At 44.4% G+C, this 288,358-nt stretch overlaps 1 protein-coding gene across 1 annotated transcript; it reads left to right on the top strand.

Annotated features, from left to right (window-relative positions):
- Positions 1-136,892: 136,892 nt before the first annotated feature.
- STX10 (syntaxin 10) lies at positions 136,893-249,511 on the top strand. Its single transcript, XM_086961907.1, has 8 exons — positions 136,893-137,046; positions 180,342-180,511; positions 183,735-183,829; positions 185,319-185,381; positions 190,874-190,990; positions 217,485-217,591; positions 233,756-233,850; positions 246,813-249,511. The coding sequence occupies exons 1-8, from the start codon at positions 137,012-137,014 to the stop codon at positions 246,887-246,889; spliced, it is 759 nt and encodes a 252-aa protein (XP_086818033.1). The 5' UTR covers positions 136,893-137,011; the 3' UTR covers positions 246,890-249,511.
- The last annotated feature ends 38,847 nt before the right edge of the window (positions 249,512-288,358 follow it).

Genomic DNA, 288,358 nt, shown 5'->3' with positions numbered 1-288,358 from the left:
CCTTGACACCTGCCTCCTACATCTCAAATCCCAAAATACCGATCGGTAACGGTGAAATTTACCGGATTTCACCGTTACCGACCGGTATTGCCTCGCCTACATATGGCCCTTCATCCTTTGTCATGAAGGTGACTGTCTGCCCTTCCTGGTTTTTCAGTTGACAAGTTTATTAACAGGACAGATGAGGAGATATTCAGTATTCCAGGTACAATGTTATTTTTAGGTCTCGCACCTGGCGACGCAACGTGAAGCGCTGTCGCCAGCGAGACCTGTAGTCGTCGACTATGCTTTCAAGGGCTTGCAAGGGAGACAGGAGATGGGCATGCGCAGGCTGCAGGCCAGATCGGATCGGTGCATGCGCGCGTGCACCACGTACAGTTACGCGCTGTGCCCATCTCCTGTCTCCCTTGCAAACCTCCTGCAGTTAGTTTCACTTTCCTTCCTCCCTGCTCCGTCGGCTCCACGCCCGTCAACGCGCATGCACCGAAGTGCTCCTTTTGGCTATCACAGCACACCAGCACCGGGCCGACCAAGCCCCTCCACCCTCAAAGTGAAAACGTGGGTAAAGTGGGCGCCCAAAAAGCTCCAGAAATAAACGTGGACACTGTGCCTTTATCGGCACAACCACTTACTGTCTGCTCAGTCGTGCACCCCCTCATGTTAGAGCTCAGCCACCCCCTGCAAAAACGCAAACAAACGGAGAATCCCCCACTCACCGGTCTGCAGGGGGAACTCCTCCTCTGCCAGCACGATGCGGGGCTCTCCCTTTAGTCATGGGAGCCCCGCACTGCTATCTGCTGCTCTTCACCGAGCCCCTCCTGAGACTCGGGACTTCGGCTCCCGCAGTTACACGCGACGCTACTGGGCACGAGCTGCAGGTACCGCGCATGTGCGAGCCCTCCCAGGTCTCCCCTTTCCCCGCCTGATGTATCTCGTTTAACCCCCCCTATTTGCAGCTTGTTTAGACATTGTAGGCACTGTGTGTGTCTGAGTTAGAAGCTGGTTAAGGGACTTTGTTATGGAGAGGACTGAGTGAATACCTCTAGTAGTGCAGGTAAGTTACAGCCATTGCCATCCTTAAAGGAAGACGCATTACAGCGGGTCCTTACCAAGGCAGAACCTAGAGTGGTAAAGAAGATCAAAACAGGATCACATGTGACTGGTCTTTGATGGGGCCACGAGGAGGCCTCCCTGCTGCCGGGTGAACTGGGGGTGAGGTCTGCTCCAGAAGCACTCTGGTGTTGGCTAACTTTAGTTGTGGGCTGCTTTGTTTTTGCCTGTAGTGTGTAACACATCACGGCTTGATGTACTATGCCAGCAGGGCAGGTGTGGTGATGCCACTGTGACAGGATGTGCTCCCTGTGCCATGTCACACCCAGCGCTACACTCGGTCACAGCTCTCTTCGTGCCTCTCCAGGTTCCTCGCGCAGGGCGCAGTAACATTACTTGTTTCAGTGGCATCCATGGGATGCCTTTGGTGTCTGCGCGCTGATGGTTGCTTGCAGGAAAGGTGACCTGGCGGCCCTGCCCTCACTGCTCAGAGACTGGTGGGTTCTAGCCACCACCTTGGGGCCAAGTCAGTGAAGCGAGTGCTGTGGTGCCAGTTTACAAGTGAGGAGGGATCTGTTATGGTGTCAGCGGGTCGTTGCCTGTTGTTCAGTGAAAGGACCACCTCACTTTCTACAGAAACCGATCTGCTGCCGCTGTGGTTGTCTGGCAGAAAAGCTACAGTTTAAGGGCTGTGGTTGACTTGCATTCTTTCATTCTGCTCTTGCTTTGTACTTTTAAAAATGAGTCCGGAAGATCTCTGTGTTCCGAACCGTTAAAACACATTACTTAAAATATATCCCGGCCCATTGGAGCACATTCTGATTGATCCCAGCTTTGTGTGTGCTCAGCGTGGAGCTCTACAGTAACTTCACAAACACCCGTGCAATGGTCGCCTCCAAATCTCTGGTTCATGGAGCCTTGGCAAATGGAGAGGTGTATGCATCAATCTGTGCCTACCGCCTACTGTGAGTCTATGCAGAGAAAAGCTGGGATCTTTCGAAAAGCTTGAGAAGGGATCAGCATTTCCTCCACATACATCATCATAACCAAAGTATGAAAATGTTTCACATGAAGAAGGAAATGTTGTTGCGAGGTCCTTGTAGTGTATAGGACCGGTGAGTGAGTGCTGCTGAAGAGTCTGTTGGTCCTATGCTCGCAAGAGGACATCCTCTCTCTCTGTATCTGCATCCCGCAGTCTGGAACAGAGACCAGCAGTGCCTGTGTCTGCCTCCTGTAATCAGTACCAGAGACCAGCAGTGCCTATATCTGTATCCTGTAATCAGTGGCAGCGACCAGCAGTGCCTATGTCTGCATCCCACAGTCTGGAACAGAGACCAGCAGTGCCTGTGTCTGCCTCCTGTAATCAGTACCAGAGACCAGCAGTGCCTATATCTGTATCCTGTAATCAGTGGCAGCGACCAGCAGTGCCTATGTCTGCATCCCACAGTCTGGAACAGAGGCCAGCAGTGCCTATATCTGTATCCTGTAATCAGTAGCAGCGACCAGCAGTGCCTATGTCTGCATCCCACAGTCTGGAACAGAGACCAGCAGTGCCTATATCTGAATCCTGTAATCTGGGACAGAGACCAGCAGTGCCTGTGTCTGCATCCTGGAATCAGTAGCAGCGACCAGCAGTGCCTATGTCTGCATCCCACAGTCTGGAACAGAGGCCAGCAGTGCCTATATCTGTATCCTGTAATCGGTAGCAGCGACCAGCAGTGCCTATGTCTGCATCCCACAGTCTGGAACAGAGACCAGCAGTGCCTATATCTGCATCCTGTAATCTGGGACAGAGACCAGCAGTGCCTGTGTCTGCATCCTGCAATCAGTAGCAGCGGCCAGCAGTGCCTGTGTCTGCATCCTGGAATCAGTAGCAGCGACCAGCAGTTCCTATATCTGCATCCTGTAATCTGGAGCAGCGACCAGCAGTGCCTGTGTCTGCATCCTGCAATCAGTAGCAGCGGCCAGCAGTGCCTGTGTCTGCATCCTGGAATCAGTAGCAGCGACCAGCAGTTCCTATATCTGCATCCTATAATCTGGAGCAGCGACCAGCAGTGCCTATGTCTGCATCCTGTAAATTGGAACAGAGACCAGCAGTGCCTATATCTGCATCCTGTAATCTGAAGCAGCGAGCAGTAGTGCCAAAGTCTGCATCCTGTAATCTGGGCAGCAACCAGAGGTGCCTATATCTGTATCCTGTAATTAGTAGCAGCGACCAGCAGTGCCTATAGATGTATCCTGTAATCTGGAACAGAGACCAGCAGTGCCTATATCTGCATCCTGTAATCAGTAGCAGCGACCAGCAGTGCCTATAGCTGTATCCTGTAATCTGGAACAGAGACCAGCAGTGCCTATGTCTGCATCCTGTAATCTGGAGCATCAGTGCCTATATCTGCATCCTGTAATCTGGAGCAGGGACCAGCATTGCCCAAATCTGCATCCTGTAATGTGGAACGTAGACCAGCAGCCCCTGTTTCTGCATCTTGTAATCAGGAGCAGGGATCAGCAGCACCCTAGTCTGCATCTTGTAAAACGGAGAGCAACAGTACCTGTTTCTGCATCTTGTAATCTGGAGCTGCGACCAGCATTTTTCAACCCTTTCCACCCCTTTACCACCACAGTGCCTCACTGCACATTAGCAGCACTTGCACTGCCAAGATTGAAAGCAGCTTCTTGCCTGTTGTCAATAGCTCTGTTGCTGACAATTCCAATTCTTCAATTAACCACGGCCAGCTGGATCCGTATCCCTCCACAGCCACCGTAGCTACTTGGCATGAGAGTTTCTTTCCAGTAGGGGGCACATTAACATCACCGTTGACACTTGTTGGCGATAATATTGCCCCTGGATTGCAACCCTTTCGACTCATAGAATGAGGATCACTCTGATCTCCATGTAGCTCGTCAACTCCTGTCAGGCCATTGTTATGGAACTCGACCCACAGAGGACGGATCTCCAAGACAGGTGGATTTATCACTCCTAAGGTGGGTGGGGCCAGTGGGAGGATCTCGCTGATATTATGGCTATAAGCAGTGCAGCTAACAAGTATGATCACCCTATGCTTGGCACATCTACAGTGCATATGACAAAACTGAATATGGGCGGGGAGGGAGTATTTCCATTACAAGTAGAAGGGGGAAAACAAGTTCTTAATTTGTAACGGTGGTTTCCGGTGCTCAGCACCGTTACTTAATTGTCAACGACAGACCTTGTAACAGTCTGCAACAAGGAGGCACTGTCTGTCTAATTTGAAGAGAAGCACAGCAACAGTTGTCCATTCATTCAATATACATTAACAAGCATTTGCAATGCAATAGGTCTCGCGTTTATGTGAGTTTGAGCTATTGCCTTTGTAAATGACGTTGCCTTTTATTTAAGTGTTGAAATTAAAGACATAAATAAAAGGCATTACTCTTAGTCCTACTCGTCCTCGACCCAGTCATAACACATGAAGTATTCCACCCGACAGGAAACAAAACAGGAAACGCTTTTTAGACTCCACCCACCCTCCTGTCAGGTGCTATAACACACCTCACCACCAGAAGCAAATCCTGATGTACCAAGCACCAAAGTCCTGGAAAGGGCGGGCGGGTTGTATGACTGGGTCGAGGACGAGTAGGACTAACAGTAATGGGGATTACCTCCAGCAATCAAGGCATTACTTCTACGTCCCTCGTCCTCGACCCAGTTATAACATATGAGGCATACCAACGCAACCCCAACCAAGGCCTTTGGCACACCCGAAACAGAAAACAGAACAGACACAAAGGAGTGCAGCAAGACATAGTTTAATAACAAACAGAAATAAACAGAATCAAACAGGGGGGGGGGGGGGAACCCCCACAGCTTGCAACACACCAGAATCAAAATTAGGGCGGCCAGACAGAGCACAATTCAAGCGATAATGCCGCACATAAGTGGACTCGGACGCCCATGTCCCCGCCCTACAAATCTCATCAAGGGGAACACCATGGAAAGCAGCCCACGAAGCAGAAACACCCCTGGTAGATCTCGCCTGAACACCAGACGGGCAAGGCAAACCAGAGCCCCGGTAAGCCAAAGAGATCACAGCCTTGATCCAACGACCCAAAGTAAGGCGAGAGGCAGCTTTACCCCTACCAGCCAAACCAAAGGTAACGAAGAGGGAGTCAGAAGACCGAAACCCAGCAGAACGTGCCACATAAACAGACAAAGCACGTCTCACATCCAAAGAATGGAGCAAGAAGTCAGAAGGCGAGGAAGGAGAAGGACAGAGAGAAGGAAGAATCAATTCCTGGGAGGAATGGAAACAGGAACGAATCTTAGGCAAAAACCCGGGGTCCAAAGAAAGGACCATCGCATCGTCCAGAAACCTCAAGAAGGGGGGAGAACAGCGCAACGCCGTAAGCTCGCCCAATCTCCGAGCAGATGTAACAGCGACCAAAAAGGCCACCTTGAAAGAGAGGAACTTCAAGTCCACGGACTCCAAAGGCTCGAAGGGCGGGGACTGCAAGGCACCCAAAACCAAAGAAAGATCCCAGGGAGGAACCGGGAAGCGGACTGAAGGAGCCGAAAGAGAGAAACTCCGAAACAGACGGGAAACCAACAACCCATCCGAAGTCAGAAGAGAAGCTGGATCCCGAAAGGCCCGGATAGCAGCCCACTGACCCTTCAAAGTGGACAAAGCATAGTGTTTTTGAAAGCCATCCAGAAAAAACTGAAGAATAGAAGAAACATCACAGGAGGCAGGGGACAGGCCCAGGGAAGCACACCAAGAAGAAAAGGAAACCCAGTGCTCGGAATAGGAGGAAAGAGTGGACTTCCGACGAGAAGCCTGCATCACCGTGATGAGGTGGTCGGGCAAACCCCGGACACCAAGAGACAGCCGTTCAACCTCCAGACCGCCAAGGTGAGAGGGACCAACAGGGAGGTTGACGGGGAACTCAGAGGAGACGGGTAGCGGGGCAGGATCCAAGGAGGGCCCACCGCCAGACTCAGCAGTAGAGGAAACCAGGAGCGGCGAGGCCAATAAGGCAGAACAGCCACCACCTGAGCCCCCACCCGCTGAACCTTCAGCAAGAAGGCAGGGATCAGAGGAAAGGGGGGAATGCATAGAGGAACCAAGGAGGCCAAAGGACGGCCAAGGCATCCACTCCCCAAGCCCCCGACTCCGGAGCCCTGGAGCAGAACAGGGGAAGCAGGGCATCTGTCCGTGAGGCAAACAGATCCAGCACCGGAGTCCCGAACCTCAGGCACAGCAACTGGAAAATCCGAGGGGACAGACACAGGGTGAGAGAGGATGGGAACCGCCGACTCAAGGAATCTGCAACCACGTTGTCCACACCCCGGATGTGTTGAGCAGAAAGGGCCACCAGATGACACTCGGCCCAACTCGCAATTGCACACGCCACCAAGTTCAGGGAAAGGCAGCGGGTACTGCCCTGGTGGTTGATGTAGGCCACGGTCACCGTGTTGTCCGATCTCACCAACACGTTGCACCCCAGAAGACAATCCTTGAAAAGGCGAAGAGCCCTCTCCACCGCAGACAGCTCCCTCCAATTCGAAGAGCGGTGCGACTCCGAAGGCAGCCAACGCGCCTGCACCGCCCAAGGGCCCAGAGTTGCACCCCAGCCGGAAGCGCTGGCATCCGTCGTCAACACCAAGGGGGGCGGAGGATGGAACCACATGCCCCTCGTCAGATTGGAAGAATCCAGCCACCACTGGAGAGCAGACACCAATTCCGGAGACACAGGAACAGGAATCGAGAAATCCTGGACAGGAAAGGGCACCCAACGCTGAATATGCCACAACAGAGGCCGAAGATGAACCCTGGCCCAGGGCACCGTAAACACGGAGGCAGACATGTGGCCCTGAACCACCAGCCACTGCAGGAAAGGTGTTATACAAGACAGGGGACCCTAGTTATTTAGGATCATTTGAAAGAATTGAGATATACTAAATAGTATATAGCCTCTGTCCAGCCGGACAGGAATTTATTAATTCGGATTCTTATAATAGTTCATTATTTCACATTAATACAAAAAGTGGGCACGACCTGTGACCCACAGAAAACAAGACAAAACAAGTGACAAGAATTCATGTAGAAAACGCATCAGGTGGTCTGCACTATTATTCAGTAATACAGACTAGATTCATTTCTAGCAACCCATTGTTGGCAACATTATTGTGAATTCATGGCAACATATGGTGCTTTAAAGTCGACGACGTTTCGATGCAATTCAAAGATACATGCATCATCTTCAGGACAAAACTATTTAAGTCATGTTTGTCTTTAGAGTTAATTTACACATAGTACATAACCTCTTTAGCGATTCACATAAATAAATGGGGAGAAAAAAGAAAAGGAACATACAAACATAAACAGAAGAATTTCCGTTAGAAAGCTAGGCATGGTTTAGTCTATCGTCAAGTACTAATGTCCAGAAGTTTAGAAGTGGCTAGGTTATTTTTAACAAAACAACATTGGTGACAGTTGTTTCTATGGTGGCATGCATGCACATTGAGAATTGAGATTTTAAGCCTCTTAGACATAGTTGCGAGTGGGGTTGGCTAATTCAAAATTCATTTATACTGGACGCCTCCGTCATATTCACTAGTGAGAATTTGTATCATAGTTTGTGACGTTTGAATTTGTGGGATTCCGTGATTGCCCCTGCATGCATGTTTTCGAGTTAATTGAACTACTAGGTATTCTTCCATATAACCGTGACAACTTCCGAGTTTCTCAAGTGACTAGCGCGGTGAAACCGGGAACGGTGCAGTAAACATAAATAAAACCGTGACATCTTTACGTGAACGGCGCGGTGAGCATAAAAACGGCGCAGTGAATAAGATGGAAGAAAAGTATGAGAAGCGGGCTACCTTGGTCGGCTAAGGCAGCCCTGGTTGGGCTGCACTGGGTTGATTACAAGTGAGCGTGAATGGGCTCGGGAGTTTTACATGGCATCTAAAAAAAGGGAAGAAGTAACATTACTTGAGCCATTACGGTAAAAAGTGATCCGAGTGCGTGAAAGGGTTGACCAAAATACTCACTTAGGGTCGGTCAGCACAAGGAGTTAACTGCAACTGAGGAGTAAAGGGAGGGGTAATTAAAAACAATACTCCAAACTAGGTGGTAGCCCGTAGATGTAAAATTCAAATAGGGCTTACTTGGTAACTTGCGTGGCTCGTTTTCCAACGTGGTGCTGCCGGGTTTTCAAGAGATCGATCGCTGGGAAGGCAAAAGGCGTGGTTACCAGGGGGTTAGAGAGGGATGTAATTAAAAGTCAGACGGGCTCGGGGGTCACTTACTTTAGCAGGTCCTGCTCGATGGCTGGCCGACTGGGGTTCTGGCGGTGATCGCTAGCCAGTGGAGGGAGGGACTGGGATTAGAAGGAAATAGAAATCGAAAAAGGACTAGGGAGTCCGGGAAAGGACGGACCTCTTAGAGTGGTGTGGGATTGAGACGGTGTTAAAAATAGTAGAGGGACTGAGCCGTCCGTGAATGGGCGGACATCTTGGAGTGGTGAACAGGGTATTAGGGATTTATGGAAACCTATGTGCAAAGTGCTCTTGTGACATGTGGTGATTCATACATGCTTATTCGTTAAAACATATTCAAGGACCTTAATAACAATTCAGTTAATTTCTACCATGAAGCAGATCATAGTAAAGAAGTCCAGTCCTCAATCCTGTTGAGCCCTTTCCTTATGCTGTCTGTCTTCAGGATCCAATGCAGCTCCTCCTTGTTTAGGATCTGTGAAATGTCTGCTCCTCGCGGGGGGGCTTTGATCTGTGTTATGACCGTCCAAGTAAAATCACTCTCGGTGTGTCTCATTTCTTTGAAGTGTTCGACCAAGGGCGCGTTGGCTGTTTGGCAACGGATTCTGCTCCTGTGCTGGCCTATTCGTAGCTTGATCTTCTGAGTAGTTTGTCCTATATATAATAGCATACATGGACAGATGATCGCATAAATTACATTGTGGGAATTACAGTTTGTGAAATACTGTCTGTCATATTTGATTGTTCCGTAGGTGAAGGTCTTGCCCTCAATGGTAGAATTACAGGAGACACACTGACCACACTTGGCATGGCCCTTGAGGGCTGGTAGGTCCCACATATCATCTAATGTGGTTCTTACTTCAGACTGAGGGAGTGATGCTCTTACCAGGTGGTCTTTTATATTTTTCGCTCTTTTAAAGGCGAACATTGGTCTTTCTAGGTTAAGGATCCCCGCATTGAGTACCGGCCAGTGTTTTACAACACTCTTCTTAATTGCATTGGAGGCAGGTGAAAACGTTGTAACACATGTAATTCTCTCTGAATTGGTTTTTATGCGTGGCTCTAGCAGTGTCTCCCTGGGGCAGTACCATGCTCTTTTAAGGGAGCGGCGCACTAATTTGCGTGGATAACCTCTTTGTCTCAGTTTATTGCTCAGTGTCCTTGCCTCTGTAAAGTAGTCTTCTTTGAAATAGCAATTCCTGCGAATACGTAGAAACTGCGAATAGGGTAGAGAATCTCTTAGGGCCCGGGGGTGGTGGCTACTATAATTTAGTAACGTGTTTCTTTCCGTAGGCTTTCTGTGCAGGCTGGTGATTAATTGTCCCTCACAGTGTTTGATCTCAATGTCAAGGAAGGGCAGGGATTCTTTGCTAGTATTTAAGGTGTATTTCAGGCCCCCACTGTTGTTATTAAGCCAGTGTATGAATTGGTTGAGTAAGTCTTCCGAATCTGTCCATATCATAAAGATGTCATCAATGTACCTTTTCCACAGGGCAATGCCACTGTGGAAAGGGTTTGATGCATCTAAAATGGTACCGTTTTCAAGGTGGTCCATATACAGTATGGCCAAGTTGGGGGCAAAAATAGCCCCCATGGATGTCCCACGGACTTGCCCATAAAATTGCCCTTCAAAGAGGAAAAAATTTTTGGTTAAGCAGATCTCTAGCAGTTGTAGGATGAAAACAGATGGGACATTATGCGGTCGAGGACGTCTGTCTAAAACAGTTTCAATCACTCGGAGGGACTCAAATTGGGGTATATTGGTATATAGTGATTCCACATCCAGCGTACACATAGTGCTGGATGTGGGATCAAAGGGGTATTCTTCGATGAAATTAATCATAGACATAGTGTCTCTAATGTAGCATGTGGTAGTGGGGACAAAAGGTTTGATGAAATGATCGATATAGTGTCCCAAGGGTTCCAAAATAGATCCACACCCCGACACTATAGGGCGCCCTGGGGGTTGCTCAAGATTTTTATGGATCTTAGGGAGACAATATATGACCGGAGTTCTTGGGGCTTTGACATTGAGGAACTCGAATTCCTTTTTTGATAGAAAGCCTGCTCCCAGGCCTTCGTTAGTCACTTCAGATATTAATTTCTGAATTTCAGCAGTCGGATTTCTGGGCAATTTACAATAGTGCTCTTGAATTGACAGTTGACGTAGAATTTCATTTTTGTATTGCCCAATATCTTGAATCACAATCCCTCCGCCTTTGTCGGCCGGTTTGATCACTAATGATTGATTGTTTTTAAGGGTAGAGAGAGCGTCTTTCTCTTGAATCGAGATATTGTAGGGGACGAAAGATCTTTTATTTTCTAGCGAAACCAGGTCATTCAGAACTAATTTCTCGAATGTGAGAATTTCAGGAGGAACCATGGCGCTAGTGGGTGAGAATTTGGATGGAGGTTTAAATGGGGTGTTAGCATACTTTTGAGGGCTAGGGTTCAGGATAAAGTAGCTGTGTAGCCTTATTTTCCTGAAGAACCTGAGGAGTTCAGTCTGGGCATCTAGAAAATTGGGGCGGGCAGTAGGGACAAATGAGAGACCTTTGCTGAGCAGGGACATTTCATTTGAAGATAGCGTATGTTTGGTAAGATTACAGATCGGGAGAAGTGTGATATTATTTTGGTCAGTTACATGATCTAAATCGTGTCCAATTACCACTGGTAATGTTGACGACGGGTGAAGCGTTCGCCTGGGGGGTTCGGCCATCTCTGTGGTTGTTTGCCTCTGCCCTTCCCGGGTGGTTCTGGTTGTCCTTGGCCTCTCGATAAAATTTTTTTATTAGAGGGACCGGGACTGTCGCATTGATCAGAGTTACCTGAGGAATCAGCTGAGCTGTCTGAAAAGCCTACAAAATTCCTCCGTCTATTAAACCTGCCCCACGGTCTCTGGTTTTGTGGCCCACTATATGCACGATTGGTATAGTAATCTGTGGTGAGGTAAGGATATGCTCTTTCTTGAGTAAAGTTTTTTATATCCTTTCTGACCTTAATGTTTTTTTTGTCAGTTTCAAATTTGTGGAAGTCATCAATAGTTTTTTGGACCTGTTCTAGAAGTTTTTTTGCCTCTGTATTTGTGTTGTCCTCATTTATTTGTTTCTCTAAATTGGTGATTTCAGTAGCCAATTTTTTAAGTTCCTCTGTTGCAATGTCGATCCCTAGCACCATCCAGTGCCGGGAGCATGTGGTACTTATATAGCTAAATCCGTTGAGGTATTTTGGATTGTCTGTAAATACACCTGGGATATTACGAACTTGTAGTCCAATGGGAATTATATTGGCCTTGAGGTAATCTGTGAGTAGTTTTATCATTAAGATGAGTCTGACTTCTTTCTTCTTTGCTTTCTCCAACTCGTCTTTAGTAGAGGAGTTTGTAGCAGTGGGGGTGTTGCCTGAGTCAGAAAGTAGAGAAGGGCCTCCTAGGATTTTGTTAATATAGTCAAGATTGTATAAGGGTGGGTGGGGGTCAGACATGCCTAGCGGGAAGTGTTTAAACAAAAGGGACCAAAGAGTGAAGGGAGTGAGGGTAGGGGCCCACTTTTTGAGACAAAAGGCGGGAGGGATTCCAATCCCTTGCAATCATGCGATTGCGCTAAATTCTGTTTTTGGAGACAAGGGAAACCCGAAGCAATAACACTAGGGTCCTTGGGTAGTATTATGTTATACAAGACAGGGGACCCTAGTTATTTAGGATCATTTGAAAGAATTGAGATATACTAAATAGTATATAGCCTCTGTCCAGCCGGACAGGAATTTATTAATTCGGATTCTTATAATAGTTCATTATTTCACATTAATACAAAAAGTGGGCACGACCTGTGACCCACAGAAAACAAGACAAAACAAGTGACAAGAATTCATGTAGAAAACGCATCAGGTGGTCTGCACTATTATTCAGTAATACAGACTAGATTCATTTCTAGCAACCCATTGTTGGCAACATTATTGTGAATTCATGGCAACATATGGTGCTTTAAAGTCGACGACGTTTCGATGCAATTCAAAGATACATGCATCATCTTCAGGACAAAACTATTTAAGTCATGTTTGTCTTTAGAGTTAATTTACACATAGTACATAACCTCTTTAGCGATTCACATAAATAAATGGGGAGAAAAAAGAAAAGGAACATACAAACATAAACAGAAGAATTTCCGTTAGAAAGCTAGGCATGGTTTAGTCTATCGTCAAGTACTAATGTCCAGAAGTTTAGAAGTGGCTAGGTTATTTTTAACAAAACAACATTGGTGACAGTTGTTTCTATGGTGGCATGCATGCACATTTCTGCAGGAAAGGAGCCGAGGCCTTGGAAAGCAACATCCTCAGCAAAGACTGAAGACGCAGAGTCTGGGACTCCGGGAGGAAGACCTTGCCCAGCACGGAGTCGAATACTGCCCCAATGAAGGTCCTCCGAGTAGCAGGGTCCAGGTGACTCTTTGGCAGATTGACAAGGAAGCCATGATCCTCGAGCGTACGTATGGTCAAGGAAAGGTGGCGGGACATGACCTCCGGAGATGGAGCCTGCAGCAGCCAATTGTCCAGGTACGGAAACACGGACACCCCCAGGAGATGGAGATGAGCCACCAAAGGAGCAGCCACTTTGGTGAATACCCTGGGGGCGGACCGGAGACCGAAAGGCAGGACGCAGAACTGCCAATGACGACCATCCAGGCAAAAGCGCAGGAACCTTTGATCCTCCAACGCCATCGGGACATACAGGTAGGCATCCTGGTGATCCAGCAACGTGAACACCCAACCCTCCTGGATCAGGGGAATCACCTTCTGCAACGTCTCCATTTTGAATGGTATTTTCTGAACAAACAAGTTCAAGGCCCGAAGATTGATGACAACACGGAACCCCCCGTGATCTTCGGAACCACAAAAACAATGGAATAAGTCCCAAGTCCAAGTTCGAGGGGGGGGACCGGGACAATCGCCCTTTTGTCGAACAGCAACTGAACACCCTCCAGCAACGCCAGAGGGCGAGCAGGGTCCGCAGGCAAAGAGGTCACCACCATACCCGAGGGAGGAGGAGGGGACAGGAACTCCATCCGGTAACCCCGTGAAAGAACATCCAGCACCCACTGGTCCGAGGTCGTCAGCAGCCAAGCATGCAGGAACAGCCGCAGTCTCCCACCAACCGCGGGCTGACCACCAGCGAGAACGGGTACTGGAACGGAGTAGTCAGGAGCGAGGAGCGCCAGACCCACCATCCGGCTGGGGCTTCTTCTGGAACCTCCGAGGAAAGGACCTGCGAGCACCACGTTGGCCCTTAAACGAGGACTCCTGGAATCTGGAAGGCTGGCGAAAGGACCTGGCATTCGAGAAGGAGGACCCCTTTTGAGAAGGAGTATGACGGAAAGACAACGAATGCTTCCTCTCCTTGAAGACCTTATGGAGCTTGGCCTCCAGGGCGTCCCCGAAAAGATGAGTACCAGAAAACGGCAACCTCAAGGCCATAGAATGCTGCGCAGCATCTATCTTCCAACCACGCAGAAGTAAGTTCCGACGGGCAGCAACCGAGAAACCACAAGACAGAGCAGAAGCCCTGACTGAGTCAAAGGCGATGTCCGAAAGGAACTCAGATTGACGCTCCATAGACTCCAGCAACTCCGGACAATTGACTCCCTCCTGCATAGCAGAGAACAAAGTCTTGAAGTCAGCCAGCAAAGACTGTGCAACATATGCACCATACACCCCTGACCGCAGTGCCAAGTGAGAGCCAGCATAGGACTTTTTCAGAGCAGAGTCAATCTTTTTATCCACGCCATCCTGCAGGATATTATCATCAGCCATGGAAGGCCGACCAACCAGAGAAGCAACCACAGAGTCCACCTGCACCGAATCAGGCAGGGCAACCTCCATATCCTGCAAAGGATACAGCTTAGACATGAATCTGGGCACAGAAATATGGTCCGGGTCCTTCCATTCCCTAAGGAGGACATCCATGACAAATGGGTGGACGGGCATAGAAGAGGACGCAGGCTTCCGAAACTGCGGCAGAACAGCATCCTGGGAGGTACTGGGCACAGACTCCACAGGGAAACCCATATTCTCCCGAACATGGCAAAGCAGATCAGGCATCAGCTCCCTCGAAATGTACTTGCCCTGTAGATCCACTGCACCCAAAGTAGACTCATCAGAGGAAGCGGAGGAAGAAATATCCGAATACAGGGGGGCAGCCGCCCCAGAGCGACCCCCCGCACCCTTCTTGGAAGCCTTGAGACTGGACAGTGTCTCCAAAAGTAGGCGCTGCAGCCGCTTAGAGACACCCAGACCAGCACTCCGACCAGCAGGTGCAGAATCACGACTGTCGGAGGAGGATGAGGAGGAGGATGACGACCTAACAGGAGAGACATGCTTTCTCTTCCTGTGGTGTATCCCCATGATTTGTAAATATCACCACGAGAAAACACAGGAACAGCCACACGTAAAGCACAGCAACACCATAAGTGCCACAGGAGAGAAACCGAACTCCCGCCATAAATAGGAGGAAAACACTCACCCCACAGCTGTAGCCTCGTCGAACGAAGAAGGAGGGGCAGAAACCAGCCTCCCAGGAGTGGTCAGCGAAGGAAATCCAGCCAAGTCACACAGGCCGAAAGGAGACGATGACGTCATCACTAAAAGCTATCCAGCCAATCAGGAGACGAGGCAGGGAACTCGGAGCCCATCCGGGTGCCCGCCCAGGCAAAAATGAGGATCCGAAGCCGGGAACGGCTCCCAGCCGACTCCCGATCTCTCCAGGCCTGGGAAACTCCGGAGAACCGGCGTCCGCCATCCAGGGGCAGCTGCAACAGAAGGGAGGACGTCCCTGAAGACTCCGAGGTGAGCGCGTCCCGCCCACAAACACCGGCAAGGGCAGGACTCGCGGGGCAGCAGTCTGCCCCTCCCAGCAGCAGCCAGCCCACCGGAGCAAGCCCCAAAGTCAGCAGGGAAACGGGCAGAAAGCTCCGGGGCGCCCCACAGAAAGCATCCACTCTCAGCGCACCTCCAGGAAGCCAGTCGAAAAGGGAAATCCACGGGGACCCGAGAAGCCCCGCAACCCAGGGCCCCCGTCAGGAGGAAAGCACAGGAAGCCCAGCAGCCCGGCTTACAAAAGGTCCAATGGAGGTCCACGAGCACCCCCAAGGCCCAGCCAAGGAGGAAACTACAGGACAGTCGTAGCAGGTAAGTGCCCGGCACTCACCCAAGCGTCACCCATCAGTATCCAACCGACAGGAAACAAAACAGGATTTGCTTCTGGTGGTGAGGTGTGTTATAGCACCTGACAGGAGGGTGGGTGGAGTCTAAAAAGCGTTTCCTGTTTTGTTTCCTGTCGGGTGGAATACCTCATGTGTTATGACTGGGTCGAGGACGAGGGACGTAGAGGTAATGCACCAGTCCTGTTTGTTGGAACTTGTTGTTTAGTTTTCCAATAACAGGTATTGTATTGTAATTGTATTTATATAGTGCTTACTATCCCTGACGAGGCTCGAAGTGCTTTGGCCCAGCATACTTAGTGCTGTTGACTGAAAACGCAGAACTACAAAAGTCCCACTCGCGACACCAAACCATTTGACAACCAAGGGCTTTTCTAAACTGGCTGTCTGGAAGAGATGTCTCCTCACCGAATTGGAGACTATTGTATTTGTTTGAGATAGGACCACCCCTTTAACGTGAGCTGAGCATTAGCAGACATATGTTCACAGCCCCATGTGAAATAAACAGGGCACATGTCCTATAAAAAGAAGTCAGGGGACTGACCACGTTAGAGACAGCATGTAAGTGACATCATGACGCATGCCATCACAGCACATGACGTCACGACGTAGGGCTATAAAAGAAATAAGTGCTATTTAAATTATTTGTGCAAATACAGTGAAAAAAACCAACCCATCTGACAGTCTGACAGTGTCTGCACTTACATACAGGGACTGAACAAAGGCAAAAGCATGCCTCTCTTAAGTACCCGTGGAGAGAGAGCAAGCTGTGAGCCTTGGTTTCCCTCTGTGGCATTTACATTTAAGTGTGAGGTTCCATGCCGCCTCAGTCAGGATATTCAAACAGAAGGAGGCCTGATGGCCCCTTAACTTCAGCCCAGCAGGAGGTGAAAAAAATCCCCCTCCCTGCCTGCACGTTGCTGCTGGGAATAAAAGCAGACAACCTACAGGCGCGGATGAACGTGTCTCAGTGTCTTACACCGGGACAAGTTCAACATATTTCTGTGGGGCCCAAGGTGTGTGCAGGGGGTACGGCGTCCACCCTGTAAAAATAGTGGGTGGACGCCTTGTACCCACGACTTGTGCCCTGGGAATGAACGTTTAGATGCTAAACAGACTTTTTTCCCTTTTGGAACTGGTTGCAAAATGCAGAAATCGGTGTATTCTTGGTGTTACTATAATGGGGGCCTTATAGTTAAGGAGGTGATTTTATGATGCTTGAGACAGTATGCCCTCACCGTGGCCTTACTTTTAGAATTCTGAGTGTTGTAGTGTTCGGGACACCAATATGAGTGAAATACCAGATTGCAACAGTTTGTGAAAAAACCTCTAGTAACGCTGCAATGTGCATACAGTAACATGAAGTCAGCTAGCGATCCTGTCTTGCTTAAGTGCTTTTATGTCTTTGGTTATTTATAAAGCACAGAAAAGCAACGTAATAGACTGAATGCTGCAGTTTTAGTTGTTTCTAAGTGCTGTGAATGACAAGTGTTACTGTTAGCTAAACTAATGATGCTCAATTTATTGACCTCGGAATAATAAAAGGCTGAGTCAGGATTGCTCATGTGACCTATAGATTACTCAAATTGTCAGTAAGGAGCACTGAGCTCACCAAGCTATACTCATTTATTTACTTTTTGCAGTTCTATATAGCGAAAAACTCGACCCAAAGGTATTAGAGTACTTTACATGAGCACCAGTTACATTACACAAGGACACCTTCATTTTCTAGGCGTGAGAAGATTAAGTGATTTGCCCAGATTCACATGATGTTGAGCCGATAATGAGAGCTAAACCTGGTTCCCCACTTCCAAATTAGACAGCTCTGGTTGTAATGCCACATCTCTACCTTCATGGCTACTTTGCTTTCTTGTTGTTGTTGTTATTGTGCCTGAAGTATTGCAAAAAGTTACAAACCTCCATAGGAACATTGATATCCAAGGGCAATACTTATGACTTCAAAAGCCATATAGGTGATTTTTGAGTGAGTGGTTGCTCCCCGACACCTCCAGCAGGGTGCCAGTCATCCTGTGAATTTAATTTAAGTTTCTCATCCATGACCAATCCTTCCTCCCAATGCTTCTTTGATGGACACATCTATCAAACATGACTTCACTGGTAACCAACCAAATGCCATGAGGGTTCTTAGCCAGGCCTCCCTTTAACCAACAGCCTTTAGGATTCTGTGACTTTAAATTTCTCTTTTTCCATTATAATTTTGCAGCATGATGTTGATGGAGCAAGGTAAAGAACAACATTTTGTTCAAACTTGCGAAGTCAATCTCTCCTAATAAAAAGTAAACAGACTAATAAGCTTGTGGTGAAATTATTAATCAACTTAGTTTTAAAGATGCACACATGAAATACACGTGGGACTAATGTGCTTTTTGGTGGAAACGCAAAGAAAAATTAATAAACTAACCTTGTCTATTGTCTTTGTCAGTATTAAATGCAGCAGTTTAATTTAATGGCATGTGCTTATTTTATGTGCTTATGTTATGTCTTTTGTGATAAAAGCTTTAAGAGTTCCAGACATTCGAAAAGGATTGGTGAATATAATGCTGCATTCTTGTGCTTAAGCTAGGTAACATAATTAACCGTGTTAATTAGCAAAGGGGGAGGGTAACAGAATGGGTCTCAATTCTTTAATTAATTGATGTCTTGTGTTTGTTTAAATAATAGTTTCCAAAGTGAGGCCTGAAAAAGTGGCTCAGAAAAATATGGCTGACAGAGATGCAGACATGAAACCTTGTCCAGAGTGGAGCCTTGCATTTACGCAATAGTGGAGATTTTTGCTGCACAAACATTATTATTTGAAAGAACAATTCTTTGTCTGAATAGAACATGCTCACGGAGAGAAGGCTCAAGGACAGGAAGAAAGTGTCTGCCAAGATTAGGAAGTAATGTTCTGATCTCGAAGAAAAAGTTACTCTTTTAAGGAAGCCGAATATCATGGAAGAAAAAGACAATAGAGCTTATGTGAAGCCCGGACTTGGTCAAAATTCAGAGATGACCTAACAGTGGACTGACATGTCTCAGTCAATGAGAAGTCTGGATTCCATAGAAAGAATGTGAAATGTAGAAAGTTTAGCTAGAGAGAAAGGTATAAATTATGACACCATGAATGGAGAAAAAACTCTTACTTTCCTATTCTTGAATGGTGTGCGTTATGCTGATGGACCTTTGGCGCATGTAAGGACAGCAGATTTATAATGATATATTCCTTTCTAGGTGAAGACAGATTGAGACAGGGAAATAGATTCAGGGAAAGGAAACTGTTATTTGCTAATTCTTCATGTTTCTAAGTTAACTTTGAAATGTCAGTTTTAATTTTCACTTCCTTATTAAAAATGCTGCTTTCTTATTTGCTTATAAAATAAAGATTTTAAACTTAAAATGTTCTTTCTTTGAATCAATAAAGCTAATAAAATTATATTTTAAATGACAAGCTGGTCTTGTTTATTCATGGTCTACTTTCCATCAGTTGATCCATCAACCATAGTGGTTTGATTTAAATGATAAATCGTTTTATGTCATGATAATGAAAAATAAACTGCAGTTGTACATATTAGTGTAAATATTATGTGAATAGAATATAAATCAAATCACTTGATTCAGCTGCTCAATAATTGTCTCATTGGTGTTATGGGCCTGTATAAGTGTTTAATAAATAATGGTGAGTATTGAGGTGTTAGGTAGTGTTTATGAGACAGTTTTTTATAGGAGCGCTGGATCAATTTCTTGGTAGCAGAGTTCGGTTACTATGGTAACTGACATGTTACATGGTAATTACATAGGATTACATGTCTAAAACTTGTTAAGTTTGTTATATGTAGTCGAAAGGTTTTTTCCAGCAGTGTGAAAATTCCTAGTTGTGCCGGCATGAGTAGTGTGACAAGTGAGGTTACACAGTGCATTTGTTCTGTTTCAAAATAGTGGTATTGTCGTATATCACTAGTGTTGTGGTCATACAGCACAAGTTCAGGGAAATTTTAGGTGTGTAAGGTAGAATGCAATAGTGAGGATTGTCTATGAAATCGTAACTTTCGAGTATAGGGATGACTTCTGTCCTGTTTTAAAACTCACTGTGAAAAGAGTAGTAGAATTTATCCAAGCTTGAGTGAAGGGTAAGGAAGCGTCGTCTATCTTACTGGCGAATGAGTATTTTTATTGGTGGGCTAAAGTCCTACTAAAGATTCATGTATGCATGGTTAGGGATTTTCCTGTATGAATGTGCCTAAATGTATTTGTAATTTACAATCAAGTGAAACTCTAGATTGTCTCTAAGGAGGTGAAAAAAATCTCCGTATGTGCATTTAGAGAGAAAACAAGTTCGTTAATACTTGCTAGAAGGGTCGGCTAAGGCTACTTACTTTATCGACGAATCTGAATATTTTGTGAAAATAGCGTCGTCTATTTCACGCAAAAAGAATACTTGAATGTATGAGAAAACTATCACTTTATTTAGCGAAACAGACAAATGGTTTGTTTTATGTGAAGTTATTAACTGAATTTTATCGAAAGTTTTGTAAATATGGCGCTGTGAAAATTTTTTGTAAGGGAAGGGTCAGTTTAAAGAGCGAGAGACGGAGCTGCTTCTCTGCAGCTGTAGCATACGTCACTAGTGTCGCGCTGTGATTGGCTAACATACGTCACAGTATTCGCGCACAGATTGGTTCATGTGACAAGACAAGCTTACAGCTGATTGGCTCGTCATGAAAAACAGTAATTCTATTGGTTGAGCAAAAAAGTGACGTAGCTTAACCTGATTGGCTTGTTGGTGAATTTTGCGCACGGATTGGTTGGTGTCGCGGAATAACAACTTCCTTGTTACGATCTTTTTGAAGTTGAGGAAATCGTTTAAAAACATGGATTATTATTTTCAGAAAGAGAAAAAGAAACTTTCATGGTTTCAGAAATTGAAAAATAAATTGAAATCTGACAAGAAAATTGTGACGCGAGGCGAAAAATTAATTCATAAGTACAAAACGCCTGCAGCCTATATGTTAGGTGAATATGGTTCAACATAAGGTCTCTGTTACCAGATACCTGAGAGCCTAGCCAGTCACTATAATTCCATTCGCAACGCTCAATGGGGTTGGTCTGGAAGGTATAGTAGATAGAAAAAGAGAAAATTGCTTTTTTTCTTGGACCGGAGAGACTCTAGTAGGTGTTTACATGAGGGAGGTATCCTGTTAGCAAATTGCTGGGATACTGAACCCCTCCGAGTTCATGGAGCACAGTTAGGTCCCACTACATGAACCTTGTGATTCAAATGAATACGTAGGTACTTATGCATGCAATAATTATCGATTGCAGCATTATTTATTTAAAGTAACTCACTGCAGAGCTAAGGAGTGGCGAACACAGGGCTGGTCCCTGTGTAGTCCCGAAGAAGTGCTTGGGGTATGCACGAAACATGTTGACAGGAGTTGATAGGCACACCTTAACACATTACGTTTAGGGATCCTATTTTTCCACCCCATTTTTAATGTTACCACCTGGAAGCAGGAATAAAGTTTATTGAAAGCTTACTGGGCAGGTATTTTTATACATATCACTTAGTCCACTCCACTATCACACCCGCACCACACATAGTCAATTATAAGTGCTCCTACGTAATTCGCAAGTCGCAGCACGCCCCAGCCCGTAGAGGACTGGGATGGCCCTAATGATGAAGCATGTCACCATGGGGCAACCCTGGTGAGTGAGGGGACACCAAGAAAAAGAGCAATTTTCTCTTTTTCTATCTACCTTACCTTCCAGACCAACCCCATAGAGCGTTGTGAATGGAATTATAGTGACTGGCTAGGCTCTCAGGTATCTGGTAACAGAGACCTTATGTTGAATGTAGTATTTGGAGGGTGAGCCTGAGCCTATTTTTCCTCCCTCTAACTCCCTTCTCTTTTGTATTAAGGTGAATATGGTTATCATACTTGTCTCTGGATTGAGAATTGGATGAAATATACTGAGAATGATGGTGTTTTAGCTTGGCCAGAAGACGGATAATTTAACGTAGCGGTTTTGAAAAACTTAAGAGAAAGAATGGTAAATCTTGTACCGAAACCCAGACCTACACAATTTGAAGCTTTAGTTGAATGGGAAGATGAGATGCATGAATTAAAACGAGAGTGTAGAGGAATTCCAAAAAGAATATTTAGAGAAACACATCAGGATAGAATGCGTTGATGGAGAAGTGCAGACATGTGTGATGGCTTGTACCCAGTGAGACTAATTAATGAGCCTTCTGGAAAAAAGCGTTCCCAAAAGAAAAATAATACTAGAGAAGAGAGTGATTCAGAAGATGCGGTTTTAGAAGAAATTTATACTAAAAAAACGTCACCTTTTCAACCAGTTTGAACATGGACTACTCCTCCAAGTGCTCCACCTAGAGAAATTATTGATGAAACTTCCTCTGAAACGATTTTGAATAATAATAACACTCCAGAAAGAGCAGATACAGGACTGAATTCAAATATATCACCAGTAAATAGTAATTTCACTGAAACTCCAGATCAAAGGAATGAAACCCCAAGAAATGAAATTAGAGCAGATAGGTATAAAGAATTACCAATACCAGATACTTCAGAATATATTCGTTCTGCAAATGAATTAATAAAACAGTTAACTAAAAGCATGGAAGCAGTAACAGTGCCTGTAACGATTGGACCTGTTCTTCCAGTATTTGATCAAAAAGAAATCAGACATTCAGCTTTAACTGTTCCGTTAAATACGGAAATACAAAAAGTAACTGAAAAATTTTATTCAGATTTAACTGAAATACATCGAGAGAGAATGAGGATGCCTGACTTAACTCTTAATCAAAGCTTAACACGTAAAACCCCAACAGGTGCAGATTCTGATTCTGAAACGCCAGAAAAAGGTATTAATAGAATAAATGTAACCCCAGTAGGTAAATTACTTGATGTTGGAAAACTGAAAGCAGATATAGAAGAATTAATTATTGGGACAATTGGAACTGACAGTTTAAAGGCATATCAGGATGATGAATTATTGTTTATTTGTAAAAGCATAACATGAAAAACGAAAAACAGATATGATCTATTGGAAGAAATTGCTTCTGAATTAGAAGTAGATCTAAGTAAGCAGAAAAATTTGCAGAAAAGTTACAGGGTGGATTTTTCTGAAAAAGACATTGAAAACATGAATAATTCAGGAAGGATTACGCATATAAAAGATTTAATTGCGATTTTGAGAAAATGGGGTGAATTAAGTAAATGGAGAGCAAAATGGCCAAAGAAAAGAGATGAAGATAGAACAAGTTTAAATTTTCTTGTTAAGGAAAAAGATAAAGGGCCAGATGTAGGTAGCCAAATACCGGTCGGTAACGGCCCAAAATCGGTAAAATCGACCGTTACCGACCGGTATTGAGAAAATGAGATGTAGGTGACAAAAAAGTACCGAATCGGAAAATATGAATCGGTAGAATTTCCTGAATCCATATTTACCGATTCGGTATTTACCGATACCTTATTTACCGAGTTCTTAATCACCGAATCGGTAAATAAGAAATCGGAAAAAATGCCCATTGAGATGTAGGAAAGGAAAAAAATACCGAATTCAAGGAAATTCGGTATTTAAGAGTCGGTATGTACCATGGACTGAAAGCAGGTGGTAACCATGTGCAGGCTATAAGAAAGGGCCCAAAATGCAACAGTGCTGCTAAAATGGCGGCACTCTGTGTAATTGCGAGGAGGCAAAGGCTACAGGCTGCAGGTCTGAGGGTATGGATGAGGGAGGAGTAGGTGTACAGGCAGAGGATCACTCTGTTCCAATTGACTGAGCCTAAGATACTCCAGAGGTGCAGGCTGCACCCCAGAACCATCCTGGACTTAATAAGGGACCTCCACCCATACCTGGATCACCCAACACCCAGGGCCCACACCATCCCACCCCATGTCCAGGTTCTATGTAGCTTACACCTGCTTGCCTCTGGGAGCTACCAGAGTGTGATAGCTGCAGTAGGTGGTCTATCCCTGAGCTGTCTGTCCCGTTTTTTCAGGAAGTTTCTGGATGCCATGAGGCAGAGAATGGGACATTACATCCGGTTCCCTGACACACCTGCGGAACTTGCACAAACAAAAACTGACTTCTATGGACTGGCACACTTCCCCCATGTGATAGGCTGCATAGATGGCACCCACATTCCCCTATGCCCACCTGCAGCCACCGAACACATCTACAGAAACCGTAAGTCTACGCATTCCATCAAGGCTTAACTCAGGCGCGCCGGAGTTGCGCCCGAGTTAAGCCCGTCTGCGCCCGTCCGCGACCAATTGGGACCTGGGGCCACTCCCCCTGCTTCTGGCTCTATTATCCCCAGACTTACTTACTCTCGATCTACACTGCATAGGTTACGACCTTCGCCCAGCAAGTACTGCTCTCGCATGCGTGGTCATGATGCCCCTCTATCCTGCCTTGTATGCACCTAGGCTCTTATATCTCTCCCCTCGGAGCTGTGTATTTCCCCATCCCCTCTCTGGATTGATACCCCTCTCCCAGTAAATGCTCACCTGTCCAATCCCTCTCCTGTCTTCAGTTTTATTAGCTTAAATTGCCGCTCACTGCCTAAACGCAAGAGGGACATATTTGATCTCCTCACTTCATCTAGCCCGTCGGCCTTGTTTCTAACTGAAACTTGGCTCAAGGATTGTTCTGGTCCGGATATTGCCACCGCCCTCCCTGATGAATACACTTTTGTGGGGCGTAATAGACCTCTCAAGGATGGAGGTGGCATTGCCATTATTTTTAAAAGGATCTACTCCTGTAAGTGGGAAGACCTCGATATCCCTAACTGCGAAGCTGGCAGTTTTAAATTGTCATTATCCCCTAACTTCACATTGTCTGGTGCTCTTTTGTATCGCCCGCCTGGCGCGGCCGGCGCATGGGCAGCTGCCCTTCCGGAACTTATTGCCCCCCTTTTGCTAGACTCTAATAACTTCCTGTTGTTGGGTGATATGAATATACACTTCAACGACACTCTATGCCCTATTAGCACTCATTTTATACAGGAACTTGCCGCCCTCAATCTAAGTCTCCTAAACTCTGGTCCTACTCACAAAGGCGGCAACCTACTAGACCCAATCTTTGCTAATCTAGATACTGTTACCTGCCTTCCCTCCAGACCTATTATTTGGTCTGATCATTTCATTGTAGAGTTCCACATTAAGATAACGGATGCACCCTACCCTTCTGGCAGCCCACACTCTCTTAGGACCACTAGAAATTGGCAAAGACTTAATTTGGAGCAACTTAACAATTCCTTAGAAAAAACCTTACCTCCTCTTGCTAATATTTCTACGGATGATGTGGGTAAAATTAGCACCTGGCTTACCTCTGCGATTGATTCTTGCCTTCCGAAACGTAAATGTAAGCAAAAGTTCCTGCACCCACCTGCCCCTTGGTTTAATGAAGAACTTAAAATGGAAAAATCCCGCTGCAAGAGATTGGAGCGTATTTGGAGATCCAACTATTTTTCGGCAGATAAAGAAAATTATAAACTAGCATTACACAAATATCACACTTTATGTAATACTGCCAGGGCCAATCATGTTAACAACATGATACTGAAAGCTCAGAATCGACCTAAAGCCCTCTTTAAGGCAGTTCAGGAACTATCTGGTATGTCATGTGCCCCCAAAGCTCCTTGTCTGGATAGCAACCAATGTAATTCTTTGGCAGACTTCTTTACAACGAAAATTGACAGCATCTATGCGGGTTTTGTAGCTTCACCATCCGCTTCACCCAAGTCATCTATTCAGCAATACGACCGTCCATCTACACAGGACGACTCTGAACGATCCTCTTCTCCTTTATTAGACAAGTGGGAATGTATTTCTATGCCGGTTTTCCAGAAACTGCTGGCAGAGATCAAATCTGGCTCTCCATTGGATCCCATGCCCCCCCAGATTCTCTGTACTTTAGCCACCGCCCCTCTGGACTGTATCCTAGCTCTCTTGAATGCCTCTCTCATGGAGGCAATTGTTCCTAACATCTGGAAACATGCGATGGTGGTTCCACTTCTGAAGAAAGTTAATGCGGATGTTTGCAACCCTGCCAACTTTCGGCCCATTTCTCTGCTTCCCTGCCTCTCGAAGGTGTTGGAGAAGCATGTTAACCGTCACCTCACCAGCCATATTGAATCAGCGAACGTTCTCCACCCTTCCCAGTCAGGTTTCCGGGCGGGCTTCTTTACGGAGTCCACCCTTCTGGGAGTCTCGGAGACAGTCAGGCGCCAGGTAGATAGAGGGGAGACAGTGGCACTCATCCTTTTGGATTTGAGTGCCGCTTTTGACACCGTCTCCCACAACATCCTTCTCTCTGCCTTGAAGTCCGTTGGTATCTGCGGCTCCGCCCTTGCCTGGATCTCTAATTTTCTTTCTAATCGTACTTTTCAGGTTTTTTCCCCCTCTTCTGTGTCCACTGTTCACAATTCTCCATATGGTGTTCCCCAAGGTTCTATTCTCAGTCCGTTATTCTTCAACCTTTATGTTAGACCTCTTGCTTTTCTTGCTGAACAGGCTGGACTTTCTATTTTTTCTTATGCTGATGACACTCAAATCATTTTCTCTCTTTCTTCTAATCAGCACTCCCCCTCCTCTTCTCTTCGTTCTGGACTTACTGACATCGCCAACTGGATGCTGACGAACAAACTAAAGCTAAATGGCGATAAAACAGAGCTTCTTTTGTTTGGGCCGGACTCTGCTCTCTGGGGCCCGCAACATTGGCCTCAGCAAATGGGACCATTGCCGACCCCAGCTACTACAGCACGCAATCTCGGGGTCCTCTTTGATAATCAGTTATCTATGAAACATCATGTGGTCAAAGTCTCAGCCACCTGTACTACCATCATCAGGTGGTTGAGGAAAATCACATGGATGCTTCCTCCAGACAGCCAGAAGTCAGTGGTCCAGGCCTTAGTGACATCTCGCCTGGACTACGGTAATGTACTTCTTCTGGGTGCCTGCAAAGAGGTCACCCGGAAGCTCCAAGTGGTTCAGAACATGGCTGCCCGTCTTCTCTGTAATTTGCCTAGAACTTCCTCTGCCTCTTCTTCCCTTCGTAGCCTGCATTGGCTGCGCATAAAATCCAGGTCCAAATTCAAAGCACTATGCTTTATGCACCGTATCTAAGCTGGGAAATCCCCTCACTATTTATCCACTTTAGTTCAACAATATTGTCCCTCGTGCACCCTTAGATCCTCCACTCACTGCAGATTCTCTATCCCCCATTTCAAGCGTGCTAGAGTTGGAGGGCGCTCTTTCTCTTACCTGGCACCCACGCTTTGGAACTCGCTCCCCATCCCTTTGCGGTCTGAAACATGTTATCTTAAGTTCCGCAAAGGAGTGAAAACCTGGCTGTTCTCCCTATAATCTGTTCCTTCATTTCCGTCTGCCTTCGATTACTTCTGTTCTCCTAGCGCCGGGAAACCCACGGGTAGCTGTGCGCTCTACAAAATCAGATATAATAATAATAATAATATGCAATGCAGGCAACATCATCACCGACATCGTGGCCAAATTTCCTGGGAGCACATACGACTCCTACATATTCCAGAACAGCGGAATATACACACGGCTAGTTGCTGGAGATTATGGAGATGGATATCTGCTAGGTAAATAAGTGTAACACACCCTGTAATGAATGGCAGCTGAATGTGTAATGTGATTGTAACTCATGTACCTCTCATTCCCTCCCAGGTGATAGTGCATATGCCCTGCGTTCCTTTGTGCTCACACCGTACCTCAACCCAAGTAACAGAGCCGAAAGGCGATACAATGTGGCACACAGGTCAGCTCGCAACGTAGTGGAGGGAACATTTGGACTCCTCAAGAGCAGGTTCCGCTGCCTCCACAAGAGTGGAGGTGCTCGACAGTACACCCCCATCCTGTGTTGCAAGATAATAGTGACCTGTGCCATTTTGCACAATCTTGCCACCAAGGAAGGCACAGAGGTGGAGGTGACACATCACGAGAACATTGATGATGACCAGGAACATGCAGAGTCCCAGGCAACAGGACCAGCAGCAATAGATGGTAGATTGAGACGGACAGAAATTACACGTCGATATTTCTAGGTAAAGTATGACTCATAGACAGGTATAGTGTTTGACAAGTGTAGTTTAATAATCACTACATCATCATTGTCACACCGAAAGAGGCATCATACATCAAAGTCCATGTCTCTGGCTGCTCCTGCTCAGTTGCTGTCACTGTGTGCAGTTGTGTCAATCTGCAGCATAGGTCAGTGCTTACGTCCACGCACTACATTGCGCGATTGATGTGCCTGGCTTTCAGATTCTCTGCTGGGGCCTGACTCAGCATGGCTGCGCCTGCCGCTCCTGCGCACCTCCGGTACAGTTGTGCTGGAGCCACTCCTGCTGGTTGACCCCTCTGTCTCCTCCACAACCGTGTCACCAGCATTGCCTGTGTTTGTGTTGAGCATCTGCTCCATCGCAGAGGTCACTCTTCCCAAGCCCCGTGTCAAGTCTGTGCAGCAGTGCACAATTGCATCCTGCATGGATATAGAGCGTCGGCACAGTAGTGACGTACTTGAGGCAAATCTGTTCATAGCCTTTGTTTGCTGGCGCATATACTACCGATCCCTGCCACGCTTTAGATGATCCCTGTCCAACTTGTCCAACAGTACACCCATGTATGTGGAGATGTCTGTTATCCCCTTCGATATTGCCTCCAAACTAGATGCTATGTGGCCTATACCCTTGTCCATGTTGGTCATCTTATTGTTCATGCAGCGAACCTGCTTATGCATGGCTAACAGTGCTTTGGAATGCTGGCGCTGTACTTTAACCATTGTGCCCTCCAGGCCACAGAAGACGCTCTCCGCTTCCTGCCCCTCCCCACCCTCACGTGCCCTCCTGCCAAGAACATTGGTGCGCGCAGCGCCAGCTGTAAACTGTGGTCTAGCCCTGTCTGCCACAGGTGCATTAGTTAGAGGTACAACATCCTCATCCTCCGATTCAGAGGTTTGCAGGATCCTCTGAGGGGGCTCCTCATGCCTGCGTGCCCCTCCCTGCATGGACACCTGGACATTGCAATGGGTGTGCTTGACAAGTCAGGAGAACCAAACAACAAAGGGGATAGTGGTACAGGTGTTGTGGGTCGGTCTGGTGATGAGGCTTCCTGGGTGGTGTTGTTGCCTCCTTCAACAGCGCTGTGACCAGTTTTTTTCTTCTCTTTCTCCCCTCTCTTAGTTGCTGGTGCCCTCTCATCCCTTGCTGGTGCGGAACTGCATGAGGACTCTCCTGTGGAATGAAATTGACATAGGGTAAATGTTGTTCATCTGTGTGTAGTTCTTAAATAAACAGTCTACACACCTTTGCCCATTGCACATTGTGTGTTTGGTGATGTGTGTGGCATGCCTTGCAGAGTCATGTGGTGTATGCTTTGCATCTCTGTATTCATGACTACGTCTACCATGATGCGTTGCTGCCACCTAGTCTGAGCTGTTATGCAGTGTGATGATTCTACACAGTGGGGTACGGTGTCAGGTTGATGGTTGTGGATTAGGGTACATGCCTCTTACCTTGTTTCTTTGTAGCTTTTGCTGTACTGTCCAGGTCTCCTATCCCATGGATGCGTTCTGGCTCCATGGTGCTTTCCACAAGCTCCTCCATCGCTGTCAGATTTGGTGCTTTGCTCCTGCCACCTCCAGTCCCACCAGCATCCTTTTTTTGTGCTGCAATCTTTTTCTTTGTTACGATGCGCAGGTCATACCATCGCTTTTTTATGTCCTCAATCTCCCGGTGGGTCACACCTATGGCATTCACTTTGCCCTGTATGGCAATCCAAATGTTCCTCTTCACAGTCTCTGCAACATGCAGAGACTGTCTCCTGAAAATTTGGCTGTAGTGGCTTACAATTTCTTCTACAGCCACCTGTAGTTCTTCTGGGCTGAACTTTATCTTCCTTTTTCTCTACCCACCATCCTTTTGGCCTTCATGTGACTCCATTCTGTGGAACTGCTTGCCTGTGGATGCTCAGCTCCTCTCAACTCTGCTAAATTGTTTGTTCTGTTGGTGTGCACCTGCATGGGTGTGGCCACTCCTAGGTACTGGGGAGGGGTGCTTCATTCTGATTGGGTGGATTCTCTGGGCCTTGGTTGTGGGGTGTGTAGGGTGTCCCTGATTGGTTGTCAGGCTCACATGGCGTTTTTCAAACATCTGAGTCGGTATTACCGAATCGGTAAATTCCGATTTGGAAAAATCCGATTCGGTAAATCCCATTCATTCCTATGGGCCAGGAGGCCCATTGGAATGCTTGGGTTTCACCGATTCGGAAATTACCGACTCGGAATAGACTGAATCGGTAATTACCGATTTGGGATACCGAGTCATACCGAATCGGTAAGTTTTACCGACTTTTTAGCTACATACCATTTACCGATTCTGAAATACCGATTCGGTATGAGTCGGTATTTAAGAATCGGTAAATGGGAATTACCTACATCTGGCCCAAAGTGGTGAATGAATTTCCAATGAGAGAAATAGCAGTTTTACTGTTCACAAAAGATTTTCCCCGCTTGAGAGAAAAACCTGTGGAATGGTATCGGCAGGTAGAAAGGTTTGTAAAAGTTTCAAAAGTTTTGTGGGTTGATCTTGATGGTTTGTTTGACATAATTGTCCCATCAGATCTTTGGACAGAATGTAAAATTTCTATAGATTGGCCTAGAGAAGAACCCTCTCGAGACAAGGTAACAGGTGCTCCTTCACCAGATGTAATAAATTTATATGATAAAGTAATTGTGTTTTAAAAAAAACAAGATTCCCCCAAAAGAGGTAGATTGGGTTAAAATAGACAGAACAACCCAAGAGCCGAAAGAATCAGTACATTCATTGTATGAAAGATTACTGCTGGTATTTAAACAATATAGTGGTTATGAGCATCTGAGTGAAAAGGATATGAGTCATTTTATATAAAGATTCGTATATGGCTTGAGACCTGAAATTAGTGAAATGATAAGAACTGGAATAGTTGGTTGGCAATCACATACAGTTGATGATATTTTGGGAAAAGCAAAATACTGTAGTGATGAGTTAGATGCTAAACAAAAGAAGCTGAAAGAAAAAGCAATGTGGGCACAGGTGAAAGTGGCTGAACAACAGATAGCAACTTTAGGAAATAAAAATGCTGATCAGAATCAAGGAAAATTTAAGGGTAATTATAATAAGCCAAAGTTAATGGGAAATATAGAAGAGTTGAAACAGAAACTCCCATGTTTTAATTGTGGTGAAATTGGACACTGGAAGCGCGAATGTAAGAATCCGCCCAGAAGTTTTGTTAAAAATCAATCATTAAATCCACAGATGCAGAATGAGATAAATCAGCAGCAACAGCTACAGCGACAGGTAGTGATTCAGCAAAGTCAGTTACCACAACGGTTACCACAACCGCCACTTCCAAACTGTGTAAATTTGCAGAGATACAGTACAGAATCAGGATTCAGCTGAGGTGAACAGGTAAACAGATCACCGAGAGTGAATGTGTCAAATCTGTCGCAACAATTCTTGTTGAAGGAAGATGGAGGGTGTGATTCTGATGATTACTTCTGACGGTGCCTGAGAGAGGAGGAAGAGTGTGTACTTGGAGCCACTCTTGAGGTAGATCAATATTCTCCATTTGTGAATGGTAAAGTGAATGATGTGGAAATTACTTTCCTAGTGGATACAGGTGCTACCCGTTCTACTGTTAGATCAGTGGAAATAGAAAACCTACCTCTCTCTGGTGAGAAGATCCAAGTAGTTGGTGTAGCTAATCAACAGATTAAAACAGATGTAACTAAACCAGTGAAGTTGAAATAAGTAAATATAAAGACATGCACAGATTTATAGTCTGTGATAGCAGTCCGGTGAATCTGTTAGGTAGGGATATACTCTGTAAGATGAATTGCGCAATATATTGTTCACCGGATGGTATTGAGCTTCAAACTCCAGAAGAAGATGGTCTTTACAAATTAACAATGTCAATGGTTGAAGCAGAAGAAAACAGATTATTTCCTGTGTTTGATAAAAATAATTTACCTGAAGAATTAAAAGAGACACTGAATGTAAAAATTGTATTTCACTGGAGATGAAATGGGTTTGATGAAAAATGTAGACCCAGTGCAAATAACAGTAAAACAAGGAGTAGATTATCCAAATATTCCACAGTATAAAATGAAAGCAGAAGTGATTGAGGGAGTAATTCCTGTGATAGATAAATTCATTAAACAAGGTGTTTTAAAAGAGATTGAAAGCAGCCCATGTAACTCACCGATTATGGGAACTAAAAAGCCAAATGGAACTTTTAGAATTGTTCAGGACCTGAGAAAAGTTAACAAAATTGTTGTTCCATGTTGTCCTGTTGTTACAAACCCAGCGGTAATTTTATATCAGATTCTGCATGATGCAGAATGGTATACAGTTATTGATCTATGCAATGCATTCTTTACTGTTCCATTGCATCCAGAAAGCCAACAAATGTTTGCGTTCAGATTCAAAGAGCGTATTCTAGAATGGTGTAGAATCCCTCAAGGGTATACCGAGAATCCATCTATTTTTAATCAGTTGCTAAAGAAATCCTTGAAAAATCTAGATTTACCTGGAAAATCTACTTTAGTGCAGTATATTGATGATCTCCTTGTTGCTCCAAAAACAATAGATAATTGTGTAACAGATACCATTACACTATTAAATCATCTGGCAGATGAGGGACACAAAGTATCTCCAGCAAAATTACAGTTTTGCAAACAAGAAGTAAAATATCTTGGTCACAGAATTGCAAAAGGTACCAGACAGGTAACAACAGAAAGAATAAAAAGGATTCAAGCAATGCAACATCCAAAAACACAGAGAAAGGTTAGAATGTTTTTAGGCATGGTAGGTTATTGTTGCCAATGGATTAGTGGATTTTCTGTAATTGCAAAGCCATTGCATAGACTGACAAAAGCAGACATAAAAGACCCAATTAGTTTATCTAAAACTGAATTGGAAGCTTTTGAACAGCTAAAAAGAAGTTTGTGTGAAGCTCCAGCATTGGGAAAGCCTGATTATAAAAAAGAATTTGAGCTGTATTGCAGTGAAAGAGAAGGTTGTGCATTATCAGTTCTGATTCAAAGACATGGAAGACTGAGAAAACCAATAGCATATTTCTCAGCTGTTCTTGATCCTCTTGCAAAAACATTACCAGGTTGCTTAAAAGCAGTAGCTTCAAGTGTGAGTTTAGAACAAAGTGAAGGAATAATTATGGGATTTCCTGTAAAAGTATATGTGCCTCATTCTGTTGAAATTCTACTTACCAGAAGCAAAACACAGCATTTGACAAGTAATAGGTTGACAAAATATGAAAAAGTGATTCTTGGATCAGACAAAGTCTCGATTGCGAGATGTAAATCTGAATCCTTCTGCATTATTACCTGATGCTTCTGAAACAGAAATCAGAGACGAAATTGTTGATCATGAATGCCTGGATGTATTAGAATATTGCACAAAACGAAGGCAGGATATTAAAGATGTCCCATTGCCTGAATCAGATTTTGTTTTGTTTGTTGATGGTTCATGTTTGAGAACAGAAGAAGGTGTTCTGAGTGCAGCATATTCAGTATGCACGGTTGCAGATGTGATTGAAGCTTCAAGTCTCAAAGGAATTTGTTGAGCTCAAGTAGCAGAATTAGCTGCTTTGATTCGAGCATGTGAATTGGGAAAAGGACAAAAGATTACCATAGTGACTGATAGTCGGTATGGATATGGCGTAGTTCATGACTATGGCCAGCTCTGGTCTCAAAGAGGTTATTTAACTTCTGCGGGATCACCAATAAGGAATGCTAAATTGATAAAAAGACTAATTGATGGAATTCAGTTACCAGAAAAAATTGCAGTAGTTAAATGTACGGCTCATCAGAGAGGAATGGACTACATAACAAAAGGAAATTCATATGCTGATGAAATTGCGAAATTCTGTGCAAGACATAATGCAGCAGTCAATCGGGAAAAAGAAAATGAACATGTTTTGAACTCACTTATGCTAATATCTGTAGTTGATACTTGGCAGGGAGTAAAACAATTGCAAGACGAGGCAAGTGATGAAGAAAAAGACACATGGTTAAAAGCAGGATGTAGGCAAAGAGAAGAGGATGAGATTTGGGTTTATAAAGATGACAGACCAGTAATGCCAGACAGCATGATTTCAGACTTGGCACGCATGTACCATGGTCCAGGACATATTGGTAGAGATTCCATGATTAGGCTATTTAGGCAAACTTGGTACAATCCAAAATTCAGAATACTTGCAGAATCCTTTTGACAGAGATGTCTGATCTGCCAGCAGATCAACGCGAACAGAAAAACAGTTGTGATCATGGGAACCATAGGACGGGAGGGAGGTCCTTTTACCAGAATACAGCTTGACTTCATTGACATGCCACCTCACAACAAACTGAGATATGTCTTGGTGATTGTTTGTTTGTTCTCAAGATGGGTGGAAGCTTTTCCTACTCGTCATAATGATTCAATCACTGTTGCAAAATTGCTGTTGAGAGAGTTTATACCTAGGTACCGATTCCCAGTGTCAGTTGAGACAGATCGCGGTACACATTTTGAAAACAGATTGTTAAAACTGATTTGTGAAGCATTGGGCATAAAACAAAAATTACATTGTGCATACAGACCAGAGGCTTCAGGTATTGTTGAACAAGTGAATGAAACAATACAAAATAGAATAGGAAAAATGTGTTTAGCAACAGGAATGAAGTGGACAGATGCACTACCACTTGTTTTGATGACTTTGAGAAGCATTCCAGATAAGAAAACAGGATTGAGCCCTCATGAAATTTGAATGGGCAGGGTCATGAGGCAAGCATATGTTCCTGTTGACAAGTTACTGAGTATAAATGATAGCGTCATTTTGGATTACTACAGGAATCTATCTGACGTGGTGACTTCTCTGTTACATCATGTAGAAACTGAAGTGCTTACAAAAGAAAAGGAACAAGCTCATGATCTGTTACCAGGAGACTGGGTGAGGACAAAAGTGCATCGAAGAAGAAATTGCCTAGTACCAAGGTGGCAAAAAGCAAGACAGGGGATTTTGGTCATAACGAATGCAGTAAAGTGTAGGGGATTGAAAAGGTGGATTCATGCAAGTCATACCATACGAGTCCCAGAACCTGAGAATCGTGACGAAGAAGGTGATACAACAGCTGATTCAGATTCTGAAGAAGAGCCTGAAGAAAATCCAGATCCTGAAGATCGACAAGGTACTCGACATCTGGAAGATTCAAATGCGAATGAAGCTTTGAATGAAGAGATTGTAATACAAGATTCTGAAGAAGAAAATGACAATCTGCTAGATCAAGAAGCAGAAAAAGAAACTGATCAAGAAGTGATTCAAGATCAAGATCAGGGGAGTATTGAAAAGCAGAAAAGAAACTTTGGAAGAAGGAACAAAGATTCTGAAACTGGTGAACTGGAAGTAATTGAAGAAGAAGAAGAAGAAATTCCAAGTACCAGCTATAAGAATGATTTTCCTAACAAAGTGAAACTGCAGAGTAAAGAAGTACCTGAATCTGATGAAGAATCTGACTCAGAAAAATTGATCATTAATGAATCAGCTGAAAACACAGAAAGTGAAATAGATGACAGTGAAGATGAATCCAAACTAAAGAAAACAAGAAAGAGAGCTTGGAGAGTGGAGTATAATTTGAAAGAGCCAAAGAAGAAGCTAATAAGAAAAGGAGATAATTGGCCAAAAGATATTGGAGGTATCAAATTTAAATTAGTGAATAAAGCAAAAGAACAAGTTAATGAGATTTCAAGTCAAAAAGAGGAAGACTTGAATAAGAAAAAACAGGCAGGAAAGAAAATAGACGTGATAAGTTTTAGAGCAAAGAGAAAATTGAAACCAAACCAGAAATATAAATCGCCAGAGTGGGCCTATATCATTATCCCACCAGTAGTAGAAGTCAATAGTAACCAAGAAGATGTTGATGATGTAAGTGACAATGATTGAACTTATTGATTAATTGACACAAGGTTGAAGAAACAGTGTTAGGAGACACAAGGTCGAGGAAATTGTGTTCGCTGAAAAACACATTTGATGTATGACATAAGGTAAAAAAAAACTGTTAGAAGAAAAATAAGATTATCTGTTTGAAAAAAAATAAGAGGGGAGTATTTTTAGTAATTTTTCAATTTTTTATTTTTATTTTTAGTGGTTTTCTTTAAAAAAGTAAATATGCCTTATACTAATGAAAATTTGAGATGCTCAATTCTCAGAAGATGTTGCAAACTGTCTTCAATATGTATAATTTTGATTATTTTAGTCTGGTTAATTTTAGCTGTTATCTTTCCTTTTGGTGTAGATAAAGAGTTGTATAAAGCTAACATGATAAGTAAAGTTGTGGTTAAATCTGAGAAAACTGATACTAATAGAATTATTGTACATAAACCAGAGATTCACCAAGATAGATCTATTAGAGATTTTTCTAGTATTACATTCTCAAGACTTTTATCTGAATATGTTAAGGTGATGAATGCAAAGGATTGTTATGTATGCGTGAAACTACCTACTTCTGTGTCTGAAGGAGTTAAGTATAACATGCTTCCTCTTACTTATGGTATAACTTGTAGTGTAATAACAAGTTTGTTTTATAAAACTGGTCGTCTGGAATTATTATTATTCCGACTTTGACGAAATTTTTGCAAATTTAAAGGTTGTAGATAACCTGAATAAAGTGAGACCTGCTAAACAGATGAGGGAATTTTTCCTAACAACTAGTGAACTTACATATGAGTATTGTTAGACCTGACATCCTTGGCGTGGTTATTCCCCCATCTTTTTGCCTCTGACTCATATATTTTTGATGCTGTGCTGGATTTCGTTTTTGCTGATTTAGATGCTTTGGACACTCTGCCACTGCTGATCAGTGTCAGAGTGTAAGTGCTCCCTCTGTAAATTGTCATATTGATTGGGTATACCTGATTGGCATATTTGTATCACCATGAAGTCCCTAGTAAAGTGCACTGTGTGTGCCAGGGCTGGTGATGACAGATGCTACTAGTGGGCCTGCAGCGCAGATTGCGCCACCCACATAAGTAGCCCTAAAATGGTGTCTCAGGCCTGCCAGCGCAGAGCCTGTGTGCAGTCAGTGGACTGCCATGTCCGCCTGGCCAGTGTCCCCACTGGCTGGGCCTAACCCTTCCCTGTCTGTGCACATCAGTCACCCCTATGGAAGGCTCAAGGTACCCCCCTGGGCAGGGTGCAGTGTATGGATAAGGTAGAGCATGTACTAGTGCAGGTAACATGCTCTGGTAGTGAGCGGCAGCCATTTTGTGTGCTCACTGCTGTAAGGCTATTTTGCTCCATAGAGTAACATGGGGGAAGCTGGACCCCTTGGATCCCAGCCTATCTTCCCATAGGAACAAGATGGGACATAAGTGAGTGATATCCCTGAACTCAGAATTTAATAACACATCTTTTAGGAAAGGTGGTTTTAGAATTCTGTGTTTGAGAATAGTACTTTTAGAAAGTGGCTGTTCTCTTGTCTAACCTTTCTGTGTGCCTGGGACTGGTTGTGGATTGACTGTCTGGGTTGAGGAAGACAGGGGCTGCAGAGCCTCCAAGGGGTTATCTGAAGCCAGCCCGTGGATGAAAGGCGGCATCTACTGCCAGGGAAGTGGGAGGAAATCAATCAATCAGTCGCATCTGATAGTGCAGGGCTGTGCCTGCCTGACCACCCTGCTGGCTCCCCCTCCTGCTGGCCAACTGTCACCTCTGACCCTGATACTGACAGGCAGAAGGAAACCAGAAACACCGCAGTGCTCCAGCAACCCCAGAACTGGTTTAGACCGGGCTCAGGGCCCCCTTGCACAAAGACTTCAAAGGACTTCAAAGACTTTTTGGGGTATAAGAGAAGGACCCCTGACTACAGATTTTTTAGATTCTACAATCAAGAGGAACCTCTGCCAGAAGAAGGACTGCTGAAGGAGCTGATGGAAGATTGCCTTGCTGTGTGCTTTAAGGGCTGACCTATCCTGCTATCCAACTGAAGGAGAGGAGAAGAAAGGGACTTTGCTGCGAGCTGTGACTCTGCCTGCTTGAAATTGCTAAGACTTTGCTGTGTGCTGTGTCTGCAACCTGAATCTCCAAGGGCCTGAGAAGAGCTGGCTCCCTGTCTGCAACCCAGGAACATAAAGGTTGCCCAAGGACTACAAGAATCTGCTGTGCCCCTGAAGCTGCTGTGTGGCGAAGAGATCGTGAAACCCTGTAGTTTACCTGCTTAAGCGCACTGGCTGCTCTCTAATCTGCTTAAGGGCGCCGCGCTGACCCAGCCTGCTGCGTGACCAAGATCGACGTGTTCATCGACACGTGTGTGGTGCAGACCGGAGACTTGTGAGCCTCTCCAGCGCAAGGAGCGTTGAAAAACAATTGCTGGCCGTGTCACCGTCGCAGCCCGTGGTCAGTAACCCCCGTGGAAGTGCCCCGTATCTTTCCGGTGTTTACGATCTGAAGATCGAGCCCGCCGCGCTCTGATTGGGTGAGAGAGCCGAGCCCCCTCACCAGAGCCGCAACGGGATTGGTTGGTGGAGCGGAGCATCATCAGCGAGGCCTCGCTGCCATTGGTTGGCGGCCTCGCGTTCAGAGGGGCTCGTCAGGAGAGGCGCGACGGGATTGGCTGCCTCGACCGAAGCTGCTGAGGAGCCGAGGAATCGCCATGATCACCGCCGGGACCGGGGAAGACTGACCTGACCTCGCCGAGGGATTCTAAAGAGTGCTCCAGCCCCCGGCCTCTCGTCTCTGCTCCCCGCTGCTCCCTGAAGGGCTGAGAGCGGGCGGAGAGCGTCCTGAGACCGACCGGGCTGGAGCGCGAGTGCGCATTGACCAGCGAGGTGCGCCTGGGGGCCTGAAGCGATACCAAGCAAGGGGAAGGGAGTCCCCCTCCCCCCAGCATTCCGGTGAGGCGCGCTTGAAGTGCTTAGGGTCGCTGACGCCAGGGGCTGACTGTCGTGGCAATTTAAGACGCTGGCATTGTTTTCCTTGCTCATTTTGAGAGCTACTTAACTATAAGTCAGTGGCATTATTTTCCTTGCTCGTTTTGAGAGCTACTTAACTATAAGTCAGTGGCATTGTTTATACTGGCTGATTGAAGAGACTTGAGACATTTTTGATTAAGAACTTCCTATTTACAAGGGCAACCATTAAGATTAAGTGCAACGTTTTTATAATGAAGTAATTATCGTGCAACTGCTTGATTTACCTTGCTGAAACTAGATAAAGCTATATATTTTTATAAAATATACTTACCTGTGTAGTCTCAGTTTGTGGTGGATTGGGGATTATTGTTGTGTTGAGTGCAATTATTATACACATTGCCTTGGGGATAAGCCTGCCTGCTCGCGCCAAGCTACCTAGAGGGAGAGTGGAGGTTATCTACTGTGTGTATTCCTTCACCCTGACTAGAAGCAAGGGTCCCTACTTGGTCTAAGGTACTTACCTCTGCCAACTAGAGACCCCCAGATCTAACAAGTACGCTTATAGAAATAATCTAACATGTAAATTGAGAACAGAAGAGAAAACATTCCTAAATATGGTGGAAGAGAGAAGGGCAATTTATAAGAGAAATGAAATGTCGAAATAGGCTAAGTCAAAGTTTTGGCAAATCGAAGATGAGAAGCTCAATGGTAGAAATGTAAATGTTGCGATTCATATAGATAAACCTGTAGTGGTAAATTTTGTATAAGAAGAGACAATACATTGTACGATAATTATTTTGTAGGTGCAAGTCAATGTGAAGATAGTTTTTAAATTATAGGGGGATGGGGATTTAAAGGAGGCAAAGATCCAATTTTTCCTGGAATTTATTTTGTTTGTAGGAATAAAGCCTATTACACTCTCCCGGACCATTGGTATAGGACTTGTTATCTAGGTTTAGTTTTCCCCAAAAATTTTCATGTAGATAGAAATGCAGATGGTTCATTTGAAATTAGTAACCATGTGAACAGATTCAGGAGAGAAATGTTCAAATTTTGGGAGACATATTTGGTGCGTTAATACCTATGGTAGGAATTACTCTGAATGCAAATAAGATTAGAGAAATGTCCACAATTGTTGACAGATTGTCAGCAGACACTGCAAGTGGTTTTCAATTAGTGAATACTGAACTTGTTGCCATGAGAACCATGGTATTGCAGGATCGTCTTGCGCTAGATATCCTGCTGGCAAAAGAGGGAGAAGTTTGCGGAATCTTACATGTTCAACACTGTTGCACATACATACCTGACAATAGCCAGAATATAGAGACATAGATTAAAAACATTACTGAGTTACATACAGAAATAGAACCCTTAGAAAATGAGAGTTTTTCAGAACTCTTAAGCAAAAGATTTGCAGCAATCACACTGGTTTCAAGAGATTGGTAGTTCAATTACAGGTAAAATAGTTTTCCCTTTAGTAATAATAGCTATAGTGATACTTTTGTTAAAAATTTGTTGTATGCTACAGAAGAGAAGAAAATATGTAACAGAAAAGAAAAGAATTTATAAGCTAAGAGATGAAAAGGAAATGGAAATAGAATTAGGAGAGTTTCGTAAAGCTCATTATGAAAGATGCAGAAAATCAGATGATGAATCTAAAGTTTAGAAATACTAATATTAAGAAAGTCCAAAACATGTTCAAGGGTTGAAAATTTATAAAATTTTGGGTATTGTTTGGTGATTTTGAAATCACCAGATGAGGGAGTTGATGGAGCAAGGTAAAGAACAAAATTTTGTTCAAACTTGCGAAGTTAATCTCTCCTAATAAAAAGTAAACAGACTAATAAGCTTGTGGTGAAATTATTAATCAACTTAGATTTAAAGATGCACACATGAAATACATGCGGAACTAATGTGCTTTTTATTGCAAACGCAAAGAAAAATTAATAAACTAACCTTGTCTACTGTCTTTGTCAGTATTAAATGCGGCAGTTTAATTTAATGGCATGTGCTTATTTTATGTGCTTATGTTATGCCTTTTGTGATAAAAGCTTTAAGAGTTCCAGACATTCGAAAAGGATTGGTGAATATAATGCTGCATTCTTGTGCTTAAGCTAGGTAACATAATTAACTGTGTTAATTAGCAAAGGGGGAGGGTAACAGAATGGGTCTCAATTCTTTAATTAATTGATGTCTTGGGTTTGTTTGAATAATAGTTTCCAAAGTGAGGCCTGAAAAAGTGGCTCAGAAAAATATGGCTGACAGAGATACAGAAGTGAAACCTTGTCCAGAGTGGAGCCTTGAATTTACGCAATATTGGAGATTTTTGCTGCACAAACATTATTATTTGAAAGAACAATTCTTTGTCTGAATAGAATATGCTCACGGAGAGTAGGCTCAAGGTCAGAAAGAAAGTGTCTGCCAAGATTAGGAAGTAATGTTCTGATCTCGAAGAAAAATTTACTCTTTTAAGGAAGCCAAATGTCATGGAAGAAAAAGACAATAGAGCTTATGTGAAGCCCGGACTTGGTCAAAATTCAGAGATGACCTAACAGTGGACTGACATGGCTCAGCCAATGAGAAGTCTGGATTCCATAGAAAGAATGTGAAATGTAGAAAGTTTAGCTAGAGAGAAAGGTATAAATTATGACACCATGAATGGAGAAAAAACTCTTACTTTCCGATTCCTGAATGGTGTGCGTTATGCTGATGGACCTTTGACGCATGTAAGGACAGCAGATTTATAATGATATATTCCTTTCTAGGTGAAGACAGGTTGAGACAGGGAAATAGATTCAGGGAAAGGAAACTGGTATTTGCTAATTCTTCATGTTTCTGAGTTAACTTTGAAATGTCAGTTTTAATTTTCACTTCCTTATTAAAAATGCTGCTTTCTTATTTGCTTATAAAATAAAGATTTTAAACTTAAAATGTTCTTTCTTTGAACCAATAAAGCTAATAAAATTAGATTTTAAATGACAAGCTGGTCTTGTTTATTCATGGTCTAGTTTCCATGAGTTAATCCATCAACCATAGTGGTTTGATTTAAATGATAAATCGTTTTATGTCATGATAATGAAAAATAAACTGCAGTTGTACATATTAGTGTAAATATTATGTGAATAGAATATAAATCAAATCACTTGATTCAGCTGCTCAATAATTGTCTCATTGGTTTTATGGGCCTGTATAAGTGTTTAATAAATAATGGTGAGTATTGAGGTGTTAGGTAGCGTTTATGAGACAGTTTTTCCATAGGAGCGCTGGATCAATGTTAACTAAAAAAAATAGAACAGTTCCAAGGTGAGTGAATGAGTTAAAGCCAGATGGCATCAATGCACCAAAACACACCAGCATTAATCTGATTAACCTCTTTACTTATTGTATTGTATATTAATTGCATTTATATCGTGCTTACTACCCCTGACAAGGCGTCAAAGCGCTTTTTCGGCGAGTAGCACGCTACTTCGCAACCCATAAGGGATTAGTGGTCAATTAGTAGAGTGAAACTATGAAAGTAATTTGTGTGGGTGGATATGTTACTTAGGGCCAGATGTTGGTAAAAACAAATTTGCGAATCCTTAATAGCAAATTTTACCAATTCGCTATTAAGGACTCGCAAAATTGAATGTAGGAATAAAAAAATATTAGCGGTTCCTTAATATTCCTTAATAACGAATCGCAAATTGAGATTCGCTAATAAGGAATACCTACCCATTCATTCACATGGGTTAGGAGGCTCATAGGAATGAATGGGAAGATATTCACTACTTGCGTTTCGCTATTAAAGAATCGCAAATAGCAGGAGCTATTTCAAGGGTGCCAGGAAGTCAAAAGGACACCCTGTTGCACCCCTGAAATGTGCATGTGTGCACATGTGGCGCACATACATGCCCGAAGAGTAAATGGTTTCTGTAATTACATTCCTGTTAGGGGTGATATATTCCACCATACTTAAAACAGCTCTTTTTACTTCCTTCCATTTCAGATCACTAACAGCCTTATTCATGAAGCCGATATCGGCTCGCAAAGGGCCAGATTCTGAGAATCTGGCCCTTTGCGAGTGCGATTTTTGCATTTGGGATTCATCATCCCAAATGCAAAAATCGCTAATTGCGATCTCGCAATTTTGCGAGGAATTACATTTAAGGAATCTCTATTTGAGATTCCTTAAATGCAATTCATCATCTAATTTTGTTTTGCGAATTCGCAATTTCTGGCCGCAATTTACCGCGAGGTCAGACCTCGTGGTAAATTGCGAAAACTCAGAAAAATGCTTTTAAATGCATTTTTCTGAGTTGCATGTTACACACACACATGTCCTTTGGACATGTGTGTGTGCAACACCTGTGTAAAATTTCATTTGAGGGGTGCTACAGGGTATCCTTTGGACACCCCTGGCACCCTTCAAATCGCTATCTTATTTGCGATTAGCTAATTGCTAATCGCAAATAAGGAATACTCCCCATTCATTCCTATGGGCCTTTTGGCCCATAGGAATGAATGGCGAGTTATTCCTTATTTGCGATTAGCAATTTGCTAATCGCAAATAAGGATTATGTAGGAATCGCATTTCTTTATGCAATTTCTACATGAATCCCGTTTTGCGAGTCCTTAATAGCGATTCGCTATGAATCGCTATTAGGGGCTCGCAAAACGGGAGAATGATCAATCAGGCTGTAAGTGATCAGAAACAAAATCAAAGAGTACACAACACTGCCACAGCTTCTGTATAAAAAGTTTCTCTTGTTCTGCAGATGGAACATCTCTGATGTGCGACGTTCTTTTTTAAGACTGAAGAAACCACACACATTTCTCCTTATCCTGAATTAATTCAGGGGCAGATTAACAAGAAAGTGACGCATCTGTAGAAATGCATCACTTTCCCTGCGCCACCCTGAGACACCCTTGCGCCACCATGGATGTGCCGTATTTACATACGGCGCACCATGGGACGAGGATTGACAGATGCGTCCAGGCCCGGACTGGCCGTTGCAGGCACCGGGCAATCCCCCGGTGGGCCGCAAGGGTGGGGGCCGGTTTTGAGCCCCTTGGGCCGGTTTTGTTACAGGGCTGTTTTTGCAGCATAGCTGCAAAATCGGCCCTGCAACAAAATCGGACGAAAACCGGCCCCGGCAAAGAGCTCAAACCTCACCCCAGGGGCCGGCCGAGCACTTTGCCGGGGCCGGTTTTGTTTCCCAGTCCGGCCCTGGGTGCGTCTGAAATTCTGATGCATCTATTGGGGCAAAAGTCATGCATTGCTCGAGTCATGTTCAAAGCACGACACAACTCTGACAATGCATTTTGAGGCCTATTCCCACTACACTGCGTCACTCCTTATGCCTGCATCATGTAGGCGTATGGTTTTGATGCAGTGGCGTCCTAGAAGTGACACAGTCAAAGCTTGTAGATTTCACTGTGTCACTTTTACGAGGCTTTCCTGCATGGGAATGCCCACCCTGCATACATTATACCTGACCTGACGCAGGTATAATGTGACACAGAGCTTTACAATGTGACGCATCTCCCTGGATGAGTCACGTTGTAAATTGGTATAATTTTTTACTCCACCGCTGCATCACAAAAGTGATGCAACGGCGGCACAAAAGTGTCTCAAGGGGCTTGTAAATCTGCCCCTTAGTATTTATACCTTTACATTACTGTAAGAGCGTGCTTTGCTCTTCGTCACTAGAATGAAACAATTTACATTCCTTTCATTACTATAAAGTTATTTAGTTACTGAAACGGTGCCCTTTGATTTTCACTACTGAATTAAACAGTATGCCTACCTTTTTTCTTAATGGGAACAACAGTACCCATTTCTTTGTGTCACTGACTAAAGCACACATATATTTGGTGCAGCCACAAAATATCATGTAATGAAAGCTACAAGAATATTGTGACCAAAACAGAATGTACCAAAATTTGAGAGGCAAATATATATATATATATATATATATATATATATATATATATATATATATATATATATATATATATATATATATATATATATATATATATATATTCTTCCCAAATTGCCCCTGCATGAAGACGCACTCCTCCAGTTGGTAAAGTAACAACTTTGTTTATTCCAAAAAACAGGGTAACAGCTCCGCATAGTTTGTCCATCCACCTGACCGGTTTCAGTGCATTCTCGCACTTTCTTCAGAGGTGACTTTGTACAGCAACAGTTCCAAGCTTGCACCAATCCCCTGCGTGCTTCTTTCTTTTAAATTGGTCTCAGGTGTGCCATTTTCTTTCATTTGCAGTGTCAATGCACGCTGGGATTTGTAGTGCAAAATTCGTGCCTATTTGCAACCTCCAGTGGTTGTTTGCTGAGTAAAAGCATTTTTGGACCGATAATAGCCCTCCAGTGGGCCCCAGAGCTGTTAACTTGTTCCTTCACTCCACGGAACCAACTGCGCCGTAAATCCAGTTCTGACCTTCAGGTCTGACGAGCCCTTTGAATCTTTCAAGGGTGGTGCGAACTTCTACGGCTAGGCTCGCCGCATATTAAATTCTTCCCAAATTGCCCCTGCATGAAGACGCACTCCTCCAGTTGGTAAAGTAACAACTTTGTTTATTCCAAAAAACAGGGTAACAGCTCCGCATAGTTTGTCCATCCACCTGACCGGTTTCAGTGCATTCTCGCACTTTCTTCAGAGGTGACTTTGTACAGCAACAGTTCCAAGCTTGCACCAATCCCCTGCGTGCTTCTTTCTTTTAAATTGGTCTCAGGTGTGCCATTTTCTTTCATTTGCAGTGTCAATGCACGCTGGGATTTGTAGTGCAAAATTCGTGCCTATTTGCAACCTCCAGTGGTTGTTTGCTGAGTAAAAGCATTTTTGGACCGATAATAGCCCTCCAGTGGGCCCCAGAGCTGTTAACTTGTTCCTTCACTCCACGGAACCAACTGCGCCGTAAATCCAGTCCTGACCTTCAGGTCTGACGAGCCCTTTGAATCTTTCAAGGGTGGTGCAAACTTCTACGGCTAGGCTCGCCGCATATTAAATTCTTCCCAAATTGCCCCTGCATGAAGACGCACTCCTCCAGTTGGTAAAGTAACAACTTGGTTTATTCCAAAAAACAGGGTAACAGCTCCGCATAGTTTGTCCATCCACCTGACCGGTTTCAGTGCATTCTCGCACTTTCTTCAGAGGTGACTTTGTACAGCAACAGTTCCAAGCTTGCACCAATCCCCTGCGTGCTTCTTTCTTTTAAATTGGTCTCAGGTGTGCCATTTTCTTTCATTTGCAGTGTCAATGCACGCTGGGATTTGTAGTGCAAAATTCGTGCCTATTTGCAACGTCCAGTGGTTGTTTGCTGAGTAAAAGCATTTTTGGACCGATAATAGCCCTCCAGTGGGCCCCAGAGCTGTTAACTTGTTCCTTCACTCCACGGAACCAACTGCGCCGTAAATCCAGTCCTGACCTTCAGGTCTGACGAGCCCTTTGAATCTTTCAAGGGTGGTGCGAACTTCTACGGCTAGGCTCGCCGCATATTAAATTCTTCCCAAATTGCCCCTGCATGAAGACGCACTCCTCCAGTTGGTAAAGTAACAACTTTGTTTATTCCAAAAAACAGGGTAACAGCTCTGCATAGTTTGTCCATCCACCTGACCGGTTTCAGTGCATTCTCGCACTTTCTTCAGAGGTGACTTTGTACAGCAACAGTTCCAAGCTTGCACCAATCCCCTGCGTGCTTCTTTCTTTTAAATTGGTCTCAGGTGTGCCATTTTCTTTCATTTGCAGTGTCAATGCACGCTGGGATTTGTAGTGCAAAAGTCGTGCCTATTTGCAACCTCCAGTGGTTGTTTGCTGAGTAAAAGCATTTTATATATATATAGGAAGCCTGGTACCGGATAAACCCAGTCTCACTTTCCGTAGATCCCCCAGCTTGGCCAGTGCACTAGTCAGTAACACATTAGAGCCCACCAAATCCTGGATGGATCACATTACAGGTTTCAAGAAGTGCCTAACGTGCAAAGCCTGTCGCCACGGGATTAATAAGACACAGGTTTCACGTCCTTTTTCAGAAAAGCCTTTTGTGATCAACAAGAGACTCACTTGCAAGACAGAATACGTTGTCTATGTCTTGCAATGCCCTTGTGGACTTCAATATGTGGGCAGTACCCGCCCACCCGCCCACAAGCGCATCTTACAGCACCTCAGGGCAATCTCTAGAAAGGACCAAGCCTACCCAGTGGCTAGGCACTTTGAAACAGTACATAATAGTGACCCCAGTAGCCTACAGTACTTTCTTGTTGACTCAGTTCTGCCTCTGAAAAGAGGGGGAAATCGGGATGCTAAATTGCGTCTGTTGGAAACCAGATTTATTCTTGAGTTCAATACGAAGAATCCTGGAGGTTTGAACGCTAGCGAGGATTTATACACCTGCCTCTAGTCAATGTTAACCTGCTGATAGACACATTATATCTAATGCACATCAATTTCATATTTGATTAATTGTGGGTTTCTGAATAGTTCCCCCAGAAAGGATCTCAATTTGTTTACATTTGACTCTGCAGCCTGCTGTGAACTGTAGTATGTTTTTAATATTAGCATTAGCACTTTTCACTTTATTACAATTTTTGATCTGCAGTAACCTTAAAAGGGCAATTTATCAGTGCGTTATTATATTGGATTTATGAACTTGTGCAGTGTTGGGTTATGCCCACTTGGGTGTGATTTTCTTAACAGTGTAACCTACACATTACTCTAGTATTGAATTGAAGTGATAACTTTGGGTTCTTATAGCACTTATGAAAATAATATGTTGTACATAGAATGTATTAACCTATATGCACATGGTGAAAGAACTTCTCTTTAGATCAACGTGTATATATATGAAAGGAAAAATCTTTGAAGTAGGAGTGGGAATTTTAAACCTTGTATATATATGAATTTATTTATTTATATGTATTTTTTCCAAAGTTAATACATCCTTCATTCTAGCATCTATGTGCTTTAGAACCCGTAGGGCACCATGCCCTTTATCTTTCGCTAGCTTAGTGAAGTATGTTTTCACTGTTTATCGAATGTAACAAGCACAGCTGTACCCAGTTAAGCACTAGCACTTTAAATTCCCTTGTTTGTGTCCATGGCACGCTATGTGATCAAGCCTCTCTCGAGGTGAAACGCGTCATGGTGGATTGCAGGCTGTAACTCTAGGCACAAAATAAATGCACTGAAGAAACTGCACCTACTTTGTGGTCTCGCTCCTTTCGTTGTTCTGTGGGGGAAGCAGAAGCAAAAACGACGACTTTTGGAGATATATATATATATATATATATATATATATATATATATATATATATATGTATGTATATATATATATATATATATATATATATATATATATATATATATATATATATATATATATATATATATATATATATATATATATATATATATATATATATATATATATTACCTACTGGCGGTCGCCAGTAGGTAGTTATAGTTAGGATTTTTTTCAATGTTAAATCTGAAAATTCTATTTGGAATAACTTTGGCGCCGGTTGACAAATCTGCCTGAAAATTTCCTGAAAATGGCCTCGCGGGGTTCCGGTCCTTCCCTGAAAGTTTGGGGGGGATGCGTTAAGCGGGGGCCGAGATAAAAGGGGGGTCCCAAAACGCGTTTTCCCCATGTTAATTTCCATAGGGCGGTCGATTTCACTTTTAGCCCGAACGGCTGAATGGATTTCCACCAAACTTGGCAAAATTGTAGGGACTGGTAGCCCGATGTGCCTTTGCTATGTCTCAAGATATGTGCTTCAGTGGATTTTGAGAAATTAACGACCAAAAAAATATATATATCTGTAGCCGCGCTCCGGTACGCGCACCAGTGAGCGCTCCAGGCGCGACACGCGACTTGCGCGCAGAAAGCTGATTGGCTCTCAGTTGTCTGTAAACATTCTAAACAGTCCGGAGCGGCCGCCATCTTGTCTATCGGTAAAATCTAGTCATAAGAGGTGGCAAAAACAAAGGGTGGAATTGACCATAAGGGGGCAGGGTAGACCCCCCCTGACCCCCTAGGTTTGATATGGGGGCCATTAAAGGGCCCCGCGGGGCCTCAAAAAAAATTTTTTTTTTGCGTTTTTCGCGGGGGAAGCGGCCGGTGCGCGCACCGGGAAGCGCTCCAAGGAGGGTACTATGGAAAAATAATCACTTTAAAAAATTGTATGTTTATTAATTGTTTTTTTATTTTATGTAAGTACCTACATGTAGGTACCAATGCAGAGACTTTCATTTAATGTACACCATCTCCTCTGTAGATATCTTGCATGTTGTTATTGTATGTTTTTGTGGTATATGGAATTCATAACATAGTCTTCTTCCTATTTCTTCTTTCTTTTGCTCCCTTATTCATTTTTCTTTTCTCAGTTACTTCCTTTTACACTTTTTATCTGTCTTACTATCTATTACACAGTCCCTCCTTCATTTTTTTTTTCTTTTTTTTTTGTTAGTGCGCTGACGGTACGCGCACCGGTGCGCGCACCGAAAGCGCACCAAAGTGAAATATAAAAAAAAATATTTTAAATTAAAAATATTATCTCAATATACATTATAGTGTTCATTTTTACAAAAACATACTTTAGCAATTCACTAAAAAACACATAGGTATGAGTATGAATAAAAAGTTAGGAATTAGCATTAAAAAACCTATGAAATTCACTGAAAAAACCATAGGTTTCACACCAGTTATAGTTAGGAATTAGCATTTAAAAAACCTATGAAATTCACTGAAAAAACCATAGGTTTCACACCAGTTATAGTTAGGAATTAGCATTAAAAAACCTATGAAATTCACTGAAAAAACCATAGGTTTCACACCAGTTATAGTTAGGAATTAGCATTTAAAAAACCTATTAAATTCACTGAAAAAACCATAGGTTTCACACCAGTTATAGTTAGCTGGAAATTTTACTGATATAAAACCATTGAAATTCCCACGTTATAGTTAGTCGGACTCACTATAACTTGCGCGTGCAATGCACTGCTGATGACATCACATATTACATCACTCATGACATGGTCAGTGACATCACTCATGACACCATCCTTGTGACATAGTGACAGACCTCCTTTCACTATAATGTAACCCTTGAGACACATATTCAAAAATAGAAACTGAAATTTTTAAAAAAATGGAGATACCTATATCAGTTACAACAAGCAATTCAGTAATTCCACTATCTATATACACATCCACTCATTCACCAACAGTTCTATATAGTCACTCATACATATACTCACTCATCATATGAAGTGATACACCTATACATCCTGTTACACACCGACATTCATCCAAAAGTTACTCACACACATATTCACACGTGCAAATAAACTATTGGACATCCATTTATTTGAATATAGAGTTATACACACACTTCCACCTTACTTCTATTTAAAATTACACATATTTATTCTCTTAAACAATCACTTATAGAAACACATACTTATTTAAACAGGAACTCTTACAATCTCTTACTCTCACATATACTCACTTATATACATCAATATTCATATATACTAGATTAAAACATATGTAGTTACTGATAAAGACACTAGTGAGACAGTCATTCACTCACTAACAAACACATATAGACACTCATCCACCCATACAGTCCTGTACATATGTTGTCTTCAAAACACATACAAACAAAGAGTCAGTCACTCATGCATCTATGTGCTAAGTAATACCCCCACCAAACCATATAGACACTCATACTGATACTAATAAAAATATCTAATAACCCATATACATACACATGAGTGGATGTGTATTAGATGGTGGTATTACTGAATTGGTTGTTGTAACTGGTATGGGTATATCCACTTTTTTGAAAATATTAGTTTCTATTTTTGAATATGTGTTTCATGGGTTACATTACACTGAAAGGAGGTCTGTCACTGTGTCACAAGGATGGTGTCATCAGTGATGTCATGAGTGATGTCACTGACCATGTCATGAGTGATGTAATATGTGATGTCATCAGCAGTGCATTGCACGCGCAAGTTATAGTGAGTCCGACTAACTATAACGTGGGAATTTCAATGGTTTTATATCAGTAAAATTTCCAGCTAACTATAACTGGTGTGAAACCTATGGTTTTTTCAGTGAATATATATATATATATATAGATAGATATATTACATTACCTACTGGCAGTCGCCAGTAGATAGTTGTAGTTACAACCTAGTTTCCATAGGAAAAACATTTTTTGATTTGCTAATAACTTTGGCGTCGTTTGATGAATCTTTGCGAAATTCTCCAATAAAAAGTCTATCCAGGTCAGCTCCTATCCTGAAAGTTTGGGGTGATTCGTCAAGTGGGGAATGAGAAAAAAGGGGCGGGGTCCCAAATAACGTTTTCCCCAGCTTAATTTCCATAGGAAATTTTGCGACGATCTACAGCTCGAACTGCTGAACGGAATTACCCCAAATTTGGCAGAAAGGTAGAGCTCGGTTCAGAAAGCGACCTTTTTTTTAAATAGTGTAAATCGGTTCATTAGTTTGTGAGAAATTAAAAAAATAAGAGTCACAAAATCTATTTCCCATAGGAAACTTTGTGCAGGGCTACAGCCAAAACTACTGAACGGAATTACCCCAGATTTGGCACAAAGGTGGTGCTTGGATCAGAAAGCAACTTTTTTTTTAAATGGTCAAATCCGTTCAGTTGTTGCTGAGAAATTAGAAAAATAAAAGTTTTGATATCTGGGAGGAGCCTAAGTCCCGTGCACGAGCTTCACTGTGATTGGCTGTCAACACTCCAAACCAGGAAGTGTTGGCAGCCATCTTGTGGCTCGGTAGAAGCAAGTCACCAGAAAACAGAGAAACAAAGGTATAAAACAAGAGAAGGGGGCAGGGCAGAAACACCCTGACCCCCTGGACCTGCTCAGGGGGCCCCAGAAGAACCCCCAGGTCCAATGAAATCGTTATTTTTCTTTTTTATTTCGGCACGTTTGCACAGTGATGCAGGGAGGGGATGGGGCCTGATATACCAAGTGTGCAAATGCACCCCCTGGCACATTGTAAATTGGGGTATTAAGTCCCCTTCAATCCTGAGGGTCCCTGGGCTGAACTACCCCACCAGGTACCTCCACTATGCGCCAGGGAGCTGCATTGCAGAGAGGTGTTGAGAGGCCACGCCCCTTTTTACACATCTCTGCAAATCAGGTCTGTGGTGCTTACTGGAGGTAGCTGGTGGGCTAGTTGGTCCCCAGGGACCCTCAGGACTCAAGGGGACTTTATCCCCCAATTTACAACGCACCAGGGGGTGTGTTTGCACAGTGGTGCAGGGCGGCGGGCGTGGACTGTTGCGACAAGTGTGCAAACGCGCCCTGTGGCGAGTTTTAGGTTGGTGGATTAAGTCCTCTTGAATCCTGAGGGTCCCTGGGAACCAAGTAGCCCACCAGGTACCTCCAGTATGTGCCAGGGAGCTGCGCTGCAGAGAGGTGTCCAGAGGCCACGCCCCTTTTTACACCTCTCTGCAATGCAGCTCTGTGGCGCTTACTGGAAGTACCTGGTGGGCTGGTTGGCCCCCAGGGACCATCAGGACTCAAGGGGAATTAATCCCCCAACTTAAAACATACAAGGGGGCTTTGCACAGTAGTGAATGGAAGGGGCGGGGCCTGACATAGCAAGTGTGCAAACGCACCCCCTGGCACATTGTAAATTGGGGGATTAAGTCCCCTTCAATCCTGAGGGTCCCTGCGGGTGAACTAGCCCACCAGGTACTTCCAGTATGTGCCACGGATCTGCGCTGCAGAGAGGTGTTCAGAGGCCACGCCCCTTTTTACACCTCTCTGCAATGCAGCTCTGTGGCGCTTACTGGAGGTACCTGGTGGGCTAGTTGGCCCCCAGGGACCATCAGGACTCAAGGGGAATTAATCCCCCAACTTAAAACCTGCCAGGGGGCGTTTGCACAGTGGTGAATGGAAGGGGCGGGGCCTGACATAGCAAGTGTGCAAACGCACCCCCTGGCACATTGTAAATTGGTGGATTAAGTCCCCTTCAATCCTGAGGGTCCCTGTGGGTGAACTAGCCCACCAGGTACTTCCAGTATGCGCCAGGGAGCTGTGTTGCAGAGAGGTGTTAAGAGGCCAAGCCCCTTTTTACACCTCTCTCCAACGCAGCTCTGTGGTGCTTATTGGAGGTAGATGGTGGGCTAGTTGGCCCCTAGGGAACCTCAGGACTCAAGGGGATTTAATCCCCCAATTTACAATGCTCCAGGGGGCGTGCTTGCACAGTGGTGCAGGGAGGGGGCATGGCCTGATGTGACAAGTGTGCAAACGTGCCCTGTGGCGCGTTTTAAGTTGGGGGAGTAAGTCCCCTTGAATCTTGGGGGTCCCTGGGTGCCAACTAGCCCGTCAGGTACATCCAGTAAGCGCCAGAGAGTTGCGTAGCAGAGAGGTGTTCATAGGCCATGCCTCTTTTTACACCTCTCTGCAATGCAGCTCTGTGCGCTTACTGGAGGTACATGGTGGGCTAGTTGGCCGCCAGGGACCATCAGGACTCAAGGGGAATTAATCCCCAAACTTAAAGCGTGCCAGGGGGCGTGTTTGCACAGTGGTGAATGGAAGGGGCGGGGCCTGACATAGCAAGTGTGCAAACGCACCCACTGGCACATTGTAAATTGGTAGGATTAAGTCCCCTTCAATCCTGATGGTCCCTGCGGGTGAACTAGCCCACCAGGTACTTCCAGTATGCGCCAGGGAGCTGCGTTGCAGAGAGGATTTGAAAGGCTACGCCCCTTTTTACACTTCTCTGCAACGCAGCTCTGTGGCGCTTACTGTAGGTACCGGGTAGGCTAGTTTGCCCCCAGGGACCCTCAGGTTTCAAAGGGAATTAATCCCCCAAATTAAAACTCGCCCTGGGGCGCGTTTGCACAGTGGTGATGTGAGGGGCGGGGCCTGTTATGACATGTGTGTACTTATACAAACCCTCCGCCAAAACCCAAACACTTATAAATTCACCATGCACTCTCCTTGCAGCACTCTAATCATCCAGTCACTACCCACGAACTCACGCAATGACTCATGCCCTAACTCATGCACTGCTACAATACCCTGAGCAGTACACATGCAGTCCAGCCATTTCCCTGTCACTACCCATGCACTCCTCCAATCACTCCGCCAAAACCCAGGCACCTATAAATTCACCATGTACTGTGCTTACAGTACTCTCCTCATCCAATCAGTACCTGTGTACTTATGCAATGACCCAGGCACTAACACATGTACTGCTACAATCCTTTGAGCACTACCCATGCAGTCCAGCCATCGCCCTGTCAGTACCCATGCACTCTTTCAATCACCCAGCCAGCACCATATACTTATCCAATCACTCCACCAAAACCCAAGCATTTATAAATTCACCTGCACTCTCTTTGCAGTACTCTAATCTTCCAGCCAGTACCCATGAACTCATGGAATGACCCAGGCACTAACACATGCACTGCTACAATCCCCTGTGCACTACCCATGCAGACCTCTAACCACCTACACAGTAGTGATTCACTCCTCCAATTATCCAGGTTGTACTCATGCACTCCAGAAAGCCCTCTGTCACTACCCAAGCACTCCTCAAATCAGCCATCCAGCATCATGTACTTATCCAATCACTCCGCCAAAACCCAAGCAGTTATAAATTCACCATGCACTGTCCTTGCTGTACTCTAATCATCCAGTCACTACCCATGTACTCATGCAATGATCCAGGCACTAACTCACTAACTCATGGCAAATACAGAGGAGGTCATGCTAATCACAGGGGTACCCCAACGCATAGTGTTCCCTAGTGTATGTAGGTGTTTTCACTATATTCTAAGTGTCTTTTAGCAAAGCACTTGCTCCTGTCCTAGTCAGAGTCAGTTACCACCAGTACCCGTCTTTAAAAAGTTGGGGGCACAGGAGGACTTTTTGCTTCTTTGTTGGATTTTTTTGCACATCTCTTGCTTCTTCCTGCACTTTTGTTCGTCTTTCTGGACTTCTGTTGACTCTTTCAGCATTTGTCTTGCTTCGTTCTGCCCTTTTCTTCCTCTTTCTTCACATGTCCTACCTTTGTAGGCATAGTTAGAAATTAGCATTTAAAAAACCATTGAAATTCACTGGAAAAAGCACAGGTTTCAGGCACATTATAGTTACAAATTAGCATTTAAAAAACCTTTGAAATTCCCTGAAAAAAACCATAGATTTCAGGGATGTTATAGTTAGTCGCACAAAACTATAACTCGCGCCCCCGCAATGCACTGCTGATGACGTCACTTATTACATCATTCATGACATGGTCAGTGACATCACTGATGACATCTCAAATGACATCACTGATGACATCATCCACGTGAAAATCTGAGGCACCTCCTCACAGTCTAATATAATCTTTGATTCACCCACTGTAAAATATAGACTATCATTTTCTAAATCATCGACACACAAATACCAGTTACTACATACGCACTCACTGATTCCTAGGTCTACACACACATCCACTCATTCTCCCATACAATCACTCATACATACAGTCACTCATCAATACAACACTTTCATATGCACTCATACACCTATACAGACACTCACACAATGCCAATCATTCATGGAGTTACTCACATACCTAGTCAGTCCTGCAAAGAATCAATCACACTTCCATTTACTGGCCTACAGAGTTATACACACAACAGATCACTTATTCAAACAGAAACAAACACATAATTACTCTCTTATACAAATCACTGATACAAGTAAACACTCATCTATACAGCCACTCTCACAATCACTGACTCTCACATATAGTCATTTATATACTCCAACTCTCACATACACTGCCTTTTACATATGTAGTTACTTGGACATGTTTCACTGAGACATCCATTCACTTAGTAACACACCCATACACACACTGACCCACCCATACAGCTGTTTCCACATGCACTATTGAAACCATACAACCAGTGAATCAATCACTCAAACATGTATGCACAGAGTCACACACCTCCCACACACCCACACACATACTCAGGCACCCATACAAATACTCTGGCAACTAATCAAAAACCCATTGAGACACTCGTGTAGCTACTAACCAACCCATGGAGCAGCTTATACAACAGCAGACAGACTGATACAGACATTCACATAGTTTAGTCACTAACCCCTGCACTCAATAAGACACATGTAATAACTCACTTAAACAGTCAGTGACACACCTACTAAATACTCCATCAAAACACTTATACACCCACTCATTCTTCAGTACACCTTGGCATATATGTAATACATATTTAAACCTTATAGAAACACACAGTCACTGGATGATGTCATCAGTGATGTCATCAGTGATGGCATTTGTGATCAGTGATGTCACTGACCATGTCATGAATGATGTAATGTGTGACGTCTGTAGCATTGCGGGGGCGTGAGTTATAGTTAGCTCAACTAACTATAACGGCGGAATTTCTATGGTTTTGTATGAGTGAAATGTCCAACTAAGTATAACGTCCCTGAAACCTACGTTTTTTTCAGTGAATATATATATATATATATATATATATGTAAGCATAGATTTTCTATACTTACCACATTTATTTATTTAGTGTTTTATAGAGCGGGAACCAGACCCATGAGGGTATCAGAGCGCTTTACAGTAGTATTGGGTGGGATAACAGGACAAAGAAAGTGGGGAGGGAGAGTAGAAGGGATAGGGAACACAGAAGGATACAGTACATGGCAAGATAAACAAGTATAATATCCGACTACATATTGGGATAGGAACAAAATACAATAATACAACAAGCAAGAAAAGCAGTCTCAGCACCCTGGAAGATTGTTCGGCAAAGCAGGGTAGGTAACAAAAGGAGAGGGGGCCAGGGATATCGCCGTAACGATAGCTAAAGTCAGGTTACGGAGGAGAATGTAACGTGATCATTAGGAGCGAAATTTGCCCATTAGGAAAGTTTTGGTCTCCTTTTTGAAGTGAGCTAGAGACTGTATTCTTCTGATGGCAGGTGGGAGTGAGTTCCATATTCTTGGTGCGGCTCCGGAGAAAGCCCGATTGTACGTTCCTTTTTTTCTTGAAGCGTGCAGGTTGGAGCAAAAAGGCTCTGGCAGACCAGGAGTTTCTGGTTCCGCCAGATAAAACAAGTTTCTGTGTGAGAAAAGCAGGGGACTTGGAGTAGAGAGCCTTGTGGGTGATGCAAGCCAGTTTAAATTGGATTCTGGCCTCAAGCGGAAGCCAGTTCAGAGCTTTAAGGTGGGGTGAGCGCACCTGGTACACCAGCAACTTCTGCGCCTTCTTCCCCTGGCATAGAAGCGTTGTTTGGTATGAAGCAGGGAGTACTCAGCTCTGTCGAGATCCAACGCTTTCAACTGTTTGCAAGCATTGGTGAGCTGGTGACGTGTCCTTATTGCTCCTGTTGCCCTATGTAACATTTCCATTTTTCTAACTTTTCCCTCCAGTCGGTCTCTTTTCTCTTTCCTGTCCCTGTTCAATCTGGCCGCTATCGCCAGAAACTTTCCCTGGATGACCGCCTTCAATGCGTCCCATAGTAGGTGTATGTGCGTTTAACCATCATCATTATGTTCCATAGAGGTTCATATGGCCTCTTGGATCACTTTGATATTCGCACCGTACATAAGCAATTTATGGTTAAGGCGCCACATCCTGTGCCTCTGGTAATCCCCTTCAAGGCACCAAGAGAAGCTAATGGGTGCATGGTCTGATAGTAACGCAATGCCTATGGATGTATCCAGGATCCCTACGGTAATCTGTGGTGTAGTTAAATAGAAGTCAAGTTGGGCATAGGGCTGAAGGGCCACTGAGAAGAAGGTGTAATCTCGGGCTTCTGGGTTACGTTGTCTCCAGGCATCCACGAGACCCACTTCCCCCAGCCACTGCTGCATGGATGTGGATAACGCCCCTGCATGTCCCGTCCGGTGTGTGGTTCTATCAAGAACAAGGTCTTGCACTACAGCAATGTCTCCCCCTGTTATAAGGTTTCCCCCCAAGGATTCCAATATCGAACTTATGGCATCCTTAAGAAAAACCTCCTGTCCTTTGTGGGGCCCATAGAAAGATGCCAAGATGTAGGAATGACCTCCCATCAACACCCTCAAGGACGACAACCTGCCCGGTATCCAGCTCCACCCCTAGTATCCTCCCAGGGAAGTGAGTTGCAAAGAGCACTGCCACTCCTGCCTTTTTCCCGGACAAGGACGAAAAAAAATTGCGGTCAAACCAACGGGACTATAAACGTGTCCAGTCCACGCATTTCAAATGAGTTTCCTGGAAAAGGCAAATATTTCATTTGATTTCTTTAAGGTAAGACAAGAGAGCCCTGCTTTTCACTGGAGAATTGAGGCCCCACACATTGAGGCTCACTATCAAAATGCTATGGGGCGCCATGGAAGCAGAGTGGTTGTACAAGCATCGAACACGGGGTCTCTTCCGTCTCAATTGTCTGTGGCCCCCGCTCTTGTCCCCCGCTGGGTGTTGTGTGTGGCCGAGAGCACCCAACCTGGAAAAACCGCAGTTGTGTACAAAGAGGGCAGTTGTCCCTCCCATCCCGGCGTAAGGAGTGGTAGAAGGTCAGGTCCGCGATTGTGGTAGTCCAGGCCTAGTGAGTTAGCCCTCCCTTGTGGCCCTCCACCCAGGTCTGTGTTCAGTCAGGTTTATCGGCAATCCATATATGCGATGGGCCCCGATGACCTCACTTAACTTCTGATCCCTTTCCCCGGAGCCCCTGCAGCAGATCTTGCTTGTGAAGTACCCATTCAATGACCGGTGAAGGGGTGCGCCGTAGAGACGCGAAAGGAAAGACAGAATTAGGAAACATATAGGAGAGAAGACTGTGTCACATGGTACTAACAAAAGAACTGCCCTCCTGTGGACACCTTGAGTACCTTGGCGCATGGGTCCATTTGGCCAACAGCCATCCATCCCCATCTGGTCCTCCAGTGGGTGGAATATATGCCACGCCCACCTTGGCCGCTTTCAAAATTCGTCCCAGTTCCGCCAGTAACCAAACTGCTCTTAGAAGCTAATAACAGTTAACTGGGCTTCCTTATTCCGACATGTAGTTACTGTCTCGGTCTCAGGCTTGCAGCTGTTGTAGAAGTGCCTCTCGTTCCTTCTGACTTTCTTTTTCGGTGGGTCGTGCACTTGTGTCTTTCCCAATGCGGCGTCCTCGTCTCTTCTTCGTGGCCCATTCAGATTCTTCCTAGTCTGGGTGCAGGCCTTCCGAGTACCTGTCCACAAAGTCCACTCCCAGGGTCTACAGTGCTTCTTGAAGTGTTCTAACAGTGTGCTTTTCTCTGTCCCACACAAAGAGTAGCCTGAACGGATGTCCCCACCTATAGCGTATCTCATGATTCCGCATGAAGGTGGTGATGGGATGCAGGGACCAGCAGTGTTGAAGTGAGATCTTGATAGATGCCCACCTGGAGGCCCTTGAACGGAATAGTTGTCTTGTCCCGGGTAGCCGCCATGATGACTTCTTTCTGACGATAGGTGTGCAGGCATGTGAGGATATCTTGAGGTTGTTCTGGGGTCTTCGCCGGGCGGCCCGCCTGATTTGTGTGGTCCAGAACGATCTCTTGACCTTCTAACGATGGAGCCACATGTCGAAAGAGCCGGGTCACAAACTCTTCCAGCCGTCCCACATCTGCTCAGAGAGGGACCCCATTAATACGTATATTCGAGGGTCGCTACCTATTTTCCAAGTCCTCGAGTCATATGCACAGTGAAGCTTTTCCTCCCTGCTATCGCCTGCTTTTTCTAAGGTGTCCTTCCGGTCTCCCCTCTCGCCTATGTCTTTCTTGATCAGCTTCAGATCCTTGGTTACCTCCTGTCTCAGTGCTGCAAAGTCGTCCTGCAGTGTAGTGAAGAGTTGCTCCATGAAGCTCCTTGTGAGCTGTTCCTCTGAACCGAGTTAAACTTGGCTCGGTTCCCCTTCCCGGTGCCGTGACAATGGTACCTCCATGGCCTGACCGTCCGTTCATTTGCCCCCGGGTTTCTGTAGGAGGTCTTTAATGTTAGCCTCCTTCTTGGCACGGTTGGACGACATGTTGCGAACCCCAACCTACTTTTGTCAGGCGGGGCCGAGACCGGTCCCAGCGCCCCACGCAGTCTTAGGTCTTGGGTGTGCAGACCAAAGACGCCAATAGCCTTGTTACCTGCGTTTCCTACTGCAGATCCGACTCCACCAGTCCAGCTTCCGATCAGGTCCCCACACCAGATATGCCCCAGCCGAGTGAGGCCTCTGCGAATCCCAGGCCCAACTGTCCGCGACCGTCAGGAGATTCTAAAATGGCGGCTCTCGTGCAATAGCAATGAAGTGGGGAGTGGCAGAAGGACCATCGATAGGCATTTGGGCACGCGACCTAGATAAATGTATGATTGCAGAAAAAGGTGTTTAAATCTAGAGGTTGTCCTAAGAAGTGTGATAAAAAAATGGAGTAAATGGAAAGCTCACAGAGGAGACTTGTGTGTCTCCCCGACTAAAGAAATGGAAATGTTAAAGCATAATACGTATTCTCTTGAAACGAGTGACTGAATAACTATACCATGTCCTGTATTTATGTACCTGATGTAACAAGGCTGAGATGTATGACCAGTAATGTATGAGTTTTGAAGTTCTGAAACCAATAAAAACATCTTTAAAAAAAAGAAAATGGCATCTCTTTCGTGTCAGCAGTGCCTATCCGGCCCGTTACGATCTCAAATGGCTGCACCGACAATCACCCTTCCTTCTCAAAGTCTCTAAGTGTGTGTGTAACCTGGGTAAGAGCTTGTCCCTCACCCCCTAGGTGCCAAGTAGAGTAGAGGTTGGACCGATGTTGTTTCACGGGGGCGGGGTCCACCACAAGTCACTGCCCGTCTCCCAGTGGGTAGCTCTGCTGTGGGGCAAATCCTGAGGCGTTGGGTCCAAACTCTCCTGCGCCCGGAATTTGGGGTCCTTATTCTGCCTCCCGCCACCTCCAACACCCTACTTATCTGCTGGTGTGGCAGGCCTATCTCTCTGTCGGTGCTCCACAGCCTGGTGTGGTGTATCTGGGCTCCAATCAGGCCTCACGCTCCCTCCTGGTATCCAGGCCTCACAAGTCAAGTCAAGTCATAGGATTTGTATAGCGCACTACATACCCAGAGGGTTTCAAGGCGCTTAGGAAGGGGAGGAGGATTACTTGTCAAATATCCACGTTTTAAGTTGCTTTCTGAACGCTAGGTGGTTCTGGGTAAGGCGAAGGTAGGCGGGGAGTGAGTTCCATGTTTTGGCAGCCAGGTATGAAAAGGATCTGCCTCCCATGGTGGTTTTGTTGATGCGAGGTACAGTGGCGAGGGCTTGGTTGGAAGAACGTAGTTGTCGGGAGGGGGTGTAGAAGGACAGTCGTGAGTTGAGGCAGTCTGGTCCGATGTCGTAGAGTGATTTGTGTGCGTGGGTAAGCAGTCGGAAAGTGATCCTCTTATTGACGGGTAGCCAGTGGAGGTCTTTAAGGTGGCCAGAGATGTGTTCGTTGCGTGGGAGGTCTAATATGAGCCTGGCTGAGGCGTTTTGGATTCGTTGGAGTTTCTTCTGGAGTTTAGCGGTAGTACCCGCGTAGAGGGTGTTTCCGTAGTCCAGTCGGCTGGTGACCAGAGCGTGGGTGACTGTTTTCCTTGTATCGGAGGGGATCCAGCGAAATGTTTTTCTGAGCATGCGAAGAATGTTGAAGCAGGAAGAGGATACGGCGCTGACTTGTCTGTTCATTGAGAGTGAAGAGTCCAGGATGACGCCTAGGTTCCGTGCGTGGTCTGTCGGGATGGGGGCTTTTCCGAGGGCTTCCGGCCACCAGGAGTCGTCCCATGCGGAGGGGGATGTGCCTAAGATGAGGACTTCTGTTTTGTCTGAGTTCAGTTTCAGACGGCTTTGTTTCATCCATTCGGCAACTTCTTTCATTCCTTCGTGTAGGTTAGTTTTGGCGGTGCTGGGGTCATTGGTGAGAGAGAGGATCAGTTGAGTGTCGTCCGCGTAAGAGATGATGTTGAGGTTGTGTTGGCGGGTGATGGCCGCGAGGGGGCTCATGTATACGTTGAAGAGGGTGGGGCTGAGTGAGGATCCTTGTGGTACGCCGCAGATGACTTCAGAGGCCTCGGACTTGAATGGAGGAAGGCGGACTCTCTGGGTTCTTCCGGTGAGGAACGAGGTGATCCATTCAAGTGCTTTTCCTTGGATTCCGATGTTATAGAGGCGTTGTAGGAGGGTGCTGTGGCAGACTGTGTCAACGGCTGCGGAGAGGTCGAGGAGGATGAGGGCGACTGTGTCTCCATTGTCCAGTAGCGTTCGAATGTCGTCTGTTGCTGCGATGAGGGCGGTCTCAGTGCTGTGTTTTGCTCGGAAGCCAGATTGTGAGGGGTCGAGGGATTTGTTGGCTTCGAGGAAGGAGGCGAGCTGGTTGTTGACAGCTTTTTCGATGACTTTGGCCGGGAATGGGAGAAGCGAGATGGGACGGTAATTTTTGAGTTCGGTGGGGTCCGCTGTTGGTTTTTTCAGAAGGGCGGTGAGTTCAGCGTGTTTCCAGTCTTCCGGGAAGGTGGCGGAGTTGAAGGAGCAGTTGATGACGTCTTTGAGGTGCGGAGCTATGACGGAGTCTGCTTTGTTGAAGATGTGGTGAGGGCATGGGTCTGTGGGGGATCCTGAGTGGATTGAATTCATCAGGCGGATGGTGTCCTCAGTGGAGATTGGGTTCCAATCGTTGAGAATGTTCACGGGGGGAGGATGAACAGCAAAAGGTAGGGTGGGTTGATTTCCGGGTTGGTTGTCAAAGCTGTTGTGGATGTCTGCGATCTTGTTGTGGAAGAATGATGCTAGGGAGTCGCAGAGGGTTTGAGAGGGGGTGATGTCGTTGGAGTTGGCCGAGGGATTGGAAAAATCCTTGACGATGTTGAAAAGTTCCTTGCTGTTGTGGGCGTTGTTGTCAAGTCGATCCTTGAATGCTGTTTTCTTGGCTTTTCGGATCAGTTGGTGGTGAGTGCGGGTGGCGTTTTTGAAGGCGTCCTTGGTGCTGGTGGTTGGGTCTTTTTTCCAGGCTTTTTCAAGGGAGCGGCAGAGTTTCTTGGACTTCTTGAGATCATCGTTGAACCATGAGGCCTTCTTGCTGCCAGGTTTGCTTTGCCGTTTTTTCAGTGGTGCTACGGTGTCGGCGGTGTTGGATAGCCATAGGGTGAGGTTAGCGGCTGCTTCGTTGGCGTTAGAGGAGGGGGCTGGGGAGTTTTGAAGGAGCGATGCGGAGATTTGGTCCGTGGTTATTTTGTTCCAGTTTCTTTGCAGGGTAGGTTGGAGGTGGATGTTGGGTTTTGGTTTGTTGTAGGTGAAGTGAACGCAGCTGTGGTCAGTCCAGAGGAGGTCCGTGGTGTGGCCGAAGGAGACATGATTGCTGGATGTGAAGATGGGGTCGAGTGTGTGCCCTGCGATGTGGGTGGGGGAGGTGACCAGTTGTTTAAGTCCGAGGTTGGCGAGGTTGTCCACGAGGGTGGCGGTGTTGCGGTCGTTGATATTTTCAAGGTGAAAGTTGAGGTCTCCCAGAAGGATGTATTCTTTGGAGGGGAGCGCGTGTGGAGTGATGAAGTCTGTGATGTCTTCACTGAATTTTGCGCGGGGTCCTGGTGGTCTGTAGAGGAGAGTGCCTCGGAGTGTGGTCTTGGGGTCGATGTGGATCTGGAAGTGAAGGTGTTTGGAGTTGGCGAGGTTGGCGTCAGAGCTGGTTGAGATGCGGATGGATTTCTTATGGACGATAGCGATTCCTCCTCCTGTGTGGCTGGTACGGTCTTTGCGAGTAATCTTATAGTCTTCAGGGATGGCAATGGTGATGTCTGGTGCGGAGGAAGCGTTCATCCATGTTTCTGTTAGGAAGGCGACGTCTGGAGAGATGGTGTCTAGTAGATTCCATAGGTCAATGGCGTGCCTGTGGACCGATCGGGTGTTGAGAAGGATGCATTGTAGGTGGTTGGGGTCGGGAGTCTGATGTGTGGTTGTAGCGGAGATGTTGTCAGGGCCTGCCAGCTCACCACTGGCAGCAAAGGCGGCTCAATCCTGTCTCAGGCGCGGTGCGTCCATTGGGGCGTGGGGCCGTAGCCCCCCGCCCGCAGCCGCCCGCAGCTCCCTCGGTGTTTATCTGAACTTAAACTGAGTTTACTTAAGTTCAAAGACGCAAGCTAAGACAGTAGAACTGACAATCATGTCAGTCAGCATGACGTCAGGCCGCCCACCCCCTTCAGAGTCTGAAGGGGGTGGGCGGTCTGGCATCATGTTGATTGACATGATTGTCACAGGGCAACAGCAGCAACACAAGTGCGCATGAGTGGGGACGGAGGGTGAATTTTTTACCCGTGCCCACTCAAGCGCACTTGTGTTTGCGCTTTTTTGTGCATGACCATTAGGAGCCCTTTGGGCTCCTAATGGGCATGCTGCGAGTGATTAGTAAGCTGTGCCCCAAGCCAAACCTGGCAGTGCAGCAGCGCCAGGATTGGCTGAGAGGGGCTGCCAGTCCAGTGCCACCATTCGTGACATGAAGGCGCCAAGGAGAGTAGAGGTGGCGCGGACCCGGACCATCGGTGACTCGTGAGTGAGGTAAGTTTTGTTTCATAAATCTCCCCCCTCGCGACATCCCCCTCTCTCCTCTCCAGAATACTTTGCTGTCCCACGTGTAAGACTGTCTGCATGGTTTCGCTTTTAAAAACGTTAGAGGAAAAAAAGCCTGACTGAGCCCAAAGCTGTGGACGGAGAGGCCTGATTGTGTTTCCTAAAACAGATGCCGGAAAGAAGGAACCAGTTGTGGACAGTAGAACAAATGCTTCACCCACTAAGAACTGGGAGCGCATTGATGCGTTTAAAGTGCCTGCAACAGACAGAGAGCAGCCTTCAAGCTCTAGCATCAGGGCAGAAAGCTCATCTTTAGCTTTCGAAGTGCTGTTATATGGCCGCCCCTGACTGACACTTTCAGCCTGAGAGGCAGGTCGGCTGGGAAACGTCAGGGTATAGGAATCATTTACTTTTGTTGTACCCTCTTGTTCTGATCGCCGCCATGAGTGCCTAAAGTGTTGCAGAGGCGATGCCAAGCTGCGGGTAGGCGTGGGCGGAAAATCCGTTCCGCTCGCGGATTTTGCGGATTTTCGGGAAATCCGCAATCCGCGAGATTTGCGAATTTCCCGCAAAATCCGCAAATCCGCGAGCAGCGGATTTTGCTCGCACTGCTCGCACTGTTCGCGTGAGTTCGCGCCCCGCGAATAAGTGCAAAATTGCAGAAATACGATCTTAGCAAAACTGAAAGTAACTACTTACCAGGTTCAAAAGTTCAGGCTCATCATTAGTAGCCATTTCCTGGAGTGCTTCCTGAGGGGCCCCTCCAGAGTTCAGTTGCCAGTTGAAACTAGTATGTGACCCTGCTCTGAACCTCAGAATAGTTACACATATGCCACAAAGGTCCTGAATTACAGCTAAGGGAGACAAGCAGGAGCCAGGCTGGAAGTTAAAATCCATTAATCAGCCCCTAATTCATTATTGTCAGTTGGGGCAGGGCAGGTGTTGTAACTAATTTTGCAACAATGAAAGCACTTAGCAAGTGCAAAAGATCACTAATCAGGGCGCACTAAGGAAGCAGGTGCCAGCTAAAAAAATATTCTGTGACACATGAATCAGCCCCAAATTAATTCAGGTCACTTGAGGCAGGGAAGGTGTGCTTTGCTTTGCCGAAAATAATGTACACTGGACAACCAGAGGGTGTGGTGATGAAACAGAGGGTGGCATGGGTGGGCCAGAGGGTGGCATGAGTAGTCAGAGAGTGGCAGTGGTGACAGAGAGTGGCAGTGATGAAGAAGAGTGTCCCAAACAGGCTGGACACGTAGAAACAACAAGTTCGCGAAACTTGCGACCCGACAGGTAAGTTCGCAATTTGCGAAAGTGTACAAAACCCTCGCGAACTGGCAGAAACACGGGCGAACACAAAAAAAAAAAAAATCCGCAAATTCGCGGGAATTCGCGGATTTTGCGGATTGCGAATCCGCAAATCCGCAAAATTCGCGAACGCGAGATCCGCAAAATTCGCTCATGCTTAGCTGCGGGCAGGGGCAGGTGTGCCCTGGGCACGGGGGCTAGAGGTGCAGGCCTTCTGCTGCCTCAAGTCCTGCCCGTCACCAACTTCAAAGAATCAGGGCGCATAAAAGAAAGCAATTGTGGGGAGAAGGGTGGAGAGCAGCAGCATGGTAAACGGAGAACCGTCAAACCGAGGCCTCTGGTAACATGCTGGTGCATTTATAAATAGAAAGTATAACAGAGAGTACTGTCGCTGTCCAGGTTGTTGGGGCTGGAACATGGCGTAGAAGCGCCTGGTTTCCCTGTTTCCGCATTTTGTTGAAGGCGCCATTAGGAAGCGCGCGTCATCAGAGGTGAGCGTGCAGGAGACGCCCCAGTGTCGGGTTTGACCTGATGCTATGTGCAAACAGACCCTTCGAGGCTCCTATATATTTCAAGCGGGCTTATGGATTGTGTTTTAAGCCAGTAAATTGTTCTCATGTTTTATGAAATGGCGTCTTTTAGCCCTAATTTAACCAGTGCAGAGAGTTTCATTTAAAGCCCTTTGAATCTTTTAATTGTGTTTGTCGGAACACTGGCAGGAGGGCAGAGTCACTGTCCAGGCATTCGCTGACACTCTACTGACTCGCATGAGGTGGATTTCAGCCACAAAGGGGACAGTGCTTTTCTGAAGGGGTTTCCATTAATAGAAGGAAGGTTGCCCACCGCTCCCATCTAGGTGCTATGACTGAAATCCATGTCAAGAATTGCTTCTAGGTGCCTCTTTGTGCCATTGATGGGACTTGATTCTCTTGACAATGCATACCGTGAACGTGCCTTCACTTGGAACAGCGCTAGGACGAGGATTTCTGTTTTGAGCCATTTTGTTTGGGCTGTGTTGGTAGATCCAGGACTATACAGTAGGCTTTAAATGGGGCGTATCTATTATTGGGGCAGCAGGTATGATATCTCTGGGGCTGAGAGGTATGAGGGTCGACTACGCCACATTTAAAATTGTCTTTTAGGGTCCAGCCACTGGCACGAGAACCAATTTTCTTTGATTCTATTAGCTCCATGTTACCCTTGCTAGGCCCCTGTTGGAAATATAGTTGAGAATTTGTTGTTGTCTCCTGCAGCGTTTCAGTGTATTTGTGTGTCTACTGTGCAGGAGTTGAAGTGGAGGCGGTGGGTTGATGAGCATTCAGGATAATTATAAGGCTACTGATAGGAGCGTGGAAGACAGCAATGGGCACGAGCACAGCCGTGGCTTGATAATGCTTTATGCCAGTGATTCATATGGTGGCCATGGAGAAAACGTGGAAGTGGGCAGTGGGGACGTGTTATGATTTTAAGTCGTGTTGTAGGGTGTTATGTTCCATAAGCTTTCCTGGGAATTGCTGAAGCATGGTGGTACTACTGTAGTCTGTTACCAGGCAATGTCATGCCTAAAAAGGCTTTAATAAATTAAACCTATTGAGTGCAGTGCAGCGAAGGATGAGAAATGTCTGTGTGAGTGCAGGTTGAGCAGTGTGCCTGTGTGAGTCCAGGGTGAGTGATGTAGATGGGTGAATGCAGGCTTAGTGATGTGTCAAGGAAGGGTGAGCAATGGGTCTATGAGTGCAGGGTGAGTAGTGTGCCTATGTGAAAGCAGGGAGAGTGATGTATCTGTGCAAGTGCAAAGAGACTTGTCTGGTTAATTACAGAGATGTGTTTGCCAAGCCACCTCTTTCTCAAATTTGCTTGAGAATGCACCATTTGCCCACTCTTTTTTCAAAATGTTCTCGGTGGATCGGGCTCGTTCGCTACGCTTGCTCGCCACAGTACAGTAATTACGCCTCACCACTTTCAAATTTCACCAGCCACCACTGTCCTGTCTCCTGGGGCAATGTCCTGGCGTCAGGGACTCCAGCAAGTGGGGCCTTTAGGACGGATGCAGGCTGCACCTGGGACTAACCACCTCCACCTATGGCACGCACTCCGTGGCCGCCATCTAACAGCAGCCGCACTCGGGGGTCCCGCAGCACATCAAGTCCACCCCGGAGCTCCGGCCTCGAGATGGACCGAGCCCGTGGGCCCCAGGGCTGTGATCAAGTACGGGCTGCGGCTGGGGCCTTTCAATGCTGAAGCAAGTCCTCTTCTGCCGCTAGGCACCACCTCACGGGCACCGGCGAGGCCTCACGGCTGTGGCGTGCCAACATCCCGCTGCGTCTCTCCCACCGTCGGGCGAGCGCCTCTTCCCTCCTGAGCCCTTCGTTTACCGGAAAGAGGTATGAGGTGTCCACAGAACAGTTTGGGGGTCCCAGGGTGCCTAATAGAGAGCTTTATACGGCCTTGGCGAGCGGAGCTCCGAGGAGGCACTGCTGCACCGCCACCATCTTAGCCACGCCCGTTCCTACTGATTTAAATGATGTTATAAGATTCAATCATAACATATGACCGATTTTGTTAATGGGGTGACACCCTGACAAAGCTGATAGCCCGGCCTTATAGATTGATAGCCCTTATAATGTGTTACATAAACAAAGGATAACATATGGTAATTTTTATTTATGTGGAGATCTCCTGACAAAGCCAGGAGACCCGCCTTATGTCTAATAAAAAACCCTTATATAGTAATGCTGCATCCAGTAGTGGGAGAGGATTGTGGCTATGGGATTCAGGGCCCACTAGGTGTGTCAGAAAAAGATATTTCCATCTACCTAAATATATATATATATTCTGAAAAAACGTAGTTACATTCACGCTCTCAGACACAGATAAACAAAAGAAATGCCAATACTGTGTCTCTATTTAACTCGATGACCATAAACCATACGAATTGCACACTATGGTTCATTGACAAGATATGTCTGAATAAATCTCTTTTTTTATTTTTGATTCATATTTCTCAAAAGGTAATTTGGTTATTGGTTCACCACTTTAGCATAAAATACAAGACCTCCTATACAAATAAACACAAATACAAAAAAACTTTTTGACTAATTTACAAATATACAGTTTTCATTCATTCAAATACAGTCATACCCTCTCATACATACACAGCCATTCACATATTCATATATATACACACTGGAATTACAATATTCAAAGTAAGCCATAAAAAGCCACTTTTCTTCAATAGGTTTTTGTTGAAAAAGTTCAAAATAAATCATTTTGCTTAAATGGCACTAATTGTCTACGCGTTTCGAACTCTCAGTGAATTGGGAGTTCTCATCGGGACATCAAGCTGTGAAGAAAGGAAAACAAAACCTTTCCTTAGGGGAAGAACTTGATTCAGAACATCCTTACTACATCCTACGCCACTCCAAACCTCCTTATCTTACCTCTTTGTGTTCAAGCTGAAATGGGAATGTAAATTCACCCGACGGTACACAAAAGAGTATCCAGGACCCAATAATTCTGTGCAAAAGGTAACAAGAACCAATCAGAGGCACGCAAACAATGACCTTATCTAAATTAACCTGTGTCTGACAGGAAGTTACTTGCCGTAAAATTGATTTTCTGGATGATTTCGGGGGCAGCCTGACCTGTAAACAAGGGAGGTGGCATTGTGATATACTACACATCACTATACGACTGTTTCAGTAACCTTGTTAAGCATATGGCTTACTTGTAAGTTGTAGCCGGCTGTCCTCTATGTGGGGGTCTCGGTGGGCGGGTATAATCTGAAATGGCATAGCGTGATCAGTATCGCAGTCCGGTTACATTAAGGAACGGTTTAGAGTGTGCATCGCTTAACTTAGAAACAGCCTCTTACCTATTTTAAGAACATTTTGGTTGAACCGCCGCACCTCGGAGTACTTTCGTCTCCTACACCGGGCTCAATTCCAGCGCTTTCCCTCCTCGCGTACTTCCGGTTTCGCAAGGAATCATGGAAGTTGTGGTTTCTTCAATGCCTCTCCATATTTAACTGTCATGGCTTGGCCTCATTGCCATTAGAGTTGTGGTTTCTTCAATACATCATATACATCATACAGCAGCTGAGCAGCGGAAGGTAGATGTAGGTATTTGGCCTCGTCCGTCACGACAGAACTAATACGTTTCACTGGGTGACGAGACTACCCCCTGCCCGCCGAAGCAATTGACATTATAATAGGAGTCTTTTGCTTTTTATTACACATGCTCAACCACTTTTGACTGAGCATCCCACCATTACCGATTTTTGCTAATAGGTACACAAGGATCTAGGATTGGGTGTGCCTTTTAGGGGGTACATACCGTCCATTTCCTTGTTCATGGTCCTGATGAATACCTGGCACTTCCCACGTAAGGTAGAAACATGTAGACCAATACACATATAGAGATACTTTGGCAGTAACTACCCTCTCAGTATCTCGCCACCTTTTTTAATATTGTCCAGTTGCTTCAAAATAAAATTCATATTTTCTGTAAGTTAAACCAGGACAATTTTTAACACCTTTTTTGCACTTACATTCACAACCTGCTCGACTGTACTTCAGGTGTTGTAGCACACCCTGGTGACGCTAGGCCACCGGGGTGGGCCCCGATGATGAAGCATGTCACCACTAGGTGAGTGAGGGTTTTTTTACAAAAGGATGAATCCTTTCCTTTTGTCAGTCAAAACACCCCATTAGGAAATCCTCTGTTTTTCTTTTGGTGGTGCTCCTCTTTTTGTTTAATCTTCTTCAATACGTCTCCATATTTAACTATGATTGTTCGTCCATATATGGATACGTCATAAAGTTGTCAATTTGAGTATGGAGAAAACAGAAAATTGCGACTCTGTGTCTAAAAACATCAGGCAGCCAAAAACGCTTAAAATGCGGGTTGTTTGACTTTTAATGGAATTGGACCTGTCTCGCTGACGTGTGCAAAATTCATGACAGGCACGGTGGAAAACCGAAAATTAACGGTAACCATTTTAGTTTGGGAAGTGTGCCAGAATAAACACGATCACTTGCACCTTAGTAGTGATGTACATCAATCGGCTGACCCAACTCATATGTTGGGTTGTTGCTCTTTGGCTTCTTATCTGTGATGTTCAAACACACATAAATTGTTTAAAGATAGGTTAAAAGTGGCCATCATAAAGGAGAAATTTGTATTATCTGTAAATGGAGGCACAGATTGCAGGCAAGGTTATGTCGACCACATTACTGAACTATAGGTTCCTTAAAAGATTCAGGAGCATAGGTCCAGTCAGTTAAGTTTGTAAATTTCAGTGAGCTCATTTAGCCCATTGGTTGCTGCATTGAATTTTACAATTAGCATTGCTTCTCTCTGAGACAATTTCAGGTCCAGGTCTCCCCCTCTAAGATCTTTCTCTACCTTGGAGATTACTGTCCACAATAAATCTGTCTCCTTATGATTGTTTATGCGCCAGTGGTTAACCAGTGGGGCTGTCTGGACGTTTTTATTAATCCTTGACTTGTGCTGTTGGATCCTTATGCAAACTTCCTGATTCGTTTTTCCTATATAGATCAGTCCGCACGGGCATCTGATACTGTACACGACATACCTTGATTTGCAGTTCGTGAACGTTTCATGTTTCCATACTATGTTGTTGTGCCTGAAGGTGGTCCCTTCAATTGTGGTACTACAACAAGTGCACATGCCACAAATTGTCTATGACAGAAGCAATGCTAATTGTAAAATTCAATGCAGCAACCCATGGGCTAAATGAGCTCACTATGTGATAGTATTCTCACGATTGTGAAGAGAAAAGAAAGGAAAATAAAAGGAACTGACTTAATGAACTTTGAATACAGAAATAATTCGATCTAGTTTTTCTTTTCTCTTAAGAAAAATATTTATTGTGCTGTGCTCAGGAACAGTAATTTTTTTTTGAACCTAGGATGTGTATACAAGTGTTTTTAGATGAATATATGCATGAATTTTATAATGAATAACTGCTTTGTATCTTATGGGCTCTTTTTCCTGAAACTTGTATGGGCAAATGGGTATCATGAATTAGCCAAAACACTGCTTGATTGGGAAATGGAATGGGTATGATATGGAGACACTATAGAAGGACAATGGGGAGTTTCGAATAGGGGACTGCCATTAGCCGATACACGGCAAGATTAGAACGGGAGTGGTGGTACATGATGAGATATACATGGGGTTCAGCGAGATGTAATTTACTCGAGAATTACCATATAGTGATTACCGATTTGCGGTAAGAGAATGAAACGCAAAGAGAATATTGTAAATATTGTAAATAGGTATTTACTGATGTGAGTTCATTTGAATCACGCTCACTCCAAGATGGCGCCTAACATTGTGGCTATAATGTCTTTGTTTGTTTCTTTGACCCATTAGTATGGTATTTAAAAAATGGCGCCTCACAGTGTGAAACGTAAACACTGAGGAAGGTATTTCCCGAAATGTTTTTGTTTTGAAGCGCTGAGAATTAAAACAGGTTGCAAAATCCAACCCTGTGAGTGCTATTACTTTTTTCCGGATGGGAGAGGAGTCTCGGAGCGTATATTTGACACGGGGCACCACCGTGTAGACAGCACCCGCCATACGAGCGATCCAAGGTTAAAGGTGCGGAGGAGCGGTTATATATAGTTATATATATATATATATATATATATATATATATATATATATATATATATATATATATATATATATATATAAATATATATATATTTGAAAAAAAGTGTTTGCCTTGATGGAGCAAGAATTCGCATGTAAAGCGCCTTGCTCACATACAAAAACCTTGCCTAAATGTATAATCATACTAAACCAGTTGTTCGTCATTTATTAAGCGTTTCTCCAAACACGCGGGTGTCCCCAGGATGCTTGCTTGTATGTCTTTCCCATACTAACGAAGCTTGCACTAAAGAAACGGCTGCTTCGCTGAAATTCAGTCTGCGCATGCGTCGGTCATACCCATGTGATGTGACGCACTCGCATTCTGGAGGGATTGTATTGCTCATGCGCACTGATGCAAAAATGGCCGCTTGTCTCTCACCACGCTCTCCGCTTGCTACCGCTGCTTCAGCCTATCTGTCTTTTCGCACTAAACAGTAATGCTATAGTCATTATAAAATAAGGGATGTTTAGAATTTCATCATGGTATACAGTGTGATCATTTTATATGTGATATTAATTTGTTCTCGCTTACTTTTCATGTACCGCGTCTTTGTGGGCTGGGGGCATACATGAGCGACGCCATGCTGAGGCTCCTCTGAACCCTATCATGTGACCTGGGAGAATCCTCACTGCGCAGAAGCTAAAACAAGCCAGCTGGCTCCTGAAGCTCGATGCGCCTGAGAACCCATCCCGAAGATGTAGTATTGCACCTTGAACCAAGAAACACTGTTGCTATATGCTGTACACTTGTATTGTATTCTGTATTCCTATGCCTGGGAACGTGAACCCAAGGGGCGGGTGTGCAAAATTGAATAATAATGATGAGAAAGCCGAATTCTAGGAGGTGGTAATGACCGCACCACCTCTCCTGACCAATCATAATGTGAGAAACTGTCACTTGCAACATTAGTGGGTGGTCTGAGGGACCCCAAAACAGTATAACTGCCCTAGTTTAGCTTAGGAAAATTGTCCGACTTGTCCGAGTAGCAGACCTGTCACTGACCCTACGAACTCTATAGGTGCTCAATCTAAAGTGCTGCGGAGCACTCTGTCCATACTTTCCACAAACTCCTAAGGGGTGGAAATAATCCTAAGTGCTGGCGAAGCACTTTGCTGGGAAATTCGAAAACCCAATCGGGGTTACTGGCGGATTACTTGCAGAGAGGGGTAACGCAGGCGTTGCTTCCGAAGCTGTGGGTGTTGGTCGTACCTTGGTGAGCCCAGTCCTGATCCCAAATCCTGAGGGGTATCCTGTCCTGACTGCCCGTGAGCTGTACCTGCTCGCACTTTGGCATTCCTTTTCTGAGGGTCCTTGTCCCCGTCCTTCCAACTGACCCGTGGCCAGGGTTGGTCTTCATTCTGAACTAGGTAATTATTAGTCTGTGGGTTTGCGTCTCTCTCTCTCTCTCTCCCTCTCTCTCCATTTTTCTTAATAAAGCACTCTTGCCTGTGATATAGCTCTATCACCTTAAAAAGCAAGTTATATGCAATTGTTTATTAGAATTGTTCCACTTCTCTCCCCACCTTTAGAGAATTGCCAAACTGTTATATTTTATTAGTATGTTCCAATTTTTCCCTTTCCTTTAGTATGATTGCGGTGAACTTAGTAAGAATAGTTTAAAGCACTTAGGTTAAGTACATGTTCTAGGTCCCATCCATGTCCTGTGTCCTAGAATAAAGTTGCAGTGACTAGTTCTGTTCTAAATTCCTACCTTTAGTCTTCCCATATACTCAAATGGTCCTAGTTTTAATTCATAGTTACCTAGTGGTTTTGATACTGATGATTGACGCATTATTCTGCATTTCACTTATTGCCTTGTCATATTTTCTTTGAACTTCTATATAAAGCTTTGAACATTCTCAGGTGTCTGTGGTCATTTTACAGAAATTGGGGATAAGTATGTACTGATGTATAAAGAGTATTGTTCCTAGGCCCTGTCTACCATTTCCCTGATAGCTCCAGATCTGTCATAAGAATTGTGCCTGTGGTAAGTCAGGTGCATGGTAAGCAGAGGTGTGAAACCAAACTTTAATTGCTCATAGCAGCGTGCAGGAGGAGAAACAAAGTAATCATCACCCGGTTCACCCAAATGTCATTGTTGTATCTAAATTTGCACGCCAGGGCCCAGTGCGTGTAAGAAATTGGTAATCTCAGTGACCCGGGTGGACTGCGCGCTCTATCAGTAATTTTCTGGTAACCAGAGGATGGTTTGGACTAGTTAGATTAGGTAGACAGGATAACTGATAAATAAACCATGAAAATAAAATGTGCTGCTGAAATTTCTATGCTGCTGATATTTTTTTTATTACATTGATTTAAAGATTTTGAAAATTTTTAGGATATATATGTCTATGTATATGAATGTTGCACTGCTGCTATTAGTGTGTATGTAATATTAACAGAAAAATTGTTTGTAAATGTTCAGTGTAGTCCGAATCCCCGGGGAAGTATTTAGCTAACGGTGAGCAGAATCCGGTTAGCTGTTGAAGTCACTGGTTTTGAGTCATTAGTGCAGGGTTAGGAATAACTGGAAGCACTAATTAGGACCTTTGTTTGCATCTGAAGTAAATGATAGCTACGAGTCCTTTATAAAACTTTCATTGCGATATCACCTAGTAAGGGTCGCATACGGAAGAAGTAGTAAGGTCTCCGAGGCTTGAATGGTAAGTAAATTAGTCCGCTGGTGAAAGCCTGACTTAGTATATATCCCAGGAAGAAGTGGATAAGTCAGGGGAATAACAGGTTCTATTTTACGTATGTAAAAGGTTAGGCAAAGAAGTCTATCCGGAGTGAATGAAAAGTAGACAGAAGTGGTTTACTAGCAGTGAGAGAAAATTCTTTTATCTCTTTAGAACACTCAGACATAGTGGCAAACGTTGCGTGTTGTTGACTAAAATTTGCATTCGCACTTTAGGGAGAGTAAAAAGTTTCCGTTACCTTGTGAAGGAGGGAGTCGGTCGGAAAGCTGCTCTGACGTCACTCCGTGCCGCGCTGGTATTGGTCAAAACAGCGGGTGTGTAGTGGAGCTGAATTTGTGAAGGAGGGGTGAGTGCCGAAACGTGAGACTCTGTCTTGCGGAAAGGCCGCGCACCCATTGGTTAAGGATCTTTTGTGTTCTCTGTGTTGATTGGGTAGTACGAAATAAAAGTCGCGCTAGCATTGGAAGCACAAAGGTAAACAAAATTAATCAAGCCGAGTTAGAAGCGAGTCTGGAAAGTTGCATGTGGTATCCAGATTTCATACCAAATCCAAAGTACCTAGGATTTCATAAGGATCAGCTTATACGAGATAGACCACACAAGATGTATGGAGTAAAAAGGAAAATGTCATTTTCTGATAAAATAAAGAATTTTTTTAAAACTGACAAGCCCATTAGAACGAGGGAAGGCGTGCTCATTCCCCCGCCGAATACTCCAGCCTCTTTCATGATGTTTGATAAAGGGTACCATACCTGTGTATGGTTAGAAAACTGGGCAAAGTATACTGCAGATGACGGAGTCCTAGCCTTCCCTGTTGAAGGTACATTTAATGGTCGGATTCTGTTTAACTTAAGGACCCGCATGAATGAATTACATCCTAGACCTAGATTGACCCAGTACGAAGCCCTGGAAGAATGGGAGATTGAGGCTCTAGAGCGAGATAGACCCCGGATGGACAAGGGAGTAAGTAAATGGTATCCGAGGGTTCAAGCACAGACCAAAGAGCAGAAAATGAAACAGTGGAGGCAAACCATGATAACTGAAGGACTGTTCCCAATGATGGGGGTGTTAGCAGAGGGGAAAGGAAAAAGTAAAGAAAAGACCCATCATTTAATGCCCGTGGGGGACTCAGAGGATGAGCACCTAGAAGATCTGTTGATGAAAAATCCACCTCCCTATGTTGCAGAATCAGAACCTGTGCATTCAACAAACCCTTTTTCAAAGTATCCCAGATGTCAGAGGGATAGTGATACAGATGGAACGGGTACAGACAGTAAAGTCAGTAGTGGGGATGGGTTTTGCAGACCGAAATGTACGGTCCCAAATTATCAGCCGTTCGGAGAAGATCCACCTCGGTTGGTCACTCCGACTGCTCCCAGTATTTATCCTCCCTTAGTACCTCAGGTGTTGCATGACCACTCTGCAGAAAAGGCTTTACGAGAGAAGGAGAAAGAAGCCCTGGCTAGACAGCGAGATGATTTAGTTCGAACCATTGCCCAGATACATCCCCATCCTGATTCCCTGACTATTCCAGTAACTATTGGTCCAGCTATTCCACTGTATAGAGATGACCTGGCTAGTCCTCGTCCTCCTGTTATCTCCCCAATACTGCCTACTCCTAGCATCCCTCCCCCGAGGAAGGAAGTATTCATAGATGATGATCAAGAGAGTGAGTGTAAATCTGTGGTCCTGATGGACTTGCCCATTAGAGAGCCTAGGACTAGTATGTCGGGGGCAAGAAGTCAGACTAGACCGAAAGAGGTGTTGATTGATGGTGCATCGGGGGTTAGGAGTGCCACCGTAGTATCCCCAGAAGAATTAGACAGATGGACCAAGGAGTTGGAAAAGGAGGCCACTCCCCAACCGAAAGCATTAGAGATATATAAATTGAGAATAGAAATAGAAGAAATGATGGCTGGAAATGTAGGAGTTGAGCGCCTAAGCTCGTACAGTGAAGAAGAGTTACTGTTTATCAGCAAAAATCTTACCCGGAATGCTAGGTTGCTCCATGAAAGGATAATGGATACAGCCACAGAAATGGGAATTGATGTTAGTCGCTCCAAAATCCTTCAGAAACCCTACCGAGTAGACTTTTCAGACAAAGATTTAGAAAGCTTGAATGTGGTGGGAAAACAGATCCAGATAAAGGAATTGTTGAAGCTCTTGCAGAAGTGGGGAGAGGTAGGGAAATGGAGAACCCGGTGGACAAAGAAAAAGGAAGACAGCAGGGCTAAGTCTCAGGCTTCAGAATTCGTGTTGAAATAAGTAAAGCCGACAGAAAAATTGTGCCCCATTAGAGAGGTCCCAGGAGGAAAATATGTACACGCCCCTTGGTCCCGACAGGATATTGTGTCATTTACTAATGACTTCCCGAAATTACGGGAGAAACCAGTTGATTGGTACAGGCAGGTAGAACGCTTCATAAAAGTTCAGAAATGTCTCTTGAAAGACCTGGATGGGTTTTTCGACATTGTGGTCCCTGTAGACCTATGGACCGAATGTAAAATAGAAATTAATTGGCCTAATGACGAATATCCCAGAGATGAGAAAACAGGAGCTCCCTCACCTGAGGTAATGAGGAAGTATGATCAGGTCATACAGTACCTGAAGAAAAAGGTGCCCGAAAGGAAACAGATTGGACCAGAATAGACAGAACCACCCAAGAACGTGATGAAACTGTACATTCCTTTTATGAAAGGTTACTGCAAGTATTCAAGACTTACAGTGGAATCGATAATGTAGACATGAAAGACATGACCCATTTCAGTTATAGATTTGTGCTAGGATTAAGACCTGAAATATCACAATGGATTCGAGATAATAAAATCAGTTGGCAGGGAAAACCCATAGATGATGTCCTGAAGTATGCAAAATACTGCGAAGATGAAATAGAAAATAAAAAGAAGGCTCTCAAAGAAAAGGTAATGTGGGCACAGGTGAAATTAGCTGAACAGCAGGAAAAACAGTTAAGTAAATTGACTTCTAGTAATAATGCTCAGAATGCTACTGCTGGGGGAGGAGGAAAGCCCCGAGCTAAAATGAGTCGGGAAGAGGCCATGAAGAAATTTCCGTGCCATGGGTGCGGCCAGATAGGGCATTGGAGAGACGAGTGTCCACACCTGCAGGCCGGTAATGCCCCTGTAAATGGTTTAAATCCACAGGCGCCGAAAGAGGGGACAAGAAAGAACCAGCAACAGGTAAAATTACCTCCAGTACCTCGCGCTCCTAGACAGAATTTTAAGAATCAGGGTCAGCAGAATGAGAGGGCGGAAGTATGGGAAATCGAGAATGAAAGAGATGCCATCATTCCACAGTATTTGTTAAACGATACCTTCCTCCGTGAAGATCAAGATTGACGGGGCCTGAGAGGGGAGGACGAGGAGTGCGTGCTTGGCGCCTCCTTACCGGTAGACCAGACTGGACCATACATTGAAGGAAAGGTTGAAGGAAAAGACGTCACCTTTCTGTTGGACACTGGTGCTACCAGATCTACTGTAAGAACAGTGGATGTTCCTAACCTACCCCTCTCGGGAGAAGCGATCCAAGTAGTGGGTGTCTCCAATCAAATAATAAGTACTCCAGTAACTGAACCAATGGAAGTTTCTATAGGAAATTTCAAAGAGATGCACAGGTTTGTGGTCTGTGATTCCAGTCCTGTGAATCTGCTAGGACGTGATTTGTTGTGCAAGATGCATTGTACCATCTATTGCACACCAAAGGGCGTCGAAATTCAGACCCCCGATGAAGATGGTTTGTACAAGCTGATGTTGGTCAGACAAGATTCTGATATCAAACCTTTAACAGTTGAGGATTTACCTGAAGAGCTCCAGTTAAGAGTAGTTCCAGAAGTGTGGGATTTCACCGGAAAAGATGTAGGCTTAATGGCAAATGTGGACCCAGTTAAAATAGCAATAAAAACAAATGCTGTATACCCCAAAACCAGACAGTACAAAATGAGTGCAGAAGTAAAAGCGGGAGTAGCGACTGAGATTACCAGGCTGCTCGAAGCAGAAATAATAGAAGAAGTGATGAGCAGTCCCTGTAATTCACCTATCATTGGGATCAAAAAGCCTAGTGGGAAATACCGGGTGGTGCAAGATTTGAGCAAGGTAAACCAAATTGTTGTGCCTTGCTGTCCTGTGGTGCCTAACCCTGCAGTGATACTATATCAGATTCCCTGGAATGCAGAATGGTTCACTGTCATCGACCTGTGCCATGCATTCTTTTCCATCCCATTGCATCCAGAAAGCAAGTTCCTTTTTAGTTTTGAATTTGACAGTCATATCTATGTCTGGAATCGTGTCCCCCAGGGGTACACCGAAAGTCCATCGATTTTCAACCAGATACTAAACAAGCATTTACAATGCAATGGTTTTGCCTTTGTTAAAGTTAGAGCTATTGGCATTGCTTTTGACACTCTGCACTCTGAAGCTCCACTCTGAAGCTCCACTCTGAAGCTCCACTCTGAAGCTCCACTCTGCTATAGAACATAGAATGAGTGCATTTGTTGTATTTTTGTTAAACTAGATTTGCATAGTAACATTTATGTTGTTTGTAAATAATAATGCAAAGACAAGATAAGGTTTAACTTTTTTATTTAAGTAAATATATTTATTATTGTATGTAAGCAAATTAAACTGTACTGAAAATACTTTTACATTTTGTATGAAACGTAATTTAGTTATGTTTTTTTAGTTCCATTTACAGTAAAGTTTTGTGTACTTTTTTTCAACTTATGGAAATATATCTTGTACAAGCCACTTTTAGATGGATGCAGGCAGCTGCTTCGAAACTTCTTTAAACAACATATACAATGATGTGAAGGTCTTAGAATGCGATTGCATGTATTGTTGGAAAACATCAATAAGGCACTTGAGGATGTCACACCGAACCATGCATAAGTACAATATTGCACAGTGACTTTACTAGTTTGAAAAAACCATAACTTCTGAAGAATCCGAAGATTGATGTATAAAATGTTGCATGGATGAATGATGGATGTGTGAAAAGGTGTGTGGATGTGTAAAGGATGGATGGATGTATGGAAGGATGAAAGTGTGGATGGATGCAGGATGGATTGTTGAAAGTGTGAATGGATGAAATGTTGGACGGAAGGACGGATAAAAGAAAATGTAGTTGTATGGATGTATAAAATGTTGCATGGATGAATGATGTATGGATGTGTGAAAAGGTGGTGTGATGAATGATGGGTGGATGGATGAAAGTGTGGGTGAATTGATGTATAGATGAAATGATGGATGTATGAAGGATGTATGAAGGATGGGTGGAAGAATGAAAGGATGGATAGTTAAAGTTGCATGGATGTATGATGCATGTGTGAAAAGCTAGGTGGATAAATAATGTGTGGCTGGATGGATGTGTTGATGTGTGTATAGATTGTGGAATGAAATTTTAAGATGAATGTAGAAAATGTTGCATGGATGAATGATTGATTGATAGTTGAGAAAGTTGTTGGACAAATGATGAGTGAATGGATAGAAGGGTGGATGTGTAAATGATGTATGGATGGAAAGCTGAAAGTGTGTATAGATGTATTGTTAGTAGAATGAAATGGTAGATGAATGTGATGGATGGATGTGTTGAAATTTATGTGGCTGTATGATGGGTGTATGGATTGAAGGGTGGATGAGTAAAGGATGGATGTATGGAAATGTGGAAGTGTGGCTGGATGAAGGATGGATGAATAAAAGTGTGTATGAAAGGATGCATGGAAGGATAAAAGGGTGGTTGGAAGGACGGATGTAAGAAAAGGTGGATGTATAAAATGTTGCATGGATGAATGATGTATTGATGTATGAAAATGTGTCGTGATGAATGATGGGTGGGTGGATGAAAGTGTGGGTGGATGGATGTATAGATGAAACGTAGGATGGATGGTAGAGTGAAACTATGAATAGTTAAAATGTTGCATGGATGTATGATGTATGTGTGAAAATGTAGGATGCTAAATGATGTGTTGCTGGATGGATGCGTTGATGTGTATATACATTGGAGACTGAAATTTCCAGATGGATGTTGAATCTGTTGCATGGATGAATGATGTATTGTTGAAAAGGTGGGTGGCCGAATGATGAGTGGATGGATGGGAGGGTGGATGTTTCAAGGATGGATGTATGGATGTAAAGATGAAAGTGTGTGAATCTATTGTGATTAGAATGAAATGTTAGATAGATGTATTAATAAAAATGTTGCATGAATGATGAATGTATGTGTGAAATTGTAGATGGCTGTATGATTGTTGGATGTATTGAAGTGTGGCTGAGAAAGTATGGATGGAAAGATGCAAGTGTGGATGGATGAATGAAAGTGTGGATGAATTGATGTCTTGTAGGATAATAGGGTGGATGAATGGAATAAAACGTGGCTGGATGTATGGTTGGATAAAATATTGCATGGATGAATGATGTATGAAAAGGTGGTGGGATGAATGATGGGTGGCTGGATGTAAGTGTGGGCGTATGAGCATTATCACGTGAGTAGCAGTTCTAATGAATGTGGGATATGTTTTTATTTTCCCATTATTTAAAAAGGAATAAGACACATGAATTTGCTACAGAACATAGAATGATTGCATGTTCCAGCTTCTTTAAAAAAAAGAATATTGTGCACAGTAACATTTTGTGCATTTTCCTTAATTTGCTATAGAACATAGAATGAGTGCATTTGTTATCGTTTCTTTCAACTAAATTTGCACAGTAACATATTTTATGAATTTTGTAACTAATAATGCACAGACAAGATAATGTTTGAAAATGTTATTTAAGTAAATATATTGACTATTATTGTATGAAAGCAAAATAAAATTTAATAAATACTGTTTCATTTTTTATGAACCCTAATTTGAATATTTTTTGTTTTTACTTCCATTTACAGTAAAGTATTGTGTCCTTTTTTTCAACTTATGAAAATATATTTTGGACAAGGCACTGTTAGATGGATGCAGGCAGTTGCTTAGAAACTTCTTTAAACAACATATACAATGAAGTCAAGGTCTTAGAAAGTGATTTCACGTTTTGTTGTAAAACATCAATAAGGCATTTTAGGATGCCACAGAACTATGCATAGGAACTATATTGCATAGTGACTTTACTAGTTTGAACAATCCCATAACTTTCGAATAATTTGAAGATTGACGTATAAAATGTCGCATGGATGAATGATGGATGTGTGAAAAGGTGTGTGGATGTGTAAAGGATGGATGTATGGATGGAAGGATGAAAGTGTTGTTGGATGCAGGATGTATTGTTGAAAGTGTGAATGGATGAAAGGATGCGTGGAATGATGAAAGGGTGGACGGAAGAAGGACGGATGTAATAAAAGGTGGATGTATGAATGTATAAAATGTTGAATGGATGAATGATGTATGGAGGTGTGAAAAGGTGGTGTGATGAATGATGGGTGGATGGATGAAAGTGTGTGTGTATTGATGTATAGATGAAACATTGAATGGATGAAGCATGTAGGATGGATGGATGGAAAAATGAAAGGATGGATAGTTAAAATGTTGCATGGATGTATGATGTATGAGTGAAAATGTAGGTGGATAAGTATTGTGTGGCTGGATGGATGCGTTGATGTGTGTATAGATTGGGGAATTAATTTTTAAGATAGATGTGAAAAATGTTGCATGGACGAATGATTGATGGATCGGTGAAAATGCTGTTGGACAAATGATGAGTGGATGGATAGAAGTGTGTATGTGTAAAGATGGATGTATGGATGGGAAACTGAAAGTGTGGATGGATGTATTGTTAGTATAATAAATGGTAGATGGATGTATTAATAAAAATGTTGCATGAATGATGGATGTGTGCAAATGTAGGTGGGTGTATGAATTGAAGGGTGGATGTGAAAAGGATGGATGTATGGATAGAAAGATGCAAGTGTGGATGGATGAATAAAAGTGTGGATGAAAGGATGCATGAAAGGATAAAAGGGTGGACGGATGAAGTATGGATGGAAGAAAACATGGCTGGATGTATGGATGGCTAAAACTTGCATGTATGAATGATGTATGTATGTGTGAAAAGGTGCTGTGGTGAATGATGGGTGGATGCGATGAATGATATGTGGATGGAGAAAGGGTGGGCGTATGGAGGTATAGATGATAGCGTGGATGGATGAAGGATGTATGGATAGGAGGATGAAAGGCTAAATAAAAAGTTGCATGGATGGATGTGTGAAAAGGTAAGTGGATGAATGATAGTTGATGAAAGGGTGTGTGGATGGATGGATGTATATTTGGGAGAATGAAATGTTAGATGGATGTATGGATGGAGAAAATGTTGCATGTATGAATGATGTATGAAAAGGTGGTGGGATGAATGATGGGTGGATGGATGAAAATGTGGGCGTATGAGCATTATCATGGGAGTAGCATTTCCAATGAACGTTGGATATGTTTTTATGTTACCATTTTTTCACAATGTATAAGACAGATGAATTTGCTACATAACATCGAATGAGTGCATGTGGTGTAGCTTCTGTAAAAAAAAAATTTGCACAGTAACATTTTTGCATTTTGCTCAATTTGCTATAGAATAATTGCATTTGTTGTAGTCTTTTTAAAGTAAAATTGTCCATTAACATATCTTATGTACTCTGTAAATAATAATGCAAAGACAAGATAAAAAGCTTTAAAAATTTTATTTAAGTAAATATATTTAGTATTATTGTTTGCAAGCAAATTAAACTTTAATTAAAATACTGTATTTTTAGCCTTTTTACAGAAACATAATTTGAATATCTTCTTTTTGTACTTTTATTTACAGTAAAGTATTGTGTTGTTTTTTACAACTCATGTATTTTTCGTATGTATCCATTTTGAAATATTACATTTACATTTTTTGGCAAGATTGGCATTAGAGCTTCTTGAATGTCGTCAATGTCCGGTGGTATATTGAAGAAGTCCAGTAGAATATTGTTATTTATTTCTACAGATTGTACATTTTCTGCATTATCAATATGTACATTTAGTGTACTGTGTTCCTGATTCGCAGTTTCTAGCCCATATATAGTCATATTTATTTCTTCTTCTGGTGGTTGTATTTTCTGTGAAGGAAAAAGAATTTAGTTAATTTCATATTTATGAAGTGATTTTATTTCTTTTCTTGTGTTGACCTACGGAAAAATTTCTTGTTATATGCAGTCTTAAATAATGTTAATAAGTAGTGAAGATAGTTTAAGAAAGGATAGATTGTGAGCACGTATAGTGAAAAGGTATAATATAGTGTGTATAATAGAGGATTAGAGACTGTTTTGTAATGTTATAGCTACTTTAGTAAAAATACGTTTTAATAAATAGTGATTAGTAGGTACTAGTTTTGTGTTTTAGAATAGTATTGTAAATAGTGATTATAGTTAATAGTGCAGTGTGAGTAGACTGAGTTATTAGTAGAGTGTGTATGATTTTGAGTGCATTGTCAAGTATTTTTGGAGTATTGAAGTTATTGGCGTAGTAGTATAAAGTTAATTTGAAAACTACCAAAAATTGTGTACTTAAGTGTTAGTATTAAAGTTATATTTGTAAGTGATAGTTGGGCATTATTAGTAAGTTATTTTGAAATAGTGAATGTTATTTTTCTGTAATAGTGTTTTTTTATGGTGTGAGTAATAAAGAGAGAGTAGTTAAGATTGAGTAGTAGATTTATTAGTGGAGAGTATTAGTGAGTTTTATAGTAGTGATTAGTAGAATACATAGTATAGCTTAATCGATTTAGATAGAGAGTATTATAAGAGAGAGTTTGAGTGAGTTGTAATTAGTGAATATAGAGTTTGATGGTGTTTTAAAAAGTAGATAGTATAGATTGAGTAGTAGAGCAAGTTATTAATATTTTCATAATTTGTACTTACTTGAAATTGTGTATTTCTTGTTGTGTTTAACATTTTATTGTTGTTAAATTCATGCACTGTCAGGTGCGTCATCTTTATGTAGGATCCAATTTCTATGGGAAAGTCTGTGGCATCTCTCCAAAGAGTTATTTTCACTGAGTCCGTTGTATCTTTCACAGTTATTGATTTAAGTTTTGTATCTTGTCCAGCAATAACAATTGTTTTTATTTCTTCTTCCTGTAAGACAAAATTGGTAATAGAAATTAGAGAGAGTCTGTCAAAGAGAGAGAGTCTATCAAAGAGAGAGAGTCTGTCAAAGAGAGAGAGTCTGTCAAAGAGAGAGAGAGTCTGTCAAAGAGAGAGTCTGTCAAATAGAGAGTCTGTCAAAGAGAGAGAGAGTCTGTCAAAGAGAGAGAGAGTCTGTCAAAGAGAGAGAGTCTGTCAAAGAGAGAGAGTCTGTCAAAGAGAGAGAGAGTCTGTCAAAGAGAGAGAGAGTCTGTCAAAGAGAGAGAGAGTCTGTCAAAGAGAGAGAGAGTCTGTCAAAGAGAGAGAGAGTCTGTCAGAGAGAGAGTTTGTCAAAGAGAGACAGTCTGTCAAAGAGAGACAGTCTGTCAAAGAGAGACAGTCTGTCAAAGAAAGTCTGTCAAAGAGAGAGAGTCTGTCAAAGAGAGAGTCAAAGAGAGATAGTCAAAGAGAGAGAGTCTGTCAAAGAGTCTGTCAAAGAGAGAGAGAGTCTGTCAAAGAGAGAGAGAGTCTGTCAAAGAGAGAGAGTCTGTCAAAGAGAGAGAGAGAGTCTGTCAAAGAGAGAGTCTGTCAGAGAGACAGAGTCTGTCAAAGAGAGAGAGAGTCTGTCAAAGAGAGAGAGAGTCTGTCAAAGAGAGAGAGTCTGTCAAAGAGAGAGAGTCTGTCAAAGAGAGAGTCAAAGAGAGATAGTCAAAGAGAGAGAGTCTGTCAAAGAAAGAGTCTGTCAAAGAGAGAGAGAGTCTGTCAAAGAGAGAGAGAGTCTGTCAAAGAGAGAGTCTGTCAAAGAGAGAGAGAGTCTGTCAAAGAGAGAGTCTGTCAAAGAGACAGAGTCTGTCAAAGAGAGAGAGAGTCTGTCAAAGAGAGAGAGAGTCTGTCAAAGAGAGAGAGAGTCTGTCAAAGAGAGAGAGTCTGTCAAAGAGAGAGAGTCTGTCAAAGAGAGAGAGTCTGTCAAAGAGAGAGAGTCTGTCAAAGAGAGTCTGTCAAAGAGAGAGAGTGAGTCAAAGAGAGAGTCAAAGAGAGATAGTCAAAGAGAGTCTGTCAAAGAAAGAGAGAGTCTGTCAAAGAAAGAGAGAGTCTGTCAAAGAGAGAGAGAGTCTGTCAAAGAGAGAGAGAGTCTGTCAAAGAGAGAGAAAGTCTGTCAAAGAGAGAGAGAGTCTGTCAAAGAGAGGGAGTCAAAGAGAGAGTCAAAGAGAGAGTCAAAGATAGAGTCAAAAAGAGAGTCAAAGAGAGAGTCAAAGAGAGAGTCAAAGAGAGAGTCAAAGAGAGTCAAAGAGAGAGAGTCTGTCAAAGAGAGAGAGAGTCTGCTCAAAGAGAGAGAGAGTCTGTCAAAGAGAGAGAGAGTCTGTCAAAGAGAGAGAGAGTCTGTCAAAGAGAGAGAGAGTCTGTCAAAGAGAGAGAGAGTCTGTCAAAGAGAGAGAGAGTCTGTCAAAGAGAGAGAGAGTCTGTCAAAGAGAGAGAGAGTCTGTCAAAGAGCGAGAGAGTCTGTCAAAGAGGGAGAGTCTGTCAAAGAGTGAGAGTTTATCAAAGGTGTAAGTATTGTGTGCAAGAGTTTTTGGTATATAGTGTGCGTGTAAAAGGGTGAGTGTGATTTTTTTTTTTTTTTTATAAGCTTACCTCAGCAATAGTCCCAGAAATGCTCATTAATGAGCGTAGTGAAGCTGCTTTAACTGTTTTTATCGGTGATATTGGTGGAGCAGGGGGTTGTAGGATATATTCTGCCTCCTGTATTATTTCTTGAGGTATACATAAGGGCATCATGCGTGATAGTTTCGTTTGTTTCGTGATGATAATCACATTGTTTTTGGCTAAGAAATTGCGAATCATAATAGCTTGTCCTTCTTTAGTTTGCTGGTAAAATGGCTCATTGTAGCACGTTGCTTTAATGCAACTACTTTCATCAGCTAGAGCTAGATGATACATGACTTTGTGCTCTTGTTTAGCATTTGTATAGTTTGTTTTTGTCGAACATTTTATTACGTTGGCTCGGATTGTTTTTTGGTAAGGTTTGTTGTCTTCATGTTTCATTTTTTTGAGGTCTTGTATGGAAATCATCTAAAATGAGAGAAAATGTTAGTACACATTCTGAGCATAAATTTTTCCCCTTTTGCTATTACCTGTAATAAAATAGCATGTTAATGAAGTGGTTGCATTTTAAACTGCCACCCATAATGCTTTGTGATCACTATAATATGATTCTAATGTACCGTAGTGCATGATGTTGTCATTAGTATAGATGTGATCTAGTGTAGAATTGTAGTCTGTTGTGTATTGTTGTATTTTTTGCTGGCATTGAAATTGCTGCAGCATATATTCTAATAGCAAAGTTCTGTTTGGTGACATTTGTGTTAAATCTATATTGAAGTCTCCCATGATGACATATTTTGAATTTGGATACAAGTTAATTATGCTACTTAAAACTTGTAATAATGTCTGCAAAAGTACATGTGGTGGTTTGTACAGTATAATAAATAAGTATTCTGAATCATTAAGATGCTGAGTGAAAAATAAAAAGTCAATTTCGTGTTGTGTTTGATATATTGGCGATAAAAGCATGTTTTTTTTGTAGTAAATGGCAATACCATGCTTTGTGTGCTGGTTGTGAAATTTATCAAATAATACTAGGTGATATTGTTCTATTAAGAACGTATTCTTACTTGCTTTTCTAGTTGTGTTGATTTCAGTGAGGCATATAATATCACTGTTCATGATATTTTTGTCTGATTTAATAGCAGTGTAATTTCTTTGCAAGGACCGTATGTTATGGACAATTATATTACACTGTTGTCTATAGCTATCTAATTGTGGTACTGATATTTGTAATTGCATGTGTGTTCTTAAACGTGTCATTTCTTCATGCACTTTTGGATGTACAGCTATTTTGTCTTGCTGAAAGTTTCTAATGTATATGTTGTCTAAAGATTTAGCTCTGCTTAAAGCTACATAATGTAGATGATGTACTTTACTGTTGTTAAAGTGAATGTAAATGGGCTCAATTGTTTCTCCTTGTGTTCTATGTATAGTTCTTGCAGATGATTGTCGCAATGGGAATTGTTTGCGTATAATAGTTATAAATTTCTGTGTATATTGGAAATGCCGTGTAATAGCATGAATGGGTGTCCAATGAGGCAAAATATTACTGTGATATATGTGTTTGTTTTCTTGTCTAGTTAATTTGCCTACTGTTTCTTTATCAAAATTAATCCAAATTACATTTGGGCTGTTATTGATAGTTTCTACAAATTCTACTATACCTGTTGCACCATTTGTTAAACCATCATTGACATTTATATTGTTAGTTAAATCATATCTTAATTGCAATGCAATATGTAATATTGATGGCAGGCTCATTGTTTTAGTAGAATCTGTGGGCAACTGTTTGAGTATTTTTTTTTTACTGCTTCACTTAAGTCTGCTGCAACTGTATCTATTGCTGTAGCTGTGTAAACTGGGTAATGGGTTATATGTTCTAATAAAACTGCATTATTTATGCTATTGACTTCATTGTTAGTTCCCATAATGTAAGGGATCGTTTTGCTAATGTTTTCAGGTGGCTCTATTTCTCGTGTTTTTATCTGTATAATATCTTCATTTGTTTGTTTCCCTTCTCTTAATCTGTTTAGTAGTTGAGCAAATGGCAAGTCATTTTGTTGTCTCATTATTTTAGTCAACTCAAATAACTTGAAATGTGTCTGCCATAAATTAGTACTTACTGGCCTATATGAATGTTTTGGGTTGTCAAATATGTATGGGTCAAAAACTGGCTTCAATTGGTAAAAGTCTCCAATTGCTAAAATAGATATTCCGCCAAAAGGGAGATCAGACATTTTTATCTCTTGCAATCTATTATGTATAAAGTTGAATACATTAGCCCCTACCATTGATATTTCATCAATTATTAGCAATTTAAGATGCATTAGCTGACCTTGTAGTGTGCTTCTATTCTCATGAGTTAGCTGTCTATGAGTTAGTGTTTGTGAAATAGGTATTTTAAAAGTACTATGTAGTGTTTGGCCTTGAATGTTATGTGCTGCTTTGCCAGTTGGAGCTGTAAGCAATACATATATGTTATCTGGGTTTTCTCCTGCTTTTGTATTGTAATAACGTACTAATGTTTGGTAAAGTGCTGTTATAAGGAAACTTTTGCCTACTCCTGCACCACCTGTACAAAATGTGTAGCATGGTGTTTCTTTTGTTTTAACCCAATGCAAATGATGATATATAAAGTTAAGTTGTTCTGCTGTTAGATTTTGCATTATACTATCATATTGTTCTTTTGGCATTATGTTATTGCTTAGTGATTCTTCTCTACTTGTACTTCTAATCCCTAAATCAAATGATAGGTCATACAATGGGTTTTCATTATTTTGCACTTCATGGAATATGGTGTTATCTTCTTCTGTATCTATTGGTGGTAGCAATGTATCTAATATACTAGTTTCATTGCTATTAGTTGTTAGTTGTTTATTATGTTTATTATATTTATTATGGTTTGAATCAACTGCATTTTTAAGTTCTAGATAGCGTTCATAATAAGTTTCCTTGTTATTAATTATATTATGTTCATTTCGCCATGGGTAAAAAAGCATGAGCAATTCTCTATAGTAATTTTCGGAGTCATTTTTGATGTTAAATCTGCAATAGCGAATTACTCTTGCTTTTTTTCTTTTTATGCAGTTTGTTTCGTCTACTAAATTTATCTCAAGTTCTTCGTCATCTGAGCTATGAAAGTTATTTTCAATAAGGAAATTGTCATGGCCTGTTTCTTCTTTTCCTTTACATTTTTTCTTTTCATTATACATAGATGCATAGTCAGCTAATGTACATGTTTCTAATTTTACAGGGCGTTTACTATACCTGACTATAATATTATCATATTGTATTTTACAAGACTCATCTAGTAAAGAATTGATAGTTTCGATGTCTTTTAATAAGTATGTACGCTTTTCTTTAGGACTTGTATTGATAAATACAAAAGATCTTGAACTTTTCCGTAAAGGAATTTGTAGTATTAGATATGCTGCTTCTTGGGCACTTATTTCTGTACAGTTTAAGAATTTGTTCCCTATATGCTTAAGTTGTTCTTTAATACTTGGATTGGCATGTACTTCTTTAGCAGCTTGGGCAATTAGTTTGCTCATTCCTCGCTGTGATTTACTAATGTATGAAACAATATACACAGCACATGCATATGCATCTAAGATGTATTGTATATCTATGTTTGCTTGCCATGCTTTCAAAATAGTTGGATTGTAGTTATTTATAAAGCATTCAGCTGGTGTCCTTTTCAAGAAAATAGTATTTTTTTGTATAATAGATTGTATACATAAAGTATATTGTTTTAGATCTATGTTCATTGAATGTAAAAACTGTTCAAAAGTATAATTTGAAAATTCTTGGCTATTTATAGTTAGATGTATTAGTTCAATTTGCTGTAAGAGCTCGTTATTTGTTTTGTCTAGCTCTATTGGTTCTAGTATAAAAGTTTCAGGCATTGGATATCTGGGATAATGATATTTGCATGTTCTTTTATGTTTGATACGGCAGTTTTTGGTATGGCCGTGTCTTTGTAGAGGTAGTAAAGACTCTATATCTGGTTCTTGTGTTTTTGCACATGTAACATACTTATTTATGAAAGTAGTGACTTCATTTCTATCAGAAGTTTCATATAGTGGAGCATTTTCTATCCATATTATAGCATGTATATGTGGTGATCCCCGTTGTTGGAATTCCACTCTATAAAAGTAATCAATAATTTTGCCAATTGGATTACTTTCATGCAATAAAATAGAATTAAATAATTTCCGAACTTGGAAGTCAAAATGTCTTGCACATGTAATGGGATTTTGCTGTATTAATTTGCATTTTGTTTCCCATGACATATTGTTAAATTCTTCTTTTGTGCATTCTGGTCTCTTTTCTGTACGTAATAATATGTTAATTAAGTGATACCATTTCGTTTCTGCAGCAGATAAAGTTAAAAAAAATGTTGGTAATCCTAATTGTCTAATCATAGCAAAGAGGTCTTTTTTGCATTGCTCCCAATATGGTGGTGAACTACGGATAGTTTTAAGTATTTTGTATCCTTCATTATACTGCAAAATTGTATCTAATTTATTCTTTATGTCTTTGGCAGTTATAATGTTTCCATTATTAAAGTATTTTCTAAGAGATATAAATATTTTGCTCTGTAATTGTTTAATGTGTAATGTTTTTAATTTAAAGAAAAGATTAGTAACACACTTTGCTACTCTTAGATCATTACTTCTTACTTCTGATTGACAGATTGTGCTGTAATGTATTGGGACATGCCTTTCTTCATTAGTCGGCCTTCGTTTTCCGCAAAATATAGTTGGGAATGCCAAATATTCAGAATCTTTGTCTTCATACAGGCCTCTTGGTGTGTTATATTCTGCAGGTGCTAAACTTAAAATATTATTTGTTTCTGTAGTAATAGTTTCATTATCTAACATAGTATCTAAATTTCCTGCTGGAATGTTGTCTGAGGAATCTGACGTATTACTTGTATCTGAAGTCTCATCACAAGAATGTATATCTTGTGTTGTATAATCCCAATCTTTATTAATAGTGATTCCATATTCTTGAAACAAAGTGCTTGTAGTGGCTAAATATAAAGCTGCACGTTTAACTTTGTTTGGTCTAACATTTTCATAATGGGTATAAGATTTATAACTTAATTTCCTTTTTAATTTTATTGGAATTGTCATGTTATCATTAATTTGCCTTGGTAAAACAGTTACTGTTGTCATAACGTCTGCAGGGACATTTACTACTGCACCTGATAGAGATTTTTGGAATCCACGTGGTAATGTTCTAATTTGTAAAAAAGGTATTCTTGGTGATACTAATCTTTCTTCTAAGTTATGCAAGTGTAAGACTGCTGGGATATCAGGAAATGTCATCCCATTATATACTGAACATGGAGGTATTTTGTCTTTAGATATATATGTGTAACATGTTCTGCATATCTCATTTGTTCTGTATTTGCTAATATTACATTCTATGAATTTAGCTCTCTTACTAATACTGTGTGTATTTTGAAGACTTTGCTTATGCCATAGTTGATTGCAAATAGTGCAAGTGTACTCGGGTCCATATCGTATTTCTTCCTGAAATATCCTAATTATCTCATTTGTTGTTTGACCTGCTATATGTCTATGATTAGGTTCATTCTCTTTGTTTTGTGTCCGTTTTCTTTTTCTATTACTGTTTATTTCTAGAATTTCTATATTGGTTGGTTGAATTAGTGATTCAACATCAGCTGTTAATGTGTTTATTATCTCAGTATTGTTAAGAGCTATGTGTGAAGCTAAATAACTGTCTTCTGTTACCTGCAGTCTATTGTCCTGACTATTGCTGTTTTGTGTGTTTATTATTGTATTTTCTACTTGTAAGTTATTTGAAGGAATTTCCCCTAATGCATTTATAGATATATGTGTCGTATGAACATATATGCTTTTTCTAGACTTTACATTTCCTTGTTTATGATTCCGTTGTGTTTGGTGTAATCCTTTTTTGCTAATTGTTGTTATGTTCACTGTAGTTAAATCTAAAGTAATACTCTCTGAATTAGTAATTTGTTCTCTATTGCCTAACTTTAGGATGTATTCTATAATAAGATTAATAGAGTCAATTTGGATAGCAATACATGTTCCATTAGGATGTTGTATTGCATTTTCATTTTGGCTATGTGAATCAAATAGAGAGTATGTATGTATAGTTTTGAAGACTGAAATTATATATCTACCTATAGAGGATGTGTGTTATGTAAAAAGGGAATTTCTTGTGGTGTTTGTGTTAAAATATTTGAATCTATATTGGTATTATTTGTGCTACTTTCCTTGTTCTGCAATGTGCTATTGTGTATATTATCATGAAGTAAACTGTCATTACTTCCAGTAATAAGTTTATATGTATTATAGTAATCACTTGAATATGTGTTTGTATGTACATTACTTGTGTTTATTGTTTGTTGTACATTTATGTGTGTGTTATTAATTACATTAGTAGAATATGTGTTGGTATTTAAATTACTTGCTGGTATTGTTTGTTGTACATTTATGTGTGTGCTATTAATATGTTGTCTTTCTGTGTTGCTCTTAAGTGTTTTCTTAAGTATACTTGCATATGTGTCAGTAGGAGTAGTCTCTTCTGGTGTATTAGTATATTGTGTTGTGCTGATCTGCTTGCTGTTCTTTTTAGATTGATTATTAGGCCCTGTTGTAGTGAGAATAGCACAGGAATACGTACTAGTACTAGGAGTATTATCTAAAAATGCTAATGGCTGTTCCTTATTCCAAAAAGTATTTTTTTTAGATTGACATCTCTGAATGATTTTTTGGGCATTTTCTATACGCATTTCAAATGCTTGTGTGAAAAATTTTTCACTACCTTTAGTAGAATACACATAAACATTTTTCGGTGCTACTGCATTCTTATTTTTTTCATGACGCACCATTGCTTTTTGAAGTGATTCTTTTGTAATCGTACTTATTTGTATTGGAGTTAATTCATACGGCACACAATTCATGTTTGGTTTCTTAAGATAGTGTGCCAGATTAGTGATGTACTCTAGAAGTTTTTCAAATGTGAACTGTATAGTAATACATGTTCCATTTGGATGAGGCATTCCAGTGTTATCACGACTATGTGAGTCAAATACAAAGTACGAATCATTTTTCTTAAAAATGGAAATAACATAAATTTCCATGCAAAGTATAACACCGGAGTTGGAATCAAGTGAAGGTTTTAATATTTTGTTGAGATTTGGAAACGAAGGGTCACATTGTTGTAATATGTCTCCATAATAAGGTTCTTTAAGTTTAAGAGAATAGATAGTAGTATTGTGTTCAATAAAATTTGGTAACTCATCTGGATGCCTAAGTTGTTCGCTATTAAGTAAATGCATATCTATATATAAAGCATCACCTAATTTCATAATGTAATGCAAGTCTTCTTTAGTCCATGTATGTGCATCTTTGTAATAGTTGTGTATAATTGCAAAAGTACTATTTGGCAAGCATTGATAACCTCTAGAATTGCATGTAAATTTGTCATGACCTTGATGATAATCTGCTGCTAGTATTTGCATCTTAGCTAAGCTAATTTATGAAATAATTTGATATCGCTACAGTATTGCTAGATTTTTTTGTTATACGTGAGTCTTTTTTCGTTCTCTCTCTCTTATTTAATCTATATATATATATATATATATATATATATATATCTATTGCTAATTTATATTTGTTTTGTAGTTAACTATAATGCAAGGCAATTAATTGAACACTATTTTTTTGCTTTGTATTTTAGGTAGCAGCTTTAGATGTATCTTTTTTACAATTTTAGTGATGTACTAGCTATAAGTTATACTATTAGCATATATATATATATATATTTGGATATATATATATTTGGATATATTTATATGTATATATATAGTTATTTTACTGTTAAATATATTCCAAGTTACAGGTTGATAGCTTATTTAAAAAACATACTTCTAATTGTATATATTTCCAAACAATTAGCAATTGTCTTTATAAAAGAAATAATTTTCAATGGTAAGTATATAAATATATATATAATTTTTTTTATAACTAATTATATATATGATTAGGTCTAGTTTTTTTTTCTCTAAATCCACTCTATTGTTGTTTTTGACTTGTTTTATAGTTGGAGCTGGTAGCAAAATAAAAAGCAATTAGTTTTACTTTTTTGTTAACTAATTTTTTTTCTTAAGATTAATGTTACCTATGGAAATCTTCTATATGATATTTTCTAATTATAAGTATATACTATATATATATATATGTATATATATATATATATATATATATATATATATATATATATATATATATATATATATATATATATATATATATATGTGTGTGTTGATATATGTGTCTTATTATTTTCCTTGCTATTTCTATACTTACAAGTCAATACAGAAGCAAAATAGATACTTTTACCGTGATGATGTTTTCACTGATGTTGTGTCAAACAATTATGAATGTCTGATGTTCTTCAATCAATTGGCAATCTAAGGAAGAATGAAACAAGCATTAATATTGAGTTTACATATTAATATAATAAAAGCGGCTCGATACTCCTAATCATTGTTAGTATTTTAGAAATTTTAGCAAAAAGTGTTTTATTTGTAATTAATTAATAGTATTAAATTGTGTATACAGTAAGTTATATTTAATACTATATAGTGTATTGTATTGTATGTTGATATAGGTTTTTGAAACATTGTGACTAGAGTGCATGTGTAAAGAGTGCATGTGTAAAGAGTGCATGTGTAAAGAGTGCATGTGTAAAGAGTGCATGTGTAAAGAGTGCATGGCTAAAGAGTGCATGGCTAAAGAGTGCATGGCTAAAGAGTGCATGGCTAAAGAGTGCATGTGTAAAGAGTGCATGTGTAAAGAGTGCATGTGTAAAGAGTGCATGTGTAAAGAGTGCATGTGTAAAGAGTGCATGTGTAATGAGTGCATGTGTAATGAGTGCCAAACGTATATGTACAAAGGCATATGTGTAGAAATTGTGTGTACAAAGTGTATATGTAGTACATACTTTAAGACTATGTGTAGAAGTTGTATGTGTAGTATGTGTGTGGACTGAGTGATGAAGCATATTAGTAGTCGTAAATCGAGTATTAGAAGTGTATGTAGTATAGAGTAACTAGTAAAGTATAGTGGTAAGGAGGATAAAGTGAGCAAGATAGAGAGAGATGGAGGGCAGGAAGAAGAGATGTTAATAAAGAGGGGTGGATAGGCAATATTGAGAGTAGTGGAAAGATGAAGAGAAAGATAAGGAAAAGAGAGAAGTATGATAAGGAAGAGAGAGGATATAGAGGTGTAGAAAGGAAGCTAAAAAAAAATAGAAATGTAAATTACACGATGTGATTTTTATTAGAAGTTGTAAAGAGTGTATTAGATGCATTGTTTGTAATTTTAAGCAAGTACAAAGGAATAGGAGAGGTAGTGAGATTAAGGAACACTTAATCCCCTGTTAAATCTAAATAAACAAGAGAAGAGACGTTAAATAAATCGGAAATTGCCACAGAGACTGAGTGATGCAACTGGGGAATTGCACACTCACTTTAGGTGGAAAAGAAAGCCCTCACACACCGACCTAGTCAGTGTCATGCTTCATCATTGGGCCCCACCAAAGAGGCCGAATGCCTCTTTGGTGTGCTACGACGCCAGAAGACTGCGGAGCAGGTTTTGTGAAAAAGGCATGTTGTGAGTTTTATAATTAAAACTGCCTAATGTGTAAGTAAAAATCTATAATTCTTGATGCTTAGTACACAAATGAAAGAGTTATGTGTCTGAATTTAATGCCCAAGGTAATGGATTTGTTAATTTAAAATACTAATTAGTCAGTCAACATGTTTCATCTTTTACAGTTGTTTACATTTACTTAGGCATTTATAATGACAGAATTATACCCCGGCGGTATGGACTCTCTAATTGCCCACCCTGACCTGGGGGCGTGAAAGTGAAAATATCAAAAAAAGGATTTAGTGCATAAAAAAAGGGGGAAGAGCAATTGCTCATTCCAAAAATACTCCTAATTGCGGAGTGTTTGTGCACCTGTAAAAGAAATAACAGACAAACATATAAAACTTTCACACAATTAGTTGTAAATATAAGTCATTGCGTTTGTCCAGGGTGTTCCATAGTTGTTGCATAGTGTTCCTAAATAAACACTATAGTTAACATCATCTATATATCTATATAGCCTTATAGGGATGCTCACACTAACTTAGTAAAGTGAAGTGGAAAAATGTGTGTAAAGCACACAAAGTAGCTAGAAAGTGTTGATGAAGAGAGAAGACACATAAGAGAGATCAAGAGAGCTAGAAAGCAAGAAGCGAAGTAAGTGCAGAATGGAGTGAGAAGATAGCAAGTAAAAAGTGCAAGATAGAAAGTGAAGACAAGATGGAGACGTAGATAGAGAGTGAAGGCAGGAAGGAGAGAGGACATGAGAGAGAGAGAAAAAGGGAGGGTAGGATGTAGGGCATGAGCAAGAAGGAGGAATGGATGGAAGAAGGTGCAGGAGCAAGAGGGCCAGCTCAGTGGTGTAAAGACTTTCAGGTAAGCAATTTTGTGTTTTGTAAAGCTGATAATACTGTCACTTTGAATGCGCCGAATGTGACTAAATTTATTTTTCTTTTGTTGCAGTATTTGACAGCAGGGTTGGGCAAGTATTTCTTGTTGCCATTTTGTCTTGAGATCTTTGGCTCGCTGTCTCAGTGTCCATGGTGCAAGGACCCCCATAGAGATAGATGTAGATGGAGGGCAGTAAAGAAGAGAGCAGTTGGAAGAGTGGGCAAGAGGAAGAGTGATAGCAAAGGGGAAAAAAGCGGAGAGGGAGATAAAGAGAATAATGATAGATAAGGAAGGAGAGAAAGAGTGGATGCAGAGAGTGAGCAAGAGGAAAAAACAGATAAAAGATAGAAAAGAGAGAAAGTTAAAGGGATAAAACAGGGAGAATGTGCAAGAGAGAAGAATAGTAGATAGGGAGGAAGAGAGGGAGGAAGAGAGAGGGAAGACGAAAAGTAAGTGTACAATGGAGCGAGAAGATAGGAAACAAAGAGTGCAAGATAGTAACTATTTCCGGTCGGCATTTTGTCTTGGGATCCATGGCTCGCTGTCTCCATGGCACAAGGGATTTCAGGTATGCGTTTTAAATTGTAATGTAATTAGTATTTCTCTTACAGGTGTTTAACTATTTTGTTTATATTCTTTTAATATGTTTTTTTTTTGGGCTGTTCTCTCTAGTGTTTCCGTGTTGGGTCTCCTCCTTGGCGTAACAACTTTCAGGTAAGCGATGTGTTTTGTAACAAATAAATGACTGTCTCTTTTGAATGACCGGATTTTTTTTTAAGTTTGAAAAGGATTTTTTGACTTCATTCTACCCTTACGTTTCTTTTTGTCTTTTTTTTCTCTTCCTCCCTATGTACTATTTTTCTCTTGCACTTGCTCCCTCTTTTATCCTTTTAACTTTCTCTTTTTTATCTGTTTTTTCTATTGCTCACTCTCTGCATACTCTCTCTTGCCTTATCTATCCTTATTCTTTATCTCCCTCTCCTTTCTGCTTTTTTTTCCCTTTGCCATCACTCTTCCTCTTGCCCCCTCTTCCAACTGCTCTCTTCTTACTGCCCTCCATCTACATCTCTCTCTATGGGGGTCCTTGCACCATGGAGACTGAGACAGTGAGCCAAAGAGTGCAAGATAGAAAGAGAAGACAAGATGAGGACAGAGATGGAGAGTGAAGGCAGGAAGGAGATAAAACGCAGGAGTAAGAAGAAAGACAGAAGGTTAAGGAAGAGTAAGAAGTAGGGCATGAGCAAGAGGGAGGGAGAGAGAGCAGATGGAAGAGGGTGCAGGAGAGAGGGATGGTAGAGAGAAAAGAAAGCATAAAGGAGATAGAGAGAAGAATGATAGATAGGGAGGAAGAGGAACACGAAGAGTATTAGAAAGAGGAAAAGAAAAGAAAAAGGAGAGTGCAGGACAGAGAAGCATGATAGATAGAAAAGGAGCTAGAAGAAAGGAGAGAGCAGATGGAATAGGGGGCAGGAAGAAGGAAGAGAGCATAAAGGAGAGATATATAGAGAAGAATGAATAAAGAAGTAATTAAAAAAAGGAAGAGAGAGTGCCAAGAAAGAACGGAGTATGCAGAGAGGAGGTGAAAAGAAGATAGAGAAAGATAAGTAAGAAAGAGGAAGAGAGTGCCGGAGATAGAAGTATGATAGATAAGGAAGTAGAGAGGATGCAAGATAAATGGAGATCATGAGAGAGAACGTAGAAAGGGGGAAAAGACTGCAGAATGGAGGCAGAGGGCAAAAAATATAAGGAGTGCAAGATGGAAAGGCAGAACAAGATAGGGAAGGAGATAGAGAGTGAAAGTCACAGAGTGCAAAAGGAAGAGCAAGAAAGAGAGAGAAAGCAGGAGTTAAAGGGAGGGTGTGCATGAGCAAGAAAGAATTAAGAAGGGAGCAGTTGGAAGAGGGGGCAAGAGGGAGAGTGATGGCAAAGGGAAAATAGCAGAAGGGAGATAAAAAAAGAATCATGATAGAGAGGGAGGAAGAAGGAAGGAGAGAGAGCAGATGGAATAGGGGTCAAGAGTAAGAAGAAAGAGAGCAAAAAGGAGAGAGAAAAGAGAAGAGAGTGCAGAATGGAGTCAGAGGGCAAGAAAGAGAAGGAGTGCAAGATGGAAATGTAGCACAAGATAGGGAAGGAGATAGAAAGTGAAAGTAAGAGAGAGGGCAAAAGGGAGAGCAAGGGAGAGAGAGAAAATGCATGATGTAAAGAGAGGGTGGGAAGGAGGGCATGAGCAAGAAATAAGTAAAGTAGCAGTTGGAAGAGGGGGCAAGAGGGAGATTGATGGCAAAGAGAAAAGAGCCGAAAGGAGGGAGATAAAAAGAGAAGCATGATCGAGTGGGAGCAAGAAGGAAAGAGAGTAGTTGGAATAGGGGGGAAGAGGGAGAAGGAGGAGAGAGCAGAAAGGAGAGAGATATATAGGAGAGCGATAAAGAGAACGGGAGGAAATAGATTGTGATGGAAGAAAGAAGGTGAGAGGGTAGATGAAGAAAAGCACAAGAGTGTGAATATAAGGAGCAGAGAAAGAAAGGAGAGAGATGGAAAGGGTATGCAAGAAGAAGAGAGGGGCAAAAGGTAAGAGAGCAAGAGGGAGAGAGATAAAGATCGAAGGAATAGGAAGAGAGGGCAGGAGAGATAAGCATGATAGAAAAGGATGGAGAGAGCAAGCAGAAAGGAGAAAGGACGCAGGGCGCAAAGGGAGCAGGTTTTTTGCGCGGGCCAAAACCTAATGAGAACTGTAGTGTGAGTTTGGGTCGGCCCTCGTCATTCATTGTCTGGCTCCATAAATTGAGCCTAGCCATTGGACGAGGGGCCTGTCCGTCAATTTAGAGCAGACTCAGGGGCGTTCAAGATTCTTTTGCTTTTGCCGACGTCATGCGACGCTGGGAACGCCCCCGATTCTGGCCCGGCATTGCCGGGACCTGCCTTTGATGACGTATCAGGTTTCTTTGTCTGTGGCGGAACAAATTGCAGGTAAGCGATGGTGTCTTTTGTAATATAAATGACTGTCTCTTTTGAATGCCCCAGCTGAAATGTTTAATGACGTATTTTTTTTTGTTGTTCTCTGCAGGTATTTGGCGACGGCACGGTGGGGGTAACAATTTCCGGTCTGTATCCTTGGCTCGCTGTCTGTCTCCGTCTCCATGGTACAAGGGATTTCTTGCAGGTAAGAGATGGTGTCTTTTAAGGACAGAGATGGAGAGTGAAGGCAGGAAGGAGATAATACGCAGGAGTAAGAAGAAAGGCAGAAGGTAAAGGAAGAGTAAGAAGTAGGGCATGAGCAAGGAGGGAGGGAGAGAGAGCAGATGGAAGAGGGTGCAGGAGAGAGGGATGGTAGAGAGTAAAGAAAGCATAAAAGAGATAGAGAGAAGAATGAAAGATAGGGAGGAAGAGGAACACGGAGAGTATTAGAAAAGAAGGAGAGTGCAGGACAGAGAAGCATGATAGATAGAAAAGGAGCAAGAAGAAAGGAGAGGGCAGATGAAATAGGGGGCAGGAAGAAGAAGGAAGAGAGCAGAAAGGAGAGATATATAGAGAAGAAAGAATAAAGAAGTAATTTAAAGAAAGAAGAGAGAGTGCAAAAAAAGAACGGAGTACGCAGAGAGGAGGTAAAAAGAAGATAGAGAAAGAGGAAGAGAGTGCAGGAGATAGAAGTATGATAGATAAGGAAGCAAAGAGGATGCAAGATAATGGAGATCATGAGAGAGAACGTAGAAAGGGGAAAAGACTGCAGAATGGAGGCATAGGGCAAAAAATAGAAGGAGTGCAAGATGGAAAGCCAGAACAAGATAGGGAAGGAGATAGAAAGTGAAAGTCACAGAGTGCAAAAGGAAGAGCAAGAAAGAGAAAGCAGGAGTTAAAGGGAGGGTGTGCATGAGCAAGAAAGAATTAAGAAGGGAGCAGTTGGAAGAGGGGGCAAGAGGGAGAGTGATGGCAAAGGGAAAATAGCAGAAGGGAGATACAAAAATAATCATGATAGAGAGGGAGGAAGAAGGAAGGAGAGAGAGGAGATGGAATAGGGTGCAGGAGAGAGAAAAAAGAGCAAAAAGGAGAGAGAAGAGAGTGCAGAATGGAGTCAGAGGGCAAGAAAGAGAAGGAGTGCAAGATGGAAATGGAGAACAAGATAGGGAAGGAGATATAAAGTGAAAGTAAGAGAGAGGGCAAAAGGGAGAGCAAGGGAGAGAGAGAAAATGCATGAGGTAAAGAGAGGGTGGGAAGGAGGGCATGAGCAAGAAATAAGTAAGAATGGAGCAGTTGGAAGAGGGTGCAAGAGGGAGATTGATGACAAAGAGAAAAGAGCAGAAAGGAGGGAGATAAAAAGAGAAGCATAATCGAGTGGGAGCAAGAAGGAAGGAGAGAGCAGTTGAAATAGGGGGTAGGAGGGAGAAGGAGAGAGCAGAAAGGAGAGATATATATAGGAGAGCGATAAAGAGAGCTGGAGGAAACAGATTGTGATGGAAGAAAGAAGGTGAGAGAGTGTAGATGAAGAAAAGCACAAGAGTGTGAATGTAAGATGGAGTGGGCAAAATAAAGAGAAATAAAGAAGGAATACAAGATAGTAACATAAGGAGGAGAGAAAGAAAGGAGAGAGATGGAAAGGGTATGCAAGAAGAAGAGAGGGGCAAAAGGTAAGAGCATGCGGGAGAGAGATAAAGATAGAACGAATAGGAAAAGAGAGGGCATGAGAGATAAGCATGATAGAAAAGGAGGGAGAGAGCAAGCAGAAAGGAGAAAGGACGCAGGAAATAGAGAGATAAAGAATGAATTCAAGAGACAGCTACATCTAGGAAGTAGAGAAAGAAAGGAGAGAGATGAAAGGGTATGCAAGAAGAAGAGAGGGGCAAAAGGTAAGAGAGCAAGAGGGAGAGAGATAAAGATAGAAGGAATAGGAAAAGAGAGGGAAGGAGAGATAAGCATAATAGATAAGTAGGGAGAGAGCAAGCATAAGTAAAGAGAGAGCAAGCCGAGACGCAAGATAGAAAGAGCATGAGAGAGAAGGTAAGGAGGAGTAAAAGTGAGAGCAGAATAGAGTGAGTAAAAGAAAGTGCATGATAGAAAGAAAGAGAAGAGGGGAATACAGGAGAGAGTGTAGAAGAGAAAGGATGCAAAAGAGGGAGAGGGAAAAAAAGAAGGAAAGTAGGAGAAAGTGAGGGAAGAATAGAGCAGGAGTAAATAAAATAGAAAGACTGCTGGCAAAATCATGAAGGAGATGCAGAGTAAATGCAAGAGAGAGTAAATGCAAGAGAGAGGAAAGGCAAGAATGCAAAATTGAAAGGGAAGGCAAGAGAAGGAGATGTATGTATGTTGCATGTGCTGTCTCAGTATCTAAGCATTTGCTGCAGGATGTGGAAGAAGATATAGGGTGTGTGCAGAGACGTATGAACAAAGTCTTGGTTATAGGTTTTCCTTTAGGTTTGACCTCTCTCTTGATTACGACCTCACCAGTGCAGCTTTCATCTCCAAACTAAATTAAATGTTGTTTATGAGGCAAACTTTTGTGTATAACTATCCAGCAAAGAATGCCCAGTACAGACAGGAAGAACAAAGTCTTAGTTATAAGTTTTCCTTTAGCTTTGACCTCTCTCCTGATTACGACCTCACCAGTGCTGCTTTCATCTCCAAACTAAATTAAATGTTGTTTATGAGGCAAACTTTTGTGTATAACTATCTAGCAAAGAATGCCCAGTACAGACAGGAAGTACTACCCAAAAAAATGTCTAAAGTAAAATAAGTTTTAAGTATGAACGTACCGTGTTGAATGAACGAATTTGAAAGATGTGTCCTCGATGGGGCAGTTGCACCAAATGGCAAATTTTTTGTCCTGTAAAAGTAAAATATACTGTTAGCAAAAGATTGAAAAGAGTGAGGACATTTGTGTGAAGTATATTAGAAGTTGTAAATAGAGAATTAGAAGCACTATGTATTATAGAGTAATTAGTATAGTAGTAAAGACTATAAAGTAGCAAGGTAGAAAGAGATAGAGGTCAGGAAGAAGAGAGAGATGGAAAGAAAGAGGGGAGGATAGGCAAAAAGAAAAGGAGTGAAAATAAAAAAGGAGAAGGATGATGAACAGTGCAAGTTAAAGAGAAGCTTGATAAGGAGAGAACGCAAAGAAGTGAAAAGACGACAAAGATAAAGAAGGAAGAGAGTGCAGGAAATAGAAGTATGATAGATAGATAAAGAGTGAAGCATAATAGAGAGGGAGCAAGAAGGAAGGAGAGAGCAGCTGGAATAGGGGTCAGGAGAGAGAGGGAAGAGAGAGAGCAGAAAGGAGAGAGATATAGAGGAGAGCGATAAAGTAATTGAAAAAAGGAAGAGAGAGTGCAAGAGAGAACGGGAGGAACTAGATTTTGACAAAAGAATGTGAAAAAGGGTAGATAAAGAAGAAAAGCACAAGAGTGTGAAAGTAAGATGGATAGAGTGTGCAAAATTGAGAGAAATAAAGAAGGAATACAAAAGAGCGAGATATAAGGAGGAGAGAAAGAAGGAGTGGTGGAAAGTGTATGGAAGAAGAGAGGGGCAAAAGGTTAAGATATCAAGAGAGTGAGAGAAATAAAGATAGAAGGAATAGGAAAAGAGAAGGTAAAAGAGATAAGCATAATAGATAAGTCGGGAGATAGCAAGCAGAAGGGGGAGGACGCAAAAAATAGAGAGCAGGAGAGAGAAGAAAAGGAGAGCTGAATAGAGAGGGAGTAAAAGAAAGTGTGCATGATAGAAGGAAAGAAGATTAAAACAGGAGAGAGAAGGTATAAGAGAGGGCATGAAAAAAAGAGGGAGAAGAGAAGAAGAAAGAAAGTAGGTGTAATAGTGAGGGAAGAATAGAGCAGGAGTAAATAAAAGAGAAAGACTGATGGCAAAATGGGAAAGGAGATGCAGAGTAAATGCAAAAGAGATAAAGGCAAGAATGCAAAATTGAACTGGAAGTCAAGAGAGTGAGATGTATGTATGTTGCATGTGCTAGCTTAGTATGTAAGCATTTGCTGCCGGGACCTGTAAAGAAGGTGGGGATGAATATATAGGGTGAGGGCAGAAGAGTGAGGATGCAGGAGAGAGAAGGAGAGCAAAAGAAAGAGAAAGTAGGAGAAAAGGAGAGAAGAATAATGCGAGAGTGAAAGAAAGGACAGTGAATGTAAAATTGTGAAGGAGATGCAGAGTAAATGCAGAAGAGAGACATAAGGAAAGGCAAGAAAGAAATTGAAAGGGAAGGCAGGAAAGAAAGAGATGTATGTATATTGCGTGTGGTAAATGAGTCAAAGCATTTCCTACAGGGACCTGTAAAAAAAGTGTTTGTTATAAGTTTTCCTTCTCTGCTGACTACAACTTCACCAGTGCAGCGCTTGTAGAAAAGCATAAGATGTGCTTTATGAGCGAAATTTTGTGTATAACTATACAGCAAAGAATGCTCAGTACAAACAGCAATTATTAAAAAAAGAAATGTATTAAGTAAAATAAATAAAGTATTAACATACCGTGTTTATATAATGAATTTCAAATTGTGTAGTCGATGGGTCAGTTGCAACAAACGTCTACTTTTTTACCCTATAAAACAAAAATAGCATTAGCAAAATATTATGAGTGCAGGCAAAAAAAGCAGTGATTTTCGCATGCAAACTGTGCAAATTGAATCTTAGCTAAAGCTTTGCGTATTAGCGATTAATGCGTTCTAATGTAATAGTATGGCAATTATTTGCGTCACGTTACTGGTTTGTATGTGCCTTTAAAAATATAGAAATCCGCGCATGCACGTAGTGAAAATAAAACAAGGAATGTTGTCAGTGTTTTATTTAATTTCTCGCATCGTGCAAAGCAGTTTGTGAACTAAAGTTGTAACTGAACATATATATATATATATGTGTGTGTGAAAGATTAGTCTTACCTAAAGAACTGAAATGGATTAACCAAAAACATGGTGAAATTGTCCAAATGTATATACAACACAATTTAATTGTAAAGTGATACGTATTCTTACTGCAAATTAGTTTCACAGAAAGGCATACTTACATGCGCAAACATTTTCATCCTAAATGCACAGTTTGCAAACATTTATATCGTAAATGTACCTATTGGCGATGTATGAAAAAGAACTCAAAGGCATTAAACAAAAACATGGGGAAATTGGCCAAATGTATATGCAAGACAATTTAAATCTAAAGTGATACGTATTATTACTGATTTGTTTGCGCGTATAAAAACAGAAAAATGTGCTCGTAATACCGCTGCTCAAAAGAACAGATTACTTTCACAGAAAGGCCTGAACTTACATGCGCAAACATTTTCATCCTAAATGCACAGTTTGCCCATGTATAACTTTGCACTGAAAGTCGTCGTGTCTCACCTTATCCTAACTGTTCTTTATGCTCTCAGTAAATGTAACGGGCCTTCATGCTCTGACGAAATCTAGTGTTGCGACAAACACATGCTTGTGCTCAGCTAACTCTCAGCCCTACGATTGGAGCATATTAAATAAAATCTGGGACAAATGACTTTCACAGAAAGTGCGAAACTTACATGCGCAAACATTTTCCTCCTAAATGCTCAGTTTGCCGATGTATAACTTTGCACTGAAAGTCGTCGTGTCTCAGCTTATCCTAACTGTTCTTTATGCTCTCAGTAAATGTAACGGGCCTTCATGCAATGACTAAATCTAGTGTTGCGACAAACACATGCTTGTGCTCATCTAACTCTCAGCCCTACGATTTGAGCATATTAAATAAAAAAGGGGACAAATTACTTTCACAGAAAGGGCTAAACTTACATGCGCAAACATTTTCCTCCTTTATGCAGTTTGCCGATGTATAACTTTGCACTGAAAGTCATCGTGTCTCACCTTATCCTAACTGTTCTTTATGCTCTCAGTAAATGTAACGGGCCTTCATGCTCTGACTAAATCTAGTGTTGCGACAAACACATGCTTAAAGCAGCTAACTCTCAGCCCTACGATTGGAGCATATTAAATAAAATCTGGCATCGCACACACAAGGCATCCAAAATGTACATAATGACGAATTGGATTAAACAGCAAGGCCTTACAAAGTAAGCATGTGTTCGAATTTTCAAAGGCCATGAATAAAGTAGACATGCGCAAACATTTATATCGTAAATCTACCTACATTTTTCTCCTAAATGCACAGTTTGCCGATGTATAACTTTGCACTGAAACTCGTCGGTCTCACCTTATCCTAACTGTTCTTTATGCTTTCAGTATAAAATCTGGGACAAATGACTTTCACAGAAAGGGCGAAACTTACATGCGCAAACATTTTCCTCCTAAATGCTCAGTTTGCCGATGTATAACTTTGCACTGAAAGTCGTTGTGTCTCACCTTATCCTAACTGTTCTTTATGCTCTCAGTAAATGTAACGGCCCTTCATGCAATGACTAAATCTAGTGTTGCGACAAACACATGCTTGTGCTCATCTAACTCTCAGCCCTACGATTTGAGCATATGAAATAAAATCTGGCATCGCACAAACAAGGCATCCAAAATGTACATAATGACGAATTGGATTAAACAGCAAGGCCTTACAAAGTAAGCATGTGTTCGAATTTTCAAAGGCCATGAATAAAGTAGACATGCGCAAACATTTATATCGTAAATCTACCTACATTTTTCTCCTAAATGCACAGTTTCCCGATGTATAACTTTGCACTGAAACTCGTCGGTCTCACCTTATCCTAACTGTTCTTTATGCTCTCAGTATAAAATCTGGGACAAATGACTTTCACAGAAAGGGCGAAACTTACATGCGCAAACATTTTCCTCCTAAATGCTCAGTTTGCCGATGTATAACTTTGCACTGAAAGTCGTCGTGTCTCACCTTATCCTAACTGTTCTTTATGCTCTCAGTAAATGTAACGGGCCTTCATGCAATGACTAAATCTAGTGTTGCGACAAACACATGCTTGTGCTCATCTAACTCTCAGCCCTACAATGTGAGCATATTAAATAAAAAAGGGGACAAATTACTTTCACAGAAAGGGCTAAACTTACATGCGCAAACATTTTCCTCCTAAATGCAGTTTGCCGATGTATAACTTTGCACTGAAAGTCGTCTTGTCTCACCTTATCCTAACTGTTCTTTATGCTCTCAGTAAATGTAACGGGCCTTCATGCTCTGACTAAATCGAGTGTTGCGACAAACACATGCTTGTGCTCAGTTAACTCTCAGCCCTACGATTTGAGCATATGAAATAAAATCTGGCATCGCACAAACAAGGCATCCAAAATGTACATAATGACGAATTGGATTAAACAGCAAGGCCTTACAAAGTAAGCATGTGTTCGAATTTTTAAAGGCCATGAATAAAGTAGACATGCGCAAACATTTATATCGTAAATCTACCTACATTTTCCTCCTAAAAGCACAGTTTGCCGATGTATAACTTTGCACTGAAACTCGTCGGTCTCACCTTATCCTAACTGTTCTTTATGCTCTCAGTAAATGTAACGGGCCTTCATGCTCTGACAAAATCGAATGTTGCGACAAACACATGCTTGTGGTCAGCTAACTCAGCCCCACGATTTCAGCATATTAAATAAAATGTGGCATCGCACAAACAAGGCATCCAAAATGTACATAATGGCGAATTTGAATAAACAGAGGTCCTTACAATGTAAGCATTTGTTTGAATTTGAAAAGTTCATGAATAAAGGAGACATGCGACAAAATTTATATCGTAAATGTACCTATTGGCGATGTACCAAAAAGAACTCAAACGCATTAAACAAAAACATGGTGAAATTGGACAAACGTATAGGCAACACAATTCAATTCTAAAGTGATTCATATTATTACTGCTTTGTTTGCGCGTGTAAAACTGAAAATTGTGTTCGTAATACCGCTGCTCAAAAGGACAAATTACTTTCACAGACAGGCAAGTAACTTACAGTTTATGTCGAAAGGCTCCAGTCCGCTGTCTCGAAGTATACCTCCTGAGATCGGTCGAAAAATCGAGAGGCTCCAGTCCACTGTCTCGAAGTATACCTTCTGAGCTCGCTCGAAGAAATGTTTCTTTCCGTGGCTGTAGTCCTTTACATACTGTGGAAGACAAAAAACGCAGTTAGTTCATTAAATAACAAAAGACTTGCAAAGTTTGTTGTTAAGAACATGTAGGTGAGATGTTGTTTAGGATGTTGCTGTCTCGACATATGTAAATTGCCGATAGGAGGCTGTCTGGCCGAATGAAAAGGTCGTGGATGCTGTGACTCGTTAGAGTACTTAGTGGCTATGTGCGACTTTTGCCGATCTTGAATATCAAAGCTTAGTGGTAGACGAGTTGGCGCCACGCTGCCTGCAAATACAAAAAGAAGTGCTGGTGAATATCATTTTGTTAAAGTAGAAAAACACGATAGCTCTTTGCAATAATTTCCTACACAGAAAGCACACGATATAAAATAACTATTAAAGTAAGCATAATAGAATTACGAGTGCCACCCATCCGTCTAATCCCTCCAAGGAAAAGAAAATAGATGTATTAAAAAATATAGAGCATTCAAAGAAACAAAACAGTTTTATTTTACAAAAGACAAAATCTATTCAATCTCTTACATGAAAAGCCTTGCACCATGAAGACAGCGAGCCAAAGATCACAAAACAAAATGGCTAACGGAAATAGTTACCCCCACCACGCCGCCGACAGATTCCTGCAAATAAAGGAAAAGAAATGAAGTCAGAAATTACTTTTGAAACGTAAAAAAACACTCCGGGTATTCGAAAGTGACAGTAATTGTTTAGTTACAAAATACATCGCTTACCTGCAAGTCGTCACGCCACGGATGAGACCCGACACGGAAACACTAGAGAGAACAGGCCAAAAAAGAAACATTAGAAGAACATAAACCAAATAGCCCGAACACCTGTTACGTTACAATCTACAACACCTGTAAGAAAATAAAAATTACATTCGAATCTATCTACACCGAGTCGCACTAATACATGACCACAGCGCTTACCTTAAAGTCGTTCGTCCACGGGGAAGGAAACCCGACACGTCACGGCAGGCTACACGGAAACACTAGAGAGAACAGCCCAAAAAAGAAACATTAAAAGAATATAAACAAAAAAGGCTGAACACCTGTAAAAGAAATACTAATTACATTACAATTTAAGTCGCGTACCTGAAATCCCTTGGACCAAGGAGACGGAGACAGACAGCCAAAGATCCCATGACAAAATGGCGACCGGAAATCGTTACCACGCCGCCGCCGTTCAATTCCTGCAAAGAAAGGAAGATACATAAACTCAAAAATACCTTTTCCAAGTTAAAAAACTCCCGGGCATTGAAAAGGGACAGTCATTTGTTACAAAACACAACATGGCTTACCTGCAAGTCGTCACGCCACGAATGAGACCCTACACAAAAACACAAAAGAGAACAGGCCCAAAAAATAAATACATTACAATCTAAACAAAACAGGCTGAACACATAAAAGAAATTACAATGACATAAAAATGTAAATTACAAAACACACCATCGCTTACGTGCAAGTCGTCACGCCACGGAGGAGACCCAACACGGAAACATTAGAGAAAACAGGCCCAAAATATATAAGACCAATAGGCAAAACACTTGTAAACAAAATAAGTATTACATGAAAATGTAAATTGCGTACCCGACACGAAAACACTATTACAAAACACACAATCGCTTACCTGCAAGTCGTCACGCAACGGAGGAGACCCGACACAAAAACACTAGAGAGAACAGGCCCAAAAAATAAATACATTACAATATAAACAAAATAGACTGAACACATATAAAAGAAATTACAATGACATACAAATGCCAATTGCATACCTGAAATCCATCGTACCACGGAGACAGACACCGAGCGAGCCAAGAATCCAAAGACAAAATGGCGACCGGAAACCGGGACCACGCCGCGACGCCGAAAAATACCTGCAAATAAAGTTAGAAAAATTAATTCTAAAAAACGCTTTTCAAAGTTACAAAAACTCACAGTCATTGAAAAGAGACAGTCATTTATTAATTACAAAACACACCATCGCTTACCTGTAAGTCGTCACGCCACGAAGGAGACCCGACACGGAAACACTAGAGAAAACAGGCCCCAAAAATAAATACATTACAATATAAACCAAATAGAGTGAATACATATAAAATAAATTACAATGACATAATAATGTAAATCGCATACCTGAAATCCATCGTACCACGGAGACAGACACCGAGCGAGCCAAGAATCCAAAGACAAAATGGCGACCGGAAATCGTTACCACGCCCAGAAACCGGGACCACGCCGCGACGCCGAAAAATACCTGCAAAGAAAGTTATATATATTAATTCTAAAAAAGGCTTTACAAAGTTACAAAAACTCACAGTCATTGAAAAGAGACAGTCATTTATTAATTACAAAACACACCATCGCTTACCTGTAAGTCGTCACGCCACGAAGGAGACCCGACACGGAAACATTAGAGAGAACAGGCCCAAAAAATAACTACATTACAATATAAACACAAGAGGCTGAACACATATAAAAAATTACAATGACATAAAAATGTAAATTACAAAAACACACCATCGCTTACCTGCAAGTCGTCACGCCACGAAGGAGACCCGACACAAAAACAAAAGAGAGAACAGGCCCCAAAAATAAATACATTACAATATAAACAAAATAGACTGAATACATATAAAATAAATTACAATGACATAAAAATGTAAATCGCATACCTGAAATCCATCGTACCACGAAGACAGACACCGAGCGCAAATTGGCGACCGGAAACCGTGACCACGCCCAGAAACCGAGACCACGCCGCGACGCCGAAAAATACCTGCAAAGAAAGTGAGATAAATTAATTTCTAAAACACTTTCCAAAGTTAGAAAAAGTAAAACACATAAAACAAATTACAATTACATACAAATTTAAATCGCGTACCTGAAATCCATCGTACCACGGAGACAAACACCGAGCGAGCCAAGAATGCACAGACAAAATGGCGACCGGAAACCGTGACCAAGCAGCACCGCCGAAAAAAACCTGCAAAAAAAGTTAGATAAATTAATTCGAAAAAACGCTTTTCAAAGTTACAAAAACTCACAGTCATTGAAAAGAGACAGTCATTTATTAATTACAAAACACACCATCGCTTACCTGTAAGTCGTCACGCCACGAAGGAGACCCGACACGGAAACATTAGAGAGAACCGGGCCAAAAAAACACTACATTACAATATAAACACAAGAGGCTGAACACATATAAAAAATTACAATGACATAAAAATGTAAATTACAAAAACACACCATCGCTTACCTGCAAGTCGTCACGCCACGAAGGAGACCCGACACAAAAACACTATACAGAACAGGCCCCAAAAATAAATCCATTACAATATAAACAAAATAGACTGAATACATATAAAATAAATTACAATGACATAAAAATGTACATCGCATACCTGAAATCCATCGTACCACGAAGACAGACACCGAGCGCAAAATGGCGACCGGAAACCGTGACCACGCCCAGAAACCGGGACCACGCCGCGACGCCGAAAAATACCTGCAAAGAAAGTGAGATAAATTAATTTCTAAAACACTTTCCAAAGTTAGAAAAAGTAGAACACATAAAACAAATTACAATTACATACAAATTTAAATCGCGTACCTGAAATCCTTCGTACCACGAAGACAGACACCGAGCGCAAAATGGCGACCGGAAACCGTGACCACGCCCAGAAACCGGGACCACGCCGCGACGCCGAAAAATACCTGCAAAAGAAGTGAGATAAATTAATTCTAAAAAAAGCTTTACAAAGTTACAAAAACTCACAGTCATTGAAAAGAGACAGTCATTTATTAATTACAACACACACCATCGCTTACCTGCAAGTCGTTACGCCACGAAGGAGACCCGAGACGGAAACATTAGAGAGAACAGGCCCCAAAAATAAATACATTACAATAAAAACAGAATAGGCTGAACACATAAAAGAAATTACAGCGACATAAAAATGTAAATTAAAAAACACACCATCGCTTACCTGCAAGTCGTCACGCCACGGAGGAGACCCGACACGGAAACATTAGAGAGAACAGGCGCAAAATATATAAAACAAATAGGCTAAAGACTTGTAAACAAAATAAGTATGACATGAAAATGTAAATTGGGTACCCGACACGAAAACACTATTAGAAAACACACCATCGCTTACCTGCAAGTCGTCACGCCACGGAGGAGACCAGGAGACAGACAGCGAGCCAAGGATCCCGACCGGAAATTGTTCCCCCCACCGGGCCGTCGCAAAATACCTGCAGAGAACAACAACAAAAAAGACGTGATTAAACATTTCGGCTGAGGCATTCAAAAAAGACAGTCATTTATATTACAAAAGACCCCATCGCTTACCTGCAAGTCGTTACGCCACGAAGGAGACCCGAGACGGAAACATTAGAGAGAACAGGCCCCAAAAATAAATACATTACAATAAAAACAGAATAGGCTGAACACATAAAAGAAATTTCAGCGACATAAAAATGTAAATTAAAAAACACACCATCGCTTACCTGCAAGTCGTCACGCCACGGAGGAGACCCGACACGGAAACATTAGAGAGAACAGGCGCAAAATATATAAAACAAATAGGCTAAAGACTTGTAAACAAAATAAGTATGACATGAAAATGTAAATTGGGTACCCGACACGAAAACACTATTAGAAAACACACCATCGCTTACCTGCAAGTCGTCACGCCACGGAGGAGACCAGGAGACAGACAGCGAGCCAAGGATCCCGACCGGAAATTGTTCCCCCAACCGGGCCGTCGCAAAATACCTGCAGAGAACAACAACAAAAAAGACGTGATTAAACATTTCGGCTGAGGCATTCAAAAAAGACAGTCATTTATATTACAAAAGACCCCATCGCTTACCTGCAAGAAAACCCTTGGAGCACGGAGACGGAGACAGACAGCGAGCCAAGGATCCCGACCGGAAATTGTTCCCCCCACCGGGCCGTCGCAAAATACCTGCAGAGAACAACAACAAAAAATACGTGATTAAACATTTCGGCTGGGGCATTCAAAAAACACAGTCATTTATATTACAAAAGACCCCATCGCTTACCTGCAAGAAATCCCTTGGAGCACGGAGACGGAGACAGACAGCGAGCCAAGGATCCCGACCGGAAATTGTTCCCCCCACCGGGCCGTCGCAAAATACCTGCAGAGAACAACAACAAAAAATACGTGATTAAACATTTCGGATGGGGCATTCAAAAAAGACAGTCATTTATATTACAAAAGACACCATCGCTTACCTGCAATTTGTTCCGCCACAGACAAAGAAACCCGAAACCCGACACGTCAGCAAAGGCAGGTCCCGGCAACCTGCAGAGAACAACAAAAAAAAATACGTCATGTTTAGACACCATCGCTTACCTGCAATTTGTTCCGCCACAGACAAAGAAACCCGAAACCCGACACGTCAGCAAAGGCAGGTCCCGGCAACCTGCAGAGAACAACAAAAAAAAAACGTCATTAAACATTTCGGCTGGGGCATTCAAAAGAGACAGTCATTTATATTACAAAAGACACCATCGCTTACCTGCAATTTGTTCCGCCACAGACAAAGAAACCCGACACGTCAGCAAAGGCAGGTCCCGGCAATGCCGGACCAGACTCGGGGGCGTTCCCCGCGTCGCGTGACGTCGGCAAAAGCCAAAGAATGTCGGGAACGCCCCCGTGTCTGGTCCGGCATTGACGGACAGGCCCCTCGTCCAATGGCAAGGCTCCATTTACGGAGCCAGCCAATGAATGACGAGGGCCGACCCAAAGCACACTACAATTCTCATCAGGTTTTCGCCTGCGCGAAAAAGCTGCGCAGAGCGCAGCTTTCGCCAGGCAAAACCTAAAAAGTGCCTTGAAACCCTAGTGCTGCCAAGAGAGTCTGTTTTGGTACAGTACATAGATGACCTGTTAGTGGCATCTGAAACCCAGACGGACTGTGTCACTGACACAATTGCCTTGCTGAATCACCTAGGAAAAGGAGGACATAAAGTGTCACCTGACAAGTTACAATTTTGTAAAAACTCAGTGAAGTATCTGGGGCACCAGATAGAAAAAGGAATCAGGAAAGTTACTACAGAAAGAATCAAAATAATTAAACAATGGAACTGCCCAGAACACAGAAAGAGGTGAGAATGTTCTTAGGAGTTGTGGGTTACTGCAGACAATGGATTGTAGGATTTGCGGCTCTAGCAAGACCCCTGATAAAAATGACAAAGAAAGGAGTAGAAGACCCCGTCAGTTGGGACAGTGAAAGCATGAACGCTTGGGTAACTCTGAGAAACTGTCTATGTACCGCTCCTGCATTGGGTATGCCTGATTACTCTAAGCCCTTTGAGCTATTCTGTGACACGAGAGAGAATTGTGCTCTTTCAGTCCTGACCCAGGAGCACGGATTAATTAGACGACCGGTGGCCTATTTTTCAGCCACCCTAGATCCGGTGGCTGCTGGATTACCTGGATGCCTGAAAGCAGTTGCTGCTACTTGCGTCAGTCTGGAACAGAGTGAAAACATTGTCATGGGACATCACGTCACTGTATATGTTCCTCATTCTGTTGTAATCCTACTGACTAGAACTAAGACCCAGTACCTCACACCTAGTCGGCTGACTAAGTATGAGAGAATTTTGATTGGTGCTGAAAATGTGACCATTTCCCGGTGCAATGTCCTAAACCCTGTGACACTGTTGCCTGTTCCTCTGGATGTAGACATTGAAGAGGAAGGGGAACATAATTGCATCGATTTAACTGAGTTCAGTACTAAGCCCCGTCCGGACATCCGTGAAATAGCATTACTTGATGAGGATAAGACAATGTTCGTGGACGGCTCATGTTTAAGACATGAGAGTGGGGGTCTGTGTGCTGCCTATGCTGTGGTCACATTGACGGAAACCATAGAAGCATCTTACCTGAGCGAGGTGAAATCTGCACAAGTGGCAGAGCTCATCGCGTTAACCAGAGCATGTAAGAGGGGTAAGAACAAGAGAATAACTGTTTACACCGACAGCCAGTACTGTTACGGGGTTGTTCATGACTTCGGCCAATTGTGGTTGCAAAGAGAATTTATGACTTCCTCAGGCACCCCTATCAGAAATGGAAAAGTGGTGCATAACTTACTGGAAGCTATCCAATTGCCCAAAGAATTGGCTGTGGTCAAGTGTGCGGCTCACCGATCAGGAAATGACGATGTGACAGCCGGTAATAGGTACGCTGACCAAATTGCCCAGTTTTGTGCCCGATACCAAATGTCCCTCCAAATTGCGTTGTGGGGTGGAACCAGCTGCCAACTTATGTTGTTTGAGAATGTGTCAACGTGGGAAGAATTAAAGGATTTGCAACAGGCAACAGACAGGCAAGAGAAAGGAAGGTGGGCAGCAGAGGGATGCAAATTGAGAGATGATGGTGTGGTGGTAAACTCGACTGAGGTGCCTGTATTGCCTGACAGCCTGATAGACCCCATGGTCAGAATGATACATGAACCAACACATATGGGAAGGGACGCAATGTGTCGGGTGTTTGACAAGGTGTTCTGTAATTCAAAATTCAGGAACCAGGCGGAAAGGCTTTGCCAGAGGTGCCTAGTGTGTCAGCAATTCAATGCAGGAAAAAGGACTGTGGTAGAACAGAGTAATATCGGAAAGGCAGTAGGTCCCTTTGTCAGAATGCAGGCAGACTTTATAACAATGCCTAGGTGTCAAGGGTATAGATATATCTTAGTCATAGTTTGCCTATTCTCCAGGTGGGTGGAAGCGTATCCCGCAAAGAAAAATGATGCCCTAACTACAGCCAAGTTATTGCTTAGGGAGTTGATACCTAGGTACGGAATTCCCGAGACAATCGAAACGGACCAAGGTGGGCATTTTGCCAACGATGTCCTAGAAGAACTCTGTAAAGCATTCAGAATGAAGCAAAGACTGCACTGTGCCTACCGTCCAGAGGCTTCTGGGGTAGTGGAGCAAATAAATGGCACCCTGAAATCCAGATTGGCCAAAATGTGTGATTCCACAAAGATGAACTGGATAGAGGCTTTACCCCTTGTGCTGATGAGTTTGAGAAGTATCCCGAACAGAAAAACTGGCCTAAGTCCCCATGAAGTGTTGATGGGAAGAGTGATGCGACAGGCATGGGTACCCGGACACAAACTGCTAAGCATTTCTGATGATATGGTATTAGAATACTGCAAGCAGCTGGGTGACCAAGTGCGTTCTCTCTCTCAGCAGATTGGAGAGACAGAAGACGAGTGGCCAAAGACTCCAGCACATAAACTGCAACCAGGAGATTGGGTGGCGTTAAAGAAACACACCCGGAGCAGTTGCCTGAAACCAAGGTGGGGAAAGCCACGACAAGTGATCCTCGTCACTACAACTGCTGTAAAGTGTGCTGGTGTACCGAAGTGGATCCACGCCAGCCACACAAAGCGGGTAACTGGAGAAAACGCGACTGGAGCTGAAGGCAGCGCAGCTGAAGAGGCTTCCGAGGAGGAAAGTCCGGAGCTAGATGACATCGAACTGCCGAGCACAAGTCGAGACGTTGAATGGTTCCCCGCCGACGACCAGGTTCATGATCCAATACGAACCAGGAAATATTCCTACTTAGACAGTGAGTGGGATAGTCCAGGTGAGCTAGAAATAGAGGAAGAAGGTCAGGTCAACGAAAATCACAGTACACCTGATCAGGAAGTAGGCCAAGTAGGGTCAGATCAAGACATCGAAACTCCTCCTGAAACTCCAAAGACTGGAGAGGGACAGATAATAATTAGAGCTGACGTTCATGCAGAAGAAAACGAAGAGATCGAAGAGCATGAACAGGAACAGATAGAAATAGATCAACGTGCTCAGACAACCGAAATAAAAGCAACTAAAAATAAAAAGCAAGTACGATTTGAATCTGAGCAGGGTCAGATTAGGGACCAGGCAGAAGAAATAGATGAAAGACCTGGAACTAGTCAGACAGGCAGGGAAACAGAGGTGCCACAACAAAAAGTAAAGAGAGTGCACGAAGAAGGCCAAGTTTCCTCAACTACTGGGAGGCACGGAGGCAGAAGTGCACCCCGATACGTCAAGAGACTGAGGCTCAGACTAAAGACAGTCGAAGAAAAACTGAAAGACCGAAAAAGGGCTGAAAGTGAAAGAAAGCCAGCCCAAGGCAAATCGCTAAGAAAGAGCGACAGAGTAAAGAAACAGAACCGACTGTATCGGAGCCCTGACTGGACTTACTTTGTGTTGGAGGAAATTGACGAGCCCCACCACAGTGGCAACAGTGACGAAGAGTCCATCGCTGATCGGAGTTCTGACGAAGACCCTCCTTGAGAAAGCCCCGAAGTGAGCCTCTGGTACAAAGAAACGAAGAGGGGTAGCAAAAGCCACCTGTAAGCTAAAAAAAATGTCTGATCCGAATGTCTCTGGAAGATCCAGATGTGGGTGTCTTAAAACTTGCTGTAAGATATGCTTGTGTAGTATAGCAATGCTAATAGTAATGTGGATAGGACTAACAGTTTTTCTACCTTTTATGATAAGTAAAAATCCTAACTTGTCCCCTACTGAACCAGAAGCAGTAGACGTAGGGGCTGTACTGACTGCAGAGACACCACGAAGCTTAGAAAGACGTGACAAACTAGTAAGTCTGACACACACACGACCTAATTTAGAAGCATCAGATGAGGATGGACTACACTTTCACAAAATGAGAAACAGGACACATTTAAATGTTTTTGCTAACTTGTTAGTGCATTACGTAGAAGCTATGGAAATAGAGGACTGTTATGTCTGCATGAAGCTACCAACTTCAGTGGCTGAAGGCGTGACATATCACCATCTACCTTTAACCTATGGAATTTCCTGTAGTATATTAGCTAGCTTGTTTTATAGGAGCACGTTGCAGTACTATTATTCAAATGCTGACGTAGTATTTTCTGAGCTTCCTATTAGAGGACACCTGAACCTTGTACATATTAAAAGTGACGTGACCCGTTATATGGGAGAATATTTTCTGACTATAGGCAACATAGATTTAGACGAAGCAAGACAAGCTAATCTGACCTGTTCTCTGCAAGAGCAGGAAAAGATGTTCATAAAGATGGCAGACAGAAGGAGAGAAAAGTTTCAGAAGAAAGCAAATGACGAAAAGGATAGAGTCCCTAGGTGGGCTGAGCACATGGATAACACCTCGCAAGGCGAAGCTAATCCTGCCTTGTTGTTGGATTTTGAACGAAAGGGGAAACTTTGTATCCATAGGGAAAAGACAGAGTACTATAACAATGTATTCATCGGTTCCAGCGAGTGTGAACATAATTACAAAGTAATTGGAGGTTGGGGTTTCAAAAATGGGTCAGAACCTGTGTTTCCCGGAATATATTATATATGTGGGAACAAGGCTTATTTCAAATTGCCGGATCACTGGTATGGAAGCTGCTACTTTGGCATTGTTTTCCCGAAAATATACCATGTGAATAACGCAGCTGGAAGCGATGAAGAGACTAATGGCTTAGTGCGTAGTAAACGTGAAAGTGTAGGTGAAATTATAGGTGATATTTTTAGTGCACTGATACCTGGAATGGGGGTAGTTCTGAACACTCATAGAATCTGCAAATTGTCTACAGTAGTGGATCGGCTATCAACGGACACTGCTGCTGGATTCCTGATGGTCAATACTGAAATGGTTGCGATCAGATCAATGGTTTTGCAAAACCGTCTTGCTCTTGACACCCTATTAGCAAAAGAGGGCGGAGTCTGTAGAATGCTGAAAGCGCAACATTGTTGCACTTACATTCCTGATAAAAGTATCGAATTAAAACAATATGTGAAAAACATAACTAATTTGGAAAAAGAACTCAAACCATTGGAGGTTGACAGTGCCTGGACGAGACTGACTGGAGGTCTCTCCTCTATAGGTAGTTGGTTTACTAACCTAGGTAGAAATCTTTTGTGGAAAATACTGATGGCAATAGTTGTAATAGGCGTAGTTGTATTGATCATTTTCATTTGCTGCAAATGCCAGAAATGCAAAAAGAAATATACAGTAAATAAGAGGGGGGTGAAGAGAAATATTGATGAACTAGAATTAGAAGAATTAAGGAATGAAATCTACAAAAAGGTGAAAAATCCCCACTCTCATAGAGAAGCTGAAAGAAAACTCAACAATAAGTTTGTTGAAATCCAAATGAGTGATGTGGATGAATGAGAAAAAGTTGGCATCTGTTTCCTTTATGTGGTGATGATAGTAAATATCATCAAAGAGGGGATTGATGGAGCAAGGATTCGCATGTAAAGCGCCTTGCTCACATACAAAAACCTTGCCTAAATGTATAATCATACTAAACCAGTTGTTCGTCATTTATTAAGCGTTTCTCCAAGCACGCGGGTGTCCCCAGGATGCTTGCTTGTATGTCTTTCCCATACTAACGAAGCTTGCACTAAAGAAACGGCTGCTTCGCTGAAATTCAGTCTGCGCATGCGTCGGTCATACCCATGTGATGTGACGCACTCGCATTCTGGAGGGATTGTATTGCTCATGCGCACTGATGCAAAAATGGCCGCTTGTCTCTCACCACGCTCTCCGCTTGCTACCGCTGCTTCAGCCTATCTGTCTTTTCGCACTAAACAGTAATGCTATAGTCATTATAAAATAAGGGATGTTTAGAATTTCATCATGGTATACAGTGTGATCATTTTATATGTGATATTAATTTGTTCTCGCTTACTTTTCATGTACCGCGTCTTTGTGGGCTGGGGGCATACATGAGCGACGCCATGCTGAGGCTCCTCTGAACCCTATCATGTGACCTGGGAGAATCCTCACTGCGCAGAAGCTAAAACAAGCCAGCTGGCTCCTGAAGCTCGATGCGCCTGAGAACCCACCCCGAAGATGTAGTATTGCACCTTGAACCAAGAAACACTGTTGCTATATGCTGTACACTTGTATTGTATTCTGTATTCCTATGCCTGGGAACGTGAACCCAAGGGGCGGGTGTGCAAAATTGAATTATAATGATGGGAAAGCCGAATTCTAGGAGGTGGTAATGACCGCACCACCTCTCCTGACCAATCATAATGTGAGAAACTGTCACTTGCAACATTAGTGGGTGGTCTGAGGGACCCCAAAACAGTATAACTGCCCTAGTTTAGCTTAGGAAAATTGTCCGACTTGTCCGAGTAGCAGACCTGTCACTGACCCTACGAACTCTATAGGTGCTCAATCTAAAGTGCTGCGGAGCACTCTGTCCATACTTTCCACAAACTCCTAAGGGGTGGAAATAATCCTAAGTGCTGGCGAAGCACTTTGCTGGGAAATTCGAAAACCCAATCGGGGTTACTGGCGGATTACTTGCAGAGAGGGGTAACGCAGGCGTTGCTTCCGAAGCTGTGGGTGTTGGTCGTACCTTGGTGAGCCCAGTCCTGAACCTAATCTTGAGGGGTATCCTGTCCTGACTGCCCGTGAGCTGTACCTGCTCGCACTTTGGCATTCCTTTTCTGAGGGTCCTTGTCCCCGTCCTTCCAACTGACCCGTGGCCAGGGTTGGTCTTCATTCTGAACTAGGTAATTATTAGTCTGTGGGTTTGCGTCTCTCTCTCTCTCTCTCCCTCTCTCTCCATTTTTCTTAATAAAGCACTCTTGCCTGTGATATAGCGCTATCACCTTAAAAAGCAAGTTATATGCAATTGTTTATTAGAATTGTTCCACTTCTCTCCCCACCTTTAGAGAATTGCCAAACTGTTATATTTTATTAGTATGTTCCAATTTTTCCCTTTCCTTTAGTATGATTGTGGTGAACTTAGTAAGAATAGTTTAAAGCACTTAGGTTAAGTACATGTTCTAGGTCCCATCCATGTCCTGTGTCCTAGAATAAAGTTGCAGTGACTAGTTCTGTTCTAAATTCCTACCTTTAGTCTTCCCATATACTCAAATGGTCCTAGTTTTAATTCATAGTTACCTAGTGGTTTTGATACTGATGATTGACGCATTATTCTGCATTTCACTTATTGCCTTGTCATATTTTCTTTGAACTTCTATATAAAGCTTTGAACATTCTCAGGTGTCTGTGGTCATTTTACAGAAATTGGGGATAAGTATGTACTGATGTATAAAGAGATTGTAGTTCCTAGGCCCTGTCTACCATTTCCCTGATAGCTCCAGATCTGTCATAAGAATTGTGCCTGTGGTAAGTCAGGTGCATGGTAAGCAGAGGTGTGAAACCAAACTTTAATTGCTCATAGCAGCGTGCAGGAGGAGAAACAAAGTAATCATCACCCGGTTCACCCAAATGTCATTGTTGTATCTAAATTTGCACGCCAGGGCCCAGTGCGTGTAAGAAATTGGTAATCTCAGTGACCCGGGTGGACTGCGCGCTCTATCAGCATCAATTTGGGATGTATTTGCTGGAGATAAGCTGCCAGTAGATAGTTGCCGCTTTAGAAACACTCGACAGTTCATTTGCAACGCGTTTCAGACGTTCTGCCCTTCATCCTGGCAAACTTTCTCTGTACATACAAAGATGTGTAGTGTGCGGCACACCCTCTATTCACAGTAGTCTGCAGTTCTGATACTCGAGAAAGTGATCTGTTTTTGGGCGCCACAGGAACAGTCCCCCCTGGCCTCTGGGGACTCTGGAATTAAACTGAATAAAGGAAGAGCGTAGGAAACTCCAACACTACTTCCTATGGCACTCCTGTGGAGACTATGTTCTCCCTGTGGAATTCTTCAAAAGAGTAGCACGTGTAAACAGCGGGAAAACACGTTTCAATGAGTTCAATTTAATGATTTATTGAAGTGGTCACATATTCAAATCATAGCGACTCCAATCTTGAAGAATGTGATGGTCTTCAAAGTTTCTTCATATCATCCAATTATATTTACAATATCCCTATGCATTTCGGGACGAAAGTCCCTTCATCAGGGGACTCAGTATTAATCTGTGAAGGAAATTTACACCAATTCAGGAAGTGTATCCAACTCTAAGAGGACAGTACATGAAAATCGCAACATTGCAAAGGTTAAGTGGTAGACCCCACTAGGTGAAACAAAACACGGTACAAACAAGTGTCTAATCTGTGCAATGACAATAGTGAGTATCAAAACGATTCGAGTGAGTTATGTGATGTCCAAACGAGCCTGGTTCAAAACGTGCACAGGACAATAGGGGGAGTGTCGAAATACCAAGACTTAAAGTACATGGGTTAAAAGAAATTAAACGTTATGCACAGAATGAAGAAAATGGTGGGGGTTCAGAGAGCCGAGAGTTAGAGTGCACGAGTTAAACAAAATTAAATGAAGAATGCTAAAATGCCGAGGTGAGTCCAAAGGGTTAAGCGATCAAGGAATCTGAATACAGAACGTTGATGGGTGAACAAAGTGAGATGCACCCAAATAAACCCCATGCGTATGCCAGATGTCTTACCAGTTCAAAATGCATAGTATGTCCAAGAGACGGTAGTAAACAAACATGCTTGGGAAAGGTGAACGTTTATCAGGCGTGCGTTAGATGCGTAATGGGGGTAGAAAGCAGATTGAGAGAGAATAGGCTTTAGAGACTCGGGAGGTTCCGTCAATCACACCAAGCTAGGGTAAATTGTATCAATGTGGGTTGACAGGGAATGCATCAGAGGAAAACAATTAAAATAAAATTTTTAATTAAGGAGTAGAATATTAAGTACATAAAAAGTGTCAAGAAGCAGTAGATACGAACGGCGGAATAAGCAGATCGGCCATTTTGGAAGAGGTAGATAGACAGATGGGTAAACATCAGACTAGATAAACAGGTAAACCAGAAAATACAATGCATGGTGCTCGGTTGCCCTGACATCTCGGTAAACCAAAGTAGGAGTTATTATTATTTGGAATTTTGTATAGCGCGCGGTTACACTCGGGCAACCCAGCGCTTGTCCAAGGCTCCGGAGGCTAGTAATCGAAAGGAAACATTAAGCGGGGAACAGGTGGGTCTTGAGTAGTTTCGGGAACCGCATAGTACAGGTCTCAGAACGTAGATTCAAAGGAAGCGCATTCCACAAATTGGCCGCGTTCACTGAGAATCTTCTCCCACCCGTCCGGGCTCTTTTTACTCTGACAGTTTGCAACAGATATTTATGATCCGAGCGCAAGGCTCTGGTAGCCTTATAGGGGAGCACCATACTCCCCAAGATGGGAGGTCCCTTCCCCTGAAGGATTTTGTGAGCCGTACAGAGGGATTTAAATTTTACCCTCTCCCGCACCGGAAGCCAGTGCAGTGCTCTTAATGCCGGTTTAGCTGACTGCCTCCTAGGGATGTTCATCAGCAGCCTTGCTGCTGCGTTTTGCACCTGCTGGAGTTTATTGAGCGTTGCTTCCGGAGCGCCCAGAAAAATCGCATTACTATAATCCAGCCTCGATACAATTAGTCCCTGGATGAGTAATTTCCTGGAAACCGGTGGAAGAAGAGGCAGGACCTTACGGGCTGACCGAAGAAGGCCGAAACAGACTCCTGCATTTTTTTTGGCATGGGTCTTAAAAGATAAGTCCTGTTCCAGCCACACCCCCAGGCTCTTGATCTCCTTTTTGGGGCTAGGGGGATCGCCAAGACAACTAGGCCAGCTGCTTGGCGGCAAGGAGAGCACCGAATGGCCCAACAGCATCATTTCTGTTTTGGAGCCATTCAGTTTTAATGCTGAGTTGCACATCCATGTGTGCACCTTGGACAAGCATGAGTGAAGTAAGTCAGGTTGATTCACCAGCTGGGAAAGAGCCACCACCAGCTGGGTGTCGTCAGCATAACTGATAGTTTTAATACCGAATGGTGCCACCACACCCTCCAGCGGGGCCATATAAACATTAAGCAATGTAGGGCTCAAGGAGGAGCCCTGGGGCACACCACACTGGAGGGGGATCGATGCTGACTGTTCACTACCTTCCCAGACTTGATAAGTCTGGTCGCAAAGGAAAGACGCGAGCCACTTCAGGGCCATCCCTGTAATGCCTACATCTGACAGCCGCTGGAGCAGCACCTGATGGTTCACGGTGTCGAAAGCCGCACAGAGGTCCAGGAGGATCACTGCCACCGATCCGCCTGAATCCAAAATGCTCCTGGCTTCTTCCACGACTGCCAGAAGAGTGGTGTCAGTGCCCTGGCCTGGCCTGAATCCCGTTTGGGAGTCCCGCAACAAGCCATTAGACTCCAGGAAATATGACAGTCGACGGTTCACCAGTCTCTCCACGATCTTACCAAGCCCGGGAAGCAAGGAAATCGGCCTGAAATTTGCCAGGTCAGATGGATCCAGACCAGGCTTTTTCAGGAGGGCCTTTACTACTGCTTTTTTTCCAACTGGGTGGCACCACCCCCTGCATAAAAGATGAATTGATGAGATCAGTTACTGGGGCGGCGATGGTAGTTGCTACCTGTTTCAGAACTCTCATCGGGACAGGATCCCTAGGCGAGCCACTCTTTATGACCCCTAGCACCTTAAGAACTTCGTCGGTGGTCACTGGTCCAAAGGCTTCAAGCTCAATTTCCACAGCACACAGCTGGCTACCAAATCTAATTCCTGGGCTGGTCGAGGTAGTGAGCTTAAGATATTTTCTACTTTCATGTGGAAATAGTTGGCCAGTTCCTTACATTTCTCTCGGGGACTATCATGGTTAACCGGAGGTTCGGGGGTTTTCAGAAGATCTCTGAAAACTTTAAAGGACTCTCTAGAGGAGTTTGCAGAATTGCCAATTCTCTCCTCAAAGAACTTAGCTTTGGCGTCCCGAAGAGCGGCTTTATATCCTCTAATTGCCGCGCGATACTCTTTCCGGCTTACCTCCCCCCAATCCTTTCTCCAAATCCGCTCCAACCTCTTGCAGCCTTTACTGAGAGTTCTCAATTCCTGGGTGTACCAAGGGGCTGAGCCCACTCTCTTCTCCCTCTTCAGCATTCTCTTTTTAGGGAGAATGGCGTCCAGGGAGCTGGTCAGCCAATTTTCCAGGTTCACATCTGCGATTATTGGATCCAACACTGGGCAGGGGCACGTAGCTTCAAGGTTAGCGGTCCAGCTATCTACTGGCAGCCTAGACCAGGCCCTTTCAACAGTATAGATCCTAGGGGTGGCTGCGTACATTAGTTCACACTGCCAAGTTAGAGGAACCAGAAAATGGTCTGACCAAGGCAAAGCCAAGGAGGGCAGGGCTTTAAGGCGGTCAATATTAGAAAAGACTGGGTCGAGTAAATGGCTCTTACTGTGCGTGGCCCCTGAGTTAATTAGCCTCATCTCGAAAGCTTTTAAATCGCACTGCCGGTCAACAGCCAATGCGTCTGCTGGATCGTCAAAATGGAGATTAACATCTCCAAGTACCACAAAATTGGCTGTCGACGACGCCAAAAGCGTAACAGTTTCCATGAGCGAGCTGACAAAATTGCCCACACACCCCGGTGGGCGATACACCAGAAGGCCTGATACCGAGGTCGTGGACAACATCCGTAATGAAAATTGACAGCTCTCACAGTCACGAACCCCCCCATCCTGGGCTCTACAGGCAAACGTGTCCCTATAGAGGATGGCAATACCGCCTCCCTGCCCCACAGGCCTATCCAAATGGTATATTAGATAGCCAGGGGGAGTGCTTGCACCATATCTGGCCCTGAACAGGACGTGGTCCAGGTTTCTGTTAAAAACAGAATATCCAACTCGTGATCTTGCACGAGTGAATTAATTTCTATGGAATGACTAGGAAGGGACCTACAATTCAGCAAAGCCATTAGCAAGGCATTTTTTCCCTTTACTCTCTGGCCCATCCTGCATATCCTACAACTTAAAAAAGGTTTCTCTCCTTTGTGGATGTAATTGCAGGTCGCATCTTTAGGGGGTCATAGTAGAATAAGGTCATTTCTAGTGTACCTGATGCCGACCTCTGGAAAATGTGCCAGTGGGTCTAGCCCTGAGCCTGTCTGGGCCCGGACAGCCACAGACGGGCTGAACTCTGGCGTAACTCCGGTGGAATGGCGGTGGACCCGCTGCGCGTGCCCGCTGCGCGTTTGCATGGCCACCTTTTGTAGAAGGTCTAGCGTCCTTGTGACGACTAGACCGTGCGAGGAATGGCGTCCCGCTTACCCCCAATATGGCCGCCGGAATCAGGAAGGCAAGGAGAAGGACCCGCAAAGAGCGGTGGGTTTCCAAATATTATAGTGCAAGTAAGTGGGTTAAAAACAGGGGATAAGCAAAACTAAAACGGAGAACACAATAAAACACAACCAAATTTTTTCAAAAGGATAGACCCTACACAAAAAGATGTGAATATATTCAAGGGGAAAATAAGAGTGTCAGAGAAAACAAATAAGTGGATAGTGAAAAATACTGACTTGAAAAAGATGAACAAAAGATGAGACAAAGATAAAAGTCCAGAAGTAAAATTAGGTGGTACCATAGAGAGTGTGGAGAAGGGGAGGGTGGGGAGGGTGTAGAATAACAGTTTTAGAGGTGTGCAAGTGGAAGGGAAAGAGTTCAAAGGAAACAACTGTACTCCATTCTGTCATTAAGACCTTTTGGTTGGCAAGCATTGAGTTTCTTTATCCAAAAGATTTCTCGTTGTAGTAATTTTTTCCGATTGTCAATGCCCGGTCTCATCGGGACAATCTCCAATACAAGGAACCTCAACTGGCTGACGTTATGATGGTGTGTGGAGAAATGTGCAGCTAAAGGTGATTTCAGCATCTTGTTTCTTATAGTGCTCTTGTGTTCGGTGAGACTGACTTTGATTTTCCTCTCGGTTTTTCCTACATAGGGTAAACCACATGGGCATTTAAATAGATATACCAGGTTCATTGAGTCACATGAAGCATTAGTTGTTAGTTTGATTATCCTTCCAGACGTGGGGTGGTTGATGGTCAGGGCCGTTTCTACCATTATGCCAGACTAGGCGGTCGCCTAGGGCGGCAAAAGGGTGGGGGGTGGCAGAAAAGATGTGTTTGGGAATCTCTGAACAGCTTTCAACCTCGAAAGCGCTTTGGGTAGCGGCGCGCCTTCTACAATTCAACATCGTGACGTGACTTCACGTTCAGCGTAACAGGCAGGGGCTGTGCGTGCCGCAATGCAACTTCTGATTTCGCTTTCGACAGCCCTCGGCTCCAGGAACAACCCATGAGTGCACGATAGAAACTTGTCACTGGCTGCACTTTCCGGGCAGTGGCACTTGGGTGAATTTTTGACTGAATTGTATGAAGGCGCCTCTCCACTCCATGTACTCTGACTTTACCCGCAGGCCACAGCCCAAAATGGCATATACCTGCTGACCGCTTGTGGAATCTTTCTGCCAAAGGGTCCCCAGTGTAAGTTACTGAGCTGTATCTGATGGGTTATATGTTACTGTATTGTTTTTGAGCAGGGTACACAACTCACAAGTGGGGGTGTGGGTGGGACAATTTGGGGCGTTGCTGTTTTTATTCAGTGCCTACTCTCATTCCATACAGCCTTATAGGGTATATGCCCTCAAACTGTTGACTGGTCATCGGAAACTGAATAACGACATATAACCACGGTAGCATGGAAAAGTGTTAGGTATTTGAAATATAGAAATGCCGGTACTATCCCTTTAAAAGTATTGCAAAACTGCTGAGAAGTGTTGGTACTCTCCCTTTCAAGGAACTGCCGATACTCGATACCTGAGGGTACCGGCCCCTTTAAAGCACTGCCCTGGACAGTGCATACTCGCATAATTTAGCAACAGTAGTCTGTTTACAATGAGCTGCACAGCGCAGTTGACAACGGCGTGCAAGAGGCGCAGCAGGGGTGCAGCGCACACCCCTGTGTGCAAGAAGGGAGCCTGACCCTTAAAAGAGACCCATTCAGCACAAAATCAACGAATATCAATGAGAAATAGAAGTCTCTGCATTCTGCAAGGGTGCCCTCCATTTTCCTAACGCCACTGTTGTGAAGGATACTTTCCTAGCGCTTAGAGGCAACACCAGTAAGACACACGCTTTGCAGTGACCGGTAACGTTTCATGTATGCAGTTGAACATGAAATACTATAGAATGAAAGTCATAAAACACGCATAGAAACATACAAACTTTTTAAAAGGCACAAATACAACACTGAAACAGTCCTATTTTGATATGGGCAAAATTCACACAGGAAAAAGGAGCTAGTGTGTACTCAGTAAGTTAGCTCAGTAAATCGGGCGTCTGCTACGGCGATTTAGGATTCGTTTGTAGATCAGGTCTACAAGCATAGGCAGGGTCAACTCGAATTTTCATTCTTCTTATGCTGAAAGCAGACGCACCAGTGAATTGAGGAATAGGAAAACCTGTCATTTAGGCGGGGAACAGAATTCAGTTTTATATGCAATATGTAAAGTGTTATCCTTGTGTGCAACGTTGACCATGGGGAAGAGTAAGTGTTGGGTACTGAGGTCGGAGTTGCAGGACCTCCGAAGGATGAAGCTGCAGGTGAGCCCTTTGTGGAAACTTCACCTTTGCATGCATGCTTTTGAGTAATGTATTCAAATATTTGAGTAATGGCCCGGCCTAAAATATCTTTCAATGAAAAGTAACTCTGGGAGTAAGTAAAACCAACAGCAACAGTTGGGAGTAAAAGTGAACATTAACTATAATAAAGCCAAAAACTGACCAAAATCAGGGAAAGAAGAAAAAATAACCTGTTATAGAATAATACATTAAGAAGGTGAAAATTAATGTGCCAACCAAACACAACGACCCCAAACCATTTAGATTTCAGCCACTGGCTACCCCATAACTGATAAAGGCGCACAGAAATTACGAAAACGCTACACGGCTTAAAAAGTCATGCACATACGCTAAACACAGCTCAAAATAACAGATATTGAAAAACACAACAAGCAGAATGATTGTGCCCACACATTGAAGTGCACAGTGGTTGTACAGTGCCCCATGAAAATCAACGAAGAAGGTTCACGTGACAGTCATCCGCTTCTAACACAGCCATTTTCACATAAAATAACTTTAAAGAACTGGAAGTACATTGGATAGAATCTAAAATAAAGTGATTTCAAGCCTCAACACACAGAGAGATAAACAGCCTGATTTATGCCCAAGGAGGGGGTTTTGCCCTCGTAACTAGTTTGGGTCTAGAAAGCATATCTTCCTTGGTTCTGTTCCAGACTGTCCTGCTTGATTGTTATCTTTCCCAGCCGTCAACTTCTTCGAAACACCCATGGTCCCACGTGGTGATGTATAAAATTCCGAACCCTTTCGTTCAGCGCACAGACCTGATTCTATTCACAGTGCAGCGCTACACAAATTTCCTCACAAAGTAAGCCAACAGTCCCATCCTTATTTCCTCTCCCCGGGAGGCAAAATTTCCTATAAGAACTATTTTGTGTCAGTTCTTGCTGCAATGTATGTATGCCCTGTGCCAAATATCCAGACGAGCTGCATGGGGCTGTTAGGGGGGAATGGGGTGGTGGAGGGTCTTTCCCTCTATTTAGTCCAGAATATCAGGCTTCTGACGGGCTCGTCGTTCTAGGAAGGCAAGGTGTGCTTTTTTCGGCACAGGAACGAAGCCCCTCGCGCCGCACAGCATGTAAGATCTGCACGTTTAGCCCACTTTTGGGTTCATATATATGCAGGTACCGCCGGTTTAGTTTACATTAAAAATAGCTTGTTTTAAAGTGTTTTCGCTGAAGCTCTTTTTGGCAGGAGAACTGCCCACTTCAACCTCGAGCAATACCTCCCACGATGGCATCTTTTAAAAAGGTATTTCTTTCACCATAAACCCCTAACAGACTTCACAAACACGCACCACACACACAAACACAGAAGCACCACATTGTACATGCCAGCAATCCTACACAAACATACTGTCTCCAACACATACACACATCCCTTCTCACACAAATGTCCCGTACCCACAACCCTCGCGGCCCACATATGCACGTAAGCAGCCTTCCACACATACAAGCATGCTTACACACATACAAGCATGCTTACACATATACAAGCATGCTTACACACATACAAGCATGCTTACACACATTATCTCGCTATATAGAAACTCAGGCACACATACACAAGCTCTCTATAAAGACACATAAAGACACACAAATGATCTCCCTATCCAAACACACACATTCAAACTCCCCATAGATATCCAAACACACACGACTCCCCACAGAGTCACCTAAGCAAATCACACAACCTCTCTGTAGACACCTAAGCACACATTCATGTAGACACACCCACAAACATGCGTGCAAACCCCCACACATAGATAAACTCTCTTCCAGACACTGAAGCCCACACACACCCACGCCCACACACTGAATAGTTTTGATTTACTTCTGGCCGTACCAGCTCTCTCTTCATTGAGCCCTTCCTTATTCAGCAGAGCAGCCAGGAGGAACCTGCCTGCTGAAGGGGTTCTCTGCTGTAGCCTTCCTGACTCACCGCCCCAGTCACAGCTGATCCACAAGTGAGAATTCCATACACAAAATGTTATTCACATGTACCATTTAGCAGACAGTTAGGAATCCCACAATTTGCCTTAATCTTGGCTTTACTATTTTTTTAAAGATTTTTATTTTAACATAGAATTTTAAGCACATTTCAAATCCCATTTGATTTCATTACAAAGTCTATGGAAAGTCTAAGGAAGAAGCCAGGTGTGTAGCTGTAAATACTGCATCAGGCACGGTGTGTAAGAAGCTCACTGCTTTCCAATTACAGTTGTTTTGTTTCAAAGCCGGAGGTTGTGGGTCCGTTTTGTTTGCTTTCACAAGATGCCATACCCTAGTCACGCTAATATCCAATTGCCGCAAAAGGAAATACAAATAAAATATCTAATGCATTCATTCTTCTAGCTTGGATGACCGGGGAGAGAGTGATGGTAGTAAATGGGAGGGGGCGGCATTTTTTAATTCTCGCCTAGGGCGGCAAAACACCTAGAAACGGCCCTGTTGATGGTGTTGCCTCTGATAATGTTATGGCAGTGGCCGCAGTTGTGGCAAGGTCTAGTGCCCGTAAAGTTGGCCTGCGGGGAAGCCGGTTGAGCTTCCAACAAGTTCTTCAAGTTACTAGCTCTTTGGTAGGCGAACAGTGGAGTATGGTTAAAAATACCCCCAAAATCAGGTTCATATTGTATCATTTGCCAGTTCTTCAGGATTATGCTCTTTATGCTCGAACTCCTAGACGAGTATCTTGAGACAAATACAGGTCTTTGATTGCTGACTTAATCAGTGCGCGGAGCTAGAAGATTCTTTCTGTTCTTTGAAGAAATGCGTTCTTTCGCTGCTTGTAGAGTGAATTCTGGATATTTCCTCTCCCTGTATTTCTGCAAAATGCTTTGTTCGGTCTGTTTGTATACATCGGGTTCCGAACATATCCTTTTGGCTCTCATCAATTGTGAATATGGCAGGTGTTTTTTCAACAGAGTAGGGTGACAACTGGTATACAGTAGAGCATTGTTTCTGTCAGTGGGTTTCACGAACAGTTTGGTGACGATTTTATTCTTGTCTAGAGAGACTAGTACATCAAGGAAAGGTAAACTCTGAATACTTAGTAGAGTGAGTGAACTGTATATGGTCATCAATGCTGTTGATGTGAGTAATAAACGCAGATATCTCTTCAGGTGGGCCTGCCCAAATCAAAAAAATGTCATCGATGTACCGCCAGAAGGTTCTAATTTTACTAGACCAGGTGGTGTTGTGTAGGATGTGATCCAACTCTAGGCGGTGCATGAAGAGGTTGGTGTAACTGGGGGCTGCACAATTTCCCATGGATGTACCAACTAGTTGCATATAATGTTCGTTGTTCCAGGTGAAGTAACTGTGGTAGAGGGTAAATTGTATCAGCTCAAGGAGTAATATTTTTAGGTCCTCATCCAATTGGTAAGGTAACAGGAATGATTCAATTGCTTCAATGCCCCTGTTATGGGGTATGGATGTGTATAGGGCACAAACATCAATCGTAACTAGGGTGTACGTGATCTCCGGATCTAAGACCACTCGTTTTAGTTGGTTGAGAAAGTCCGTAGTGTCACGTATGTAGGTTGACATGCCCTTCACGATGGGATGAAGGTACAGGTCGATGTATTTACCCGTAGGTTCGTGAATGGAGTTCCTGGTAGACACAATTGGACGAAAAGGTGGTGGATGTAAATTTTTATGAATCTTGGGTAGCATATGAATGCTGGGACATTTCGGGTGAGACTGGATTAAAAATGTTCGATCTTTCTCTGTGATGGTTCCCTTGTCTACCGCGTTGTCCAATATGGTTGTCAGAATCTTCAGGAAGGTCTCAGTCGTATCCGATGTCAATCTCATGTATAGATTGTAATCTTGAACATGATCGGTCACACTCTTGTGGTAAAAGTCCTGATCCATAACGACCAGTGCTCCACCTTTGTCAGCTTTGCAATACACAATCTCTTTGTTGTTGATGATTTGTTTGAGTGCTCTTGACTCTTTCTGGTTGAAGTTGTTCGACTTAGGTGTAGGTTTTTTGAAACATTCTTTAATGGCATTCATGGTGATGTTCTCATAAGAATCAAAAATCTTGTGGCTAACAGGTGCCAAGAAAGAGCTTTTGCTTTTTAAATCCTTACAAGTGTGTTCCACTGGAGGACCAGTGGCAGGGTTACCATTAGTGAAGAAGTGTTGTAGTCGTAAGTTGCGCATAAACTTATACAAGCTCACTTCTGTCTCAAGTTCATTTGCGTGGTAGGTTGGCACGAAGGACGTCCCTCGTTGCAACACAGCCAATTGTGGTTTGGTTAAAGTCACCTTAGAGATGTTGACTACTAAGTTATTTTGCTCCTGGTCGCTTGAGCTATAGATGTCGTTTCTTTTGCGACCTCTGTTCCTCCGGGTTCAACGATAATGGCTTGGCCTTTCTCTAAAAATGGACCACCAGATAGTATGGTGGTGGTTTGGGTGACGTTATCTGGTGCTCTGGAAGGTGGAACATTTCTTGGGGCCCTCCCGTGTGAGGTACCCGCTCTTTGAGGTGTGGATCCGTCAGTTGAACTACCCTCATCAGAGGAGGGGTTATTGTAAGGTCTCTGTTGTCTGCGTTGGGTGTATACCTCTGCCCAGCTGTAAACCACTCCCATCTTATAATCCATAGTGTCCGCCGTTCGTATCTACTGCTTATTGACACTTTTTATGTACTTATTATTCTACTCCTTAATTAAAAATTTTTTTTTATTGTTTTCCTCTGATGCATTCCCTGTCAACCCACATTGATAAAATTTACCCTAGCTTGGTGTGATTGACGGAACCTCCAGAGTCTCTAAAGCCTATTCTCTCTCAGTCTGCTTTCTACCCCCATTACGCATCTAACGCACGCCTGATAAACTTTCACCTTTCCCGATCATGTTTCTTTACTACTGTCTCTTGGACATACTATGCATTTTGAACTGGTAAGACTTCTAGCATGATCATCTGGCATACGCATGGGGTTTATTTGGGTGCATCTCACTTTGTTCACTCACTCACTCACTCACTATCATACAATACATACAATCATACTCAATCAAAACATCATTTTTTCATACAATACATACAATCATACTCAATCAAAACATCATCACCAGGCACTTTTTTCCTAATGTATGATGAAATTATGTTTTGATTGAGTATGATTGTATGTATTGTATGATAGTGAGTCTGTGGTTGATTGATTGAATGACTGAACTGTGTGTCATGTGTTTATTGTCTTATTAGCTTCTGGGCGGATGTTCTTTTTGTCTCCTGCACCATTTCATGACATTTTTATGTATTAGAAGTTGATTAACATGACAATTCTTTTGTGTGCATTGTTATTAGAATCTTATAAAAAATGACTATATAAAAAATAAATGTTCTAAAGTAAAATAGATACTCTGTGGGTGTTTGGTTGATTCCATTTGCTTGTTCCTTATCATTCGGGGAGGCCCCGTTTCATGTTGTTGCAAAACTGTCTCTGTAACCACAGAACATGACTACCAGGCTGCTCCCTTTATGTAACATTAGATTTAAGACAAGGATTCCCCTTGGGCTCAATGGGAATGAAGAAATGTATATACATCTGTGATTTACCTAAAGAACTATTGTTGAGAACATGGTTACCTATCGATAGAAAAACATTATAGTCAGCTTACACAAATTAATCATCTTTAGCTCATACTCCATTAAAACCACGAACTTAGCCTGAGAACCTGGGACCCGATTCTGGCTAATCAGCAGTTATCAGCCAGGCTAGCTTGAATCCAGTGGCAAAGTGAGCAAGGGTCCCACGTCTGGGCATACCTTGCCATCTTAGGGCAAACAAAGCGATACCAAAGAGGATGATGGACAGAACGTCGGAGCAAATCAAACACTTACCCCCAGTCAACTGATCCGGGTTTAATCCATCATCATTCTTTAGTTCACTACACCTCCCCAGTTCAGACATGAACATATGCAAATCAGTCTGACCCTGTGCCTCATGGGAACAGTCCAGCCCGAACTGCCAAGCCATGTCTTCCCTGGAACGGAAACAAGCATCCTGGGACAGGTTTCTGGCTAATCAGCCGTCATCAGCCAGGCTAGCTTGAATCCAGTGGCAAAGTGAGCAAGGGACCCACGTCTGGGCATACCCTGCCAACTTAGGGCGAACAAAGCGATATCAAAGGGGATGATGGGCAGAGCATTGGAGCAAATCAAACACTCACCCCCAGTCAACTGATCTGGGTTGAATCCATCATCATTCTTTAGCTCACTCCACCACTCAGACATGGCCATATGCAAATCAGTCTGACCCTGTGCCTCATGGGAACAGTCCAGCCCGAACTGCCAAGCCATGTCTTCCCTGGACCGGAAACAAGCATCCTGAGAACCGATTCTGGCTAATAAGCCGTCATCAACCAGGCTAGCTTGAATCCAGTGACAAAGTGAGCAAGGGACCCACGCCTGGGCATACCCTGCCAACTTAGGGCGAAAAAGCGATACCAAAGGGGATGATGGACAGAGCGTTGGAGTAAATCAAACACTCACCCCCAGTCAACTGATTTGGGTTTAATCCATCATCATTATTTAGCTCACTCCACCACCCCAGTTCAGAAATGGCCATATACAAATCAATCTGACCTGTGCCTCTTGGGAACAGTCCAGCTCCAACTGCAAAGCCATGTCTTCCCTGGACCGGAAACAAGCATCCTGGGACCGGTTTCTGATTAATCAGCCGTCATCAGCCAGGTTAGCTTGAATCCAGTGGCAAAGTGAGCAAGGGACCCACGTCTGGGCATACCCCTCCAACTTAGGGCAAACAAAGCATTAGACATACGTATGCATGCACCTTCAAAGTTATGTGGGTGCCCTTTTTTCCTTTTTATTTACTGATCCGAGAGGGATGAAGAAATAAAAAAGAAAAAGTAATGCAAACGCGTTTATTTAAAAAAAAATTTTTTTTTACCTTCAATGGATGGGTAGGTCATGAAAGCGGTTGGAAGGGGAAGGAACGCTCAGGGAGGGCAGGGGGGATGCAAAACAGAAGGCTGTGAAGAAGCACACGAGAGAGAACCATACAGGGTGCAATGGCCTGATTATTCACCAGAAATTTTCATACTCATTTAGACAGACTGAGACGAGGGCTACAGAGGTAATCATCCATTACTTATCAGCAGTCTTCATTGCTCTTACTCCTACTCGCCCCAGTCATTATCAGTCTCCACGCCCTCACCTTTTACAGGGCTTGGAAAGTTAGAGGACGACAAGGGGAATCCAAGCTCGTTCATGGCACTCTGCTGAGGGCTTGTATTTTGAACACTCACGAGGGTTCTTGTTTCCGAGGTGGTATTCACTGAATAAATAATGACTGGGATGAACACCAGTGGAACTAAGAATAATGAAAATTACTGTTGAGTAATTAGGTCATACAGGAGTTGCTGGTGTAGAGGTATCAAGAGTCTCAGATTTATATGCCCAAGCTTATCCAGGCAAGGTTTTTTTTCTTTGCACCCTGTGGTTGGTAGTCTTGTTTCTCCATCATAAAACTAAGACTACAAGCCCCAGAATACAGATAAAAATCTAACACTGATTGAGCTCACGCATGGACCTCAAATGTTGAAAGGTCTGTAACACACCAGACTCGCCATTGACCAAGGAAAACTTGCAAAGTTTGTGTGATGCTGACATGAAGATCTATTGTTTCTTCTACTTTGATTGCCATCTTTCTCTTTTTCCAGGTCATACTTTATCAGCACACACAGTAATAAAGTATTTATTTGTAGTGCACGCAATTGGAAAGCAAGTCTTTGTTTTATATTTCAAGTTTATGGATGTAACGTGACGTCTGTTTTGGCAGGACTTGTAACCAATTGCTCTACTCAGATTTTCCTTTTTGCTATGTCCTCAACGCGATTCTAAATCTTCTATAACGACCGACAGGCACCTGCCATCAAAATACAAACAGGAATCAGTTCCGTGACTTGTTTGGCTACTACTGGTTGGTTTGTATTAATTAATTGCGAGAACATTTTTCTTAACTCCAAGATGGCCGCCGTGATGGTTGTTCTCAGAGTAAGCTGCAACGGACGAGGAAAATAAAGAAAGGACCACGGTACTATCTTCGAGGCAACTGGACAGTCAGAGTAAAATTTAAATGTCCAGTAGAAATAGATGTTATGATTATAGTCATGTCGAATAGATATTTAGCTATATTAGCCTCTACTCTGTCGGAGTAGTATATTTACAATGATTTAAATTATTGTACAGAGAGCAGCACAACGTGTAGTCATATTTCCAGGAATACTGTGCGTTTAGTTTATTACGCAATTTATATGCTGACTATCCGCTTACTTTGCGTTGTCGCAGTTTTTGGGGTTATTGCCCTCGTTAGGAAGGCAGAGGCCGATAAAGCATACCCTTTCGATATGTCAGCCGGGCAGCACTAGCGATATCCTCTTTTCATTGCTTTTACCCTATTCACATGGGAAGGTTGCATTTGGACTTCCGGTTAGCTTGGTGTTGACTTCAGCTGCTGGATTCCTGGAAGTAGGAACAACATGTCTTTGGAAGACCCTTTCTTTGTGGTCAAAGGGTGAGTAAAGTTGAGATCTCTTACTTTGGTATAGTGCTTTCCCAAACATATCCTACTTGTATCTAAGCTTTAACCCTCCCCCAGTACGCTGCAACCTCCATACATCGACCCCCCCACTGTCTCTCACTAGTTCATTTGGAATTTTCCTGTATACGTTTCTCACCCCACACGCATCCCCCCTCCCCCAATCCCCCCCACCACTGGTAAACCAATGTGTCATGGATCCTACTGCAAACAGAAGATGACCTCACCTACCTCGAAATTGATAGTAAACATTTTCCATTATTGGGTTACAAGGAGACCCAGGGACCCCGATGGCCCTACACCTTCTGCGTTAATCATAGCTATGTCCCCGACACCCCTCCCCAGTGTACTGGTCACTTCCCTAAATATTCCTCCTGGATCTTCCACTGTCCCCAAATAGTTTACTATTATTTTACCTGTTTACTACTCTATTCGCAGTACCTCTCCTCTTACCTAGTGTGTCACCCACCCCCTAACTATCTAAGGTTTTCATCAGGACACAATGACCGCATGACTAAATCCCAAGTCTCGTCATAATTCCTTCGAAAGTGCTAAAGGGTTACGTGCGGCCAGAAGAATATGATTCAGGGTACTTAATAGTATTAATGAACCATGCAGAGTTGATCAATGTGGGTTGCATCAAAACCATCCACAAAAGTGCATTCTAATGCTCATGGACAGGGGCGGTTTTGCCTGTTGAAATCTTTAGACACGAGCATTGTTGAGTCGAAACGTCGACATTTTTAGTATCGAAAAGCTTGTGTAAAGATACATACATACTTAAATAACAGAAGATTAGCTTCTTTAAATTATTGCAGGTCTAGTTTTATTGTTTGCATCAGTCTAATGTATATGTTTTTTTTTTTTTGCACGAATCATGGCGTACTGTGTTGTTTGCACTATTTGGAAGTAATTTTCAGAATTTACATAATATGGATTTAAATATAAATGTTTGATTGTTTACGCTATGTGGGGCCCTATGTTTTTGATTGAGTTGTATTTTGTACATATTTTTGTTTCGGGCTTGTGTCTTTACTTATTTTTTCCGAATGTCAATACCCTTAAATCTGAAGATGCAACCATTTGATGCGTTTCCCCACGGAACCTTTCATCAAGATTCAGTTTTGCGGAGCATGGAACACTCTTCATTTCCTATGTGGGATGAGGAACATGCAGGTAACTTCAGGAGAAACAGACCATATTTGATACAGCACTCGAAAAAAGTGGAGGGTAATTGGAGTACAAGATATCTTTTGGGCACTGCGTTATCCTGTGTCCAGTACATTTGTATGGTGCTGTAATTTAAAGCTACGTTTATCAAAGGTCAAGGGTTTTGAAGAACAATTTCAAGTAATCGGGCTGTCAGCTGGAAGCCTTCTTTGTATCACCCCACCAGTCTACAGATGACGTCACATTTTTCTGTATCTTTGTTTTGCAAGCTTCTTGCAGATTGTCGCTACTGTTTGGAGACAAAGAAATGAGGGATGGACACATCAAAACCACCGTACATCCTTTTGCAACCTGTACGTCACCGGTTTGCCCCTCTTTTGTAACCGAGTGCTTCCAGGTGTGGGCACTGAACACCTTAGGTGCCTGTGGGGTTCAGCATCTCCTTGCATTGTAGTACGCAGACCCACACTGAATAAGGGTAACTTTGAATATATAACAAACCCAGTTTTTTTAGGTCTCGCCTGTCAATGCGCTTGCGCATTGAGCTTGCGAGAATATAGGGGCTTAACGAGAGCTTAACCATCGGGCGATTTCATGCTGTGCCCGTGAAAAGCAAGCTCAATGCGCAAGCGCATTGACCTGAAAAGCGCGTGCACATGAAAGCCAGCCGTCTGCCGCCAGCAGCTTCACTTGAAAGGGTTCATTTCGCACTTTTCATGGCCGCCAGGCCGTGTCGCATTTCTCCTCCCCCCTCCCCACAGCAATGCCCTCCGTCTCATTTTGTGCTGCCAAGAGCTTGTTTTTCATGCTTGTTTAATAGTACATTCGTCACATATTACAGTCTACTAGCTGAATGTCTCTCTCCTTTTTGGTCTTTTTTTCCTCTTTAATTCTCGCAGTAAACAGAAAACAGACAACAGGCGCCACTGGGCCTGAAGGCAGTCAGAGCCATCCTGCTTGTTTAATGACTTTGCATTCCCATGTGTTCGCAGTAAACATGCCTGAGGCGCCAGCCCCATCCGAACTGCGCGGCCTCACTTCCCCTCCCACCCTTTCGACTTCAGGCATTCAAGCGGGAAGCATGTCGCAGAGCCCATTGTGTAGCTAAAGAGATTTGTTTTTTCAAAATGCACACCATGTTTTATCTTTAATACACACAGGCTAACACTTTCAACGGAAGCATGGATAACATACCTTTTGCAGCTGCGCCGCCTATCTTTTGTTTTGCACGGCACAGCGTATTGCTTGAAGCTGTTTTTGCTTCCCCCTCCTGGTCCGCATTATGAGCCCTCCCCCACCCTCTGAGCACAAATGGAGCCTTTCTCAATTAAGCGGCAATGCTCCCTCATTCCTCCTCCCTCCCGTAACCATTCCCTGCTCTGCCCAACTCCTCCCTTGCTCCCAACAACCCCATGCACATGTCGTGCGAGCTCCTATAATGTGCGGGCTTCACAGCAGCATTTTTGAAAATATAGCATTTGTAGAAGCTTTTCCATCCACAGCCATTCGATACTCTGCCCGACCCCTCTCTCACCCCCAACAGCCCCATGTATAGGTCTCATGGGCACCTACAGGGTACAGGCTTCACTGCTGCAGCATTTGCATTTTCAAAAGAGTAGCGTCCACGACCGATAGCACCAATTCAATGTAAGTCCCTTTATATGTTACCTTCCTTTTCCTTCACTCGCGGCAGCTGCTTTCATTCACTTCGTTAATTCTTCTCCCAAAGCGCCTGCACACTAGCAACGCGTGCATTATTTATTTCTAATTTGACCTGACCGCATGCCTGCAGCCTGTCGATTTCCTCACCGCCTTGCACCCTAGGCATCACGGCCTATTAGTAAAAAATAATATCACCAATACCGAGTTGTTTCTGCTCCTTTACAACCCATATCAGTTAATGCTCAATTAAATTTTATTAATTTCCACCCCAGCGCGCGTTCGCCTCTCTGCCGCGCTCCCTCCCCCCCGCTCCTCTGTGGTGCTCGCGCACCACTGGTTTGTTTTGCCTGTTCCTTTTTTGCCAGTGCCAACTCTGTGGGCAAAAATCCTCCAAGTAAGGCATTCCCTGCCTAAATTGTCAAGTCAACTGGTCATACAAATAGTTACATGCAAAAAACTTTATAGTTGCACATTGCGTGACTGCAATCAAAACAGGAACTTTGCACCAACAAAAAGGGCTTGCACAGATTGAATGGAGCACCATTTAGAAAGAATCCATATGGTAAACCTGATTGACTTTGGGCTACAATGAAAGCTATCCAACTATTCACGTATGTTATATATAAAGATCATATACTGAATTTAATTCCCTTTACACTTCACTTTACTCGACACTCATCCCCCTTCCCCCCCATTATTGCTTGAGTGTGTGAGCTCCTCCCCCCTCGTTGCTTGCGTGTGTGAGCTCCTCACCCCCCTCGCCCCTTGTTGCTTGAGTGCGTGAGCTCCTCACCCCGCCCCCCCCTCGTTGCTTGCGTGCGTGAGCTCCTCCCCCCTCACTTGCGTGCGTGAGCTCCTCACCCCCCTCGTTGCTTGAGTGCGTGAGCTCCTCACCCCCTCGTTGCTTGAGTGCGTGAGCTCCTCACCCCCTCGTTGCTTGAGTGCGTGAGCTCCTCACCCCCCTCGTTGCTTGAGTGCATGAGCTCCTCACCCTCCTCGTTGTTTGAGTGCGTGAGCTCCCCCCTCGTTGCTTGAGTGCGTGAGCTCCTCACCCCCTCCCCCCTCGTTGCTTGAGTGCGTGAGCTCCTCACCCCCTCCCCCCTCATTGCTTGAGTGCGTGAGCTCCTCACCCCCTCCCCCCCTCGTTGCTTGAGCGCGTGAGCTCCTCACCCCCTCGTTGCTTGAGTGCGTGAGCTCCCCCCCCGTTGCTTGAATGCGTGAGCTTCTCTCCCCCCCCCCCCCCCCTCGTTGCTTGTTTTTCCTTGCCCCTCTTCCAATTTAGGTTTTTGAGCGCTTGGCTTGCATAATATAAGGAGCTTGTGATTGCAAATCCTATCACTTCAGGAAGTGCCGATATGCTTAGACCGTCATTTGAGGTAAGCCCACTGATGTGCACTCTTTATAGGTTGCGATTGGTTTTCGCTCCGCTCGCATTTTGTTTGTTGGTTTTGCTATTTTATTAGCTTCACTATTGAGATATATATATATATATATATATATATATATATATATATATATATATGCTCTGTTCTGCATGGCACCTTGATTTGTGTCTCCATCCTTAATTACAAGCGTCCTCGCTATATGCACTTCGAACGCTTGACAACTACGATGCTGAGCACACCGTTTATACTTTCCTCCCTTGTATATTTTCCCTTGCTCGCATGCTTTATCGCTACGTCGCTGCTTTAAGTTTGCACTTTTTGATGTCCCTATGTTTTTTAATATGCAATTCAGCCACGCCTGCTAGCTCTCTGCGGCATGTGGCCCTGGTGTTCCGTTTCTTCACTTGACCCATGACACCCTGCGCTGCTTGCTGATACTCCATCGGGGTCTCTAACACTGAGATTTGTTCATTCATTGACAACTGTTTATGATTCAAACTGTTTATACTCGATGATATTTCCTTGCCCCAGCCATGACTATATCTTTCTTAGGCATCATGGCTCCCACTAAGTCATTTACAAGACCAATAGCTCCAACTTTTCTAATGCGAGACCTATTGCATTTCCAATGCTTGTTTCTATTGATTCCTCGTTTTCTGATGGACTATTGAGGCAAATTGACTCTTCTTGACGTCTAATTTCTCTTTTTTCGCACCAACTTTCCAACCACCTTGCATCTGCAGGAATAACGACTTGTTCTTTTTAATGGCATGTTTTTTGCATGGCTTCTGGTAAACCCCAGCATGGACAGTGAGTGGCCTGTTGATACAATGCTGAGAATGATCATCAAAGTGCCCAGCCTCTGAAATCAAATCAAGACAATTTAGTAGTATGTACTGGGGTGAATGTATGACATTGTTCTGCATTCTGTCCATCACCTGTGCTTTTTGCATTTGTCACCCCAAGTGGGATGGGTATGCTCAGACGTGAGTCCCATGCACTCCACACCACTGGATTCAAGCAAGCTGAGCTGAAGACGGCTGGAATGCCAGAAACCGGTCCTCGGAAGCTTGTTTCCGGTCCAGGGAAGGCATGGCTTGGCACTTCGGGCTGGACTGTTCCCATGAGGCACAGGGTCAGACTGATTTGCATATGGCCATGTCTGAACTGGGGTGGTGTGTAGTGCAAAAAAACGATGGATTTAGGCCCAGATCTCTGTACTGGGGTGAATGTATGACCGTGTTCTGCATTCTGTCCATCACCTGTGGTTTTTGCATTGTCCAAGGCAGCACCCGCAATACACCACTAGCGGCACTTGGGTGGCTGGGTGCAGGGGTGCCCAATGTTAGTCTATGGGAATTGGTCTGCACATAAACAGGCTGCTGGATATGACTGGGATTGTATATCTAGAAACAGTGGTTCCTGTGGAGACAATAACGTGGTATTATTAATAGTAATGCACAATGGCAATCAGGTGGATTTCAGACAGAGACAAGCGAGTACACTTTAGTTTGTGTTTTTTTAGTTTATGGCAAATGTTTTGACAAATATCAAATATACATAAAAAATATAAAGCTTAGTGTCCCCAGTGCAAATTGGAACCAAACAAGGAGAAATGAAGTGACAGTTCATAGCATGGTTTCCATTATTTTGAAAAAACTATCATTTTATTTTTAAACAGTTTTCTTCAACACTGTAAGCAATAATCAGGGCTGAGATTATGATTTGTTTTCTTTAAGTTGACGGCGTTTCGACCCTTCAAACAGTACATGGTCTCTTCAAGACCTAATGATATAGGGATGTCTGGAGCAGATATAAACGCTGTGCACAGCCACGTGGGTGGAGTGAATAAACACCGGTCAAGTGCCAAAAAGATAAAAGTAAAGATACTCACATTGGACCCAGCTGGGTACTGAGTGTGAAGAAAGGTGAGAGGAAAGAGAGCTGGCAGCGACGATGAATGAGGTAGAACTAATGCAGTACGGAGGATGGTATCCGTACTAGGTCGTGAAGGTGGAAGCAATGGTGCAGAGAAGTGATATTGAGGCGGGAACAGGTTATTCCCAGCTGTGAGTCTTCTTCCGAGTTAATCTGTGAAGCACACGTGCGGCCGCTATGCGTCTTCCTTTCTGCAGCTGGTACAATGACCAGCTGCAGAGGGGCTTATATACGGTTGATAGAGCGCGCAGGTCACCCGGGTCACTGAGTTTACCAATTTTCCACGCACTGGGCCCTGGCGTGCATATGACTGTCAGTGTTTGCGTGAACCGGGTGAAATCCTTAGCACGCTACTATGAGTAATTCGGGGGGTGACTTTTACACCACTTACTGTTCATGTACCTGACTTACCACAGGCACATTACTCCTGACAGATCAGGAGCTAGCAGTGGATAGGTGACAAGATTCCTAAAGGGAATAGAACTCTTATATACCAAGTACATTTATCCACACTTTATACTGTAAATGACCACAGACACCTGATGAGTTTTAAAGATTTATCAAGAAATTTCAGAATGAATATGCCAATATAATGAGGCAAATACAAATCAACACATCAATTATTAAAACTAATGCCACAATGTAACTATGGATTAGGGCAAGTACCATTAGAGTAAGTGAGAACACTACAGGGTAAGAGAAGTAGGAACAGAGCTATTCACCACAAGTTTAAACTAGGGCATGGGACTTGAACAGGACCTAAAATGTTCACTTAAACTAGGCTACTTATGCTATTCTTACTAAGTTCACTGCAACCCTGCTAAAGGGAAGGGAAAAATGGAACACACTAGTATAATATGACAATTTAATAATATCCTACAGGTAGGGAGAGAAGTGGAACATTTCTAATAAACAATTGCATATAATTTGCTTTCAAAAAGGTGATAGGGCAATATCACAGGCAAGAGTGCTTTATTAAGAAGAGAAATAAGAGAGATAGGAAGACGTAAACCCACAGTTTAATAATTACCTAGATAGGAATGAGGACTAACCCTGGCCACGGGTCAGTTTGGAAAGACGGGGACAAGGACCCTCAAGGATTGGAATACCAAAGTGCAAGCAGGTACAGCTCACGGACAGTCAGGACAGGATACCCCTCAGGATTTAGGTCAGGACTGGGCTCACCAAGGTACGACCAACACCCACAGCTTCGGATGCAACGCCTGTGTTACCCCTCTCTGCAAGTAATCCGCCAGTAACCCCGATTGGGTTTTCGAATTTCCCCAGCAAAGTGCTTCGCCAGCACTTAGGACTATTTCCACCCCTAGGAGTTTGTGGAAAGTATGGACAGAGTGCTCCGCAGCACTCTAGATTGATCACCTATAGAGTCCGTAGGGTCAGTGACAGGTCTGCTACTCGTACAAGTCGGACAATTTCTCTAAGCTACACTAGGCCAGTTATACGGTTTGGGGACCCTTAGACCACCCACAAATGTTGCGAGTGACAGTTTCCCACATTATGATTGGTCAGGAGAGGTGACTTTGTCATTGTCACCTCCTAGAATTCAGTGTTCTCATCATCAATATTAAATTTTGCATACCCGCCCCTTCGGTTCACGTTCCCAGGCATAGGAATAAAGAAGACAATGCAAGTGCACAGTACATAGCAACATTGTAGCGCGGTCAAGGTAGACTGCAGCATCTTCGAGGTGGGTTCCCAGGCGCATCGTGCTTCAGGAGCCAGCTGGCTTGATTTAGCTTCTGCGCAGTGGGGTTTCTCCCATGTCACGTGACCGGGTTCAGAAGAGCTTCAAGTATGGTGCAGCTCCCGTTTCCCCCGGCCCACAGATACGCGGTACATGAAAAGTACGTGAAAACAAATTAGAATCATACGTAAAAATGATCACACTGTATACCGTTATAGACTTCACTGCACCCCTTATTTTATAATATCTATAGCATTAAAGGTTAGTGCAAAAAGACAGATAGGCAGAAGCAGCGGTGGCAAGCAGAGAGCGTGGTGAGAGACAAGCGGCCATGTTTGCAACAGTGCGCATGAGCAACAAAATCCCTCCAGAATGCGAGTGCGTCATATCACGTGAGTATGACCGACGCATGCGCAGACTGGATTTCTGCAAAGCAGCCATTTCCGTAGTGCAAGCATTGTTAGGATGAAAAGACACACAGGCAAGCCTCCTGGGGACACCCGCGTGTTGGGGAGATTGCTAAATAAATGACGGACAGGTTGAATTAATATGATTACAAGTTAGGCGAGGTTCTTGAATCAGAGCTAGTCGCTTTACGTGCAAATCCTTGCTCCATCACGGTTACACTTTGCACTCCGTTTCTCAAACGTTACTCTGAAGATCTTTATCTCAGCAGTAATATTAGTTAGGTAGTGTTCCATTTACTCCACTCAGTCGTTGATTTAACGGAAATCAGTTCTCAGGAGGTTTAGTTCATGTAGTCCATTTCATATTCCATTGCTGAATTCTTGTCTATCACCACCTGCAGGTCTTTATTTAGGTCTCGTGGCGAACAGTGCGAAGCGCTGTCTCAACAGATCTATTGTTACCGACGCAGCTTTCCAGGAGACAGCACCTGGCCGCGAGCATTTCCTCTCCGAGGAGGCGATCGGAGCGGGCCACGCGCTCGCGCTCGCTGTGGCCAGCTGCTGTCTCCTGGGAAGCTCCAACACCATACATGCATGCGCATACACAGAGACACACACACACGAGCGCCCATGCACGCACGCACACATACAGAGAACCCACCCCCGCCGTCGCAAACACACACACACACACACGCGCGCGCGCACACACACAAAGAAGTGCACCGAGACACCCCCCCCCAGGCCCACTTACCGCCACTCCGGACTTCATCCGCCACCGCGGGGCTCTCCCTCGAGCATGGGAGCCCCGCGTCACCAGCACTGCTTCTCTCTGTGCCACTCTGTGGGCACGTGCACAGGCTTCCAAAGACGGAAGTCCCGCCCCACGGAAGGTTTCTGTTTCGCTCACGTTTGAATCGCTGGGGGCGTGTGGTGAGAGCGAAGATCGAAGGGAGAAATGGTGTTTGGGGAAAACAAGAAAGAAAAAGGCAATGCCGAAAGTGAACCTGCGAGAGGACTAAGACGAAGAGATGAAGTGTCGGGTGGTGGAAGAAGCACATGACTGTAAATGAACGAAGACCAGGCACGTTTCACAACTTCGGTGCGTGGCAGCGTCGGCTGCACGTTCCTGATTCAAAGTTGGAGTTTCTAATCTTTTTAATATACAAAATAAATGCCGTACAGGGATTTGATGTTGCCCATAGTCGCGTTGGCCGTGTGTAGGCATGGCATTTTAATCCTCTGTTTAGACCTTTTCAAGTACAACCAGGCGAGACGGGCGTACGGGGCACGTGGCAGTGGTGTGGTGAGTGAGTGGCATGTCTGTGCTGGCAGATATCTGAGGTTTTTGGGCCAAAGTGGTGGCGGTGGGCAAAGGAAATTCATCATAATAAGAGGGCACCGGTGCATTGTGGAGAACGACGCCAGCGTTTATTTGCGGGTGCGAGGCTGGTACTGCCAAACTAATCACTCGCATCCAACCGGGCCCGGCTGGGGTGAGTGGTCAGGCGTCGGAAGGATGGGAGAAAGGAAGAGGAGAGCATTGCTGAGGGCCCCCAGCAGTTGGGACATCGGGCAGAGAGGGGGGCTGAGGGAGACGTGATGTTATGATGCAGGATAGGCCGCCGGCGGACGAGGTGCCTCATCCCGTAAGTTTAGTTTATTTGTTTTTATTACTATATTTATTTAATTACCCCCGACCTCCTACCCTACCCCCTCACCGCGCGCGTACCCCCGGAGTCATGCATGCCACGAGAGGGACCTGTAAATTTGATGCCACCTCATGCACTTACATGAATGGTGTGGTGGACTTTTTAAACTACTTTACTTTCTTTGGCCCTTACAATCAAGTGCTTGCTGCTGCCGCGATATGAGAGAGCGTGTGAGCGAGTATGAGAGCGAGATAAAGAGGCAGCCTTTAAAACTGACCTCAAAGTTCTCCTCCTTCAAAGACACTTCAAAACTTAATTCACGCCCTCTCTTTTACCTGAAGGAAGACCTTCCATTATAGAAAATTCTTCTTTCCATGACTATGGAAGTGCCTTCCCATTGTGTTCTTGTGGTGTGACAGTCTGCCATTTATTGCAGTATTATCCTTCTACCTATGTTTGGCACTCGTTTATACATGCACACGTCACTTTTCTCTTGTATCACACCGCTTGCTACCTCTTACATTTTGTTTGCTTTCAATTCTTGCACAAGTGCTACCATTGCCTATGTAATGTTTGTTTTTGTGTTTGAGTGTCCTCCATTTATTGACGCTTTTGTAACCTGCACACGTCACTTTTTTCTCCTGTAATGCACCGTTTGCTACCTCTTGTATTTTGTTGGCTCACGATTGTGTCTTTTGTCTCATCTAATGTAACGTTTGCTTTTGTAATTTGCTCACTTGTAATGTTCTCATGTATCAGTTCTGTTCCTATTGTGAAGCGCTCTGACACCTTCGGGTAAAGTCCCCGCTATATAAAAATGCATAAATAAATAAATAAATTGGGCTAAAGGGGCTTCAGCCCCCCCCCCCCCCCCCTCGTCTTCTGCAGCCTGGGCTAAGATGCCCGCATGACACTTTCCTGACACGCATTAAAATAATTAAAGCATGGAAACCTTTCTTCCCCAGTTAAATTTATATTTAGGCTGCGTGTAGCATCAGATGCTTTAGCAGATTCCGAGAATGTGACTTTAATTACCCTTTCTGAGAGGCCCAGAACCAGCCCGCCTCTGAAAGGTTTCAGCATCCCTCCCTGCTCCCCACCTCTTGTTTTGTTTGAGACGGGCTGCCACCGAGGTCAGGTGATATCCTTGCCTGAATGTGGGGATTTCACCTAAGCACTTTTGGTGTGTTGAATTTGTATTTAGTAGTTTTTCCAGGCAAAGCAGCAGCTGCTTTGAGGGGAACATTCAAAATGTACCCACTTGTTAATCTAAATACCAAGATTGCATTACAAGAAAACCGAAATACGTTGTGTTGGAGGAATTTGCTTGTATTGACCAGTGACTGGGTGCAAAGTGGGGAATTGTTATAATAAAACATAATTGAGGTTTGTGTTTGAGTCTAAACACTTTTCAAGCTGGTACCTTTATATCCCACTCATATAGTGGGTGGAGAAGCGTGGCTCAGTGGTTAGAGGCGGCAGACCCAGAAGCTGAGATCGACCGTGGACCAGGGTTCAATTCCCCGCCTCGGCGGGTCTCGGGCTCAAAATTCCACGGACTCGACAATTCTCACTCTGGTGCCTAATCAACTCACGGGGTCACACTCTGCGACTCTGGGCAATAGCTTGCTTAATCTCCACTATGGCCCCTCGCGGCGGGATGCCTGGCTTTCACCTTGTGGACACCCTGCCGTGGTTTCTCACAGGGGAATACCAGGACGGGTTCCCTAAGCAAGCGCCGGGACGCTTACGGGCAGCTGTGCGCTTTACAAGTCCAGTACATTTACATTTACATTTACATATTTCCACTCTCTGTATCCAGATGCTTGAATATCAGAATATAGGCAGACCCCTGCTTTATTTGAAGTTGCTGTTGACTTTTGAACGTTATGCGTGTTTACTGTGCATCACTGCAATTAAACGTTTCTTGTTACATAAAGCAACCGCATTTCAGTTCTGTGTCCTATGTACTGTGCAGATGGTACACTTTAGGGTATGCTTTATTTTTTGTAAATGTGCAGTGGTCGCATCCCTTCTTACTCAGCTTGCTTAGCTGGCAGAATGGTGTTGCAGCGTTGCCTAGGAGTTTATTATAGTTGAGCTTTTTTCTTTCAGTTAAACAATGGAGTGACATTCATACGCCTAAATTCAGGATGCTTCCTCCCTGCCAACGTTTTAGGCATCTCTCTTTTTAAAGTTGGGAACATTCTGTTAAAACAGCTGTTTAGGATGTAAAGTATTACTTCTCACGAAAGAGACTGATTTGTGATAATGTCCTGAAAGCAGCAAGGACAGTCTGAATCAATGTAAACAATGGCAGTGTATAGTTCCTAATGTTCTATATGCGATTTGCCTTCAACTAGTAATTACCATTGGATCATTGTGTGCTGTCTCCCTCTTAATGCCTGTTTAAAAAGAGTGCTCTTTATGCTGGACCCAAGTATGTTGCTATTTAAACACCACCAGCGATCAATGCACGCTTCCACCACACACACACAGCACCAGACGTCAGTGCACGCTTTCACCAGGCACACACACACACCACCAACCGTCAATGCACACTTTCACCAGGCACACCCCATCAGCCGTCAGTGTACGCTTTCACCAGGCACACACACCACCAGTCGTCAGTACACTCTTCCGCCAGGCACACACGCCACCAGCTGGCAGTGCACACTTCCACCAGGCACACACACCACCAGCCATCAGTGCACATTTTCTACAGGCACACACACCACCAGCCATCAGTGCACGCATCAATTGTTAACACATCCACAATTAACTATTGTAACAATCGCAGTATGGCACACTTTACTTTTAAACATGTCAGTGCACGTTTTTCCACTATGACACACACCACCAGCCATCAGTGCTCACTTTCAACAGGCACAAATACACCACTAGCCATCAGTACATGCTTTCATCAGGCATACACACCACCGGCCGTCAGTACACACTTTCAACAGGCACAGACACCATAAGTCATCAGTGCACGCTTTCACCGGGCACAAACACCACCAGCCGTCAGTGCACCCTTTCACCAGGCACACACCACCAGCCGTCAGTGCACACTTTCACCAGGCACAGACACCATAAGTTGTTCGTGCACGCTTTCACCGGGCACAAACACCACCAGCCAATACAGAGTTTGCAAAACAAATCATTCAACACATTGTCATATACATTGCCAATAACTCAAACTTGAATGCTGCAAGACCTATTGCATTGCAAATGCTTGTTATTGTTGGCTCCTGGTGTGCTTCATAAGAGCCACTTCCGCAGGGCTCCCCCTGCACCTCTTGCTCTCACTCCTGCTGTCCTCCATGTAGGAAACCATACTTAGATAGGTAGGTGGTTTTGTTGCTTATTTTGTACACCTTTGTTCTACCACATTATGCATGTGCATCATTGCTATTTACAGGAGTAGTTAGGGAATTCTGTACCTCTGTATGCTGCTCTTTACCCTTTCGCTGCAGCGGCTATTCCGCCGCAGTGCTAAGGGGCGGGGGGCCGCGCGGCGCTCCGACGCTGGTGACTGAACCGCTCCGTCACGCCCCTCGGGTGAGCTGTGCTTGGGACGGAACGGTTCTGTCATGGCCCGCCCGCTCAATAGAATGCGCAGGCGCAAAATCAACGCCGCGCAGGCGCGGCGAGCGGGCCGTGACCGATCCGTTCCGTCACCAGCACAGCCCACTAGAGGGGCGTAACGGAGCGGTTCCGTCACCAGCGTGGGAGGGGTTAATTGCCTTAGACTACGTCAGACCTTTGGGGCAAAGTATTTCCCATTGCCTTGCTGATGAGAGGGGGCAGTTGGGGTGTGTGGTATGGCCTAAGTTTATCCTTGAATCTCAAGCTTCCCAACCACAGCCGTCTGTCGGTTTTCCTAAGCCCTCTGGAGCAACTCTTTCCTAGGGTTCTAATTCGATGGACTGCAAATTCTCTTATTTCCTTAATTGCCAATGTTCCAACCACCACCCCCTTCAAAGGGGGCCAGGCCTGCTGGCCATGGTCTGTGGATCTTGCTGACGGGCAGACAGTTCCCCCTCAAAGTCTGGCGCCTGTGCTCCTATGAAGTGCTCTCCTAGCCAGGGCACAGTCTCAGATGCAGGGCTTTAAGTGGGCCGGGTCTCGGACCCAGTAGTAAATCAAAGCAAACATTGAAACTGCTCCCAATTGGGCCATATACTCATGTTCGTACTGGATTAAACTCTGTGGAGGCCCCAAGGCAGTCAACATTTCTGCCCCCCCCCTGCAAATTATCTTCACATAAGGATTGGGTCACCTTGTGAGCCCGTGTATAGTGTACCATAGGTACCCAGGGCATAGGGGCATCCAAGGCCTACCAGGAGCTGCAATGAATTATGCCACCCTTGGCTGGCCATCCAAACTGACACCACAGGCTGATCACTCAGCTTGGGCAAGGTGGTGTAATCACCCCTTGCTTAGATATAGTATACCTATATCTACCTTTTATATATAGAAACATATATGCCTATAAGTCACTCCTATGGCAGGCCTTGACAATCCTGAAGGCAGAGTGCTTGGTTTTATGTGAGATGGTGCTCTAGCATGAGCTGAGCCCGTCTGCAGCTTTCGGAACCATGTCCTTATAGCTGTTCCATGATATAGCCATACCATATACTCTTTTAAGTGCATTATAATCCTCGCGGTTAATGCTAACTTTGGTTTGGCTTTATCAAAACATGATAAACATGATAGCCTGGGGCCCTGAATAGCAGGTTCCCAGGCCAACTAAGTCAAAAACCATCTAAACACTAGGCAAAAAGTTGGGGTAACCATATAGTCAGATACCCACCTTTCTACACAACCCCCCCCCCCCCAAACGAAAGGAGATAAGGCTATCCTTGACCAGGTAAGCCTATATTGCCTAAGTGGCCATATAAGGAAGTACCTGCACTAGCATGGTTACCCTCGATCTCATGGTCCACTAAGCAATCCCTCACCCTAAGGGTATCATAGGGTCTCCACCACAGGGAATCTCTACCTGTGGTGTGTTTTGGCAAAGTAAAAGGCTGGTGCTGAGATGGAGTACTGAAGTCAGGCCCCACTAATATAGGGCTCAGCTTCCTCCAATCACTTTCCACCATATATGCCTTTCTTTCCAGGACTGAGTTGCACTGTGCTTAGGTTGATCTGGTTAAGTTCTGCTACTTGGGCCTGATCAGTGTAATCATCCTCATCATCCCCTTGGTTTTCATCAGGGAAATCTTCTGTTGAGGGATGACCCTCCCCTGTACTGCCTGAAGGACCTTGGTTAGATGCTTTAGCTACATCATACTCTTCTAGTATCTCTATCAGGTGCTTGAGGGTAGGGTTTCTAGTTCTGCATAAGCTTCTCAGCTCATGGAAGGTAAATGTGTCATATCTAGAAGGTGCCCTGGGAGGGCCAACTTCTGTGGGTGTAGGCACACTAGGCTCTCCAACCAATGACATTTTCTAGTGAGGTGTGGTGGGTGCACCTACCTACACTAAGTGTTACCTACTAAACCTCTCTAGGAGTTTTAGTCAGGGTGTGCTAGGCCCTTTGCTCTACAACAACTAAGTTCAGTAGAACTTAAGTATTTAAGACTTGATTTATATGTACCTCTAGGTACCTTAATGTGATCTTTCAAATGATATCTTAAGATTATATGGTAAAACAAACAGCAAGCTCTTATCCCACCGCTACCACCAATGTGAGAAGTTGGCCTGGTGTATGATGTCCACTATTCTAGTGGGCACCCTGTACCAGTCCAAACAACCCTTATGGTGATGGTTGTAAAGTCAACCTTATAGACTCTGAAACGAAACTCTTGGACCTTCGATGTTCCATATCCACTGGAAGACTGAAGACATCTCCCTTGTGGTCAAGAAGTGACCACCCTGTGCAACCAGGCGCCACCAGTAACTTGCCGGTTTGTTTTGTCGACGCTTCTGTCGGAACCCGAAGACTCAGCGACTCAGGAACTGGACTTCCAGACTTCTCCGACTCCGACCCACATCCACAGCAAAGCTGAGACCCGTGGCGGACACGAGTGTCATGGGACCGGACACCCTGGACTACCTGCTCTTTGCTAACCGTGCAGCTTCTGAGGTACCCTTGAAGTTGTGCATTGGGGTTTGAGAAGCCCCAGACCCGAGCAGCATTTGCACTGAAGCTCAGCCCTCCACACTCCACTAGTGCCGCGTTGGGCCTGCGCCTGCATATCAGCTCGACGCGTCTTCCCGGTTGCTAGCCCGTTGGCTAGTGAGCCCTACGAAGACTTTCTTTTGAAATTACACCGCTTGCCTGGTTGCTCTCGGTTTGCACCAGCTTCCCTGCGAAGGAGAAGCTCCCCAGACCTTGCTGGTCTGACCTGAAGCCAATCTTCCCATCCTGCGTGGATCGCATTTGCCAAGGCTTGTTGGGTCCAATCGGGATACCGACCCCGCAGTCAACAAGATCCTTCGTCGGACAGCTCGAATCCAGCGCCTGGACGTCGTCGACGCCTCCTGGTCCTCGTGGCTGCAGAGACAAGCTTCACCTCTTCACCTGATTGCATCTCGACATCGCCTGGTTCCTTCCTGGTCACTGGCTAGTGACTCAGACTCTGTCCCCTCTGCTTTCAGGTTCTTCTCGACTCTGATCCACCCTTGGACCCGGACACTTTTCTCCTGGTCGCCTGCAGCACTTTCTTGCAGCTCTCCATAGGAAACAGCGGCGAAACCTGACACGAAAGAACACCTATGCACCCTGCTTCCCTGGGTGAGGTAACTCGAGTACTCCGGTGCTCCCGTGGGTATTAACTATCAAAGTGTCCTAGTTTAACAGGGGTCTACCGTAGTCCATCCGGAAGTGTCCAAAATCTACTACTTTGTAACTTTTACGTTCCCATTCTAACTCTATGGTAACTCACGTGTGTGTTTTTAGACACTGCACACGCCTCCCGTGGGCCTCCTACTTCCATTCACTTGGTTGTTCACTGTAGCCCTAGCTAGGCCCTAGGCCTATTCACTATTCCTCAAGTGGTTCTTATACCACTTACTTAGTATATGGTTTGTGAGGCCCCTAGGGCAGAATTGTTGTTGTGCAACTTATAGTATGCTTAATGAGTAACTTGTAACGTATCTCGAACTCTGACCTCATAAAGAGTGCAGAGAGGTTGTGTTAGTAATAAATACATATATATTTGATATATACCTTGTGTGGTGTCCTTTCATTTGATATTCAAGGGATTATAATTGGTAAAACAGCTGGCTTCACATGTTCTCTGAAGTTTTAGCCTAAGACTGCTTTGTCCATGCTACCACTAGGATAGCTGGACTATAAGGTTTACTTTACAACCATCACCATAAGGGTTGTTTGGACTGGTACAGGGTGCCCACTAGAATAGTGGACATCATACACCAGGCCAACTTCTCACGTAAGCACCAACTTACACAGGCTGCAATGGCAGGCCTGTAGTTCCATTTTGAATGGTCTCTCAAGGGTGGTATAATACATGTCTCAGCCCATGGGAGACTTCTGTGGTACCTTTGTCCTGGGTACATGGGTACCATATACTAGTATGGGTACCGCAGATTCAAATCTGGGGTGTAACTAAGTACTGGACAAACCAATTTAGGGAGAAGGCAGATAGACTGGGGTCCTGATAAGCAGAATCTCAGTCAGACTAGTCAAAAATGGCATCACATCAAGCAAAAAGTGGGGGTAACCATAGAAGTAGATCCTACTTTCCTACACAGGGCTTCCATTTTGGTGGCATCCCACTATTTGTGTGGTTCTTGGAATACCCTTCCTTCCATTGGCGTATATTTAACAAGGACCCCCTGAGTTCATAGAAATTAGATTCCTAGACCAGGGAAAAGTAACCATTTGATATTTAACAATCTAGGCAACCATAAGAGACAATCAAAGAAGTTTTAATAAATGGAAGGGAATTAAGCTACAAAATGTTTGTAAAGAAAACAATTTATTAAGAGCTACAAAGAACAATATCACATTCACAAATTTAATATGTAGGTTAAAAGAGTGTAGTTTAAACAAACTAGATTTAAAACAACAATCTATAAATCACATGGCATGAATCACAATGCAAATGAGAACATATATAAAGTTAAAAAACACTGGAAGTGGCAGATTGGTACTCTACGCGCGTTTTGGCGGCCAGCGCCTTCTTCTGGAGTAGCCACAAAAAGTTTAAAAAGTTGTTGTAATGATGTAAGGAAAATACTTTTCTTTCTTAGTTTCTTTAGATAGCGGTTCTAGCTGTCTGGTAACAAGAGTATGATATGTAGATATAGCGTGTAAAGCTCAATGGCGACGTCTAGTCCAGATAGGATATTAGTATTTTATTTCCTAGATGGACGGATTCCAAACAAGAAAATATCACGCTGTATGAAAAAAAGGGTTAATAACTGATCCCGCCGACCGGAACCTCTTATTCATTCAAGTGAAGGATATACTTGGTAATTTAAAATAGCGAGATCCTCCTGATGTGGAGATATTTGGTAGAGCAAAACTCCTCTAATAAGGTGGTTCTTCTTCCAATTGAGATGATTAGTTAAAGGTTAAAATAACTCCCTGTCCAAAATGATTCAACAGGGCTCTCTACATCCGGCGGCGGGACTCGAGGTTTGTGCAAGTCTACTGTTATGAGACCACCGCTCTGTAGGTGTTTGACAGCAATTTACAGATAGATGCCTGGACTATAGCTCAGTATATGAAATGGGGGAATATGGTGGTGGAGGGAAGACTGCACACTTTTTAGGATCTGTTGGAGGGGGCTAACCTAAACCCAGGATAATTTCTACTGGAAATTATGTTAACTTTGACAGGCACAAGACAGGTGATGTGCAGCATCTATGGAGCTTTGATTTGAGATTCCACTGGTTGCATGCATTCTTACCCTGAAGGGTTGGTGGGAGAAAAGACTGTCAATAGAACTCTGACTGTAAATGGCATGGATGTTTGGAATCTGTCAAGATGGTCACGTGGAATGCCCGATTCTGCTTTTTCTTTCAGTTACCACGAGACCCCAGCTGCTGTATTTTCAATACTGGAATAGTGACGAAACCGACAAAACAGTTTGTTGGGTTTCAGAGCCTAGGAAAAATGAGGTTCATTTAGTCTTATTGTAACGAGTAGTTCTGGTGGCTGCTTGCTCTCTTGGTCTCCCATGCTTGACAAGTTGATGGAACAACAGAGTTGGCTATTTGAAGAACAGATGTACAAAATCTTTTTGTGGTGCAAACTATGCGATTATCAAAATCACAGGTTTGCAACCGCAAAAGGTTTTATTCTTTTTTTTTTTACTAGTTACAGAATCACTTTTGCAAATCTGAAAATCCTTTCTGGCTCGTAAAAGGGGTTTTGCAAATCATTCCGAATCGCAAATAGGATTTGGCATGACATGGGAGCCACATCCTAAAAGCCATTCACAATAAAAAGTATATGTGGTTTGGGACTGAGTTGGAGGGGCGGGGCTTCTTCTGGTGGATCACCGAATGCGCCAACACAATGGCCTCCACAGGGACAGCCAACACCAAAGGACCACCCAAATGAGCCAGCTGGTTCACAGAGAAGCTAAAATCCACCAACAGCATAAGCCAGCAACTAGAAATTAAGTGGTGCATCAGCAAACTGAAGACCACACTGAAAGAAAGCAAGAAGAAAGCCTTAGCAGACAGCATTGAAACCAGCGCAAACTGCAGCAAGTAACTCTTCGCCATCGTGAAGGAATTCTCAAATGCCACTGAGAACAACATTACATCCTCCCAAAAACTAAGCAACACACTTGAAGACTTCTTCCACAACAAGGTCTCGGTCAGCCTCGAAAATACCAAACCCCAACCGAGTGCCGCCGACAGTATTAACCAGCTCACTCCCATTGACATGAACACCTAACACCCCAGCACCCAATTGGCCATTCTCACCATGCTAGAAACCATCTCCATCGTGAACTCTATGCACTCGGGAATACCCATGAACCCCTGCCTCCATCACGTCTACAACTTTGGAAGCAAGACCAATGGCAAAAAACTCAGAAAAGTCTGGAACACCTCCATCACATCAGCCTCCTTGCCCCGAGGACTAGAAACAGGCAGAGGTTAGGCCCCTCCTGATAAAACTATCTGCTGACCCAGCCAAACCTAAGCACTACAGGCCCTTCTCTATGCTCCCATTTACAGCAAAAGTTGTCAAGAAAGTTATCAACCGGCAACTCGTCCACCTCTTGGAGTACTACAACCTCCTGGACCCCTCCCAATCCAGATTTGGAGCTAAACGCAGCACTGAGACCGCCCAGATCGCAGCCACCAACGACATCAGGGCCTTCCTGGACCGCGGCAAAAAAGCAGCCCTCATCCTTCTATACCAGTTAGCAGTGTTTGACATCGTCTAACATCACACCCTCATCAAAAGACTCCACCACATCGGAATCCCAGGACATGCCCTCGAATGGATCGCATCATTCCTCTCCAGAAGAACCCAGAGGACCCGTCTCCTACTGTTCACATCTAAGCCCAAGATCATCATCTGCGGGGTTCCCCAAGGATTGTCCCTCAGCCCCACCCTCTTCAACACCTACATGACTCTCTTGGAACACACCGTCGGATCACACATTCTCAACATCATCTCCTAAGCCGACGACACCCAGCTCATCTTGCGGACCGTAGAGCCTACCACCGCTAGAGCCAACTTCCGCACTTGCATGCTAAATATTGTCGAATGCTTCAAGCTCAACACAGACGAGAGAAGTCCTCTTCTTCAGGAACAACACCTCGTCCTGGAACTACACATAGTGGCCTGCAGAACTCAGCCCACCCGGTCCAACCGACCATGCCCACAACACAGCAGCAAGACTCATCCTTGACCTCCCCAGAAGGACCCACCTCACACCCCAGTTCAGGTAACAATACTGGCTCTCGATACAGAAGAGATGCCAGTTCAAGATGCGGACACATGCTTACAAAGCCCTACACTGCGAAGGCCAGCATACCTCAACAAATTCCTGACCTTCCACCAACTGATTAGACATTCAGATTTGCCTCCCTATTCCTCGCAGACACCCCATTGATATGCCGAACCCGCAGTGCAGGACGCTCTTTTTCGCACCTGATGGCCAGGACATGCAACAATTTTCCCTTGCACCTCCGCACTGCCTCATCACTCCAGCCATTCAAGAAAGGATGTAAGACCTGGATGTTCGATTGAGAACCACCATGCAGCAGCCAACTTCTCCTGTGGCTTGAGACCCTCACTGGTGATTTGCTGTGCTTTGTGGATGTTTGATTGATTGAATTTGACCAACACCCTAGTTCAGAGTTATTCAAACTGGGGGGCAGGCTCCCTCGCCCCCCAGGGAGATCTTCAGTAAACCCAGGAGGCGTCCCCAGGCTCTAGGATCATGCTGATAAGTGCTTTGTCTTAAGCAGAAAGAGTGTCAGTAAGCCACTCCATTTTGGGCCATCGCTAACCTCTTTAGTCATTCATATCCTGGCTTGGGAGTAGGTGATTAAGGGGGAGAGACTCGAAATATTCCTCAAACCTCCCCTCCCCCATTTCTGATAATGACACTGTGAGAACTCGTACAAAGCTCACTCTGTTGAGAGAGAGAGCACCTCTGTGCACAACAAGTAAGACTCGTGGGTCTAATTCATTTAAGCATCAAAAGTTCAAGTAGATTAAACGACGACTAGTTCATTAAGTCTTGACTGTTTATTCAACAGTTGTTAAAATTGCTGCTTCATAATCAACGCAACATATCCAAAATTACATTTCCATCATCAGATAAATCATTAGGAAGCAGGTTATCACAAATCCCGATGCATTTCGGGCCACGCCCTTCTTCAGGGGATTACTCTACAAAAACAATCCAAAGAAGTACAATTCAATCAAGCATCCAAATGTCATAGCGAGAAAAAATAACATAAAAAAGTGCTCATATACAAGTAGTGCGCTGGTGAAAAGGGTGCAAGAAAAAAGGTAAACGCCAAAAAGCAGGTGTACCTAATGTTCAAGCAATGAGAATAGTGACACGTAGAGAAAGATTAGAAAATAGTCAGCCGGTATGGGAGAAAGGATCACCACGTGTTAATGCAGATGAAAAAGGTGGATAAAAGTACAGCAGGATTAGCAGTGAAAAGGTAAGATCCAAAGTAACGCAACCCAAGTTAAAAAAGTTAGACGAGGAAAGGAGTAGTCCCAAGATGGGTACTTACTTAAGGACGAAGTTGAAAAACTACGCGGAGTTCCGCGTAGTCAGTGTTAGTCAACGGAACAGCTAAGCCGAAGTGAAATATAGGCGTGTGGGAGCAAAGAAATGAAAAGAGGACTGGTGGTCAAAGGTGGAAATAGACGTAACCACTCCCAAAAGAGGTAGAAGGCAGAGGCTATGTTGGAAAGGAGGGTATCTAACAAAAGCAGATATCACACAATGAACAACGTAATTAAAACAAGAAAATGCATAACTGAAATATGACATTGCATTACAGGTAGCATAGAAATTCCATGCGATCGTTAAGACCATGAGGTACCATGGTGGACATAAAACGGATCCAAAAGATTTCTCTTTTGAGGAGGGTGTTCTTATTGTTCCCAGTGACTTTGACTTGCTCAAGTATTTGAAATTTCAATTGAGCCACACTGTGTCTGTTTTCCAGAAAATGAGAGGCCACACTCGATTTCAAGTTTTGTGTGCGAATGTTGCTTTTGTGTTCTAGGATGCGCACACGGATTTTTCTTTCAGTATGTCCAATGTAACACTTGCCGCAAGGGCATTTCAACATGTAAATCACGTTACTGCTTTTGCACGTAGCATTCACATTGAGTTTTATAGTGTGTCCTTTCATGGGGTGAGTGGTTTTGTTCCCAGGGATACAATTACTGCAGTTGCTACAGTTGTAACGAGGTTTGAGACCTGTGTAAACAGTAGGTGTAGCGGTAGAACTGGGTTGACTCAATATTTCTTTCACATTGCGACCTCTGGTGAAAGCGAACATCGGGGGTTGGCTGAATAGACCCTGGAAGTCGGGTTCCATGGTTAATATGGGCCAATGCTTCCGGATAATGTCCTGAAACTGTTTGGACATCTTTGAGTATTTAGAAACAACAACCATACGGTTCGACGGTTCTTTAAGTTTGGGTTTGAGTAGTTCAGACCTCAGGCATTTGTTAGTCCTCTCCAATGCCAGATCCAGAATGGGTGTTGGGTACCCACGTGCTCTCAGTCTATCCAGTGTGATGGTAAGTTCTTTCTTACTTTCTGATTCACTAGAGACAATTCGTTTCACTCTTAGCAGTTGTGCATAAGGTAAGTTGTTTTTCAGGTTAGGTCGATGAAAGCTGTTATAATGTAATGTGGAGTTCCTGTCCGTGGGTTTCCTATAGATTGTAGTGAACCACTCATTAGGTTGTCTGTGTATTTCCACATCCAAATAATGGATGCATGCAATTTTTGCTGTATTCCCAAGTGAATTGAATACGATCAGTGACATTGTTCCATGATTCCAAAAAGTTAGTTAGGGTGTCAGTAGAGCCTTCCCATAACAGGAAGACGTCGTCAATGTACCGCAGGTACAGTCTCCCATGTTGTAGCCAGGTGTTTTGACATAAGATATGTGACTCTTCAAATACTTTCATATAAATATTGGCGTAGCAAGGAGCTGCCGAATTGCCCATGGCAGTGCCATTCAGCTGTAGTATCCACTTGTCTAGTACTGTAAAGTAACTGTGATACAGAGTGAACATAGTGAGATGCATGAGGAAAACTTTCAAGTCAGGATCAAGATCAGATGTGATTAAAGTTTGTTCAATTGCTTCCATTCCGCCATCGTGAGGGATGGAGGTATACAGTGAACACACGTCCACTGTACACATGATCAATTCCGTGTTCTTAAGATTATTCATGATGGGTTCAAGTTTAGACAAAAAGTCAGTGGTGTCACGTACATGTGACTGAGTCTTGAGGACAAATGGTTGCAGGTACCTGTCCAGAAATTTACCAGTGTTCTCATGTATGCTTCTTCGTGTGGATACAATCGGCCGAAAGGGGGGTTTCGTGGGATGTTTATGCATCTTGGGGAGCATATACATAACAGGAGGTCTGGGATTGATGGGAGTCAGAAATCTTCTAGTCTTGTCATTGATAGTTCCATTTTCAAATGCCAAGTTGATGATTTGGATCAGATTTTTAGCAAATTCAATGGTTGGATCTCCAGGTAATATGTCATAAGTGTTGGTGTCATTGATATGAGCCTCAATTTGTTGTTCGTAAAAACTAGTGTCCATGATCACTAAAGCACCTCCTTTGTCCGCATTTTGACAGGTAATGGTGGGATTGTCGGCAAGCTTTTTGAGAATGTTTCTCTCCTTTTTGGACAAATTCCCATATTTCATGGTCGATTGAAACGGTAAACGTGAGATCTCCTGTTTTATCAAATTTTCAAAAGAGTCAATGATCTTGTGGCTTTGTACTGTGTGGGCGAAGTCCTCTGAGCATATCTTCTTCCAACTGGGGTGTGGGACAGATGTTCTGAAAGTAATGTCTCAGACGGATGTTCCGTACTAGTTTAAAGGTACTGACTTCAAGCTCCAGCGTGTTAGTACGACTGGTAGGCACAAATGATTGTCCCTTTTGTAAGGTTTTGATTTCTTCTGTCGATAAAACCATGGAGGAGATGTTGATCACAAGGTTTTCATCAGCATTTATCGTCTCCAGTTGGGCTTCATTACTTTTGTTGCCGGTGGAATTTTTTCGGTTTCCTCGGCGGGTCCCCCCCCCCGGGGTCTTTTTGTTGGGCTTGGCCCGATTCTAAAAAATGAACCGCAGGATCAGCGGATGTGCTTGGTGTTTCTGTTTCATTGTTGGGTGTATCACGGGTTGATCTTTGACGATTCTCATCCTCTTACGGGATGGAAGCACATCCGCTCATCCTGCGGTTCATTTTTTAGGCTCGAGTCACGAATTTTGTCACAGTTAAAATAATTTTATCCTGGTTGGTTGACCCTGAAATTCATCCTGGTTGATTGACACTGAACACATATTCAGGCACGTGTGGAAGGTCTTCATAATTAAGCATGGTCTGCAAATTCGCAATGCAATACCACGCAGGTTGCAGGTTTTAAACAATTGTCTCTTGTCTTTTGTTCCCGTACAATTTTCCCAACAGGCTTGCATATTCAGGCAATGTATCTTTAGTCCTGATGATGATCCTTTACTTAAACATAGGATCGTAATGCCATCGACAGTTTATGTAGTCACACACCAGTTTTCCCATTGTGTTACCCAACTGTGTTCACTACATGAGGTCAGCTAGGCCAGTTTATAACTTTTTACTAGCATCTCGTCAATACATAATTGCCTGTAATTACCCCTTTTTAATTCCTTTGGTTTTGTCCTTCATGTGTTATATGTACTGGATACAGGATTGTATCCCACTGTATAATTGTTCACCTTTACCTGTTAAAATTCTTTCAATTGATTAAATCAGTGTCCGGCTGGACACGTTTCTGTTTTTAGCACAGATTGTTGTCACAGATTGTTGTCTATAATTTATTAATTGTTTCTGATTATTTTGTTAAGTTAAGGACCCTTGTTGCCTGATAAAACTATTACCCTTGGTCCTTGATTACCTAGAGGGTTCCCTTGTCTTTTTGAAACTATAATAGGAATACTGGCATGATCAGTGAACATATTATCAGAGCTCTGATACAGTGAGAAGGTTGCAAAACTTTGTCACCTTACTGCATGGCACCAAAGGGACGAGTGCATTTTTTTACAGACCACTGTAGCTATAAAATGTATCCCATCACATGAACAAGTTGATTTTTACATGAAATCCTATGCCCCTGTCACAGGTGGCATACTAAATGATCCACAAGTCGCAACAAGTTGGCACACGATTTTCAGTCACTATTTTGTACATACATCAGCCCCAATTTACTTTGCAGCAGGAAATCCTCAGGTTAAGTGTAAGAAAGTGGGTAATTAGTTGCCAAGGATGTGAGAATGTCACAGAAATAACAAGCACATGAGTCTCGAGGAAGAGAAGCAGAGCAGTCCAAATCCTTCTAGTGGGAAGAAGTGTGGGCTACTACCTTCAGTTGCTGTTATACAACAACAGTACTCAAAGTGTCTAGTCAGTGATTTTCTTATAGAAAGGAAAAGTACTTTATTGAGACACACACACTACTAAATACTATGCATTAATTACACATATCTACAATCCGGTATTTTAAGATATCTTTGGTGACACCCTCAGAACAGTTCACATACCTCGCACGTTCTGAACCTAAAATCACAATTCCACCCTTCTCTACTAGATACAATATTACAATATAAGAAGGTGTCATTACCAGTAAGGCATGTCTGCTGGCTTTGTCAGGGAGTCGCCACATTAATAAAAGCGAAGCATTGGCATAAAAAACCAAAGCAAATTTTATTTATTTAAAAAAATGGAACATAGGCAGACCAACCCGGAGCTTTTCATTGCTTAATTCACTTTACTTATGGCAGACAAGGTTATGTGTTTTGACCTATCTGGCAGTGGTGGCTGGTGACATTTGAAAGTGGTGAGGCGTAAAATTGTCGTATTGCACTGCAGCGAGCGAGCAAGCGCAAACAACCTAATTTTGAAAAAGAGTGTGAAAACGGGGCATTTTCCGCCAAATTTTAGGAAGCAGGAAGGTTAATAAAACAACAAGATTTAATTATCATTAAACCCCTTCTATGCTCATGATGAGCTCAGCTCGTCATGCAGTACACTGGTCGTGTGCTCATGACGAGCTCAGCTCGTCATGAACAATGGGAATAAATCAGAAGTAGCACAGAGGCAGCACTGATGGTGTTAAGAAATAGCCAATTTTTTTGAGCTATAGAGGACAATCTTTTCGTATGCTGATGTTATCATTTGGACATATTAACCTTTGAACACACTGATACACTTGTAATGGTTTTAACTATACAATAAATACATTCATTGACTGTGCAGTGCTGTACAGTGCTGGGAAAGAACAGGCTGGACCCGACTGTCAGTTGGAGCCACTTAGCTCCGACTTTGCAAGCAGGTACACAGCCCCCTGAGCTACCCTGATGGCCTCTTATGACAATGTTATTTGCCCCTTGAGACACAGCCTTGACCAGAGAATCCCCTGCTTGAACTGGGCCCCATGACAACCTTCCTATGCCGCGCTGAGTCTAGGAGAAGGTTTGTATGGTTGCTGCCAGTACTAGTTTGAAAGCTCTGACATCAGCAGCTTTCACTGGAACTACTGTGCAATTCAGACACACTTCCTCTGAAAACTGAAACCCTGCTAAGGTCCCACATATTAACCCTTTCAACAATCGCCACGTTACCCACTTCAACTCTGCGCATTCTGAAAAACTTTCTTCAGTGAGTCTGTGGTGCAGTCTTTCACACCACATCAATTTTAGTATTCTGGAGTTGTTTTCTAGTGAGACTCTGCGGTATTCTGGTTCCTTCAGCCATATACATCACAGTCTTTCCTGTATTTTCTCTACTTAAAGTCAATATAAAAGGCATCTAGTAAATCACCTTAAATACGTACTCCAGGTAGGTTTCTGACGCTCTTTGAGTTCTGGGTTAATATATGATTATATTATGCCATGAAAAATAGAGACACCATTTTACCAATATCTGCATTACCCAAAAAATTACCTCTGCTCCGCTATCAATAAAAGAACTGAGTTTCCACTAGCAGGAGCCATTTGTTTTTTACACATATATATTTTTCGTCTAAAGGTGCAGTTTCGACAGCTGATTAGAGCACAAGGTTACACACATAAGCACCATAATGGCCAAGGGAGGCTGAGAACCTTCGAACCTGAGCCAAGGACGCACGTTGACGTGTGTTCACCAGAACTTTTCAAAAGAATAATTTTGGTCACTCTGTGATAACTTCATTCAGAGAGCAACCACTTTGGTGTACGGCAGTGATACATAACTGTCTGCAATACTGTCCTCCACAAAGGAGATAAGAACACACGCTAGAGACAAGTTCACCTATGTACGGAAAGCAGACCATAGTATATTTTTAACAACTGGTGCAGCCGCACAAGTGTGTGATGGTAAAGGCATTTAAGTACATGAGCAGAGTGTTTCTGTTCCTACTGGGGAACACTCAGCAGCGCTGAGTAAAAGATTACTCAGTTCACGATGAACACCACTTTCCAGGTGTGAATCAGTGTTGACTATGGAAGCTTGAAGAACAGCAGATAATACGGCAGTATGTAAAGTGCATGTGCTGGATTAGTGCCATTCCTAGACGAACAGTGAATTCCAACCCTCCCCTCCCCTCATTCATTCTTGAACTTGAATTCAGCCGACAGCATCAGGAAAAAAAACAATAATAAGTTTGTGTGCACAGTGACCTTCCAGAGTCATGGTTCTAACCCTAACGAGGCAATATGGCATCTAAGCATTTAACACCCACGCACACTGCCAGCCAGAAGGGGGGGTTTCAAAGCTTAAAGTGGGTAATGGCTCAAAAGCACATATGATAAGCGCAGCACGTTTTACGAAGCCAGCATCATGTGTAAAAAAATATTTTTGAAGCGGCAACAAACGTATGAATATGAAGGTGAAAGTGTACATTGAAAGTTAAGTACTCCGTTACCAACATTTCTGTTACTTCACGTTTCTCCTTCCCTCGGTCTAGTTTTTAACCCACACTACGTTTGAAATTACCCAACCATATTTGCCCATTTTTACAATGTACGTCCTCCTACCTTAGCTTTATAATACCTACTGTGTTCACGCATTTAACTAAGCTGCTGTATAGAAAGTGGATGGTGCCACGTGGTGGGCAATGTAAATTTAGTGACACCATGGTCACATTTTTTGCCTCCTGTGCTCGCTAGTTCCTTATTCCCATTCTGTGCAGAACTGCAGATCAGTCGCGGGCGGCTCGCAATTCTCGGGTGCGGGTGAGGGAGGGGAGGGGAGGGAGGTTGGGTAACATAAATAAAATGTACCTTCCTGATCCTGATCCCGGTCCCGCGCCGCCTCTGCATCCAGTTCCTGGGCCGGTCCGGACTCTGGAATAGGAACAGGTGACAGTCTGGGCCGGTCCGGAGCAGGAACAACTTCAAACTGCGCGCCGGCTGGTGTCTCGCTAGTCTCAGCCAATCCAGACGCTGCATTAGCAGCGCCAGGATTGGCTAGGGCACAGATACCGCCCGCCCACTCGGAGACCGGGGGGCTGCGATGGCCTCTCCGGTTCCCCCCTCCCTCGCTCTCCCGAAGGTAAAGTAGTGGCTGAATGACAATGCGCATGAACGGGCTGGTCATAAGAATGACCAGCCCAAACCCTATCATGCGCCACGGTCAGAGACAGTCACTCAAACACGGTTGAGTGCTGCCGCAGCCCCGCCTCCACCCCCTTCAGCGGCCGATCGCCGCACGGGAGTCTCAGCAGCACGAAAGTTTAGAGAAATTAAATTAAATTGCTTTGCTTCATTTGCTTGCTAAGTTGCTATAACGGATTTAGGGGCGATGTGGCTAGTGGGGCAACGCCCCAGCGCCCCCAATGGACGCACCACCACTGCAATAGCTTAATCGCTCGCAAATGCGAGACCTATTGATTTTGCACCCACACACACAGAGCCCCCCCCACACACACACACACACACACACACACACACACACAGCCATACACACACAGAGCCACAGCGAGGGGGCAGGAGAGCAAGCACAGCGAGGGGGCAGGAGAGCAAGCACAGCGCTAGGGGCAAGAGAGCAAGCACAGCGAGGGGGGAGGAGAGCAAGCACAGCGAGGGGGGAGGAGAGCAAGCACAGCGCCAGGGTCAGGAGAGCAAGCACAGCGCCAGGGTCAGGAGAGCAAGCACAGCGCCAGGGGCAGGCTCAGCGCCAGGGTCAGGAGAGCAAGCACAGCGCCAGGGGCAGGAGAGCAAGCACAGCGCCAGGGGCAGGAGAGCAAGCACAGCGCCAGTGGCAGGAGAGCAAGCACAGCGCCAGTGGCAGGAGAGCAAGCACAGCGCCAGGGGCAAAAGCCATACTATAATCTCGCCAAAAAGCATTAAAAAAGCAATGCTGTAGATGAGACCTGATGAATTGCAGGGTGAGTAGAATATTGAACATGGGAAGCAGGTAACTTCATAGTATGCTATGGAAGGAACAAATTAACAGTTTGCATAATTAAATGTGCAGTTGTTGGAGGGAGCAGGAGGTGGATGAGGTGCTTAAAGAAGTAATAAACTAAAGGTAAACAGCAGCTCAAGATAATGTCCTCCTCCCCTTTTTCCACACCCTCTGATTGTAACAATATATCCCCACGGCCAGCCAGCTCGCTCTAGACCCCAACTGACCTGTCATTCTTGATCTCCCCAATGCCAGCCCTCTCCGTCCTAGCTAGCCCACTGTCCTGCCTCAAACCCCCGCTGCTTGTTCACTCTGCCTGTTCTTCTAACACTTGGAGAAGTGTGGCTCAATGATTAGAGCGGCAGACCCTGATGCAGAGGTCTAGCCGGGACCAGGGTTCAATTCCCCGCCTCGACGGGTCTTGGGCTCAAAATTCCACGGACCTGATAATTCTCGCCTCGGTGCCTATTCCAATCATGGAGTCCCACTCTGCAACTCTGGGCAATAGCTTGCTTAATCTCCACAACGGCCCCCACAACGCTAAGGATGCCTGGCCTCCACCTTGGGGGTGCCCAGGAGTGGACGCCTCACAGGGAAAGCCAGGATGGGTCCACAGCGATATTCGTACAAGCGCCTTGAGACCTTTGCGGGTGAGTAGTGCGCTATACAAGTTTCAATTTACTATTTTTTTTTTACATTTTAACACTGACTACTCCACCTCACTTTGTAACATCTCCCCACATTTTGCCCACTCAACTTTTAACATGTCTGCTTTTCTCCTAGTATGTTCACCATCCTCACAGTCTGCTTGCCTGCTCTTCTTTCGGCTTGCCACCTCTCTCCTCTCAGGTTATTCGCCCTTCCAGGTGGTCTTAACACTCTTGCTACAGTCCCCCACTGTGCTGCTTCTCTCCAGGGCCTGCTAACTCTCTCTCCTACTCTGCCCAGTATCACCTCAGTAGGTCACATCGCCTCAGTCTGCCAGCTACTACTTCAGCCAGAGAACTAGCCCACCTGTTCTACCAGCTCTTCAAATGGCTTGGAATGCGAATTGACGTGCTGTGCATAGGCGCAAGGTTGAAAGGACGTGTGTGGTTTCTCCCCACCAATAATTTAATAGAACAGTTAAAGGTACATGACAGTATTTTGCCAGCATCTCTGAGGTGAGGTCACTTAACACCGCCCATAGACGGAAGTTCGGGGAGAGCAGTAGCTAATCACCGAGCTGCTGGCAAGTGCATGCCCCTGAATTTCGTAGCCAATGAGCTAGCTAGTTTTCCCTCAGCCAATCCGCTAGAAGGGTTTCTCAACCAATCCAAGTTCCCATAACTCCCAGCTATTGATTGAATGTGTTTCCACATTTCTAATTGGATATGTGGGCTTAGCCCTTTCTGGCATTTCAGAAGTAGCGAGTATATAAAAGATGCATGTTTCGAAGCCGGGTGGTTCATTTTCAACTTGTCTTTTCGTGGGCAGGTTAAATGTAAACAAAAGACATTGCTGGAGGAAATGCAGGCAGATTATTTCCACATTTTAACACCACTCGCACAGAAACTGAATCAGCTAAAGACCATCGAGAAGTAACCATAGTAAGCGTAACGTAATGCAACCTCAGAAAAATAACTAAGTAACCTTTCCCCATTTTCGGTAAATTGGCAATAATTTTCGTAAGATACAAGAAGTGCGGCTGCATAGCTAAAGCCCAAAAGCAAACCATATATCAGTAACGAGCCATATGTGTACAAAAAGACCTCAACCGATAAATGTGTACATTTTATTTTAACGAGGTGTAACAATTCAGGTCTTAAATGAGAAGAGGAGCATCGCTAAAAAATAAACTAGTAAAAATGGTAACTGTCTCTACTTCAAAATGGCCGCCCGAGTAGCGTAATACCTAATAGAAGGAACGCTTAAATTTACCACTCTTTAATGCTTGTGGTTGTTTTTGTGCCCCACCATGTGCAGTCGCCGCAGCCGGCTTGGAGGCGGAAGTCTGTTCCTGCTGCCTTGAGGTAGGGACATATTTACAAAAAGGGGTGGTGAGGGACAGAGTCTCTGAATTAAACAGAATACTCTCACCCAGTCAAGAGATCAGGGCTAGATCCAACACCGGACATGAGTCCCTTTCTCACTGCTCCATCAGGATTCAAGCAAGCCGGGCCGAAGAAGGCTGAAATGCCAGAAACCGGTCCCCGGTAGCTTGTCTCCTTTCTGGTGAAGAATTGGCTTGGTAGTTTAGTCTGCCCTGTTCCCATGATGCACTGGGCCAGGGACAGACTGATTTGCATATAGCCAGGTTCTGAGCTGGGATGGGGCAGTGAGATAAATAACGGTGATGGATCAAGCCCTGATCTTTGGACTGGGTAAGAGTGGTCTGTTTAACTCAGACACTCTGTTCATCACCACCCCCTTTTTTAAATCGTTGAGGTAGGGACATGCACGGATACAGGACCTGAAATACCAATGTGGGAAGTTCTAGAAAATCAGACCTAGAAGTGTCTTATTACGTCTCTCCTCGAGGCTGCTGCCTGTTTTCTTTCACTTTTTTGTGCTCCATATGAATACTACAATGTAAACAACACATCGCCGGGTCCGCGGAGCGCCTGCGAGGCGCCGATCAGGCAGATCCAGGACTGCGGCAGGCTTCGACGAGGGGAGGGGGAGGGAGGGAGGGAGGTAGGAAGGGGGAGGCACCAGAGGGAAAGAGAAGAGATGGGAAGAGACGGGGCAGGAGGAGGTCACCAGGGGAGGGATCGTGAAGAGAAGCGCTCGCCATTTGTATTCAAGCCCCGTCCTTTTCAGACTGGGGGGGCATGTTTTTTTTTCATGATGACATCACAGAGAGAAAGAAACGAAAAAACACGCCCCCCAATATGAAAAAGACGGGGCTTAAACGGAGTGACGCCCCTCTCCTTCAATGGCTGGCCTCTGTTTAGGAAGCCAGCCAATGGAGAAGAGGGGCGGGTTCAAGCCCCCCTAACTAAGAAATATTAAATCTTCGGACCGAACTGCGCAAGCGCAGCCTACGGTCCTCGACCTAAAAATGGGCCGTGGAAAACACTCCAAACGTTCAAAACAAAAATGATAGGCCACATAATTCATTACTAGTAAGTCGAAAGAAAATTCAACCAAGAATTGTCTTTGAGTTGAGAAATCATCTTTCATAATAAGTATGAGATTAAAATATTTTTTTGTTGGTAACTTAAATTTCAAGCGTAAGCCATATGGGTCGAAACAGATTGTATTTTCTGCCATAGATAAACTGAATTGAGCAACAAAAAGCTCCAGTGTAGCCCACCTTTGTTTTGTGTTTTTAAATATGGAAACTCTGCTTTGATTGATCATAGGTAACGGAGTCACCCGCTACGTAAACTCACTCTCACGCTCAGGCTCTTTATCGTGGAAGCAGCATAATAAACCAATATGGTACAATTGAATTCAATAGGTATGGTACCTACCTACCTATAATAATCTTCATCAAAACATAAACCATTGCATTGTCAATATTATTGTCAATAAAGCAATATTAAAACATTAGCATTGGCTTGTTTATTATTGATAATGTTAGTGGCTTCTGCATTCTTAGCTGACAGGGGTCATACTGTTTGGGTCTCGCCTGTGGCCTTGCATGCGCAAGTGCATGCGTTCTCACTTGAGAGAGATATATTTTTCAACAATGGGCTTGGAGCCCGTCCATTGCTTACCATTTGTGGGCTTCATTATCACTCTTGTTTGCTACCGTCGAAGTCGGCAGTGCGTGCCGGCTTCAGTTCCTCTTTATTCATGTGGAGCATGGGAGTTTTGGACAAAGTACTGATTGCTTTATCTTGGTTAGGGTCCTTCTGCTGATGGCGTGGTGACTGAGCTGCTATTTGTCTTTCCCTCCCTTTGTCTTCATTGTTTCTTCTTCCCTTACACCCCTCACCCTCCTGTTATCCATGTTACTTCTTCAGTCCCACACACCACACTCCTGTTGTCCATGTTGCCTCTTCCCTCCAAACCCTGCCCATGCATTGTCGGGGATGCCCTCCCACCCCAATAAAAAAAACACTACGATGCACCCAAGGCTGGCAGCGTCTTAAGCTTCTTGTTCTGGCATTTTTGGTTTTAAACTTTTAGCCATGCTGCACAACAGCCACGCTGCTCTGCGACATGGCTAAAAGACATTGGCATATCAAATAGTTTTCACACATGCGTGACCTATTGGCTTTGCTAGAGCTTATTTCTTTTTGTCTTTTAAGAATTCATCTCGCTCTGTAGAGCATAACACTTGTTGCCATTGACAGAAAGTGGTCCTAGCTGGATTTGGATAAAGAGCCTGGAGCAGCTCTCTGAAGCATACTGTTATCATTTTTGCACCATAGTACTGTTGCTTGTACTGGTGGAATTGTATAGTTGCTAGTTGGTCACTTCCTGTATGTCGTGGGTTTTGCTGATTATGTTGCTGTTTACATGTTGGAGTGGTGTTTGTGTGTATGTGTGGGAGGGGGGGGATTGACCCTGCAGAACATAAGAACGGTCATTGACTTGATTTCATTCTGCTCAGTTAACTAGGGCAAGAGCCTCAAAGTATTTGAGAATTTGTCAGTGTGCGGGTAGGTAGAGACCGCAATTAAAACATACAATTGGATATGTATTCGGTTAGATGCATTTCCAATCCTTGGTTAAATATTGTTTGAGTTGGGGATACCAAGTTAAAAACCAAAACAAATCTTAAGTGTCTTCAGGTGGTGCCCACGAAAAGAGAAGTATTTTTAGATGGGCAAACCAGCTCAGAATGATTATGCTTTTGATTTGCTTGATTTTCAGAGTCTACACGGTTTTAGTGGCGTGTCTATCCAGGCTGCCAAGTGCAGACAAGAACAAGCATTTGCAATGCAATAGGTCTCGCATCTACTAAATTCTAAGCTATTGGCATTGTAAATGGCAATGCCTTTTATTTATAGGTTTTGAAAACCAACATATAGAGAAAAGGTTTGTCATTTACAAAGCCAGTAGCTCAAAGTCTCGCAAATGCGAGACCTATTGCATTGCAAATGCTTGGTTTTTATTTTTATTCAATACTGCGTGTTATTTTCCCACAGGTCTGAGAACGTTACTGCCTGCTCCATGTGACTGAGCCCGAAATTATTACGTGAGAGTATGTAGCAAGACAGCCAGAGCTGCCCTCTGTAGGATTGGGAGTTCTAGTTCTCCTCCATTCCCCCGAGTTTCAAGAAACAAATAAATGAAGTGACCTTGTGTAAAGTAACTTGGGCTCCTGTAAAGCAATCTTCGAGTCGAGTCCGCGCTATATAAAACTGAAAAAATAAAGTAAAACTGCAAAAAAATAAGGTCGAACATGAGTGTGCCGTTCGCTGTGTGCCTCGCAATGTTTGCCACGTGTATTTTTATGCAGGTTTTTTGGGTTTTTTAAGACACAATGCTGCACGGTGAGAACAATGCTTGTAACACATTATGCGCTGTGCGGAGACGCACGCCCTTGTCTTTTTTGTTAAGTAACATGGTGTTTTGCGTTGTGTAGCCATTGCTTGTCTGGCAGCCCCAGCCAATCAGAAAGTGCAAAATAGTAAAAAAAATCTTAAAAGAAGAGTCGTCCGTGACTACGGGCTCCGGCACATTCTCACTGTATCCTGAAGTGATGAATGTGCGTGGGGACGTGTAAGAGAGAAATGCCAAGATTGTTTTTCTCTGACAGCCTGGCTACAGAAGAAGCCACTGCAGACTGCTGGAAAAACCGAGGAATCGGCGGTTCACACGCCCCTTCCCTGCTGCTACTGCTGCCTGGGACACCAATGTAACAAGCAAAAAAAGTGCCTACCCAGTAATTAAAGGGCACTGGATAACGCCCTGAGTGAACGATCCAGTCCGGGTGGGCGGTGCCAAAAGGAGACCGGGCGGTAACAAGGAGGGACTAAAAAGCCTTGTTCGCAATAGAAAGCCAACGTTTAGCATTAACTACGACGCAAGCCAATGGGAAGGAGGGGCGGGGCTTAAAGCACCCTTCTGAAAGCTGCTAGATTGCAAGAAGCCTCGTAGAGCGAGCAGCGCATGTGCGCTGCAACACAGGTCTGCAAGACGGAAAAAGGAGCAACAAGAGAGTCTGAGGTTAGATTTTTTTTCCAGAAAAGGCAGTTTCTGAAAATTATTGAAATGGCAGATTAAGAGGTCATTGGTTCATGTGACTATGCAAATCAGTGGAGGCCTAGATAGAGGTAGTGGTTGACTAGGCATATTAATTCTCATCGAGCACGGTTCCGCCCGGCTCACTCCACTGAGGCGGTGATCCTCACAGTATTAGGCACTCTTTGTGACAAGGTCGATGGTGGGTCCCCGCACGCTCTTGTCCTGCTTCATCTCTCCGCGGCCTTTGACACGGTCAACCATAATCTTCTGGTTGATCCTGTCGGAGACGCGGGGAATCACGGGACCTGCCCTTGGCTGGATCATCTCCTTTCTGGAAAACCTCAGGGCTCTTCTCTCTCTCCCCTGTTACTTAATCTGTACCTTCTCCATCTTGACGAGCCCTGAAAGAGCGTCAAGTCTGTACATTCAACTACGCTGATGACTTTCAACTCATTTCCCCTATCAGTAACTTCCCGGAGTCGGTCCACACCTTTCAGTCCACCATGCTGTTCATTAGTCAGTGGATGAACAGCAACCACCTTAAGCTCAATCCGGACAAGACTGAGTTAGTTCTTACTGGCGGCGTTACTAAGAATGGAAAGGGAAGAGAGAAGACCCCACGTGTTCCAGGGAACAGGGTACTAGGGACAATCAAAGTCAGAAGGCTATCCCTGGACTGGTTCAAGGAATATAACGCTCACTGGACTCTATTCTAGTCACATCATATTCACTCAGGACATATCATTGGTGTATTTCTTAAATTACTGATCAACTAAAGTGTAACGTTCACAGTCTTTTATATAAAATTCAAATAAAAACTCCTTTTTAATCGGAGACATAAAGATTGTATTAAAATTTCAGGGAAAATATTTCTCTGAACACAATTCAAATTGTGACATCTCATAATATACAATAAAAATATATTAAAACAATCGATAGTGCATCAAGAAAATATGACATATATCTAAAGAGAAAATACTGGTGGTACAACCTAAATAGTAAGTCTAATCATACCATACATATTCACACAGAAAAGCATAGAAAAGAAAGAAACCCCCCTTTGCTCAATGAAACAAACAGTTTTGCCACAAATTAATCAGATCCAATAGTCTTGAAATTAATACCATGTGACTCCCAGTGTCCAAAATTGGGATATAGCTGGAGTCCCTTAGACTTTGTTTGGATTCTATAGTTTACTATGCGTTACTAAGAATCCCTGGGGCCCTCACTTTTGGCCCAGGGAACTAGGCCAGCCTCCCTCTCCATCAAATTCGGCCAAGAGCCTTGGGGTAATCATCAGCCAGGATCTCACAATGAAGCCTCAGATAGGGTCAGTGATTTCTACCTGTTTTTTCCAACTCAGGAAAATAAAAAAGATCTGTAGGTTTCTCACCTACGAAGCTCAGATTCATGTGATTCTTGCTATGGTTATGTCTCACATTGACTATGCCAATTCACTTTACTTTGGTATTCCCCTTTATCTTTCAAAACGTTTACAATTGGTTCAAAACCAGGCGGCTCGTTTGCTTGTTCATCAACCCAGACACCTTCATGCCACTCCCCTTCTGAAGCAACTTCATTGGCTTCCTGTAATCCAGCGTTGCGCCTTCAAGGTTGGGTGAATCATTTTTTAAGTCCCTCAATGGGAAAAGTCCTAAATTTGTGAACAACTTGATCGACAAGCATGTTCCTACGCAAAATCTTCGTTCAGCACACAAGCTACTTCTGTCCACCCCCTCTTTCAGATTAAAGCGTACTGGTGGTGCCAGGTTTTCCATTCTGGCCCCCATGCTTTGGAATTCTCTTCCCTCTGAAATACGCCTCTGTACCACTCTCCTCAGTTTTAGAGGTTGTCTTAAAACCTGGCTATTTCGTCAGGCCTTCTAATTGCGCATCTGGACTTGGGTTCTAAGCATAGTAGCGCCAACAAACCTCCCCGGTGTACGTGCGCTTTACAAATTTATTTTAACATAACATTAAATGGTAAGCGATTGGCTATGTGTGGTGGAAACAATTATATTTCATTGTGATACGGAGAGCTCAAGTTTCTTAATAAAAAATGTTAGTAGAAATAGTCCCTATAGGACATTTGAGAAGGCCACATACCAAACAAAATATGAGGATGGGGTTTAATGACTGTGACTGAAGATTAAGCTCTTCTCTGTAAGCACATATATTATCTCTAAAGGGAATGGTTTCTAAACAACTCTGCCACTGATTCTAGTTCATTTGGATTTTTAGGACAAAATTAGGGCCACGTTTGGGGTGTTAGGCACAACAAACCGTATGCAATGGTTTAACATGATCTCTGTTCCACTTGGCCATGGGTTAAACAAATGACTGAGGTGCACCAAGATTTTTATGATTAATGTGAGTGACTATGAACATTTAAGTCCTCTAATGGGTCAAACAACGTTTGTTAGCTTTTTGGCAGCCATTAGGATGGTGGAAAGATGGCAATTCCATCTCCACATCTTATAAAGTGTTGTACAACTTTATACTTCATAGTAAATACTGGGAGTTTGTTGGACAACATAAACGTCAGGATTGTGCCAAATTGATTCCATGCACACCCTCAGCATATCCTGCTAGCCCACAGTGCCCCATATGCACCCCCAACCTTACAGGGTAACAAATATGTGTGCAATCTCGGAACAAGACAACTATGGCTCTTCAAGGAAATAGACGTAACAGATCTAGAACCCTTTCGTTTGGACTTTCATGCACACCCAAAGAAATACACAACTTGCAGATTCAATATTTAGTGAAGCATTGTGATTCTTGAGTAAAATATATGCGCTGCATTTATTAACAGAAGGAAACCGAATAATGTAATTAAAATTATGAGAGTAGTGAAAAAGATGAACAATTCCACCCTTGTGCTAAAACAGAATAAATGCTGGCATATAAATACTGTGTATAGTTTACTTCTACCTAGCGCTCCCTAACCTAGCCGTACTAGTGTGGGTGATCTGCCAAATCCCTGCCGGGTGGTCTAACTCCCCATTACCTGTGGGTGTCATCAGGCTGTCCATATTAGTGTACAGCTGGACATCCCTTGTGTTGGTAAACAGGAATCCGCTGAGCTGGAATTCCGGCATGCAGTGACCTCCCAGGGTCAGCTGAGTGTTCCTCTGCCTTAAAAAAGCAAGTGGTTCTGTATATATAATAAACAGCACCCATGTTTAACCGTGGCGAACGCGAAGTAAGCAAATCTCTGCACACACCCCGGCGGAGCAGAGTTGGCCTGCCCCTACCTCCCATCCCCCTATTAACAAATGAATAAAACTTCAATAAAAAGACTTTAGATGTAAATAAAAGCCACTTACCTTGGCTGCAGCATCCCTGGACAGCCCTCCTCCTCTTCATCGCCGTCTCTGGGAGACTGCGCATGCGCAGTTTTCCCAGCGACTGCGATGAAGAGGAGAAGGGTGCCCCGGGGACACCGCAGCCAATGTAAGTGGTTTTTATTTACTTTAAAGTCTTTTTATTAAAGTTTTAATCAATTGTTAACAGGGGGGGTGGGAGGCGGGTGACGTAGCAGAGCTCCAAGGAGTTTGTTCTCAACTCCGTGGCCCTCTGCGTAGCCCCGCTACGCCCACGGTTACCCATGTTGCCATGTTGAAACTCCAGTCCGGTTGAAATTGTTTAATCTAGTTTTATAGATTAATCGCCTACCGCACAATAACAACAATAATGAGATTTGCTCAGTGAACTTTCTCCCTAATACTGAATGTTTAAGGTGTCGTGATAGTGTGCCTACGAAGTGGAAATGTAAGTAGTGTGTGGAGATTTCATTCTTTCATTGTAGAACTCAGTGATGCCATAGAATGACATCACTGAGAGATTCTCTGAAAAAGAGTCAGTTGATGAAGCTGGAGGTTGCTGTACACTAGTGAAGATGTATTTCTATGAATAAAGGCTTTTATTCATTAACCACTGCCTCTGTGGTTACTACATTTTATGGCGATGAGGATGGGATACGAACCCACGCATACAAAGCACAATGGATTAGCAATCCTAGCGTTTTATGCTTTCAGGACGACATAATGATTGTAGGGAAGTCTTTTAAAGATCATGATGAGTTAATGAGCGAAGTTTTGGAAAAGATTGCCGACCATGAGCTGACAATAAAGAAAGAAAAATGTCAACTGAGAAAAGAGCGAGGAAATTATCTAGGTCATGAGATATCTGCTGGCAGTATTAGACCAAAGAAAAGTATTGTAAAAGCGAATATAGATGCTCCTCAACCATCAGATAAGGCCTTGTTAAAATCATTTCTTGGTCTAGCCGAGTACTGTTCAAAGTTTGTACCTAACTTCTCGAGTACCGTGGAACCTATGAGAATGTTATTAAAAAAAGGAGTGTCACTTGAATGGAATGCTTCATGTGAGGCACCATTTGAAAAAGTCAAAACGTCATTTGTTACTGCACCTACCTTGGCTCATTTTGATGTGTCAAGAAAAACTATATTGACGACTGATGCTAGTAATGTGGGGTTGGGTGCTGTATTGACTCCGAGAACAGCTGATGGAGAAAGTGTGAATGGGTTTGCGTCACGACGCTTGCATGGAGCAGAGATATTACTCCGCTATTGAGAAGGAGGCTTTGGGTTGCTGTTGGGCGATAAATCATTTAAAGTTTTATTTATGGGGATTGCCTTTCGTTTTAAGGACTGATCACAAGCCCTTAGTGCACATTTTCAGAGGAGGAAAAGGCCTTGAAGGAAATGTTACTCCACGAATTTCATAGATGTTTAATATCTGTAATGGATTACAATTTTTCAATTGATTTTGTTAGGGGCAACAAGAATGTCATAGCTGATTGCTTATCGTGCATGCCAGTTGAAGAAGAAGAAGAGGATTTTTCCTTGGTGTCTGAAGTAGAATCTCCATGCATTATCAATGATTTAGATTTAGCCTTAAAACAAGAAGAGTGGAATGAAGCCTTGAGTAGTGATAGGGAGTACATGGAGCTCAAGGACATCATATGTGATGGTTGGAAAGATGTGATGACTTTGAATGAAGAACTGAAGAAATATTTGAAGGTCAAAGATCAGTTGAGTATTCTAATGGATAAAGTTTTGAGATGTAATCGTGTAGTTCCACCTAGGGTGTTGAGAGGTAAATTAGTCAAACTTGTACACGAAGGACACTTAGGGAGAAGCATGTGTAAAAGAAGATTGAGACAGAATTTTTGGTGGCCTGAAATGGATAGGGAGGTAGAGGTTGTAAAAGATTGTCAAGCGTGTAGTAATGGCGACAAATGTAGAGTGATCCGGCAACCACCACTGGGTTGTGTAGGTGTGCCTAATCGACCCTGGGAGAAATTAGCATTGGATTTTTTGGGTCCAATTGATAGGTTAGGTGTAAGGAGTAGATTTTTAATCATTTTAGTTGATTACCATAGTAAATGGTTCTTAGTGAAATCTGTAGAACATATTATGTCAGAAGTGGTAATTGAATTTCTGAGGAATGCATTTTTGGAAGAAGGAATACCTAAGTGTTTGGTTACGGACAATGGTGTTCAACTAGTTTTCACTGTGATGGCAAGATTTCTTACAGGATTGGGTATCCAGCATGAAAGGTGGGGTTATTCAGTCCACAGACAAATGGATTGGTTGAGCGAGTTAATCGCATCATAGTGGATAAAATTCAATTATCTTTGAGTAATGGTTTAAAGTGGAAAGAGGAACTAGACAAAATGATCTGGGCTCACAGGGTGACTCCCCATTCTGTCACAGGTGTTTCTCCTTTTGTGGCTTTAAAAGGAATAGAATCGGCAACCAAAGAATCTCCTGTGTGGTTGCAAAAGAAAGATCAGGTCTGGGTGGATCGAGAACTAATTGCAGAAAGAGTTTGGGGGTCTCAAGAAAGGAATAAGAATGATTATGACAGAAGAAAAGTGGTAAAGGATTTTAAAATCATTATTGGTGACTGGTAAAGAAAATGGGATTTATGAGAAAAGGTGAAAGCAAATTTTCCAGACCACAAAGAGTAATAAAAGTAATGAAATCAGTAGTAACTCTTGATGATGGTAAAATGTGGAGCATGGGTAATTTATGTAAAATTGATGCCCCAAATTCTATTGAGAAACTTACGCAAAATTGATGTTTCAAATTCTATTGACTGATTATGTTTTTTATTTATTATAATTATTTCTTGTTATGAATTTTAATATGTAGAATTTCTAATGTTTTATTGCAATTCCTTGTAAGGGGGGAGATGTGTGGAGATTTCATTCTTTCATTGTAGAACTCAGTGATGCCATAGAATGACATCACTGAGAGATTCTCTGAAAGAGTCGGTTGATGAAGCTGGAGGTTGCTGTACACATGTGAAGATGTACTTCTATGAATAAAGGCTTTTATTCATTAACCACTGCCTCTGTGGTTACTACACAGTGCCTATTCAGGGAATGTTATCCTGCATTGTCATGCACGCAAATGTATGTTATAAGTCACCGTGTTTAAAAGAGAAGGTAACTTAAGAAATGGTGGTGTTTCGTACCAGGCCTATCCTGACAATGTGACAAAAGTGCCAGGGGTATGGTTGTTGCGGAGACTTTTCTCTAGTCAAAGGCTTTCAGAGTTTCAATATGGCGAATAAGGACTTACATAAAAGGTCTCAGATTGATCAATAAATGTTTTTCTGTTTGGTGTTATTGTTGTCTTGTATATTGTTGTCCAGTCTGATTGCCTACTACATAGTTGGGTGGGGTGTGAGAGGAGGTTGTTGTTGCATTTGAACCAATTTTGGTACATTCTTTATTTTACAGAAGTGTGCATTGTATGTGAATTGCTCTACTTTGAAGCAAAGGTGCTCATTTTGAATGCAAATTGAAAGACTTATTTAACAAAGACCTCTGTAAACGAATCTAGAGTTGTTGTATTTTCAGTGTTCTACTTTATTTTTATTACTGGAATCTTTTAAACCCCTGTAAGCAATTAAAAAAAATGTGTAATGTAAGCAAATAGGATGTGAATGTTGATAATTCTTAAAAAGCAGCAGCAAGTGTGATTTGATGGCAGAGTTGAGTGAAAACGTATCAGCTCTCCCATCTTCGCTCCTCGGGTCGAAAAGTAATTGTTAGTAGATTGGCCTAACACACCTATGTCTCTTTAATGCAGGGAGGTGCAGAAAGCGGTGAATACTTCCAGGGGCCTTTACCAGCGCTGGTATGAGTTGCTTCAGGAGACTCATGTCGTCAGTAAAGAGGAATTCGACTGGACAACTAACGAGCTGCGGAACAGCCTTCGCAGCATTGAGTGGGACCTGGAGGATCTGGAAGAAACCATTGATATCCTAAATGCATGTAATCGTCTGGGACACTGACCACCGGTGCAGGAGGTCACGGAATCTTTTGAATTGTATTCTGTCATTAGTTATCGCAGTTGACCAGCTGTCCTCAATAGTGCTAGTGTATCTGTTTCTGGATTTTGACGGTGATTTTTATACCCCAAAACGCCCTCCTAGCTTTGGGTGCCTTAAAGCGAGACCCTTGGTTCTTTTCAAGAGGGTGGACGTTAGACTCCTGTTAAAATGCAGTGCATTTAACCTCACAAATATGTATTAAAAAGACCCATGCTCAGGTAAAATACTAGGAGAAGTCACTGTAGTTAAATAATTCTTGCAAATTGATTTAGTGAGAGAATTGCCCCTTATTTATGTAGTTACAGAAGGATTGTTGGCACTTCTACTCCAGTGGGATGAATGGTATGGCTCCAATTAGCACCCGTTGACGGCTGCCAGGAAGCTATATTTGTAGAATCACCTACCCTACTTGTAGTTCTAAAGGGAGTCCATTATTAATCATGAGGTGAGTGGCTATCAAATTATCTAATTCTTTTATGGGGAGGGGGTTGCTTTGATTGGTCGAAATAATTGACCTTCGGAGGCCTTTTACCATAGTGACTCGTCGCTATTTTGAAGGTGCTTTTCACTCTAGGAGTAGTTTCATCCAGTGAGTGAATGGAAGGGTATTTTGTGGTGAACTACCCCACCAAGGACCCAAACCTACATCTAGATCCTTTGGTGATCCGAGTGGAGCAGCAGCCCTGCAGATGCTTTTATGGAACCTTCCACAAGCTCTGCCATATGCTTTTTGATGGCACGGCTGTGACATTTTTACAGTATGTTCACATGTAACGTAGATGGTAAAGACCAGACGTTACCCTAGGATGTTGGGCTGCTATCATTCGTACTATAAAAAGCCTTTCAAAGCAGAGAGTAGAAACTGGTCCTCATGCCCGAAACAAAGTTTACGCGAAGGACTATGAATACTTCTCGGCCAGGTTGCCACTTTACTGGGACCCTCTTTTTCAATCTTTGACTTCAGCCACCAGCAGTGGTGTCTGGGATGAATATAACTTAGTCTGATTAGTGCCTCCTCCATGGGGGGAAATCCCTGTAGTCCTGCTTTGTTGGATATATATCTATTTGAAAGCTCTAGAGGTTAGCTCCATATAACAGTGATGCCATTAGTTAAAAGCACTGGAAGCAAAGGATATGCGTACAGTGAAGTGATGTCCATGTCTGAGGTTATGACGTGCTCCTGGTATCCTGGAGAAGAATACTGGTCACAAGTCACAGTTTATCTCATGATCACTGGTATGCTATAAATTATATTGTGAGCCATTGCTTTCCAACTTACTGGAGAGTACTTTTAGTTCTTCTGCAGGGGCTGGTAGCTCACACAGGAGGGTTCACAAAGGGAAGGTGAAATGGAAAACCCACATACTTAAATATGAACAGTGGACCCTAGGTCTTGTGGTACTACCCAGGTTCCAGTCTTAAACTCTGGAAAATAATTTGATATGCTCCTCAGAGCCCTTCACAATATGCTGACCTAAGAAATTTCCTTTCCTATTCACGTGCTCCCAGATCTTCGAGAAAATAAAGTATGCTATAGCAAAGACCACACACTCAAGAAACCATAACCCCATACTTTTCGTTTTACAATATGAAGAATCCCTCGAGGATGCTATAATGTTGAAAATGTCTCCAACATTAACTTTATCTTTCACTTTAATCCTTACACACACCCTATTTGCTTCCCTTAACCCTTACATGAATCTTATCCCTAAAAATTAACCTTACCACTATATAACCTTTACGTTTCCCATACCTCACCCAGTTGAACGCTAGTCGTAGCCTTCTAGTTGAACTCATAACTTATCCCTAATTTCAATTTCAATTTGCTTAACGTTCCTTATTTTTTCTTCATTGCTTTTTTTTCTTCATGGCTTTTCTTCTTTTTGGAGGATTTGCTGTCAATACGTGCATGTGTTGTACTGCGATACCACGATCATGTGTCCATGTGCAAGTATGGGAAGCCTGACCAATTGTGCGTGTGCTCCAGAGGCTATTCTCACCACCCATGAGTGTGTCATAGGGTCTATGAGGCCTTGCCACCTATATATGTGCTTCACCATCAACCCTCCCCAACTGTGAAGATGTGCTCCATTGTGAGACCCCTACTTGTGCACTGGCTCCTCTGGGAAGCGGTATTGCGTGCACGTGCTACGTTACGAACCCGCAACACTGGTGCTTGCAATTGTGACTTTCATGAAACAGCACCCCCTATCTAAGCATGGTATTTATTATAATGAGGGCACCTCTGTTCAGGGCACTTGACCTCTTCAAGATAGTGGACTCTCAAGCGCACAGAGCTTTAAATGACGACCATTCTCCAGAGCACCATGTATTTCAAAGACATTGCACTCACTGTGCAAGGAGCCATGCCTCACACATACAGTGCACCCTAAGCTACCTCTTAGTTCGCTTCACAAGGATCTATTTCCTTCTGCTTGGTCGCTGTGTCTCTTTTTGTGAGCACCATCTTGTGATCTGAATCATTCTTCTCATGCAGGGCACATAATCTTCAATGCGTGCTTTACATACTGAGCCCAATGCCTCGCATGAATAGTATCCCCTCTGTTGAGCAGTGTCCTTCATAAAACGGTCATCCCCATGGCTGAGGTTCTCTCCTTGCATACTGTGCAGTGTATACAAGTAGAGCCTCCCATATAACGCCAGTGCAATACTTTTCAGCCCTACATTGAGCTCTGTGGTGTTAAATATCAGCATATTGAATCTCTAGAGGGCGGAAGTCTGGCGTTTGTAGAGAAGGTGAACAGTTGTTTGGAGCATAAAAGGCGAAGGTTTTTCAGTGCAAGGTCGCCTACCCAAGTCTGTGAGAGGCATTTGTCATTTTGGAGGTGTGAAAGTAGGTTCAAGGTGGATGACTCCATCCAAATGAGTGAGTTGAGAAGTAAGTAAACCATGTAAGACCTAGACTGGCCATGGCCCTTCTCACTTGTAAGTTTCTCTTAAAGCCTCTTGCTCAACTGTACTCTTCGAGACCCTACTTTTCACTCTGATTTGTTTTTATCTCGCTAAATGCACATCCTTCCTGTTACAAATGCTTTGTGTCTGAGTTTTGGGTGGAGGCAGTGCTCACTCTACACTTACTGTCTGCAAAATGCACCTAACTGAGCACTTTGTCCTTAACATGAGTGAACGCATTGTGGAGTCTAACCCGCGGAAATTCAAAATTGAGCCTGGGGAGCTGACGGAGAGGAGGGCGTTTGTAGAGCAGATGCGGAATTCTGTGAAGGTAAGTTAGCCTTTTCCCTACCTCTCCCAATGTGCTTCCCTACCATGTTACAATTGGGCATTTCAGTCGTCTCGCCTTGTACATTAACAGGCAGAAGCCCATGCTGTACCAGAGAGCAATCCTTCTAGAAACTTGGCCAGTAATTCTCCATTCTGTTGTTCTTCAGCCTTCAGCACAAGTACATGTGGTCTACACAGACACACTTAGCCTCCCACCATGCAAGCCCTGCATGTTTGGAACTGTGTGCAAAAACACAGTATATGTGTGTGATCAGAGTAGCTCAAATTGAGCTCCAAAACAGAGTGATGTATGTTGGTGGAGGGTATGCAGTACACAGTTGCAACTGCAGGCACCGCTGGGGCAGGGAGAGAGAGTTGGACGGCAAACTGCTGAAGATGTGGAAGCAAAGAAGTGTAGGAGGGAAATTGAGACCTGGGCAAGGAGTATGGACAGGAGCGGTATCATTCTTGCGATAGTTCGTTGCCACAAGGTTAAATAGCAGTGAGTTGTTGCTTAAAGAGTTACAGTCTTGTGCTCTACACAAACTGAGGAAGAAGTGAGCGTGGCAGATTCCACTAGGAAGAGCTGCCACACTTTCACGACGTAGGAAAATGCCTGGCTTTTAGTCTTCATCCATAATGTGTTGACTGCCCAGCCACCTTGCAGGGCGTTTAGCAAGCCTCGCAGATACTTTATTTTGTAGAGTTCGCATCGAGCAGTGTCACTGAGTGCTTTGTTGGTGGTGCAACATGCATTGAAGGTATTACAGCTGGGCTGAAGAAGCTAATGACAATATCAGAGATTTGGAGTGATTTTTGTCGAGCCTTTGTAGACCCTCCATGAGGGCTGTCGCAGCATGCAGAACACTCTTCAGGGGAATTGGGTGAGCCTCTCAGATGCTGGCAAGTAGTGCATTACCTCCATTGAGTTGATACAGTAATAGCTATTGGACTCAATTCATAAATTGGTTTCTGAAATGAATGGCTTCACTTTGTAAGCGAGGTCAGTTGATGTCATCAGCCTTGGGTTTGTGTACAGTGTGTGTTACTTGGAGTAGAGGTTAGTGACAGGACTCTTGTAGTCCCTAAAGCTGAGGACCTTGCCTTGGCAGCTATGGCAGATCAACAACTCAACCAGACTGTGGGAGTTGTGTCCTGACAACTGACTTTAGAAGGCTGTTTAGTCGAGATGAAGAAGAGGAGCAAAGGCACTCATAGTAAATCTGGGTGCATTGGCCAACTTTTGAAAGATGCTTGCTGACACGCGCAGTTTTCTTCCAGTGCTTTTCGACCCACAAATTAGACATGTTAAGTGTGCTGCTGTTTCCTGTCTTATTAGATGACCGGCCCGCAAAAAACAGAACCCATACATTGCGTGTCTGTCAGGTGTATCTGCACAGAGTCACCCATATCTTGGGTGGTGTCAGACCAGGATATGTGCGTAAACAGTGATTTCAATCACAAAATCTCTCCCTTTTTTATGTTTTCAGGAAATGAGGGATCACATTTCCAGCCCATCGGCTCTTGCATTCGCAGAGCGGAAAAACAGAGAGGTGAGAAATAGTTTGTATCATTCATGTTTTTACTTGTCTCACATGCTGTCTCACACCTATCACTACCTCTGTCCCACTTTTATCTCCCATTCCTCAATTTCTATACTTATCATGAATGCTTCTAACCACAGATTTATCACCTTATAAATCTCGTAAGGCGCCGGACTGGACCCAAAATAATGTGGACAAGAACGTCTGTGAGCTGGCAGGTGACACCTCGAACCTCAATCGTGACTCTGTCCCGCCTCCAGACATGATGATACAGAGCCACATATAGGGGCTACCATTGTAGCCCCGCACCCTTTACTGCAAATGAGGAGTTCCGTTTGCATCAATTTCAGTACTTTACCAAAGACATTTTGGAACAGGTTTTCTTTTCACATATATAGAGATGTCGACCACTGAAGATGTCAGATTTCAAACTGTTTTGTGTGTGCCAGAAGCAGGTGTAAGTTACGTCACACACACATGTGCCTTAGGTGCCTCGTCAACAAACATCACTTAATTGTTGAGTGACAAAAGATCCCTAACGCAAAAGAAAGCCACCAGGAAGTAGGAAGCCAAACTACTTCACTTAGCACAAATGAAAGGTTCGATCCATCTTGCCAGTGTCAGGTTTGCTGAAGTTGAGGGACTGGTTTAAAAAGCATAGGAAAAGTACATGAGGTTCTCAGATATCCAAACGCTAATGATCTTGTTAGATGTCTCACAGTTGCCGTGCCAGAAACCTGATGCCCGCTCCACCTTTTCCTTTCCGGACCCAATGCTTTATCTGGAGTCATTGTGGCCCAAATTTCCTGGTGCATCGTCAACTCCACGGAAAGTCCGAGGTCTTCAGAGGGCCCATACTGAAGATATTCAAACTGGTTCCGGCTCCCTCTGGTAAAGCCTTCTGGCCCAAGGGTCCCTATAGAGGTTCCATTCAAATTGCTGACACCCACTGACCCAGGGAGAAGTCGGCGCACTCTGTTTCCAGGTCTGGGCTTTGCATCCACCTGTGTGTCTCAGGCCTTGCAGTTTGTTCCTCTATCAGTGCCAGTCCTGGATCCAGTTTCACCTCTGGTCCCGAATGTCGTTCCTTCCGTGGTTAGGGTTCAGCCTGGGTTGTGCTATGCAATGAATATGGAGCAGCCAGTTGTAGAGGATGGCTTCCCTTCAGTTCCTCTACCTTGGTAGTAAGAGTTCAGGAGCATGGAGAGTATTTTTGGGTCAGACTCTGATGCTGCACAAGGTCTCCCAACTGGCTAACATGATGATGAGGAGTTTGGACAGCTTATGATTCCCTTGTTCTACTGATACTCTGTCATCACAATGTAAAAGATGCCAGGGACATAGATACCTCTCCCTTGGAACCTCCGACTTAAGACAGTGATTCTTCCGCAGTTGGAGTTAGGAGGCTGCAGAAGTGCTCAGACTTCCCCTCCGTCTGAGAAAACTATGGTAAATCTTCTTACAGAGGATTTGCAATGTCTGCCTTATAGTTAGAACCTCTTGTGACTTTATGTAGGCTCTCTTTGACAAGACTGTCTGCATTGGCGGAAGCATTTTTTGTGCCACCTGTGAATCGCACCATTGCTGTTCATTCTAGACCCAGCTCCTGTGCCCTTAAGTTTTTGACCCTGTCTCCCACTCCATTGAGTCTTCTAGTACAGGCCTCCACTTCAAGGTTAATACTAACTGCTTTTCTACAGCTCATCCAGACAGGAATTCCAAGAGAACTGATGCAATGGTCAGCAAAGTGTTTTCTTCTCGCATTCTTGCACGGAGTTGTTTAAATGCCGTCTGTCTGTTCAATAGCTACAATCACACTCTCTGCAAATATTACATATGCAGCATTGAGTTTTCTGCCCTGCCTGGAAACCGATGTATTGCTTTTGTGCAAATACTCCAAAATGGACAAGATGCAGCCAAGCAGATTATGCATCTGCACTGAAGACTACAGACTCAGTTACTCGTGCAATTTACACCATTGTCACTATCGGACAACAGGCATAGATGTGCTCCACTAGATTTTCCAGAGACGTCCGGGCATCATTGATGCATATGCTATTTTATGGGGTAAGACTTAGGCGAAAATGCAGATGCAGCTCTAGAATGATTCAAAAGTAGCAGAGCTACAACTTGCACCTTGGGATGATTATCACAGCCCACCAGTTCCGGCAACAGCACAGGAACGTTCAAGGTTACTCCCCTTTCACCAGTGTCAGCAGTCACAACCCATCCAGCAATCTCACAGACCTTTCGTGGTGGCTGAGCTGTTGCCACGGGTTGAGGACATCACCATCAATCCTCTTTTTCTTTAGGCAGCTCTTCCAAATCTCTTTAGCTTACCCTCAGATAGGCATATAGGGCTGCCTGCACCACAGGCACTCCATCGCTTTGGAATCCCAGGTTTTCCAGTTTTTCCATGTGGCTCATGCCCTTCCCTTTCTGGAAGCCCTTTCCTCACTTTCCCTATTTCCACCCAGATGTACCACACTAGAATGCTTTCCAACAAAGCGTGAATGTTGTTCGCCAAGGGGACTTACAACCTTGTTTCCAAAGCAGAGCAAGGAATGGTCCCTCACTTGTTACTTCCTGGTCCTCGAGAAGAACTGGGACTTGGCACCGATCTTAGAACTCAGACAAATAAGTTCGAGATCATAATTGGTGCAGTTTAAGCTGGCCTTGAACCACGAGTATTGCACTCTTTAAAAAAATCATCTTCATTTGCATTTTCAGTTACAAATTCAGGACTGTTTACACGAGCCATCTGGCGCGCCACAGCTCTTCAGCCAAACTCAGACTATTATATCAGCTATGCATTGCGTATTACTTCTTCAAGCTCACTCAATTCGAATGGCCGATATTGAGGAGTAGTTGACTACTTCATTGGCTGATTCACTGTCCATCACCAGTGGAGCATAGAGGTCTCCTATTGCTCTACAAGCGTACTAGCCTCTGTGGAGTCCCTCGGGTTGCCATTTGAATATAATATCCATCATGTTATGTAATATTTAAGCCAACGTAACAGAACCCCAAGTATTGCATGATGCTTCTGAAATTACAGGACGAGTCAATTCATGTACTAGACATGTAGTCCCACAGGAAGTAATTTCACTTTGTCGTAGTATTAGACAACTTCGAGTTATCCATCCTGTGCCTTTAATTGTTCATCAGCCCCTCTGTTCTTTATGAAGGCCATGTCAGTGGCTGCCACCTGGTGGTACATGCATTCCGGTACCTCGCTGACTGGCTGATAAAGGTGAGCTTGTCTCAAGCTACTTTCTGACACCTGCAGATAATAATGTTCTTGTTTTCCATCTTTAAGTGCTCCCTTTAACAAGTCCAAGTCCCCTCTTCATTCTCCAAGGGTACCCTTTGTCTGCACCATATTGGGCACATCTGTGTGAGAACGTTACCATCTCTACAGTGAGTCTTGTATTCTTCTTGTAACCTGTACTGTGTGGCACATGCAGGCTTTATAATGGAACCTAAATGTGCAATAGTCCCAACATCTGGGAAACCTATCCGACAAGATATGTGTGCTCGACGTGATGGCTTGATAGCTCCAGTGGTAGATGATGGACCCCAACCTGGCCCACGGCAGACTGCACTCCAAAACCTCACTGGAAGTCATGTTAGGGATGGCTGAATCACATTTCAGCTGGGGAGGTTTCCTGGACAAGGTGGACAATAGAAGTTTGTGGCCTGCGTTGGAGCATCAGGCCAGATGAACTCAGCAAGTGTCATCTTGCAGACCACAAGTGGCAACTGCTTCCAAAGATGGTGCAAGGCGTCTTTGCAGAGACAGGTGCACCACTGGTATACCTTTTAGGCCACCTCCAAAAATGCTCAGAGTCCTACATTTTGCACATTGTAGTTTCCCTCTCAAGGGGCCTTGGGGCATGTGTTCCACCTTTGGTGGGTCATTGCCTCTTTGTACGACTTTGATACCATGGGTACTAAAAGAAAAATGTCAGTCGGGACCAAGCATAGCTCATTCTGATAGTAGAGTATGGTACTAAATTTTGGTATTTGAGCACGTCTGAGGCTTACGACCCTGAAAACGGTATTTCATACAGCTCTGCACTTCATGTCAGTGAGCTACAGGTATTGTTATTTTAGATTCTGTTCACTACCCTTTCCCCGGCAAACTTGTGCTTAGGAGCTGTGCATCTTTTCTTCAAAAAGTGGTGTAACTTTTACACAAATACAAGAACACCAAAGAGCGGCTGACCATAAGTTCCGCACATCAATCCCTATTCAATGATATTAAAAGTTCTGTGCAATACACCCCTGGAGCTTGCCGCAGTTATGCACCACTGGCATCCAGAGCAAAGATATTTTCTTTGTGGAGGGTGCACCAGAGAGGAAGTAAAATAAGTCCATTCAGTTTCTATTATTCTTCACAATAGTCAGAATTGGACATCAGCCAACGTGTTTCGTTCCATTAGGACTTCGTCAGGGCTGTAATAAGGAAAAATGTGTTCCAAAACTACTCCAGATACAAACATAATTCAAAATTAATGACAAAAGAAACCCCAGGATCCTGGGTCATGTTCAGTCACATCCAGCCATGATACTCTGGAATTTTCCTTCAGTCTTGCAGCGTGTACGCTCATCCACCTTTGCTGCCTATTGTTCTTTCCCACCACATCCATATAAAGAGATGGAGAGACTGCACTGGTTACATCCGCACCATGCCCTTAGTTTCTATACTGATGGGATTTAGGAGAATTGTGTTGAAAATGAACTGTTTAATGGGTTTGCAAATGTGAAAAAGGGAAAGTTGGTCCAGAAACAGACCTATCACGATTGATAAACCTTTGCATCAAACTGTGTTATACTTTGCACAAGTAGATCCCTTCTGAGGGGCTTGGGCTTATTCTACCAAGGTGGACGCCGCTGCCAGAGCCCCAGCTTGTGATGTTCCGGTTCTGGCTATTTGCCAGGCACCCACATAAGAATATTTCCATACTTTCACCAGATAACTACTTCCAGTCTTAAGTCAACAGAGATATCATTAAGCCTGCTTGCTGCTGCAGGACTTCCTGGTGTAACTTCACTTCTCAGACCCACCTCCTTAGAGGGGGCATTACTTTGGTGTTGATTCTCTAAAGTGAGGAATATGTGGTTATGCATTATTACTGTTGGATACTCTAGCTAACTGTGGATGCCTCACGTTAACCAGGCTGACAAGACTCCTTGGCAGTATCCAGAAACTACCTTGTGACTCCAGAAGTCCTCTCCATAACTCAAGGAGGATGGTGGGGAATCTTCTGTTAGACTGTCCACCAGAAAGAGCACTACTGTATTATTTTGTTTACACCTCCCTCTTTTTTTCTCCCTGGCTATCCTCCCAGGTTCTCATTTTTCTTCATCCATTCCAATTTTCTAACAACCTCCCTGTTTTATTCTTTGTTTTCTCTACTTTCTTTAGCTCAACCTTTCTATGGTGTTCTCTGTAAATTTGTTGCCTCTTTCTTGTTTCTGTTTCTAAATTTGGGCAGATGCTCGTTGGTGGAAATGTGGCTCCGAAGCAATATACAGATCGGTACAGCCGTTTGGATGAAGAGCTCATCTCCGCTAATTCCCGTTACGTAGAGGACCAGCAGGCTCAGCAGCAGGTGAGACCCGTACATACTAAAAAGCACCAGAAGCAGAACTTTCTCTTCTGGCTGTAGATGAGGACCTATATACTCTTGCCACAGCTTTCAGAACTATCTGTGCAACTCATACCTGTAACCAATGTAGAATCTCTTAACAGCCTCATGGCCAACAGCAGAACTCTCCAGTTGGCAACGTTAATATTACCTGGATTCACATGCTGTGCGTTATACCTCTATATGGCGCCTGGGTCCGCAATAGTGTTTTTCTTCCTTTTTTATTTTTTGTTCTTTTTTAGGGCTCGCCTGCTGTGCACATGCGCACAGCTGGCGAAGCTCTATAGGGGCTTAAACAACGTTTAACCAAGCACGATTCCACTGGCGATTCCACGAAGTGCTTGTGCTTTTTAGGTCATTGCGCAAGCGCAAGCCCTAAAAAGCGCGTGCACAATGCCACCAGCCGCCTGCCTGCCTGCCTCGCATTACCACATCAAAGGCAGCCCAGCCCCCCTCCCACAAGCTTCTCAGCGTGTGCTCTGCCTCAGGCCGGCATTTCTCCTCCCCATATTATTCACTGCACGGCCTGCTGCTCCCCATGCGTCTCGACACCCTTCCTCCCTTGTAATTATTTACTTCACTTTAGGCCGTGACTCGCATCCCGGCGCAGCGAAGGCATGCCAAGTAACCGGACGTCTTTGCTGCTTTTAAACTTGTTTCACTTACACTTTTTTTCACTTGTGTCTTTTTATTCATGCTCCTCCCGTTTAATCCTCCCCCCTGTTTCTACATTCACCTGTCGCATTTTAGGCATCCCCCTTATCGTCTTCTCATTCAGTTATACAGAGTCTTTCGTGCTTTCTAATTTACTGCAATTTCTATTCTATACATTATTACTTTCGTCCTGTTCTTAGCTCCTGCTGCCCAGTCCCTTTCAATTTATCCATTGTGTTTACCCTCTTTGTTTATGCTGCGGTCAACGGCGATTTCAAGAACCTCAAATACTGTGATGATTTACTTTAATTTCGGAGAACGTTAATTATACAGTTGTTGAACGAAGTGTTGTTGCAGATTATAATTTGGCACATCTAGTCAACAAGTTCTAGCATGAGCACAATGACTGTATAATATAAAACAATAGATACATTATTGTGGATAGCTCTTCTGAATTCGGTGTATTTTGTTCTCTATATTCAGTAGACTATACTCTGCTGCCTACACCCTCTCTGCATAAGAATCCATTTGAAAAACTTGCTGTTGGGCTAGTGGAAGTTTAAACCTTCGAAATGCTGCATATAGTATTATAAATGGGTAACAATGAATTATGCTAATGTTTTTTTGCCTATCGGTTCTGGGTGGTATCAGTTAGACTAGAGTAAAGCTTGAGTTGCCTATGATGTCATTCAGAGCGCCAGGTAAAAAACAACCCTGTAATTCCTTTGTGACACAGCAACAGTTGCTCTGTGACCCCCTGTTGTTGTGGGATAGCAGTGAATTACTGGAATTAAAATATAAGAGCCACGCCCAGTGCATAGAATTATAGATGGGTAACTGTGAGCTACGGGGAGGTCAACATCCCTGTTACCAACAGTACCCATCTGTTGTTCTATGTAAATGACAGAGGCTTGCTGTGGCACAAAGCATAAAAATGTAATTATCATTGGACCTAAAATTGACATTTACGTCGCAATGGATATAAAAAACATCGCCAAATAGTATGTTTTCTTAGATAAAACAAGCCCTCCCGTTCTCGATTTTTTTTTTTTTTAATGGCTTTCCTATTTAATTTTGACTTTCTGGTACAGCTCTGTCTCCTCCCTCAATGGGAAATTAAGGAGATTTTCCAGCTTTGTTGCTGTTGTGGCTCTGTGCAGAGATGAATATGTTACCCCTACGTTATGAGTTAGGTAGAAGAGAGCTCATGGAAAAGGCCAAACTGCGCCCGATATTATACTGGCGTAGACTTTGGACCACACCAGAACTCTCGCATTATGCGCAGGGGTTTTCTGATGTTATTAAGGCTGATCTCTATAACAAAATCAGGTGGTTTAAAACATTAAAGACTGAATTACTCAATCTAGGACTTCAGGCCTTATGGACAGATCCTGCAGGGGCTCTATTTCCCTCCAAAAAAGTGTTAAAGGACATTTATTGGGAACATGTAGCTAATAGTAGCTTACTTAATAACAACAGTGGGACTATGACCTCTGGATACTTAGAGACTAAAACGTTCCCCACTTATGAAATGTACTGGGACTACATAACGAACCCCTTGGACAGGAAATTGCTATTTCAAATGAGGGTAGGCTCGCTCCCACTCTGTAACCTAACAGCCAAATGGAAATCAGGGGGAGCTGTAGTATGCCCTGTCTGCGGGGTTGGTAAAGAAACACTAGGTCATTTCCTGTTCTGTTGCCCAGTATATGCTGCGCCAAGGCAAGCTTGGTTGGCTCCCATGTGCAGGAATTTAGGCACAAAAAGTAGCATGGTGGCATTGCGTATAGTAAAATCTACCACTGAAGAATGGATCAATATTGCAATTGCAAAGTACCTGGGATGGGCGTGGGTTTTAAGGATGAGACTGCTGGCATGTTAAATATTGCCAGTAGTCACTCAGAGACTGCTAGACATTTGTCTATTCTCTGTAATTATTTACGAGTCAGAGACTGCTAAACTAATGTTTATTCTCTGTAAATTTTATCTGACCAAAGATTGCTAGACATTTCGTCTATTCTTTGTTTATGAAATTTGTCGTCGGCTTAAAACTGATTTTTTAATGTAATGAATTGGTTTTTTTTTAACGTATAATTTTCTGGGATGATTAACATTGTTATTATGACCACTCTCCCCTGGTCTATATTTATCGACGGATATGTTTCTCTGCACCTGTATATACGATGTTCCACTGCTTTTAATCTTGTAAAAATATGTATGTGCTTGTTCGATTGTTCATGTAAATTTAATGGTTTTTTAATTGTATGTATGTTTGTCTGCTTTTATGAGTAAAAACTCGAATAAAGCATTTTGAAACAGAATATGTTAATCAACACTTTGTCATGACTCATTTTGGGATAATCCACTTGGAAAATTAATTTTTACAATTGCTTTAATGTGATTCTCCTCCCAGGACTATGCTTTTAATTGAAGAATGTTCACTCCTTCCCTGTGAATATAATTTTCATGTTCACTTAAATATTTATATTAGTTTAATATACAGTGCCTGTGTGTCAGTTTATGGCTAGTTCAAAGCAGGTATTCTCTCGGTGCAACTGCAGCTTATTTTTGGGGGAATTTTGCAGTGAGCTGTTTATATAATGGGCTGATGTTATTTGATTGTGTCTAGTAAAATGTTTTAGCAGAAGGCCCAGGCATTTTTGTATACATAATCACTGAATTTGTTTGACGTTTTGAAGTATTGTTTTCACAAAAGACCAAGCAGAGAAACAGCAGGCTAGCAAAAAAACACAAGGAAATGTGATTCCCCCTAAAGAATGATGGCTATTGCCAGCCCTAAATACACTGAGGTAACAGGGGAGCCATCAATGAAATGTCATGTCTCGATTAAAATACAGGCCCTACGGTGCAAATGTGAATTTTTTTTAAAAGTTTGGTCTGGACTTAGTACTTTCAGACTTTAGTGGGGACAGTACTACCATCTAATTATTTCACCTCTTATTTTGCTAAAAGGCCATCGCACTTCATTATCATTCGGGTAAAGGAAATCTGAAAGCGTTACCCTTTAGCTGGCCACATGCTTATCCCATGGCTACCAACGATGATCATATAATGTACTACCTATGCTGCACCACATTCAAACGACTCATTTGCATATAAGAACATCTTAAAATAGTCCCTGGGGTCCGCATTTAACCAAAGCAAATATGCTACCAGTAAAAATGAAATGAAAAAAAAAAAGCAAGACCAATTTTTCACTCGATGCTTTGAACTTTTACTTACATTTAAGTGTGGGGTGGGGCACTCTTTACAGAGATGTATTGGCTAGGTTAAAACAGCGCATGTCTCTCTTCCCCCCTCACCCTCACCCCGTCACTCTAACACCCCCTCAACCTCACACACGCTCACTCGCCCTTACAGCCTCACACCTCTCACCCTCACAACCCTCTCACCCTCACACCCTCACCCTCACACACCACATCACTCAGGAACACCACCGCATCACTCGGGGACACCACCACCTCACTCGGGGACACCACCACATCACTCGGGGACACCACCACATCAGCTAACCATTCACAAACAATGTTTATATACCAATTGCAAATAAAAAAAAATGTATGCAAAGCATTGTCATTTACAATGCCAGTAACTCAAACTTTAATGCTGCGAGACCTATGCACCCACCACACAGCTCCGCCGAGGCACCCACCACACAGCTCCGCCGAGGCACCCACCACACAGCTCCGCCGAGGCACCCACCACACAGCTCAACCGATGCACCCACCACACAGCTCTACCGATGCACCCACCACACAGCTCCACCGATGCACCAACTAAGCTCCACCGATGCACCCACCACACAGCTCCACCGATGCACCAACTATGCTCCACCGATGCACCCACCACACAGCTCCACCGATGCACCCACCACACAGCTCCACTGATGCACCCACCACCCAGCTCCACCGATGCACCAACTAAGCTCCACCGATGCACCCACCACACAGCTCCACCGATGCACCAACTATGCTCCACCGATGCACCCACCACACAGCTCCACATCTGCACCCACCACACAGCTCCACTGATGCACCCACCACCCAGCTCCACCGATGCACCCACCACCCAGCTCCACCGATGCACCCACCACCCAGCTCCACCGATGCACCCACCACACAGATCCACCTACACAGCTCCACCGATGCACCCACCACCCAGCTCCACCGATGCACCCACCACCCAGCTCCACCGATGCACCCACCACCCAGCTCCACCGACACAGCTCCACTGATGCACCCACCACACAGCTCCACCGATGCACCCACCACAGCTCCACCGAGGCACCCACCACACAGCTCCGCCGAGGCACCCACCACACAGCTCGGTCGAGGCACCCACCACACAGCTCTACCGATGCACCAACTAAGCTCTACCGATGCACCCACCACACAGCTCCACCAATGCACCCTCTAAGCTCCACCGATGCACCCACCACACAGCTCCACCGATGCACCCACTAAGCTCCACCGATGCACCCACCACCCAGCTCCACCGATGCACCCTCCACACAGATCCACCTACACAGCTCCACCGATGCACCCACCACCACCGATGCACCCACCACACAGCTCCACTGATGCACCCACCACACAGCTCCACGATGCACCCACCACACAGCTCCACTGATGCTCCAACTAAGCTCCACCAATGCACCCACCACACAGCTCCACCAATGCACCCACTAAGCTTCACAGATGCACACACCACTCAGCGCAACCACAGCATCACTCAGCGCAACCACTGCATCACTCAGCACCACCACAGCATCACTCAGCACCACCACAGCATCACTCAGCACCACCACAGCATCACTCAGCACCACCACAGCATCACTCAGCACCACCACAGCATCACTCAGCACCACCACAGCATCACTCAGCGCAACCACAGCATCACTCAGCGCAACCACAGCATCACTGGTTCAAATATGTTCTTTCAATGTTTCAAGCTGTTTTCTAGCTTTCACGCTTTATTACATATCACAAAAAAATGTTAATATTTCACTTCTGTTCTTGGATTTTCGTCACAATAAAAACACTGAACATAATCTTCACAAAAGTTATTTACAAAAGTTTAAGCTATTGCCATTACAAAATAAATAAATTTTTAAAGTATTAATTATTTAAAAAAATGAAAAGCCATTGTTATTTGTAATATCAATACATCTAAGTCACGTAAATACAAAACATGTTGCATTACAAATGCTATAGGTGTCACATTTGCGAAAGTTATAACTATTGGCATTGTAAATGACAAAGCTATTAATTTAGCTATTTTAAAAAATAACACCTAAATAAAAAAAAATCATTTATAAGACCAATAGCTCAAACTTTCCTAATGCGAGCCCTATTGCATTTCCAATGCTTGTTTTGTGTGGTTGTCCACGTTGACCATTTAGTTCTATGTCTCTACTTGAATGCATGGTCCCCATCTTTAGATTCTTTATTTTCACCATTGGGTCTGGAAGCACGAATGCGAGATCTGGGTAGAAAAGCAGGAAAAAAAGTTTTAATTGGAAAAATACTGAAAAACACTAGATTAAGGTGAAGAGTCTTCAGCTACCAACGGACATGAAGGGGAAACACAAAAAGACACTGAAGGGCCCACAAGGACATTAACAGCATTGGACAGAGAATGAAAAGAGGGTATGGAGCACCCCTTTTCAGGTCTGTCCTAACTACCATCACAAATTCACACGATCTGTAATCTATTTGCTGAGGGACCATCAATCAAGAGGACTGCAAAGCATGTTTTGACTTTCAATCTAGGATGCCGAACGTGAGGGAGAAGAAACCGAGGGCCCACCACATGATAGTGCTGACGCAGAAACACTCCCCAGGAATGAACTAAAAGGAGGGAAACCTGGAGGGAACAGAACGGGTGCACTGAAAATCTTCAGACATTGAAAATAAAATCTCAGTCAAACAGGAGAAGGCGCTGAAGAAGTCGACCTGTGAAGGGCCACAAGTGTCGTGAAACTACACAACAGGGCTTGGGCACTGAGCAGAAACAATCTGAGTCGAACCACTCCAAAACCACCCATTCGCCAAAGGTTTTGATACTTGAGGGTAAACAAAAACACAGAGAGCCTCACAGATCCAAGATTAAGTATTCTGCTGATGGCAAAACCTCAAATCTTGCCTCAACCCCAAAGGGCAATCGAGTGGGCAGGAGCGAGAAGAAAGTTAGTGAAACAGAACTTTCAACACCAAAGAAAAGAACATCAAACTAAAAAGTTGAGCGAAAGAAACAGAGGCTTAAAGTTGTCTTTGCTTCCATGGAAAAAGGAGTTTGATAATTCCGTAAAGGTATACAAGATCCCTAGCCTTCCTCAAGGTAAAGTTCTTTTAGCAAAAGAACCAAAGATAGTGCCACCATAACTGGAGGCTCCAGCTGCACCTGAACCTACAGAGGAGCCAATCTTGGAGATCTATGAATACAAAGGGCAACCCAGTGAAGGTCCGGTTGAACAGGAGTTCTTTGGTGGGGAAGGCTCAATATATGAAGGGTGGCAATATGTTGAAACAGACTCCCCAGAAGAGGAAGTAGATGCATATCCCTCAAGAACCTCCCCACCAGATGAAACTCCCACATACAACACAGTCATCAAGAGAGCTGCAGACCAGTATGGAATAAAATTAGGAGGTTCAGCCCAAATCCTGTTGGGGCGGGGGTGGGCTCTCATGCCCTCTGAAAGGAAGAACTAATACATTTCAATCCTACCTAGCATTCTGGACCACGGAAGGGAGGCTTTTAAGGAGCCAGCTGTTGATAAGATAGTGATCGCCAGAGTTTAAAGAAAAATATAATCTATCTTCTTAAGACCTAGCCTTCATTAGGGGTGGTGTGAAGGTAGACACCATTATTGTAACCACAGCTCAGAAAAGAGCAAATACACTGACAAACCAAGGGGCCACTTCCCCACAATAAAAGCTAGTGTACAGAGATGGCAGAGATCAGTATAGGGAAGAAATTGAAGATTTGATACAACATCCTCCTGACCATTGTAAAAAAGAGCAAAAAGTGTGATACTGGAGGGAAAGACCAGTTTAAAATCGGCGTTGGATGCAGGAGAGGCTTTTAGAAGACCATTCTGTTCAGGCAACCCTTGAGGAGACTTGCTTGGTTGCAGGTGCCTGGTTTCAAGCAGGAAGTACAGGCGGTAGTCATCAACATGCCTTTCACTGCAGTTACCCTGACTGAAAATGTAGTGGATAAGGCTCTCCAGAACATGAAACAAATTATTACAAGATAAGTGAGAGCTTTTTAATCCAAGGGACTCTTTAGAGGAGCACACACTCTAAGTAAAAGCCCTCCCACAAGGGGAGGGGTCCAACCAGTAGCAGTGCAAGCATCTTGTGTGAGGTAGAGGATCAATCTCAAGGCGGATAGGACCGACCTGTAAGCGACTCTACACCAGGGGTCCACTAGCAGAGTGGAGGGGAGAATCAGAGAATTACTCTGACAATGGTGTGCCGTCACTTCCAACAAGTGGATTCTAAACATTATCCAACATGGAGACTATATCAAACTACTAAAACATCCACCAAACGTCAGCCCAAAATGAAAGCTGATCAATAACAAAGAACAAAGTAGCCTCAAAGACGATTTCAAGGATCTATAGCGCAAACTGGTGATAGCAGAAGAGTTCTAGTAGAAGACATGAGTTGGATGTATACTGCGTTTACATCCTCATACCAAAGCCATACAAGACTTTGAGAACCATTTTAGACTGGAGAGTCTTTCACAAGCACGTCAAGACTCAAAATATGAAGGTGATGACTTTGCAAGAGGTCATTTAACAACTGAAGAAGGGAGACTACTTGGCAACTATAGACCTCCAGGATGCATACCTACAGAAGCTGATGAACAGCGGACACAAGAAAATACTTTGTTTCGACATGGACCAGGTACCTTACCAGTCCAGTGTTTTGCCATTTGGGATAAAACCTATCACCAGATCAGGGGCATCTAGTACATTAAAGCGCGCAATGTCCCACTAATAGATATGCTCTCTTTTTTAAAAGTTCAATATACCTGGGTCGGACTGCCTGGTTTGAGGTTGGAATGTGGGTCAGGCAGTGGCAGGCCGATACTGTGCGCATGCTCAAATTGTTGACAGTATTACGTACGGCTTACCTTTTAGCAGCCCTTTATTCCTATAAAAGAGAGGCACTGCTTTAGTAGAGCATGGGACTGATGTAATGAGGCTTGTCTAGGCGCTGCTGGCTGCAGCTCTGCATCATATGTCACAAGTGCTCCATCCCACATTCAACAGATTCCCTCAGTCTGCTTTCAATTTTTATTACAATGCAAACTTCCTGATAATTAGCAAAATAAACTGTCTTTCAGTCAAGCGGCGATTGGGAATTCTTTTAATCAAATTAGCTGCATCGTCAAAGGAAATAGTCTTCTTGGAATCGTCTTTCCTAATTATTGTTTTTCCACCTGCTGCTAAACCCTATTCATTGGCTACACACACACACACATGCAACAGCGCTATACCAGGTACACATTTCTGAGTTACGGCTGAGCCTTGGGATCATAAAAACAGCAGTATCTTTTGTTTAGTCTAATACATGAGTTGCCAGTACTATAAAAATAAATACTCCTCTGATTCAACAGATTTCTTCTTCATTGAGCTGTTGAATGATTTTAAAGATGCTGTTTAAGCCATATATCTGACTATTACGCAGTTGTAAAAATTTACAAGATACGTTGAGCATTAGTTTGCTTTAATATTTATACGATTCCTGCCTCCTCTACAATCGAGCTTGCAGATGGAAACTGCTTTAGGACTGCAGAATAGTAAGTGTTCTTAATACTTCACCCTCTAAAGTTGAGGAAGTTGCTGCAACGTTGCCTTCAAAATCATATCTCTTTCGAGGATCGAGGCAAAGTGTGGATTTAATTGAAGATGGTCACTAAACCATTCACCTTACAATGGAGCCAAGTTAGTCTCATTCACGATTCCATTCAGTCTCTACTTGCTACACAAGAAAAGTGAATCCTACACCAATTGGTGAGCTGGAAAAGATTGTATTGATAAATGAGCGCCTGTGACCTTTATTAAAAACAAAGGCTGTGCTCCACTAGCATTACTACTGCTACCACATTCCATTTTTCGTCATGTCTTGCGTCAGGGTATATTAATTACTAATACAAATACACAATGCTTAGGGCAAACTCGGAAGTATCAGAATATTTAATGAGTACCTGTTCTGAACTGACTTTTAAACCGATAACGTTTCATTTAGTTTATTTGGGAAATATGTAGTTAAACGCACCACATTGCTTTCTAAAAATGCTGCCTGAAGGTCTTTCCAACTCACTTCAGGAGTTCTGGAATCACCCGCAAAACCTGTCCGTTTTGATTACGCCAACATTTTAAAACTTCACCAGCCGCCACTTCACCAGAGTGTTCATAAAATGTCTAGCATGTGAGGTGGCTCACCTGAGAGCGAGGAGGATTCATTTATACCCATAATTAATCCTGGCATTAACAGAACAAATTCACCTTTACCAGAAGGAGCAAGCTCTGACAGTGAAGATAGCGGGGAAAGTGATGAGTATAATGACTTCCTGCATTCCAATAAAAACTGCACATGAGACCATAATATGAGTCGCTACAGAGCTAATGGTCACATGCGGCAGTGAGTTGGGAGTATGTATTGGTTGTAACAGATACAGTCCACAGAGAACTGCAGTGGTGTAAAGAAACCAACATTATGATTCAGGCCATTCAAACTTCCATCTCCTGCGGTCATCATCACAATTTACACCTCGCATTCGCAGTAGGGGGGCCCACATTGGCAAACAAAAGAACAGAGGCCTGTGGAGTCAACAAGATACAGTAAGTCACATAAATGTGTTGAAATTCAAGATGGTCTTCCTAGCATTGAAAGTGTTTTAAACACAGATAACAAGAAGTTTAGTACAATTCAAGATGGACAACTCAGCACCATGTTTTACCTCAACAAACAAGGCAGGACAAGGTTACATGGACTCTCCACGCTAGCACAGGACATTTGGACATGGGCCATACAGAGACACATGACACTGGTGGCAATACATATAGCAGGAATACAAAATAAAGAGGTGGACAGCTTAAGCAGCCAAGCAAGTACCTTGTGATTGGGAGCTGAAAGAACAAGTGGTAGATAATGTATTTAGAAGTGCAGTACACCATGTTCAGATCTTTTTTTGACCCAGGAAAAGGCAAAATGCAAAAACTTTGCAGCCAGATTCACAAACTACCGGTCACTGGGCAATGCCCTGTTGATAAAATGGCCAGGGAAATCTGCATACATCTTTCCCCCTCTCAATACCTTTGACAACCATAGGGAATGGTGAGTGTGTACTCCATAGAAGATCTCGAGAGCTTTTCCAAGATTAATATCCGTTCTTTTAAATTGTGGTACAAAGGACAGAGCTATTTTTCATTGCAGAAAGGTTTTCTTTATTGTTTTTCATAGAACATGGACAGCCGACACGTGTTTCGCCCCCTCATGGCGATTTGCGCCGGGGCTTTCTCAAGGCTAATTCTACTTTTCTGGCGTAAAATATTTTGGTTTCCAAATAATGTCAATGTCCGAAATATCGTAAATATAATTTTTCAGGAACAAGGGTTCTTTTGTTGGGCTAATGCCCTCTTCGGTCCCTGCTCCTAGTTCTCCAACGTCAAAGCGGTTCTCGGGTTTAATCCCAGCTGGGATTCAAGCCGAGAACCGCTTTGACGTTGGAGAACTAGGAGCAGGGACCGAAGAGGGCATTAGCCCAACAAAAGAACCCTTGTTCCTGAAAAATTATATTTACGATATTTCGGACATTGACATTATTTGGAAACCAAAATATTTTACGCCAGAAAAGTAGAATTAGCCTTGAGAAAGCCCCGGCGCAAATCGCCATGAGGTGGCGAAACACGTGTCGGCTGTCCATGTTCTATGAAAAACAATAAAGAAAACCTTTCTGCAATGAAAAATAGCTCTGTCCTTTGTACCACAATTTAAAAGAACGGATATTAATCTTGGAAAAGCTCTCGAGATCTTCTATGGAGTACACACTCACCATTCCCTAAACTTGTTTTCCTACATGAAGCCCAAGAGGTCCAGAGCTTCGAATGTGTCTCCATTCACCAACAAACATAGCTTATTTAAGCGTTGTTAAAGCCTTGGAATTCTTGGACCTTTGCTACTTTATCCACAACCTTTGACAACCATGAAACTAATCTTAATCTGCCCACAAGGGGGGAGACAGACTTGGTTCTCCCACCCAGTAAATATGGCACAGGGCAGAGAGGTACCACTGCCAGTGTGTAAGGACCTACTAACAATGCTGAGGTGCAGGGGGGGGGGGCAGGGGAGACAGGTGTTTCATCCAGAGCCACACACACTCAGCTTGGCATCATGGGTCCTGAGGACATAGAGTTTGGGCACCTACCATTTTGTGTTCACAAGCTAGTGTAATCATACCCCCTGCCTCCTCTCCCCACCAGCAACAGGGATATTCTACATCAGAGGGTGCTTCTGTGAGCTGTTTAAACTGTGTTTACTAGGGACTGTGCACTTCGTTTTCTGACCAGGAGAGGGAGCAAAGTTTTATTCAAACAGTATTGTTAGATTTCAAATTAGTTAGGCATTTACCTGCAGAAGTCCAAAGTGTGATTGAGCCTGTCTGTTTCCTATGAGATCCTGAACAGGAGAAGCAGCTCCCCAGCCCCCAGCCCCAGGCTAGCAGACAATTGGCTATTCAGCTGCCTGGCAACTCTGAGCCCTCCCCTCACACTTGCCACACTGGTGGGTGTCTCGGTGGAGCTGTGTGGTGGGTGCATCGGTGGAGCTGTGTCGGTGGAGCTGGGTGGTGGGTGCATCGGTGGAGCTGGGTGGTGGGTGCATCGGTGGAGCTGGGTGGTGGGTGCAATGTTGGAGCTGTGTCGGTGGAGCTGTGTGGTGGGTGCATCGGTGGAGCTGTGTGGTGGGTGCATCGGTGGAGCTGTGTGGTGGGTGCATCGGTGGAGCTGTGTGGTGGGTGCCTTGGTGGAGCTGTGTGGTGGGTGCATCGGTGGAGCTGTGTGGTGGGTGCATCGGTGGAGCTGTGTAGGTGGAGCTGAGTGGTGGGTGCATCGGTGGAGCTTAGTGGGTGCATTGATGGAGCTGTGTGGTGGGTGCATTGGTGGAGCTTAGTTGGAGAATCGGTGGAGCTGTGTGGTGGGTGCCTCGGCGGAGCTGTGTGGTGGGTGCCTCGGCGGAGCTGTGTGGTGGGTGCCTCGACGGAGCTGTGTGGTGGGTGTCGGCGGGGTTCCCGAAAATAATTGCATGTCTTTATTTCGTGCTGTCTAATTCCTTCCCCCTGAATCTAAAGCAAGGCCCAAAAGAAAATAAATCTGCGCGTTTGAATTGATCTTTAAAAGTATAAAGCGGCACAGCTTTGATAAAATATGAGGGTTAGAGAAAAGAGAACGTAAAGTATGCAAAGGAGCTGATGAAACATTTGTTTTAAATATTTCAGTAGTTCTACTGCTATAAAATCCTCCAATCCAAAAGTACAGCGTTGTACTGAAATTAGCCAAACAAATATGAAAATTAAGAACGTTTTCAGCAGTTTTACTTTTATAAATCCAATACGTCGTCGAGTAAATAATGGATAACATAAAATGCTTGTCGCAGGAGTTCTAATGAGAAGAGAGAGCATGGAATAGCAGCTATCTGGCAGCCTAGGTGAAAGCAGGGACTCTGCTGGTGCCTGCCTCTCCGCAGCAGAGGCAGGCATGCAGAAATGTCTCGCTGATGTGTTTATCCTCTAATCAGTTCATTAGTTATAAACAACATGACATTAGAAGTTAGGAGGCGGTTGATATAAATTTTTATTTAACTAGTCGATGTTTAATCCGTCACGCTGAGCTGCATAGCAGCGAGAAGGATCTCCCTGACAAAAACCGGTTAGAACTTCATAAAACGCCATCATTGTCCAGGGGAGAAATAAACAAGGAGGGTGTGGGGGAGGGGGGCTTACAAATAGCACGAGGCCGGCGGTGTGGGGGGAGGGGGGAGTAAAGGAAAGGGCTAGGATAGGGAGAAATAATAAGGGGTCTTGTAGAGGCTAGACATATGAGGGGTGAGAATGCTAAGGAAGGAGTAATCTAGGCCGAGGCAGGGAAGGGGCTGATCAGGGTTGGCAGGTAAGGATATGAGATTAGAGAGGGCGGGAGGATTTGTGAAAATATTTGATCCATGCTGGTAGAATCTATTTCGGTAAAACTGCGTGCCAACACTATAAAGCCAAGCTCTGTGTTTGTTTTGTTACCCTAAGGAGAGGGACTGAGAAATAATCGGGGAGTTAAGGGTCACAGTTTTACAGGCGGAGGCTTAATAAATCCGAAAAGTAAACCAGCAGTTTTTATTTATTTTCTTGTGCTCTCGTTATATTCACAGCTAAATGTGCTTTCCCAGCACTGGTTTCCTGAAGAAGTCAAGGGGGCCATCTATTGGGTAAAAGTAGAACTGTTTACCGATGTGAGATTTCACAGAATTCCATCTGTTTAATGCAGCGTCTTTCCATTCACCCCGTACTCCGTGATATGGGTTAAACGTGTTATTTCTACACCAGCAACCTGTCCGTCCGTAACCTGAAGGTCACACATTTGAGCCCTGCTGAGCCCTTTAAAGCCTTTTATTTTTAATCGGAATATTATAGAAAATGACTAGGAAGAGAGCATAAAAGGAGACACGGCGCGAAACTGAAAGTACGGCCAGCCGGCCGTGAATAATTAGGGGAGAAGCGCACGCTGAGAAGCTGCCTTTGATGTGGTAATGCGAGGCAGGCAGGCAGGCGGCTGGTGGCATTGTGCACTCGCTTTTTAGGGCTTGCGCTTGCGCAATGACCTAAAAAGCGCACATGCACTGCAAGGAATCGCCAGTGGAATCGCCAGTGTTTAAACTCTGTTTAAGCCACTTTAGAGCTTCGCCAGCTATGCGCATGCGCATCAGCAGGCCAGCCCTAAAAAAGGAATCTAAAGATTGCAGGCACGCAGAAGGGCTTCAGGGACTTGCATCTGATGTCTTCCAGCAAGGTACACAGTACCAAATGGTTGACTGCGATGCCTACTTAAATAAATATAAATTAAATAAATAAAAAGAGGGGTGTGGCCTAGCGGCGAAGCAAGATGGCGGCATGCTAAGAACTCTCCGAGGCTAGCCCTTTCTTCCCGCATACATCCGTCTAATGAATCTGTGATCCAAGGTCAGAATCGACTATCGGAAGACCTGAGGAGTGAAACGAGCCCAGGATTGGGGCGCTGAGACTGTTAAATCCTGAGAATCGGCTGCTTCCAATCGCGTCTTACTGCCTGAGGAGAGCCGGGACCTAGAGTGATCGGGTACCCTGGACCGGCGCATCGACTGGCAGACTTCACCTTGCAGCATATCGGAGGGGTGCCCGAGGACCTAGAACAGCCGCAATTCGGAGGGGAGGCAGCGGCTGCTCGGACGAGTGAAGTGGGAGACAGTCCTGTTGTGAGCACCGGAGTAAAGCTGCACTCCCGACCTAAGGCGTGATCGGCCATTGGGTCTGAGGCCAGGAGGAAATACCGAAGGGCCACTCGCCTGCAGAGGATGTGAGCTACGAAGGCCACATTATTATCCGGTTTTCGGCCCCATAAGTAGAGGTGAGCCCTGCATGTGATCTCCCCGCATAACAATTGGTGTAGCTGCGGTGGCATTCTGGAGGCCGTGAGAACCTGAAGTGTGGACGGGGATCGGGGATGCAGGTGAGAATAGCGCTGGGATCGCTGCAGCCCCCCCAACGCCGAGAGCTGCAGCTCCTGGAGCGCACACAGAGACTTTATTGGGGTAACCTCTGCCCAGTTGCCCATTATGCTGAGTAATAGCACCGGCCCCACTCGACGCCACAGCGGGTGAAAGGCACATGGTTGGGTGGCTGTGGGCAAGTGACTAGTGCAAGAGCTGACTGGGGGAAGTCCAGTAGTTGAACCCGCAGGAACAAGAAAGGGCCCCACAGCACCGGCACCCGCTGTGAGACCACGATACTGCCAGCGGCTGAGGTGACGTAACGGGGAGGAGACGTACTAGTCTAAGGGGATTACCTGAAAGCTGGAACCAGCCCGCCATCTTGGCCCGGCCATCAGTAGACTGTTCCCGGGAGACCAGCTGGAAATATCTCTCACCATATAACGCCCCGCTGTAGATAACCAAGACCGTGCTGCAGTGGTACACTGGACAGGAGGGAACTGGCTGACACGGCCCACCTGAAAAAGCAGAGGGGCAAGCGGCAGATCTATTTGTGGAAAGCCTGATCACCATCCACCTTCAGCCTAAAGGCCTGTCCAATATCTTCATCGTTGAGAGAGCCCACAGGGTAACGGGAGGGTCACCAACACCAGGGGCCCCTCCTCGTCTCATACTGGCCAGACTTTTGAACTATCATGATAGAGATATTATATTGCAGGCAGCCAGGGTAGCACTTCCCATATGATTGGAAAACATGGAAGTCCGCTTCATTCCAGACTTAACTCAGGCGGTTCAAAAGCAGCTCAGATCATTCTTAGGGGTTAAAAAGAGATTGAGAGACAAAGGCCTTAAATATGCTATGTTGTTCTCGGCACGTCTTCGGGTGGAGGCCGGGGGGATGACCAGATTCTTTGAGGCTCAGGAAGACACTGCCGATTGGCTAGATGGGTGGAGACACCCAACGGATCACAGCTCCCAGAGAGACTAGGAGGTATGGGGGCCCCAGCCATTTGACCTGTGTTTTTGGTTCTGGTTGTGTCAATAACAAACTATGTGGGGTGTGTGACATTGCATACAAATACGAGGCCGACCCACTCAGGGGGATCCATTTACATTGTGTATTGGGAGTGGGGGAGGGTGAAGGGGAGTGTACCCCCAATTTTCTTCACTTAGTTCAACTTAAGGGCGACAGGCACTCTACATTGCAGTATTCATGGGCAGTTCGGAGCCCAGAGTACAGGGGAGCGGGAGGAAGTTGGGAGGGGTTAACGCATAGTTATAGGTTTTTATGGCATCATCAAGGCATCATAGTCCAGCAGCACAGGCACATTGGTGACAAGTAAATGTCTATGAGTACGCAATGGGACAAAGGGTTTAAATTGATGAGCTGGAATATTAATGGTCTGGGAGACAAAGTGAAGAGAACAGTGGTGCTACAGTATATCAAGAGACATGCCCCTGACATAGTGCTACCGCAGGAGACTCATCTGTTGGGAAACACGTGTAAAGCCCTCAACAGGTGGGGATACAACCTTATAGCACATTCAGGCTTTACCTCGGGTCGAGAGGAACAGGTATACTATTTAGGAACTCCTTTCCTATGACGGGCAAGTCCAATGGGTGGACACGGGGGGAGATATACGGGCATCACAGGGAAATGAGAAGGAAACATGTTGACCCTCATGTCGGTCTATGTGCCGCCGGGCCTCCAGGGACCTGCCTTTAAGGACCTGGGCGCCAGTCTGCTGACTGTGCCAGAAAGAATCCTAGTAGTGGAAGGGGACCTGAATGCGGTGGTTAATGGCACCCAAGATAGAAACCCTCCACGAGAGCTCCACCCCTCTAACCGTTGGCTGACTGACTTTCTGGGGGCTCTGGGGTTCCAGGATGTATGGTGATCTTTTCACCCTGACACCACCCAATATACCTATCTCTTGGACGCTCACAACAGCCAGTCAAGAATAGACTACTTACTGGTTCCCCCAGACCAATTGACACACATACGAGAAGTTAGGCACATGGCGAGGGGTATATCCGATCACTCTCCGTTATGGGCGCAATTTGTGGTGGGCCACCATAGAGTGGGAAGGGTAGCGCCCATCAACCCTTGGCATCTCCCCAATCCGGTAGGTCGCGAAGCACTGCACACCGCGATTGAACAATACTTCCTAGAGAATGTGGGGTCGGTGAGCTCTCATCGGACACTATGGGAAGCATTCAAGATGGTAGTCAGGGGCCAAGCCCTTTCCCAAATAGCGGGGGTGAGGAAAGAGAAGGTTAGGGAAAAGGAAGCGCTAGAGACAGAGATCCTCCGCTTGGCAGAAGAAATAGCAGAGGGACCCAACCCAGACACCCTACACGTCCTAAAGTTGAAGAGGGATAGCTACAAGGCATTAGTGACAAACAGAGCCAAGGAGTTGGGAAGAGAGACGCTAGGTAGAATATATGATCAAGGGGATAAAGCCGGGAAATTGATTGCATGGTTAGATAAGCAAAAGGTGGCAAGCAGATTGGGCCAGAATTAAAAGACAAGGCAGAACGCACAATCACAGATCCCCAGGATGTTGCAAATGCATTTGCGGCCCACTTCAAACAGATCTTTTCCTCACAGAACCCCTACACACTACATGACTCTCGGGACCTCCTACGGGATATAACACTGCCTAGACTCTCAGCTTTGGAGCTGGAATACCTAGAAGGGGTGCTCACGGCGGATGAGGTGGCACAGGAAACCATGGGGCTTAAGTCTGGGAAGGCATCAGGACCTAATGGTCTGCTAATTGAGCTATATAAACTTAGACCAGACATTCTTGCCCCCCACTTGTGTAAAATGTTTGAGGAGAGTAAAGAACATGGGGAGCTGCCTCGCGATCAACAGATCATGACTCAGTGACAATTCACAAGGAAGGTAAGATTCGGACAGATTGTTCCTCCTACATGCCAAGCTCCCTATTGAATGCTGAGCCTAAGATCTTGGCTAAACTCCTCGCCAGTATACTGATCAAAGTCATTAATGATTTAGTACACCCAGACCAATCCGGTTTCATGCCCCAGAGTAACATCGCATTGAATTTACACAGAGTACACAGGGTGATGGGGAGGGCGGCAACCATACAGGAGGAGGCGATCTTGGGATCTCTGGACGCTTCCATGGCATTCGATCTGCTCGAATGGCCATATCTATTTGTGGTTCTCAAGAAAATGGGTTTTGGGCCCCAATTCATCCAGTGGGTGCAACTCCTCTATTCTAAACCACTGGCCCAGATAGTCGTAAGCAACAAAAAATCGGAGGTGTTCAGACTCGGCAGAGGAACTAGGCAGGGATGCCCGCTTGCTCCCCTCCTGTTTGCCTTGTACCTGGAACCCTTGGCCTCCTAAGTGAGAAGGGACCTGGTGATACGAGGCTTTAAATGGGCCGAATCGTGGGAGGACCGCATCGCATTGTATGCAGACAGCATACTATTGTTCCTAACATCCCCAATGGCCTCGCTCACAGCGGTACTGGACATTTTCGCCATCTTTGGCAGATACTCAGGGTATTCAACTAATTGGGTCAAATCAGTGTTATGCGTCTAAAGGGACCCCTTACTGGCCTTCCCAGGAATTGCCCGATACAGATCACTACACAGGGCTTCAAATACCTAGACATCTATATCACATCTGATCCCGCGGGTATATTTGCTCATAATTTACTCGTCCCCTGCAGAGATTGAAGAGAGATTCAGAGCATTGGAAGACACTTCCGCTCTCTTTGCTGGGCAGAGCATCCTTTTTCAAAATGATGTCCCTACCCCGGTTCCTATAAGCCCTGCAAAACTCACTAGATTTGGTTCTTGCAAGCTATTTTAAAGAAATAGAGAGCCTACAACGCAGCTTGCTCTGGAATGGGAAGCTGCGTATAGCCCTTCCTAAATTGAATCTCACCTGGTACGATGGGGGTATTGCCTTCCCTGACCGTAAAAAATATTATTGGGCAGCTCATCTGACGGCCGTTAATCACGGCATTTACAGACGGGTTGATGATCCGGGCTATGCGATGGATCGCTGGTTACTATCTGAAGGGAACTACAATCGAGCGCTCTATTCAAGCGCCGGAAAACACCGCCTGACTGGACCAACCAAGGACTCGGTGCAAGTTTGGCAGGCGGCTAACAGAAGTCTGGGGTGGGATCATAGGGTAATTCTGGCTACTTCATTATGGGATCCAGAGCTGCTTGGGAATCTGTGATCATCTAAAGGCTTTGACAAGTGGGACCTCATAGGTATCTCAAAAATCGGCAACCTATGGGTAAAGGGTGAGGTCAAGTCATTTCCATCCCTGCAACAGGAATATGATTTTGCTCCCACAGAATATTTTAGATACTTGCAGGTTCGACACACTTTGCAATCCTGTCTCCAGAAGGAAGAGACCCCCCCTCTATTCCCCACCCCTTGAGGATAGACTCCTTGATGGCTACTTATAAACAAAGGGAATTTCACTCGCCTACAAGAAGTTAGTGAATCACTCTGGTGAACCCCTTTCGAAACTGCAGGAAAGTGGGAAAGGGATGGTATAATACTTGATGATGAAGACTGGGCAATAGCAGTAACTTCACCACGTGAGTGGCCATTGCAGCAAGGCTGAGGCTAGTACAACAAAAAATCCTGCACCGGAGCCCACTGACCTAAAAAAACACACGCATCACCTGGGTTACATTGGGATTGATGATAGCGAAACGTAACGTTGCTCAGAAAGGGGGGGCAGCACAGGCACCTTCGGTCTCCACCTGGAAGAGGGATATGGATTGGTGCATGTTCTGTGAAAAGTATGTATATGTGGCTAGGGGATGTCCCAAAAAATGGTCCCGCATTTGGAACGACTGGAATGAGTATAGAGGGAACATCTGTATTCCGCCACTGGTACCAATCAATCATCAATCAATCATAACACTTGTATAGCGCGCTACTCACCCGGAAGGGTCTCAAGGCGGTTGGGGGAAGGGGGCCGCTACTGCTCGAACCTCCAGGTCTTGGGTTGTCTCTTGAAGGCGAGGTGGTCCTGGGTCAGCCAGAGGTCAATGGGGAGAGAGTTCCATGTCTTGCCCGCCAGGTAGGAGAAGGATCTGCCTCCGGCGGTGGCTCTTCGGATGCGTGGTACGGCGGCGAGGGTTAGGCTAGCGGCCCGTAGCTGGAGGGTGGGCGTGTGGAAGGTCAGGGGGTCGTTGAGGTACTTGGGGCCCAGGTTGTGGAGAGACCTGTGTGCGTGGGTGAGGAGCCTGAACGTGATCCTCTTGTTGACTGGGAGCCAGTGCAGGTTCCTCAGGTGGCCGGAGATGTGGCTGCGTCGAGGGATGTCCAGGATGAGTCAGGCGGAGGCGTTCTGGATGCGTTGTAGTCTTTTCTGTAGCTTGGCTGTGGTTCCGGCGTAGAGGGTGTTTCCGTAGTCCAGCCGGCTGGTGACGAGGGCCTGGGTGACAGTCTTCCTGGTTTCGATCGGGATCCATCGGAAGATCTTGCGGAGCATGCGGAGGGTGTGAAAGCATGAGGAGGAGACGGCGCTGACTTGTCTGGTCATCGAGAGGGAGGAGTCCAGGATGAAGCCCAGGTTGCGTGCGTGGCCTGTCGGCTTGGGGGCGGTGCCCAGGGCTGGGGGCCACCAGGAGTCGTCCCAGGCGGAGGGTGATGGTCCAAGGATGAGGACTTCCGTCTTGTCGGAGTTCAGTTTCAAGCGGCTGTTCTTCATCCACTCGGCGACGTCTTTCATCCCTTCGTGGAGGCTGGTTCTGGCGGTGTCGGGGTCTCTGGTGAGGGAGAGGATCAGCTGGGTGTCGTCGGCGTAGGAGAGGATGTTGAGGTTTAAGATGAATAATTGTAAACATGATGCAAGTTACCTACTGTTATGATATCGTGTGCTAATATCTGAAAAGATTCTTGTCATGACAAGAAATGAGAATGTACTGCGATCTGCCTTGTGATGTTGATTCCTATCTATACTACTATTATAAAGGAAGAACTTTGAACCTTTGAGGCGGGTAAACTCAGGAACCACAGCGCCAATCCACACACCCGATACATCGTTGTAATCGTCAGGGTGTGCAGATGGACATAGGCTATATAAACGTAATAAATATACGTTATTTAAAAAATTTACCGAAAAAAAAGTTGGCCCTTGAAAGCAGCGCCGGCCGCGACGTGCGTGCTGACGTGAGGAGCGCGGGGAGGAGCGGCATCCAGGAGCGCGAGGAGGACTGGCGGACATGGCGCGGGGAGGAGCGGCGTACAGGCGGTGAGGAGCAGCAGACAGGCGGTTAGGAGCGGCGGACAGGCGGTGAGGAGCGGTGGACAGGTAGGGAGGAGTGATGAGCGGCGGATGGGGTAGGTTATTTATTTATTTAGTTAGGAGCGGTGAGCAGCGGAAAAATGAAGCAAAAATTACTATCGTGAGCAAGAGGAAGCAAACGGAGCATTACAATTGTGAGCCAAACGGTGCATTACAGGAGGAAAAAGTTACGTGTGCAGGTTACAAAAGCGTACAACGTGAGCAAGAGGAAGCAAACGGAGCATTACAAAAGTGAGCCAAACGGTGCATTACAGGAGGAAAAAGTTACGTGTGCAGGTTACAAAAGCGTAGAAAGTAAACATAGAGGTATAGGAGGAAAAAGTGACGTGTGCAGGTTACAAAAGCGTACAAAGTAAACCTAGAGATATAATACTGCAATATATGGAGGAAGGCTCTGGGGGACCACGGACAACGTCGGGGCGGGCGGGGGCCCTGAAGCCTAATTGCTCCCGGACAACGCCGGGACGGGCTGCTAGTTGTTAATAAAAAGAAATTTAAAAAAGAAAAAAAAAGACTGGTCCTGAACCAACCGTTTCATGGTGGAAAAATGTGTTGCATGTGAATCCCAAAAATTCTTTAGGCTACAAAATTAAAGGTAAGTAACCATTTTGTTCTCATTTAGGAGGATGAGGGTGTATTGCTTCACAGAATGTTGCTCGGGCTCCAACATTTGATTATTCTCCTTTTCCTTTGCAAATCCCCCTTCTGCCCTCTCCCTGCCACTAATTTCACCTTGGCATTTACTCATTATGTCAGCCCTACAACTGCTTAGTTGACTGAGATATTTAATAAATCTTTGCTGCATATCTATGCAACTCATTTTTCATCCCAGTAATGGGTGAAATGTTTCCGATCTGGAGAAAGTGTAATGTTGCAGAGTTCTTTGGCTTACTGACTCCCCTGATAAGCCAAAAGCCATTGCTACTCCAATCACTTAAAATGTTATTTAACTTTCTCATGACTTGAATTACTTTTAAGGAAATAAATACATATGTGAGACAAATGTAACTTTAGTACTACAGAGTTATGTTTTATATGTATATAATTTTATTTGACACACTGGACAGAAAGTCATCTGCACAGCTTTGCAAAGAATGCTGCTAGGGGCACATTCAGTGATGCACCTGGAGGTTACTCTCAGTCAGTGAACTGGTAATCTTCCTAATTGTTCATATTGCCTTTGCCAGGTTCATTGATTCATATAGAGTGATTGCCTCTGCCTAAATAATGACAAAACTGAAACCCTCTTTTGTAAGCCAGTGGTGCTAGCTAGCCCCAATCCCAATAAATAAAACATGCATTTTGACTGTGATTCTTGATTGCAATCTCTCATTTACATCTCCCCATCTACATGCAATCTCTAAGACAGTAGTTCGTCATCTACAATAGCTGATGCTGCTCTCCGAATGTGTCCCTATTCCTCACCATGGTTATGTTACATTTGATTATTGCAACAAACTGTCAGCATTACGTTTTAAGAGCTCCATAGAGTTCAGAACTATTCACCTGTTGTTTGACCTGAAACTACACAACCACATTACACCAGCTCTCAAACCTTCCATTGGCTCCAAGTAAAAGAGCCATATAATGCACTTTGCCTTGAACATAAGCTACTCCATGTTTTCTAACCAATCTATCTTGCAAGATTGTTTGTCCCATATCAACCTGCTGGAGACCTCCGGTCCACCAAACTTTATTATTGCCGACCTAACTGTTGAGATACAGGATAAACTGCAATAATCTGTCCAAGTTCTGCACCCCACCCTTTGCTCCACCCTACCTCTATATGAAACTGCAATGACTACCTTGAAGTGACAAGATCCTAAAGACTCACCTTTTCATCTTAGCATTTAAATAAACATGCCTACTTCACAGTAGCCCTCATCTGATTGATCTTATTTTCCCGCCGTCACACGCTTAAGCCAGACTTCGCCTCTTCACTGAGCTTCTCATGAGGCTTGCTCTTTCAAGTATTTGTCATATAGTCATTTATTTGATAGAGGGCAGTCTCCCTTTACTGTCCACTACTGTTGGATGGTACTGTTTCCAACTCTGGGTCTAGTAGTTGTACTAAATTACAACTCTTTACTGTCTATTCAATGCACTCATACCCCAAAACTCCAGAAGGACACCCACCACATAGTGGTTACTTGCGGTTTTAATAAAAAACTCAAAATAAAATAAATCTTGACAACGCTAATCAAGCCAGGAACTACACGGTTGCCCCATTTATTCTGGTCAGAATGTATAAGATGTCAGAGTGGAAGAGCTTATCCATCATCTTCATCAACTGAGAAAACTGAGCCTGCACGTCTTGCCATCCTAGTGCCCTATGTGTGTCTGTGCCTACATCATCTGTCAATCTTGGGAGTGTAGAGAAATCTGTACTTTGACCCTTGTCTTGGGGTTCCATCACATAGGCAGGAAAATATTGATCTGTATCTGCAACCATTAGGATCTGGTTTTAAGGGCAGGAAGATGCTGATTTTTAATGCTGCGGTTAAGACTTTTTGTCCAGAACAGAGTTGAGCTTGTCACTCCAGTATTCTCTGTGGGTTCCTCTAACCTGTGGATGTTGCTACCATTTGAAAATGTCAACTGTGATTGGTCTTTTGAAGCTTTGGGCCCTTGCAGTTGTAGCCCTCTAAAGGGACACCTAGTGGATATTGGCCCACTTGCCAACCACAAACTCCAATGTAGTTGAGTGGGCATTGGGCTCCAGTAAAACAGACTTGTGCCCCTCTACATTCGGCACCTGTGACTGCATACCAGTTCTTATGTAACATCCCAAAGAGTGCCAGGAAGTAACTACAGAAAACCTTTTTTTTTTTTTTTTTTTTTTTTTACAAGGTTGGGAATCTGCTTAGAGTGTTGGGTTTTTCAAATTCATTAGCAGAAACCATTATCAAAAGCTGAGCCATTATCTCAGTGGGACCAACATATATGTTACAAAGCTGTCTGGCACCATTGACCCATTAACTACCACTGTGACACACACACACCTCTAAGCTTACCCTAGTTCCTCTAAAGTTTCCCAGTGGGCTATCATTGGCCATGGGACTCCGTGTAACCAGATTTCTATTGTCTAGCGTATAGGAGCTATAAACACTTGTGTGATTTGTTCTCGAGCCCAGAAGATGTTAATTGCGTTTCTTTGTATGCCATAGTTTTAACTGTACATAAGTTAAAATCTTAACTCACATAAAATCGCTCCTTCTCTCAGGTAGCGACCTCAACATGAAACTCGCTACCAAAATGTTTTGAACTCCGCCTTCCTTCCTAGCGTTCAAGAAGCAGTTAGACATGTACTTATCCATATCCTGTCTCTTGGATAAATCTATTTTGTTACAACCACCTTCCCTTTCCGTACAACTTCTTTCTTCCGGTTTCCATCCTCAACTCATTCTTGCCACCTTTTTCTGCACTGCAGCTTGTCGTTTTGCTGTTTGTTCACTTGTTTACAGTTTATCCTTTCAAACCATTTTATGTACTGGTCTTATGTTTTGAGGTAAAGCGCCTAAATGCCTCTGGGGGCTACCATGCAATATAAGAATGTTACATAAACAGAAAGTCTCTTTCTTTGAAGTACTGACTCAACATTCCATTTATTTAATATTATCTGTTGTGTTACAATGCATTCTCAGTATATAAACCCCACCTGTTCCTGTAGCTAGCCTTCTCTGTTCAAACTGGCTAAGCTAAGAGATTCAAGCACTAAAAGGGAGCGGTTAGTCATTTTAAAGAGTGGCGCATCAGGGGCTTTCAGGCGGTACCCTACACCTGACGCTTCCACACAAGATATCTGTACAGTGTTCATTATTTCAAATCAGCTTTTTTGCAGTCAAAAGTAGCACAACTTTATTTTTATTTATTTATTGTATTGCCTGTGCGCCTCTGCACTGCAGTTTGTGGATTGTAGAAAAGAGGATGCAAGGCCCTTGCCTTTCACAGCCAAGTTATGCTCAGCTGTGTGACGGGGCTGTCCCAAATTAATTTGACGATGTCAGACTGGTCGAGCCAAGCCCAAAGCACACACTTTTAAGTATTCTGAATCTGCGCTGAGTTAAAGAGAGAGGGACAGATTGATATTATGAATATTTCTTCTATTTTGAGTACTTGATAAATTCAAGAAGAGATTTCCTTAACTCTACTGTTCAGCTTCCTGAATTCATTGGACATACGTTAATATTTATCCTCTATACCCAGATAGATTACTCGCATACATTGCAAGAACACTACCAAAATGTTGGGTATTCTTTCACAAAGATTAAAATGTAAATGCTGATAGTTTGCTGCGATTATGAATGGATGGGGGCCAATGTTTATCTGCCGAGAAGTGATACTACTTAACTCGGACTTCCAGTTCTCACAAGTGCAGCTTTGCAGTTTTCTAGCAATGTTATAAACAGGCATGTGAAAGGCATGTTACATCACAGTGGGAAACTGCGCATTTTATCAGCACCCGGTCAATTTAACCTGTTGAGCTAGTTTAAGAAGACATGCGCCCAGGAAGTGCCTGTCTTGTAATACATCTGAGACAGGGCAATAGGCTTATGGTCAGAGATTCAGAAAGATGGCTTCTATGGATGTCTTGGGTTAGCTGAGCTTTGTACAGGACAGTCCTCCCTGCTTTGGGCCTTTGCCGTCCTCCCTGTTGGGGATTAGTCCTTGTTTCCTCTCTAATCTTCCTCTGACGAGTAGGTCTTCTGTTTTGCAGCTTATAATGGAGCAGCAGGATGATCAGCTGGAACTCGTGTCGGGCAGCATCCGGGTCCTAAAGAACATGTCTGGTCGGATAGGGGATGAGTTGGATGAGCAAGCTGTGTAAGTACAGGCAAGAGTTGCTATGAACAGGAGACTGTATACTAAAGTGTTTGGGCGGTGGGGCTTATTTTGCGGTACAAAAGGGGGTGGTGATGGACGGAGCATCTGAATCAATCAAACACTCACACCCAGTCAAAAGATCTGGGTTTAATCCATCACCGTTCTTTAGCCCACTCTGCCACCCCAGTTCAGACATGGCTATATGCAAATCAGTCTGACCCTGTGCCTCATGGGAACAGTCCAGCCCGAACTACCAAGCCATGTCTTCCCTGGACGGAAACAAGCTTCCGAGGACCGGTTTCTGGCATTCCAGCTGTCTTCAGCCCGGCTTGCTTGAATCCAGTGGCAAAGTGAGCAAGGGACTCACGTCTGAGCATACCCTGCCACACTTATGGTGGCCAAAAGCGGTACAAAAGGGGGTGGTGATGGACGGAGCATCTGAATCAATCAAACACTCACACCCAGTCAAAAGATCTGGGTTTAATCCATCACCGTTCTTTAGCCCACTCTGCCACCCCAGTTCAGACATGGCTATATGCAAATCAGTCTGACCCTGTGCCTCATGGGAACAGTCCAGCCCGAACTGCCAAGCCATGTCTTTCCTGGACCGGAAACAAGCTTCCGAGGACCGGTTTCTAGCATTCCAGCCGTCTTCAGCCCTGCTTGCTTGAATCCAGTGGCAAAGTGAGCAAGGATCTCACGTCTGAGCATACCCTGCCACACTTATGGTGGCCAAAAGCGGTACAAAAGGGGGTGGTGATGGACTGAGCATCTGAATCAATCAAACACTCACACCCAGTCAAAAGATCTGGGTTTAATCCATCACCGTTCTTTAGCCCACTCTGCCACCCCAGTTCAGACATGGCTATATGCAAATCAGTCTGACCCTGTGCCTCATGGGAACAGTCCAGCCCGAACTTCCAAGGTATGTTTTCACTGGACCGGAAACAAGCTTCCGAGGACCGGTTTCTGGCATTCCAGCCCCCTTTTGTACCGTATTTTAATTTTGCAGCATTAATCCTTTTCTGAATTCACATGCTGTGCATCTATTCCGTCATCTAATGATTGGGTCCTGAATTGTGTCTTGTCCCCCTCTTCGATCTTTTTTTTTTAGTTTTTTGAGAGTGGGCATCATTGACCACAATTTGGTGGCAAGTCCATCCCCTGTGTGATATCAGATGGTGCCCAAGAAGTTTCTGTGTGTGGTCACCATATTCTGATTCTTTTTTCCACCATTGTGTATGGAAGCATATCGGAGGAGCTCTAAAGAATTTTGGAAGATTAGCAGAGATGAGCGAGAAATAGTCGACCGAAAATCAGCAGACGCTCTGAGAAACACCGAAGAACAAGGAGGGGAGCATACTCAACCCTGACGGAGGGCCACGTGCTGAAGAATGCAGAGGTAAGGAACAGCTAAGGGAAATGGGGGACACCCCCCTTTAAATTCTTCACAAACTGCCACCACAAGTTTGCACAGAGGAATCCACACCTTTTGAAGGATCACAACACTGAAGGCTGTGCCGAATATTGTACCGAAGTCTCTCAAGACGAGATTGAAACCGTAACTAGCATACTAAGCCATGGATGGCACCCACAGACAACAGGAATCCCTGAAAAACCTGGACCTCTCCTGTGATGTCGAGGAAACATCAAAAAAGCGGAGCCAGCACTCGGGGTAGATTTGGATGCAGGTGTCGAGATAGCAGAGGCCGCAAAGAAGGCAGAAGGGACACCAAAAGGACCAAGCAGTGCATGGTAACAAAAGACCGTAAAGCCCCCGGAACGACTTCAAAGTCGAAACACTTAATGACCGAATCTCTGTACAAACTACAATGAGCCACACAGGTCCTGACCAAAGGACATTGATGGTGGCAAGTCTTTGCACCAACACTTGATGCTAGCAGTGGCAAAGATGGGAACAACGAAGAAGGGAAGGAGGCAAAGGACAAAGAACCTGTTGCCCCGAAGAGGAAACCCTCTTCGACCACCGACGCCGAATGCTCGCTCGATGTCTACAGGAAAAGACGTTGACTTGAGGCTGAAGTTGGGGCGCTCCTGAAATGTAAGAAGGAGTTAGACAACTCCCTGACGGCATTCTGCATCCCCCACGAAACCCTTGGAGTCAAGAAAATAGGGTGAAGACCTAATGGACATCGAGGTGCCCATCACGCCGGACCCACACAAAAGGGAGCAGGAAGACCGCTTTGAATAAGAGAAGGGCGAACCCTCCTCAATGGAGAGGTAGGACCAATTCGAGGTCGAAGGGCAGGATGTCGACTCCGCAATTCCCCCAGGAGGTTGTCGACCGCTATCCCTCAAGGTCCTCGCCCCCTGACGACCTGTGCGTGTAGATTTGTACAACGGACTTATCAAGAGGGCGGCAGACACGCATGGGGTCCAGCTCAAGGAAGAGAGGGAGGGATCATGCTTCCTCCTCGAAAACGTGATCTCATCACAGAAGGCAAACCTGTATCGATCTATCTATGGTTTCCCGTATATTGGACCATGGTAAGAAAGCTTTCAAGGACCCTGCCACAGCCAGAGCAGTTGGTGTAAAAAAAATATATACTCAATCCGCTCAAGACCCTCAATACATCAAGGGGATCGTGTTCATAGTAGCAACAGCCAGAAGGAGGAATAACGCTCCCACAATGGGCCCACCACTACAGAAGGAGAGAAACAGAATGGACCTAGTGGTTAAAAAGATAGCAAGGGTATTAGTGACCCAATGGAGAACTGCAAATTCCAGTGCACTCCTCAACAGATATGGCCACCAGCAATGGGAGGAAATGGAAGGACTCCTGCATAACCTTCCAGAGGAATTAAAAAAGCAAGCGAAGGCAGTGATCAAAGAAGGCAAGAACACTGCAGGTCCTGCCACAAAACAGCACTGGACGATACGGATATCGCCAGCAGGCAGATGTGCACGGGCTCCACCATCAGGAGATGTGCATGGCTCAGGGTGTCTGGATTCAAGGCTCAAGTGCAGGCATCCGTCGTAAACATGCCTTTCACAGGGGAAGCCCTCTTCGGGGCAGCCGTGGAACAGGCACTCCAGCAAATGAAAACGGATAGTTAGACAGCCAAGGCATTAGGGGCCTTACATTTCTAAGGCTCTTTCAAACAGGGTGGAACCTCCTAACAGGCAGAGCAGGTGTTTTGCAAATCCCACAGCAAAACAAACAACAAGGTCTCGGCTAACGAGCCATGCACCAGCCTGCTCAACAGTGGCAAAACCAATGAGGCAGCCCTTACCTGGGAAATCCAGAAAAAGAGAATAACCTGCAGAAGACAAAGCAAGTGACTCTACCAGCCCACACCCCGCACATAACACCATTGCTGGAGTGTTTTAATAGGAGAATTCATCCAGGAGTGGAGGTCAATCACCTCGGACAGCTGGATCTTAAACCTAATAAGACACTGTTTCTGCATAAAACTCAGACCACCAAGTCATGTTCCTCCAAAGGCAAGAACCGTAAAGGAACAGAAATTCCGAGTTGCAAGTAGTAGTCATAGAACTGTAAAATAAAACAACACACCATAGAGAGAGTCTCTCCAAGGGAGGCAGGTGGTGACGTCTATTCATCGTACTTCCTAGTACCGAAACAAGACTTGACACTGAGACTGATTCTAGACCTCAGATACCTAAACAAGTTCATTTAAACTCAACACTTAAAAATGGGAAAGCTACAAGAAGTAATCCCACTCCTAAGGGAGAACACATGGCCACCCTAGACCTAATAAAAAACGCCTACCTACACATTTCAGTGAACCAGAGGTACAAAAAAAGACCTCCGATTTGTCCTAGACAAGGCATACTACCAGTTCAGAGTGCTTTATGAAATGCCTAACAGCAGTGTGGCAGCACACTTGAAAAGGAAAGGCAATCCTATCTACCCATACCTGGACAATTGGCTAATGAAGCGAACTCAAAAGAAAAATGCCGACAGAGATGTGTAAAGATTCGGCACCACCCTACACTGCCTACGGTTCACCATAAACCACAAGAAATGATCACCACTTCCTGAACCGGTGAAGGTGTTCCTGGGGGCAACCCTAGATTAAAGATCAGCACATGAATATCGAGTCTCCAAGAAGGCGACCGCAATAACAGAGCAAACTCGCCTCGCCTAGAATACTAGAAGGGGCAGTCTCGGATAGTGAAGATTGTCATGAAAGTGATGAGCATGATGGCATCATGCATCAGCCTCATACCGTATGTAAGACTACATATGCGGCCCATACACGAATGGCTCTGCAATGGATGGTCACAGGCAACTGGGATGATGTAGTGGTTGTGATAGTAGGGGTTCAAAAGGAAATAGAATGGCGGAACCCAACCAATATGAGGCTTGGGCAGAGCTTCAAATTACTGGCTCCCATAGTGACCACAACAACAGGTGCATCCCACAAGGACTGGGGAGCACACATTGACAATATGAACGTCTCTGGATTCTGGAGTCCTATGAACGCCCCTGAAGCACATAAATTACCTGGAACTAAAGACAGTCTTTCTAGCGCTGAAAGTATTCCAGGTGCACATGAGGGGACAAACAGTGCTTATCCAGACAGATAACACAATGACAATGTTCTACCTCAACAAACAGGGAGGAACAAAGTTGTTCCCTCTGTCGGGACTAGCGCAGGATATGTGGAACCCTAGTAAAAATACACCTCCCGGGGAAACAGAACATAAAGGGCAGATAGGTTGAGCAGACAAGAAAACGCCTCCCACAAATGCGAGCTAAAGCTATGAAGTCCTGGAAAGCCTGGTCAGACTCTGAGGCACACCAAGCAAAGTCCTATTTGCAAGTCCAAAAATCGCAAAATGCCAATAGTTTGTGTCCAGATTCCCACACCACCAGTCCAAGGGGAATACCTTGTTGATTAACTGGTAAGGGAGATTTGCATACAGCTTTCCGCCGAGTCCCCTGAGCCCAAGGGTACTTGACAAGGCCAGACAACCAGGAACATCATTCATCCTCATCGCCCCACAGTAGGACAAATAGACGTGGTATTCCAACCTTCTAGACATGTTCAGACGGAAATTCATACCAATCAAAGTAACACAGGACCTGTCAACTATGCAAAATGGAATGTGTCACCCAGAGCCAGCCAGCTTGATCTAACAGCGTGGCTCCTGAATACCTAGAATTTGGACACCCACAGCTGCCCCAGGACAACGAAAATCCTAAAAGAGGCTAGAAGACGAGCACTAGGAAGTGCTACAAGGCCAAGTGGATTTTATACAACCACTGGTGCTGGGATCACAAAAAAATAGAGACAAGGCCATAGTATGTTACGGTGCTAACATACCTCACCCACCTACTGGACAGTGGCTTATTCTACGCATTACTAAAGGGTCACCTTGCCGCCATAGTTGCATACACCAGGGAAACAACAGGGGACAGTCTCTTCACACACTCGGTAGTGAAAAGGTTCCTTGAAGGAACAAAGGGAGTGGCACCACCAAAGGCAGCACATTACTCACACAACTGATGATAACCAGTGCACAAGATGGAGCGGAAGTTCTTAAACATAAAGACTGTATTTCTAAACGCGATCATGTCACTCTGCTAAAAGTGCTCACGATCCAGGAACCATACCTTGAAATCCACAAGGGCAAGGTCATCCTAGGAACAAACCTGCAGTTCCTACCAAAGTTGGTATCACAATTCCAAGTCAACCAACGCATCTAACTACCAGTCTTCTTTTAGTATCAGTCACAGGCTGAAAGGGCACTACACACCTTGGGCATGGTGAGAACACTCTTGTACTACCTACAAGAGACCAAAGCAAATCAGAAAAGGAACTAATACTTTGTCTCCTTTGCCAGTGTAATCAAAGGTACGCCTGCAACTAAGGGAATGATGGATTGTGGAAACTATCCAAACATGTGACACACAGGCAGTAAAAACTACCCACATTCCCCAGGGTACATTCAGCCACGAAGAAGGGTGCATTCTTAGCAAACGTTCCTATTGGTGACATCTGCATGGTGGCAACTTGGTCATCCCCACACACCTTCATGAAACATTACTTTGTGGACATCTGGATAAACAAGGAAGCACAGGTGGGACAGAAAGTGGTACGACACCCATGTGCCAACTCATCCACATTTCAACCCATCCTTCCCAAGGAACCAAAAACTGCTACGTAATCAGATGCACAACATGTGAATCCAGAAAAGGATTCATGTTGCTAAACGGAATGGTTACTTACCAGTAGGAGTCGCATGCGACCTACCCAACTCCTCGGAAATAGGGGTAAAAGTAAACAGGCGAGGTGAGCAACACTTCAAACCAAGGAAAGTTCTAGAGACCAGACACCAGGAGAATAAAGAATCTGAAGATAGCGAGCACGCACAGGAACCTCCGGGGTGCTGTTTGATGTCACACAGTGGATGGGCTTACCCCCAAATGGTGATCAATGACGCCCCCACTCAAAAAAACAAAAAGCACAATACTAGACCCATTCACTAGATGCACAGCATGTGAACCCATAAAACTCTTTAGGCAGCAAAACTAACACTACTTATAAGTAACCATTTCTTTATAGTACTGCAGAACAAACGGAAAAACATCCTTTTCAAGAGTAACAACAGATTGAGGTAGGTGCTATCCTTCAATATATCTTCTGTTAGGTGAGAGTATATGGCCTCTGTCAAGCTTGAGATTGTACGAAGAGGGCAAAAGCAAACTACTAAAACTGGCACTGCAGCATTGGTGTGAAACCTTTTCGTTGTGGGTAGAGTCTTAAGCAGCATTATGAGTTGATTATTTACGGAGCTGGGAGAGTTGTGCCAAACCTTGGCGGTCGTGTCACCAACTGACGTATATCTCTGTAATCCACCATACCCTGGCACCCCTCATCATCCACCCCCTGCTGTACCAGCTGTTTCTTTTGATTTTTATGTAATCTACTCTACAACACGTTTTACTCAATTCTATGTGTCACCATAACGAACCATATACTTATGTGCAGACATGTTAGCATGTGCTGCAGTTCTCTCCACCTGCAAACAAAACAGGTGATGGACAGAATGTGGATCAATGCCACACATTCACCCCAGTCCAAAGATCTGGGCCCAAATCCATCGTTTTTTTGCACTCCACACCACCCTGGGTTAGACAATTGCGATATGCAAATCAGCTCTGACCCTGTGCCCCATGGGAACAGTCCAGTCCGAACTACAAAAGCCATGTCCTTCCCAGAACGGAATCAAGCATCCGAGGACCGGATTGGTTTCGAGGTAACACCTCTCATCAGCCCGGCTAGCTTGACTCCAGTGGTGTGGAGTGCCTGGGACCCACGTCTGAGCATCCCCAGCGCACTTATGGCGGCAATTGCAAACAAAACAGGTGATGGACAGAATGTGGATCAATGTCACACATTCACCCCAGTCCAAAGATCTGGGCCCAAATCCATCGTTTTTTTGCACTCCACACCACCCTGGGTTAGACAATGGCGATATGCAAATCAGCTCTGACCCTGTGCCCCATGGGAACAGTCCAGTCCGAACTACAAAAGCCATGGCCTTCCCAGAACGGAATCAAGCATCCGAGGACCGGACCGGTTTCGAGGTAACACCTCATCAGCCCGGCTCGCTTGACTCCAGTGGCTAACCAACTCAAATAACTAGATTATGTTGAGGCACAATTCTAAAGCCTCTATTACGCCTCCAACCCTCCCCGTTAATGACCTAGTGTCTACTTTTGGCGTGTTCTTGCAAGTGTTCCAGTTTCCTGTACACCACTCTGCCACTTCAAAAAAAATAAAAAAATGGTCTCCTAGACACAATCGAAATTTGCCTAGCTTACGTAACGGTAAGTTTCAATTCTATTAAGGACACGGAGGCGAGGATTATGCTATATCTTCCTTCGCTTTATTAACATAAAGAAACCACAGCAGCTCAGGAAAAGATATAATAAGAACACAAGATGCTTTAAACATAAAGCATTGACGTAATGTTCAACAAAAAAATCAACAACAACTCCCAAGAGTCTCTTTGCTTATAATAATAGTCCATAGTCCTTTGTCTCTGTCCATCGTCCCTATATAACCGGACTTCCCATCATCTTCCTCCTCTTTCTTCGCGCAGATCACGCTTAAGCCTCATTGGTCCTGTTTAGCACCGTCGTTGCCTGCCAAAAAAGGAACAGCATCAGCGAGGTGGCCCAGGAAATGCGAAAACAAGGCGAGGAGCATTCAGTGAACAACACAGTACTGACAACGTAAAGGAAAACGCTTTACTTACTGCCATACGGGTGGGTAGAGACACCACTGTAGTCCGGGTGGGATAATCCTCGCCTCCGTGTCCTTAATAGAATTGAAACTTACCGTTACGTAAGCTAGGCAAATTTCGATTCTATATCAGGACCGGAGGCTTCAGATTATGCTAGTTTAAAGCTTACTTACCACCAACTGAGCCAAATCCACCACCGGCTTAAAATAAAACCTCTTGAAGGTGGAATCCGAGGACCAGTCCGCTGCTCGCATAAGGTCCTCCAGACGAGCACCCACCGAGAATGCCTTAGAGGCCATGGCCCCCCTGGCGGAGTGTGCTCCAAAGAGAGAAGTATTGATGCCCGCTTCCTGCATGACCCAACGCACCCACCGAGCAATAGTGGGGGAGGAGACAGCTTTGTGTGGCTTCCGCAGGGCAATCAACAACTGACGCTCGCCCGGAGGGCGCAGATCCGAAGTCAGGTCCTCATATGCTTTGAGGCATTGCACGACACACAACTTAGGAGTGTCAGTAAAGGCTGGATAAGAGATGGAACGCGACGACGTCTTAGTGCGTCGACCCACCGTAAAAGTAACCCCATCCGGGGAAAAAAAGCGTGCAGAAACATCCAGCGCGCGCACGTCCGAGACGCGCCTACAAGAGACCAGACATAACAACATGGCTAATTTCGCCGAGAGCTCCTTAAGAGACAGATAAGAATTCGCTGGCCACGACAGGAACAGATTCAGAACCAAATTGACGTCCCAAAGGACGGAGTACCTGGGTTCCGGCGGCAGTGCGAGGCGAACCGCTCGCAGAAGCCGGCACACAAAAGGGTGTTCCCCTACCGGATGGCCATCGATGTTATCATGGCCCGCAGATATCGCCGACCGGATAGCATTGATCGTCCTATACGCTAAACCCTTGTCGGCCAAATGAGCCAGGAAATTCAGCACGGGAACAAGGCCGGCGACCATGGGATCCAAATCCCTTCGTAAACACCAACGCATCCACTTAAGCCAAGCGGATCTGTAACGCTTCGTCGTACTATCGGCCCATGCTTTGGAGAGCAAGTGCGCAGCCGACCCCGAAAGGCCCGGGAGCGTCCAGCGTCTCCTGAGAGCCTCCACGCCACGAGGCGGAGAGTGTTCTGCATGACGAGAGGGTGAGGTTCCTGATCCGGGCTCGTCAGGAGCAGAGGAAACAGGGGGAGTAGGATTGGAAAATCCCAAGAAAGTTCCAGAAGAACCGGAAACCATACTTGAGACCTCCACAGCGGTGTAACCAACACCAGTTCCGCACCCTGGCGGCGTATTTGAGCCGCCGTTCGCATGATCATGGAGAACGGGGGAAACGCAAACGGCTGTTCCCGACTCCAATCCTGCAAGAACGCGTCCGTGGCCTCCGCCAGAGGGTCCGGCCTCCAGCTGTAGAACCGCGGCAGCTGGAGGTCGAGACGGGACGCGAAGAGGTCCACCGAGAAGGGGCCCCAAAGGGAGTGTAGCCACCGGAAGACTCCCGGATCCAGTTTCCACTGGCTGGCATCCCTGAGATGTCGAGAGTGCCAATCCGCTACCTGATTGCGCTGGCCTGGCAGATACTCCGCCGTCACCGCAATGTGACGAGACAGGCAATAATCCCAGAAGTCCTTCGCTAAGTCCGCCAAGGCGCGGGACCGAGGACCTCCTAGGTGGTTCACATACCGGACCGCCGAAATATTGTCCATCCGCAGCAGGACACAGGCCTTGACCGAATCCTTGGTCCAACAGCGAACAGCGAAGGAGCCCGCTAGGAGCTCCAAACAATTGATATGCAATTGTTGTTCTTCTGACGACCAGGCGCCGCCGGTGGAAAAATCCCTGCACCGGGCGCCCCAGCCCGACCTGCTGGCGTCGGACTCTATGATCAAGTCCGGAGCCGACCCGAAGATCGCTCGCCCATTCCATGCCTCCATGTGAGACAGCCACCATGACATCTCCTCCTTCACTTCGTCCGTGAGGGGGACCCACTGATCGTAACACATCCCACGGCGCAAATGCTGCGCCTTCAGGCGCTGAAGAGCCCTATAGTGCAGCGGGCCTGGGAAAATCGCCTGGATGGAGGACGATAGAAGACCCACCACCTTGGCGACATGGCGCAGTGACGTACGGTCCCTCGCGATCGTCTGCCGAAGCAGGTGACGTATCTTTGCGACCTTCCGACCCGGAAGGCTCAAGACCGCCTGTACCGAGTCCACCACGAAACCTAAAAAGGTGATCTGCTGAGTGGGAACCAAAACCGACTTGGAGCCGTTGATGACGAACCCCAGTCTCTGAAGCAGGCCGACAGCTTGGCGCAGCTGTCCTGCCAGCACCTCTGGGCACTGCCCCATGAGGAGGATGTCGTCTAAGTATACCAGCATACGGACCCCCTGACTTCTGAGAAACTCCACTACCGGGTGGAGGACCTTCGTGAAGCACCATGGGGCCGAAGAAAGACCGAACGGCAGGGCGGTGAATTCGAACACCTTGCCGTCCCACAGGAATTGTAGGAAACGACGATGAGGGGGGTGGATGGGAACGACCAAGTAGGCATCCTTGAGATCCAGTCGCACCATCCAATCCCGAGGGAGGAGCACGTCCCGAAGGAGGTGGATCCCCTCCATCTTGAAGTGACGGTAGACCAACCACCCATTGAACTCCTTGAGATTGATCACAGGCCTCTTGCCCCCATCTGTCTTGTCTACCAAGAAGACGTTGCTGAGGAACCCATGTGGGTGGCGCGTTGATAGACGGATGGCTCCCTTGCGCAGCAAGTCTGAGACCTCCTCGTCTATCAATCGCGCGTCGGAGTCTGAAAAAACCATCGGGCGCGGGGGCCTCGCCTGAGTTGGTCGGTCGTAAAACTCTATATGGAAACCTCTCACAGTTTGCAAAACCCAAGCGTCTGCAGTGAGCAATTCCCACTCCCCGTAAAAGCTTGCCAGCCGCCCCCCAATCGGAACATGATCCAAGCAAAGTACACTTACCGGGGGCATTTCCTTGTCCGGAGTTCTTCTTGAACCCTCTGCCACCATAGCGCTGTCCCCTCGTGGGGTAGAAGTTGGTGTAGTTGGCCGAGGTCTGGTACTGACCTCTTCCGGAGCCTTGTCCACGGTTGTTGGTCTGCTGACCACGGCCGATCGCGCGGCCCCTGCCGCGACCGGCCCCTCCAGAAAAACGCTGGTGGAACACCCTCTTGATGCTGGACTGGGCCTTGTCCAGCGACGTGAACGTATTCACGAACTTTCCCAGCTCGCGGATGAAAGGCTCACCGAAAAGGCCACCCTGGGCCACGGCACCTGCCTCCGACGAGGCCAGGTCCCCCAGCTTCGGATCCAGCTTGATAAGGAGCGAACGCCGCCTCTCCGTGGATAGGGCACAGTTGGCGTTGCCCAAAAAGACGATCACCCTCTGGGCCCAGTTGGAGAGCACCTCCGGTGAAATGGCGGTGCCATTCGCTCGGGCCTCCTCCGCCATATCAAGGATCTTCGTGGCGGGCCCGACCGCATCCAACAGCTTGTCCTGGCAGGCCCGCCAGGACCGGTCGATCCCCTTCCTGGGGTCCTTCATGAATTTCGCCAGGAAGGTGGCCATCTTGGGGTCCAATTCTGGTGTCATAGCCACTTTCCCTTCCAGAGTAGGCCGAGGGCATTCCCCGCGCAGGCAACCCCTCGCCTCCTTCTCCAGGGGCTTGCGCAGCCTGCCCGCGACAAACTTCGCCACCGTCTCCCCCGGGGCCCAGGCCGCGGATCGGGGGTGGACGATCTCGTCCGGGTCCAACATGCCCGACTCGTCACGGGGCATCTCCTTCGCTGAAGGTGTCGGGAGCCAAGAGCGGGTCGACTCCCCATCGTCATCCGTGTCCGGGGAGTCGTAGATCGGGGAGGCGGGTGCCGTAGACACGTCGCCCGAAGTGCCAGGGTCCACCAAGGGCGCCGGAGGCACCGCCGTCGCCTTGGCCAGGAAGGCGTCACGAAGTCGCTCGAAAGCGCCCTTGTCCACGCCTTGGGCCTCCGATGAAGGTCCCTCACCACGGGGTCTCTTCGGAGCGGGTGGCAACCCGCCGGACGTCCCCGGGAGTTCGGGGGACGGAGGCACCTGCGCCGCTGCCAGCTTCGCACACTCCTCCACGATGCGGGCAGAAAGGCGGTCCTCCATGGGCCCTACCACCTCCGTCACGCAACGATAGATGGAGTTGTCCACCGCCTGATAAAACTCATCATCCTGCAGATAGGGGCAGGCCTCCTCATCGTACTCCCCTTCCATCTCGGAACCAAGGGGCAAATGCGGGGCACCCAAGAGGGCGGCAACCGAGAAAGTTCTCGAATGTGGGCAGGCCCAGCGGCTGCGATCACGTTTTTGGGCCAGCTGACGTGGCAGGTGGGCTGCACCAACCCCCAAGCGCGCAGACCCTCCTCGCCGGGACCGGGTCTACGTACCCCTCAAGCGCGCTAGGCCACACACGGAAAGAGGTGCACAGATCTCGCCCGAGGGCGATTCACGCGGTCAGAACCGCTATACAGACCCCAGCGGGCGTCAAAATTGGAAAGTACAGACCCGGATCACCAGGTGTCAGAGGGGTACGCGAGGGTCGGCCCCTGCGCAAGCAGACCCCACGGCGTGGCTCCTCGCACTGCGGAGGCGCGCCGGAGGGTCGGCGAGACGACAGGCCGCCCCCTTGCGGTCTATGTACACACCGCACACAAGTGGAAATAAAGTCGCGTAGGAACGATAGAACGTTCCCGCAACCGGGGACTCTGAAAGGGAATAAACCATGCAAGGAGTCCCCAAAGACCGCACACAAGACAATCAATCACAATAAAAAGAAGTCGAAACAGAAAAGCACTTATCTGGCTGCGGGAGCAGCGAAGAAAGAGGAGGAAGATGATGGGAAGTCCGGTTATATAGGGACGATGGACAGAGACAAAGGACTATGGACTATTATTATAAGCAAAGAGACTCTTGGGAGTTGTTGTTGATTTTTTTGTTGAACATTACGTCAATGCTTTATGTTTAAAGCATCTTGTGTTCTTATTATATCTTTTCCTGAGCTGCTGTGGTTTCTTTATGTTAATAAAGCGAAGGAAGATATAGCATAATCTGAAGCCTCCGGTCCTGACATAGAATCTACGTCACCCCAGCATCTTGAAGTCTCTACAGTGGCATTCTTCCCTCTGTACCCATGTTGCCTTCTCTTGCTGTGACCAATTGTATTATTTTTTATTCCATTTTTATACTTTTTAATGTTTAGTTACAGCTCAAACAAGGCCTCAAGGGTATCCTAGTGCCTCACATTTACCATTTACTTTCACTAATTATACATGCAATAATAATACATACCCAGTAATTTTTTTACAGAAATTAGTACATATAACACAGTGTGAGGTAACCGTTTGAGCTGCATTACTATTACAAGCAATATGATTATAGCCATAAAAGACAGAAATGCAGGTGGGAAGATATACATCGTCAGATGATAAAACAGCTCTTGAGTTTTGAAGGTAAAACTTTAGAAAGGGATAATTGAGGAGACTACAGTTGGCTCAATTGTGGAAAAAAAAGAATATAAGTATCAAACTATTTCTTGAGAAGATGTGATTTCAATTGTGTTTTAAAAAGACTGCAAGTTGGGCAGTATCGGTGATACTGGCAGGGAGTTCCGTATCTTAGGTGCATGCTCAAAGCAGGAATGGCCAGTGGAGGATGTTTTCTTAAAGCGATTCCTTTGTAGACAACAGTTAACTTTGCTTCTCACTGAGCGGGAGCCTGCAGAGTTTCAGAGAAAGGTGTTTAATGTTAGCCCTTTGTAGGTTAAAGAGGCAGTTATATAAGTTAATCTGGCTTCAACTGGAAGCCATTTTCAGAAGGCAACGATCGGTGTGTTAAGGTTACATATGTGTGAGTTTGATACAACAAACGCACAAAAAGTGATGAGGAATACTTGCAAATATCCACTGGCGGTCGCTCTGGGTGGCCGACCTACCCATTGTTTTTCACCCATTGTGCCAGTCTAGAAAGAGACCCATCTTATTCAGAAGCGTACTGACTCTGCTACTCCTGGGAACAGTCCAGCCAGAACTGCCAGGCGAGGCCCCCTAATGAAGGGAACCCAACCAACCCTCGACTGGTTTTGGCTTTGCTAGGCCTCATCAGTGAGGTACAGCTTGGATCCTGTGGCCCGCAAGCAAGGGACCCACTTTTGGGCACACCCCTGACCACTTATAGTAAAAACCTAGTTGGAAAGAGTTACATCAAACACAAAAGGCGAAGGAAGGCATACTTGGCAGTTCAGTGAACAGCAGGGACAGTCCTCTGCCTAAAGTAGCACAATATGCGTAAAATGGTCAGTTGGAAGGCCACCCAGAGCGATTGCCAATGGTTAGGCTATTTGAAAGCATTCTTCCCGTCACTTTTTGTGTGTATGGGCTGGAGACAAACCTGGCATCAGCATTCAAGGCAGCCTTTATTGGAGTAGGATTCTCTTTTTTTGGGTGATCTAGTGAGATCACTGTCCCAGTCACTGTGAAAAAGTACAAGGGATTGCTTAGCATTTTTCACCTCACTTGGATGTAGGAAGGGTTTGCAGATTCTGAGAAGTTTGAGTTGAAAAATATTCCTTTGGAATAGTGTGATTTTCAAAGTTAAGTCTGCTGTCTAGTGGGATTCTTAAGGATTTCCACAAAACCAACAGTTTGAAACCCCGAAGAGTGAATTGCATTTATCAAGTATTCTTTTAGAAGAAAGTTAGATAAGAGAAGCAATTCTATTTTAAGCTAATTTAGTTTCAAGTGTCCACCTTAATGGGTATAGGAGCCACGTGCTCCCAGAGAGGGCATGCCATCCAGGTTAAAAGGCAGACATGGTGTGTATACCAGATTTTTGGGTATAGCGGAGTGGTCACCAAAGGGCTGGCTTTGCTCAGTCGTGTCTAGGCAAGTGGAAATCCTGATGTCCCGTTCTGGGATTCCCTGATGAACACACTGCTTATTCTGCTATATTTCTTGGTTTGAACTGCATTGATTCCCTTGAAACGAGGCCTCTGTTATACATTTCTTCCTTTACGTGTGCCATGCAGTTTCCAGCCCTAAGACTGCAACAACAACTCTCATAAGATCAGGAACCCTTCTTTCTAAAAGCCGCTGGCCTGAAACTTTCAGCAGGATATTTCCAAAAGCAACTGGGGTGTTTGCTCCAATCGGACTTGTACTATTTTGGTCCTGCTCACTCTTGCATGCGCTTTGTGCCCTTCCTCTTCATAAACTGACACCGACCTCGACGCATGCCCGATCCTCCACTGTTTAGTACCTACGTTTCAGTCCCGGTCATGAGCCGTTTTCTGGGTCTGCGAGCTATCCATTTTGGAGTATGTAAATAGTCAGTTAGGGCCTTCGGAATTGGGGTGGGGAAATTAATTGCACAAAAAAGTGAATTTGGCAGTAAAGTTTGGTATGAAAAACTGCCAAAATATTTAGACTGGTCAGGAATTGGGCATATTTTGTTCAGAAAATAGTCTATGTGCAGACTTTATGTGCCTTTCTTAATCGCCAAACCGAATAGTGAGAGATGGAGGCTCCCCACAGGGAGTATGAGTGGGACCCCTTCCTCCATAGTGACACTGCAGACTGGGACGTCACATCTTCAAGTGGTATGGAACATGGAGTATCGAAGTGCCATCCTTCCAACACTAACATTGCAATGTGAAGTGAGATGCCATCCTTCCAGTACAGACAGTGCAAAATAAGGGGATGTACTATCCTTCCAAGATATGTTCTGCAGGGCACAGAGAAGACAATGTGCTTTTTGTGCGCTAAAACAGTGTTGTGTTCATGCAGATCTGTGCCCGGTCTGGTTTATTGAGTTGCATACTGGTCTCCAAGACCCTACTCTACTTTTTTTACTGTTTATTTCCTTTTTTAGGATGCTCGATGACTTTGCACAAGAAATGGATAACACTCAGTCACGTATGGATGGTGTACTCAAGAAGATGGCAAAAGTCTCGCACATGACTAGCGGTAAATGCTGCACCCTGTGGTTTCTATTGCCCTTCTTCCCCCTTCTCCACACACTGCTTTACTTTCCGCTCGTCATTTCCCCAGTTTCTTATATTTTTTCCCCTTTGATTGGTATTGTTTTCCATTTCCTTTTTTATTTTTTCTGTCTGTTACAACTGTTTTTTTTTTCTCTGGCCCTCACGCAATCTTTTCTTCTTGCTAGGCTATTGTTTGATCGTGTTGTTTTACCAATCGCGATTGCTAACTCCCAAGCCTTCAGTTTCATTTTCTAACTATCCCCTCTCTGTTGACTCCGTTTTATCTTGTGAAATACTGACATTTTCTGATGCTTCTCAGCACCGGCCATATGGTAGGCTCTGTGACTGTGCATCCCCAGTCTTCTGGTAGATTGTACAAGCACCGCCCTAGATTTTCGCAATTTAACTAATGTGTCTTTATTACAAGGGAACCATGATGCTCCAAGCTTTGGTATTCCAAAGTACTTCCTAAGAATAAACCTATAAACACAATATATGAGGACAAGGAAAACCATGGAAACTGACTAGGTCGCTCTTCTGCTTGTCTAATGCTACCTTCTACAAAACGACCATCAACAAAGCAACCTAGAGGAGCCAAGCTCTCTTCAAGGCCAGTCAAGCACTGTATCAACCAAGGCTTAAACCCTATAGCCTTTGAATATAGTGACAAATTCAACACATTCACCATTTTGACCTATGAGATCAGAAAAATCAGAACACTCCTGGACAAGTCAAGAAAGACATGCTCACCACCCATTATCCCACATCACTCCATCCCTAAATAGAGAGGCTTTCAATTTAATAAAAAAACTTTATTTCGGTTATTTTGCAAAAAACATAAAACATAAAAGTACATATACAATATAAAATTCTTTCACATCCCCTCACCCACCAATCTAACCATCTAAGCACTCAAGGCCTGCTCCTTTGAAGTCACATCCCGCCATCAACCATCATCAAATCCCTCTGAACATCATCCATGCTTCCCTCAGACAATGAACATTCCCAGACAACCCCAAACAGGACAGATCCTCCTCTGTTGAAAAAAAAGCCAACTTACACAGACAACCATGCCAGCCACCATTCCATTACTCACCTGCCTTTCATCGGAAGGATCATAGGTAACGTTGCTATCCAACTACAGGAATTGATCACCAAGGATGGTGTCCTAGAGATGTACAAATCTGATTAGAACATGATGTAGGAAGAAGACAACTACCATACAAGTAGTCCGTGATGCTCTCTTTTTCAGTGCCAAAAATGATACTTGGCTCCTAATCCTGTTGACCTCTCAACAGTCTTTGATGCATTCGAGGGCCAAGCATTAGCTCAACACCCTGGATGGAAACACACATGGATTTCACTGATGCAGTCCTTTTAGTGGTTCATCTCCAATAGGTTGGATACCCAAAATTCCAGAAATCCTCCACGGTTTCTTCACTTCCCCATCATCTTCTACCCCTAAATTGTAACCTGTGGGACTTTACTCACTGACCTCATCAATCTATAACAATACGCAGACGACAAGCAGTTACACCCAAATATATCACTGGGGTCTGTGAGCACGGAAATCGCATAAACATTTTATAAGTAGCTCCAACTCATACTTACTAAGCGAACTTGGCCTCTTCGGATCGATGAATCTTTGCCACTGTATTAGAACAAGGCACAGCCCAAATACTTCTCTAAAATAAACATAGTCTTTAACCCTTTCGGTGCTCAGAACGGCCCCTGGCAGTCACGCGTCACGGTGGGTGTGTGCTAACGACGGGCAGGGGTCGTCCGAACTCCGCCCACTCTCTATTTTGCCCGCACAGCGTGAAAATTTGGCCAGCGCGCAAGGGGTTAACAGTAGATGGTCAGTCAATAATGAGAGGTTTGGTGAAGTATTACAAGTTTATTTTCTCTTTAAGATATTAGTCTGTATTGTCTTTTTATTTAGATTAGTCAAATAAATCCATTTACAAAAAATATAGAGAAAATGTAGTTCAAACAAGCATACAAAATAACCACGTGTTCCATAAACAAAGTGGCCCTAATCCTAATCTAAAGGATTTAACCTATCCTAGCAAAAACTCATAGAGTTCTTTTTGGAAAAGAGAAAGTAAAATCTTTGGAGCAGAAGCCTGATAACTATAAAAAGGTCGAATTTCCCATAAAGAGTAGTTGTGGAAACTCAGCTGAGTTCCCTAACAACTGCAGTAGAAACCGTTAAAATAGGTGAAAGGAATTAATCACATCAGTAGCTATGAACGGCATCGGATAGAAAGTCTTGTCACAAATCGTAAGGAAAACAAAGAAATCACTGTTAGCAGCAGCTTATGGCAATTCAGGTTAGCATCATAAAGTGCTAAGGGACATGGCATGGTACGGGTGCATACTTCGATCTACCTCACTCAATCAACTAGTGGTTCATCGCTGCAGAACAGTCTCTTGGGGTGATCGCCGCTTCTCAATTGCGGCCCCTAAACTTTGGAACACCCTACCGAACCATATAAAAACAAGCCCCTCATTGCTTCAGTTTAGAAAAAAACTGAAGACCTGGTTATTCAATCAGTAAAACATGCTTTTGGACAATCGGATCAGGGAGAGACATCATTGCAGTTCAGCGCCGAGACGCCCACGGGTAATTGTACGCGCTCTATAAGTGTCATTAATAAATAAATAAATAAATAATAAATAGAATGCCTTAACGCTCTAGCTAGGAACACATACCATATAGAAAGCACAAAACATGTTACAAAAACAGGCGGTTATGTCATCTATAGCCAATGAGGAAGGATCTTCCGATGGTCCGTCGACTTCTCCCTCGATTCTTACTGTAAACGTCCCTGCCTTCATGTAGTTATTTGAATGTGGCTACAGCATATTATAAAAAGATGTATCTAGGAAGGTTCTCATGAGAACCATTGAAAGTCTACTCTGTTAGCTGTTCAGTGTCCCATTGTGTAATAATGGTCTGCTCTATGAAATGAAACATATAACAAGCATTTCTTTCATTATTATACTTGTTCATTATAAGCGTATGGCAGAGGAAACAATCTAAAATATGAAATGAAATGAAAAGAAATGAAATGAAAAGAATATTTATAGAGCGCGGTAGCTACCCTGAGGCGTCCTAGCGCTGCAGACAAACGCACGTGAGGGGACAAGGGGAGCCTGTTCTGGTGTTAAACAGCTGAGTTTTTAGCTTTTTTCTGAAGAACAGTAGGTTGTGTTCTGCGCGCAGGTGAGGGGGGAGGGAGTTCCAGAGTTTGGCCGTGTTGTGAGAGAAGGAACGTCCACCACATCTAGCTTTCTTGATTCTGGGTATTGTGAGGAGATGAGGAGGTAGACCTTAGCTGTCTATTTGGTTGGTAAGGTGTGACAAGGGTGTGATTGATTGTGGGGCCTGATTTCCAAAATGCTCTTTGTGCAATGCACAGGCCCTTGAATATAATTCTGTCTTTGACAGGGAGCCAATGAGATCATATGGTGTGAGCAAGGAAAAAAATACATTGAGCAGGAAACAGCACATTGCACAAAGATGTCAAGTTCTACAGTTCATGGAAAAACATAAGAGGGCCCCTGAATCAGGATAATAGAGAGATCAGGGGAAATACAATGACTAACAACAAGAACAGTCTCCCTAATTGTTAATTTCAAAAGGATAGTATATCCATAAATTCATATGTCCCATAGACAAGTCATTTTCAACATTTATTACATTTTCTAATACATGAAGAACATTAATATAAATACCATGTAGATATCACATATGAAATTATCATAAAAGCCACCATGGTGGACATCGATTGTTATGGAGCCCCATAATCAAGATGCGAAGAACAATGAACAATGTGCAAATACAAAATTCAAAACAATACACAAACAATACACAAACATGAGACAGTAAAATACATACAAAAACAACAAAAAATAATGATGTCATACACAGAATAAATAGCACATGTGATTACAAATACACAAAAAATGTGCTGACGCCGTTTCGAAGGTGAGAGATTTTTTTAGCCAATTCCTTCATCAGGGTGCTGAGAAATCAAGTAGGGTGGTGGCCAACAGCCATCCTGGATACTTGCACGATTCCTCAATGTGCACTAAAGGGGGCTCAATAAAAATACATACTACATATGTTTAATGAATGCGATGTCATCTGGTAACCGAATGATGAAGCTGTAACACGCCACTGAAGATGGAAACCCTCCCCAAGCAACAAAGTTCTCAAAGATGCTAAGCCTCAAGTAAGAAGCAGACCACTTCAATAAGGATCCACGGATAGGAGTACCAATTTTAGAAACCAGCATATAGTTAAATTAATAGGTCATAGTGCAAACTAACCAAGGGGAGAGCTGAAGGCCAATAAACATATGAGAGGGCGTCTGTCCTGGAGTAAGAAACTACTCGTCATGAAAAGGGGAGCTCAATGATGTCTGCTCCTCCTCACAACTGATAGAACCTGGCGGTGATCTGTACTATCCACGTAGAAGAGAATCTATTGTATGTGGATAGTACACATTAGGAATTGGAAATTAACATTAACAAGACAAAAACCATGCGTATTGGGAATAATCCACATGCTGCACTAAAGATCAGGCTGGACAATGTAACCATAGAAGAAGTCTGTGTTTATAAATATTTAGGTTTCAATTTTGATAAAAATTTTAACTTTCGTGCACATCAAGAATATATGGTTAGAAAAAATAATGCTTCAACACAATAATTCTGTTTACTTGCTAAGAAATTAGACGGCCCCTCTTATCAACCACTGCTCTCTGTAATTAAAGCCAAACTGGTTCCATCTCTTACTTACGCAAGCATGGTGAAACGCGGTAAGGAATCCAAAATGTTGGATAGACTACAAGTCTGCAGTCTGAGTCTGCAACAGTTGATGGACAGAATCAAGTCTGGATCTCCAGCGGACCCATGTCCACCTAAAATCTTTCAGGTAGCCCGTCCCTTACTGGAGGAGCGGGTCATCTCCCTCCTAAATAGGTCCTTGGAGACAGGACATTTACCAGCAGAACTCAAAGAAGCGCGTGTGAGACCTTTGCTGAAAAAGCCTGGCGCCGACCCCGCAGTATTAAAAAACTACAGGCCGATCTCTCAATTACCATTCCTCTCTAAAGTACTGGAACAACATGTACTAAAATCCCTGTCCATGTACCTGGAGTCTCACCATCTACTTCATGAACGACAGGCAGGGTTTCGAGCGCATCATAGCACCGAGTTGGTGATGCTCTCGGTGCTGGATGAATTGAGAGGCCTGGCTGACGGTAAAAAAACCGAGCGCCCTGATCTTGTTAGACCTTTCAGCGGCGTTCGATACCGTCAGCCATGCTTTGCTGCTGGAAAGACTGAATGACTTTGGCATCAAAGGCCGGGCCTTCAGATGGTTGCAGTCCTTTTTGTCAGGAAGGAGCCAAAGAATACAACTTGGGGAAGAAACCTCTGAAGTGGGGAATTTAGAATGTGGGGTGCCCCAGGGCTCGGCCCTGTCCCCACTTCTATTTAACATATACCTGCAGCCTCTGATTGCCTCTCTAGCGCGCATGGGCTGCACAGTATTCAACTATGCGGACGACACGCAGCTGTTGCTGAGTGTCGATAACACTAGTGCCGCTCAACTCCAGACTCAGAACATCTTGAGACACACGGTCCAATGGGTGACAGGAAACCTCCTAAAAATCAATCCAGATAAGACTGAGGTATTGGTGATTCCATCCGCCACTTCTCCATGGTGTGACCTCTACTGGCCCGCAGAGTTAGGCCCGGCTCCAAAACCTAGCCTGAATGTGAAGAGTCTAGGGATTAAATTAGACTGCGACCTATCAATGGGTAACCAGATCTCTTCAGTGGTGGGTAGCTGTACCAATATTATTCGACAGCTACGGAAATTAGTACCTGTCATCTCCCAATCCATGTTACGCTCCATTGTCGCAGCCACCGTGCTTTTAAGGATAGACTATGGAAATGCCCTCTACCTTGGTCTGCCAAAAATCCTGACAAACAGGCTGCAGGTTGTGATGAATGATGCTGCTCGCCTCATTTTTAGACTGCCAAGACGAACTAAAGCATCTCCCCTGTTACAGAGCCTCCACTGGCTCCCTATTAAGGAGCGAGTGGAATTCATAAGTTTGTGTATAGCCCACAAAGCCATCTATGGCATGGCGCCTGCATACATTAAAGACCGTGTGGCGGTGTACAGCCCAATGAGAACCCTCAGATCCTCAGACTCTCAATTGTTGGTCTGCCCTCGCTATCAACTTGTCACCAAGGGTGGAAGAGCCTTCTCGGTGCTGGTTCCTCAACTATGGAACACTCTACCTGAGCCACTGCGCAGGGAAGAGAACCTCCTACGCTTTAGAAAGGGGTTAAAAACGCTGCTATTTAGGAGGTCCTTGAGTGCCAACTAGGCTATTGGTTGCCTATCTGTGTTGCTAAAGTTGTTGTTTGTACCATCGATTTCCGAGCGCTTAGAGGCCTGCAGGTGATTGGGCGCGTTACAAATCAAAAATAACAATAACAATACAGACGGGTCTTTGGTCTGCCTTGTAATGCCTCTCCAGCACAAATTCGTTTGGAATTTGGACTGACACAACAAACCAAAGCAGGAAGATATCACTTCATCAAGTCAATGCATAAATTATGCAACAATCAGTCTACTCCATTAATTAGTGCTCTATGGGAATCCGTGAACAACGATGTGAACTCAAGTTATAACAAATACTTGTCATCATCTTTACATCTAACCAATACGGGTGACTTATGGAACTTGAATCTATTGCATACCACGTTTTGCCAAACCATGAATAAAACTGCAAAAAATACATTCGCTAGTTGAGGACAAAAGCAAATTCTCGCAGAGATCACATGCGTAGCTGACAATACAAACCTATGTCGCATTGCAACCGGCGGCTTAGTTACACCTAAAATATCCGGTGTATCTTAGGAAAAAACTATTGGCCATGCATTTAGGTGAACTGCGGTCCCTCTCAGACAAACCTGCGTGGAGATAGAGAGGATCTAAAACGTGCAGGCTATGTGATGCTCCGAAGTAGGATTTCGTGCATCTGGTCACCATATGTCCTAAACTGAATAATGCACGCCGCACATTCTTAAAGCATTTATTTAATGAGAGAGGGATACGTACGTACAGAACAGCCATTATGAGAAGTCTGGCCTCTACAAATCCTCAGCTAAACTGCAAACTTCTGAAATTTTTACAAATTCATGATAAAGCAGTTAAGCAGAATTGTAAGCTGCATACCATAAATAAAAGCACCCCTCGTATTTAAGAGTGGAATCGACACTCTATATAAAAGAAATGTCCTTATGCAGGTCCATTAAGTTATAAAGGGAGTTGTTCCCATCGGCTATAGTATGCCTTAACGTACCGTACGCCAGGTTCCGCGAGAACCTGGCGATCGGTACGTTAAGGCATACTATAGCCCAGGGGTACTCATAGTCATACCAGTGTTTGAATCATACCAGTGTTTGAATTGTTTTTTTAAAAAAGAGTGTCTGCAAACTAAGTTACAGCAGCGCGACTCCTAGACTCTGCTGCTCTGTGGGGGCCGGCCGGGGGATTCCTGCCATAGTTGGAGTGGAGCTGCAGGGGCAGAGGTGAACAACACAGCCTCATTTACATGCTAATGGTCTTTTAAAGACCTGTTAATGCGCTCGGTGCATCTGTGTGTGTGTGCGCTCCGAAGCTGTCTCAGCCCGGGCTGACACAGAGGCAGGGTGAGAAAAGAGGGAGAGGGAAAGAAAAGGAGACTAAGTGAGGAAGGGAAAGGTTGAACGGGTGAGGAATTAAGAGAGGGAAGGAGGGAAAGAGAGGGTGGAAGCAGGGTTCAAGTCAAGGTTCCACGCGGGTGGACAGCGTCCCCACACTTATTTTACCGGGAGCTCGATAACTGGAGCACATGGAGCAGCACATTCACTATTTGGCCTCTCTGGGGTGAGATTGGAGCTCATTCAGAATGCTGCTCACGCACTGGCTTCTCTGATGCAATCGCATCTAAGGGGCGAGCAAGAGGAGGCAATGAATCTGAAGGTGCAAGCCACCTTTCGTGACATCACTTCTTGTTGTGACGTCAGCGTCCCCCCACTTCTTTTTTTAGGACTTGTGCCCTGGGTGGAAGGGAAAGGGAGGGTAAGGGGGGGGGGGAGGGAGTGACAGAGAGGGAGTGAGGGAGGGGAATGGAGATCTGGTGAGGGAGTGAGAGTGAAAGGGTAGGGGGGAAAGGGAGGAAGGGAAAGGGAGGGGGAGGGAAAGGGAGTGACAGTGAGGGAGGGAAAGGAAGACCGGGTGAGGGAGGGAAACGGAGACCGAGTGAGGGAGGGAAAGGGAGACAAAGTGAGGGAGGGAAAGGGAGTCACAGAGTGAGGGAGTAATGGAGTAAGAGAGTAAGGGAGGGAAAGGGATACGGAGAGAGGAAGGGAAAGGGAGACAGAGTGAGGGAGGGAAAGGGAGACAGAGTGAAGGAGTGAGAGAGGGAAATGGATGCAGGGAAAGGGAGGGAGGGTAAGGGATGGAGGGAAAGGGAGGGAGGGAGAGAAAGGGAGTGACAGAGTAAGGGAAAGGGAGACAGAGTGAGGGAGTGAGGTAGGGAAAGAGAGACAGAGTGAGGGCGGGAAAGGGAGACAGAGTGAATGAGGGAGTGAGAGGGAAAGGGAGGGAGAGAAAGGAAGGGAGGGAAAGGGAGTGAGAGAGGGAAAGGGAGGGAGGGAAAGGGAGTGACAGAGTGAGGGAGTGAGAGGGAAAGGGAGACAGAGTGAGGGAGTGAGAGAGGGAAAGGGAGACAGAGGGAGGGGGACAGAGCAAGGGAGAGTGAGAGGGAGGGAGGGAGACAGAGAGGGCAAGAGAGAGAGATGTGTGTATGCCGGGTCTGGTGGCTCAGTGCATGAAGGTGTCCGCTGGAGGGACCAGTGATCAACCTCATGGTCAGTTTTTTTTTATTGCTCTAGCCCCGCCCCCTCCCCCACTGACCCCGCCCCCACTGGTGCGGCCCTCGGACACAATTCACAGTGTAAATTTGGCCCCCGAAAGAAAGTTTGTGAGTACCCATGCTATAGCCTATATAATGGACCTGCATAATGGCATTTCTTTTATATAGAGTGTCGATTCCACTCTTAAATACGAGGGGTGCTTTTATTTTGGATTGGATTGAACCAGCCAAGAAAGTTTATAAAGCTTTTATATCTGTGGCAACCCTATAATGATGTAAGTACCATCTTTTTGAGGATCCGTCTACACATCGGATGGTCTTCTGCAATTCTACAGCACATATGTACAAGATATTCCCTCTTGGGAACCTCTACTTGGAATCGACCATACTCTCTCATGAATAATCGTGATATTGACTGATTTCTTTTATGCACCGTACAGAACGGCGTTTCACGACTTCTAAGCCCTGATTAAGTTCTCAGATGGAGAACGAAACGCTTTGGTTGGACTGTAAAGAACTCTCATTATTGAAAACGAAATAAAAGAAACTTTATCAAAATGTATCTAGTGATCTTTGGACTTCTTTCCCTTACGCACGTCCGAATAATTATATCTTATTTGATTTGACATTAGGATTCAATTGATGCCACTTCATTACTTAATGCTTTACTAAAATCAACCTGAAAAAATGGTATCAAAGTCCCCCAAAAAGTTATATTCCAAATGGTTCTTTTCTGAAAGCCCTTACTCAAGCAGCCTGGAGACTGTGTTGATTATCCATTACTCCAGTAGTTATTATACCATTTATCAGAGTATGGTGGCTCAGGGTAGTAATTTTGATGGATACTTTTAATCATAGATTCATCACCTTCAGATTATTCCCGATTGTAAATGTTGGGTCTTTTCTTTCTGCGCCTTCACCCGTGGATGCAGAGTTCTAACTTTTTCCTCTTCTGGTGACAAAATATTTTTTTGCAGTGTTAAAGAAAACTATGCCCCCTTTTAAAACTACAAGGTTTAAGCCTTGAAGTTACTGCTACAAGCAAATGTCTTACAGATTCTTAAGACATGTGTCTCTGATGTTAAGGTTGGGCGCACAGCTCTCAATTCCTGCAAGCAAGAATGTGAAGGCCATCGAGGAATGCGAATCGAAGCAGTATGTTACTAAGCACTGAAAGAATTCTCGGAAGTCCTTCTCGACTACTCTCTCTGCCATTTCTGCAACAGGTTCTCGTTGCGGTTAATGCTTTCCAGTAAATCAAAGTGGAAGCACAAGAAGGCAGAGCGGCATTGGTCCCAGTCCCTCAACTCAGCATGATAAGTCGTGAGGACCCTTGCAGTCTTGCTCCTGATCCCTCACCGAAGTCGATCCTGCAATTAAATCAGCTGTATCTTAAGTTTCCAGATCCATCGTTGAAGCCTTTAGAGAGGCCATGTTGTGAATTTTTGGTGCTCTTACATCTCCCTCTGGTATGACTTCGAGCCCCAAAGACCCGGGGAGGCCTCCAGTTGGGTTAATGCCACAGGGTCCGCCATCTGTACCATCTGTTCTTCTTGAATCAACCTCTGGTTCATCTCATATGCCATAGACCGCTTCCAATCCTGCACTAAAAATCCATGCTGGTCGGTTTGACATGGACACCATATCAGATACTGCAGGCACAGTATGTACCCATAATTCTTTCTGACTCTGAGCCAATTTAATCTCATCTTGACTGAGGTCATGTCCCGAAGTCGTAGCGAACCACCCAGCCCCAATTAAGTCTGATTGTGCCAGAACTATGCATTTGCCTCCAAGCCGTGCTCCAGTGCCCCAAGAACCTTTTGGCTCAGACTACTAGCAGAGCCAACCAATCTGTGGAGATGAGGCAGATGCTCCCCAACTCAATGGTGATGACAATGTATTCATGGACTTGCAGGAGGCCAGAGGTTTGGACACTTCCCCGTCACTGGATTGTTTTAATCCCGCTATGCCATTAAACGAAGAGAGTGCCTCCTTTCCCTTGGTAATGAGAGGGGCAGTGAGCGTATTGGATTTACAGCTGCCAATTATGGAAGTCATAACTAACGTACTGACAGACATTTTGCAACTTGGATGCATATCATCAAAACTCTTTTTCCATGTAATGAAGCCCTGACTATCACCATTATGGGCATCTGGTCTGTGCCTTGTTCCTGTCCACCAGTGAACAAGCAGCTGCCAAATGCCACAGGCTCATGCCAGCCAACCCTGACTTTTTGGCACAGAACCCTGTGACACACTGATTCACCTGACTCGATCTGTACCTGGGCTCTGTTTAGGTAGTATAAGGGGGTTGTCAGTGATGAGTGCTTTCATTGATGATTCAAGTTGAATTATGATGAAATGAAGCTTTTTGTCGTCTGGACAAGCAAGGGCTTTGCGTCCTCTTTTTGTCTCGTTTTAGGGCCTTCAACCATTCGTTAAATTCGGAGTCGTATTTCAGTAGTTAAAACGTGGGACCCCAGCTAGATTATGTTTAATATGTGCAAGTGAAATCCTGTGTGATTTTGTGTGCTGCTATCACTTTCATATTGATTTTCAAGTTGTATATTGTTTTGGGGGACAGTTATCATTGAATCTGCATTGTCTAGTCAAAACATAGTACTAGTAATTACTATTTCAGCTTACCCACCAACTACACCTAATGCAGATAACTGCAGTGTGATTACTCGTAGGCATCACGCCAAATTGTGTAACCTCCACCAGTAACCAAAGTATATTTGCATTGAATTCAAGTTATTATGCATTTCACCACCATGCCTTCTGCAGAACATGACTATTTATTAGTTCAGTAAAGTATCCCACTCAGTTTCATCTTGCCCACTTAGATCAGACTAAAAGCATTTTATGGTAGAAAAATTAGTGTCCAGGTCTTCGCTGTTCTTTCTCTGGAATTCTCTTCTCCTGACAGTCTGCTCCCTCTAGAACATTGCAGGTATCTAAGACTAATCTTAATCTCCTATTTTTTCCATTTCTGCATTGATCATTCGTTCTTTCATTATATTGTTTCTGTTTTCTAACCTTAGTTTCTTTGCCTACATACCTGTCTGTCTGGATTTCTTTTGAAGTCTCACTTTACTTCATATTTCCACTTTTCTTCATTCTTTTTTTTCATGTTTTCATTCTTCCCACTGTTTGTATTTATTTCTATATCTTTTTCTATTTCTTTTTCCCTCTCATCTATTTCTCTCCTTAAGGACCATCTCCCATCACTCCCCCCCCCCCCCTTCATCATCAACCTTTGTCTGTATGTACTCAAATGTAAGTTTTGAAATCTTTGGGGTTGTAGCCTATTCACAAAGTTTGGACTGACCAAGGAGACAGAACTGTTCTGTGAGGATATGGAGCAGGTACATAGGGGAAGGTGGTGCCTTTCTAACGGATGTACCTGCCTTTGTGCTGCAAATTTCACACAAATCCTGCAGCAAGTGCATTAACAAACTGGGCTATCTTTCCTGGATTCAGATCTTTAAGTGTGTATCTGACGACTAGAGTTACTCAATGGACTCTCCTTCCCTAACATGAAAACGTACCTGCGTACACGACATATGACAGTGACTTTAGGCATATTGTGTAGCCCAGTCATACAGCGCTTTGTATGCAAATTCCCGTAGAGTGACACTGAGCACCAAGTGACCATTATCAACCTTGAACAGCTCTGCATATGGCTTGAAATGAAATATCCCAAACCTCCACCTTCACATGCTCTCTACCCTAGATCTTGAAGGTGTCTATGCATGTGTTTAACTGACGTAGCCATTATCCATTGCAAACTCTTACACTGAAGAGCATTCAACATGCACATAGCCTCTAATGAACTACAGCCCAACATCCGGGTTTCTCCTAAACCCAAGAAAACTGTGCATGCCTCTGACGGTGACCTTATATGCAGTGATTTGCCACATAGTGTACTTAAGAGCTGTGTCAATAGGTTTATGCATTATTGTGACTGTTTGCTCATTTCCTTCCCTAGAGCGGCGGCAGTGGTGTGCCATTGCCATCCTCGTGGCAATCCTTATGGTGGTACTCGTTCTGCTCTTCGCCTTGTGACGGAGTCTGGTGGGACTCTTCTTGCCATTACCAAAGGAGAAAAGAGGGTGCAGCTTCCTACCCATGTTGGATCAGCTTGTGAACTCCTCGCACTTTTGCGCACTTGCAGGGTCGTGCCCGCGCCGCAGTGCTCTGCAGCCTTTTATACTCTTAGAAGTTGACGTTATCTTTGTTGTTTTTTAAAAAATGTGTCCATGGTAATTCAGCAGTGAGGGACGGAAACAACCAGGCCATGCTGGAAAGCGATGTTACCCTGGTCATTTATCTGTTTCCGTGATCGCCAGTAGAAGGTCACAAATGTCCTTGCTATAGGGACTGAAGCATGTCTTACACAGGCAGCCAAAAGAGATACTAACTGCAATGCCCAGCGCAGCCTGAGTGGTACAGGTGATGCCAATGCGCTCAGAAGTGTGCAATATAGTGCCAAGATTCACTCGACACAGCACCAGAACTTGGACCTCAGCCACCTCACTGCCAGTGCCTGTCTTCATGATCAATTACTGTAACGTGTGTGTCTGGATTTCTGTTGGTGCTGAAATCCCAAGGGAACTTTGCATTTAAATCACTAAAAAATGGTATTTAAAATCACCGGGAAATTGTGTTTATTTAAACAAGAAAAAGGGAAACGTGCCATGAAAACTTGGGAACATTTGAGTTAAAACTACCAGCAAGGTTGTTTTAAAGGTCAAGAAGAATCATCTTTGAAATTCTTAATTCTTGTTAAAACACTGTCGACATTGTTTTAAAATTCAATTGAGATAGTCTTTAAAACTCATGGGGTTATGAAGAGAGAAGGGATTATTCTACAGAGTGCACTTCTACATGTCATAGCTCCTTTATCAATCAAGAAGATCCCCTTAAATTGTAAAGCTTCCTGCCAGCCATGGCACCAGGTTAGAAGTCTGCAAGCGAGAAAAAAAGTGGCTGCCTTAAATACATTCTGCATTTTGAGAATGTTCTCATGCCGTACAATTAAAAGCTCATCCTTCTGCCCATTATGCTGTCCATTCTTGTGGGGATGGTACGGGGTATAAAATATGCACAGGGACAATGCACATTTCATCTTTAAGAATGGATGTCTTAGTGGAAGCAGATCTTGTCTTTTCTACAGCTGATGGGGCTGCCACCAGAAGTGCATATGCTATCTGTTATAAGGTTGAATGTGCTTGGGATTGAACGGGAAGCCGGTCCACCCCTAGGGCTGGCTTTTATCAGAGGATTGCACAGAAATGCTGAGCTCTGAGGCTGGGTGGGTTCCAGGGTCTAGCAACTGCATAGAGAGCCTGCCGTATCAAGTACTCGATGGGCTATGGGTCTCTATTGCCCTCACCTCTAAGATTGCAGCGGCTCATGATATTGCTGGGATTGCTTTAGAGATTTGTACCGTCACCTAAGCACAGGATTGGCTGAGGGGTACAAATATAGTGATACTGAGCTTTTCATCACCAGAGCTATATGGCCTCAGGAAATCGAAAAAATGAAAATACATAGAGCCTCTTACCAGTAGGTTCCGATGGACCGATGGGTTAGTACGTGGATACAGAACCTTTCATCTCTTGGATTAGATTACTTAATTTTGGGGATCCGTTCTGTAGACCATTTTGCTTTTTCAAAGGTTTGGGTGTGTTCGACACTACGGGTTGATGCTTATTGTGGTGGCAGCCTTCTGGTGTTTCCAGCCAAAACTTTACCCAAGATATTAAATGTACTGATTGGAGGAAATTGTGCTGCTACTGTTGATGAATTTCTAGTGTACATGCATTAGATATTCTTGCTGACAATGTAGTGTATTTGAATATATGTCACAGTAGAATTTTGAGTAAACTGGATGCATTCTCGAATTCACAACACATTAACACCCCTCCCTATGATGACCAGAATCTGGAGGAAATGGGATCTGCGAGTTTTAAACGTGTGTGCCCTCTGCAAATGTGCAAGATTTAATAGGCAGGTGCTGTATATGTGTATTGTACAGTGTTAACATCTGCATGGCTGAAAGCCGGGATGAGGCACCAACATGTGGTGTGGCATTAGAGCATTACAGCATGGCTTTTGTGAGACGGGTTGGCATTAGAAAAAGGCACTGAAGTACTCATTCCCATTTGAGAGACCTCAGTCTCCTCCAGATTCTGAAGCCAGTCTGCCTTCGGGCAGGTCCATATGAACATCATTTGTGGGTGTAAAAGTTGAATTGAGGGTGGGCAGTTGCTATCAGCTCAATCTACCTAATTCTCTGGGAAGAGTCTGCTCACCTCTGCTATCACTAATGAGGTATAATTTGTCCTAGAGGCAGTTTAGTGCTTTATTACGAATCCAATGTAACATCTTACACAGACAAGCCATTGATCCTCTGGTCATCTTGGATCCATGCTTGTGTTTCCGTTTGTTTGTGGAATAACTGTTAGGAGAATGCATAATCCCTTCCTCGGCCTGCTGCACTTTATTAGGCCTATTCAAAAAGAGAAACTGCCCAAAACTGCCCGAAAGAAGATACTAAGGGATGCTAATGGCTGGCACTGGTTTTGGTGTAATATGTCCTCTTCCAGGACTGGCCTGGATATGGGATGAAATCATGTAATTTAATATGTGCAAATGTTTATATTAAAAGGCTTTTCTTACTAACGTTCCTGTCATTCATTGTGTCGGTTTCGTTTTATTGGGACCATTGCTGCAGCATCCCCAAAGGGTTAACTGTGCGGTTTTCTTGTATTTGTATTTTTTACTACATGTATTTAGTTTAAGTTATGCAGTTGTTGCCCTCGCTTTTAGCCAAACGAGTGTCCATTTGCCTTCAAGTTTGCTTTTTCTATGACCTTATGCCTCTGATAATTTTTTCCTGTGCTGTATTTGTTGGAACTCCATTTTGGAAAATTACAGTATATGCTAAAGGGTATTTTCTGCAGTTATTTACCTGCCTACTTTACATTTTTGCAAGTACTAAAGTTCAACAAAAGGGAGCGTGGTGGTCTGAAACCGTGTTACTGCAAGTTGTTAGCTAATTATGAGCCACTTGTTGATTTGCCTTCAAGTTTGCTTTTTCTATGACCTTATGCCTCTGATAATTTTTTCCTGTGCTGTATTTGTTGGAAATCCATTTTGGAAAATTACAGTATATGCTAAAGGGTATTTTCTGCAGTTATTTACTTGCCTGTCTAGAACGCTGCGGCACGGGTCCTGCTTAGGCTCCCTAGATTCTGCTCCACTTCGGGTGCCATCAGGCAACTCCATTGGCTGCCAGTGCAGAAAAGGATCGAATTTAAAGCACTTTGCCTAGCGTTTAAAATTTTCAAATTTTCCGCCCCTGAGATTCTATCGAAATTGTTGACCCCTTACATTCCCAATCGCCAGCTTCGTTCGGCGGAGCAGCTGTTGGCTGTGGTCCCCCGTGTGAAACGTGCTAGAGCTGGGGGGGGGGGGGGGGGGGGGGAGGTCCTTCTGCTTTATGGCAGCGAGGCTATGGAACTCCCTTCCTGCCCAGATCCGCCATTTGGATGATTTGTTCCCCTTCGGTAAAGCCATTAAAACTTTTTTATTCACTTGTTAATCGTGTAGCTGCCTCTGCTCATTGCCGCTAGCGCCGGGACGCCCCTTTGCTGGGGCAGCTGCGCGCTTTATAAAATTACCTAATAATAAATAATAACATTTGCAGAAGGCCACCCTGCAGAATGTTATCCCACTTCTGCAGCAAGGCGAATTAATGACTGCTTTAAATCTGAAAGTCACCTACATTCATATACCTATTCATCCTGCCCAGTGTCCCTATCTATGTGTTGTGGTTGGTCAGCATTATCAGTGCAAGGTGTTGCTAATCACGGTCACCACTGCCCCCACAGTGTTCACAAAATGCCTTGCTCTTGCAGTCTCCCATCTCAGAAAGCCAGCATTTACGTATTCCCTTACTTAGACAATTGGCTGATAAAGAGTGCAAACGAGAAGCAGTGCCTTGCTCATACCCAGGCGACCAGGTCTCTCCTTCACCATCTGGGCTTCCCTATGAGATTCAACCATTTCTGGGAGCTGTGCTTCTTGGCATGATGGCCTCATGCATAGCTTCCCACCCCAGGCTTCACATGCTTCTGCTCAAACAATTCCCGTCATCACAATGGTCGCGATTGGAAAATCCCTGGGACAATCTAGTGTTGATGTGGACCAGCACACATTGCTATCTCTAGTAGTTGAACATCAACCTGTTGTGGGCCGTCTCTTCATAGACCTGGTTATACAGGTGATTATCACCACAGGAGGTCTCGCTCTTGAGTGGGCACATCGTCAGCAGCTGACCATTCAGGGCATAGAAGCGCTGCAGCAAATAAGCCTCCACATCATTTACCTCGAGCTCCTGGCCATCCAACTAGCTCGCAGGGCTTTTTTTCAACAGGTTCAAGACAAAGTGGCGTTGCTAGAGACAGACAACCTGTCCACCATGTATTACCTCCAAAAGTAAGGCGGAGTGAACATTCAACAACTGTCAGCATTAGCTCAAAGGATTTGGTGCTTCACCACTGAATACACTTGCAGGTTATTACCTTCCTGGAATAGCCCACAAATGTGCAGACTTTCATGGCAGGATACAGAAACAAGTCCATGAATGGGCACTCCATCCAGATGTCCTACTCCTGTACTGCTGCCATTGAAGACTTCGCCTCCAGGTTCCCACACACACAGTCCATGGGGAATGCTCTATGGGCTTTTCGTCCTCTACCACTCCTGTATATGGTCCAAAAGCTTAGGCAAACGTCCCTCACTCTCAATCTGGTGGCTCCCATGTGGTTCTGTCAACCATGGTTCTCTACCCATCTAGAAATGTTGGTCGTTCCCCATTAGAAATTCCCCAACAGGTTGAACCTTCTTACCCTGAATCATCGCACAATCAGACATGCAAACCACAGGCAACTCAATCTGTATCATGAGGTCCTAGAGCTGGGCTATACCTCTCGAGTGTTAGTCTATCTTCAAAGAAACATGCAGACCTACTACACAGCCCTGTGATGCTGCCAAGTGGAAGAGGTTTGTCCATAACTGCATCCCTAAGCGCATAGATCTGCCTAGGCCTACAGTTCAGGATATCAACTGCTACCTCCTTCATTTACCGAAATCAGTTCTCATTTATACTCCTTAATAAGCCTTTACTTGGTTACCATCGCATCTTACAGGGAATACTCTTCTCTGTTCAGACTGGGAGGACCCACTGGGCCGTGTCCCGTCGGCGTCTAATCAGCTCTGGAATTGGAGTCAATGCGCATAGCCGAAGCTGAGGACTAATCCGCCGGCGAAGACCTGATATGAGTGCCTTCCACCTCTATGAGACCCGAAGGCGCACCAGGGAGAGGGGGTGACCCAAAATGAGAGTGAAGTGCTTAAGAATAAGCCTCCATTTGGGCTTGTGTCGCTCTGGCACCCAAAAAGGGGGGGTGGGGAGTACGGAGGAGACGCCCGCTGAACGCCTGTCCCCGGCAGGGAACGAGAAGAGCAGGCGCCAGCATCACAGGTAGGGGAGGAAGACCTCCTGGACTTACGTTTGTTTACCTTCTGAACGACGTCTATGGGAACGACCTCTGGAGTGGGCTCGATCCCGAGAGAGAGAGTGGTGACGAGAAGGACCGGACAGCCGTGCGGGCAACAATTTCATCCGACACTCCTGTAAGGACTTTGGTTTCATCCGCTGACCATCATCGCACTCTTTGGAGTTGTGGTGCACCCCGAGGCACCACATACAGATGGAATGAGGGTCCGTCGTGGACATCTGACGTGCACAGGTCTCACACGCCTTAAAGCCCGAATATCGCACACTTTCTTCCGGGACGCCGAAGGCGTTGAAAAGACCCGAAAAACAGGTCAAAGAACCGCTGGTTTTCCAGGATCCGCATTGGGATGCGGAAAAGAAGAAAACTGACGTCAGCGCGCTGGGGGTAGGGCAGATATGGCTCCGTTGACGACATCAAGGCGGAGACGTGCGGCGCTGCCCCCGGCACGATGTGGTGCTGCTGCGGAAAGTTTTCCGGCTCCAGTCAGATGCCTGGAGATACTCTAAGTTAAGGAACCTGCGGCTAGACATCTCTATCAGATATCAGGGCTTTCATGGAAGAATTCACGAGGGTAATTCAACCTATTGTACCAGGTTTTTTCACCTAGGGTACCCCTTGACCCTGTCTGGAATTTTACGATTTTACTTACCAGACTCGTGGATCCTCCTTTTGAACCTTTACACTCATGCCTATTACAATTTTTTCCCCTGGAAAGTTGCTTTCATTGTTGCTATTGCATCTTCAACGTGTTAGCAAATTGCAGGCCCTCACCATGGAAAAGCTTTTCTTTCAGGTTCATAACAGAATTGTCCTTAGAACCAACTTTAAATTTCTTCCTAATGTGTTATGCTCATCCCATCTTCAGCAAACCATTGAGCTACTAGTCTTCTTTCCACAATGTCAAATGTTCCCTCACGTATTACATTGCTAGGACCAAACCCTTTTTGAAAACTCTGCAATGTCTTATCACTTTCTCTCAGCCACACAAAGAAATGCTTTTTCAGAGACAGGCATTGCTAGATGGATGGTCAAATGTATCCAAACCTGCTACATTGAGGCTAGAGGGAATTTGCCTGCCGCGCCTACGTCTTATTCGACCTGTAAAAAATTAGCCACTAGGTCATCCCTTGCTGACATATCTAAAGCCCCTACAAGGATTACTCCATACACATTGATCAAATTCTGATGTGTGGATATCTTATTGCACCAACAACGAAGAGTTTCAGAAAATCTGTTTAAATCCTCTCCAAATTCCTGCAGCTGGCCACTGCTTAGGGAAGTATGGTTTACTAGTCTTAGCATTGCATGTGCATCTACAGCCACACATGCTACGAACTGAGTATGATACTATGAGAAAATGGGGTGTATAGCATGGTGTGGTTGTGCGACCACAGCGTGTAATACAGTTCCAGACCCTTTAGGATCAGTAGGTATTGTTCGTTAAACCCTCTAGCTCAATCCTGGGTGCTGTGACTGAATAGCAAGGCTTACACAAAGAAGCAAGTGTAAAGCATTTCAACAACACCAAAACAATTGAAGAAGAAATCAACGAGACACTATAGAAATCAGACACCAATTTATTAAAATTGACTGTATATTTATGCATTTTTTTAGTCACCAGAATGATAAAGATCCACCGGCGGGTGCAAGAGGTATAGATTTTTACAAGGTATAGTAAATAAAAACACTCCACTCAACTGCAAACAAGCATTGGCAAATTCAACAAATTTTCACCAAAAGCTGGGCTAATTGGAATATGCTCACTTGTCACGTTAGGTGGCCAACTCCAGTAGGGAACCAGTCGGGGGTACCAGCAGGGTCCTCAGAAGTAGTCTTCAGTCAGTTCCAGACACTTGTATCTGTTGCTGGAGATTCCTATAGATGTTGTCCAGATGCAAGGAACGGAGGATACTGAAGAGCTCAAGGATGCTGGCGATGTCATGTGGTCAAAGGGTACTTCCTTTGGCTAGACCTTGATCCACAAAGGGGGTGAGGTGGCCTGGTCACAGAGTTGCCTTCCATCCAAGTCCTCTCTGTGCTGGCAGAAGTCCAGTTGCACAGTATCAGAGTCACAGCTGAATCCTTTCTTGGACAGTAACTAGCCTTTTGGGCAACCAGGCTGCACTGCAACAACACTCCCAGGTTTGGCCAACTTGGGTGCAACTTTGAGCATGGGGTCCTGGTCCTTGGTACTGTACAGTGATGATTGGCAGCGTCAGGAAAATTTGGGCTACCAACTTGCCCCAGCAGGCTTCTTCAGCTATTGCGGCCCTGTGGTACAAACGGGTATACAAAACAGTGATGGGTGGAAGGCTTGAATTAATCTCAGCCACTGGTAATTACTTGGGCTGCATCCCAATCCATCGTTCTTTTGCACACCATTTCACCTCAATTTGGACCCAGCTGAATGCAAATCAGTCTTGAGCCTGCTCCAGTAGGACCAGTCCCAGCCCAGCTCACCTAGGTCCTCCTTGAACCTGAACACAAGCAACCCAGCAACGGTTTCTCCCTAGTTATGGACTCAACAACTGGGTACAGCTTGGTTCCAGTGACACAGTGGGCATGGGACTAACTTATGGGCGTATCCATCCCACTTAGGGCCCACAATAAGTAAAAAAAAATAAAAAAAATAAAAAAAACCATTTGTAGCACGCGTGATTACCCGAAGGCATCCCAGCGCTAAAGGCAGCCGCTCATAAACTAGGTCCAGACTTTATAGAAATAGAAATGTTTTTATACGTTTCTGGAAGGCCAGAATGTCAAGGGGGAGAAGATTCCACAACCTTGCTGCATTATACGAAAAGAGACGACCACCGTTATGTGCTTTCCTGATCTTAAGAACAGTCGCCAACTGTTTATTGCCTGAGCGCACAGTCCTTTTCGGGTGGTAGGAGGAAATAATGGACTTAATAGGCGGGCCATTGCCTTATGTGAAATGCATAACACGTTGAACTGCACTCTCGGCTGATTTGGCAGCCAGTGTAGTGTGGCCGGAGTAGTCCTTGCTGACTGTTGATTGGGGATGTTCAGAAGCAGACGTGCTGCACAGTTCTAGCCAATCTGAAATTTCCTGAGAGTAGTGCATAGTGCTCCTAAATACTGGGCATTAGCATAATCAAGCCTAGGAAGTATGAGCGCCTGGACCGCCGTTTTCCTAGCAGTGAAGGGGAGCAGGGGGAGAATTTTCCGTAACATCCTCAACAGCCCTTAACAGCTACCTGCAACATTCCGTGCTTGCTCCCCAAAGTACAAATTTCGATCAAGCCAAACCCCCAGGCTTTTAATCTGTTCCTTGGAGGAGGGGCCAAAACAGCTGGGCCATGGTAAGCTTACATTAAGCGAAGGAAGTTTACCTAGAATCATCAGTTCCGTTTTGGACCCGTTGAGTTTCAAATATGAACCTTCCATCCATGCTAAAACTTTTTCAAGGCATCCAGCTAAATCAGGGCCAGTATTGTTGAGCTGGTTGAGAGACCCCACCAGCTGCGTGTTGTCAGAATATGTAACTATCTGAATGCCGAATGGCTTCACAACACTGGCCAGAGGACTCATGTAAACATTAAAAAGATTGGGGCTCAGGGAAGATCCCTGGGTGACCCCACATCTAAGTGGCCTGGGTTTGGCGGTAAACTCATCTTGGAACACCTGAAATTACCGGTCCTCCCCAAAAAGGAGTAAATCCACTTGAGGGCCATACCAGTCACTCCTATCTCTCCGAGTCTCTGTTTAAGCAGCTGAAGGTTAATCGTATTAAAGGCTGCGCTAAGGTCCAAGAGCACAATAGCAGTGCAGCCTCCGTTGTTTAATATTTTCCTGGTTTCTTCAACCACTGCCAAAAGGGCAGTCTCTGTACCCTGTTGGGGCCTGAAACCAGTTTGGGAAAAATGAAGACTATTATTGCTTTCCAGAAACCCAGAGTGTGAGGTTCACGTGCTTTTCGCCATTTTGCTACATACAAAACAGTTTATGGATGGAATGCTTGAATTAACCACATGGGCTGCATCCCAATCCATTGTTATTTTACACACCATGCCACCTCAGTTTGGACCCAGTTATGTGCAAATCATTTTTGACCCTGCTCGGATAGGAACCGTCCAGCCTGAACTGCCAAGCTAGGTCCTCCCTGAACAGCAACACAAGCAACCCAGGATTGATTTCGCCCTAGTTATAGGCTCATCAGCCAGGTACAGTCTGGTATCAGTGACACAGGAGCCTATTTATGAGATGGTTTGTGTCATGTTTGCACCACGCAACATGCATGATGCAAACTTTTTTTTAACCTTATTTACCTTTTAACATACAGTTAACAAACCGTTGAATCATGCAAGATATCGCTCCATACCGTTTACATTAAAGATAGCATTAATGACAGTTGTCAATCTATTATCAATATTGTCACTATCTATTTCGCAACGTCAGTCAATTTTGTATCCACTGCTTAAGCAGTTTTTGGATTATGTCATACTTGCGTGTACCTGAGAGGGCAGGGGTTCCATGTGCATGTCTAATTACATCGCTAAATCAGGAGTGTGGTCAGAGTGTCCTGTGTTTCTAGAAGAAATGTTTGGAGTGATTGCCAAATGTCTCTCGGACGTGAGGTGGGTGGTTGAAGGTTAGAATATCTGACCAGGCCCCTATCCCCAGTCCTGTCCCTACTCCCAAACACTACCCTTCACGACCCCAACACTACTCTAAACCCAAATACACTACACAAACACAACTACACTACTCTAAAACACTACACCCAGCACGATCCTGCTCCTATCACCAGTCCTGTCCCTACTCCCAAACATTACCCTTCACGACCCCCAACACTACCCTAAACCCAAATACAGTACTCTACACTACACAAACACACCTACACTACCTAAAACACGACCCCTGCACGTCCCTCCCCTAGGACAACGCCCCCAGCTTACCTCTACTAACGTTCTCCTCGTAGGTTAGGAACCATATGCAGGACTCCGTTGCACCCATGGCCCCCTCACTCCTTGACGACAGGGGCTGCTCTCCCTATCCCTGAGCCTGGGAGTTGGATGTTGCGCCGGAACTGGCAGAACAGGAGGAGGTATGAGGGGGTGATTAAGACAGTGCCCTTACCTTCACCTTGATGCTCCCTATTCTTCCAATGTTCCAGCATGTCCCATCCAGCGTAGTCCGCATCCAAGACTGATGAGGCCTGTCTGCCACCCTGAAGGGGTCTGCAAGCATGCAGTTCTCATTTTAGGCCCTTAGCCCGGGAGTCGGATGTTGCTTTGGAGCTGGCAGAACAGGCCTTGAATCGAGGGTGGTTGGTGGGTACCTGTGTGCGCTCATCTGGGTCAGCCTTTACAGTGTCGCTTCCTGTGCACCATTGTTTATCCATTACACCGCATGTGATGTAACAATTTGCGTAGTAAAGGCTACATGTTGTTATATCGCATGCGTTGTAACGCTAGCGAAGTAATGGTATGCAGAGTAAAGCCTCCATAGTAATGGGTGATTACCACTCGTAGAAAGCATGTCTCCCTCGGAGAGTAGAAAGTTGTCTCAGGTTCAATGTCCTCGCGCAATTGTTAAGGGCATAGGAGATTGAAGGCAACAAAGTGGTAACTTTGTAAAAGTTGCACACTACAACATATTACTTTAATTTGGACTGGATAATCAAGTCAGGCCTAATGTCACGAGTTGTTTTGATACCTTGGGAGTATCAACTTTGGTTGCATGGTTCAGGAGTTAGAACAGCTAAATGTGTCAGTGTGTAACCCTGTACCTGCCAATGTGGCGACCAAGTCTTTTCACAGTTAAAATGACCATTTCGATTTTTACTGTCACGCCATGTAAAATACATGCCCTGCCTGTGTAATATGTGGCGCCCTGACTTAGGGTTCAATAGGCCTCCCATAGGGGTGACATATTACCAGGGGAGACTTAAATTTGCCACTGTTCACAGTGGCAAACCGTGCTACCAGTTATAAACTGCTCATCCAGCCTGCAATAACGGTCTGGGAGGCAGGTTTTTACGTGGGCCACATCTAGGGTGGTACAGCTAGTGCTGAAATCCCTGGAGTGACCCAGTAACTTTAATTTTAAATTCACTTTTTTGTGTTTTCTAGTAAGGCAAACACCCAACAGTACATCATCTTGTGTAGTACCAACCAGTTCACACGAACAATCACATTTTTGGCCATCTTTTACTCAAATCCAAAAAAAAGAAGCTTTATTCGGTTTCAGTTTCGAGAATCCATAAAAGCACATAAAAATATAAAACAGACATTACATAGCTTTCATTATTACATTATTAATAAAAACCCATTTAATAAATTTACTCTCTTGGTGCCACATTACAGTATCATAAGAAGGAGAAATTAGGGAAGGAGAGAAAGCGATGCAAGCTCTCAACAGAACCATTTTTTTAAAAAAAAGGTGGGCACTCTGATGGATGAACAATTGCTTTTCTGCTGCTACTCTGGTATACCCAGACTCGGATGTTAACCTGCCACTCAACACCTCACCGCACATCACTCAGTCTGTCTGTCTGTCAGAGTCCAGTCCACTTGCGGACTTTGCATTTCAGCCATGCCCTTGCCAGCCATAGCATCCTTGGCCTCCGATCGGGCACCAAGATACAGTTCTAGTGGTGCCCATATGTCTCTGGGGCTGGACCCTACCAGCATCAGTAGGCAGTCCTCTTTTCCTAACAATAGGCGGCACCCTTGAGCCACCTGGTGCATAGCAGCACCAGCCATCTTCCCCCTTGAATCGCCACGCGAGGTTTGGCCGGAAGGAGGAGTGCGGCCAACTTGGGCACTTTTTGGAGAACGTCCTTCACATATCCCAGCAGTGCTACTCGTGGTGAGCACTCCAGAGTGTACCCAGAAATTTCCACCAGGGCATCAAAAACAGTACCCCAGGAGTTACCCAATAACTTACCTACCTTGGGTGGCCTGGGTGACATGTTCTAGGGACTTACAGGTGAATTAGCTTATGCCAATCTCGTATAAGCCAATAAGATATACACAACTTGGGGCCAGGTCTTTGGCGCCTGCCAGCTATGGGCGGGGAGACAGGGGGGGGGGGGGTTGCAGGCAAATGGGGGCAAAAAATATTTCAACTAAATTTTAGGTCAACATGCGTTACATTATCTTTTTAAAGTTAAAATGTTTAACTTTAAAACAGTAATGTAATGCATGTCAGTGGTTTAGGGAATAATAAACATAAAACACATTTAAAAAATTAAATAAAACACATTTACCTTACTGCACATCCATGCTACATCCCGGTATTCTACTCTCATCCGGCCCAGCCAACTCCCTTAACCAATCTTGGCGCTGCTCTCATGCGTTTACCCAGCATTAGAGCAGTGCCAGCATAGGAGCAGGCACTCTCAGTGCTCCGAAGGCCACTAGAGGCCTTTGCTCAGTCTCTGCCCAGCTGTCTAAGACAGCTGGGTTGAGAGGTTTAAAGTGGGCATGTCTGGCTGGCCTTTGCAAGACAGCTGCCCAAAGAGATATGCACACCTAAAGTGCCCAGCATATCACTCCTCTCTGCTGCTGCCTGTCAGCAGCAGCCCCACCTCCGGCGGCTCAGGAGAGGGGTTTGCAGAGTCCATGAAAAATAAAATGGTAATAGTGTCTATTACTATTTTATTTTCATCTAGGGCGTTTTAACTCGTGGGGCAATGCTCGTCACCTATATGGAGGAGCTGCCCCCGGTCAGGGCTTTCGCACTGAGGTGTGGTTATCAGGCCTCAGTGCACTCTCCGAGTCAAAAAACCAGCAGCATCAGTCAAAAAGCTTGGGGGGGACCACACACAAAGAGGCATTGCGTTAAAGTTACTTACCTTGAAAGCATCTGTTAATAACAGGTAGTACTGTAGCTTCATATGCGCCCATATACCTCCCCGGAAGCTTTCGGTTGCTGCAGAGGTGCATTTCTCTAACTTAAATTCTTGGTACATACCTTCTTGTATGGTCATCACACTTTACTTTCTAATGCTCCATCTTTACGCTCACCTGCTGTGCAGAAAACAATCTAACAATGGAGCCAATGACATTATGTACATTACCAACCAAAGGAGTAGTGGGGCTTTACCCTGTGACTCGAATAACGTTTTAAAAGAAAAATAAGTTGCAAATTTCGAAGCCCAACTCCAGATGGTAGGAGTATGCAGAGAGTGTGAATCTACATGCTTCGAACAGATGCTTATAAAGTAAGTAACCGATTCCTTTTTGTATAACTTCTGTGGGGCCAGTTAATGTTTACATTGGTGCTGTAGATTTCCTATATCATTGTATGCCTGTGTCAAAATCTATGAAATGCAAGTGCAACTGCTTTTCTCCCTTGTTTATACACCTTGTCTGCAAAGAACTCTACTTGTTGACAATGATACTGCAACCTTAAAACTGCATTTAATGTATATAAATATATTGAAGAGAGCGTAACTACATTTGATGTCTGCATGTTTGATACAAGGACAGCTAGAAATTGACAGTGGTACTGAGACCATACAAGTGCATATTAAGTCGTTGGTGCTAGCAATGAGTTTGCGGAAATTTATAAATATTAAATTAAAAGACTTTAAAATAGATGATTCTTGTCAGGAACTTAAACAACATTATATACCCACAGAAGTTGCGCTTAAAAACTGTCAAAGGTACTTTATGGTTACCATCTGAAACAATTGCTGAAGTTCCCTAGTATTGAACCTCTTCTCAACCCTAATGTCTGGGTCATGACCGGACATCATTGGTGCAATAGGATGGTTATTAGCAAACCAAAAAATCTATTTCTTATGGAAACACAGCCCTAACTGTAACAACAGTGGTGACAGCTATTGTAATACAGATATGTGTATGTGTGTGTGTGTGTATATATATATATATATATATATATATATATATATACACGTTTGTTTAAAATATTCAAATCTGGCGCTGTATGTATTTTTCTACATATGTATAAATATAGACGTGTACACACTTCCATAGGCTGACTTTATGCCTAAACAATGGAAACAATACTAAAATAGTTGTCACTCTACACCAAACTAAGTGCTCATCATACCAGAATTGTTCGTTTGCCAAAACGAAGTATTATTTTTGCACAAATAATCAGTTTTTGCACCGTTAATGATATATCTGTTATACAAACCATGGCTTGTTCTGCTAAAAATAGCTGTCTATTTAAACCCAGCATGACACCAAAATATCATCAATCATTGACTAAAGAATAGCCACTTCATGTCAAAAACATTGGAAAATATATATATGACCACTATCTGTCATAGTAATAGTAAATGTATACCTAAATCAATTAGCAATATGTGCTTGGAATATTGGCCAGACTGAAAACACACGTTAGCCATTTTGCGCCGCAAATGATCCTTAATATGTTTGCAAACTAATGTCCAATTAATGTACAAAATAAGGGGCAGATTTATTAACATTTCACACAGCGAAGCAAGACAGCATGCTGGGTTGCATGAAATGGAGACATTAGAAATGTGTTATATTTACAAAAATATGGTGCATTTCTGCTGCAACCATGCGCTGTTGCACTGTGTGCAACCTAGCACCAACGCAGGCACCCTTGCGCCATGGTGCCTGGGTGCCTGCCTTACGAGCAGGATTGTTTATGTGCAGAAAGGGACACAACCTTGCACAAAAACAATCCTTAAACTTATTTTCCTTTTTCTGTGTGAAGCGGACTGTATCACACATAGAAAAAGGAAATAACGAAGACGAATAAAGATAATTCTCCTCATTACGAACGAAATGCGTTGCCTTGCTTTATCTTGGATTTACTTAACCACGCAGAGCCACACAAGGTCCCGTAGAGTAGTGGTGTGGCACAGACTTAAGTGTGGTACAATGGAATAGCGTACAGTGGATTGATGAAGAGTTGAGTATAGAGGAATGTCACAAAGTGTTAATAGGTTGTGTTTATATTTTTAAACACTTTATAGAGAACCATGCTAGTACCTACAAAGTACTGCGGTAGTTACAGAACAATGAAATATGTATATATAAAAAATGTAAACTACACTTTAGTACACTATATTAGTAAACTATAGCACAGTACAGTGTGTTTATAATTTGTAAACAGTTTTAAAAAAAATAGTTTTAAGTAACGCTGTAATTTGAAGGTATTACCGTGGTACTCCGCAGGCTTTTTGGTGAAGAATTAAATAAGTAAAACATTGAAAATATGCTGTAGTACACTACCATTTTTGGAAAATAGTGTTTTTTTTAATTTTGTAACATTTTTGTTTTTTAAGTACCACAGTATTCCTTGAAAGTACTGTGGTACTCTGTACAGTACAGTTCTAAATCATTTCCCCTACCTATTACCACTTTAACAAAGTGGTAATGGGTCAGGGTAAAATATAAAACCTAATACTTACCTTGTTATAAGGCTGTTAAGGTCATTATCGACATTGCTAAGTTAGCATGAGCTATAAAGATAATGCTGCTTTTGTGCACGTTACTACATGACTCCGTTTGTGCCTTTCACATGAGAACGGTCTGCTTTCTGCGTTCTCGGCTTGTTCCTGGAGTTTAGTCTGAACACAATGTGCAAGGTCGATAAACATGCCCCTTGGTTTGTCTAGGTGCTAGGGAGTGACCAGAACGCCATGCTAAACACTGCTGGAAACTCCTGCTTTGAAATTACGTAGATGCACGTTGTTCTCACACTTGGAGAGAGACCTTTCCTCAGAGAAGAGCTATGCTGTTCCTTTGATGTAAACCTTCCATCTAGGCTCTAAGGTATGGGGTCTGCTGACAAAGCCCAGAAATCTTCCTTTTTATAACCCCTTTGGTGCTCATGACTAGCTCAGCTCGTCATGAGGTACACTGCTCGTGTACTCATGACGACCTGAGCTCGTCATGACCACACCCATTTCCATTATGGCCCAGCACAGGAGAGAAATATCGATAGCAGTGATGGTGATAATCAACTTACTAAGGGGGGGGGGGGGGGGGTGGTTAGGCCTTATAGTCCTTTTTCCACTGTCTGTAGATGGTGACATCCCCCTTTATATTCTATGGTATTGTAACAATGGTAACTGTTTAGGTTTATGCATTTTGCTGCTGCTGTTGGTGACTTGTATACTGCATTATAGAGCGCGATAGTTAAAATAAACATTTTTAACTATACAGTGACTGACAATCCTTATTGTGGACAAGTACGAGTGAGTGAGTGAAAGGGTATGTCTTGCTACCGCGATTGCTGAGAGAGTCTGGAGTGTTGTGTTCTGGGTTGTCTAATCATTTGTAGCTTTGTGATTATGCAGGGGAACGAATGAGACACTATAGCTAGTTTATTTTGGGTACTAAGGTGATAGGAGGGTACAACCCCTATACCCCGAGGTCCTGTTTTCCTGCGCATAGTTCTGTGTATGTGCAGAATCCCCATAACAACCTATATCTAAGGCCCTAATCCACAACACAGCCACAGTGTACTTAAAACATGGCTGCTTTTCCCTTTTATAAAGGCATTAATTAGCCTATCATATAATGCCTTGTCACCGCGATGTTCTGTGGTACTTTTGCGAAATACAGCCACTTTTGCAAAACTATTGTGGCCACCCTACTTACCTGTACAACCCAAAAGGATCATCTACACACTAATCTATATTCCTGTTAAATTTAATTCAAATCCATTCAGCCGCATTTGCGCTATTTGTGATACAAAAGTCTATGGAACATGGAATAGGGGAAACATTTATTTTGGGACATCCCCCCCATCCCCCTTTTTCTTTGCACTCTATTGACCAGTCACCGCAAAACTTTGCGTCATCCACCAATGCAGAACAAGCATTGGCAAAGTCAATAGGTCTCGCCTATGCGAGACCTATTGACTTCAATTTTCAATTCAATTTTTATTCAATTTTAAAAGTATAATCCAAGTGGATTTGTGGCCCAATTCCAAGTCAATCGTGCTGCTGGCTTATTCCCACGAAAAGCAGCACCTGTGTCCATAAGCAAAAGCAATGTTTGATGCCACTCACTGAAGGAGAACGACGAGCACCACAATTACCAGCAGGCCGTTGTCTCGGCCACGCCCACTGAGGCGGAGTAATTGGAACATAAAGGTTGCCGCCCCAAAGTGCCTACCATTGACTTTTGGTCCCAGAGCCCCCGAAGAAGTGTTTTTGAACATGAAACGCATTTGGAGGGATTTGTTTATCGTGTGTGCCAGTCCCAGGTCTCGTGTTGCTTCCTGCAATACACAAAGATTGGCAAGCTTACCTGTGTGAGTGGCGTTTTCTACAGCAGGCAACTATTCTGGTTGGAGATATATATATATATACATACATATACACACACACACACACACACCCCCACACACACACACACATACACACACACACACACAGAGAGAGATAAACGAGCTTTTATGTACAGCAACACCTAAAAGTCAGAATTTCTATCCAGACATACTTGCACATACGGAACGTTATGCAATATAATTCTATATTTCTTTATTATTATTTTCCTTTATACATGTATACTCTTTCTATGCAGGTATGTATCAATATATTGTATTACTTTACAATATATTGTATTATTTTACTCTTACTGTTGAAAGAAAGAAACTTCAACTTTCTCCAACGCACTACTCTGTCTCATCCTAAACCTCTCAATACATCCTCTTCCTCCACTTTGTTTAATCCCAAACCTCATTCTACTATGATCTCACTAAGATCTTTTATTGGCTATTCACTCCTCTATCTCTCCTTGACCACCCCAAACCTCATTTTACTAATAAGATCTCCAAAATAACAATTTCTAGACTCTTCACTCTTGTACCCCTCCTTTTACTCATTCCAAACCTCATCTGATATGATCTCCCAAATAAAGCTATCTAGACGTTTCCCTTCTATATCCCTTCTTTATCCTATTCAAGCAAACTAACTCTCACATGTCCACCGATCAAATTAACAACTTCTATTTCCTTATATGAATCCACCACTAATCCTTTGGGTTCTGGAGTAGCATGCTACTCACCAAAAATTGCTTCAAAGGCTTGTCAAGGGTAGCAAGCGCTAAATAAATTTAACAACAGAAAATTGTTAATGTTGTTCCTACAAATAAAGGTTAATTGTGTCTAAATCAATAGCCATCCTGTGTGTGAAACAATGCAATGTAGTTACCAAAACTTATGATCAATTTTGTGCCCAAAATAGATTTCAATCTGTGTCTGATTTAATGAGATAGATATTTTTACAGATATTTTACCTAGTGTGCATAGAACTATGGTTATACTGTGCTTATAATATCCGTAATATTACACCCACACTGATTAACAGTTTATGAACATAATGATAAACGGAAAACCCTTCACATTTCATGCCAACCTATTGCCAATAATATCCTTCAAATATGCACAACCTAGGGAAGCTTTATATCTCGCTCACACTGTAGAAGGCCTTCCAAGAACATACGATTGAGCAGTACCTTTGGGTTTGACTACAATATTGCCCAAAACACAAAGTGCTTAACCTTAAGCCACAATTTCCTTTAGGCCGAGCTCAAGATGTAATAGAAATACGGGCATTAGTTGAGAGAGGTTGCTAACTCTGAAGTAAGGCCCTCACATTAGGGCAACCCCATAGCTCTGCACCACAAAGGACAACCGCTTCCAATTTTGCCTTAAAAATGTAAAAGGCTGATAGAACTGGATGCAGCCAAGCAGTTGTCACAGTCCTTAACACATGAGCGTGAGCCCTCTCACTCATGAGACCGATAATTCTTTTTTAATTCCTGCACTGTGTAAGTACATTTTCAGAAATATGGACTACTAAGTCATTTTTTAGATCACAGCCTACCATACAGGGCAGTTGTGTGGTATGCAAAAGACATCTTGCGTAGTATTAGACCTGGGAATGCATTCTGCCCATCGCGTGTCATTGGTTTTGTGATTTGTAACTAACTTTTTTTGCTGCCCATTTGCAGGCTGTATCTGTTTTAGACTGTCCAGGTTCAGTTTGTCCCGCTCGATGAGAAAGCAGTGTTCACTGTATTCTTCCACAAACTCGTTTTCGGTCAACCGGCCTTCACATCTTGTTCTTATCTTGTCACGTTTGGTGGGCATTCAAAGACCAAGGTCCAATATCAGGTGAGTGTGAGAAGTTGGCCTGGTACATGATGTCCACTATTCTAGTGGGCACCTTGCACCGGTCCAAACAACCCTTATTGATGGTAGGTTGTAAAGTCAACCTTATAGAAAGCTATCCTAGTTGTAGTTGTGGAGAGCAGCCTTCAGGCTAAGACTTAGAGGCGAGTTAAGCTAGTTTTACCAATTATAATCTCTTGAATGATTAAATGAAAGCACACCACACAAGGTATATATCAAATATATATGTATTTATTCTAAACACAACCCCTCTGGACTCTTTATGAGGTCAGAGGTAAAAGTACATTACAAGAAACATAATTACCATATGATAAGTTGCACAGTATACGTTATGCCCTAGGGGCTTCACAAACCATATACTAAAATAGTGGTATAAGAACCACGTGAGAGTTAGAAAGCAGGCCTAAGGCCTGTAGAACCGCTGGGGCTACTTATAACTACCTAAGGTTAGAATGCAGTAGGCCCACGGGGGACGCGTGCAGTGTCTAAACACAGCCCCGGATCACCATTGACTTTTTATGGAGAAGGAACAAGTTACAATTTTAAAGATTAAGGGCTCTTCTAGGTGAACTACGATGGAACCCTTTTAGACTAGGACACTTCGAGAGTCAAGACCCACAGGAGTACTCGTGTTACCTCACCCAGGGAAGCCGGGTGCATAGGTGTCTTTTGGCGTCTGGTTTCGTCATCGATTCCTATGGAGAGCTGCGAAGAAATGCTGCAGGCGACCAGAGGAAAAGTGTCCGGGTGGATCGGAGATGTGAAGAACCTGAAAGCGGAGGAGACAGAGTCTGGGTCACTACCCAGTGACCAGGATGGCGAGAAAAAGATGCCAGCCGATGTCAGGTGGAAGAGGTGAAGCTTGACTCTTCAGCCACAAGGACCAGGAGGCGTCGACGACGACCTGGAGCTGGATTCGAGCTGTCCCACAAAGGATCTAGCTGACTGCGGTGTCGGAATCCGGATTGGACCCAACAAGCCTTGGCAAAAGCAACCCACGCAAGATGACAAGAATGGTTTCGGTGCAGACCAGCAAGGTCTGAGGGACTCCTCCTTTGGAGACGAGTGGGAGCACGTCTGGAGCAACCAAGAAAGCTCACTAAATCAAAGATGACCCTTCGTGGGGGCTCGCTAGCCAATGGACTAGGAACCGCGAAGGAGCCTCGAGTGGAAATGCACAAAGCGGGCTCATGGGACACTCGTGGAGTGTAGACCTCTGAGCTTCGGTGCAAAAGGTGCTCGGCACAAGGGCTTCAAGTACCCCAATGCACAACTTCAGGATACATCGGGAAGTAGGTGCAGTTGCGAAGATGCAGGATGTTAGGAGTTCCGGTCCCACGTCTCTCATGTCCGCTACAGGTCTCAGCTTTGCTGGGAGCGCAGGTTAGCATCAGAGATGTCTTTAAGTCCGTGTCCAGTGTCGCAGGTTCTTCAGGTCCGGTGGGAGCCTCGAAAATGCAGACCGGAAAAGATGCATTTGGTGCCCGTTTGAACAGGGTGGTCACTCCTTGACCACAAGGGAGAATTCGTCCGCATTCCAGTCTAAATGGAATGTCGAAGGTCCAAGATATATGTTGCAGAGTTTCGTCCAGGGTAATCTAAAGTCCTTGGGACTGGGGTTCTATACTTAAAGTAAGTTTAGGGGTTGGACTAACTGTAAGGTCCCTCCTATGGGTGGACCTGGGGAGGGGGTAGTTACACCCCTTCCCCTTTGTCCAGTTTCGCGCCAGAGCTGGGGCTGAGCGCCCCAGCAACCGGTTTGAACTGGGAAATGCATGGAGCACCTTGTGTGCCCCAGGCAGTGTCTGAAAAGCATTCACTGAATGCAACACACCCTGCCCCAATATACTACAGCCAGTCTGGGGAGGGGAGCAGTTTGTCAAACTGACATGAGGGTGAGAGCTGCCACATAATCAAGTATTAAAACGAGGTAACTCTTGGGGCCAAATGCATCACAGTGATCTCTAAGGCTGGTCCGCTGCAGCCTGAATCAGCAAACCCGGCCAATCTGTCCAAAAGAACTAGCTGATATTGCTCAGCTCACGCCACCCCGGAGTACTACTGGTATCTTTCCTAGGGGTATTGAGGTTGGTGATAACTATATTGTTTATGCTCCATCCACGATTTTCCCACATGTTTGGAGCACCAAAGATGTACGCTTTAGACCAACAACTTAATGTGTGTTTTGTCTATTATGTATGTCTGTTCCCTTTTTTTTTTCCTTAGGTGCGGAAATCCTCCTAAACCAGGAGTTACCAGGAATGAGCAATTGCTCCTTCCACTTTTGCACTTTTTTTCATTTTTTACTTTCAAATTTGTTTTTTATTGGTTTCAAGAGCATCATTGGTCATTACAATGCAAGGGAGTTGTAGCATGCAAAAGAGGCATTCAGGCAGATAAGATCCACATTGTACAGAGAGTATATGAATGTTCATTTGCGCCTGGTAGAGCAGGGATACGGTACTAGAGGTGCAGACACTCCTTGCTACGCAGCAATGAAACCATAATAAGAACAAGCATTTACAATGCAATGGTTTTGCCTTTGTTAAAGTTAGAGCTATTGGCATTGCTCTTGACATTTTTTAATTTTTTTTAACATAAATAAGGAATATGCTACTTACCAGTATGCATCTGTTCTTGGCATAGAGGGCTGCAGAGTGGTACATTATGAATAGATCGCCATCTGGTGTTGGGCTCGGATGATTGCACTTTGTTTTTCTCTTGGAGAGTCTTTTGTATCTTGGTGACTCCTCCCTTGGTTGGTAGTGCGCATGGGCATCGGCTCCATCCTTAGATTGTTTTGCCATAGTAGGGTTAGATGGAGTAGTATAGTAGAATACAGATAAGAATGCCCATGTAAGTGTATCTAAATAAGATAATGTTGGAACAGACACAGGTTTCCGGGGAGGCTGGGAGGGCATGTACCACTCTGCAGCCCTCTATGCCAAGAACAGATGCATACTGGTAAGTAGCATATTCCGTTCGAGGCATATGGGCTGCAGATGGTACATTATGAATAGACTATACAGCAGTTCTCTCCCTAGCGGTGGTCGCCCGTGTCTGTTGCAACTGTTTGAAACAAGGTTTTTAATACTGCTTGTCCCACTCTAGCTTGTTGTGTTGTGTGCACATCTACACAATAGTGTTTTGTGAAGGTGTGCGGTGTAACCCAGGTAGCTGCTTTGCATATGTCATCTAGTGGAATGTTTCCCAAAAATGCCATAGATGCTCCTAGTTTACGTGTAGAGTGAGCTCTAGGAGGAACAGTTAATGTTCTCTTTGCCTTTAAGTAGCATATTTGAATGCATTTTACAATCCATCTGGCAATGCCCGCTTTGGAGATGGGATTGCCTTTATGTGTAGGAGAAAACGCAACAAATAGCTGTTTTGTCTTTCTGAAAGTTTGTGTCCTTTCTATGTAGTACAATATGGCCCTTCTAACATCCAATGTATGTAGGGCTCTTTCTGCTACCGTTTGTGGTTTTGGAAAGAAAACCGGTAATTCCACTGACTGATTGATGTGGAATGCTGAAATTACCTTTGGTAAGAATTTTGGGTTTGTTCTAAGAACCACTTTGTTTTGGTGTAACTGCATAAATGGTTCTTGAATCGTAAAAGCCTGCAGTTCACTTACTCTTCTAAGTGACGTGATAGCTATGAGGAATGCCACCTTCCATGTGAGGAATTGTATTTCACACCTATGCATAGGTTCAAATGGTGGCCCCATTAGTCTGGTAAGTACTATGTTGAGATTCCAGACTGGGGAAGGTGGTCTTCTTGGTGGAATGACTCTTTTGAGTCCTTCCATGAAAGCTTTAATTGCTGGTACTGTAAACAGTGAAAGATGTTGCCTGTTTTGTAGGTACGCCGCTATGGCTGCGAGATGAACTCTGATAGAGGTATATGCTAAATTACATTGCTGCAAGTGTAGTAAATAGCAAATGATTTGTTTAGTGGATGCGTCCAGAGGGTTGATGTGCTTACTGTTACAGTGTATAGAAAACCTCTTCCATTTTGCTGCATAGCATGCTCTGGTGGTAGGACGTCTTGCTTGTTTAATGATTTCCATGCATTCTGGAGGTAAATCTAAATATCCAAACTCTATGACCTCAGGAGCCAGATCGCTAGGTTGAGTTGTTTGGGATCTGGGTGCATTATTTCTCCATGGTTCTGTGTAAGATGCATGGGTAATAATTTTAGCTTTTGATGTGGTACTTGTGAGAGTTGTAGCAGCGTGGTGAACCACGGCTGTCTTGCCCACGTGGGTGCCACTAGTATCATTGTCATTGAGTGTTGCTGCAGTTTCCGAACCAGTAACGGAATTAGTGGTAGAGGAGGGAACGCGTAAGCAAATTTGTTGGACCAATTTATCCATAGTGCATTGCCCTGGGACCGTTGGTGTGGGTACCTGGATGCGAAGTTTTTGCATTTTGCGTTCTGATGGTTGGCAAACAGATCTATCTCTGGTTGCCCCCATTTTTGGAAGAATGGCTGCAGTATTTGGTCGTGCAGCTCCCATTCGTGTACCTGTTCTGACTGTCTGCTTAGGATGTCTGCTATCTGATTTTGAACTCCTGGTAGGTGTTCCGCTAACAGGTAGATCTTTTGAGGAATGGCCCATCTCCATATGTCCTGTGCTAGTTTGGATAGTTGGAGAGAGTGTGTCCCCCCCTGTTTTTGAATATAATACATTGCAGTCATGTTGTCTGTTCTGATCAGGACTGCTTTGCCTTTTATTTGTATTTGGAAAGCTTTTAGTGCTAGAAATACTGCTAATAATTCTAGGTAGTTGATGTGCAGTTTCTTTTGCTGCACACTCCACTTCCCCTGCACTGTGTATTTGTCCATATGCGCTCCCCATCCGGAGAGCGATGCGTCCGCTGTTATTATCACTTGTGGAATTGGCTCTAGGAACGACTGTCCCTTGGAAATGTTTTCTGTGTTCCACCACTTCAGAGAGCGATACGTCCGGTCGTTTACCAACACCAGATCTGTAATCTGACCTTGAGCCTGATTCCACTGTGTCGCTAGACACTCCTGTAGTGGACGCATTTGTAGCCTTGCGTGTGGTATTAGCAGTATGCAGGAGGACATCATGCCTAATAGTTGCATAAACACTCGTGCTGGTAGTGAGTGTTGTGGTTGAAATATTTGTATTAACCCAACCATTGTCTGTATCCTGATTGGGTTGGGGTATGCTATTGCCTTTTCTGTGTCTATCGTAGCCCCCAGGTATTGCTGAATCTGGTTTGGTTGCAGGTGTGATTTCTTGTAGTTCACCGTAAACCCTAGGTGGTGCAGCAATTGAATTGTCTTCTGTGTGTTGTGAAGACATTCCTCTTTTGACTTGGCCTCTATTAGCCAGTCGTCCAAGTATGGGAAGACATGTATTTGTTGTCTTCTTAGGTGTGCTGCCACCACAGCCTGGCATTTTGTGAACACTCTCGGTGCTGTTGTGACACCGAACGGAAGGACTTTGAACTGATAGTGTTGTCCTTCTAAAACAAACCTTCGGTATTTTCTGTGGGCTTTGTGAATTGGGATATGAAAGTAAGCGTCTTTTAGATCCAGTGTAGAAAGAAAGTCCCCTTTCTTCAGTAAAGGGAGTACTTGTTGGAGCGTGACCATGTGGAAATGCTCCGAATTTATGTAAGCATTGAGAGGTCTGAGGTCTAATATCGGTCTTAGGGACCCGTCTTTTTTGGGGATTAGGAAGTATAGAGAGTATACTCCTGTTCCTTGTTGATCTTTTGGGACCTTCTCTATTGCATGCTTTTGTAGAAGTGCTAGTACTTCTTCTCTTAATAATGTCAGATGATCTTGACTCATTGGACGCTGTTTGGGGGGGATGTTTGGTGGGGTAGCTGTGAGTTCCAGGCAATAACCATGTTGGATAATTTGTCTCACCCACTTGTCTGATGTGATGTTTTCCCAGTCAGGTAGGAACTGTGCTAGACGTCCCCCGACCGGTGTTATGTGGTCTGGGGGGAGTTCTATGAAGTCACTGTTTTGGGGTTGAGGCGTTGCGGTTGTTATTATTTCCGCGGCCTCTACCCTTGTTGTTGTTACCTCTGTAACTTCCTCTTGAATTACCTCTGGGTGATGTTGGTGTGAAAGAGGTGGATTGCTGATTTGTTCCTGTATTCTTTGAGCCCCCTCTATAGGTGGATCTACGAAAGGAACCTCTTTGTGTTGGCTGTTGCAATGCTCCCATTGACTTAGCCGTTTCTGTATCTTTTTTCATTTTCTCTAAGGTGTCATCTGTGCTTGAACCAAACAGTGTCTTTTGATCAAATGGTTTGTTCAGTAGTGCCGTTTGTACTTCCTGTTTGAATCCTGAGATTCTAAGCCATGCATGTCTCCTCAACATTACACTGGTGTTTATGGATCTTGCTGCAGTGTCTGCTGCGTCTAGGGCGCACTTAATGGAAGTATTAGTTATTATTTTACCTTCCTGTATTAACTGATCTGCCTTTTTCTGATGTTCCTTGGGGAGATGTGTGATGAGTTTTTCTAATTCATCATAATGTGCCCTGTCATAACGTGCGAGTAATGCTTGTGTATTGGCTATACGCCAGCTATTTGCCGCCTGTGATGCTACTCTTTTGCCTGATGCATCTATTAATTTTGACTCTTTATCAGGTGGAGGAGCCTCTCCTGTAGATAATGAGTTTGCTCTTTTACGAGCGTTTGAGACCACCAGCGAGTCCAGGGGTACATGTCCTTTAATAAAGATTGGATCCTTTGGAGCCGCCTTATATTTTTTATCAATTCTTGGGTTTAACACCCTAGCCCTCACTGGGTCTTTGAATATTTCTTCTGTGTGACTGAGAAGACCCTTCAACATAGGAAGGGTACCTGATGTTCTTTGTGCATTAGGTAGCGTCTCTAACAGGAAATCCTCTATTTGGGGTTCTGTATGTATATCTACCTTATGATATTTTGCTGCCCTATTAATGAGCTGCGCAAACCCTGTGTTATCATCAGGTGGTGAAGGCTTTGAGGGATATAACTCTGGGTCGTTGTCTTCATCTGACCCTACGTCATAATTTTCCCATGGGTCCTCCTCATCTGGGATGGTTTTGTCATCCCCTTGAGGTTCTCCCTCCCCTAGATCACTGTCTACATCAGACTGAGGTGTAGATGGTCTTGGTGTGGAAGGTGTAGGAATATTTGGCATAGTGTGAGGAATAGGAGAAGAGGGTGTGACTTTATGTCTAGGAGAAGTAGGAGGAGTTGTATTTGTCCCCAGTGTTCTCTTTTTTGAAGGAAGAGATTTATCTTCTGTCTGTTCATTCTTTCTCTTCTTCGTCACAACTTTGCCAGTTTGCGGATCGATAAACAAGATCTTTTGTTTGGGATCTGTCTGTTGCTCCTGAATCGGTACCGAAGGCCCTGGTTCCGAAAGGTGCTTATGTTTTCGATCGTCAGTGTTCGGTGCTTTCTGCACCGAGTGTCTACTCGATTCCGACTTCCTGGGTATCGAGTGAATCTTGGACGACGAACCATGTTTATGTTTCGACATGGAATGTTTCGGTACCGAGCTTTCCCTTGTATGTAGCCTCGGTGTCGAAGTCGATGTCGCCCTTTTCTCAGATCCGACATGGTGGGAGTCAGAGTGTTTCGGTTTCAGTTTCGGTTTCGTTGCCGGGCCCGAGGGCGGGGCGTCAGAAACTTTTTTCTGCGGTTTGACCGGGCTCGAAGGCGGGGTCGTTACCGCACGGGGTCGGTTTTTCGGTAAGGGGACGTCGTCACTCACGGTTCGTTGCTCGTTGAGTTCTTCAACCTCCGACTGGTCCCCTTCCGACCCCGACTGATCCTCTTCTTCTTCCATTAGCTCGTCTCCGAACAGCTCCGGGATCGCCTCCGACTGCATTCTTGAAACCTCGTGTCTTCGAGCTCGACGATTTCTAATCGTTAGCTTGGAGGAGAATGCTGCGCAGGCTTCGCAGTCCCTGGATTCGTGTTCAGGCGATAGACAGAGGTTGCACACCTCGTGTAGGTCCTTGTGTGGGAACTTAGCACCACACGTTGGACATCTCTTGAATGGAGTCCTTTCCATGGACTCCGGGCTTGACTGCGTCGAGAAAGTTCTCCTGTTCGTCGACGTAGGTCTAAGTTTTTTCTTCGATTTTGAATTTGCAACGCGTCGGAATGGAAATGAAACGCGTTCGATAACAATACCGTCGAATTGGAAAGGGAATACGCGCCGATTAATCACTTTTCTCTGAAGTTGATCTGGAGCGTCTCGATCCTCATCCGAACCCGATGGCGGAAAAAAACAATCTAAGGATGGAGCCGATGCCCATGCGCACTACCAACCAAGGGAGGAGTCACCAAGATACAAAAGACTCTCCAAGAGAAAAACAAAGTGCAATCATCCGAGCCCAACACCAGATGGCGATCTATTCATAATGTACCATCTGCAGCCCATATGCCTCGAACATTGCATTGTCATTTACAATGCCAATAGCTTAATCTCTCGCAAATGCCACACACAAACACCCACAGAGAGCCCCCCCACACACAGCCCTCCACAGACACACCCACACAGAGCCCCCCACACACACAGCCACACAGAGCCCCCCACACATACCCACACAGAGCCCCCCACACACTGCGAGCCCCCCCCCCCACACACACTGCGAGCCCCACACACACAGAATGTGTCCTGGGATAGTGCACTCCTCTTGGGGCACGACAGCCCTTGTGCAATGTGTGCCCGCCCCACTGCACGCACATTTTTTCACACTCAGACAGACGGACACACACACACACAATACACACTCTCACACTGATACTCAACACGTAGACACATATGCAGAGAGACTGAGAGACATGCAGACGGACGAGCTGACACGCACAGGCACACTCACTCAGCCACACAATGCGCAGACAGACGTACACACATGAAGAAACCCGCATAGACACACGCACAAACACACAGGGGCATACACATAGTACATACACACATAAGTATGTACACACATGTATTAGTACGCTCAAAAGTGTATACACAAACACCATTATTCACGGTGCATTCGTAGGTGGCTGGAGGGGTGGACGGCACGAACCTATCCTGACCTGCTTGCAATAAATAAATAAAAAAAAAAAAGGAAAGTCAACTATTGGATTCAAATTTGATTGAGGTGGACTAGCAAATCTAATCTCTGAACGCCTTAAAGACCACTCAATTGACAAATGCAGAATGTGACGTGGAAGTTATTGTAGAATTTTGGCAATCTGATGTTTAGACTGGGCATGCAGGCGGGACAAGGTAATCAAAGAAGCGACAGAAGAGCATCTGGACATACAAATTAGTTGGATGAAAATTCACTGGACATATTTTGAATATACCACACAAGTAAGGAACGTTATATTTAAATACATAAAAAGGGACTAGATTGGGTATCTGAAACTAGTCCCTGACAAGCTCTTAGTGGCATGAACACAGTATGAGGTGACATGGATCCCCACTTGCTTCATTTCCTTCATGCCATTCAAAGCATCCCAAAGGCCATCATTCTCAAATCTTGGGCGGAGATGTCAGAATTGGAGTATTTAAATATTATCAGCTTTCGATCCTGGGGTGCACAATGATTTCTGCAGCATCTACATTACTTACTCAGGTTCCTCTAATTAACATTAATAAAAAGCAACATACATACGTTAGGAAATCCATGTATCGATTACAAATACTAAAAAGCAAAGAAAGAACATAGAGAGAACGGACACTGATGAGCCACTCTTCCCTGAGGTTACCAGATGGCAGTCGCCAAGGACACACGTTTTCCAATAGCATTTTCCTTCGGCATATAATTATTTCAAAGATAGCTGTTCCAACTAAACCATGACTACAGCACCCAGAATGCACTCGCTGGTTTGATAAACGCCAAGTAGAAACACAGTCACATATGTAAACACCACTCCACCTGCTCAAAGAACATCATCCGCCTCCACTTGCTCCCTTCCAGCCTCCAACCATCGCTCTCATCTGCCTCTTCCAAAAAAAAAACACATCTCCCTTCCCCATCAACTCCAGTACTCATCGCTAAGATGTTCACCAGGCTGGTCTTGCCGCTGTACTGCAGCCCGACCAGGGTCAGCTCCATCTGCTCCCGCCAGAAGAGCGAGCGCAGCCAGCCCAAGAGCCGGGAGAGCAGCCCCATCCTAAAGCAGTGAGGCACAGGTGTGGGCAGGAGGAGAACCGGGTGCTAAAAACAGGCCCGGACACTAAACGGCAGAAAGCAACGTTTTTGCAACCGGAAAGATAATACAACTGACCCATGGTTCTCTTGCATTGTAAGGTTCGGTTGACATTTACAAACCTCTTTTACCCTAATTTCATGCATTATTCCCAGAATCTCGGTTTCACTGCGATTAAAATGTATTTTCTCTGAATGCAGTCTGAGGCGCAGATACAGACTGCCGGCATTAATGAAACATGTCTGTTTCTGATTATGAAAACAGAGCTGTCGGTTTTGGCAATGGAAACACTGGGTCGATCTTCAAAATAGATTACGTTTTTTCCAGTTGGACATAAAACTATAGTGACGTAACGAAAAATGCACTCTGACCCCTACGCATGAAGTTTTTGTTGGTCTTCTAAGATTACCAGCATGTCAACACCAAGAACTCAGCCAGGGACATCACACATGTTATTTACAAAAGACTTGGGTTTGGTGTCCACTGTCTCCCCAAATCCATGTTATGTCCCTGAAAGCCCCCAGAAGGCAGTGGTGCGACAGTGGCCCTTCCCGTGCATGGGTCCAAGCAAATTCTCGACAGTCGACACTACACACATACATGGAGTATGGGAAGGCTACAAAAAGTCTCTTGACAAAACATCACACGCAAATGCGGCATGTGCCAGTGTTTGCCACATTACTAAACCACATGCTTGCATTTCGAAGACACTGGCATTAATATGTAAAACAAACATTTTACACACACATACTGAGATGGAACGAATTCCAAATGTGGCTAGTTTGCTTCCAATACCTCCCCCTGCGTTTCTGGCGTTTCTATAGTACACATATGCCTTTGTAAACTTGAGGAATAAGTAAACAATATTTTACATGTGTGGTTTTATCTCCCGCCTTCTCATACCACATTCGAAACAGCTGCATACATCTCGGCCGGCCAACCACTTCCGAAATGACGGCGGCTGCAATGAGGGCGGGTGCCGTCAATGCCAGCACAGATTCGGGGGCGTTCCCGAGAACAAGCTTTTGGCTGACGTAGCTAAAAGCGAAAAATTCTCGGGAACACCCCCGAATCTGGTCCGAGATTGACGGACAGAGCCTTCTCCCAATGGCTAGCCTCCATTTATGGAGCTAGCCAATTGGAGGAGGGGGCGTATACCCGACCCCACAGAGAAAAACATAAGGTTTTCCTAGCGCATGCGTACTTCGTACTTCATACGCATTTGCTAGGCAAAACCTAAAAACCCCAACTGTAACCCCCCCATGTTCCCCCGTCCCACCACCCGGTTCCCACCCGGCACAGTGTGCCAGTCATGTGGGGCAGTCGAGGCCTCAGCCACATGATAATGAAAGCGGTCACTCAGGTGGATGTGTGGAGTCATTCGTGTTCGCAGTAAGTCTAAGAATACGTAGGTATTTAGGGCACTTGATCTCATTAAATTCCCTGGATAGAAGGGCGAGCAGTGGGAGCCAAACTTTTTGGTAAGCAGCCGTGGACTGCGTAATTGTGGCGTGAATGCGCTCCATGCCTAGGGTAAACCATATCTTATGTAGCCAACCCATGTGAGTAGGTCTAGTGGTGGAGCCCCATAGGGATAGGATGTGTTGTGTCGCGGCCTGCATAGCCACTCCCATCTGGCGACCTCTAAGGGATTTCAGGGGGAATGGGAGTGCGTTGGGTAATCCCAAAATGGCGTAAGCCGGGAATCTAGGTATTTCGGTTTCAAATACTGAATCAATGTCGTCTAGTACAGCCTTCCAATAGTCTTGAACCTCTCTGCATTCCCATAAAAGGTGTGAGAGTGCCCCTTTCCCCACAGCCCCTCCAGCACGACGCGCTGCGCGCGGGGTTACCTTTGTTGAGCCGGGCCGGAGTAAGGTGCAAATATATAGCCAGTTTCGTCGCTGTTTCCTTAGCAGCTGTGTTGCGGGTAGTATGTGCCGCTCTATAGTAGACATAGCTCCATTCCTTATGGGACAGTGCTCTCCCCAGTTCTGCCTCCCAGCGCCTCTGGCCCGCTGTTTTACCTGTCGGGGGGTTGGTGTAAGCATTTTGTAAAGGTCTGTAATGAGGTGCTTGTCAGAGTTCTTCATCACCAGCCGTTTCTCAAAGACTGTCATGGGCCTACCTACCAAGGGGAAAACGTCCGGATGGGTGAGCCAGTGTCGGAGTTGGAAATACTAGAAAAGCTGAAGGGAAACCACATCGTAGCTTTGAATTATGTCTGCTAGAGGGAGGAAACCTCGCAAGTCAAAGAGGTGACCGGTGGAGAAGCTACCAATTCCGCGCCATTGCGGGAAGGTGTTGGAGTCCATGCCCGGAGGGAACTCCGGGTTATCCAGAACAGGCGTAAGGGGAGAGGGTAAAGTAGTAAGACCCCGTTTGGCCCCAACCATGTTCCAGACCTGCATGACAGTGCGGTGATAGGGGATCGCAACATGTAGCGTGGTCTGTGTTGTTGAAGAAGAAACGGGATTTTCCAAAGGGAGGTTCCCGCCATTGCTCGGTCCTGGAATAACCAGCGTTTTCGGACTCTGGCCTAAACCATTCCACCAGGTATCAGAGCTGCGCCGCTTGGAAATATTGCAGCAAGTTGGGGATGCCAAGACCACCCTCCTCTGTGGACCTATAAGCTAGGGGTTTATTTAGGCGCGCATGTTTGCCCTCCCAGATGAAGTGATGGATAGCAGCTTGGAGGGCTGGAATGGTGCCCCTGGGGGGGAGCAGAGGGAGAAAAAAGTACAGGATCTTAGGCAGAGTCGACATCTTGACCGCCGCAATGCGACCAAGTAGAGACAGTGGTTGCTTGGCCCACCGAGCCAGGTCAGATCGGATCCGGGAGGAGAGGGTTGTGTAATTGAGAGCCAGCGTAGAGTCTGTTGAGGCCATGAGTGTTATACCTAGGTATGGAAGCTGTTTCGCAGAGGAGACACCTCCCCCGTAAGCAGGAGGGGAAGTGTGTTCGTGGGCATTCCTGCCCAAGGGTAAAATAAGGGATTTCCCTTTGTTGATTTTGAAGCCGGAAATGGCGCCAAATGATTTTAGCTTCTTCAGGAATGTGGGGACGGGGTCCTCCAGTGCATCCAGAGCGGCAATGAGGTTATCGGCATAGAGGCCTATGACGTTAGGCTCGCGGCCAAAAATCATGCCTCGGATGGTAGGGTTGTCGCGGATCTTCTGCGCAAGAGACTCTACATAAAGGGCAAAAAGAAGGGGGCGAGTGGGGGCACCCTTGCCTCGTGTCCCGCTGGATTTCAAATGGATCAGAACGCAAGCCTCCCAAGCGGACGCGAGCTTGAGGGCGGTGGTAACAGCTCGCGATCCAGGCCTGGAACCTGTCACCCACGCGGAAGTGCCGTAGGACCTGTTGAAGGAAGTGCCAGTCCACTCGGTCAAACGCTTTCTCCGCGTCAATGGCTAGCAAGGCGGAGTCCAGGTTCTGAAAGCGAGCCTTATCTATCAGATGTAAAATGCGTTTAGTATTGTCGCTACATTGGCGATTGGGGACAAAGCCGGATTGGTCCGGTTCTAAGATCCCAGGCAGACATGGCGCGCAGCCAAGATCCCAGTGAAGATCTTCAGGTCTAGATTAAGTAGGGATGTGGGGCAGAATGCCGAGCAGCTGGAGGGTTTTTTGCCTGGTTTGGGCAGTACGACAATCTCAGCCGCTAACATGTCAGGGGCGATAGAACCCGGGCCTTCGAAGGAATTAAAAAGTCGTGTGAGGACCGGGGCTAGCAGTTGACAATAGGTTTTATAAAACCCGGCCGAGAATCCATCTGGGCCCGAGACTTCGGAGGGCGCAGGCGAGAGATAGCAGCAATGACTTCATCGAAGCGGATAGGGGCGTCCAGGGAATTCACATTGTCGTGGGACAGCTCCGTTATATTCGCCGATTCTAAGTATCGATGGATCTCCTCCGGCGAGACCTCGTCAGCTTTGTATAACGTAGCGTAAAACGTACGGAATGTTTCTGCTATCGGAGCCTCGCCAGAGATGTCTTGGCCGGTATCATCCATCAAACTAGTAATTTGGGAGCTTTGAGTCTTCGCTCTCAGGGCGCTAGCAAGTAAGCGGCCCGTTTTGTTTCCCCCGACGTAGTAAGAATGACGTAAGCGTAAAGCGGCAAATTCCGCCCGGTCCGTGTCCAGACTGGCCAGCTGTGCTCTGGCGGATTAAAGTTGCCTCTATATCCTTGGGGCACCTGTGCGGCTATGGACCCTTTCGAGTTCTGAGACACGGGCCGTGAGGTCAGCCCTCTTCGCTTTGCGTTCCTTGGCTTCCGCTGACGCGATGGCAATGAGCTCGCCTCTAGCTACAGCCTTCAGGGCTCCCCATATGGCGGCCACGGGGGTCTCAGGGGTGTCGTTAAGCGCCAGGTAGTCGGTAAGGAATGTGTGAAGTTGTTTGATAACTTCCGGCCGTTGCAAGAGAGTCTCACGTAACCGCCACGACCCGGGGGGGGGGGCGAGCGGACCTGGGAACCTGTATAGTTAACTCCACAGCGTCGTGGTCAGAAAGCGCCGCAGGGACAATGTTAATGTCTTTGAGAAAAGGGAGCAAATCGGGCGAGCCCAAGATGTGGTCCAACCTAGCGTATGTGTGATGAACGTGCAAGTAGAATGTGAATTGCGATGAAGTGGGGTGTGCAGATCTCCAAAGGTCCACCAGACCATGGTCCCGCAGCCACTCTTTTCCAGCCGCTGTTATGGCCCCTGTGTCCCCGCTCAGACGACCTGATCTGTCTATGTCTGAGTCCATCACTAAGTTAAGGTCCCCACCCGACAAGCAGAAGCGAGGTTAGAGAATGAAGGGACTCCGAGACGGCTTGTTTCAGGAAGGGTTCTTGACCTGAGTTCGGGGCGTACAATGAAGCAATTGTAAAGCGTTGCCCCCCTAGAAGGAAGGTGTGTGCTAGCAGCCTGCCCTTAATCTCCGCCACTTTGTCCCCCACGGAGCCGCGGAAGCGCTTGGAGATTAAAATAGCCACTCCCGCCTTTTTTGTCTGGAGCGAGGAAAAGAGTTGTTGGGGAAAAGCGCGCGAGCGCATCCTGTGCCAGTCTTTAGGTAAGAGGTGGGTTTCTTGGAGTAGACAAATAACTGCCTCGGAATTCTCTAAGTACGAGTTCACCACTCTCCTCTTTATCGGGTTGTTCAGACCCTTAACATTAAGGGTCAATACCTTCAGAGTGGACTCCATCACGGGGGATCATGTAAACCCTGATCTGTGTAGTGGCAAATTTCCTTCGGGATCGAAGGGGTGAGACACAACAGGGTCACCGCAAACTTACCCCTTTCAGCACACTGACCCCCCCCACGCACCCCCCTCCCCCTCCCCCCAAACACCTTTTTCCCAAACAACCCAACTGTCAAACTGACTACTCATAGTCCATAGCCCCAAAGTTGAACATGCCCCCCCCCTCCTCCCCACTCCCGCCCCCAATCCCTTCAACCAAGAAATGACATAGTCCCAGTCCTGCCAGTCCGTGCAGGGCCGTGGTAAATGTTCGTACAAGGGTCATATCCGATGGCGGCCACGCCGGCCCCCCACCCAAGCCCCCCCCCAGCACCAGCGATGGGCAAGCTGTGAGTGATCTCCCGGTCTCGGGTACAAGTTATTCGGAGGAGGAGGATGTCTCTTTGGCCACCTCTGCCACTGCTGTTGCCCTTTCTTGTGAGATAATGGTCGCGTAGGGCTTCAAGCGATGCGAGGGGGACCGTCTCCGGCCCACCGTCTGCCAGCCCCCCCTGGAGGGCCCTCGTGGGTTTCTTGCCGGTGGTACATCGGCATCTTGATCAATTCCCAGAAGGGTGCAGGTGTCCGTAAGTGATCTCAGTTGATGTAGAGTTCCATTCCATTTGAAAATTAGCCTGAATGGGTGACCCCAGGAGTAAGGGATCTCTTGGCTTCCCAGGAAGTCCGTTGCTATTTTAAACTCCTTACGTTTCTGCAATGTGATGGCCGACAGGTCCTGATATAGGGCGACCGAGTTACCCTGGAACTGAAGGGGTTGTGCTTGAAGGCCTCCCGTAGGATCCGCTACTTCAGCGGAAAGTCAGGGAGAAGGGCCAGGATGTCCGGTGGAGGGGCAGAGGCGCGCCGAGGCAATCCGACCCGGTGCGCTCTGTCAATGCGTATAGTAAAGTCTGCAGACTCCCCTAGAATGGTCCGGAACAGGGCTTGTAAGTATCCCACGACTTCGGTCCCCTCCGCTTTTTGAGGGAACCCCAGACCCGTATGTTATTGCGTCGGGAACGGTTTTCAAGGTCCTCCGCGTGGGCCTGAAGGTCCAGCTGCTGGTCCGTGAGTCTCAGCACTTCTTGTTGGAGCTGTGTGATTTTGTCGCTCCTGGTATGGTCAGCCTCCTCGATCGCCTCCACCCGTTCACCAAGCCCCTCAATATCTTGCCGAAGTTCACGGACCTCGCCCGCCACCTCTTGCTTCAGGGACTTAAAGTCGTCTCTGAGGGAATTAAACAGGGTCTCTAGGAATGATCTAGTTATGGGTACCTGGTCGTCAGGTGGTGTGGGCGAGGTTTTCGCGGCCACCGGGGAAGGTGGGTCCTTGCTGGGTTTAGGTTGGGACTTGGCCAGCATTTCGGGAAGTGTTTGTGGTCCTTTCATCCCTCTAAGGTTTGACATAGTGCAGCCCGCAACAGAAGCGATCCGTGCGGCCGGCCCTGGGTTCTCGAATAGAGGACAGGGAACCAGCGGCTGAGTGCCAAGGGCAGGTCGTGTGCCGTTGTGTGTGAGGGAGTTGCTCGGCATTCTCTGGGCACAGGCCCGCGAGGTAGTCGTGGTCGAGCGTGCAGCCGAGCAATGCACAGCAATGGAACGAGCGAATGCAAAGCCTCTCAACCGCTAAACAGGCCCCCAGCAGACTCTTGTGCGTCCCCAGATGAGCAGGCCGCCACATTCAATCCGACGGCCACTGGTGTCCCCCTTCGCGCAGTTGTGGTCCCATTTAGGCAACTCCCTGGTGGCCCCCCGTGGCAGAGGTTTCCAGTTGCTAGGCCCGGAGGCCTGTGATTCCTCCCCTGTAATGGCGGTGAAGCTCGGTCTGGCTATTGTTCCCCCCCCGGAGCTCGATTGTCCCCCCCCCCCCCCGAGCCCTCCACGCAGCGCCCGCCTCCGCTCACCTCACCTTCCTTCCTGCGCTGTGGTTGTAGCTCTGCAGGGCCTTGTTCCTCTCGCTCCGGTGTGCCCTGGTCCGGGGCCAATCCTCCGGCACCTGGGTCAGCCTGGTCCGAAATGAAGCGGTGTGGGGCACGGCCGACCAGGCCTCCCCCTCGTTGCGGGACCGATCGGTGGGCCCTCACGGAGGATCGCGGGCTCGCGGTTAGTAGGCCCGAAGCCGGGGCCTCGATTTCCCTGTGCCCGGCCGGGCCGTTCGTCACCGCGGGCTGGGAGGAGTGCGCCACGTGGGGGCCCCGACTCCTCAGGGCCAGCGGCCGGGGGCCCCGGTAGCAAAATCCACTGGTGTCTGGTCGCCTCCTTGACGTGAAGGATAGGGGCGGCGGGCCTTAGGCCGGTTAGACGTTCATCACGGCTGCCATTACTGCGGCCGTGACCGGAGAACTCACGGCGTCCTCTGCATCTCCAGCGTGTGTAGGCGCCGCCGCAGGATCCTCGCGTGTGCCGCTGCTGATGCAGACTACTCCCGATGCTGCAGGGAGATCGGCGCCGCCGCGTCTCGTTTGCGGGCACAGGTCATTTAGCCGCTCGTCGGGGCCGCCATTGCCGGAGCCGCAGGCCAGGGAGCTGGGTACGTCCGCTGCTTCCCCAGAGTGTATCGGCGCTGTTACGGGGTCACCACCGTGTTCTGCTGTTGGCGCCGACTACTCCCGGTGGTTTAGGGAGATCAGCGATGTAATTTGGCGCTTACGGGCAGGATCGGGCAGGGAGCCTGGCAGACCTGCGTCCGATCACACCGCCATCTTGGACACGCCCCCGTTTAAAAAATATTTTCACTTGCACGTCCCTAGGTAAGGGTGAGCCTTAGGGTGCTCATACCACCAGGGTTTATCACACTACATGAGTCCTGAAGAATGCCTGGTAAACTTACACCGTTTCATAGGCTGAAACATGTCGACTGATAATAATAATTGGAATTAACCAAACCATTTTTATTTGGCTAAAATTACTAAACACATAACTTTTATCTATGTCTGAAGGATCTATTATTAAAGTATTTTTTGATACTCATTAGACACTTTTAAAGTATTCTCACTGCATGCCTATTTCACGAAACCCGCTCCGCAGTAAATCTGGCATCGCAGCACACCAAAAAGGTACTCAACCTTTTTGGTGGGGCCCGATGATGAAGCATGAAACCGACTAGGTCGGTGTGTGAGGGCTTTCTTACCTACCTAAGTTGGGTCAGGTAATATCTATTCTCCTATTGTCTGCTCCTTCATGTGGTTGCTGTCATACCACTGACCTCTCTTCTTTTGTTGGCATGCTGAGTATATAACTGGCCTGGAGACATCCTGATAGTCACTATTATACGCTGCGTTCCATCAGCTTCACACACTTTCCCTTACATATAAAGTTCTTTCTTAAATGGGACATCCGGTGAATGACATTACAAGAGTGCTCGAAACCCCAGCATGCTTTGTTAGACAAAGGAACTTTCTAGAACGTGTATTATAAGTTAGTGATGCTGATGACGCCTGACTCAGTAAATATTAGAGCTCTGTTTTTGTCTTCACTGGATGGCGCCCAAGGCGCAATCACACAACACGACTTTGTGGCTGATGAACCCCCTCAATGCACACGCAGCTCCTTCCTTGTAGGGGGGCCTCTCCTCATACTCCTCACACAACCACACACACACACAATCGCACTCACACCCACCACACCCACACCCACACACACAACCACACACACACCCACACTACCACATACACTACCACATACACTACCACACACACAAACACATTATCTATCGCCCTCACTCTCTATCTATCGCCGTCACTCTATCTGTTGCCCTCACTCTCTAGCTATCTATCAATCTATCTATCTATCTATCTATCTATCGATCGCCCTCACTCTATCGCCCTCATTCTATCTATCGCACTCACTCTATCTATCTATCTATCGCACCACTACAGCATCACTCAGCGCCACCACAGCTTCAATCTGTGCAACCATTCAACAACAACCGGTTCAAATATGTTCTCTCAATGTTTCAAGCTTTATTACAAATGTCACAAAAAGATGTTATTTCACTTATTTTCTTGGATTTTCGTCACAATAAAATACAATGAACATAATCTTCACAAAAGATGTTTACAAAAGCTATTGCCATTATAAATTACAATAACTTTAATTTAAGTATTAATGATTAAAAAAATAAAAAGCCATTGTTATTTGTAATATCAATACATCAAAGTCACGTAAATACAACACATTGCATTACAAATGCTATAGGTGTCACATTTGTAAAAGTTAAAACTATTGGCATTGTAAATGACAAAGCTATTAATTTCGCTATTTTCAAAACCAAAACATAAATAAAAAAAATTGTCATTTACAATACCAATAGCTCAAACTTTCCTAACGCGAGACCTATTGCATTGCAAATGCTTGTTTTTATTACCTTCGGGGATCCTGGTAGGGGTTGAGCAACTTCCACCGTAAGTAGTAGCAGAGGACATCCTTGGCTATTCTGCTAGGGGGATGGTTGCATCCTGGGCTGAAGCTAAGGTACATCGATGTCAGAGATGAGACACAGCTTCCCTCTTTTCTTTGCACACATTTACCATTAGGAGCCTTGTATTTTGTAGCAATAGTAGGTGCTCCGACAGCCAGACATCATCTGTGCTTTGGAAACGGAACCTTGGTTTTTGCACATTCATGTTTTATTCTGTAGGGTTGTGGCTTGGATTTTCTTGGTACATTTTCATGCACCAATGATTGTGACTAGAAAGACAAGACGTGGTGGACATATCCAGATAATATATCTTCTGGTAGTCTTCATTACTACGAGTTGAGATCTTACATATCACTGTCCAGTCCTCTACTATAACCCGGTCTGCTGCCACCATGCGACAGGTTCTTGCTAGTCCTCCTGGTTGCCGTGAGGGAAATATGTGACTAGTACCAGGGAAGAGCCACAGGTCACAACAAAGAACAAGCATTTGCAACGTAATCGGTCTCGCCTTTAGGGCCGTTTAAGGATTTAGTAATGCAGCAAATTGTGCGGCCTTGGAGCTTTCAGGGTGCCGAGTCACTGAAGAGCAAGCGGTGTCCTGTGATTTTATGCAAATCATTTGAAATACAAGCAGCAATCTCAGAGGGGTAGTGGGGAGGGGTGAACGGCAAGGGAGAGATGGCACAGGGTGACCAGGCTACCATGAGCTGGAAACAAGACGCGATGGTGAAAATGAAAGGAGTGTCTTGTGATTTTGGGCACTCAAGCAGCGATCTCAAAGGAGTGAAGGGGTAGGGAGAGAACGCACTGAGCGAGCATAAAATAAGATACGATGGTGAAAATGAAGGCGGTGAAGGGGTGGGGAGAGGCGGCACGCAATGTGACTGGAACGGCATTTGAGCTTCTACAGGACTCCAGCTGGCATCATACATGCTGTGAAGGGCGTGCGATAAGAGCTGCGGACTTGGGAGTTTGAGTCTCGGCATTGGCTTAACATCCTGTAATTTTGGGAAAATCCCTTAACATACAAGCGGTGATCTTGGAGGGGTAGTCAGGCATGGTGAAGGGAGAGACAGCAGAGGGCGAGCAGGCTGCCACAAGCAGGAAACAAGATGCAATGGTGAAAAGGAAAGTGGGTACATCCTTAAAAGGTGCACAGCCTCCAAAGAAAAACAATAAATAAATCTGCAATGCAAATGCCAACTGAAACATGAAGCACAGCGTCCTAGATGTGATGGTGAGAAGTAAAGTGGGCACATCGTTAAAAGGCGCACAGCCTCTAAAGTAAAACAATAAATAAATCCACAATGCAAATGCAGACCGAAACATGAAGCACAGCATCCGAGAAGCGGGCGCTGTGCTGATTCCCAAGAGGAGAAAAACAAGAAGAATAAAAAAAGAGTGCGTACAATGGAACCTATATAAAACGAGCATTTGCAATGCAATAGGTCTCGCATTTGCTTTTGGCACTGTCATTTACAATGCCAATAACTCAAACTCTCACAAATACGAGACGTATCGCATTGCAAAGTCATCACGCCACTTGCGCTTTAGCTTTAACCCTTTCGATGCTCATGACGGAACGGTTCCGTCATGACCACGCCCGTTTCCGTTAGGGCTCAGCACCGGCGGTAAGTCGTACGGCACGCAAGGTGTTAAACAACTTAAGCTAAAGCATGGATGCCGCGATTTCTTCAAAAGTAAACAAATTGAAAAAAACTGGGGGGTTTTCTTTAGCTTAAGATGTTTAAAGCTAAAGCGTTGGTGCCGCAATTGAGACAAAAGTAAAGAAATAGAAAAAAATGGCAGCCGAATGTTTTCCCCCCTATTTTTTTATTGGCGGCACCAGTGATTTATCTTAAGATGTAGAACGCTAGGGCGTGGTGCCGCCACTAGAAAATAAAAAGTCAAATAATAAACAGAAATAGAAATGCATGCAGCCGCGTTCGGCACCGTAAATAA

The sequence above is a fragment of the Lissotriton vulgaris genome, chromosome 1_1, assembly GCF_964263255.1.
Source record: "Lissotriton vulgaris chromosome 1_1, aLisVul1.2, whole genome shotgun sequence".
Taxonomy (NCBI): Eukaryota; Metazoa; Chordata; class Amphibia; order Caudata; family Salamandridae; genus Lissotriton; species Lissotriton vulgaris.
This window is presented reverse-complemented; position numbering and strand designations above follow the sequence as displayed.

What these genes read in the sequence shown, in the direction of transcription:
- STX10 (XM_086961907.1), top strand. Translation starts at nt 137,012, where the DNA reads ATGTCTTTGGAAGACCCTTTCTTTGTGGTCAAAGG. An exon ending in CCTTTCTTTGTGGTCAAAGG is followed by an intron (nt 137,047 to 180,341) that starts GTGAGTAAAGTT and finishes TCTTTAATGCAG; the next exon opens with GGAGGTGCAGAAAGCGGTGA. An exon ending in GAGTTGGATGAGCAAGCTGT is followed by an intron (nt 217,592 to 233,755) that starts GTAAGTACAGGC and finishes TTCCTTTTTTAG; the next exon opens with GATGCTCGATGACTTTGCAC.